Source organism: Penicillium cosmopolitanum (genome assembly GCF_028827165.1).
Source record: "Penicillium cosmopolitanum strain IBT 29677 chromosome Unknown utg000009l:1.0-9042332.0:1.0-9050551.0, whole genome shotgun sequence".
NCBI classification, from domain to species: domain Eukaryota; kingdom Fungi; phylum Ascomycota; class Eurotiomycetes; order Eurotiales; family Aspergillaceae; genus Penicillium; species Penicillium cosmopolitanum.
Window position 1 is genome coordinate 7,614,429 of NW_026622679.1, and position 239,797 is coordinate 7,854,225.

Genomic DNA, 239,797 nt, shown 5'->3' on the forward strand with positions numbered 1-239,797 from the left:
TTTCCATTGAGCTGCATACCTACACTATGGACTATGTATCTCCACGCATCCGAGTAGTTCTACTAGCATTCGATTCGTTTACCTATTGCGGCGACAGAATCTCTGGAACCGGGGGGGCTCTAGCCGGGCCCAAAAGGATCCCCCGTGTCGACTCGATGATGTCAACACTAGCTACAGTACATGAGATACGAGGGCATCGAAGGAATAGAGTACTCGGTACAGATTCACTCACTTCTCAAGACATTACTCGGTAAAGATGAATCCATATGGACCCCCTTAGCCTGAGACTCAATAGTGACTAGTAGTCCGAAGTACCCGAGAATTACCAGTCTACGGAGTACACAAATCACCAATACTCCATTACGTGAAGGAGCTAGCTCCCCTTCTGGCCTCTCGAGTGGATACGGTTCAATGCCACTGCGATCCAGGGGCCCCAAGTCCACGACTTGTTCTTGTTCTTGTTCTTGTTCTTGTTCTTGCTCTTGCTCTTGCTCTTCTTTTCTTCTCTGTCTTTTCCCCCCTCTCCTAGCTCTTCGTTCTCGTCCCTTTTTTTTGGTGAAACGGCGGCGCGAAGGGTTCTGTAACCTACTACTAGTACTATTACTTCCCTTACTCTTATCTTCATTTCGCCTATCCCTTCATCCCGTCTCTAATCCGTTTCTGGAAAAATATCCTTTTTTTTGTTTGATTTTTTCCTGTTCTTTTCTTTCCCTCTCTTTTTTACCTTTGCAGAATTTTGGGGTCTGCGCCCCCGATTGACACTAAGAAAGAATATTTTCCGAAAGCCGCTTGGATCGCTTCGGCTCTTCTACTTCCAATTTCTTTCAACAGTTTACCCCCCCCCCCCTCCTCCCCGAACCGCTTCCGGCATAAACTTGCTGGCAGTCTTCAAAAAGGTCCAAACAAAAAGAAATCAAATCAAATCAAATCAGTTTTCAAGTGCGTGGGACAAGGATGTCTTATTGTTCATGAACCCGCCCCAATTGCAACTGCGAGAATGCGAACGGAGATATTGAAGACGGGGACAAATCAATGCGCTTGAACCGGTGATGGACATGATGTCGGCAGGGACGGCCTCATTTGCCGCGGCGTCCGGCTCTGACGTCCACTCCAATCTCAGTTCGACCTTCGCTGCCACCTCCTCCTCGTCCTTAGGTTCATTGACCGACTACTCCAACTACCCTCTGGCGAGCCAGGGGGACCGCACCTACCTTCGCGATCCCGAAAACCTCTACCCTCTCCCATGCGACCTCCCCGAAATCCACCGCCAGAGCTTGCGCACCATGATGCTGTTGCGCGTCTTTGGCGGCCCGTTTTGCAACCCCCACCTGGCCAATCGCCCGCCCAAGCGCGTCCTGGAGATCGCCTGCGGGTCCGCCCTGTGGTCTGGCCTGTGCCACGAATATTTTGTCCGGCGTGGCCAACCGAACACCTCCTTCCACGGTATCGACTTTGTCTCGCTTGCTCCAGACCTTCGCAAGCAGGGCATGAACTGGCAGTTTAAACGACATGACCTTCGCAAACCCCGTTTCCCGTTCCCGGACGACTACTTCGACTTGGTCTTCATTAAGGATGCAGGTATGTGCCCGTCTAGTCCGGCGCAACAAGCTTCCGGGCTGAGTGAGCCCCTCCGAGTCTTGAAATCAGGAGGCGTTCTCGAGGTCTGGGACTCGGATTGGGTATTCCGTTCACTCCTGCCCAACCCAGCGCCGGCGCGGAAGACATCATCCAAGGAACAGGAGATCGCCGACCAAACTGCAACATATACATTTTCTTCCGCCACCCCGTTCACAAGGGCCCAGAACAAATATTTGGTAGACTACAATTCCTGGGTCGAGAAATCATTTGACCGTCGAAAGATTACAGCTTTGCCCTGTGCAACCATCGGGTTATCATTCAATTCGGAGGTAGATCTACTGGAAAACATCGACAGTCGTCGCATCGCCATTCCACTTGGGGAAGTACGATGGGAACGAGAAGGCCAAGGGAAAGATTCCAAGGGCCGCGCCCGGAAAGCCTTGACCCAGGAGCAGATTTCCATTCGACGAACTGCTCTCTTGACTGTGATCCAAATGATCGAAGGGCTGGAGCCCATGCTCATGGAAGCCAGTGGGAAAGGACGTGACGAGTGGGACCGATGGTGGGCGGCTATGACCACCGACCTCTTCCAAAAAGGTGGCCTCGCCAGTGGCGGTGTCTCGAAGTCAGTGCCTGGTGGGGTCAAAAGAAATGAAATTGACCAGAGAAACCACGTTCAAGAATCGATTCCGGTGTTTTCGGTGGGCGCAAAACAAAAAACAGTGATTGCGCTTCGTCTTGGTGATACCCCCAATTTGTGAATTTTTGTCTTTTTTTTATCCTTATTTTTGTGACCTTTGTTTCTGTTTGGTCCTTTCCGGGGTTCCGGGGTGCAGGGGTGCAGGGGTGCATATGCAAATGATTGGGGCAGCTCATTTTGCAGAGAAAATCGCTCAAGAACTGACAGGGCGTGTCATGAAGACTCATAACGCTTCTTCAGTGTTCGATACCTCTTTATGTAGTACCTGTTGAGAGTTGTCAGCGGCCATCAACGCCAGGAGATGAATGTTGCGATCGCATGATGCTATGATGTATGATGACAGAAATGTGTGCGAATCATGAACTGTGTCTAGCCCAGTGTTGTCCACAGGACAGAAATGTATAAAAGAATCAAAGAATGATCTCAATTCCATCTTCAAAGTAGAGAAGGATTCCCAATAGCGAGACCTCGTGGGACTTTGGGGATCTGAATAGATAGAAGAGGGTTGGAGGGATTTTCTTACAGTGCTTCGACCTCTGAGATTGATCGACGTTAGCATCCTGCTTGCCGCGGCTTCCAGAGATATGAAATAGCCTGAGATTGGGGCTCACCTTTCTTCACGAACTCAGCGCGGGCAATACCTTTTCGAATCTCCTCCTCGTCGGTAATATTTGATTGTTTCGAAAAAGCGCGATGAAGCCGATCGCGAAAATAGTGATAGCCAAGGGGGTATTCTCGGCCTAGAAAAAGGAGCTCTATTTCAAGTTCAGGTAAGCATCACTCTGTTGGGTCCCACCGATGCGGATCAATACATGATCGCAGGCTTTCTTGATGGCAACAGTGGACTCTCACCTTTGTAGACAGTGATTACCTGTCCGCGCAGCTCAGATGCTACCATCGTCTTTTCATTCGTTGTGGCTTTGTTTAGTGAACGCAGCAACGGCAATGGTTGATGCGGAGAAGTTGCTGCGCATGAGAGATGGCAAGGTTCGCCCCGCATATAACTAGCGTCTCCACATCACGTGCAGTACAGTACATTGTTGAGCTGATACAGATTGGCATCTCTACCAGTTTATCTCTTCTACATGTACCCTCATGGGAAATTGGCTGTTTGTTTTGATCTTATGGATATACAGGTCCTACTCTACTGAAAATGGGGATATTTGAAATTGGCAAAAGAAAAACGTTAATTTATTTCAAAACTGGTTACCAGGAGACTACTTGAGCATTATCAAAGAGAAAAGTAAACACAGTACGACCAGTCAATTAAAGGCTATGTGAGCAGACATACCTAATTGTCAGCAGGCACAAAAACATCCAGATCAAATCGTATATTAGCAGCGGATCCACACGGCCAGGTAGCGATTTTTCCAACTCGCCGAGTGCCTCGAGGGAACGCACTTAGCAAGATCGAGACAACTGTCTTGCCGATTCTGGTGCCCATCAAGGCGTAAAACTGCGGGGTGCTATGATTCCACTCCTGTAAACAACTACCACTCGGCCATCCTGCTGGCAAGTTATCATCCCCGTTGGCGCCGTAGAGATCATCCTTAATACAAGAAATTGTTTGCTCATTTACAACGCCCAATATGAAGATATATCTGAGGAACTGCAATGGATAGAAATGACGATAAACTGCTCGAGATACTTCGGAAACATGCAAGGCGGCACTGTTCCTCTTCCTGTTGAAGAGGTCGATCATCATAACTCCTGGGCCGATTAGTCCAGTCCATACAAGGCCACGCGTATCGTAATTTGAAAGTACGACGCGATGAGATGTTCCGGGGTGAGTCTTTTGAATTAGTGTTCGAAGGTCATCAGGAATTGCGGAGGCGTGACCCTCCATGTCAGCAAGTTCTTGTTTGATGCGGCTATCTGCATTCGTATGCCTTATACTCGGTAAGATTTCCATCAAATCTTCGTAGGTTAGCGTGGATTGTTCAATCGGGCAGCTCGACTCATCGGCATATTCTAACCATTGACATCGCAACATCCCTTCTTCAATAAGCTCATCAAATGGGCAAGCAAGGTCTCTATCGGCATCGCTCCTAGCAGAAGACTCCGCTTCAGATGAATACTCTGACCCAGAGCTCGCTAGCTCTGGTTCATATGCATAGAAAATCGGCCGTATTCCACTCATGATGAGAACTTGAATAGGTCACGGCCCCGGGGTGTGCAATATTGCTGAGTCCAGCTCTGCTGCTGGTGATGATGATGCTATGGTTTGAGCTGGATTCATCGGACTTTTATATTACCATGAAGTAATTCAGATACTAGTATTTTATTTCGAATTAGATCTGGCTTTGTGACTATCAGTAACAAAGAAACATTTGTTTTCATTCTTAATTTAGTTGTGAAATTGGCAATGCAATTGTATGAAGTTAGGTGAACAAAGCAAACCAAATCTGAACAATGTTTCTCAAAGTCATTATATTCCGTTCGAATATTGCAAACAAAGAATTACAATGAAAACATCCGAGTCTCAGAAGCTTGGTCTTGTTAGACCATCACCGAGTAGTACACACTTCATTACTGCAGGCCGACGGTAAGCACGGGCGGGGTTCTCCCCGAGCCTGGCCCAAGCTTCCGAGGCCGCATTGCCGTCCGCCCGATGCGCGATCGCTGCTTCACGTTCCCTTTACAATCGCCCACCATGATACCTCGATCAGCGCTGAGCAGGCAGTTGCCTTGCCCCATAGTCTCGCCAATTCCACGGCGCTATCTTTCTACGACCTCTCCCGCGCAAAACGCCAGTGCCCCGACCTCGGCGAACACTCCTGTACGACCCCATGGGATTGATCCACGATGGCTCACCATGATGAAGCGGCGAGTTGGCAAATGCATGATGTTTGGTCTCAAACCAGCACAAGTGGACGATGCAGGTAAAATCCTGCAGCAATTGGCGCGTGACTGGAGGGAATTGATCGCGGGCAGCGAGGGATTCCTGACAGATGGGAAGCGACGGGGTTTGTATAGACACAACGTGGTCTGGGGAGAGATGGTAAGGAAACAGAACCTGAGCAATCTCAGGACGCACATATCTACTGGATCTACTAACGCTTACGATATTTACTGTCAAATAGGATGTCATGGTAAGCTTGACCCCTTCCCACCGTAACTGGCGAATTGAATGCGCAGTCAGTCGTTGGAAATTTGAATCATGCTGACATATTAACAGGGTATGATTTGATCATGAATCTTCCTCCTAATTTACTTATAGCTTTTATAACTAATCTTCGATCACAAACAGGTCATGTCAACAACGTCAACTATGTCAGATACGCCGAATCCGCTCGGGTGAACTGGACCCGTAATATCGGAAACCATATCGACGAAGCAAATAAGAAAAAATGGCTTGCTTTGCTCAGCTCAACAGGTATTGGACTTATCTTGCGAAGCATTAAGGTTGACTACAAATTTGTACGTTTGGGATAAATTCTTGCTGACATATCGGTTGATTTAACAAAAAATACCCTTGCAGCCTATGAAGTTTCCAGATAAGATCTCTGTCTATCACAAGCTAGTACAGGATCCGTCAGCATCGCTATCGTCGCAATCGGCCTTTCAGCTGCAGGTTATGATCATGTCGGAAGCCCGGCAACGTCCCGCTGCTCGTTGTTACGAGGATATTGTCACCTACGACTACCAAAAGAACCGGAAGACGCCCGAGCTACCACCGTTCATCTTTGAACAGTTTAAGGATATTTGGGACCTGCAAGAGAAGGCACAGAAAGATTGGCAACAGTGTATTCTAGACATTGAGACCAAGGTCCGGACTCTCGAAGTGGAGAGTTGGGATCGCGCAGATGCAGTTGAGGATACAGGCTCGGCATCGCAATAGATTTTATCATGATATCATACTCCCGCATAATTTTGTCGACAGCCATTAGCTATTTATGCAAAGAATGGGACGTACCTACATACTTGTGCTATCAAGTAACTACAATAGTGTATAGTAGCTGACTCTTTCTGAGATCAGAGCCATACAAACTACTAATAGTAGTACTAGTATAGAACCACCTAGGTTTAGTATTTATTAACTAAGTACTCTGTATCAATTTCTCTATTTCACCAATCTATGTCATGGATTGGCAGAAGCTATTGACCTAAGCCAATAAGATACATATCATAAAGTGCTAGTGAGGCCAATTAGTAGTACTTTGAGCCGCTCCCCCACTTTTTTTTCCGAAAGGCCTCATTGGACCGGCTATATGCTTGGTCTTCAGGCGCAAAGTCCGGCATGTACATGTTCCTCCACAACTACTAATGCCCCACTAAAGTCGCCTACTCGGCACTGCAGTTACCTCGGAAAGCGGGTGATTCTCATTTGGGGCACACACGATGCCCCTCACGTGTAACGTATTGAAGAGACCAACACCACTTGATAAGCGATCGACTGCCATTGCACTTCTCAACCCAAACATCAATCCCATTCTTCGCCATGGTCGATAGAACACGAACCGAGCATCTTGCGACCTGGGCAGCTAACCTTCGGTATAGCGATATTCCCGACGATGTGGTCCAAAAGACGAAAGACTTCTTTCTGGATACGTTAGGATGCGCCATCGCTGGCCGCCATCATCCAGCCGTAAACGCCATGGCTCGGTTTGCGGTCCAAATGGGACCTTCTAATGGAAACAGCGAATTAATCGACAGTGCATTGAAGTTTACAACAAGTCCTGCGTTTGCCAGTCTTGTGAATGGAGCTTCATCGCATGTAGTTGAGCAGGACGACCTTCATAACCGAAGTATCATGCACCCTGTAAGCTCTACTGTGTACCTCAGCATCACATTTGTCTTTTCTATTTGATCTTTGGAATGTAGCTGATTTGTGATAAGGCAACCGTTATCTTTCCCGCTGCTCTTGCGGTAGCTCAAGATCTTAAGTCTAGCGGAGAGGAATTCATTACAGCATGCGTCGTTGGATATGAAGTTGGCTGCAGGGTGGGCGAGTTTCTCGGTAAAAGCCATTACGAGGTAAAGTATAAATAAGTCCGGCAGGTACAGCCTTCTGCTCGAAAGAAATAATTGACACTCGACAAGCGTTTCCATTCCACCGCAACAGGTGGTGTTATTGGCGTTGCAGCCACCACAGCCCATCTTCTCAAGCTCAACGCAGAGCAAACTTTGTCCGCAATCGGGACAGCTGGAACACAAGCAGCAGGTCTATGGCAGTTCCTAATGGATGCAACACATTCCAAGCAAGTTCACACAGGAAAGGCCTGTTTTGACGGAATATTCGCCGCCTATTCTAGCCGTGATGGTCTTCTCGGACCTCGAGATATCCTTGAAGGACCCAAGGCAATGGGTGTCGCCTTGGTCCCTGGAGAGACAAATCCGGAAGCAATTGATCAGAATCTCGGAGTAGACTTCGAGGTGTCTCGTTCAAGCTTCAAATGGCATGCATCCTGCCGGCACACCCATCCCAGCGTCGATGCGTTGTTGAACCTGATGCAAAAGAACAATGTTGGTTTCGATGATATCGAATCTGTCGTGACCCGCACCTACCAAGCTGCTTTGAATGTACTAGGCCTTAGTGGAAGGGGAGAGACTGTTCACCAAAGCAAGTTTTCCATGGGCTTCGTTCTCGCTATCGCAGCAAAGAAAGGTCAAGCTATGATTACCGATTTCACGGAGGAAGACTTAGAAGATGCCTCGCTAAGAGACTTTCAAAACCGGGTGACGATGGAATTAGACGCAGATATTGATAGGGCTTTCCCCGAGAAGTGGCAAGGAACTGTTATAGTAACTTGCAAATCGGGTCAGAAATTCACGGAGTCCGTAGAATTTGCGAAAGGCGACCCTGAGCTTCCCTTGACGAGGTAAGAGGTCCAAATAATCATATGCTCGCTGTTATGACACTAACACTTCACTTCACCTACAGAGAGGAGATCGAAAGGAAGACCAGGGCTCTTGCCATATATGGAGGCTTCACCGATTCCAGCAAAGTTGACCAAATAATCAAAAGAGCGTGGAATTTGGAACATGAACAGGACACCAGGGGGTTCGTGTTCTAATAAACTTACTACTACCTAAGTACTACTAGCAAACATCATTGTCCCTCGCTTGGACACTGGCAATTCCAAGGTTCATGTGATTGGACTTAAACCTCGAATACACCAACATGAACTGAAGTTATCAAAAACCAAGCCAAGACGAAGACACGAAAGTTGTATATGTATTGGGAGCAGCGATGTTCAAATGCGATTATGGATAGTGTATTCATGCAAGGAAAATTCTCTAAAAAGCCAAGCTTCAAACGCCATTAATGCCAGGTGAAAGAGACAGAATCCAAAGGATTTGTCTATAATGCAGAATTTAACTCCGGATCTGCATGCAAATGTGTTGAACAGGGTATCTCATCTCCAAAGTTCGGCAAATTCAATGCATACATGATCGCAATGAGGATATGTTCAAGTTTCCTGTGACTTGGGCCGAATGGGGAGAGTGGTGGAAGTTGTTGGTTTGGGGGGCCCTGAAACCCGAGGGGTAGCAGCGACATTGTTTTCTTCATCCACTGCCTCCTCCAGCCCCTCTTCATCTTCCATGGATTCCGTGATGGAGTCCGCAGGATGCGAAAGGGCCTCCGATGCTTGTGAAATTAAACTTGCACCAAGATCAGTGCCTTCGCCTTCTAAATATTCGCTGCCCTCGGCATCACTTAAGTCCTCCTCGTAGTCTTCTTCGTCCGCATCTTCGTCTTCCTCAAGGATATCGTCCTCGGCAGCTTCCTCATCTTCTTCTTCGTCTTCCTCTTCTTCGTCCTCGTCCTCGTCCTCACTATCAGTGGTAGAAAAGGCATCCAAGTCTTGAGGCATGTCGCGCCAATATGTGAAGTCTGTATATTCCTCGCCACCAGATTGCACCAGGAGGCTGACGGGAGGGAAGAAGTGATCTAACAGCTCTTGCATAGTCACATAGCTGCTCTTGTATTTGTTCAGACTTAACAAGTCAAGTGAGACTTCGGCGTTTGAGTTGATCGTGAAAATACGTGTCGAAGGGATATTGACGGATCGATAACTCAACGCATCGGTCAACCGATTTCCAAATCCGGCATAAAAAGGATTCTCTTTTCCGCAAAAAAGATTAAGAATGTCGCGGAGACATGCCATTTTGAAAACCTCTGGCTTTCTCAAGTAGATTTCTCGTCTCAGAGCAGCCATTGTTCGATCCGGACTGCAGATGACTGGGCCTTTGGGCAGCCGATATCCATCTTGGCAGACGCCGTAGAGATATGCACGAGTGGTATCTGCCTGTCCGACAGATCGACTTGTGAGATACATAATGTTATACCCATTATTGAGAATGTCGGTATATAATTTGGCCACACCTGCATGTGTCCAATCACGTCCGATCATGTTCAAAACATGACCCAAAGCGTCCGACCTGAGAGAGATAGTTAGTACCATTTAAGAATGATGTGTTATTTCTGGGATGTATGAACTTACTTCGTGATGGTCCCATCAATATCAGAAATAACAATAGGAGTATTGCCGCTCCACAGATACATGGATGCAGTGCAAGTGGCTTTGTTTACACTGAAAGACATGGTATTCGGGCCCGGTTTCAAGGCCAAGGCCTTCAGCTGGTCACTTGTCAAACGCAGAGTCTTGGCATAATTGCGAGTCTCAACTGCGAATGAGTCGTGGATCGGTGAATGAGGAGGTGTAGGAAATCCAGGCTGGACATCGGACTTGGTTCGGTGATGGCGTGCTGTCATCGTTGGATCCAATGGGCTATGGTCACCGTCACTGTGATACCCGGGGTCCGAAATTGCATCTTCACTCAATGCTGTGCCGGGTCGCATCGAGTTTATGGTGGCTCTTCGATCTGCCGCCTCCTTTGCTTCTTCACTGCCATAAATCCACAAGTTACCATGTTCATCGGCACCGATGAGGGCCCCGATATCGTAGCTGCCTTCCAGTTCTTCTGCCAGAATCTTGCGAGCGAGAATCTCGGCCCGGAGAGCATCTTCTTCATTGCTCTTATAACCGGTCATGTCCAACATCAGATCTCCGGTCTCATTGACATGGGATGGAATGTTAGACCCCGATAATTTCTTGGACAAGGAGATCGCACGATCCATGGCTTCCTGGGGAGACACTGGAGGAGGACTGCGAGATCTATCTATTTGCTCCACATCATCCTCAGATGCGGGGTCTGCGCTGGCCATGGAAGTTCGGTCTCCTGGGGCAGATTGAGGGACGCTACTTGAAAGTATGTTATCCGACATTGAGTGATCGAGCGCGGGTTTGGCATTGAAAGGGGCAGGACTGAGCTCCGAATCCGCTGGAGATCGTGATAGCGGTGTGATTGTACCTGCGATGACACGCGTGTTAGAAACTTTCACTATGGAATGAAAATCGACCATCAATCATACCCAAATCCGTAGTTGCCCGCGACTGTCGCGAAATCGGCATGGTGGGCGGGGTTTTTGCACCTTCGGAGAGAGCGTCGCTGCCCGACCTCTCCAGATCCAAGTGCTCGGGTTCTTGGAGGGACGATTCAAGATCGTCGGTTGGGACCTTTGGGCTGCTCGCGGGAGAAACCAACGGCGAAGTTTGCAAAGATGCGGGGATGTCATCCGTGGTTTCGAAGACGAAAAATGCTTCGCCTCCTTCCCCCAGTTTCATCGCATAATCTTGTTTGACACCATTGACCTTGAATTCCACCTTCTTTTCAAACGGACGCAAGAGTGAGAACTTGCCGAAGCGAACATGAAAGGGCGAGCAAGCGAGGGTTCCTTGGAAGAGAGATGTTAGCCTGGTCTCTCGTCAAGAAAAAGCCACTGGTCTCTCGCTTACCATCTTCTTGTTCGATAACGATCACATCGATAGCTCCGCTCAATGTGGCTGGGTTGATCGAGTTCCACGTCTTGGAGACAGAACCGCTGATACTCCGAACGTACTGCATGGTATCGGTCGGCTTGGATGGGTTGGATGGCCCAGGGCACGGCACCGATAAAGTCTAATCAAGCTCAAAGACTCAAAACGAGTGTGGACGGCGTCGATGAGGCAGCCGATCAGCAGGAAGAGGGGGAAGTGGCAGGTCCGTTGGGAGTCGCGGAACTTGACTCGCAAGTAAAGGCCGCCGCGCCGCCCATGTGACACTCAGCGAATAAGGACCAGGGGCATCACCACCGCCACAAGACCTGTGCCGGAAATAAATATGGGGGGGAGTAAAGAATAGAGATAATTTAGAGAAAGAATAAGATCTTCTTTAGTGTCTGCAACTATTCTGCCGGGGTCTCCCAGATCTGTTGGTATTCATCAACATTTCAACCAGCCCAACGTTCTTAGATAAGCCGGCGAACCTGCCGAGGTCAGTTGCGTTGAGGCCATCCCCGTTTGGGTTTAGCGGCCGATCGGGACCCGTGATCGCACTTGCCCGTTGAATGTGGTACACAATGGGATACTCGTACACACAGGCATCCACAGGAGGGTGTACGAGCACCGGAGTTCCTGGATTTGATTGAGTTGATTATATCAAGTAGGGAAAAACCATGGAACCAAACTCCAATTCTGATTTTTCTTTCTTTTTTTCTAAAAACAAATAAAAAAATTCGGAGATCTACTGTTGAATCATCTGTTTCTCATGTCAATCTATCTATATCTTCTATAAAACGGCCCGGCGGCTACTGCCATGATATCACTCAAGCACTTTTCAAAATACGCTTCCACTGTACCTTGAGCAGTACTCGTACCTCTTGGAACGACTTGATCCACCCTAAAAATGAGAAAATGCAGTTTGACCATGATCTACATTTCCATGAGCGGGGGATATCAGGTGACGAGTCACGTGCACTCAGACATCCGCGCCAGGTAGGTGCGGCCGCCGGATTTAATAGTGTCTCCTCTCTCGCATCTCAACCCCGTACACGCTGCCCGCGTCCGTGGGTGCTTGACGCTGGGATGTACGAGCCACTGTATCTCGCTTTTGATGCTTATCCTACCGTCGTCCCACGAGTCAGGGTACGAGGCGTCATGGCTCTTTTTCTTGCGGTTTCGATCCTGTGGGCCTTGATCTGGTGAGCCTCTATTTTGCTTTGTGACAATCTTGCCGAACTGACTGTATCTCTTTCTCGGAAAAGGCTTCTCTATCGCGCCTGGCAGGTTTGTCAGACCCCGAACGACATATTAGTGGAGAAATTGGGATTGGATATCCCACCGCCGCCAGAGGTGACCCTCGAGGAGATCACAGCCCGTGAGATTCGCCTCGCTTGGAAACAGCCAGATTTTCACAACTCCATACATAAGCACATAATTCAAGTGAACAATGTCAAGGGTATGTAGTATTTCTGTTCTCCCGCCGATGAGGCGGCCTTTCGCCATGATCTAATGTACTAAATCTCCTCAGTGGGCGAATCGAAACGAGCGGAAACCGCCGTGGCAATCTTGAATCTCGTTCCAGGTAGCATCTACCATATATGCGTTCTTTCCGTCAGCGCTGCGAACTTCCAAACCCCGAGTGCGATCCTCCATGTGCGAACGAAATCTCTTCCATTGTCCCGAGCCCAACAAGACACCACCACCGGGGCTCCTACGATTCGGGCGTCTATTCCCAGATCCACAGTTGGACTGCCGACTCCTTCTGCCCCGGTCATGTCCCGCGAGCATAGTGCTGGTCAATTGCCCGGCAAGCGACCCTCCACCGGTCGTAAATTATCGCCCGCGACTGGAACACCGGATATCGCTCATGTACATTCAGACGAGCCGTATATTAAGGGATCAGCGAGAAACAAGCGGGACCAAACTCTGGAACAACTCGCAGACCGGCTCAAGTCTCTACAGCAAGAGAACGATAACGTTGAAAAGCAAGCGGCGGAGGAAGAAGACGAGCATACCGGCCTATTAAAGGATCTTGAGAAGCAACGTGATGGCTTGAAGAAACGTGTGAAGGAAAAGGACGAGGTCAGCGGAGATCTCAAGAAGCATGTCTCGAAGCTTGAAAGCGTCAACCGCAGCGTGCAAGGCGAAAAGTCCAAGCGTCTGCGGCTTCTTCAACAAAAGGAAGCCGAGCGCAAGAAGCGGAAGAACGATATCGTGCGATGGCAAGAGAAAGTTACTCGCATGACTGACGATGCTACACAAGTCAAGGAAGAGAAAGCTCGCTTGGAAGAAGACGGCAAGACTCGGGCTGATGAAATTCGCCAGAAGATTTTGAAAGAGCAGAGTGACATGAAGACCATCGACGACGAAATTCAAGACAAGGGTGGCAGAATCAAGAAACTCGAAGAGGAGAGACAAGGCGTCCAGGGCGATAGTGAGGACGGCAAGGAGTTGGACCGAATTGACAATGAGCGCGCCCGACAATGGGAGGTCAAACTTGGAAACTTACATGCCCGTTATGCCACTCTCGTGAATCTTCATGCCCAGGCTCAGCAGCAGTATCAAGAGGCCCAGGAACGGCTGAAGTGGCTGACAACGCAGCGGACTAGTAATTCGGGACCGTTCTCTTTGCCTGCCTTGGACCTTGATATATCGAATAATGCAACCATCCGACCTCGTCGCCACCGCAGCTCCTTGACCAGCAATGTCTCTTCCCCTATCAATTATCCTGGTATCGAATCAGCCTTCCCCGGAGGAATCAACTACAACCCACCTACCACGAGCTCGCCCACATTCCCTCCCATTTTTAATATCAATAATGGAATGACGCTTCCGGGCCTCTCGGACCCACCCGAAATTATGCGCTCCGATATGGAGGCAGCGTTCAGTAACCCGCAAATGAGTCCTCGTGCTGATGCCTTGCTACCATCCGATCTTCTTGGTGACGAGGAGTCGCCGGAATTCCCGCGACCTGTCACCCGGCCACGATTTTCGACCTTGGATTCAGCACATAACCCCCTGGATGGCTTTGGCCATGGTCCCGTGTCGCCTGTCTCATCAGGAAGTAGGCCAGGTAGCATATTTGCCAGTCCTCTTGAAACACACAGTCGACGAGATTCAGATTCTCAGGCAATGCACCTTTCTATTGCCGGAGAGGCTCCAAAGAGTGCATCTCGAAGGCTTTCTGGCCTTTTCGGGTTGCGACCTCGTGGAAAGACGCTGGCTGATGAACCTCCGATGCTGGGCACGTTGAAGCCAGGTCAAAGCCAGTCATTCCCTCGCAATGTTGATGAGCTAGACCCAATTGGCTCACGTCGCCGGAGGCTGAGCTACACAGGCAACTGGGCTAATGCGATGTCATTATTTTCCCGAAGCAATACAACTGGTGTGACTGCTGATAGTTCCTCCGATCACGCACCCTCTCGACGTGCTGCTTTCTCAAGTATCTTTTCGTCAAGCAAATTCGGATTTGGCGGCGCTGCTAGCCGCGGAAACCCCGATATGAGTACTGGATATAACCAGTTCAGCCCTCGACACGATCCCATCGATCCGTCGTCTCTCCTTGGCGGTGTTCGTCGTGGATCCCTTTCTCCACGACCATCCTCGACCTTCTCATTTGACAATCAAAATCAGTTTCCCCACCCTTCTACAGACAATCGACATTTTGGTTGGCCCTCGACAGACCAAACTGGACATCGGAATAGTCCTCTCGGATTGGATTGGGCGTCCCCTTCTACGTGGTCTAGAGCACCATCTCGCCGCCCATCTATTCAATACGGATCTTCGGGTCATCTCCCCTTAGGGTTGACAGGTGAACCGGACTTTGTTGGGGATTCATACGATCGCCAACTCCGACCTCTTCAAGCCCCGATTGGCACTCGGCCATCATCATCCCATCGCCCGATCACCCCGAAGCTGAATCCTGCAGCACCTTCTTTCAAGGGAATCTTCTCGAGCAAGAAATCGGACCGAGGCAGGGAAAGGGATGTAGATGGTCCTTTTGATCTACACATGGACGATGGATCTCCTTCAGAACCTCGTACATCACGCGACTCCCGCTCCCTTTCCCACTTCACCGGCGATTCCTACGAGTCTCTAGAACGTGTGCCATCTGGCACATCAATGGACAATGCGTCCAAAGAATCCTTCATCCGCAAGATCACCCGCAAGGGTAGCTCGAGCAAGTTCAGCTCTTGGAAGGACCGCTCCGGTTTGTTTTCCAAGAAGGGCGACTCATCGCAGGGAGATATTGACGAGGATACTGCAAGCGAGGCTCAGCTGGGGAAGAGTGTTGACAGCACTGTATCCAGTGCGCCCTCCGCAGATCGTTCAGCCCGCAGCAGTCTTGGCTTCTTTTCTCGCAAGTCGCGCCGGTCTGACAAGGCTAGTGAGACGAGTGAGCGAGCTGATGAAACTGGCGACGAAGAACTTTCTGAAGTCGCCGAAGCGTGATATAAACTGTGATTTTCATTCCTCCACTCTTTTCTATTTTCCTAGATTCTGGGGTAGCATACATACACATGCCAGATAATTTCCGGTATTTTTAGACCTCTTTCTCCCGGGGTATTTCCCTTTCAATTGTTTTTTTTACTGTAGAGCCAAAAATTCATTTGTAAGAAGGAGATTGGGCTGGTAAGTGTATTCGGCAAAACGTGGTCGAAGGACGCCATTGATCACTACAGTAACCTGAGTACTGAACGTCAAATTAAAATATTCCGAGATTCACTCTACGGGGTGTTACCTAGTCAGCAACTATCGCGTCTAGTCAGCGACACTACCCTACTACTACTCAATAGATATCACAAGTAGAAAATGAGTCCTAAAGCCAATTAAATCTGAAAGAGCTTCACGAGGGGATTCGTCCTAATGATGCTAAAAGACTACTGGTGACAAGCAATGGGTATCTAGTCGCGTACGACGCGGACAGGATGCGCCTCAGTGTTGAACACAAAGGTGTTCTTGTCACCCTTCTGGACTTGCCATGCAGCATCTATAAATTTGAATCAGAGACTTTCCCTCAAAATAGTTAGAGAGAAGGAGGGAGGGGATAACATACCCTCGGAGTGTGCAAGGTACGAGTATTTGAGGACCTCGGCGAAGAGGAAGCTCTCCTGGTTGTCATACTTGGAGCCGCCGTTGGCCTGGTTGACATCAGATACAGCAGCGAAGCCGGAGTCGGTGCGGCAGGTAGAGTTGATGGCGACGAATGCATTCCAGACCCAGTCACGGTACTAAAATTTCGTTAATGTCATCCGCCGAGCTATGCAAGCAAGAGCGGTAGGGATAACTTACGATTTCCTTGCCAGTAACGCGATGCGCATAGTAGAAGCTCTCAATGACCTCGGGGCGGAGGACATAGGCGCCGCTGTTGATGTAGAAGCCAGCCTTCTCGTAAAAATCCTTCTGGTCATCTGGGACACGCTTCGGGTCCCAACCCCACGAGTCTGGCCCGATCTTAGAAAGAGTAGAGTTGTAGGTAGCCTCGCATCCGTTCACCAGCTCAAGACCGAAGTCGATAAAGTCCTGGCGATCCAAAACCGTACCACCCAGAATGAAGCTGCCGCCGTCAAAGCAGGTCAGGTGCTGCGAGCTGAGATCATAATTTCCGTTGTTGTACGAAGACAGGAACGTCAGGTCCGGGCGAGTCTCCGGGTGTGCTTGAAGGTGCTTGATTGCCGACTCGGCCGCGAGTACCCAGCGGTCCTTGTACGTCGCGAACCGCTTAGGGTCGTACACGTACATCTTGATGAGATACTCATAGAATGAGTCGTCGCCTCCGTTCCATGAGACAGACGCGTCTGCAAATTGGCCAGTCTTAATGTTGATCGAGCTGCCCACAAGGCCGGGGAACGGCTCGCTGCTTGACGGCTTCGGGCTCAGCAGATATGACTCTGCCTTCTGGCTCAACTTGGCATACTCCTTGTCATCAGTCAAATCGGATAGGCGCGTCCATTCGAGGACCAGTGTACCGGTCACAGCAAGGCCATTGGTTGTCGCGCCATCGTTGCCGTTCGATGTGATGTTCAGGTTGTTGTATGGAACACCTGACGGGGTATTGAAAGCAAATTTGAGCACATCGGCGAGATTTCTGGACTGTGTGAGTAATCCGTCAACGAGGCTCTGGTCACTGACCAGGTCTTTCGCGGGTCCCTGCAGCAAGTCGTAACCCGACAGCATACCCCCCAGGTAACGAATGGTAGTTTCGAAAAGGCTGACGGTATCTGAGGTCTCGGAGAAGTCGATATCTCGAACGTGCTCGAGAATTGTGTTTACAACGTCTTCTTTGCCCATAATAACGGCCGTGGAAAGAGCATCGACTGCGGAGGCTCCCCATCCATTTCTATGGGAAGGAAAGGTCTTAGTTTAACCAAGTCCTTTTTCTATGGAATAACTTGATAGGCGGATAAGCAATACTCACCTAGAATCGGCGTGGCCATTGCTGACTGGAGTCAGCTCGTCGTGGGGGAAAGCATATTTCATGTATCCATCCCACGCGTGCTGGAAGGCCTCCTTGACAGCGTTGGCCTTAGCTTGGTTGGTCTCTGGTTCGCGGAGCAAGACAGCCTCAGTTTCGCCATAGGGATAAGCAACCGTGGAGCTCAATAGGCTCAGGACGGTGATAGGGAGTGACAATGGAACGCGCATGATGGCTGAGTCGGCGCTCTGGGGTCGCGTAAAGGAATGATAGTATCAATAAACAGGGCCGCGAGGGCAAGAGATTCTTCAATCGCAAACGAAAGACCACCCAGCAGTGTGGGTCAATGCGATTTAATAAATGCTCGAGAGCAAAGCAGCAGTGGATCAGGGTCAAAAGAATGAGAATGGCGCATTGGAGGGAAGGGCACAAAAGGGGAAGTTCGAGCGTCACATCGATCGTGTTTACTTTCCGTCGGCCCTGCAGATTGCACACATTGCACACATTACACCACTGGACCTGGACTGCACCCACTCCACTCGGCCTGGGGGATCTGCAAGGGCGTACATTCTAATTGGCTGTCTCTCCGAAGTGGCTTGGGGAATGTGTCCCACTGCTCGCCTCTGGTGGACCTGCTGGACCTGCTGGACCGGCTGATCCGACTAGTCTCTGCACCTAACGATGATCCCGATAATCTCGTCAAAAGGAGAAGAGCCATGCCTCTGGATGAGTGAGCACTATCCACACCCCAGGAAAAGGACGGATGACTCGTGCGGATGATCAAACTATGGTCACGGTTCCTGGAGCTTGGGTCCCTGTGGCGGCCACGGCCAAGTGGGATCCGACGCCCTCATGCAGGACCCTGCAACTTACCCCTCAAATATCTTTCTCGAGCATGACGCATGGCTGCCATGGCGTCACAATGTGCCCTTGTGGTAGCGTGGTAAATTTCCTAGTCGAACTGGGTCAAACCTCAGCCGGTCAATTCATTTCGGGAACCTCCTGCTCTTGCAGGTCTCCTTAAACAAGGCCGATACTACGATGCATTGCCACCGGCTACATTTTAACCAATTGAGGAATCATCGGCAGAGTACACAACGGAAATATCGACATTAGTGGCAGAGTACTAGTTGAAGGCATACCACTTACCATTGGTGGGTGAATCGTTCGAGAGCTTAGATCGGCGACGGTCCAAGATGATTGATTACTAGCGCTTATTCTCTGAGCTGGTGAGACTGAGAAATCGGTTTCATCTCCTTGCAGTGGCTCCTCGAGATTCCCTTGGGCCGCATCGAGAGACGGACTTTTCGAACAAAATTAGCCGGCTCAATGGATATAGCGGAGAGGAAGTCTTGGCCTTCCTTTATAAAGGTCGATAGCGTTTACATTCAAGTTTATAATGGCCACGCAATTCCATGCACATGAATATTTCAATCCAATTTTTACCCAAGGATACTTTGGATATTTCACTCAGTGGGCGGGCTATGGTGAATCATACTAGTATTCCTTACTAGTACTACTTCACAACCCGAGAGCAATGTTTAAACATAAAAATTCGAAACGTGAAGTTTCTTTGTGATCAACTAATTCGGTACGGATTGTCGAGACGGAATTTGAACTATTGAAAATATACTAAGAATATCAGATCGCTCTGGGACTTACTACGTGTCGTGGTCCGATGTCTAGTCAATAGGTGGTCCGCTATGAAATGAGGGGGTTGCCCAGGTAGTCCTCACTAGGGCTGTTCTGTCGAGAGGTAACCAACGAGATTGACACTTCTCTCAGTCAAATTGAGCGCATACACTAGTACTAGTGGTAATTTGCTAGCCTGCGCGAACAACTTGAAATCCTTGGCAGTGCTACTAAAAGTCGTAGATTATATATTCACTACTCGTAGTATATGTAGTAACACAATCAGTCATGTCGAGATTATATGCCCTACTAGTAGTAAGTATTAGTCTACTAACGGTAGTACCCGGCCACAATGTGCTTGGAAAGAGTGTAAACAGTTTAACCTTAAATCCGAAGTGAAACCTTGGAAAGGCAAATGACGGCTCTCCGATACCGGCGTCGCATAAGCTAGCAGACCAGCTTGAGAGTAGTATGCCCATATGGCCCTATCATTGCCAAACAAAAGAAAATAAAATACCACACTATACTCCAGATGATAAAATAGGTATCTGCAAGCGCAAGCGCTGTGGAAACCTTGGGCGGGTGGATTTGTAAGCTTTCGGCTACATACAATGTAGCCTCAGGCCGGATGACGAAGTATAAGGCCTTCACCTTCATCTATTCTTTTCTTGGTGTCACTTCGCATTAAATTGTGCTCATTATCACTCAATATAATGGCTACAGGAAATGCCCTTGTGGTTCGTGTGCACGAAGGGAAATCTCCTCAATTAGTCCAAGAACAGCTTCCCCTTCCCATTCCTGGCGCCGGCCAAGTGCAGGTCAAGGTGTCGCACGTGGCACAGAACCCGACAGATGGTAGGACCCTCTGCCCTACTGTGGATGAATATTTCACTCGACTCACCCTGAACCAGTGCAATGTTTTGATATCAATGCTTTTGGGGACGGAGCTGTTTTAGGCTGTGATTTCGTCGGAGAAGTGACCGAGCTCGGAAGTGGGGTTACTTGTCTTTCGAGGGGTGATATTGTAGCGGGCCTTCTTTGGGGTGGTAGGAATCCGTCGAAACGTCAGAGACTTATACGAGAGTACTCATTGATATTTCTACTGCAGGTGAAATTGCCGGCCTGGGCGGTTATAGCGAATATACTGTTGCCGATCAACGCATCTCCTTCAAGGTGCCGCCGAGCATCTCCAAAGAGGAGGCCAGCACTGTTCCACTGGCAGCAGCAACGGCATGGCTGGCCCTCTTCTCCAAAGGTTGCCTAAACCTTGATCGCTCCAAGGCTACAGGAACTAGTGTGTTGGTGTGGGGTGGTAGCTGTATGCAAAGGATCCCTTCTCAAATTCCCACCTATCTTCTAAAGAAGGCTAACGATGAAAAGCAAGTGTTGGTCTTTATACGATCCAGCTGGCATCTATCTGTGGCTTTGATGTGGTTACAACATGCAGTCCACGCAATCAAGATCTTGTCCGATCCTGTGGAGCTAGGCATGTATTCGACTACAACGATCCAAATGTGATCGAGAAGGTTAAAGAGGTCACACCCAACCTTCAACATATTTTTGATACCATCGGAAATGCGAAATCCTCGAATCTGTCCTCTTGGGCATTTGGTGACCGCGAGGGGAATCTCTGCACCGTCAGACCCGGAAAGGCAAACACGGAGCATGTTACTGCTAACACACGAGTGACTGACGTGTTAGTATGGACTGCATTCCTGAAGGATCATCGTTATGCCCATTTCCATTGGCCGGTAAGATGCAGCCCTCACATAAAACTTAAAAAGATGATGGTTCAGGCCCGAATGAACTAAACTCAAAACTCGTATCTAGGCCTCGAAGGAAGACCACAAGCTCGCTAGTGACTTATTCGATAACTTACCCACATGGCTGGAAAAGGGCAAAATCAAGCCGAACCGATCAAAGGTACTCCATGGCTTTGGGTCTGTAACTCAAGGGTTCCAGGAATACCGGGATGGTACGATATCTGCGTATAAGATTGTGTATGAGCTGTGAGGTGCACAGATAAAGCATAAAAATAGTATCACTAGGCCCATATACTCTTGGAAATCGCAAATACTATATTCTCTAGGATCTAGATGCAAATATTGCTTAGCAGTTAAATTCGATGACACCATTCGATCAACTAAGATTAAATCCGAAGTGGAGCGCGATATCAGATCCCGCAACTTTTACGAGTACGCCCGGCAGATGATTCAGCGGGGCGGACCAACCAAGGCCGTGGAAAATGAAAAGAGTCATCGCCCTTGCACATTTTTCCCCTTTCAAGAAGCGCACCACAAACTCCTGCTGGGGATTTTAATACCCTAGTATCTTCCTGGATCCAATTCCTTTCTCTCCATCCTCCCCCATTGAGTCTTGGAAACACGGCCGCCATGGCTACTCCCATCCTTATCTCCTACCCCTCTACCCCCACCTCCGGACTCTCCCTCAAGCAGATTGCCTACTTCGGCCGCGTGCTAGTGAAGGTCTCAAGTGCAAAGGAGGCTGAAGATTTCCTGCGCAAGAACTTCCGCAATCTTGATGTCTACATTGACGCGACTACTATCTCCTCGTCCGGAGACCTGGTCGATATCCTGAACGCCGGTGCCGCCAAGATCCTCATCTCTCTCGACCAATTGACCGCTCTCTCCCAAGAACAATCGGTCCCTTCCTCTAGATTGCTCGTTAACGCCCTCATCGATGCCGAGCTGGACACTATCCAAAAGTGGATTGCCACCAATGCCGCCGAGCGCAATGAAGCCAGCGTCTGCACCAGCCCCGCCAACGTTTCCGCCGCCGCCACGAAATTGAACATCAGCTCCGACTCACCCCGCCTATTCACAACCTATGGAAATGAGACCGTGACCGAGGATGCTATCGAGAAGGTCGCACAACAGGGTGCAATTGCTATTGTTCCCTCTCAATCTTTGACTGTCGAGCGGAATGCTTCCGGCCAGATCTCTGCCGCTAAGTTGATCTCTTCGCGGGCCGTCACCGACCAGGCCAATGGCCTGTATGCCACATCCGTCACAGATGAGCGGGGCTCTTGTCTGGGCATGGTCTGGAGTAGTGATGAGAGTATCGCCGAGGCCCTCCGCACTGGCACTGGTGTCTACCAGAGCCGGAAGCGCGGTCTGTGGTACAAGGGTCAATCAAGCGGTGATGTCCAGGAGCTCATTCGGATGGGCTTCGACTGCGATGCCGACTGCCTCGTGTTTGTGGTTAAGCAGATTGGTCGCGGTTTCTGCCACCTCGGTACCGAGACATGCTTTGGTGCTTCCGCCGGTTTGTCCCGCCTCCAAAAGACTCTCCAAGCTCGTAAGGCAGATGCCCCTGCCGGGTCGTACACAGCTCGCTTGTTCAACGAGCCCAAGCTTGTGGATGCCAAGGTAATGGAGGAGGCAGATGAGCTGTGCCGTGCTACTACCAAGGAGGAGATTGCTTTTGAGGCTGCCGACCTCTTCTACTTTGCACTCACCAAGTGTACCGCGGCCGGTGTCTCTCTCGAGGACATTGAGCGCAACCTTGACCTGAAGAGCTTGAAGGTCAAGCGGAGAAAGGGGGATGCTAAGGGTCCTTGGGCCGAGAAGGCTGGCCTGGTTGCCCCTCAGTCGAAGCCTGCTCCTGCTCCTGCTCCTGCTCCTGCTGCGCCTGCGCCTGCACCGGTGGAGGATCGCACCACCCGTATTGAAATGAAGCGTGTTATCACGTCCTCGGTCCCCGCCAAGGAGGTCAGTGATTACCTCAAGCGTCCTTCTCAGAAGTCCAACGACGCTATTGTTGGTCTTGTGAAGCCCATTATCCAGGATGTTCGCGAGGGCGGTGATGCTGGAGTTCTCAAATACACGCACAAGTTCGAGAAGGCCACCTCTTTGACTTCTCCTGTCATCCACGCCCCATTCTCTCCCGACCTCATGAAGTTGGCCCCTGAGGTCCAAGAGGCTCTTGATGTCAGCATCGGTAATATTGAGCGGTTCCACACTGCCCAGAAGGGCAGCAATGATGCCCTCGTGATGGAGACCATGCCTGGTGTTGTTTGCTCTCGTTTCTCACGTGCCATTGAGCGCGTCGGTTTGTATATTCCCGGCGGTACTGCTGTGCTTCCTTCCACGGCCATGATGTTAGGTGTGCCCGCCATGGTGGCAGGTTGCCAAAAGATTGTTCTTGCTTCGCCACCCCGTGCTGACGGCAGCATCTCCCCGGAGATTGTGTACGTTGCTCACAAGGTCGGTGCTGAAAGCATTGTTCTGGCCGGTGGTGCTCAGGCTGTCGCGGCTATGGCCTACGGTACTGAAAGCATTAGCAAGGTGGACAAGATTCTGGGCCCTGGAAACCAGTTCGTTACTGCAGCCAAGATGCTGGTGTCCAACGACACCTCTGCGGGTGTGAGTATCGACATGCCCGCTGGTCCCAGTGAGGTCCTTGTGATCGCCGACAAGACCGCCAACCCAGCTTTTGTGGCCTCCGACCTATTGAGTCAGGCCGAGCACGGCGTTGACTCCCAGGTCATTCTCATTGCTGTTGATCTGAGCGAGGAGCAGTTGCGTGCCATCGAAGATGAAGTTGATGCGCAGGCTAAGGCTCTCCCCCGTATGGATATCGTTCGCGGATCCTTGAATCACTCCGTCACCTTCGTGGTGCAGGATATCAATGAGGCAATGGCCCTCAGCAACGAATACGCCCCGGAGCACTTGATTCTGCAGGTCGATAGCCCTGAAGCTGTGGTTGAGCAGGTCCAGAATGCCGGCAGTGTCTTCATTGGACCCTGGACCCCTGAGAGCGTGGGTGACTACTCGGCCGGTGTCAACCACTCTTTGCGTAAGTTGATAATGCTTTTCTAAATCCAAACATTTGTTTTAGTTACTAACAAGATTGCTAGCTACCTACGGCTATGCCAAGCAATACTCTGGTGTCAACCTTGGCTCTTTCCTGAAGCACATCACCAGCTCGAACCTGACTGCCGAAGGCCTCTTCGGTCTCTCGAAGACTGTCGAGACATTGGCTGCCGTGGAGGGACTCGAGGCTCATAAGCGGGCTGTTAGCATTCGTGTTGCACAGATGAAGCGCTCTTAGAACGGAATTGGGAATTTATGGATATTACGTTCCTTATCACGAATGAATGCGCGATGATTTCAATATAAAGGGGAACGAACAGTCCTGGAGAACGCAAAAGAGTTGTTTTTCTCGGTAATGATACAAAATATTACACAGCATATAGCAGAATTTGATCTGTCATTACTTTTTCAAGTTCCACTGGCTGTGTTATCCGAGCTGAGGGTTGACTATGTATTCACTGGCATGTCAGGCAGGATCCATACCTAATTGCAAGGCCCTGAAAGGGGCGCAGTCAATCATCCTGCTGCCCAGTTTGCCAAGTGAACGATACAACGTAATCGGCAAACAATAGCAATCGTGAGATCGAATGCACTGCATCGTCATCATCACAGTGATCATCGGTATGTCAGTGTCAACACAGCCGAGTAGCGATGCAGAGTTGTGGGGCCAAACGCCGCTGAACAAATGCCGCGACGCTAAACCCATTCAGGCAGCACGCTGCGCTTCTCAACTACGAGACGAAGCTTACGCTGATCGGTGGATATCTACAAGGATAAGATTTTCTAGACTTTGGGGGCGAGCGCCAGATATCGCCCAGATGAGCTTAGCGTTGAACCCTGCCTCCAGAGGCTGAGTTCCTGGGAAACGCCTTACACGATTTGGAAGTATAAAGGGATACTATTCCGGCCATGAAATAGATCCTCTTGGTTCAAATTCCTATATTCCAAGATTCTCACATCAAATATAGGGCATCATGCGAGTCTTAACATCCGCTCTCACTCTTATCCCACTCTGCATTCCGGCAGCTCTGGGTGGCCACCTCCCAGGCCCGGCCTACCCAGCACCTCAAGATATCAGCAGTGATTCCAGCCGGGTGGGTGCCAGCTGGAAGAATGTTACCGCAACTTTAGATCAAACTCTCAAGGGTGGTGGTCTGGGTAAACTGGCCTCGGCCATGCTGAAAAACACTACTTTCTCAATGGGAATGTTCTCGGTACATGACAAGGACGCTAGTTCCTGGCAGTACCACCACACAGCTCCGTCTACTCTTAATGGTACATATGGGACCAAAAGCGTCGATGCTGACTCCATCTATCGTGTGGCCAGTATCTCAAAGCTCATCACCACCTATGCAGGCATGGTGGAGCTCCATGAGAATGATTGGAACACTCCGTTAACCGAGATCTATCCCACTTTCAAGGATTTCGTCGAAAAGACTGCGGTGGACTTCGATGCCACACGAGACATCGAATGGGACAAGATTACTGTCGGTGACATTGCGGCACACCTCGGCGGCATTCCTCGATTAGGCATCCCCGTCAGTACGGACATTCTGCTACGCTCTCTCGCCAATCCAGCCGTTCTGGACGCATGGGGCCTACCGCCTCTCAACCAGTCTGAGATCATGGCTCAGTATCCTTGTCTTCAAAATGTCGAGTCGGGGAAGATGGAGTGCGATGTTGATGACTATGTCAAGGGTATTGCTTCGAATCTTCCCAGATATCAACCCGCAGCCAGTCCTCTTTACTCCGACAGTGGATTCTTTCTTCTCGGTGGTGCACTGGCCAATCTTACCAGTATGTCATTGGACGACCTCTATAAAAAGGCACTTTTCGAGCCCCTCGGCTTGAATAATACCTTGTCCAAGCCTCCATCTGAGCCTAAGGATATCAATCGCACTGTTATTGCCGGCACCGCGGAGTTAGCCCTTCAAGAAATCCCGATCACTACACCATCTGGCGGTATCTACTCGACCATCAACGACCTCTCGAAGATCGGAATTAGTATCCTGAACTCGACCCTTATGTCAATCGATAGAACAAACCGATGGCTCAAGCCGGTGACTTTCACTGGAGACCTACGCTATGCCTTGGGTCGACCATGGGAGATCTACCGGTACGAGCACAAGGATTCAGGTGTTGTTACCGATATCTACACCAAACTCGGCGACTCTGGAAGTTACTCGGGCTTGCTCGTCCTAGTGCCGGACTTTGAGATCGGTTTCAGCATTCTCGGTGCAAGCAACGGAACCGTTCAAGCGCAGGCAATTCAACTCATCGCTGATACCCTTACGAATTCCCTTATGCCCGCTCTGGTGAACCAGGGCCGCCAAGAAACCCTCTCCAACCTGGCAGGAACCTACAAATCGAAAGATAAGAAGCTGAACACAACTTTAACCGTCGCTGTCCCTTCATCATCCAAATCGTCCCCTGGTCTTGTCATCACCGAGTGGGTGAGCAACAGCACAGATCTTAAGAGTCTCTTAGCCGAGACCCTCATCAATCAGGTCCCTAAACTCCCTCCCGCAAAAGCAAGCCCTAACCTAGTGAGACTTGTGCCTACAATCCAAGATACTTCAGGCTCGGGTCAAATCGCTTTTCAAATGGAGACGGTTGATCCCACCGGTCCAATTCCTGGTCATTTATTTACCAAGATGTATTCTGCCGGGGACTGGGCGAGTACTATTGATCAGCTTAACTATCACGATATCCCGATCAACGAATTCGTATTCAACGTCGACAAAAAGACCGGAAAAGCCCATTCGGTGACAGCAAGCGCTTACAACGTTGAACTGGAGCGTCAATGAACCAAAATGGTTCTTAATCAACATTTGATTTGACGTCTTGTGATTTTTTTTTATTTTTGCAAATACTTACTCTTCAAATTCATGTATTTAAGCCTAGTTCGACCAACCATAATTAGATGCCCAGGTGTACATATTTTATAGAACTTTTTCCCGCATTTTTTCCCGCCATATATACTGGTGGCGTAATACTCGAATCCAATCCACATATTAGCGAAGAATAAGGCGATAAAAGGACCTAACATAGTAGGATTTTTCTGGACTAAATCCAGTGCGGTATCATAGGTTATTGAACAAAGACCAGTTTTCGTTTTTCCAAGACTCCAAAGCAATCAATAGCTTTAAGATTTCAAATGCATCCGAAATACCATGTTTCCACGCCAAAAAAACTTCAAATCAATTACAATTGAGCAACGTCGTTCAAGATCGAGACCTCCTGGCCAGGCTTGAAGGCAGGCAGACCCATATAAGGACACCCGTCACAGCGGAATGCATCGCCGAGCGCACAACTACCACAGGAGCCTGTCTTGCCCTCGACAGTGAAGTCCACCTCGGCCAGGTCATCCGTTTCCAGCTTCAAAACGTTCAAACTCTTATCGGCGTTCGCCCGGCGCTCCTTATCCTCTGCTTCAAGTCGGTCTGCAAGACCGCAAGTACAGTCCTTGCAGGCTCGCCGCCTGCGGCCGGTCTTGGGTTGACACTCTGGGGCTAATAAAATCGTTAATGGACATTGCAATAATGGATAAGTATATGTGCAAAAGGCAGGAGGGTAAGATGTGGAACGTACGCGGCATGATCGGTCTCGTAAAATCTTCCTCGTCAATAAGAGAATCCTCATTAATCAACTCGTCATCGTCATCATCCCGGTCGTGGTTGTTTCCATTTATATCATTCGCCGTAAATCCGGTAACTGGTAAGCCCACCGGCGGGGCAGGAGCTGGCGCTGGCGCCGGAGTAGTAGTCTTTTTCTTCCTGTTCAGGCCGAACTTAAGCGGGATTGCAGTGGCTTGTTCAAAATTGGGCTTCTCGAAACCATTGCCAGTCTGGACTAATCCAGCCAGAATGGCTTCCATGGCCTCAGACGCATCCAGCGCTTTATCTTGTGCTTGGAGCTGTGCACCGGCCTTCATGGCTGGGACGAGAGCGGTGTACACATCTCGGGTCAAAAGCTTCAAGGCCTCGGCGCGGTGTGAGCCATCGGAGTCGGTGACAACCAGGACGAGATCATATGTATCGGTGGGAAGAGTGACGAAACCGGCAGATAGACGGTCGAGCATTTGGAGGTCGGTAGTTGCGCGGGGGTGGGTGGTAAAGAGGGCTCGTAATTTATCCTCTTGGGTAGCAATGGAGGGGGGAGCGAGGAGGAGAGTGCGTGAGGTCACGGTGTCGAACGATCGGGGCGCGGGGGCCATGTCGAAATCGCTGTCGCCCGTGTCAATGGTCACGAAGGAGGGAGCCATTGTGGGAAATTCGATATGAAGCAAGAAGAGTCGTCTGAGGAACCTTAGGAAGAAGAGGAAAAGTGCGTCAAGTGAGGGGTGGCGACATTTCTGATAAAAGATAACTTAGTAAGCGCCCATTTATAATCGAGCGCGGCAGGTGGAGTTCGTAGAGAGAGTTAGTCAAGTTAGTATCCTCTGTTGGTCCTATCAGCGGGCGGCCATTAAGGATCTCCTACCCTAACTCGGTATACAATTGCGCCGGTGATCGGAGTCGGACGTGGTCAAACAGGCTCTCTCTCAGTGTCATGTCTCGGGGCTTGAGCGAACACTTCCTTACCTTTAGTGCGGGGGCGATTATCAATACACCCCGCGTGAATGGCTTGTACTAGTAATTATACTGTAGAGTATGTAGATAGTTATACGTTATACTGGTATGTACTAGTCCTAGTATATTTTGGATTTTAGATTTCCCAATGCGCCCAAACTCCTTGTCTATGCTGGTATCAATATCAATACAGGAAAATATGTGACAAGCTGTATGTAGATGTAGATGGAGTACCCTGGCAGTCATCAACTCGTTAAAGCCCCGCCGTCCGCTAACGCTTGCGCTCGCGGATCTTCCACTTGACTCCATTCTTGTTTGTGCCTCCAATCATGTTGTCCATCTTAGCCCGTTGCCAGTCAACTTCATTCTCAGCCGCCTGAATCTCGGCGAACTGATTGCGTAACGCCGTCAATTTGTTGTCCCGGGCCTCGACGGCACGCTTGCGGAGCTTTCGTGCTCGGCGCGCCTCAACAAACGCTTGCCGTTCGGCGGCCAGTTGCTTTAGGAGTCTTGCGGGTGGATGTTTCCTTGTCAGAGTCCTCCTCCATGCCATCTTCATCCTGATCACGCTTCTTCTTCAGCGTTCGCTGCTCGCCGCGGTCGTCGGCAAAGACTACTTTGCGCGATTTCTTCTTCTGTGATGGGGCATCAAAGTCGAGATCATCCAGATCATCAAATCCGCCGAACTCGTCGTCGTCCTCGGCGAGTTCCTTTTCTTGCCTCTTTGTGCCTAGAGCATCGTTCATGCCATTCTGCAGCTGCACGTCGCGCTCCAGGCGCTCAATTTCGCGGCGAATGCGCTCTCCAGCGGTCCGCAGATACCCCTTGTCTTGGGTCTTGAGGAGTTTGATAGCATCGTGGCTCAGTCCGCGAGCTGCTGCCGAATCTCGCGAGACGCCAGTGCCTCGTCCATGTCGTCCCTGCACATTGTTCCGATCGCCCATCATACCGAAGTTGAACTCATCGGGGTTCCGATCGCGCGCCTTCTCTTCGAGGCGCTTCAGCTTCGCCTTCTTATCATTGTAGTCTTTTGCGCGGAGTGAGTAATCCTATCATACAGCTGTTAGTTCTGTTTTCTGTTTTCGGGGGTTGATTTTGTTTGTCTTAGACAAAATGCAGATTAGAATAGCCACATACCTTGTGCTTCTCGAGAATACCCCATTTCTCACGGCCCTGGAGCTGGCCACGCTCGCGGTGGTTTCGCCGCTGGACGGCGTTGCGCATCGAAGACATTTTGAGTGGTTGTCACGTTTCCGGGCGAAGAGGGTTGTGAAGGACGAAGATGAATGTGAAGATAAAATATTGAGAAATTTTCAACGACCCTAAAAGCGAGGGGGAAAACAGAGCTGGAAAAAGGGCCCACCGAGCGACTCAAGTGGTGTGAGAGTGAAGTTCTTAAGGTTGTCTGGAGGCTTTTTTTTTTCTGCTTCCGCCTTGGCTCTCCGCCCGAACTTCGGTTGCTCGCGCTCCGCATCAACACACCTCTTCCCACCAGGCCCCCTCATCGTCCGTGGAACCCAATTGTTTTGAACACTCGAGTCGTTACCTTCGTCCGAACTCCCTTCCAGCTTTCGCTAGTCCTGGGTCCAATCAATCGCTGCTGTCGCCCCGATCAGCCGATCAAGCACCCCATCTCATAGACATCTGATCTGCGGCTGTCAACCTCACAATCTCCGCACGAGCGAACTCTCGGTTCCAATGGCCACACCATCGACATCCTCTGATGCCTCGTCATCAAATACCGCTCCCAAAAAGTTCAACCTGCGGAACCCACTTCCCCTCTCAGCTCCTCAGGAGCAAGAAGTGAAAGCACTTTACTACAAGCGTGTACGAGGCCACTGCGCCCCCGAGATCAAGGGTATGTGGTATCACTTTTCTTTCTTTCCATTGGAATTCTTGAGAGCGTTGTTTGGCATCAATTCCACAAAACCCGAGCTCGGCCGAGATCGCACCACGTGCCTTCATGCCCTCCAGCCAGTCCACTGAATGGATGGACAATTAGCTAACAATTTCTCTGCAGCTTTCGCTGAATGCGCCGTCAATCGTACCGTTACTGCCACTTGGGTATGCCGTCAACAACGGCTAACGATGAACTCCTGCATGTTAGCCCACGCTACTCGAGAGGAAGAAGATCGCGCACGTGAGGAGTGGTTCTCAACGTATCCTGACCGACGCCGTGTCCGCGATGAAGAATTAGCACGCGTCGAGAAGCGCCGCGAGGAGGTGATTCGGATGATGCGGGAAGATGAGCGGAAACAAAAAGAAGCCAAGGAGAGGTGATGCTGCTTGGGCAATATCTTCTGTTTTCATGGTGCACTTCTCTTATAACCGGATACATCTCTGGTGAGTGTATATTTTCATTATGGGTTTCGGCGTCTGGCAGATCTTCGCTGCTTGCATTGCTTCTCTCTTCAATTCAAAGCATCCTTGTGGGCATGAACCATCAAGGTTGGAAAATCGGAAGGGGTCTCCCGGATATCGGACCACCGCAATGCGAACGCTGTCGAGATATCCTGTTTGGCAGGAGACGTTCCAGCTTTTCGAAACTTCAAGTTGCTAGAGACGGGCCATCTCCCTCGCAAACAGCCAAGCATGTATTTCGATTCTCCGTGTTTTCTCTCTCCTCACGGCGTACAAATGGGGTATTTCAGGCGTTTCTACGGGCATGTGTTGCATGATCTTCCCAATTTTGGAGCGATGGGATGTCATTTTATTATGTACATTATACATAGGATCCATTTCTTGTTCTCATTCACCAGATTATTCGCCAGAATATCTTCTTCTCCTTGTTTTCTTTATGGCCGGCGCATCACTATTCCGATGACAAGGTGATCTGGATAGCCATCAAATTCGTATGGAATCAAATGGTCCAACATATCCTCTCCCAACCCTGATACCTGGCCTTCTGCCCAGGTCGAGATGGCTGTAAATTTGAAAGAAAGAAAGAAAAACACCAAGCGCCAAAGAACACCGCCCAGCCCAAGATATAGTTGATGAAAGCCTGACATAGCCTGCAATAGAAAAAAGGGCAGCGATTTAAGCATCGTTCATCTTCTGATCCTCATCTCCATCACCAGCCTCTCCCATGGCAGTATCCTCGCCAAAGATGTCCTCCATCTTTCCATCGCCATCATCATCATCTCCCTCGTCGTCTTCCTCGCCCTCAGCAGCCGGTCCTAATCCAGCCTTCTGCGACGCATCGGGCATATCCTCTTCTCCTTCACTATCCCACTCATCCTTCATATTCCACCCAGTACCCGTAAGACAGAATCGCTCAGGCGGTAAGCGCATACCTCCAACTAACACGCTCTGGTTGGCGGCACCGGGAGGCGCGCCGTCGGGGCCAGCCGCGGCAGGATCGAAGCCTCGGTTGACACCCGGAAGAGCAATACGGTTTCTCTCCGACGCAACCTCCATCAAGAATTCTTTAGGTAGGCCGGTCTGGAACTGGTAATGCAAACGCGACGCAATGCTCAGTCGCAGAGCTGGCAATGACACACCGCTCGTCTCCGTAGATGTAGCTGCCTTCCCTGTAGCCCCGGTATCTCCCACGGCACCAGCATATCCTTCTGTGGCGAGGTGCACTGCATCTGTGAGCACGTTGGAGGTGTATCGGTATGCGAAATCGAGGAGTTGGAGGGGGACGCGGTCTTGATATGCTGTTACGCCGAGCGAGGCGAGGAGCATGTGCACGAGTCGCACATCACGCGGGCGTCGCGATTTGCCGCTATCTTGAAGAGATGTACCGGGGGTTTGCGGTAGTTGTGTTGTTGAAGTAGTGGGTGCTGTTGCTGGCACGTTGCTAGATGCTTGAGCGGAGGTGGTCGCGGCAGGGGCAGATACGCCGTTGGCTGCTGAGGATGATTCAGCTGGTGGTGTGATGGGTTGAGTGGCTGGCGCAGAGCCTTGGGTTTGGCTGGGAGATGCCATCTTTGTGAGTGTTCGACTAGTGACGCTGCGATGTGGGACAAGTCGCCAAGGGTGGGAGAGTGGTTCGTCAGAATCGTGAGATGTGATTTAGAATGAGCAGGCGGTAACTTGAATCTATCCAACTACCGATACTGCAACATGCCTCCGGGGCCAGAGCGATTGGTAGTAGACGGCGTGAACCGGGGTTGATACTGAAGTCGGCACTGCTGGGGGGAGATCGCGACGGGGTTTCGCTGAGGCCGAAAAGACCTGGAAGGAGCTCCGATATCGCGCTAACCGCTTTAGGCAATCACTGGAGGTATCACTGTCAGTTTGAACTTTTCATTTGATGAAAATATTGAGATCAGATGGTGGTTTGCGAGATTCCAAGGGTTCTACGTAATAATAATATTATTATTATTATCATTCATCACGATATCACAAACTAGAACTCTCAGTAACGACTACTGAATTTACAAGTACCAGCGTAGTATGCTTTGTTGGAAAAAAAACATATCAACTTGAATTTTTAATGAATGTGTGGCGAGATTATCTGAGGTACCAAATTTATTCTTTTAGATTCCCTTCCAAGGTTTGCCTAGCGCACAGCATAGATGCTATACTCCCAAGGTATGAATTTCAGCAGAGCCTGAGATCCCGCAGCGGGCGGGCATCCATGGGCGGGTCATGGACACCCACACAAAATGACTCTTCATCGGAAAGACTAGCCTTCCTCCACAACCCCAGGCTCTTTGGAGACAAAAGGAACCATGGCGAACTCCAAGTAAGCTCTGAAGCTAACCAGTCGGTATGATAATATTTGCTGACCTGCCACAGGTACGAGTACGTCAAAGACTTTGAGCAAACAGACGTTCTGCTCCCCAGTACATGGATTGTCGTGCGCATCGATGGCAAAGGGTTTCACAAGTAAGATGCTCCAGTTTGAATACAGTTGTCCGCAAAAATTATGGATCAGGGCTGATATTGATCTATATAGGTTCTCAGACCACTATCAATTCACCAAGCCCAATGACCGCCGTGCCTTAGATCTGATGAATGCTGCCGCGGTCGAGGTCATGAAAGAACTACCGGATCTATGCATCGCCTATGGTGTTAGCGACGAGTTCAGGTGTGTATATTTGTAACTTTTATCTAATATATTTGCTGACAAAATCCCAGCTTTGTCTTCCATCCTAACTGCCAACTCTTCGAGCGGCGGAGTGCGTAAGTTTATTCCAATTCTACATATTTTCTTACACATTCCTCTATGGGGCAACTTTGTTGATGAAACTATCTTGTGTCCAGAAAACTGGTGACGACTATTGTGTCAGCATTTACGGGATACTACATTTACAAGTGGTCGGAGTACTTCCCCTCAATGCCTCTTCAGCCGCCCTATCTGCCTTCATTCGACGGGCGAGCAGTTATCTACCCATCAAATGGGCTCTTGCGGGACTACATGAGCTGGAGACAGGTTGACTGTGAGTTTCGCCTTGTGTTTGGAATTGGTATGTTAGACCTAGTAAGCTGACTTTCTTTTCTAGGTCACATCAACAATCTCTATAACACAACATTTTGGATGATGGTTCTGAAAGGTGGTATGAGCAACACTGATGCTGAACAAGAGCTGAAGGTATGCAGTTTTTAGAAATAGGCGTTTTCTCTTTTCAGATCCTCGGCGAAGGACACCCGGCTAACTTGGTGCAGGGAACTGTCTCCGGTGATAAGAATGAAATCCTCTTCAAGCGGTTTGGCATCAACTACAACAATGAAGAGGAAATCTATAAGAAAGGAAGCGTTCTTTACCGCCAGGTACGAATATATGCTTCTTGAATAAGTCCAATATCGCTAACGCATTGCCTCAGTTCGAACTTCAAGAGCCCGAGTTGGTCCAGGAAGGGGAGGTGGACAACACTACTGTGCCAGAGGGAAAGCAATCAAGGACACAGCAAGAGAGGCTCCGAAAACTGCGACGGAAAGCACAGGTCGTTGTCGACCACGTTGATATTATCAAGAATGATTTCTGGGATAGACGGCCGTGGATCCTATCCGGCAAACCGGGCAAGCTACCAGCTTAGAGTTGAGGCTATAAATAAAGCAACGAGACATGACAAAATGACTTTTTGTTCGTATTCGTTATTATCACCAAACGAAATGGGTATCTTGATCGCGAGACGATGCGAGAATAAATGCACATGCAAGAGACTATATATCCAACACTTCAAACAGCGTAGCACAAACTCCTATTCAATGTGCCACTTTTGGTATCGTTGTATCATCATCAGACCTGCAAATCAAGCTGTGGTTGACGACTTTCTATCTTTTCTTTCTTTCTTGTCTTTCTTTTTCGAGTCAGATGCCCGACTTTCTTTCTTGGCCTTCTTGCGCTCCCGCTTTTCCTCTTTCTCCTGTGAGTTCGAAGGCGCCTCGTCTGTTTCCGTGGTGTCTGCAGTTGATAGAGGTGTCGGATAATCTTCTTCGGGAGCCGGTCGTTTGAGCTTCTTCGATTTCTTCAATTCCTTGCGGATCTCCTTCTCTTCCTTTTTGGCCTTGCGTCTAGCTCGACGCTCCTCTTTGGTTTCCTTGCGCTTCTCCGATCCAGATGTCTCGCTCGACTCTGTCGTATCCTCATCAACCTTCCGTCGCTTGCGCTTTTCCTCTTTGCGCGCAGCCTTCTCTTCCTTTCTCACGCGGCGGTCGGAATGCTCCTCGTCAGACTCGCGCTTTCTCTTGGACTTCGACTTGGATTTCTCTTTCGTTTCTAGCTTTGTGAACTCGGTCGTCTTCTTTTCGTTGATGGTTCCAGACAGACCTGTCCCCCGCACGAAATGTCGATACAACTCGCTTGTCAAGGCATTATTCGATCGAGCCGATGTGGCTTCATAGCTGTCGTCACCCACTCCCTTCAGGGCATCTTCGAATCCACGGAGCCACCATTGGTTTGTAGGGTCCTTGGTGGTCTTCTTTCCAACACCGTGATTGTTCTGCTTGCGCGCAACGAGGATCGGTCTCGTCAGGCCGAGACCACCGTGAGGGCCAGGGCGCTGGTTTGGGTTCAATGGGGTACCGGGGCCGGACCAGCCGTGCCGCATGAGATAGGCTTGGGCATCCATGTTGAGAGAGGCCGGGGGAGAAGCGGCGAGGGAGGGAGGATTCGCGCGTGAGGGAGCGCGATTGCAGAATCTGTCGAGTTTCGAGTATAGGCGAGGTTGGGCGTTGAACTCGTTGGATTTGGTATGGGTGCCGATAATTATTTTGCACAGGTCGGACTTTTCTTCAAGGGTTTGTCGGCCCTTGCGAGAGGTTTGGAGAGAAAAGTATTGGACAAAGCGAGAAAAAAAATCCTTGGGTCCACCGGGGCCGGGGCAGCGGTTCCTGGCTGATAACTAAGAATTTGTCGACGCCTGAAATTTGAGGCAGGAACAATTTTCCCGGTTACCCCAGCTTTTGGCTTGAGCCAAAAGCTTCCAGGTAGAGTAAGAATAAATCATCTAATAGCAGCTCTCTAGTTTAGAATGGTATTTGAATTCTATACTTTCCCCATTTCGATCGGTTCCTCTTTCACCTGGGCAAGTTGTGGCGCCAATATATATCCCACAGGCCTGAGTGCTACATGCCACTCAATGTATGGTATACGTGAGAACTAGTAGCAGGTAAACTATTGTGACAACCTTCCCTCCAGTGTCCTCACCAGCAAAATTAGTAAATTTCAAGTTTCAATGCTGAAAAGTGTTCACCCAGGTAAGCACAAACAGCCTTGGAGGGCTTACAAGCCCCTTGTAATTTGAACTTCACATTCGCCGACGACTACTACTAGTACTAAACCTGGTATTTATTTAGTGTTTTCGTATTATTCAATGGCTCCATAGTATTCCGCCTATTAGGCAGGTATAAAGGTACTAATAGTAGCCGTAATCACTATAGAACTACCACTAAAATACTAGACTAGACTTGATAGGATACGGTAGTACAACCATATTTTGGACCATATTTTCTAGAAATACTGTAGCGGATACCGTATTTCAAGCCTAGGGCTGTCGCCATGAAAAAATAGATATATGAAAACAGCATATCCATCCTGAAGAGACATTGTTATCTATTTTTAACCACCGCCAACTCCCAATGCTACACAACAGCAGACGACTGCACTCAGATGCGTCCACCCGCAACACACTAGTACGGTTTAAAGCGTCCTTGGTCCTTTTGTTTCTTATCCTTCCGCGAAGTCTTCGCAGACCCAGCCTGAGACTGCGCATCTCCATCCTCGGTGGGCTTCCAGGCCCGTACGTATCCATCCTCTCCGCCAGTAAAGACGGACTGGCTCTGGTATTGCATTCACAGTCAATAACCCGCATGACCAATGGTGCAACCGAAGAGGGAAAACTCACCTGCTCATCGAGGTAAACGGCGCGCACAACTTCATCACCATGCGCACCAGGAAGACGCCAGGTGTTATCCTTATCAAACTGCCACGCTGGACTAGATACCAATGGGACCAGATCCAGGCGCTGATCACTGTAGACAAGGAAAAACGGTCAGCCATCTCCAGAACGTTTAAAATGAATGGAGGTACACGTGTGGGGCGGGGAAACAATTTGCAGGGGTACACATACATCTTATTTCCGGCCGCCATATATGGGCCCTGGCTACCGATGCACAGTTGAGCGACGTACTCGCAAGCCAGAGGCTCGCGCACATCGCCAAACTGCACGGGCTCGGGCCCTTCCCCAGGCTCGTCTGGGTCGGTAGCCGGGTGCACAGCGAAGTCTTCGTCGTGGCTGAGAGCGAAGATGGTGCGATCGGAAAGGAAGCCGGCATGATGTATGGAGCCGTGGTTGATGACCTGCACCAGGGCCTCATCCTCGTCGGTCACCGTTGTATCGTAGATGTTTACGAGCCCATCCGTGCTGCCGGATAGTAAGATATTGCTGCGGCTCGGGTGATATTGGAGCTGTGTACCACCGGTCCCACGCAGGGTGCCGGTGTCAGATTAGCCTTTGCTATCCTCTTCATCGGGGACGAACGGATCCGCTAGATATCTGGGTAGGAAATGAGCTCACCTCTGTGATATCATCGTTGTGGCTTTCTACGTATTGGAGACGAGGTGCTTGTGGCGATCTGATATCCCTGCGACAAAGGTTAGCAAATTGATGATTACTTTGGTCACACACGAGGGTCTGGATCGGTGTACAGCCATATAAATTGACGGCGGGGGTTAATTAATTCAAGAGCAGACATACCAGAATGCAACAACTGCTTGCGATGAAACCAGTTCTGAACCGGCTACGATGGTGTTGGTCTCCGGGCTGCAAGCAAGCGAGAGGACAGCACTGTGTCTCGCTAGAGTAGACTTTAGTATTAGCCCAGTTGTACACGGTAGAGACAAGCCAGTTTCACATGGCAAGTGCGGACTAGGATACCCTTGCATCATAGCGCAGAAATTCTCCGACGCCCGTTGAGCGGATCCCAGAGATGCAGCCCTCATTGAGGTACAAGGTATTCCAAGTCGTCATGGCTTGCGAGGAGGACAAGACAGAAGCAGAGGAAAGAGGAGGGAGAAAAAAAAATAACTTACACATCTCCATTTCCAATACCGCATTCCCGGCTCGGACATCCCATAGTTTGACTGTGCCCTCCCGACCTCCAGTGGCTAGGAGCTGGGAATCCCCCGCAGGGTAGCTCCGCAGCGAGGTGACACCTCCATCGTGGGTCTTGTGCGAGACCACTGACACGTGGTCGATATTGGCAGCATCAAACACGCGTAAAGAATCATCGGATGAGATGGCAGCGAAGGAGCCTGGCGCCGACGCAGTGATGGAGTAGATGTAATTGTCCGCGGGCAGAGATAGCGTCGATGCGGCTATCGCTTTGAGAGTGGGCATTTTGAATGGCTTCTCAAAGTCCTTTAGCGGGGCCTTTTTTATTTAGTTCCTGATTTTTTTTTTCCCTCTTTACCTGTCTTGTTTGGTTGCCTCACTGTCGAAAGATGAAAGATATCTCGGGGATGGAGGGGCTTGAGCGTCGCGATTCAACAGGGCTGAAACTGAATATCACCGTCGGCCGAATTCAATCGATCTGCAATGAGTTTAATTACGAAGGGCGAAACAATTGGACAAAGTGGACAAAGTATGAAGGATCACCCAAGAGTGTGTATACCCTGGAGGCCCTGACGAGGTCGGAGCCAAGAAAATTCCCTTTCGGCGGGACGTGGGGCTCCGCCCGCCTCCTGCAAGAGGCAGTCTGTAGTTATCTACAGTAGTAGTAGTCACCATGGAGTATGTAGTTCTTAATAATCTAGCACTTTGTACTGGATAGCTCTGATTTAAACTTCATGAAGTAGAGGGATTGACAAATCAACTGGATCACAGTTATTTCATTGCAGGTCCAGTACGGATTGAAAGCGGACCCTTCGGGGAGGTAGAAATCGGGTCCAGTGAGAAGAGCTGGGAGACTTCCTGGGATTGAATATTATATATTTTAATGAAATATCTCCGAGAGTACAGATATGGAATGAATGTTTTCTAGAAGATGGACAGTCAAGTTCGGCGATTCAGTCACCAGCTACGTAGAACAGAGGCCGAACAAGACCGCCCAAACCTTACAGGTAGGTGGAGCGAGGCGCAACCCTAATGTCTCCGCGGAAGCCGTCGGCGTCATGCCATGGAAGATCCGAGGCGAGAGTGGTCTGTGTTCTGGTGGATGCAGGAGGGGGTTTGATCCACATCGAGGTTGCTGCCCAGTGTACTCGTACAGTGGTCCGTACCTACGAAGATGCAAGTTGTCCTAGAAGCGCCGGATCGCCTTCACAAATCGTCTAAGCTGCCATATTGGGGGGAAATGAGTGGGGGCTGGTAATGTGAGTTACATGTACCCCCCAGTACTCGTACCTCTGCTGAAACCGATCGACCTTCAGATGGGCAGTGCCAAGAGTGAGAGTGTCAGTACTGTCAGTACTTCTGGTTGAGGACAGTGGGGGATGTGGTTTTCGACAGTCATTCCAGGCGATTGGATCCTGCACTCCCAGCCTCAGTCTTGGCCGTGGGAAGTTCCATGGGCACCGGAAGCAAAGTTTCGACTAGGGGGGAGGGGGTGGGATAAAGTTGATACATTCGATGATTGCCCGATCGCAAGAACGCCGCACAGTCATTAGCGCGATGGGGGCGAGGGAGACCGGGGGGATGGCCGAGTCAGTTGGGCTGGGCAGCTGGCAGCTGGGAGGGCCTGGATACCCAGCGACCTGGTTAAGGGAAATGCTGACCGGTCTAAGCGAACCGAGCACGACCACGGGATGGGCGGTGTTTGGTGTTGGGTGTTGTTGTGCAAACCCGAAGCTCTGGGTAGCCCTGGACAGGGAGGGAACAGGGATTGTAGCATGGGAGTTGGCAGCTGGCATAAGGGACATGGGATATGGGATATGGGATACCAATGGATTTAGTACTACTTGTAGTACTAATAGTACTAACTAGTACGCGTACGAGTGCTCTGTACTCAGTACTCAGTACTCATAGCTGGGCACACTGATCAGATTGTACTCGTACGAGTACTCTGCCCAGGTGTACGCGTACTGTACAGTATATCAGGATGCAAAGGATCCAGACGGACCGCCTCCCGCCCGCGTAAAGCAGTGGAGCCGTCGATCTTGGGACTAAAAAGGCTGACGCTAGGTCGTATTGTAAGAGTAGGGCTCAACATGGTTCATCTGGAGGATCTGGGTAAATAGTATAGGAAAGAAGATATTCTAGAGATAAACTACTAGGAGTATTGGTACTGGTACTAGTACTGACTACAGAGTATACCTATACTGGTATACCAGTATACCAGTATACTAACTAGTATGCACCGTAACCCGGGGCTGTGGACTGGTTAGACTTTCTTTCCAGCGACTAAAGACCACAGACCACAGAGACCAGAACCCGAAAACCAGCTGGAGACCAACCGAACCACTCTGCCAGAAGACGTATCAGACCGCTGCTCCCCCCCCCTGAGCTCGGTTCTTCTTGTTTCCTGTGCTGCACTTTTCTGTGAGCTTCTGTTCTCACCTCCCTCGATATTATCTGTATCCTTTATATCCTCTATATCCTCCACTCTCCAAATTATCGACATTCCCCTACCATTTCTGCCCGCCTGTTGTATCCGCCCCCACGCCAACCCAGCTGTGGACTGTGTGGACTTATGTGGACGACTTGGACCGTGGACCCTCCCGAGCACAACTCAGCGGCTACACAACCTTAAAACCCTCGCCCTGCTCGCTTTCCGTGGGTTCTCTTCCCCTCCTCATTCTTTCGCCCCCTCTCTCGAACCGTCCTTGGGATGTTTCTGGGATTGGTTGAGTGGTGACGAAGCTGTGTGTTCTCCCCGACGCAAATGCCACTGTTCATTCCTCTCGGCCCCCAATTTGTCTCAGCCGCCCCGTCCTCGACCTCACCTGAGCCCTCGCCCTGGTCCACTCAATCTCCATTTCGATCTCCATTCATTCTTTAGTTCCATCACCCCGGGGCCTATCGATTCTAAAGCCCAACGCCCACCCTTACTTGTTGGCTGTTTCATCACCTGCATAGCGTGCTTCGTTGCTTGCCCCTCGAGTGTTGTGTGTGGTGGCTGGGAAGCTCCGTCGATGCCCTGACCTGGACCAATTCTCCCCGTGCGCGATCGGTGATCTCAATCTTCCTCCTCTGAGCCTCTGAGGCTGTTCTCCTCTTGCGCACCTACGATTCCCTCAGACTCGTCGACTCCAACAACCTATACGCGAACAGCCAGCCTCGACGTAGGTTGCCGCCCACCATGACTTCTCCACCCCCGCAAAGCGATACAAGTCCGAGTCGACACCCGCCAGTGATGCCGGACGTTCGAGATATTATCACTCCCAATCGGTACCCACGAGCGAGCGGGCTCGCTCACGGCAGACATCGACCGCGATGGACATATATATGATCACCGATCGTGATCCTGCCGAGAGAGACCGGCGAGTCGCTGGTCGTTTCACCAGCAATGGCTCTGTCGCGTCTCATTCCTCGCAGGTTTCCCAAGCTTCGCGCCCGTCTCCACCAATGCTCATCTCCAATCGCAAGTACGTCCCTGATAGCCTCGAGCTCTTTCCCTCCCTTGACCGCGATCTCACTCGAGGACTTGACTGACTAACGGCCTTGTTTTTGTTAATAACAGAATCCCCGAAAAATACCCACCCTATCAAGAAAACGGTCGCATGTACCATAGCTACCGCAAGGGCATTTATATGCTCCCGTGCGATGACGACGAACAGGATCGTCTCGATATCTTCCACAAGCTTTTTACGGTCGCTCGAGTCTCCGATGGCTTAATCTATGCACCGCACCCGCCTAATTCACGGATTTTGGATCTAGGATGCGGAACAGGAATATGGAGCATGGAAGTCGCAAATAAATACCCGGACTCATTCGTGGTCGGTGTCGACATCGCACCAATCCAGCCAGCCAATTGCCCCAAGAACTGCGACTTCTACGCTCCCTTCGACTTTGAAAGCCCCTGGACTCTCGGAGAAGACTCCTGGGACCTTGTTCACATGCAGATGGGTAGCGGCAGCGTTGTCAGCTGGCCAAGTCTTTACAAACGCATTTTCTCTCACCTTTGCCCCGGTGGTTGGTTTGAGCAAGTGGAGATCGACTTTGAACCTCGCTGCGATGACCGTTCGTTAACTGGGCTTGCTCTCCGCCATTGGTATTCCGCATTGAAGAATGCGACCGAGTCCCGTACCCGCCCTCTGGCTCACAGCTCACGCGAAACCATCCGCAATCTGCAAGACGCGGGATTCACTGAAATTGATCATCAGATGGTGGGCCTTCCCCTGAACCCTTGGCACAACGATGAGCACGAGCAAAAAGTGGCTCGCTGGTATAACCTCGCAATCTCGGAGAGCATTGAGTCGCTGAGTCTGGCTCCTTTCAGCCGTGTATACGGTTGGCCTGTCGACAAGATCCAGCGCATTGCAGCTGATGTCAAAGCGGAAGCCTTCAACAAGGACCTTCACTGTTACAACATCTTGCACATCTATCAAGCGCGTAAACCACTCGCGAATTAAACCGAACAGGCGGTCTCCCTTGGAATACGATGACGACGACCGTGACGGCCCTCATCTGACGGCCAGCGTGGGGCTGAGATGAATGAATCCCAGAATGTTCTGATCTTGTTGCAAGCTCGACAGGGATTCTGCAGTGCGATGGCCCCAGGTCTCAGATGTGACCCGGCAATCCAAGTCAATTTGCAGCATCTCATATCCGGTTGAATTTCGACTCGGTGGAAGTAAGAACTTGCACAAACAAGATGATTTCGCAAAACTTGCAATGCTCAACTAGCATATGGGCGGATGTCATACGCGTCCAAATTTCCAACCCAACCAACTGAGCGGGGAAGAATGCATGCTTTTTTCTTTTCTTTTTCCCAGAGACAACCCCAGAATCTCTTGCAACCCCGGCCTTGAGCCTTTACCTCTCCTTGATTGCAGCACACGAGGGTGGCTCGTGATCGAAACCGCAGCAAACTGTGCCAGCTTCATTTGCAAAACTCGACTTGGCTATCGATGATCATGACTCGCTTTATATCCCTGGACTTTTCTTCATGTTTCTTTTGTTTTTGCATGCTATTTTTAGCATATATGGCGTTCCGGACCGAGCCTCTTTTGTTTCGGCTTGGTGTATATACCCAGGTTGCTAATTGCACCTTAGCTCTCGTGGTTGAGTTTGCTAGCAGATAAATCAACATGTCTCCGATCAACTCACTCATACAGCTCTAGAGTTTCTAAAGTTGGCGTCGTACACTATTGTAATATGCTGTAGTAGAAACCGCATGCATGTAGTAAGACTTGGTATTCATCCTATCCATCGTAAGGGTATCTAAATTCTTGAAGAATGAAATCATCATATATCAAATCCTACACCAGAAGGACTGGTTTCGTCTCCACGTCCTTTCAGGTCAACGAACCCCGACTTTACAAAATAAGAAAAACGCCGTTAACCGCCTTAACGCCATCATCCAATGCATAGTAGTGTTGGCAACCGGGCAATACGCCGAATGATGAAACATAGCAAAGTCACTTTTACCGTCGGCGATTCCTAGCCGCACCACGCGACACACCTTGCGCAGTAGAGCCGGAGTCTTTACCGGTATCACCGTTGACAGCTTCCCGACCAGTCCCGGGAGTCCGTCGTCGCATGGTACCGGGGCCAACAGCAATGATATCTTCGCCGCTTTCGCTGTCTTCAATATCGAGAAGTACAGGTACACCGAAGGTGCCAACCGCATCCCCTTCAATATCACCTTTGATCCGGTCGAGGGTGACGACATCAGGCTCTTCATCTTCGAGATCAAGACGACGCTGGTGAACTTGCTCGGCTGGGTGCACGTCGAATTCGTCCTCGCGCTCCACGTACTCCACGTTCTCTTCAACCTCGCCGAAATCAGGCGCGAGTGCAGACCACTTCTGTGGACTGATGATTGACCAGATATACACACAGCCGGACTCCAGGCCACAGGCGACAACCAATGGTCGGGATGGGTGCCATTCTACCACGCCTAGTTCCTCGCGTGGTCCTTCAAGAATTTTCACTAGGGATCCATGCCCACGTTCCCAAACATAGACGTCGGGGTTCATGAATGTGGTGGCGGTGACAAATTCGCCGGTTGAAGAGAAGGTAACGTGGTTCCAGCTTAGTCGATTGACGACATCTTGGAACTTGTGTTCGACTTGGAGTTTGATATTGGAAGGCTCGAGATCGATACCGAGTTGGGAAAGGTCGGGCATGAGGACGGTGCGAATGACGCGATCGGAGCTGTTGACTAGCAAGTCTCGGCCGTTACTAGCGAGACGGAGCAGAATGACGACTCCATTGCAGAGGCGCATGGAGTGAATAGTGGTGCAGGTTTCCGTCTCAATAATATTAATCCACCCCTTCGACGTTCCCGCAATTATGTGATTTCCAAATGCCGTGAATATCGTCACGCAGGTCGAATGCTTTGCATCTTGAGCTGCTTGTTTCGCTGCAACGGCCGGGTCAATTTCTTCACCATTTGTAGCCTGTGGACGGAGAGGTGCGGAAGGTAGGATTCGTTTGATAGGTTTTGGGGAGGAGACGTCGACTAGAACGGGCTGATCTTCGAAAAGTGAGGCGACAAAGAGAAGGCTAAATAGAGAGTCATCGTTAGATTCTGCATCGGAGAATAGATTAAGCGTGGGCGAGGAAAGACATACTGGTTGAATGGATGCAGCTCCGCGATGTACACAGGTGCCTCGAATCTGACTGTGCGCACACGTGAGCCGTCTTTTATGTCCCACAGAATACATTTCCAGTCTTGTGATGAAGTGAGAAGATATCGGCCATCTCGAGACCAGCTGCCGATAGATATTAGCACCGAATGCCGGTTCAGTCTCCTTGCCCCATAACCAGAAGAGTGTACCTGAGAGATTGAATTTGGCGGGTGTGCCCTTGCAGCTTGCGAGCTACGCCGTTCGTTTCGATATCGAAGATGACGACCGTTCCATCGACCTAGCATGCAGGGTTAGCGTCTTGCCTGATCTCACGCCGTCCAAATGCAACACTGGGGAGGTGTATTCACTCTTCCAGAAGCTAGATAGTCACCGGTATGGTCGAATCGTAAACAGGTCGCATGTCCGCTCTCTAAAGGCAATTAGTACCGATTCACTGGGAAAATATCATATGTGCATACGGAGCTTCTCTGTTAAAGTGTCAGGGTAGTCCTGTGCCAGGACGAAGGGATCAATAAGAGAAAGGTTCATCGTGGTGGGCGGAGGCGATGATAGCTGATTTCAAGGTCCACAATTCCCAAGCGCCTGCAAAGTAGGCCCGTATTCTAGTGAAAAGACATCCGCGGATCACTAGAAAACCAAGCTTGAATAATGCGATGTGCAGAGTAGTGAATGGTTACCTGCTTGTTTGCGACTGACAGCCTGCGTGGATGCCAAGCCCCATCGGCCAAATGACTATCTTGATGCCGCGATTCTGCCAGTTACACCGCTTACCGTTTCGGGTGCCCTCCGGCCTGTCGAAAACTCAAGCCCCATCAAACGGGTGAAGGTCGCCTCGCCTCTCCCTTTCAACCTCATCCGACCCGACATCCATCACCTCCGCCATCTAAGAATATCGCGTTTCGCATCGCGATACTTCTCCAGGAGATTTTCTCACGCGAAGCCATTCTGCGCGCCACGTCTTCTCTCTTTCCTACGGCTTCGTGACGTTCAGGGACCTCAGGTCGCGGGCGCCCTCGTGGCAAGGGCTGCCAAAGGCCTCAGCCGGCCAGCTGCTTCCACCCTCCCTTCGTTTCATCATCGCTTCGGCGCCTATTCGAATCTCGAATCTCGAGCAATCCCGTCACTTCAGTTTTTGCGAATCATAACGACCTCACATCTTTCGTTTTCCCCAGGTTCGCGCCAGTGCTAACGGACCCGCCAAATCCATCCCCCGGCCTGTCATTTTCGCACCTTCAACCGCAACCGCCACGATGTCGAACGTTTTCTTTCCCTTCTCCAAGGCGCCTTTGCGCACCATTAAGGAGATCCAGTTTGGTCTTTTCTCTCCGGAGGAAACCAAGCGCATGAGTGTGGTTCACGTCGAATACCCGGAAACAATGGTAAGTGATTGCTGTTTCTTTCACACTGCAAAGAAATCCGCTTCGAACGCGAGCTCTGACATTTTTGGAAACCCCTAGGATGAGCAACGCCAACGACCACGGACCAAAGGTGTTAATGACCCGCGCTTGGGTACTATCGATCGTCAGTATAACTGCGAGACTTGCGAAGAAGGCCCCAAGGAGTGTCCTGGTCACTTTGGCCACATCGAACTAGCCGCCCCAGTATTCCATATCGGTATGTATCTACCATGGACGAGGATGAAATTTAGATGGCTGCTGACTTGCAAATCTTTTTCTGCTAGGCTTTTTGACCAAGATTAAGAAGATCCTGGAGACTGTCTGCCACAACTGTGGAAAGATCAAGGCCAACGCGGTTAGTCATCCCTCACCGGGATGGCAAACTTTGATGGCATGTTTTGCTAACGTTGAAATCAGGCGGATCCTAAGTTTAGAGAAGCTGCGCGCATGCGAGACCCCAAGCGACGTTTCGATCACATTTGGAGACTTTCCAAAGATATCCTAGTTTGCGAAGCCGATCCGACACCCGACGATGACGATTATGAAAAGGGAGGCGAGAAGGAGGTAAACAGACACGGTGGCTGTGGTAATGCTCAACCCACCGTTCGCAAGGAGGGTATCACCCTTGTGGGCTCCTGGAAGCCTAGCAAGGCCATGATGGAAGACGAAATGGCTCAGCCAGAGAAGAAGGTCATTACACCTGCGATGGCTTTGAATATCTTCCGAAACATCTCAACCAGGGAGGTTGATGTCATGGGTCTGAGCAACGATTATGCTCGCCCCGAATGGATGGTTCTCACAGTTCTTCCAGTCCCCCCTCCGACCGTTCGCCCCAGTGTCATGATGGGTGCCACAAGTGGCTCTCGTGGTGAGGATGATCTGACTTACAAGCTGGCTGAAATTGTCCGCGCCAACCAGAATGTTCAACGTTGCGAGCAAGAAGGTGCCCCGGAGCACGTCATCCGCGAATTTGAGTCCCTCCTGCAATATCATATCGCAACTTACATGGATAATGATATTGCTGGTCAACCCAAGGCGATGCAGAAGGGCAACCGTCCAGTCAAGGCCTTGCGTAGCCGCTTGAAAGGAAAGGAAGGTCGTCTACGTCAAAACTTGATGGGAAAGCGTGTTGATTTCTCTGCACGTACCGTCATTACTGGCGACCCCAACTTGTCTCTTGATGAGGTTGGTGTGCCTATCTCGACAGCACGAATTCTCACCTACCCAGAGGTGGTAACTCCATACAACATCGAGAAGCTGCAAGCTTTGGTCTGAGAGGACCCAACATGCACCCTGGTGCCAGGTACATTGTTCGGGACAACGGCGAGCGTATTGATCTTCGTCACGCCAAGCGTGCTGGTGCGCAGCAGCTTCTCTACGGCTGGAAGGTCGAACGTCACATTGATAACGGCGATGTCATTTTGTTCAATCGTCAGCCCTCTCTTCACAAGGAATCCATGATGGCTCACCGCGTCCGCGTCATGCCATTCTCGACTTTCCGTCTCAACTTGTCAGTCACCACTCCATACAACGCCGATTTCGACGGCGACGAAATGAACTTGCACGTTCCACAGAGCGAAGAAGCCCGGGCCGAGCTTTCTGAGCTTGCCCTTGTTCCAAAGAACATTGTGTCCCCCCAACGTAACGGCCCTCTTATGGGTATCGTGCAGGACACTTTGTGTGGTGTCTACAAGATTTGCCGTCGTGACACTTTCCTGACCAAGGATCAAGTCATGAACATTATGCTCTGGGTCCCTGACTGGGACGGAATCATCCCCGCTCCCGCCATTCTCAAGCCCCGTCCTCGCTGGACCGGAAAGCAGATGATCAGTATGGCCTTCCCCACTGGTCTCAACCTCCTCCGTATCGACAAGGACAGCTCGCCACTCTCCGAGAAATTTAGCCCTCTTAATGACGGTGGCCTGCTGATCCATGGCGGACAGTTGCTCTATGGTATGCTTTCCAAGAAGACCGTCGGTGCCAGCGGTGGTGGTGTGATCCATACCATCTTCAATGAATATGGCTGTGATACTGCGGTCAATTTCTTCAACGGCTGCCAAACCATTGTCAACTACTGGTTGCTGCACCACGGATTCAGTATCGGTATCGGTGATACGATTCCCGATCAGAACACGATCAACAAGATCGAAGACGCTGTTCGTGAGCGCAAACAGGAAGTCGATACCATTACTGCCAGCGCTACCGAGAACACTCTCGAAGCTCTGCCCGGTATGAACGTCCGTGAAACCTTCGAGAGTAAGGTTTCCCGTGCTCTTAACAACGCCCGTGACGAAGCTGGTGCTGCTACCGAAAAGAGTCTGAAGGATATCAACAATGCAATCCAGATGTCTCGCTCTGGTTCCAAGGGTTCGATTATCAATATCTCACAGATGACTGCAGTTGTGGGTCAACAATCCGTTGAAGGAAAGCGTATCCCATTCGGTTTCAAGTATCGCACATTGCCGCATTTTACGAAGGATGATTACTCTCCTGAGTCTCGAGGATTCGTCGAGAATTCCTATCTCCGTGGTCTCACCCCCACTGAGTTCTTCTTCCACGCTATGGCTGGTCGTGAAGGTCTCATTGATACTGCCGTCAAGACAGCCGAAACTGGTTATATCCAGCGTAAGTTGGTCAAGGCCTTGGAAGAAGTTATGGTCAAATACGATGGCACCGTTCGAAATTCATTTGGGAGACATTATCCAGTTCATCTATGGTGAGGATGGCCTAGATGGTGCCCACATTGAGAACCAACGAGTTGACATCATTCGATGCTCCGACGAGAAAATGAGAGAGCGTTTCCGTGTTGATGTGATGGACCCCGAGCGTAGCCTCGGACCTGAAGTCTTGGAGCAAGCTAATGAAATTGCGGGTGATATGGAAGTTCAGAAGTACCTGGATGAGGAATGGGAGGCTCTTATCGAGTCTCGCAACTTCCTTCGCACTGTTGCCAAGGAAGACGAGGAGATGATGCAACTTCCCATCAACATCCAGCGAATCCTGGAAATGGCACGCACTACTTTCCGAATCCGCGAAGGTACCATCAGTGATTTGCACCCTGCTGAAGTCGTTCCTCAAGTGCAGGCGCTCCTCGACCGACTCATTGTTGTTCGCGGAGATGACGATATCTCTCGCGAGGCGCAAGACAATGCTACCCTGCTCTTCAAGGCTCAACTGCGCAGCCGTCTCGCCTTCCGCCGACTAGTGACGGACTATTCGCTCAACAAGCTTGCATTCCAACACGTTATCGGTGCCATTGAGAACAGATTTGCTCGTGCGGGCGCCAATCCCGGTGAAATGGTTGGAGTTCTTGCAGCTCAGTCCATTGGTGAGCCTGCTACCCAGATGACTCTCAACACCTTCCATTTTGCTGGTGTGTCATCCAAGAACGTCACTCTCGGTGTGCCTCGTCTCAAGGAGATTCTCAATGTTGCCACAAATATCAAGACGCCTTCTATGACTGTCTACCAAATCGGAGACAAGACATATGACAAGGAGGGAGCCAAACAATTGCGAAGCGTTGTGGAGCACACTAGTCTGCGGTCTGTTACCGAGGCTACTGAGATCTATTACGATCCCGATATTCAGTCTACTGTCATTGAAAACGATCGGGATATGGTCGAGTCCTACTTCATTATCCCAGAGGATGTTGGCGATGACACCAATCTCCAATCGAAGTGGCTGCTTCGTATCGTCCTCAGTCGCCCCAAGCTTCTTGACAAGGGTCTTACCGTTCAGGACGTCGCCAGTAAGATCAAGCAGGCTTATCCTCGCGATATTGCAGTTCTTTTCAGTGACAACAACGCCGATGAGCAGGTCATCCGTATTCGTCAGATCCAGGATGGCAAGGATGATGAAGACGATGATGTCGAGTACGACGTTACATTGAAGAAGCTTGAGCAGCATCTTCTTGACACCCTGACCCTTCGTGGTGTTCCCGGCGTTGAGCGTGCTTTCATCAACGAGAAGAGCAAAGTTCGTATCTTGGACGATGGCACTTTGCACACGAGCAAGTCGGACCCTCTTTGCAAGGAGTGGGTTCTCGAGACCAGCGGCTCGTCTCTTGCACCCGTCCTTTCTCTTCCGGGCGTTGACGCTACTCGTACCTACTCGAACCAGTTTATCGAAATTTTCGAGGTCTTCGGTATTGAGGCCGCTCGTACCGCTTTGCTCCGTGAGTTGACACAAGTGCTGGCTTTCGATGGTTCCTATGTCAACCACCGTCACTTGGCCCTGCTGGTCGATGTAATGACTGTTCGCGGCTACCTGACCCCTGTTACTCGTCACGGTATCAACCGTGCCGACAATGGTGCGCTCATGCGTTGTTCTTTCGAGGAGACTGTGGAAATTCTTCTCGAAGCTGCTGCCTTCGGAGAACTTGACGATTGCCGCGGTGTTTCTGAGAATCTGATTCTTGGACAGATGGCCCCCGCTGGAACGGGAGAGTTTGATGTCTACCTGGATCAGACTTTGCTCAACACAGTCGTGTCGAACAATGCCCGCTTCGGACTCATGAACACTGGTGGTGCCAAGGACGCAATGATTCCGGATGGTGCTGCCACCCAGTATGACAGCGCCTCGCCCTTGTCTAGCACTCCTTACATGGTTGATGGCGATCCCGATGCCAGTTTCTCTCCTATCCGACAGCCTGGTTCGGAATCTCCTGGCTTCCACAACTACCAATCCGATCCTCTCAGTGGATTCACCAGTCCTGCAGCTCGCAGCCCCGCGGGCTACTCTCCCAGCAGCCCGTTCAACACCAGCCCAACGTCTCCTGGCTACTCTCCATCGTCAAGCTACTCCCCTACCTCCCCGGGTATGGGTATGGGTATGGGTATGACAAGCCCTGGATTCTCTGCCACCAGTCCCGGATTCTCGCCCACAAGTCCGTCGTTTGCTCCTACATCCCCAGCGTACTCGCCGACCTCGCCTGCCTATGGTCAAGCATCGCCGACTTCGCCGTCGTACTCACCTACGTCGCCTGGGTTCTCGCCAACCTCGCCCAATTACAGCCCGACGTCACCTAGCTTCAGCCCGGCCTCTCCTGCCTTCAGCCCGACGTCTCCCAGCTACAGTCCTACCAGCCCTGCGCTTGGTGGTGGGCGACACCTGTCCCCCACCTCCCCGACATCCCCCAAGTACACACCCACCTCGCCTGGATGGTCTCCCACGAGCCCCCAGTCGTACTCGCCGACGTCCCCTAACTTCTCTGGCTCGCCGACGTCTCCGGGCTACAGCCCAACTTCTCCGGCTTACAGTCCAACGTAAGTCTCGAAATTCTTGGACAGAGTTTGGTGCTTTAGCTAACATGTCGAAAAGGTCTCCTCGCCAGTGAGTTTTGCTCCGACAAGGCACGCCCTTTCAGGGCTTCAGTACCCTTGTATCAACACCAAAACTTTCAAATAAACCACAAAAAGAATCATCTTGCACTTGAGATCTCGGACTTGGATGGTCATCTTTTTTTTAACGATCCGGGCCTCTTTGCCACTTTCGATTGTATCTGTTTTAGCAATGCTCACGAGCTTTCGCTCGCCTTATCCATTTTTTGCCCCTCTGAAGATGCCCCAGCTCAGCCTTTGATTCGTTTCCAAAATTGAGAACGAGATTTGTTGCCCCCTCCCCTTTTCATGAGTGGATGTGGATGGATTCGTGGGGAAGAACTGGGACGTTGTGTTCTTAGCTTTCGAACGCGACTCGGGTCAACTTGTTGTACCTTGAGTTGTATTCTTGAAGGCTGCCTCAGCGCTTCGGAATCTTTCTCAGAACCTTCTACGGTTCTAGACTTTTTCTTTTTCTTTTCCTTTGCATGAAGAGCGCAATGGGGGCTGTGTATTTGTTTGATTTTCTCCCGTTCTGTACACAGACCGTAGGGAGCTGAATAAAAAAGAATTTTAATGACATTCGTCCTTTAGAGGTTATCACTGGGCATAGTGTATTGCTGTAGTTCATAAATTAACCCACTTGTAATATCTATCATCCATGTTGACGCAGTGTGAAGTCCAATAGGAAATCGTGATTAGACCGGAGAGACCAAGGTCTTCTCTTCCAAGTTTGCCTTCGGAATATTTCGGTTACTACTAGTATCACACCTATTTTTCTATTTAGACACTGCTGCCCGGTATGAAATTTCTCTCGGCTTACTCGCCATAATACTACGAGACTGGTGATTTTTCTAGTTAAATCTAAACTCCTACAACCCCTAAACTCCCCGAGAGAAAAAATCACACCAAGACCGAATTTCGTCAGTAAGGATTAGATATAGACAAATGGCCCACAATAGATCAACATCAGAGGGCGTATCTAAAATGCTTGGACTCCATGTCCGTCATGTCCTTGAAACCATCTAAAATGGCCTGGGAAGCAACATCTTCTCCGGCAAGGTTCTCGGCATTCGCTCTTTTCTCTCTTCGCGTATTGTCCCATCTCATCGAGATGTATACCATGATAGAGAGAACGATTATTCCCGCATAGCAGACCAATAGCCCAGTAAGAGCAGAATAGTATCGCGGGGCTTCGCGAGAAAAAAAGATGTTGGCCCCTGCAACGTTTCCTGCAGCATACATCGTAAACCAAATACCGTTGGCGACAGCTCTTTTGGTATGACCGGCCACATTTGTAGACAGTAGATTCCAAGAGACAATCACTGGCGCGCCAATGATATACTGGAGCCACGTGCATCCGACTAAAGTCCATCGGTGGTCGAGACTGGTAAATCGAATACCAAGTAAACCACCGAAAGGAATCAGACACACAATAGCAAGAACTATACAGCGTGAATTGGGGACATTTGTGGCAACAATACCGCATATTGGGACTATGGCAGCCTCAAAAGCACCCGTGGGTAGTTGGAGAAGGGTGGCATAGATTCCACTGAATCCGAATCCTTTGATCAACGAAGAGGCAAAGTTCGACACGCCGCCATTGATCACACCACAGGCGATGCCAATTCCCGCACAGCAAAGCACTTTCACATCGTAGATACTTTCTAATGCCTGTCGAGGCTTGATCTGTTTAGTCTTCACTCCGATCATGTTCTCTGCTACTCGCCGCACGGCTACAAGCTTTTGGCGATGGGTTAGGAATCGCGCAGAGCTGGGAGAGTCGGGCATTAACATGAGGAAGACACCGCCGCAAACGAAGTTGAGGAGTCCAATCGTCAGAAAGATTAGCTGCCAGCTATGAAGTGTCGTGTTGTGTGGGTGTCCGAGGCCAAATCCCAAAAGGGCTCCAACCATAGTCGCCATGCCGTTGGCACTCAACCAAATAGCCATGCGTAAAGGCTGCTCGGAGCGCCGGTAGAACATCGATGTTATGACCATCACTGTTTGGGTTAACGCCCAAGCTAAATTATGCACGCTCCGTGGTGTTCTTACTGCAAGGGCTAACTCCGGCCTCAGCCATGCCTAGCAAGAATCTGAGCACCAAGATCCCCGCATAGTTCCTTGCTCCGATATGGGCAATGACAAGTATGCTCCAGGTTAGAAGCATACCACCCATATACTTTGCTACAGGGAGCTTTTGGATCAGGAGATTGGCCGGAATTGCCCAGAAGAGATATCCAAAATTGAAGATAGCAGCTACCCAAGAGTATTTCTGTCCTTCAAGTCCAAGATCGGGGATGAGGGAATAGGCGGAGGCATAGTTTAGGGATAGCTTGTCTGTGTTTTCATGTAGTATAACGTTAGCTGATATAGTATGCGAAGAATCGTGGGAGGGGCACCGTACCGAGAAATTGAATCACATAGGTGACATAGAGCTGAAGCACCAGGCCACTGTGGTTAACGGAAGTCCAACGTAACTCGAAGGAAGGAGGATATACCGGCCACTACTTACAATGGGCATGATTCTCCAGTCTAGAATGCGAAGTACCTCAGCACCCTCTCGCTCCAAATCTTCGGCTGATAGCTGCTCGGCTTCCACATATAGATTGGCGCCGATATCATGGACCTCCCCGAGTGTAACATCCTTCTCCACAGTTGGCGCTTGATCCACTTCTGACTCTTTTAAATCCATGATGAATTGAGAATAAGTTCAAACAGGCTAACAGCACAAGTACTGAGAGTTCTGAACGAACATACTTCGGACAAGGTCAAACTGCAGCTTTAAATACCTCGACTAGACAATCTCGACAACCTTGACACCTTACGGCTATCATTTGCCAAGTAGATAAGCTGTTATCTTGACATTCCTATGGGATGTTCCCCTCACAGTTCAGCAAAAGTGATAGGCGGACAGCTGCCCGCTGGGAAGAGCGGACAAGACTCCGCTGACTCCGCTGCCTCTCCGCCTCCGCCTTCGCACGACGTCAATCGTAGTATAAACCTTCTTTCTTTGGGCAAAGAAACTCAGTCGTGAGGACTTGCTCTTTTGGTGGGTCATCTCATCTGGTTCTGGAAGCTCAGTATAAATAATTAATAGGTGATATTTCTTTTTTCTTTTTTCTTCTTCTTTCTTTTCGATTACAAAAATGCCTTCATCACCAGTCGGTCAACACCTGGATCTTCTCGACGCGAGTATCGCAGAATTACAAAATGTTCTCTCCTCGGGCTCCCTGACGAGCGTGGATCTTGTATCGCGCTATCTGCGAAGAATCAGTGTTTATGATGCAAATGGATTGAAGCTGAGCGCTATCCCAATCCTCAATCCAGCCGTCTTTGACGAAGCGGCGGCCTCAGATGCCAGGCGCACACAGGGACTTCCACCACGACCACTGGAGGGAATTCCCTATTTGGTGAAAGATAATATCAAAGTTCAAGGAATGGTGGTTGGGAATGGCTCGCCTGCCTTTGAAAAACTCATTGCAAACGAGGACGCGGCTTGCGTGGAGATTCTCCGCAATGCCGGCGCGGTACTTTTGGGCCGCACAAATATGCCAGCCATGGCGTATGGTGGAATGCAACGCGGAGTATGGGGACGTGCTGAAAGTCCATACAACTCTGATTATTTAGCCGCAGCTTATGCTTCGGGCTCATCCAACGGGTCCGCGGTTGCGACGAGTGCCAATCTCTGTGTATTCTCCCTGGGAACTGAGACTGTTTCCTCGGGGAGATCACCGGCTTCGAACAATGCTGTTGTAGCCTATACTCCATCAAAGGGTCTATTGCCTCTCCGTGGTGTTTTCCCTCTATATCCTACCTGCGATGTATTGGTCCCACATACGAAGACCGTGGCAGATCTCTTCTGTGTTCTCGATGTTCTGGCTGTCGCAGACCAAACCCCGGTTGGAGATTTTTACAATGAGCAATCGGTTGTTGCCATTCCTTCAATAACCTCCATCAGACCGAAGTATTTCTCCACGCTGGGAGATAAATCATCGCTGAAGGGTAAACGGATTGCCGTACCTTCGATGTACATTGGAGGGGATGACTCTTCCATTCCACAAGTCAGCAAAGTCAATACCCGTCCTTCAATCCTCAAGCTATGGAAGAAAGCGCAACAGACTTTAGAAGCATGCGGCGCTGAAGTCATTGAGACTGATTTTCCCTTGGTGACTACGTATGAGTCTAATGCATCAACAGGCCAACTCGTCACAGTTGCAAATCTTCCTGATGGTTGGGCTAGCAAGGAGCGATGTGAGGTCGTTTCCCATGCCTGGGACGACTTTCTCGCCACAAATGACCAGAACGGCCTTCGGTCTTTGACCTACGTCGACCCCGATGACATCTTTCCACTTGCACCCGGATCACTCTTGGGTACACCTGAAGCAGCTAATAAGCCCCGATGGGGGGAGATCGTGGAATACCCACGCACTAAGCCAGCATCAATATTCGAGATACCCGAAATAAAGCAAGCAGTTCAAGCGCTGGAGGATGCCCGAAAGAAAACCTTTGAGGAGTGGATGGACGAAAATGGCCTAGATGCAGTGGTCTTCCCAGCCAACGGAGATATCGGTGCTGCGGATGCTGATGTGAATAAAGATGCCTCTGATTTTGCTTGGACAAATGGTGTCAAGTACTCCAATGGAAACCGGCCTATTCGTCACCTTGGAGTTCCGACCATCTCGGTACCAATGGGAATCATGGACGACACAAATATGCCAGTCAATCTTACATTCGCCGGAAAAGCGTACGAAGATAATGATATTCTGAGCTACGGCTTTGCATTTGAGATGGCCTCCAAATCCCGTGTTCAACCATCCGGTACCCCGGCACTCGACTCAGACTATCTCCCAACTGGCAGTACATTTGGCGCAACTGCGGCTCGGGACGAATTGGAGCTTCTCGTGACCACCCAGAGCAAGGAAGTTCGCGACTCAAAGGCTTTTGTTGAAGTCAAGGGCTCTGTCAGCTCTACAGCGAGGAGTGTTTCTTGCTATGTCAACGGGGAGCGTTGCGAAGTTTCTCGGGAAGGGGAGAAGTGGAATATTACCTCCATCTACCCAATTTCTGACAGAGATAGTGAGTGGAAGTCCTGGGAAAGCCCCGCAGTGAAACAGACAATTGTGATTGTGGTAGCACACTCTGAATCTGGGTCTTCATCTGGCAAACTAATTTTGCTATGAGGGCAAGAAAACTAGATTCTTTAACTTTGTATTTTGTCATATTGATATTATAGATTTTACACCTCACAAGCTAGTTCAGTCATATAATCATCCGAAATCTCCTCGTATCGCACAAAACCTCCATACATTATATCTTCGATCATCCCAAGTATCGCTCGGTGAAGGTATTTATCCTTCAGCTGTTGTAGATATGATTCAGCCTCCCCTAGGGCGAGGGTTTTATTTGCCGTGCTGTCCCCACCGGTGTGCCAAAGAACCTTCTGATGAAGGAATTCGAATACCTTGGAGTACGGAACAGCGTCATCCCAGCGATCTGCAAAGCACCTCAGATTCTTCGTGCATGCTTCGATGGCTTCGGGTGAGTCATAACTTCGAGGTCCTTGCTGAAAGCTGGGACTGTCCACTATAGGCCTCGTTGCCCAAATCAGATAAAGGAGCATAATACTCGCCCGGAATTGGAAAACAAGCTAGACATAAGGTTAGCGAGAAGGTAGATAACATGATTCCGACGTACTTACTGCAGACCAGGTGAAACACATTACATGTCCTTCCTCCTGGAAGTGACGGAATTTGAGGCAGACTTCAACAACTGCAGAGAATATGTCTTCCGTTCCGTCTTGATCAAGGAAACTGCTCTTCTCTTCCATCAATATCAAGATGCTATAGTCGTAAAGTTTTGTCATCCAGCTAGGGTGATTATAGCCACAGGAGACTTCGTCGGTGCCGTAACGCGGAATATCCTGCCGCCAAAGATCCAAAGCTGATTTAAGTGAAGAGCTGAACGCGCTTTTATCCTCCGAAAACTGCCAGCGAGAGCTTTCCAAGGACCGCCTGATATTTGTTTGGATTTTTCGTAGCCTGAACAGGTGACTTATAGCTGGATGTGTTTGGACGGGGGGCTGAACCGAGTCTCCAAGCCTAGACAACTAATGAAAAGACGTCAGTAAGTTTTGTCATTGATGACCTCAGGAGTTGTTCATGGTACTAGTACTAACATCATCATCAACAGCCTGATATGCGGCGGATACAGGTCGATCCCAACCGGAGGCCACGATTTCATTTAACATATAACAAGTGATAAACATGTTCTCGACTGAGGCTTCCCCTGAAGCACTAAGTGTCTTGTCTCCCTGGTTAACCCGCATGTATTTTCGCATTTCTGTCATTGCAGTGATGCAGAATGGCATTATGGAGGAAACACCTGTGGCAATTTCATCGGAAGATGGGCAATGAAAGGCATAGATAATTAGGAGCAAAGAGGCCTGGACCTGCAGAATCATCGACGTATTACCCACAACATGAGGGTAATAATTCATCGCGGATGAATAAAGTTCTTTTGCACGTGTCAAATGTGTAGGGTCTCTATGTATGGTGCTGCAGAGGGATGCGCCAATGGCATATACCATCCTCAAAAAAGAAACACCTCCACTCTTCGTGGTCCTGGAGGCCTTCTTCCCTGTGCCAATTTTTCCATGTGGATTCGTTGAGGAAAGGCCATTCGCGATGGGCTACCGAGAAATAGACATTCGTGTAGAGTTCCGTGAGCCAAAGTGTATCATCTCCAAGGATTGGATATGTCGGTCCTTTGTCGAGATGTAAAAAGTCAAGATTATCTTCATTGACTTGGCCGAAGATATTTGCGAAATCGATCGGAGAAAAAGGGGATTGCCGGAATAGTGATTGTGGTGTTGGGGATGGGACCAGGGCCCTGTCTTCAATGGCGTGAGTGGTGTATTCCTCCCCAATTGACCCATCTTGGAAGTCAGTTTGGACGCTTGCATCGCGCAGTTCAACATGTGAGCCAGCAATTCGAGATGTATCTTCTAGTTCTGCGACTCGCCTCTCAAGTTCCTTGAGATAGGCGACCGGGATCGTAACGCTATCTCCGGATCTACGAGATCGAGCAGGAAGACACTCAGCGCCTTTGCGGTAGCATTCCCCACATGTTGGTTTCGCGTGATCGCATTTCCGCTTTAAGCGGAAGCAGCGAGCGCAGGCGATATCTCTCTGCTTGAATGGGCGCGACATGAGTGGAAAAGGGAAGAAAGCAGAAAGAAGAATGCGGGGGTGGAGTGGAGAAGGGCAATTTGCCGTTGATATTGATAAGAAGGTTTTCCACTTCGGGGCCCAGCCGAGGCTAGACTAACATATACGCTGCTAGTAGTAGTACTGCCAGTGGTAATCTGATAGGCTCAAATCGAGCAGATAGGAACACAATTTCGAACACAGATTCACTTATCACGGCCATTGTCATCCAGATTCATCCTCATCTTCATTCCAGCCCCAGTTCATGACTCACTGCCGATTCCACTTGCCGACCACTGCATCGAAGTCAATCGTCTTGGGGTCGATGTTGAGCATCTTCAGCATGTACTTCATAGTAAATTCCTGTAGCCAATAGCGTCAGCCCCTAAGATAACTCCCCAGCCATAGGAAGGAATTTGTGATAGTTGACTGACCTCCTCTTCTCCATCGACGCCTGGAGTCTCATCGGTATCCTCCGAGTAGATCGGTCGCTCTTCGTCTTCAGTTTCGTCTTCATCCTCCTGCTCGTGCTCGTGCTCATGATTCTCATTCTCAAAATCCCACCGAGATGTGTCTCGCTTGCTTTGTTCCCTCCAAGCTGCCATCCCACCCATGCGTTTCACTCGTTCCTGAGCACCTTCGAATACTTCATCGGCTGCTTTTTGGCTAACATGTCGCCATTTGATGATCAAAGCCGCCAGTTCAGAATCTTGGGTCGAGGATTCAATGCGGAGGGCTTGGTTTGCTGCATCAAGTTCCGAACGAAGTAAAGCCAGTCGTCCTCGTAGCACACTTTGCTGTCGCTGTAATGCCAATACCTCAGGATCTCCAAGAGGAGATCGTGTTGGTGTTGAGAGCCCAGAGTACCGGGGAATAGGTCGGCGTAGATGGTTGGCAGGAGAAGTCAACGGCGAGGACAAGAAGGATCCAGGGTTTGTTTTGGCCTCTGAGCTTCCAGACATGAAACGTGCTTCATCGCTAGCCAGCCGAACTATCTCTGGAGTTTGGGGAGCGCGTTTGGGTGATGGGTCGGTGGCGATAGGCTTGCGGAGTGGAGGCTTGAACGGTTTGGAAAGCGTGGACGGTACGTCAAGGCGACGACGTTTGGGCTGAGGTAGACTACTCATGTCGGAGTTGATTAGAGGGGAGCAGGAATTTGATAATTTGATGGGGAAGAGAGAGGAAGGAGGAGAGATGGAGAATGGAGGTTGAAAGTAGACAGTAGGCCGGGACGGGTAAGTGCATGCGCTCAATGTTTTCAATGTTTTCGATATTATCTACTATCTACAGCTAAAATTCGGCATACAAAATACAGGTTCATCATTCAATGGCCAACGCCTCCTGCTACCCACTGCCCAAATTCCGGATCGCCAGGCCGTGGGAAGAAACCACGGTCATTCGCATTTGCATTCGCATTGTTCACATTCCCATCTCCCTGATTCGCGGCGTTTTGGTTCTGACGATTACGCTGCTGTTGCTGTCGGACGTAGACGAGCACCAAGAGAGTCGCCGCAAGTCCGACGATAAGAAGACCTTCTAGCATCCCCTCATCAAGATCGAATTCGAGGTCATCGTAGTATCCATCCTCGTGCTCTCCGTCCAGGGTTCGTGATCCAGCATATTCTTCATCATTTTCCTGTCCCTCATAGAGTGCATCATAGTACTGCGCCTCATTCTCGATAAAGGCCTGAATCCATTCTTTGAAGGTACGACGGGGCCGAACATCTAATGCAAAAAAGGAAAAGAAAAGAGTCAGTAAATGGCAGGCGCTGTATACTTGAGAGATCCACATACCTTCATCATCACGAATCGGATTCACGTTTCCGTTCGTAATGCGGTTCCAGTACCCCCGGGCCCTCAGTTTCATTAAGCTGAGCTTGACTGGAAGATACGCCTCAGAATTGGTCTCAAGAGCTAGGTCATAATACCGCTTAGCCATATGGAAATCCTGCTGCACCGCAACGCCATTCTCGTGCATCCAACCTAGATTCCAGTATGCCTGTGCGCTGTGGTATGCCTCAGCCGCATTGTGGTAACAGGTCGATGCCTTATCAGCATCACGCACTGTCCCCATGCCAGCCAGATAATAGTCACCCATCTTGATCAAGGAATCGATGTTGGCCTGCTTGGACGACCTGGTCCAGTAGATCAGTGCAAGTGCAGTGTTACGCATTAAGGATGACCGGGTTTTCTTCACCCACGGCAGGATGGAATCCAGAGAAAATAGAGAGCGCTGCTCGTCAAGTATAAATGCCACATTTGCTTGCGCATGTTCATATCCCTGTTCGGCAGCCATCATGGCCGGAATAAGAGCAGCTTCATTGTCTCCAGCCTCATAGGCAGTGTTGGACTCGACGAATGCCGAGTGAATTGCTTCGCCTTTCTCTGCGACCAATTTATAATAAGCCGCAGCGACGCCACAGTGTGGTTGCCGACCAACACCGAAGTGCGCCATTTCAGCGAGATAATAGTAAGCCTCCATCCATCCCCAACGGGCGGCGAGATCGAAGTATCGTGTCGCGGTCGCTACATCTCCTTGGTCCAAAAACAGGGCACCAAGTCGTGTTTCCGATGCCGGAAGATCCTGGTCGGCAGCAACCTTGAAGTAAGAGGCCGCTTTATAGGCGTCTTGGGGGACTCCATAGCCGTGGAGGTACATCAGCCCCATCTGGTGCTGGCAAAGAGCGTCGCCATTTTCGATGCCACGTCGGAACCAAGCGAGAGCAGTTGGAAAGCTCTGATCAACCCCCTCGCCACGAAGAAACATGAGACCCATATGTCCTGCCGCCTTGGCAGCCAGCTTGTCAAGTCCTGCTGGTGGGTTAGGACTGATAGATCCATCCTTTGCCCAATATTTCTTCGTCACAATATTGAAATACTTCATAGCTCGTCGAAAACTACGAGGAAGTCCACGGGCACCTTCGTAGTGCATTTTCCCCAAACTGAAGGTTGCTTTCAAGTCACCCTTGTGGGACAGGAGGTTGAGATATTCCATCAGGTCCTCAACACTTGCTTCAGGGGAGTGGGCAGCGTCCCGCGCGTTATGCCCCGAGCTCGAGAAGCTAGCGCCTTCTCCGTAAACACCACCCTCCTCCTCCGCCCAGCGATAGGATTCCCTGATCATAGCATGGCCCCCGGGCGGCCCAGACCGATAGTGCTCCATGGCTTTGTCGGCCACTCTCTTATAGTAAAGAATCGCGTGATCGCAATTCTTGGGTGTACCAATTCCTGTATGATATCGGTATGCAAGTGTCATTTCAGATCGTGTGTTTCCCCCTCGGCGGCAAATTCATGGTACATCAACGCCTTTGCCTGGTCACGTTCGACCGCATTGCCAATGCCCGTCGCATACATAAAACCAACCATGGACTGTGCCGTGCTGTTTCCAGTCAGCCATGCCAGCTCGTTGTACCACAGGAAGGCTTCGCTGAAGTTGCGCGGGTATGTGAAATTGCCGTGGAAGTGCATCTCGGCCAGTAGATACATTGCGTCCGGGTCCTCCTCTTCTTCCACGGCGGCTCTGAGTTCGTCGACTGCACGTAAAACATTTGAATTGACTTTGCGTTCTGTTCCATCGGAAGCGGGCCCATTGAGAAACAGCATCCGGAAGGCCTCACGACCATAGTGTAAGGTGTATGCGAGCAGCCCCGTTGGCCTATCGGCGTGAAGATTGGTAGGTTTTGCGGCTCGAAGGATATCCCAGGCATTTACAACTCGTTCTGCGGTCAAAAGCGAAGATTTGTTAGCCAAGTTGGTGCTTTGAAGCCCGTCACGCGATAAGGCCGGGGATTGACTTATGACTTACGACTGACCGGCCGAGGTTCTGGCTCTGTAGCTTGAAACAAGTATTGTTGGTTATCCACATTGCTGGCGATAGCGGTCATTGATTCATCGTTGGTGGGAGCTTGTGTTGACCCTACTGCATAAACCTGTGATAGCACTAGAAAGAGGAGTCAGCTGGCTGTCGCGCGACTCTCAGACAAAGCAAAGGGTGAGGGGCATACGCAGAGCCGGCAGAAAACAGGGGAGTGACGCCCTCATGATGCCTGTGATAAGTGAGATCCGTTGAAGTGTAAGAGTCGCATCGCGACCTGCAGAAGGACACAAGTCAAAGAGAGTCAGCGAGCATCGGTGATGTAGTTGGATCCAACGGGCCACTTGGCTTGACGGAGCTTCATTTTGCCGACGGCGAATCACCGCTCTGGTTGTATACCTGGCTTGGCATGCACAAACACGCTCAATTTCATTCTAGCTACATTCCATTCTTTAGCACTGATTGATTGCATTCTTAATTTCTTATTTCTAAACTTGATAGTGACAACTACTACTCAACTGGACAAGAATCAACCCATCCCAACCCATCCCAACCCAACTCCTCAGTGCTAACGCGCTTTGTACATAGACTTGTGCTCTTATAGAAATACTATTTACAAATGGGTTAAGCCTGAAGTGGAACAACTTGAGTAATCAAGCCCCATGTATTGTTGACTGTGTCAAAGTGATTTCTTGAAAATCCCAAGAAAAGCTGCTCAGGGCCACAGCCATATCTAGCACAATCCTCCTCAACGATACCGGGGGGGGAGACCATCCTGGGGCCGGAAAACACCATAATGGCATATGCGAGCCTCTTCTGGTATATCAACCGAATGATCTCCTGTAGATTCTCTGATTGCTTTGCCGTAGCTTTCTTCAAGTTTCATGAAGTTCTCGGACAGGTGAGCAACAGGTGTGCATTTGAAAAACCCTTGCATTGGCGGTGCTTGCCGTAACAAATCCAAAGCTCGCAGCCGCAGATTCGAGTCTCGGCATTTCATGACGGTCAAAAAGAGTGGCATGCCAATGCCCATCTCAAATGTGAAAGGCGGTTGGGCTCCATTTGGTCCTACCGTGCTAGCAAGAGTCAAGCTAGCCTGCTCAACAATGGTTGTAAATCCAGCAAGATGATTGTCATAGACTATTTCATGGTGCGTGAGGCACTCGGAGACGAAGATAAATAATGCCGCGTGATAGGTCATCAATATTGGCTCGGCATTGGTTGGCATCGCTGCTCTTGTATGGAGGTTCTGGCACATCCCGATATACGCACGATGCCAATTGTTGAGTCGATCTTTGAGAGAATGCTGTCGATTGAGCAGATCTTGACTGATGGCGGCGTCTCTGCCGACCGCCCAGATATGTTTTGTTGCCTCATTTTCAAAAAGCTGGGCCTCGGTGTAAAGATTAGCGATAACAAACCGCGCGGAATCAACAGATGAAAAGACAGCGGGAATGCCAATATTGGCGAGTGTGTAAAGTTCGCATGGCTGGACACCCGATATCGAGAGAGAAACAGCACACAGACGCAAAAACAATGGGACGATGGTGTCCTCCAGGAGAGCAACCTTGCTAGTGGAGACCATTCCATGGCTTACTTGAACACGTAGGTCGAGAATCAGGCTAACGCCTTGGCGGTACAGCTGGAGTGCCTCTTCCACGCGTCCCTGAATGGTCTCTATGCATATGAACAGTATGCAGCTGATAAGTGCGATGTATGGATCTGCTCCTCTCCCAGCAATTTGCGAACTAATGCTCGATATCGAACGCGAGTACCAGGATAAAGCTTCTTGCTGTATTTGGCTGAGCGATTCAGACCTCTTGTGACAATTCCGTAGATAAGTGAAATCCAGGCACTGATCTGGATATTCGAATAGTGCGCTGATTGCTATCATGGCATCCCACACTGCTGGCTCACTGCGGCAAATTTGGGGGACGACGGTTGTCCAGAAGTCAATGCTCATGCCACCAGCTAGTTGCGGAGCTGCTGATACAAAGTAAAACTCGAATGCTCGGCGTTCTCGGCGTCCTGAGTTTGGCGATAGCGACAGCGTGTGGCGAGGAGCCATGGCCGATGTAGCAAAGGAGGGCCTAGGGGGCGTATCGCCCTCATAATCGCACTTTCTTCCCGTACTAGAACAACGAATACAGTTCGGTCTTTCTTCTCCACATTTGACTTTCCGAATTCTGTCAGTAGTTAGTGAGAAACGCAAAGAGGGGCTGGGGAAAAGCGTGCTTGCAGGTCTTGCAACCGGCTCGGGATTTAGGTGCTCCAACCCGGCGATCGATCAATGTTTCAGACCTCATCCCTTCTGAAAGTCATTGCATATGGCCACAAGGCGGTTATGGCCGCCTATTTGTTGAAAAAAATGTCGACACTGGACAGCGACAAGGCTGAGTGAGAAAGGTGAATGGATGACGGAGGGCGGGGAAGATCCGCTTGGTGCCTTTATGCCTGGGGCAGCAACGGTACTATGTATAAATAGTTACTAGGATGCAGGACTAGATACTATCACTGTTCAATTTACAGGCAAGCAGATCCACCCATCCAGTGGCTATTATAATTTATTATGGATAAATTATTGATCTCGGGGTCTGAAGATTCCTTCAGATACGACGAAGTCTCTCTCAAACTCTATATGCCGGTTGTCCAATGCCTCGCCCCTCATAAACCTCGTCCATATCTCTTGAATTTGGAATCCAAGTCCGGAAATTACCTTTTCTGTGTCTTTTCCAGCCAACATAGGTGCCAATTTCCAAGCCTCGTAGCTCCCGAGTACGAAGGGAATATCAATGCAGTGACAAGCCCCTAAGTTACTGTTATGACCGGCCCATCCAAACGAGTAGCTAGTCGAGGAGCCACCGGCATCCAAAATCTGTTGGTGGAAACATTGCGATGGCCATTTAAAATAGCTTTGAGTAATATACCAGGTGCCAATGGTCTCCATCAACGATCCTATTATCGGCAATTTGAGTAAATTCGGCGGGCCCATCATACTTGCGAAGGGGCGACCGTCATGAGCGGTCCAGCCTATTAAAATAGGAACTCTGGATGCTGCTTCGGAAATCTTTTCATCAAAATCCTTTTCTTCGGGCAAAGGATCGAACCCAAAACTTGGGGCGAATAGCATCACCCTGACCTGGACTGGATCCAGAAGAAGCTTCTTTTGAAGAGCTAGCAACCCATCCACAGTCATTTCCCGGGGATCTTGAGTTAAAAGATGTTCCGCTTTCTGAGATAAAAGAGCCCCTGTGAGTTTCCGTTCCTTTAAATCTCGCAGTGGAGGGCTAAGCAAAATAGCACGATGGAAAAGGTGGCCCGCCGTCTCCTCCGCAGCCATCAGACAAATAATTGAATCGGCCCCGGCTGACTGGCCAACCATGGTGACGTTGTTCGAATTCCCGCCAAATGCTGAGATATTCCTCTGTACCCATAACAGTGAAGCACGCTGATCGAGCAGCCCGAGATTGGCGGGCGCAATACCTTCTAATCGGAGATACCCGAAAACGCCGAGTCGATACGTGACGTTAACACAGACAATGCCTCTCCTAGCGAGTTCAATCGGCTGATAGCAATCAAGATCCCCACCACCGGAGATATAGGCTCCACCATGTAGCCAAATCATCACGGGAGCATCTTTGGTATCTCTGGGTGCGGTGATGGATAGATGTAGGCATTCCTCGTTCAATGCGTGTCCTTTGGTCAATGGTCCCATCACGGACTCTAGTCGTGATGGAAGTTGGGGGCATATCGTCGCACGCCCGGTGCAGTCCAGAACTTTGGTCCAACTGTCGGTATACTGTGGGGGCTCAAATCTCGAAGCCTTCGCGTAAGGAATTCCCCGGGCATGAACGAGATCGTCGAGCGTCCGCGCCTTGATAGGACCAGCAGGCAAAGTGATGGTTGTTGTTTTTTCCATGATGGGAATATCATTCAAGTTGGTTCCAGTTTTCACTGTTCAGGATGTAGAGAGCGGCATGAGCTGAAGAAGAGTTTCGGCCTTGGTATCATACGACTATCCACGGGGCCTAGGGGTTGCTAGGCGATGTGGGGAAGCGGGGAAATTCGATGTGAGAATGCGCACTCCATTCCGGTTCCACATTGGTTTCAGGTTTCTACTAGGGCTGTCTCACCGAGGCAAATTTGGAACATCCATTTCTATTCTTCTACGATCTCTCATCGTTCTAACGACACATTTATTATTCAAAAAGTAACCTGAAAGTTTCGAGTGGATGTCTAGATGTCCGAGTCCAAATATACTGGGCATAATCCAAAAAAACAGTCAATCAACATTATTTCTACAGCTTGAAGGCTGGAAATAGTAGTAGTCAACGTGACTCGGACCATTAATAATTCTCACCTGGGCAGTGGTAATGTGGACCTCCTGAGTCAATATATATCCGTCCCGAGGTCGATTGGCACATCTGGGCAGGCCTTAACATCATGATCTATCCGAAAGGGTTCCAGCCGTTCTCGACCATTTCCACTGTTCTCTTTGTTGCTTCGTCGAGATCTTCCTTGGGAAGCCCCAGAGAAATATTCTCCGAGCCCTTGGCCGCGAAGTCACTCATTTCGTTGGAATCCAGAAAGACCTTTCCATACATCTTTTTGACAAAACCAGTAATTTGACCCTGAGAAGACTCCTCGGCAGCATCTTTGATGCGCTTCTCGACCGCCTCGTATTTAATCTCCCAATCGGAGTCAGTTGTGCCCAATACTCGGTGGAGGCTGTCCAGAATATCTCGTTGGGACACTCGAAAGCTATAGATGGAGCAATTTCCATTCTTATAATCGGCGAGTGAAGGGCTTGAGCCAGACTCCGGAAGACTTAGGAGTGCCGCCAGGGCCCGGCCGCATTGGTCCCAAGTACTAACAGTGATAGTCCGCTTCCCATCGTCGAAGAAGGTGACCTTGCGATCCTTGATCGTAAAGCCGAACCATTGCTCGCCTGTAGCCAAGCTCCACTCATACCAGAAGCCACAAGATAGCTTGATTGAAGAAGAGATACCATTCTTGGTTTCGTTGACCCGGTCAAAGGCTACCTTTCCATACGCATCCCCCTCCTGGGGGCCTCCAGCGGAGATTGGGTAGCCATAGGCATTCGGCATAATAAGAGAAACGCCGGCCTTGCCTGCTGCATCTGCAATCCTCTTATGCAGATCTTGGGGGGCTCTGACGCTGAGAGTGATTATGAGAAATTGGTGACCTCTGAGAGCGTTGGTAATAGAAGCTTCGTCGTCGTAGTTCACCTTAGCAACATGAACACCCCCAGGGAGCTTTCCGCCCCGTTCTCGCGAGTCAATGCTGTGACAGTATGCTTGCCACCCTCCACGAGTGCTTTAGCAAAAGCGCCCCCTATGCGGCCAGTGGCCTGTATAAGGTTTAGTAAACCTTCCTAGATAACATGACAACTTGGGTACTTACACCAACAATGGCAACTTTTTGGATGGTCTGAGCAGACATCTTATAGTTTGAAAGGTCAAAGGTGGCTTTATTTCTCAGGTGGAATGTGATTGAAAGTAGGGAAGAATATTCTGAAAACGATCTGCTTTTCTTATATAGGTGTCTGGATCACCGAAGCTATCTAGATGGGGCCAATGACGGAGAACGGCCTTAAGAGTCGGACTTAGTGATGAGTCCATTTTCAAAGCTTATGTAGTTGAGCTAACCTCCGCTCGTATCCTGCGAAGATCTCACTGGCCCTGTTTTGCACTCTCCAATAGAATCCTGTTCCCACTGGTGTAACTTTTCTTATCCGGAGCTAAGAAAATGCCGTTGGGATCGGAGCGGGTTTCGGGATGGGGCCGATAGAAGCAACTCGGGGTTACCCATTAGGCAAAGTCTCGGGGAATTGTTTATATGGCCCCTAAAATCCAACCACCATCTCAAAATTTCTAAAATTGATTCTCAAATATAAACATCTAAAATGGAAAGTCATTTACAAGAGTCCGAGCTGGAACAAACTAGTGTATAGTATTCGCAAAAGGAAGTCATCCGCCAAGGCTATCTGAACGCGCGCGCCTCCCAATATCGCCTGGAAACGTTACAGTATTCAATCATTATACGAGGAGATATGCACACACTAGTGGGTGAAAGCGCCCTCAACTTGAATTAAGACTTCTCAATATAGCGATCAAATATCTGGCCAATGCTCTTGGCACTCTTCTTTGGAATGCGCTTCTGGTCATGATCATAGTCCACATAGGTGACTCCAAAACGGGTCTCATAACCCTCTGCCCACTCGAAGTTACTGCAAATTGAGAAGTCAGCATTAATTTCAAGGAAGGGAGGAACAGGGTACGATACTCCATAAGACTCCATGCCATGTAAGCCCGCACGTTCACTCCGTCGAGCGTATACGCATCGGCCATGGCTCCGATGTAATCACGGAAATATTGCACACGGAATTCATCCTCCAGTAGCTCATCTAGAGGCATGTCATTCTCACCAAGTACACTAGTACCGTTTTCTGTCACGTAGATCTTAGGATAACCATAACGATCACTTAACCACTTGAGCAGTTTCCGGAATCCAATTGCACATGGTCGCAGCCATGGTGACTGTGTGATGGGGCCGACACTCTTGCCATTCTTGTCCTCGAGCAGCAGCTCCAAATTTCCTGCGATGTCATCAAGCTCTGGCTCGCCAGTCTTCGCGCGGATATAGTTTGCACAATAGTGATTCATTCCATAAAAGTCATTGCTGCCTTTCACAAGAGCAATGTCTTCCGCAGTCCAAGCTGGCAACCTGTTGCCTAGCTGCTTGATCATGCTGTCGGGATATTTTCCGAGGTAGATAGGATCAGCGAACCACGAAATTGCGAATTCGATTTTGCGATCACAGGCCTCGACATCAGCGGGATTTTCTGGGTCCCAGGGATCGGCCCAATCGCCTGTATCCGATTTTGGTATAATTAGCAAGTGTACGAATATACCAGTATGGAGCACATACCGTTCAGTGTAATTCCGATCTCGCCTCCATTCTGATCTTTGAATTCATCTCGGTATATCTTAACAGCTGCTCCATGGGCCACGAGGAGACTGTGTCCCACAATCCATGGCTCTGTCGAGCCGTCACCGACAGGGCTCTTGGTGCGATCACTTGTATGACCGGGTGCAAAAGACCCAGTGTTATAGCCCAGGACACTACTGCACCAAGGCTCATTGAAGGTGATCCAGTGCTTGACCTTGGACCCAAAGGCATCGAATACGACTCGGGCGTAACGAGCGAAGTCGGCAACAAATTCTTCCTTGTTGAGAAATCCGCCGTATCGTTTATTCAATTCATCGGGAAGATCCCAATGGAAAAGGGTCACCATTGGCGTGATGCCTGCGGCATGAAGGTCGTCAATGAATTTGAGATAGAACTGAAGACCTTTCTCGTTGATAGGATCATTGCGGCCGCCCAGAGGAATGATACGAGACCTGGTAATCATATTAATTGAATATTCGCGGAGCGAAGTGCAGATAGTGGAGGTGTTCGAACCATGAAATTGAAAAACGATAGGCCTGGGCACCACAGGTTTTCAATAAAGCGATGTCTTCATGAGTTCTGTGATATGAGTCGCACGCGATCTCACCTGACCCGCCTCCAGCAATTTTACCGGGGAGCTTGCAAAAAGTATCCCAGATGGATGGACCACGACCATCTTCATTTGCACCACCTTCGATCTGGTAGGCGGCCGTCGCAAAGCCCCAAACAAAATCGGATGGTAGAGTGGACTGGGTGATGGAACCCATCGTGATACTACCTAGTACTACTACTAAGGAGTAGTAAATTCACGGCTGGGGAGGGTGGTTAAACTTACTACTACTAATCGACCCAGGCTTCTTGCTACACATAGTGACTTATATATGCAAAGCAGGGTCCTGAATCTGAAACCATGGCGACAGTCAAGGCGAGACACACGCTAAAGCTTCCTTATCGTGCTAGGAATGAACTCCGCGCGGAGCAGATCCCGTGCCCAGAGCGTCGGCGTGTGGAGCCGCGCAACCGCGCCTGAGTGGCTTCTGGTGTTACCAGGCTGACCGGCCCGTTCACCGCAGTTCTACAACTTCTCGATGCAGATGGATTCAGTAAAGAAAAATGCTAGTACATGTTTTGCTCTTGCCAAGCCTAAACTCCGGAAGACTATGCGTGTCCGATTCGTTTCATGAAATTTCCATTCCTTCGTCATCACCATCCATCTCAGATAGCTCGTCCGCCGCGGAACCTAGCCGAAGTCGCGAGCTCTTGTCGCGTTCACATTGGGACTCTCCTCCGAATGAGCTGACCATCTCAAGCTCTGGCCCTGCCACAATACGACCTTCTGTATCCACCACCTCGCATAGTTCGATCAAACTTGTGTGACTGAGCGACTTGAATCCGTCAGTTCGTACCACGCGACCCCAGTGTGTCAGGCAGAACTGTGCGGCTCGACGCATCAGCCAGTGCTCGTTGGTTCTACCGGCACGCTCCCAGACAATTGCGGCGTTCTCCACATCGATCTCACGACTTAGTCGATTCACGCATAGAAGACGCAGCTTCGGCATGTCGTAAAGGTTGGCCATGACTAACATGCCTGCCACATCGACCACAGTCGAGCAATATTCAGGATGGCCTGCGATACTATCTGTATACAGATAGTAGAGAAATGCACGGACTACCGAATATGGCTCCGGGATGTGCATGCGCTTGGTATGATATTCTGCCATCTGCGCTGAGTACAAGCGCTTAAAGTGTGGCCAGCGCAGTTGTAGGATTATCTTGTGGACATGAATAGGGACTGATGTTGAGGAGTCGGGCTCCACGAAAGTCGGTTTCGATTGTGTGGTTGAGGTGGAGGGAGTATCTTCAGGGTTATCTGCAACCATGAAGTCGAGATCATCGCGCGTCGCCGTGATAACAAAATCAGCACCACTTCCTGACTCTGGGGTCTGATCAAACACGGCAGAGAGGTCAGCCCCGAGCCCAGAAACAGGCGTTTGCCCTGCCGTGTCAGCTGGCCAGGGGACATCCTGTTGGGGAATCTCCGCTGACAACTCGTTGCCGAGAAGTCCGTATCTTTCCAAGTCGATCGAGAGTACTTCACTCATGTGATTTTCATCACTTGCTCCTGGTGTATTCTGAACGTCAAGGCTACAACCCAGAAGCCACGCCTTAGTCCCCGCTTCATTGACTGTACAATAGTGCCATCGATATCCAGGCCGGAAGATCTCCTGGCCGTCTGCTAGTCGTTGCCAGCGCAGTGAATTGAGCTCTAGAGCGGACAAGTTGCAGTCGTGAGACCGCACTGTTTCCGATGGAGTAATCAAGTCCAATAAGACCCCGGACGCGAATGACTGGAAATGAGTACCTGAAAAGAGAGCGGGCACATGCGGACCAGAATGGAACCTAAGGCAAGAGATGGCGCCAGGGGCAAGTGGTTTACGGCGACCAAAGCTGCGCACTTGTACGCTGGCGGAGTTGGCGGCGTAGATCCCAGAGCGCGGGGACATCTGCTGCGGCGTACTAGACATAGATTCTGGGAGATGAGCGAAGGTGATTGGTGCATCCGGGGTGTCCACGGTACCTTGGGAGGAGACGATTCCAGTAAGCGACGGTGAGCCTTTGAGGTCGAGCCACCAGATATCGGTCGTTCGTTCCATATTGGGTCCTGAGACCACCGAATATCCACAGGCGATTTCCCCAGACCCAAGCCGTATGATCGAAGCGAGCGGTGAAGCTCCAGGTACGTGACCAAGTCCAGGTTTGTAGGTCCAGGTAGGTGAGATCATCCAATATGACATTGTTCTCCCCCGTCACTCCCCCGACAATAAAGAGTTTATCATCATGGATGACCGCGGCATGGCGTGCTCTTCCCCGAGGAGGAATTCCGTGTATTTCTGGCCCCGTCCATGTAAAAGACTGAAGATCGAGGATAACGACGTCCGCAAGATAATCGCGATGTTCATTCTCGCCACCAAATACGATCAATTTGTCGCCTTGGTACAAGGTCGCGGTGTGTCCTAGCAAAGGAAGAATTCGAGGATTAGAAGGGTCGAAACAAAATGACTTCAAAGACACAGTCGACTTACCCATGCGTACACCGGGGATGTCACCATAGTTATCTACCAACTCCCACCGCAAAGTATTGAGATTGAGACGGAGTACATGGTTGTAAACTGCGAATGTTTCGTTAGCGGGATTATGGGTTGCGGCGTGGATGGGAGCGGGGAGGGCATGGTTGATCGCGAGGAGAGATCCAACCTTCATCGGTGAATTGATCGAAGCCACCGAAGGCGTAGATGTGATCGTTATTACAAAACGTCACCGAGGCATTGACCAGACATGCGGGGACATGGCCGAGTGCCTTCTTGACACCAGGCCTATAATCTGCCACTGGTTGACGGCCAGCCGCCGGACTGGCGGGAAGTAGGTATGCGTCCTGCTGCTGCATCGGAAATGCAGGAGAGCGAAGACTGCCAGGTGTGATGGGATTGGAGGCTCTTGAAGATCCAGCCCAGGATGACGGAAGTCGTGCGGGTGGGTCCTGGTGGAACGGGTTGAAGTGGGGAGTCGCCGGATCCGCCATGAGACAGAAGGAAAGGAGGGTGAAAAAGGTGGTTTGAAAGAAGAGGTTGGTAATAATGGACTTTGCTTACTCACTCTTTGTTCACAAATTGCATGATGCCCCCCAGGGGTGGGCCAGTGTATGGCTTTTTTCCTTGGAGGATCAGAATGACTGATCCATTCATTGATTGTACAAGAGTAAGGCACGCCACCATTGAAAGGACATCCCGGGAAAACCTTTTTCCTAAGTTGCCTAAAATTCCAGGGATTTCGCGCTAAGTCCCAATGGGGGATAGCGTTCCCGTACCTGAGGTAACGGTTGCCGGGGGGAAGAAGTGCTCCATACTCAGATGGGCAGTCTATTTAGTCGCTCATACTTCTTGCCCTCTTCTTCTCCTCAACCACTCCTCTGTTTTCTTATGATCTAAACCTCTCTCGAAATCCCTAATTAACGTCTCTACCTTTGCCTTATTTAGTGGCTGGCTCCACTGTATCTGTTTAACTCCCCTGTGGAAACTATCTTCGTCATGGCAACTGCTCAACTGTCGACTCCCAAGAAGAGCCACCATGGGCTCTTCTCTTCCAAAACTGCCGGCAGCCGTATGCCTCTGACTCCCTCTCCTCATACTCGAGCAACCGTCGCAACTCCTCAAGCCTCCGATCAATCCTCCCCGTTCACTCCGGCTCGACCCGCCGATGCTGGAAACGACAAGTCAAAGTCGGTCTATGGTGGAAATCTGTCGTCTTACTTCTCCAAGCCCTCGGTTTCGAAGTCTTCCTCGGCAGTTCCCAAACAATCGCGAACTCATCGCGATTCTCCAAAATCCAACATTGCTCGTCGTTCGCGGAAATCCCCCAAGCATCTGGAACTGGGGGTATCTGACTGGTCTCTGACCGGTACCGGACCTTCCTCATCTGGCCAGACTCCCTCAAAAGAGCGCCCTCGCCGGGAAGTTCCCACTCGCTCCCGGGCCGGCAAGACTACTGTTCGAATCTCTCACAATGCCGGAGACCGCTTCATTCCTAACCGGACTGCCAGCGAGGGATTGGTCACCACCGGAACCGCCAAGCCCGAGGACAGCCAGCGCCCCAAGACCAGTGGAAATGAAGGATCTTCCGTCCTAGCTTCGGCTGCTAGTGCTTTTGATATGAACGGACGCGGATCCGAGGAAGATCTCACGGCTGCTCTCGAGAACATGGGCCTCGAAGATAACGAACCTTCCACCTACACCCGCCCCGCACCAGATGCCGTTGCTTACGAGTCATCTCTGGCAAATGCCTGTGGAGTGAATCTGAATACTCGCATTCTGGCATTCAAGCCACCGCCTCCTGAATCGTCCAAGCCAATCGATCTCCGAGCGCAGTACAACCGTCCTCTTCGTCCTGCCAAGTCCCAGTCAGCCCAGTTCCGCCGTCGTGTTCAAACAGCCCCCGAGCGGGTCCTCGATGCACCTGGCCTACTTGATGACTACTATCTCAACTTGTTGGACTGGAGTTCTGGCAACCAAGTCGCCATCGGCCTGGAGCGCAACGTTTACGTCTGGTCTGCTGAGTCGGGCACAGTGAACTGCCTTCTCGAGACTTCCCCTGATACATATGTTAGCAGTGTCAAATGGAGTGGCGATGGTGCCTATGTCGGCGTCGGTCTCGGAACCGGCGAGATCCAGATCTGGGATGTTGAGGAAGGCTCCAAGCTCCGCAGCATGTACGGCCATGACTCCCGTGTCGGTGTGATGGGCTGGTCTAAGCACACTCTGTCCACCGGTGCCCGTAGCGGTCTTGTTTACAACCACGATGTCCGCATTGCCCAGCACAAGGTTGCCGAGCTGGTCTCCCACACATCTGAGGTTTGCGGTCTGGAGTGGCGCTCCGACGGCGCACAGCTTGCTACTGGTGGAAACGACAATCTTGTCAACATTTGGGACGCTCGCTCTCTCAGCGCACCCAAGTTCACCAAGACCAACCACCGTGCGGCCGTCAAGGCCCTTAGCTGGTGCCCCTGGCAACTGAACCTCTTGGCCACCGGAGGTGGCTCGTACGATCGTCACATCCATTTCTGGAACACCACCACTGGTGCTCGTACAAACAGCATCGACACCGGATCTCAAGTAACCAGTCTCCGTTGGAGCAACCACTACCGCGAGATTGTCAGCTCAAGTGGCTTCCCGGATAACTCTCTTAGCATCTGGAGCTACCCAACCCTGGTGCGCAACGTTGAGATCCCCGCCCATGAGACCCGCGTCCTTCACAGCAGTCTTAGCCCCGATGGACAAATGCTCGCGACCGCCGCGGCCGATGAGAGCTTGAAGTTCTGGAAAGTTTTTGAGCGCAAGCCTGGCAGCAGTGCTTCTGCCTCTCGCGAGGGTGGCGTCGGAAGCAAGGCACAGCTGAGCAAGTCGATGACTATCCGGTAAACAGGCAAACCGGCAAACTAATACTAACCCTGTTTGTGTTTCCTGTTTTCCAAGCTCTATACCCGGTTCATGGTGATCTCTAGCATTGATGGGCTGGGATGTGTTTTCAATGGAGTAATTGGTGTTCATGGTGTTTTATGGAGTTGTAATCTATTTCTCTAGGCTGATTGTACAAAATGCCAATCCTGAACGTTATCTTTCAAAAAGATTTCAAATAAGTGAGAAGTTTATTTTCTACCAAAACTGTAGCCCAAATCCCCTGAAAGGAACTTACAAGTCAGCTGGGCTATGTCTACTTAAAATCTAGGCGCATTGGTATTGTGTTGGGTGGGCGGCTCTTTATGACTAAGCTCCCGGAACTGGAGTCAGGATCGACCGCGGAGGTTCGACTTTCACCTTTCTCTAACTCATCGGCAACTCCCCACCCTTCGCCCCTTGCCCCTCGACTCTTCGCCAACGTCGAATATCTCTAGCTGACACGTAAATCATTGTCTCCGGCTTGAGCGTTACGACCAGGCCGAATATTTCAACCTCGCGTGACTCCGTGGAGGCTTGATCGATCAGTCCTCTGACGGCCTCATCCGTTGCGACGGAAGGCTATATCCCTCCTTTGAGCTACTGAGCTTTCAATCTCAGTTCTCTCTCGGCTCACTTTCGCGCTATCGGTATATCTGACACGCCGTCAATCAACCTCCCAATCCATTCAGCACTTCAACCCAGCTCCCCGCCAACATGTCCAACCAGCAAGTGGTAAGTTCCGTTTCGGGGCGCCCTGTACAGTCGATCAAGCATCAGGCAATGGCTCTTTTCCATTTGTATACTGCTCTCTTGATGAGGAACTGGCCAAGATTGATGTGAAGTATCCATAACTGACAGCCCTCCCTTCAAAGGGTACGGTGTTCGAGAAGGTGATCCAGGAGGTCTGCGATTCCTCCCAGGTTGACTTTGAGGAGAGTGGTGTTGATCAAAAGACACTGCATGATCTGCGCGATGTAAGTTTATCCTCTTTCATTCTCATTGTGTGGGCTTTGATGGCGGCGTGCTGGGTCCGGGCTGGTCGGCGAAAAGCGGGGGAGCCCGAAGTGCGAGGGAGGCGGTGCTTATGGGGGAACACCGGCATTTGAGGTTCCCTTTATACGTGGCCGCCGCTACCCGCTTTTGGGGCTTAGGCCGCCAAGCCATCATTCGTCCTCCATCACTGCCTATTTCCCCCGCACATACTAACTAAATATCTCCAACAGCACTGGCAGCAAAAGCTCTCTTCTGTCAACGTCGCCCATTTCCCCTGGGATCCTGCTCCTCAACCTACTCCCCAAGCTCATGTCCTTCCCCCTCAATCCACCGTTCCCTCCAATGCGCCACGACCACCCCCGCAACAACATGTCCCTCCCCCTGTCTCTCTACCTCAGGCGCCCCCGATGCAGGCTGCCGCCTCACAACCCGCGACGATGGCTGGCCCTCGTATCAAGACTGAGCCTGGCACCAACGGACAAGCTATACCGCCAAACATGACCAACTCGATGGCTTCTAATGCGCCTCTTCATTCCGCACGAGAGCGGGCTATGAACAACGTGCTTCACAAGTACGGCCCAGCTGCGGCTCAGACTGTCAGCCAACTCCAACAACCTGGCCAGGCCTATCAGTCGCAGCCACAGCCACAGCCGCAAATGCATGCCCCCAACGGTCAGATGCCTCAGATCAAACAGGAGCCCGGCTATCCTCAAATGGGCCCAGGCCAGACCGATGGCGCTGGTGATTCATTGTCCGACTGGAAAGCAGAGGTCGCCCGTCGCAGAGAAGCTGCGCGAAATGGAGAAGGTGACCGGCTTCTTCGTGACCACTTCAAGCAGCAGATGCTCGGCCTTGAGGCCGGTGGTCTTCTCCAGCCTTCCTCCGGAGCCGGGTCGTCGAGATCGGCTGCCAGACGCGCTGGCTTGGTCGCGCCTTTGAACCAAGGTAGCACCGAGAATACAGCATCCACCTATAGAATTCCTGCCCAATTTGATGGCGCCGAGGACGAACCCAAGGAGGAAGCTGATGAAGATGCTATCAACTCCGACCTTGATGACCCTGATGACCTGGTCGCTGATGATCACGATGCCGATGAAATGGATGGTCAGGTCATGCTTTGCACCTACGACAAGGTTCAAAGGGTCAAGAACAAGTGGAAGTGCACCTTGAAGGATGGAATCCTAACTACTGGTGGCAAGGAGTAAGTATCTTTTTTCTAGTTCCGATCAGGCTCTCCACTAATCTTGCAACTTTTAGATATGTCTTCCATAAGGGCCAGGGAGAGTTTGAGTGGTAATGAGAAATGATCAACTTCTCACACTCCTCCTTTTCATATTCGCTCCCCACATTTACGAATCTCCTCCGATCTGTAATACTTCTTTCCCCACCAGCATCCTCTATGGCCCAAACGAAACTTAAAACTTCAACCCATCCACCTATTATGCCTTTTACGCGGCTTCTACAAGCGCTACCTTTTTCGACCGTTCACGATTCTCCTCCTATTGCCTCGAAACAAGATCATATCCCAGGGGTTAGCTTCGCACCTGTTGTCTTTTTTTACTTTGTTTCTTTTCCTTCGATATGAGCCTCAGAAGCTCACGATATTTACAAGTGAAATAAATGGTTCTTTTTTTCCACTAACCAAAGCTTTGAAATCTACGATGATTCTTTTCACGTACTAGAATGGTAAATCTAGCTGGGTCACCCAAATAACAATCCAAATCAACGCGTAAACTACTGGACAATTCATTCTCAGCTAAGCGGCGTAGAACTGCGATTTGCTTGTGGCATAAAAATAAGCTTTGGGTAGAAGAAAGTCAAGTAATCAGTTAATAGACAAAAGCCAAAGTGTATAAACCCGTATCTACAGGATCCGACGCCAAAGAACCACACTTTTATAACTTCGATTCCACTCCCTATCCAAAATCAGCGTTGCTGGGAAGGAAGCAAATAACAGGGCCATAGAGAGGCGGGAGGACTGAACAGCAACAAGCCATATTCCTCTAACCTTGCATAAGATCCTAGACCTCTGGTCGGCCCTCTTCACGTTTCTCCTGCTTTTCATGAGTGCAGTGAGGCAAAGCCCGCGATGGTCCATTTTCCTGCCCTTTCCAGGCTAGACATAGAGGTCGCAGGTCATATGGGGAAATGGAGTGGGCCAGTTGAAGCCCAACAAAATAAAAGCGAAAAAAAAAGGCAATACAAACAGCAAAAGCCAACCCGTGCAGAACGCATGATAACATGCAAAAAGAAGAACAGAACGATATAAACACGTTTCCCTTGTTCCATTGCTGCCTCAAATCCCAGCAATCAAGTGGAGGGAAACATAACCACGAACTTCTAGGCAGGTCTTTCTGAGATCTTGATCGCTCAGGTGGCTCTAGTACCAGGCCCGACTGGGTGCGTCGGAGGAATTGGAAACGGCGAGGGATATCAAGCAAAAGCACAAAAAAACACGGATGCCAGCGAACAGCGAAAGGCATCGATATATCAGAGTATGTGAAAGGATAAGACACCCCGTAAGAAAGCAGTGAAAAGACAACCGTAAGAACTCCAAAGTCACCGGGCCATTCATGACATCATGTGGGAGCGCAGTTAGCTCCGAAAGACCGTCGAGATTCATTCGCATAATAACTGGGTATTATGTTATGGACAAGCAAAGGAGGGAACTTCACAGGAGGCCTTCTTCGCCAATTCCGGGGAGTCCAGCTCCAGCAACGTTGATGTTCTGCCCCTGCATGACTCCACCGCCGAGATTCAGATTGCGACCTGCTGCAATCTGGAAATCAGGGTTGCATGGTGGAGAGTGCGATTTGTGATATTTAAGACCGTTGAGGTTCTTATACCGCTTGCCGCACACTTCACAGCGATAAGGCTTTTCTTTCTCCATGCCTAGGGTTCCAGGGTAAGGTGCTGATGTTTCCGGGTTGACGATTGAGAATGTACCATCAGCGTTGTCGTGAAGTTGTTGATTATTATGGCCATGCTAAAAGAAGCAGAAAGAAACAACGTTAGATAAAATGGTCTTCAAGCGTGTAGTGAAAGAAAAGGTCAGCACTGGGAGACTCACAGCCTTATGGTATTTGAGTCCATTTTGGTTCTTATAGGCCTTCTCACAACCAATGACAGGGCAACGGAACGGCTTCGGTTCCTCGTTCGGAAGGATTGAAGTGGTATCCGGGACGCCCGCCAGGAGCTGCTGCTCACGAATCCGGCGTGCAATGTCGCTATTGGGCCCATATTGGGCCCCACTGAGTTTGAAGTGGGCATTCGGGGTCCCCATGCCTCCGCTAGGGCTGAAAAGTCGCTTGGCCGGCTCGTCGATACATAAATCAACCATATCGTTATTTCCGGTAAACCGTCCATACTGGCCTTGATTCTGACCCATGTTGTGCTGCATATTGAGATCGCCAAAACCGCCCATCATACTTTCGTCGATTTCCGCGGGTGTTCCAGGTGCTGATGAATCGGGAGTATTTCGAAATTGTGAAGTTTGGAGAGGATTTGCCATTAAAGTGGGGGTGTTGACGGAGGACACAGTAGGATTATTTTGCAGGGAGAGCGGGCGTCCAGATCCGATCGGCGTTCCGGGTTGAGAGGGTGTGCTGAAGCCTTGATGACTTGGAAGCATGCCCAGGTTTAATTGCGGGCCCTGGTTGGAGCTGCCGAATCCCCCCTGGCCACCTTCGCGTAACTGAGGAGAGAAGAGCTGCGAGGTTGTGCCATCATCATCTCCCATAGGCTCGTCCAACTCCATGTCGTCGATCGTGTCTAAATCCGCGTGCTGGATAATGGACGAGTTCTGGCCCATTTTACGCTGCATGTCCAGGGTTCGGTCGGGCTGTAATCCGCGCCCTTGGTTGCCATGCTGTTGGTTCTGTTGCTGTGCGATCGCGGCCGCGGCCAAGGCAGCCCGATTTTCACCCTGGCTCGGACGATGCCCTTGGTTGGGCGACTTGGTCGCATGGGCTTCTTCGTAGTGTTGTAATAGGTCATGGAGTGTCGGTAATGTCACACCGCAGCACGAAAAGTCTCGCATGAAGTTGGCCTCCAGCTTCGGCAGATATGAGGATGAATGAAAAGAAGGCGACTGGAAGGTAAATGGTGAGGTGCCGGTCATAATAATGCTGTGTGTAAATTTTCTCGGTCAGTCTCTGATGCGGTGCAACAACCAACAGGCGCACAGGTTTTCCCCGCGGCCTCATGGGGGAGGTTTTTTTTTTTCCCGGCAACTCACTCATCGCGTATCCAACTTCCGACAGACACACCACCCCAGCTCATACCGCCCACTAAACTACCTGCGAGGGATTCTCGCCGACCTTTCTCGCGGTTAGACCCCGACATTGAAATGGGTTTCGTTCCATTGCCCCATTGTGCTGTAGCAGCGCCAATCGAGTCCTTGCGAGGCGGCGGCGCCTTGAACCCCCCGAGTCCTCCACTAGGGTGATGCGATATGCTACCTGTGCGCTCACCCGTGCCAGCCTTTTGCAATGCCGACGTGAGATTCGATGCCTGTTGCCCAGGTGGTGAGACCGAGGTCGAATTCCGGGTGGCGATGTCGATAGGAGCTGCACCCGCCATCCTGATAAGGTGACGTGACCGTCAAATCAACCGGTTGGTGGGGGAGGGAAGAAGTAGTAGGAAAGGCAAGCAAGTAGCTCAGAGAATCAAGGGAGGGAAGAAAAACAAATGATAATGCGGGTTTGCGGAGCCTGCTCTTGGGAAAGATCAAAGATCCGAGTTTCCCTAGTCTGCGCAAAGGGCACGCCAAACTCTGGGGGTTTCTTAGAGAGAGAGAGAGGGGGGGGTGTTTTAGGAGGGTAACAGGATAACAGAGTCCCGCGATGAGGCGTGATCGTGGTCCCCGAGAAAGAGGTGAAGAATAAGAGAATGCGACTGGAGACGGTGCGATATGAATGCCCCTCTTGATGGAAGTGGACTTTCTGGGTGGATGGCGGTCTTAGGCGGGTTCAAGGAGTCCACCCTCGGATGGTGTCCCGCTCTGGCTTGGGCCCGGCGGAACGCGGTGCCAAAGGTCGAGTGGCGATGACTCAACGAGATACCGTGGTTTAAAAATAATAATAATAATAATAAATCCGGGCGCTGGGGAAAGGAGGAGAACAAACAGAGGATGAAGTCCAGGGGGGAAGGGGGAAAGTCTACAGGGAACAAGGAAGAAGAGAGAGAGTCTCCAGTTGGCAAGTCGGACGTTGAGTCGAGTCCAAGTCGGATCGAGGGAAGGTACGATGGAGGCAACCCTTCCGTTTTAGGAAAGGCGTCATTACGATACGGGTGTATTACCATTTCATGTGTAATGGGGCGCAAACGGGCCTGCAATCTCAAGACAATGCTTTTGATCGCTTCCCATGCGATTCCCAATAGACCGGATCAACCGCCTTCGTTCCTGACCGAGGGGACAAGGTTCACGATGCGATGAGAGCAGATGAGATCCCGGAATGTGTCGATGGTGGGTTTGTTGTCGGTCACCAAAGTTGATGACACGACACACCGCTTGCAGGACGTCATGATCGGTAAAGTATTTTATGTACAGAGTACACTTACACGCCTGAAACTCTGGGCTCGGAAACTAGTGTACAATCCATGACTAAAGTTCTCTTGGCTTGATTTCATGTCATTCAAGTTTCAACATTGCCCTTTTCTACTCCCTAATGTACACGTCTACTCGTACAGGAGAGAGGAGGGGAAACATCATATTGACTCGAATTGCCACTTTCATATTGAACTCCGCTACTAGTACTCCGTACAGTGTGTACAACTTCCCTCTGTGGACCGGACCCATCCGATGGGGAGGATATTCATTATACAATACTCGTAGTCGTACGGAGTATTGTTTTTTTGCCGACCATCACCTGGTGGGGGCAATTGAGCTCATCTGTCTCTGTCTCTTGTGCTTCGTCCATGGTTCACTGTGAAGAGACCGGGTATCTCCACTGTTCCCTTCTGCCGATGCATACAACCTCCCAAGAGTTGGGTGAGATGATCGCCACTCATATACACACCATGTATATGTAGGCTAGTATCCTGCAGGAATTCAAGCTCGAGCAGATCTGGGGTTATATGCAAGGGTCAAGATGATCGCGGTGGCGGGTTTTCATCTTCCCGAGGCCAATGCCCAATGGATTTCCGGAGCTCTTCCGATGCCGTCCTTTACCGTCGTTCCTCCGCGCTCTTGATGCTTCGTGCCCTACTCGTATGTCTTGCGAACGAGTGGCGTGCGATCGCATTTTCGTTCTCGTGAGGACAGTTGTTCATTCCTTATTGATGTGAGGCACCCTTTTGCTGGCACCCCCTGCCCCAGAGGACCCAACGATCGGCAACGCCTCCAACCCAAACAACCTTTCAAGGTTTCATACGTAGGGTACATTGTGAGGCAGAGGGACACTTGGCTTTGGCGCTAGAAACACGGCAGAAGCATTCGGACAGCCTTCGATCAATTAGCGTCATCCGGACTCTTCAAGCCTTACCATTACCCGGTGGTACGAATACACCGCCCTAGTGAGTCCCTCCGAGGGGCTTAATTGCGGCCATGTACCTCCGCACGGAGTACTGTACATATCCGTACGAGTAGTCTCTAGTAACTTCCGATCTCTCCTGATCTCTCTTGCCGAATCTGTATGTATGTACTCGTAGTGGCTGTGAAGGAGCCCTGTAACCCGATCGGCTCAACGCCTTCGCCGAACAACCTGGTCCGCCACCCCTTGCCACCCCTTAGCTTCCCCTACCGAGAGACTGAAATCTACTCCGTACATAGAATGACCTGCAGCCTCACCTATGTAGTCTCATATCACATCCCCTTAAAAAAAGGCCTCCCGCAACGGGGTTTCCTCAAAGGCAATTCCTTGACCATTTCTCGTTTAGGCAACGTGGGTGTTTTCACTCGGCCGACTTGCCAATAGAGGGACGCCTTGTCACTGGCTGGGACAGACAACCATCCTATGTAGATCGGGCTCGGTAGCAACCTTCTGTTGGCTTAAAATTGCCTGAATTGGATGATTCAATATTGCGTACCTTCCTCAAATCAGTGAACACATTTTAGTCGATCTATGTACCACCAAGATCCGCAATTAACCTGCGGCCAGTGTTACATATACTTAACTCCCACAACGTAGCTACATATCGAGTAATAATCTGGCCTGGGACTCGGAAGTATGTAGCTGCAATTTGTTGGGTCGCAGCTCCTGAAATCTACGAACTAACGGTCGAACTATCGAAACAAGGAAGGGTTAACTAATGGAGAAGTGGGAACAGATGGTAACTAACGGTCGCTCTTGGTGAGGTGCGTGCTGGTGCGTGCTGGTGCGTGCATCGCACATAATCATCCCCTTGGTGGGGAACATCACCATGTGATCATGGCGATCACTGTTTCAATAGTCCCAAAAGTTAACTTGAAACTAGCCAACCCCTTTTGGACTTAATCGATTGTGCTTCACTTTGGATAGACTGGTACGCAATACCCCATACTGTACGGAGTATGAGGCACCAAAGATACACGATGCCCAGGTGGTAAGGAGCACGATGTGCAGACCGCCAACTCCCACTAGCCTCTCTGTCCATATACTCGTCTCAGTGTCAGGTGTTTGCCTAGCGGTGAGCATACTAGTAGCGGCTAGATCGCCTATTCAATAAACATATACGTATGCACAGACTTAGATGTAGGGATGAAATGTATTTCCACGTCATAGTGGGCTTGATACATGTTGCTGCAACGAGAAGGACGGGTAGTAAACATACACCGATCGAGGCATAAGCAGATTGGAATGACCCTTTCCCCACACTTATCTCCAACCTTGATATTTATCTGGATCGGAAAATAACCATCAATGCAAGAAATGAATAGACTCTAGTCGCCGAATTCGCCCGAGGTGCGTCTGATCCTTGTCTCCCCGCACTGATCTCGGATCTTACTCGGGAATTCGCGGGTGATGCGGAGACAAATGAACAACTTGAAGGATTGAGGGCGATATTGTCGATGAGCACATGGCAGCCAAGCAATTTTAACCTCATAGCTTATCTTGGATATGGGTATAAATGCGGGGAAGCGAGGTTGTCATTCCTCTTTGTTTGGTACACCTCAGCCCTGCCAGGGAGGTGACTTCAAGTTCAGGTCAGTTCAGTGAACTCATAACTTTGGAGTATATAAGATCACTTAGTATTATTAAAAGGTAAACGTTTGAATTCTTAGCGAAACCGTACACCAAACAACTTGAACCCTAGGGCTTGTTTGAACTTGAAAATCAAAGCTCACTGTTGTGGCACGCCCAACTTATTTTCGGTATACATAATAATTGGTTTCGTTTGAAATTCCTTGTACAGATCTCCCGGCCTCGGTAAGACTATTGTCGCTCGGTTATTGCCCACCGCATCGTCGCAAATGGGATGAGAAAGCTTTCTTCCAAGGTTATTTCAAGGCATTTACTTGGGGGATTTGGAAAAATCGATAAGTAAAAGGTTTGATAGGCACCAGATGGGATTTTACTAGAACGACTCTATCAGGGCTAGTATGCATGATGGATGTGCTTTAACAAAGGCTTGAACCTATCCATGACCTACAACCTGTAGGGGTACCCAAGAATGTCACCACATATCTCGGAGTGTTGCCCCTCTCAATGCGACCAAGTCCTACAAAAAAAATCACTTCTTACCGAGGTATTGAAGCCATAGGTACTAGGCTAAAAGTTCTAGTACATAGCACACTAATAAATCGGTTTCGGAATTCTCTACGCTCAACATATTAATTCGCTGAGCTCTTGCTCGGTCACCAGTTTGGCAAACGAGTCAGATGTAGGCAATAGGAAGTATAGGAGCTTCTTTATACAGGGTGTGAGACTATTGCGTGATGGGTCCTTGTGTTGCGACTCAGCTTTGTTGATGTCATAACAAAGAGGGAATATTTCCCAAGTCCAGTCCTATCCTAATGCAAAACGGGAAAAATTACCCGCAAAGAACACACCTGCTGAGGGATGTTTATCTTTAATATTATTCATGCGGTTAACTAAGACTTTTCCCTCGCTGAGCCCTACACGAATAAAGATTAGACATGTCAGCGTCGCACGCGTCGCAAAGCCATACAGTCAACCATGTGACTAGAATATCACAACCTTATTGGGCGTGCATATCGTGCTATTCACCAAAGAATACACCGAAAAAATGTATCAAGTAACCAACGCATATCATGTCGTCAGATCTTCACCGAGGATGCGGGGTGGGAATGGGGCGAGATTCATGAGGGGGTTACGGGGGAGCCGGGCCCCCACCGACATTCTCACCGGGGAGACCAACACAGCATTTCCAGGAAGCCCAGAATGGAAGTAATTTGGTTTCATGAGCCAATGCTATCGGTCAAGTGCCCAACGTGTTATCGGCAAGATTGTTGAACAGAGGGGCCAGTAGAAAAGGGGTGGACTGAATGGAAGTATTGCACAAGGGAGCCTTGGCATCAGTGGCGAAGCCCCAAAAATGGACTCTGGAGATCTTCACGGCGCATCGGATGACCTACCTTGTGGAACATACCTAGGATTCGCGATAAGCGGTAGCCCCCAGCCTCATAATGCTGCACAGCCAAGACTGGAATATCAAACCTGTGAAGGCTTGGCGGATAATCATTTGACACTTGGCGCACTTGGCAAGTATTCAGGATGGAACCTCCCTCGCATCAAGAGTGCTTACTATTGTCTGGGCATTGAAGATAAGGAGGGCTGTGCTAGGCGACTCTCTTTGGTTTACTGTATGTATCGAAATAGAACAGAGATTGGTTGATGTTCGAAAGCGATTCAATCTTGATTGCAAACTTGCCAACTAGGCTTGGTATGTAGTCTGAATAAAAAACAAATGGAAAACAAATATGGTTCTGATGTAGACCTGATCAGATAGCGCCGCCAACACCCTTTCTGCTTTTCCACCTTTTGTCGTTAGAGGTGGCCTCATTGTCGAGGTGTTTCTTGTCCTTGTCCTCTGGGCTGAACCTGACGTTTGGTCATCGTAGCGAAGGGACCGCTGGGTACACAAAATAGAAAATGCATCGGTCGCTGATGTCGTGATAATAAATTGCATGAACTTTAAAGAAATAATGAACTGGGCTCAATGATAAATGAAATCACTGGGAAGGTCGTCGAGAAGGGTGGCCCAGGAAAAGGAAGCCGGCGGGGAGCGTAGCGGCAACATCATCGAATTGGGAGTCCTCTGACGAAGAAGAGGATGTACTGTTGGAACGGTGCAAGACAGCCTCCGAGTCAGTGGTTTGCTCGGTGGAATCGGTCAAGGCTTGCTCATAGGCCGCAAGGTCTGGGCCAGACTCGGTGGGTGACAGGACAAGAAACTTCTTGGAAGGGTCAAATGGCGCCGAGCTGTTGGCAGACAGGACGAGGAAGTTGCGAGGAGGCGGGATGGAATGCATTTTGAAATGGATTTTTGGAATTGGCTTTTATGTGGGTGGTAGTAATTTGGAAGGTTGGCAGGAGTTTCACAGTCTGTCTAAGTATAAGGAAGGGAGAAGTTCAAGTTCGGGATGATGGATTGAGAGAGACACTCAGGACGGGTGGAATCGACCAGACTTTATAACCACGAGCTGGGCTAAGGGACCTTGGAGAATGAGGGGCATTTTTTTTAATCAAGGTGAGCGCCATTGGCGTCGATCTAGCACATCATTCATCTCAGCCGGAGGGAAGTGGATACCCGACGGTCATGCAGGCCCGGGCTCTCCCCCGCGATTATCGCTGATAGTACATAATAATATTAACGGAAAATCCTAAACATACCGACACTCACATGTCTTGGCTCTGCTCTGTGAAAAAAGGGGGAGCACTCCCTTGAAAGCCAAGACTTCACTATTGGATTTCCAATTCTTCGACTTCGCCTCTCTCTTGGCTTTGGTATTCCAGTCGTCTCTGAAAGGAGAGTCGGTCTGGGTCTAGGGTCACTGCCATTCCCAGATTCCCTTCCGCCGGAAAAGTAATAATATTGGCAGGTAAATACATACTCTGCACGATAACCTGTGTGTACAAGTCAGCAAAGGTCTAAACCCGCCTAATTCCGCAATTCTTTCCGGGAAGGCAGGCCGATCCTGGGCGGAGCTCCCGTTGCCAACCGAAGGCCAAAGAAAGCCAGAGAGAGCCCAAGAAGAGATCCGCAGCCAGGATGAGGGGCCAAGAAGTTTCCCCAGCGTGGGAAAGCCGTGGATTGTCACAGGCTGCGTGCTGCCTGGACCACACCATCGTTTTGTTTCATGTGTGGCTGGTCACTGCTCCGATCATCCCGACTGCGTCCGCGTCAGTCCCCCTATCGTGACGGTCGATCGACTCCGATTTGTTTTCTCTTTTCCTTCCTTTTCCTCGTAGGGGTGCACTTCATTGCCGTTTGTAGAAACATGCACCATCCATGACATCATGGTCGTCTCTCGCGACGCGAACGATATCCTCTTTAACCGAGGGCCCTGATCAATTTGGGGGATGAGTGCTGCGTAAGTGGGGAAGATTGTTTTTGCCCGCATGTGAGGTCTGGACTTGAGTCGACGATTTTGATGATATACAGTGGTGTTGCAAAATTGAAACGTCCGATTGCCCTCCATTATCGACCGCCTTCTCATGGCAGACGAGTAGCTACTTAAGATAGAATAGACTGGCCAATCTATTCCATCTCAGGTAGCTACTTGTTCGGGGTTCCCTTTGAGAAGGCAGAGATCAGGGCGGTCAACAAGGGGTTTCAAATTTTTGCAACACCACTGTACCCCGGCGTAACGGAGATGAGTTGGAAACTCGAGGGCCTTGGCTTGGTTGCTTCTGCAAACCACAAACATTCAAGCTGGGCCAGGGCGCGGTTGCATTAGATAATCACGTGGTAGACTGTCACTGCTAGCAAAAAGCAGACTTGAATCCTTTTCTTTCTTTCCCGAGGATCCGCAAGGTCACAGTCACAGAATGTTGCTGTGCTCAAAATCCAACGGCGCCAAATCCAATGGATGAGGTTGAAAGTTAAGCCTGTGCTCTCTTTGGCGCCCAGAATCTCGGCGTGTTACTTGTTCGGAGTCGATCTCCCGGCCGCAGCGGCTGAGAGAGCCTCAGACCATGTACTCCCCGCCCCATCATGAGCGGGAAGCCCCCAAGCACAGCCTTTTCTGCCTCTTCGTCAGTCAGGGAATCCCTGGGCTTGGCTCATTGGAGGAGAGCAAATTTTCCTTTCGATTTCTTCAGCGGGCCGAATGCAGGCCCTCAATAGATTGAGAAGCATATTACCTATTAGGGTACCGCCCTTATGTGATCACATACATCCAACACTAATGACCACTGCCCACCACCACGACTATCGCCAGGATTTTACCTTTGAAATTGCGTTCGTAATCGCCTAACTTATCCGAGTGCCCATCCAACAAAGGGTAGCGATTAGGATGTCTCATCACCTTGTAGCGCTGCCAGGTTCATACCGCTATCACCAACTATCACCAACTATCACCAACTATCACCAACTATCACCAACTGCGGCAGCGTAACGAGACTTGGTCCGGCTGCGCAATTGAGCGTTGGGGCTAGAATATGGATACCATAATGTTGGCTTTCGTTCTAGGCGTACAACTCGGATATTGTCTCTCTTTGGAAGCTGGTGGCCCACCTTCGGCTTCCCCAGCATCATGGTATGTACTATGGCACTTTGGACGGCTACATTTCTCCCTTGTTTTAAGTTCAAATGTCTGTTCATCTAAGGGTCAAACAGAATTACAAGCTCTCGAAATATCCCACTACCATCTGACAAACCTTACCAAAAGCCAACGGGAGCAGCCGGTATCAGATTATGGCCTCTCTGGCCCCCGAATATGCACCCCCACCACGAGGACAATGGCAGGTGCCTTGTCCTAGAACGGATAACTGATTGAAGAATCACTCGCCCCATTTGTCATATGAGCTACAATCTGTACCTGACGGCCTGTGTTGGTTTGATCTAATTTGCCGGAGGGGAAGACCTGTTGGTGTCCGCAATACGATTTATATGGAATGATGTCAAGCGCAATATGCAACACCTAAACTCTATTTGGGGATGGGGATGGTCGATTCGATCAACGGTTCGATGGCCGAGGGAATCTCCGTGTACGCCATTGGCGTGCGCAGAAGGATCACCAGGCGCAACCCACTGGCCTCCACCTTCTGGTGACCCACCTAACCGCCAAAGAGTGTCTTTTGTTGGTGCGAAATGATGTACGGGCCAAGAACTTTTGGCACATGCCTCTTGTTTACAACCTGCAAGGTGGTGGGAAAATACCCTGCGAGTGACGACTATTCCATTAGGTGCATAGGGCGTTGACACTCCATTCCTTACAGCACCTGTGGAAAGACTGGTCGATTCGCTTCGGGCCATCAGTATGTCTTTGTACAGACTGTGCTGCAACTCGGCGCAGTCATGCCTCCCGGGTAACAACACGAGTTTCTATAAAGCTGGTTCACGCTCGCCTTCTTTTCTCCATCAAATAGCACAATTCCATCTCCACGATCGTGTCCTCGCCGAAGTCCACTTTTTGCCTTCTAATAATTCCATTACACGAGACACTCCTTCTCAATAAAAAGATGTGCTCGGTCTACATATTTCTCTATGACTGCGGCTGCTGCCTCAAAGAAGGAGGAGAGGTGCCATGTGCCAAAAAAGGCACCCCGTTGTGTCACGGCATCAAGGAGCACTTCCGCCGCCGACACGGCTACAACTGCTCTAAGCATGGTGGCTAGAAGCTTTGTCAAGGTTAGTGGGGTTGTAATTCGCTGCTGCTGGCTTGGGCCGAACAAGCTTTTGCTCACACGACAATTTCTAGTGAGCGAAATGATCAGACGAATTCCGAAGCCTCTCGGACATTACCACTCAACGTCAACTCGGTATGATCATCAAGACAATGCCATTCTCTCTCGTACCCCAAAAAAGAGGCCAACATTGAACACATTTATTTATTTTTATTCTTCTGCATGGATTCGGAGGCGGTCCCACGGGATTTAGTTTCTGTGCTGTTCAATTTTGTCTTATAGTCCACATGTTGCTGAAATTTCGGGTGGTCTTTTTCCCTTCTAAGCTCTTTCATTCGATGCTTTTCTGAATCCTTCTTTGTGGCTTGGGCCGCAGAGATCTATCAGATCTGCTTCTCGAATCAGCTTGTTATTTTTTATTTCATTCATGGATCTGCCAAACCCTTGTCTTCCAATTTTGTGAACCTGTGGCTGATGCCATCTTCGTCCAAGTTTTTGAATATCATGATCCATATTTCACCATTTACTACCCTACTGTGATACAAAGAGCATATCCTTCTGCCAGTGCTTAGATACTAGCTGACTAACACTATACTAACTTGAGGTAAAGTGCAGTCAATAAATGCCACTCATGATTACGAGTACGCCCATGCGGATCCGCTTTGGACCCCTTCCATGGGGACGTAATTGATTTGGAATTGCACCTAGCCAAGGAGCTAGAAGCGTACTCAGATCCTTTACGCTTATCATGGCTTTGGGTGGGGAAATTACAACAAACTGGGATTTGCCGCCCCGCAAGACCTTTCCACAATTACGCGAATAATGGTCAGCGCCATTCATGTTAACGAGGAAGGATCTTAAATTTCTAATGGGGAGAGGTGCTAGGTGAAGGACTGGACCTTTGAAGATGCCCGTACTCTCGACAATGTGGCACTCAGGCCAAGCCTATACATTTTGAAGTTCGTGTTCAAGTACAAAGCCAACACATAGTAGTGACGAAATAATGAACGACATTCTGTTGTGTGTGTTGGAATCTTTCCATTGCAGGTTTGGCTGCCAGCACCGGTGATGATCTGCCATCGCCCCGCAACATCGAAGGCAACAGACCAAAGCCGAGCGGACAACATCATTTTGGGTTTCGGTAATCGAGTAGCTCCGCATCTGCGCCTAAGAGATTGGCGGTGCGCGGTTCTCTCAAAAGACGATGAATAGAACCCGATACTCTCTTAGGGTAGTTAGACGAGGGTATGCGAATTGATCGAACGTGGTGATGAAATGATAAGTACGGATATCCCCGACCATCAAGAACGAGGGCCTTGCGATGTCTCAATCAGGGAAATGCACAGCTTTGCAAGCCCGCCAAAGCACCACAAAGGGCGGAAAAGAAGGGATTTGTGGAGGGGAACTACTTGGTCATTGGTTCTTTCCCTGGGACACCAGCATACTAGGGACCCTTGAATCAACGAATTACCTGGGCTTGATAACCGCGGAGTATGGTGCCCAGCGCCAGCGATAGGTTCTCATCCGCGAACAGATCCTTGCTGTAGGGGCTGCATTACCCTAGGGTAGGCCCCGCAGGTGGTTCGTATCATCTGATTGTGGGGTTAGAAGCAAATCATGAGCTACTTGCCAGCCTTTTCTCTCGAAATTGTATTCTGTGGGCATTCCATATTATCAGCACTGCCACCATTAGTATGGACATGGAGGTGGGGGTTTGACTGCGCACTAATCCACGGAGCATACGTGTATATTGAGGCAAGTTCGCACGCCATTAAATGTTTTAACACAAAATAATCAAGCCTTGGTTCATTCCTGCTAACCATACCGGAGCATCAGCAGTGCCTCCATGCATGTTAATCACACTCTTGTCTCAGAGCCACGGCTTCTGGACCCCTACTCAGATGAAGGGAGTGGGGATACCGCAATGATGGGGGGCCATGGATTGGTGCCGGGCTCCCTTGGGGACCATAGCTCAACGCGAGGCCACATTGTCGTAAGGGCCTTGGGTGGGTTGGACAATTTATGGCAAGAGATCTGAAATCCAGGCGCCGTGTTGGGTCATTCGGGGCCGAGGGCGATTGGCCCGGTGGCCAGGTATTTGAGATACATATCACTCGCAATTTTCTCAACTTTTGGGGGCCAGAATTGAGCGTCCCTATGTGATTCGATAGATCAACACTAGCGTCCATGGCCGAGCGAAAATCACAATAATCGGGATTCGGGAGTGGTGGCATTACCCTAATGACAGAATTGAATGGTGGAAGTCATATGTCATGGAGATCAGATCAAGTCCTCGAGCAAGAATCATGGTGGACAATGATGCTGCAATCCTTCTGTGAATGATCTTGGCTGGAAATCTCCACAGAAACAACCCCGAGCGATCCTCAAGTCGTCCCAGTTCCATAAGTGGGATGGCCCCGGTTGAGCGCCGATCTTATCTCCATATCACGTGTCGCGAGTCGGCGATCCAACCACCGGAATCTCCTTTGACAAATAATCCCGCCCGTGACCGTGACTATCACCGCGTCAGCCTTTCGCGTTTTATGAGCCCGTGGTTGTCGCGTCGCATATGTGATGTCCATCGAAGTCGATTGGGAAACCGCCACCTCCGGCCCAGATGGAGAGGCCCTCGCAGAGCGCATCCGCTCATTTGTGCATGACAAGTTCCAGCAGGTAGCTTTACCGCGCTTTATTCGCTCCGTGCAGGTCCATGCCTTTGAGTTTGGAACAATTGCCCCGGATATCGAGATAAAGGACTTTTGTGAACCATTTTCGGATTTTTATGAGGAGGATGATGATGACGATACTTCAACTACCTCCGAGGAGCTCGTTGATGAGCATGGCCACCCATGGTCAGGACAACATTCAGAGCTACACGAGTCGCCCTACGAAGATGAACTGCTTGGACACAGCCCCGGAAATTTCAGTCACCACCCATACCCAGGTGAGGGGTATCAACCCTCTGCTCTTCGGTCCCCGCTGCCTATGGGCGACCACTTGAACCCGCATTTTCTTCCTCGCGCCGGTACCCCCGGTATCCCGGGAGGCACGTCGACTCTCGGTTACCATCTCATGTCATTGGGCGGTTTATCGGGAACACAAACACCCCTGGCTGCTGTAGCAGGTGGTACGTCTTTCGCGAGTGGATGGTCGGATTCGGGCCTGGCGCATGGCAGACCGCGCCTGCAACGCCCTTCTACACAACTACACCACCGCATGGATGCTGACATAGATACGACCAATTCCGCATCACGACCTTCAACCGCGAATACACACCCTTCCCACCCCTCTATAGGACATACCGGTAGCAGTGGGTCGAGGAATAGTACCGATCCCGCCGATATACCCCAACCCTCAATCGAACCCGCCATCGATCCCTCTGCCCCGCTTCCACCGCGGATGCGCGAGCGCCGACCGGAAGACTTCCAGATCCTTTGCCATGCTAGATATGCAGGTGACGTTCGCATGTCTCTGACCGCCGAAATCCTGCTTGACTATCCAATGCCCAGCTTCGTGGGTCTTCCTCTGAAACTCAATGTCACCGGCATCACCTTTGACGGGGTTGCGGTTGTTGCATATATTCGGAAACGTGTGCATTTCTGCTTCCTTTCACCCGAAGACGCAGACGCTCTTCTCGGTTCTGAGCAGGAGGCCGGGCAAGGAAGCCAGAATCCTAGTGATGATGGCCGGCCCCGGTCTGGCGACCAAAAACGCCAAGGAGGGTTGTTGCAGGAGATCCGAGTGGACAGTGAGATTGGCCGAAAGGAAGATGGGAAACAAGTCTTGAAGAATGTCGGCAAGGTGGAGCGATTTGTTCTCGCGCAGGTACGCCGGATCTTCGAGGAAGAATTAGTATATCCTAGTTTCTGGACTTTCCTTGTTTAGGTGGCCTTGCTGGACCTTGCGCCAGCTTCACTGATAACATTTTCCGAGGAGGCCAGTTACGTGTGTAAATTTATGACTACTTAATGATTGTAAAATAAAAGGATGATTTTATGACCCTAGAATCTATCTTCAAATGCAAGATATTCTTGATCAAGTGTGTAAAAAAAAAGAAACTTCGCGAATGAGACGGATTACTTTCGAAGCTCTCCAAGTCATTGCTCACGTTCCAAAAACAAAAGGCTAATGGTGAGAATGGAGGTAATGACGCAATGGTCAACCTATCTTGGCGGAGGTAATTCGAACTTCGGGCTCATCTCGAGGCCACAAACGTAGGGTGTGGGGAGTTCTATGAACAGTCCTCGAATACGTGTAGGCCAATAACGTGCACGGTACCAGTCGACAGTCATGGCAACTTCAAGGCTCTTCGGTGCCGATGATGAAGATATATGACAAGATCAAGGCATGGAAGTGTGAAGTTGCCATCTGAAGGTGATTGGGATTCCTTTACAGGTCCTTCCTGACGTTCTTGTCACCCTTTTCGGTGGAAACCTCATCTCCAAGCTTGTGGTACTCGCGGGTCAGGCCTTCGCATTGCTTCTTGAGAGTCTCGATGTCACGGTCCTTGGCCTCGAGCTCCTTCTTCAGGGCGCCAATCTCACCGACAGAGCCGGCCTCGGCAACACGAGCAGAGTCCTTACCACCGGCCTTCTTGTCGCCTTCGAGCATCTTGACACGGTCCTCAAGACGGAGAACCTCGAGGATCATGATGTAGGTGCGGTTCAAGATCAGGGAGAGGAAGAGAGTGAAACCGCAAAGGTACATGTTGCGCTGTGAGTAGAACTTGCGTGCTTGCACCTCCATTCGGTCGGTGCCCAGGTGAGCAGCTCTGCGATGACAGTTGTGGGTTAGTTTTGATTAATCAATACGAGAAGGAAGCTTACCCAACACCGGCGCCATCTTTGGAGAAGGCAGCCAGCTCTTGCTGAACCCGATACACACGGTTGACACTGTCAAGGAAGAGGATCAGGATAAAGATAAAAGTGATCTGTGTGATGTTAGTTCAGCCTAGTATAAGAACCAGGTTATGAAACACTACCTTTAGGCCATATTGGAGCTTGGCAATGATAGGACTCTCCGAGATGAACGCGAAAAGCTTGCGCTTGATGGTGAACGGAAGAGGGACGATGAGGGCCAGGAAAACGGCCATCTCAAACACCAGAAGGAGGAAAACCTATATCACGCACATAAATTGTCAGTCTATAGCCTACTAAACAGAAGGATTGGTGACACGATGCTCGGTCGGAATAGTGGGAGCTCAGTCAGGCTGCAACCCCCTCCGGGTCGACCGGTCGTTGGAACAAATAGGGACAAAGGGTGAGGATTGTCAGGTGGAACATACAAGACTGTAGTAGAGAGTCATTTTGGCGATATTTCGCAGTCAAGCACTTCGTGTGGTAAAGTATTCGTGCTGGTCAAAAGGGGGGTGGGGTGCGGTTGGAGAGCCTCGGTGACAGCTGGCTCGAGAGTAAACAAATTCCAGTGAGGGTAAGTGGGCCGAGGTACAGGTTCAAGATATTAAAATCTCACAAACAAGTAGTAACAGACGTGGTCAGAACGAGGCGTGTGAAGGAATTGGACAGTAGCCTGGTGCCTGGCCAAGTTTTAAGTTGTTCTAATGGGGGAGGTTTCCTGCCTTGAAGGAATACGTCATGGAATAGCGTGCACGTGACCTCTATCTGGAGTTGTCACTGTTGCTTTAGTGCCTCAGGCATCAACAAGTATTTCTAACCGCCGAGTCTACATTCTATATACTCAGTACTACTACCTGGGTAGATACTGCCAGTGATTAAAACTTCCGAGGTTTAAACCTTGGAATATCCCTCCAAGTTTGAGGCGGACTCAAGTGACACTACCTAGGTAGTAGTACTAGTAATAGTACCTACCTAGGTAGGCCACTCCAGGTACTGGGATGAAGAGATATATTTCGGTGTCTACCAGTTGTAGTACTATTAAGAAGGCTGAGATTATATCCCTAAGAGGTCATACTGAAATATAGTAAGTTATATTCGTGAAATTGCTTTGAACTGAGTAATATTTCAAGGTTGTGTGTGGTGCACGTGCCCACAAGTAGGTAGCATATTTTCGATATTGACATCTATCCTTCCGCTTCCTCGTAAGAATTGGACTTGTGCTTGGGCTCAAACTTGAAGTCTTTGTGAGCAGGACCAAGGAACATCTCACTAAAGTCAAAATAGTTAGTTCAGATCGTTTTCAATAAGTCTCAAATGACAAAAGGCGGCAAACTTACGTGATCTTAACCCAATCCTTGTAATTATCGCTGGCCATCAGAGTCTCCAACTCATTACGGCCACGGTAAGCAGGAGGTCGCTGATTAATTCTGGGAGGAAGATGCTCCAATAATCCAATAGGAATGTAGCGATAGGCAAAGCTGAGCCATTCTAGCAGGAAGCGGCGAGTAGTGCCGACACCGTGCTCGTCAGATCCCCATGCCTCGAGACCGTACTTGGCAAACTTTTCTATGTAGCTCAGACGTTCCGATGCAGACTTGTCCAAGTACTGGCCGGACTGAATCTCTTCGAAGAGCCAGGGCTTTATGAGTGCACCGCGTGCAACCATAACTGAATCAACACCGCCATTGTTGACGTGGTCATCATAGTCGATATGCGAGAAGCAATCACCGTTTCCGAGGAAGTAAGTTCTACCCCCATTCGGCTGGAAGCGCGCATCAGGCTCACGAATAGTGTCAGTGATTTCATCCTTCGTCTCATTCAGTCGCTTAATAAGTGCCGCAGTATCGGCAATATAACCCCAGTCCGCCTGGCGAGTATACCGCTGTTGTCTGCTTCGGCCGTGCAGCGTAATAGCGGCAGCACCGGGAGGACCGATATTTAGGACATTAGATTCGTGGCCACCGAGAACCATACGCTCAACGAGCTTTTGAGCAGTAGGATAGTTATCCCTGGTTCCCATACGGATTTTAACGGTGATGGGAATTTCCTGAGATACAGCATTCATACCACGAATCATTTTCTCCAATTTCGAGTGGTGATCCAGAAGGGCAGACCCAGCGCCGTCACGGAACACGAGTTCAATAGGACAACCGCAGTTGAGATCAATCACACGCAAGTGGGGGGTGAATTTAGAAAGAACTTCAGTGGCTTTGAGCGCTTGCCAGGGTTTGTTGGCCGTGATTTGAGCACCGAACTTAAAATCTTTAGAGTTGTCGTAGCCTTGAACGATATTGTCTCCCGGGATAACGCTGGGCGGGAGCATTTCTGTCTCGTGGGCCTTGAGTAAAGTCCACTCTGATTTGTTGCCTTGGATAAGTGGCATACTCATGGCCATCTCAGAGTAGGTGAATTGGGCGCCTAGATCGGTACAGAGCCGTCGGAAAGGCATGTTGCCCTGTGTGGTCAATGGTGCCAATGTCGGAGTCTCGGGGCCAAAGTAGATGCGTCGTTTCTCAGACGGCATGAAGGGAGGCTCGGTATATAGAGCGCGATTGTCTTCCAGTTCATCCTTGGTCTGCTCGGCATTCTCAGCTTCGGCGATCTCATTCTTTTTCTTGCCATGGATGTTCTTCTCCAATTCTTGTGCTGCCGTATTGAGCCATTCATTGTACTGATTGGCACGAGGAGTTGTCTCCTTCTTACGCGCGAGAGCGACTTTGTCCGCTGCGGGAATGATGTTGGTCATGCCCTCGGCATTCGCGAATGGGACTTTAGGCTGGGCCTTCTGCTTGCGCTCCTCATCCTCCAGCAGAATCAATTCCTTCCGTCCGTCCTCTGTTTCCCTCTCAGTTGAGTGGGTGCCAACCAGACGGCATTTCCAACCAGCCGAGCATGTTCCACGAGTGTCCCAGACAGGACAAATTCCCTTGAAGGTTCCGATATCCTCTCTCTTGTATTGCTTCAGATAGAGTCGGAGATCGTGTTCAAAACGACACTTCTCACCATACTGACACTCCTTGGGAGAGAATTCGGGGCTGAACATCACGGAAACACATAGTCCCTTCTCGTCTTTAGACGAACCCGAAACTGCGGTTCGTGTTTTGGCCGGTGGGCTTCTTCTTTTTCTTTCCCTTCTTCTCATCGTCTCGTTCGGCATGTGAGCCAGCTTCAGCAGCATCGTCGGTATCTGTGGGCTCCGGCGCAAACTTGGTCTTGGAAATGCGGTATCTATGGAGAGGTAAATGTAAGCCTGCCAATTCCATAGGAAGTCATCATGAGCAAGTATCATACTCAGCCTTTATGGGGGCGATGCCTCTATCACGTTCTGGCACAACCACCTGCTCATCGTTATCCGATGGCATGTCCACACGTGCCTTCTTGGAAGGAGGCTGCTCAGTATTTTCAGTGCTCGAGTTACCGTTGTCGGCGGCGCGCTTGGTGACATCCACCTCCGAGGATGATTGACCTGCCATGGAGTCTATGCCGGGCATTGCGATTGACTGGTTGTAGTAGGAATGGAAATGTGAATCATGCACCGTATCGCGCAGCGGGAAAATTCGGAATCACTTCAATAACAGTACTTGCGAAATACATTGATTTCTCCAAAAATTCGCAGTTCGCACCTGGTGGCGGAGAAATTTGCACAGTTTGCATTTCGGCATAAACTGGAACAAGCACCTATCATTGGTCGGATATTTAAATGTGGGTCAATGGCTTTTACGAGCGGGTTGCATGTACGTACGAAGTACATGTATAAGATCCAAAATTGTATAACTTTCATAAGCAACTTTGTATTCCTCGGGAATCTCATCCGAAAACAAAAATTATAGACACAAAGAATCGACAGGCAGGTTCCAAATATAGAATATGAACCAACTTCAATGGTCGTACCACCCCAGGCAAAGCTCTATTGAGACAAGAATCGAAATCGATAGCCAAGGTATGTAATATCTAAATCTTTCTACTAGGAACAGGGCTGTTGATGTGTCTCGGAATCGGTTCTGCCTACTACCGTAGTCAAATCATCTGTAGCGCTGCAGATCGAGTGACCTCAATGTTACGCCACACTTGTGGGACGTAAGGTGTGGCGTTGAGGCAGTGCAATCGCGGAGAAATGTGGCGGTGCAATATCTAAGCGCCCAGACCGGGTTCATAAGAGGTGCCCCTCCCTAAACACTTGGCCAGGGCCTAAGAGAATATTCTTTCCTCTTCATTGTCTTCTGATCGAGGTATCGTCCTACCAAATCAGAAATCTCTTCGAGTTTCTCTTGTGGCTTTGTTTCACGAATCTTCTACGCGACGTCATACCCTTATCCGTGCGCTATCAGCGCCCACATCAACCTTCCTAGGTTTAGAGGACCTAAAGAAAGGTGGGCTCAACAAGAACAAGCTCCAATTTCTCTTCTTGTGCAAGAAAATAAATCAACAAAGATGTCGAGCACGACACACGACCCCCGACTACTCTACAGTGTCAACAACATCCGTGCATTCCATATCCAAGATGGCGAGGAGCAGGAGTTGACGCCGTCTGGACCGCAAACGCTGTCTTTGCTCATGGTTCCTACGGCCACATCGGTGCCTACACCACCATACGCCGCAGGTGCAGGTACACAGACACCAGAGGAGGATTTCTATCTTCATCTATACCTTCCACCCGAACTCGACCTTGCGCTACCCGCCACCACACAGATATTCCACCAGCCGCCCGATAGCTACCTGATCCCCCGCTGGGACATGGCGCCTGAAGTGGGCGCCTTCATTCGAATACAGTTTCCTGGCATTGGAAAGGGCCCAAACCATGTCACACAGGATGACATCGATACCTTTGAAACTATCCTTGCGCAGTGCACTGCCTTCCACGATCGATCTCCTCCCACCCCCAGTGGCAAGCCCGATAGCTACGCGGCATACAATCCAGCCAACTTTGCACCAGGCGAAGGATATATTTCTTCACCCACTGGGGACAAAAAGGGTGAGCACACGCATGGGAAGATTGTACTGGTAGATGAAGAGGACGGCAGTGTTGTAGGCGAACTAGGAGATGGATACAGCGTGGTTGAAGATCCGGACGTCAAACCCGGATCCAAACGTAATTGAACTCCAATTATTTTGGTACTTGACCAGCGACTAACGACTATCTCTGTCAATAGGCCCTGTTGGAATTGAACTTCCCGGCGAAGGAGAAGGCAATCGTGTCAGCGTGAGTAATGTCTCCGAAGAATACCTGGCGATGTCCCGACACCCGGCGTATCAAAATTCGACAATCGTGCAAACATCAGCTACGGCATCGCGCTTGGTTGTCATGGGATCGACGTATCTGGCCAATGCCCTTACGAGCGGCGCGGACACATTCACCAAGAAGGTGAAGCCTAACCAAAAGCCAGTGACGTTCTCCGAAGCGACTCACGCCCGCGTTCGCAAGATGGGCACCTTTTCCAACGGTGCCGCGGACATTTCCTCTCGTACAATTGGACAAGTGGAAAAGGTTGCACAGAACTTGGGTGCATCTTTTGCGCGCAAGGATGCTGCGAGGCCGAAGAAATTTGATAAGAGCAACCCACCGCCTGATTACAAGCCAGGAGTGCTGAACAAGTCTATGATTGCGTTCTCCACTCTGGCCGATGGAATTCAGGAAGGGGCAAAGAATATGCTTCTTACCAGCTCACAGGCAGCCAGCACGATGATCGGTCATAAGTACGGCACTGAGGCTGGCTCCGTGGCAACCAACCTGACAGGTGGCATCAAGAACGTTGGACTGGTATACATTGATGCCACGGGTGTCAGTCGACGTGCACTACTCAAGTCCGTGGCAAAGGGTATGGTGGTTGGGCGCATGCGTGATGGACAGCAGGTGGTTGTCGGAGCTGGCGATGGTGGCCAGGTGCCTCATGACGCGCAGGCGGGACCGTCGAATTTGGGGGCGCGAGACCCAGCTGCTCGGGGCCCATCACCGGGCCCGCCGCCTGCATACAATGCATCAGAGACGCAATCACTCGGCGGCACGCCCATGTCAGGGGCCAAGCGGTAAGCGCTCGTTCGTTCCTAAGGTTTTGTTGGATCGACAGATTGGAACCATACCAAATATCATGAAATGTGAAATGAATGTGAAATGGCCCAAGCAGATCTGATTCTTGTTCTTCCTTCAATCCGGAGTCCGAGGAGTCGTTGGCATCTAGCTCATCCTTGTTTTGTTTTGTTTTGAATTTGGATTCTGGCCCCAGCGCGATTCGATGAGGTCCGATCTTGTACATAGATAGTCTTTTCTAGTGTGTCAATGCGACAATGTTTCTTGACTGAAGGTTCTACGCTAGCTGGCCTTGCCAGTACTACGTATTCTGTAGGCACCGTAGAGATGCTCCAATTGTCCGAGTCAACGGATATTGGATGAGAATCAAAGTTTCGGCCGGGTGGGACAGTCGTAACATCGGCGATATTCCCAGGGATAATCTCTGCCACTTGCAAATCCCGTCCCCGCCAGCTCTTTAGGGCCGTGCGTCATTCTGTCGCCGACTTTCGCCCATGTCTTTTCCTCATCCCCCCCCACCTCGTTGCCGCCGGGTGCGCTCCATTCAATAAGATCTTAGGGCTTCTAGGGGTGGCAAGCGTGCCAGCGCATCATCCGCTTGACAGTTGGCCGGCCCACTCACACCAATGAGGCTGATCAGAACAGAACAGCAAGGACACCGCCAAACACCAATCGATCTGGTCCCCACACCGACATCTCAAGCAAAAGTGTGGACGGGCGTCTGACTCCTGGACGGTCTCGATTTTGTGATATGATTACGATTCCGACGTGGAGGACAACCGGGAGCGCTGCGGTGCCGTTAAGTGGAGTTCAGGTGGAGCGCAACAAGCCAGTGCGGATACCCCGAAATACCCCCATGTCAGGAACCAGTCCGAGCCGCGATTTAATAATTTTAAAATATCCATCCTCCATACTCCTGACGGAGCAGCCGAAGTCGTCATTCAATCTAAAGAGTTCCCGTGGGGAGAACGGAAGGGTTGCAGTTGGAAACTGGAGTACCGCAGGATCTGCTCGATCCGACGCGCATCCGTGGATTCAATGCAGCTCTTAACCATGGACAACGGTGGATTTCTGCAAGATACGATTCGACTTGGCAGGAGAGTATAGCTTGAAGCCAATTGATTGATGTCTGGGGAGAAAGCTCTTGACCTCCCCGACCGTGGTGGCTGGAACTATGTGAACCCTAGAGGAAATGAATGCAAAACCCTCTTTGTTCTCGAGTTCAACACAAACAACCAAGCTGAAGCTTACTCGAGGAGGCTTCTCTCTCAGCTTTGTTGCTACGAGCAATTTCCGCCCCCAGGACCACCTCTCCATCGCAACCTTAACCACTCAGCCACGGGCACACAATTTACATTGACACTCATCTCCGGACCCGTTCCTAACTGGACCAAGAAGCTATCGGGGCCCGATCTTCCCCAGGATAATGCAGAGAGATCTCGATAGATATTTGATACGGAGTACATAATATCGAATCGAGGTCGATCGCGCTTCTAGGGGCCTAATGACGATCGTCGGTCCTAGCGAGGTGCCCACTTTTCAGCGATGCGAAACAACCGGCGCCGACACCTCCCCCCCCCTCTCCCCTTTTTCTTTTGAAACGGGCTCACGCCGTCCTATCCTTTGCTAGCTTACTCCGTACTTTACGGGCATGGTGGCAGTTCTGATGACGATGGTCTCGACATTCACTTGGTCTTTGCGCTATGACTACTCCATAGACCCTCAGATACCTGCTCAGGCCGTCCGACCTTCCCTTTTGCTCTCCACATGCGAGGATCAGCCCTCGGGCCTCGCACCCGTTTCGTTCTATCACAGGTGCAGCAAGGGGATTCTCAGGGCAGAAAATAGTCGCGCCAATTTGTGTAAATTGTGTACTATCTCTCTTGCGGCTTACACTAAGTACAGTATCCTCGGCTGGATGGAGCCAGCACACGGCATCATACCTATCATCAGAGTATTAAGTATAGGACGATAGGTTCAGCTGGTAATATAGTATAGTACTGTAGAAATAGAAAATCAAATACTGAATGCCCAATACCCAATACCATCAATGGAAAAGTAGCTGGATAGTAGAAGGCTGGATAGACCCGCTGGTTCCCCCAGACTAAACGACACTACCAAGGGTAGAGGTACTCCGTCGACCAGACCCGTATCTTACTCGTACCCTCTCTCTCACCTCTCTCTCCCTCTCTCCTCCCCTTTCCCATCCACCTCATCCTTTCGCGAGGTCTGTCTCGACGGCCTCTTTTGTTCCTCTTTCTTTTGTTGTTTGTTTTCTTCTTGGGGATCTCTCACCTTCGAACCCCCTTTTTCCCTCCGACCAGTGTTTCTCGCCTTCTGGCTCCCCTCGCGCCCCCTGTCCGCGCCCCTCAGCCCTGGCTTCGACCATGTTCAGCGTCGACAATTGAACTCTTGATCGTCTCGAAAAAACCCAATCGCGCCTGAGACATACTCATTCCGCGTTTGTTTCTCTCCCCCGGTTTTTCGGACAACGTGCGACTCCCCCAGGTCGTGGGTCGGAAGAGGGGACTCTACAGACCTGCAGTGCAGGTATCTTCCTCTTCATTTCCTTTTGCTTCATCTCTCTACTTTGCCGACGCGTTATTCCGCCGGTAAATAGCCGTGATCGAGTGTACCGGCTATTCTTTGGACCCTATCGTGCGTTTTTTCTTGTTCGCAACCCCCCCCCCCCCAAAGGCGTGGCATTCCTTTCCCCCCATTCCTCCGATCGAAGCTTCTGTCAGTGCCCACCCACCTCTCCCCTCCATTCCTGCCTCAGTCGCATGTTTTATCCTTTTGTCGATTGCCGATAAGAATCGAACGTGGGGATCCTATGCTAACCATGCGCGTTTGACGTACAGTTTGTGAGGCTGAAGTCGACACTCGGTGAGTGCGACCGATCGCCCGACTCTCTCCCTTTCCGATTCTCGCCAAACACCCCTCGGGAGGGCTAGGTGTTTCCTGCGCGTCAATTGTGCTAATCGCAATTGGCTGCAGGCTCTCCTGTCGACAAGGACCCTATAGAGCGTGTCGTATTTCGTCACACAGCCAGAAAGTCTCGCCGGGCTTTCTGCGCATCGAACAGAAGGTATGCCGGCGACCGCTATGCAAACACTCTCCCCGCATTCACCCATCCCGTAAACGAACATATTGCACAAGCACATGCGATCAAGGTTACTGATATCTGCCTAGCAGCCATTTCTGAGGCCGGCCCTAATCAGCTTCTTCGGCTATGAGCACTTCCCACCAGTCGGCCTTGCCACTGTCCGCCCACGACTCTCCAGTATCTCAAACGGCATCTTCACCCGCACAAAGGAATGCGCGCAACAATTTCCCCGATATGCTAGGCTCACCACCGGTCCCGCCTCCGAGGGTCTCATCTACGCACCACAGCCGTCGCAGCCCCAATGGTTCATCGGGAGAAAAAGGCTCTCGCCAAAGTAAGAGTCGGGGTGATCGCAAAGAAAACCGCGATCGACCGCGCGATGACCGCAATGGCAAAAGCCGATCCCGTCGCCCGGATCCTGTTGAAGAAACATCGCGGGACTCGGGCAGGTCGAGAGCAGCCCCCGTTTCCGCCATAGAGATGAAACCTGACACAGAGAACGCACATGGGGCACCTCTAGTGAAGGAGTCGAGTGCAGTCATCAACTCGATACAGGTCAGCGACCCCGTCGTGGACCGGGAGAGAGAGCAGGTGCGACAAGTGAGCGCTTCCCCGACAGCTGCGCCTGGAGATATCGCTGCAAGCTACTCTAATGATCCCGTTGAGGATGGAACTCGAACTGGGCACCGCAGTCGCCACGATTACAGCAACAACGGTAACACGGTTAAGCGCAAAGAGACGACTTTCGGCCATTATATTCTAGGCCAGACCCTCGGTGAGGGCGAATTTGGAAAGGTCAAACTGGGATGGAAGAGAGATGGGAGCATTCAAGTCGCAATCAAGCTCATACGCCGAGACACCCTTGGAACGAATCCGAGTCGGCTGCCAAAAATCTACCGAGAAATTTCGATTCTGCGCGAGCTCGCCCACCCCAATATTGTTCGCCTCCACGAGATGGTGGAAACCGACCGTCATATCGGTATTATTATGGAGTATGCGTCTGGGGGTGAACTTTTCGACTATATCCTGAACAACCGCTACCTTAAAGATAACTCCGCGCGTCGGTTATTCGCGCAACTCGTTTCTGGTGTTGGCTATCTGCATAAAAAGGGCATCGTGCACAGAGATCTCAAGTTGGAGAACTTGTTATTGGATCGGAATCGTAATATCATTATTACTGATTTCGGTTTCGCAAACACTTTCGATCCGCATGATCCATTGGAGGAGGAGATTGAGTACAATCTAACCAATAAAGAATATGTCAAGCGGAAGCGCCTGGACAAGATCGGTCCCACCGGGGTTCGACGCGGTGACCTAATGCAAACAAGCTGTGGTAGCCCTTGCTACGCCGCCCCGGAGCTGGTCGTGAGTGACTCGCTATACACTGGGCGCAAGGTGGATGTGTGGAGTTGCGGTGTCATCCTGGTATGTCTCTAAACAGTCTCTGGTATTGCTCATTTTTTCCCGTTCTTTGAAACTAATATTTTCTACCTCTTCAGTATGCGATGTTGGCTGGCTATCTCCCCTTCGATGACGACCCTGCGAATCCCGATGGAGATAACATCAATCTTCTGTACAAATACATTGTCACCACACCTCTCACATTCCCCGAATATGTTACACCACACGCCCGTGACCTCCTGAGGCGCATACTGGTCCCTGATCCTCGCAAACGTGCAGATCTTTTCGAAGTGGCTCGTCACAGCTGGCTGAACGAGTACTCACACATCGTCTCTCACATTACTAGCAGCACCACGAATGTTGCAGACATTGCCAACACAACTGTCCCAGCCGAATCTCAACCGGAAGCGCCCACTCTGGCACGAAGCGCATCGGTCCGCGAGCCACCGAAGACACACCAAAGTCCCGTACCAGCTGTCGGTGGGCTTAACCACCACGCCGGAGACATTTCACAAGAATCGCCAAGCGAGAAATCGAAGACATCCCGTGATGCAAAGCGCAGAACAGTTCAAGTCGAATATGTCGCTCCGCAGTCCCAGACTGTACGAGGAGAATACCCTGCAGACACCGAGTCACGCCCTCACGGTCCTGTTCAGAAAGAAGAGCAGGGTCCTCCAGTACCCGAGAAATCAGTTGAGCCAGTCCCCATTAAAGCCAAGGAGAAGCCGCCTGTCAATTACGACAAGCCTTTGCCAGGACATTTCCCTCGCTCCACTTCGGACTACGTGGCTATCACAGGAACCCATACGACCGCCACAGCACCCTCGAACGCGAGGCCGACAACAGGTGGTTCCATGGCCTCTTTCAACACTGGTCGCCTGCCTTCACGGGGCTCATATGGGCAGCCAGTGGCCCCTACAGTCACTGCAACTAACACCGAGGGCCGTCTAGCACAGCCAAAGAGCCGCCAATTCGCACTTGGTCAGAATCCTGCACAGTCATCGACCACCTCCATCGGCCGCCCCAGTACTCAGCAACTTCCTTCAACTTTTAATCCTACGCCCCGACAAGAGCCCCCCAAGGGTCACAAGCGTTCGAACACCGTTTCTAGCCTTGGCGAAAAGCTTTTCGGGCGCACCGGTTCTATTATGGGTGGTCGCAACTCACAAAGCACTGCCGCTCGTTCTCGGCAAAACAAACGCTACCCTCCCACCAGCATGAAAGAGACTCTTCCCCGAGAGGATTCTCGCGTTTCCATGGATTCTCGACGATCTATGCAGTATGGTCACAACAGGAAAGCCAGTGAAGCTGCTGGCGAGGGCCGTCCTCGTCGCTTTTCTCTTCTCCCCCCAATCCTTTTCCATCCGAGGCTTTGGGCGGGCTCAAACCCCCGAAGAAGCACCACAGACCTCCCGGCCTGTTGACCCCCGCGGTCCCCAGCGCCCAGCTACAGGCCCCGCTACTGGCCCATCCCCAACCCGGCCTCGTGCGACAAGCTATGGAACCCAGGATGCTATGGGCATCGTCAGTGAAGGACCATCAGACGAGGTGCATGAGAATCCGCAAGACAATGGCCCCCTGAGCTATGAATCACAGATCGATCAACAATTTGCTGAGCTTGGGTCTCGGTTTGACCAAACACAGGATTCATTCGGAGCCATCTCTTCAGAGCAGGTCTACCAAAACGATGACCAGCACCATGGAAACAACTACACATATTCGTCAAAGCCAAACTATTACGATGACTACAATGCCACCTACGACAGCTTTCCCCGGTCATCTATGCAAGCTGGTCGGTCTGGGCGTGGGCCCAACGTTCTGCAAAAGAACAACCGCAAATTCGCTGATGCTTACGAGTATGAGCGCGATTCTTCCCACCACTCCGGCAGTTCAGGTGCGGCCCGCAAGGTGATGGACTTTTTCCGACGGCGCGCCAAGTCTCGGGCTGGTGGTGACGACAGGTGAATCCCTCCACCGATTTGACCTCGAAAAAAAAGAAGAAAATCGTCTTTACCCGATCTCTCCGAGAGCAGTCGTTGCAACCAAATGGCACCAACAGTCGATGCCTCAGACTGTTCGAATCCTGCAAGGCAAATTCCAATCCAACCCTGTTCCAATATTTCATCATATTCGACTGAAAAGGAGCAGCGATGTTTTTTGGATAACCATGTGATACCCTGCTTTTCCTTCCCCCATTCCGTGCATGAAGCGAAATTTCTTCTTCATCCGCCAGGTGTTTGATTAATATCTAGCATGTTCATTTCCTTTGTTAGAATACATTTTCCTTTCCCCCTTGCTTAATGTTTCTTATCCCTATTTCCTTCCACATTTTCTTCTCTGTGATTCAACGTTTCCTTTCTCCTGTCATTATTACTCTGACTGTAAAGTGGGACCAGCACTGTGTTCTTGTTCAGAGATATCTTTTACAATTGCGATCATTGCCATCCCCGTGTCTTTTTACGTTCATACTCACTTTCTTATATGGGGGGGGTTATTGAACGATAATTGAATTCCAGTGGCCCTATTTTTCGATGTTGCATCTCCTGTGTTGTATTAGTTGTCCTTCTGCTTCGGTGGCATCTTCTTAATTGGCTAGGGATGGCTTCTACTGGTTCTCGGTAGCTTCGTGGCTTGCTTCTAAGGACAGTTAATCACCTTAGGACATGGATTCGCAACATGGTCTTCCATGTTCCAGTGGCTGTATCAATCATGATAGCTTGACTAAACGAAGAGTGTATTACTCAAAATACAGAATCTCCGATCATACTCGTAGTCATAGTCATTTTTGTCCCTCCACAAGTGTCGGGGCTAGGATTCATACTTCGGGTATCACTTATAAAATTTCAATGTAGTATTTCTAAATGTACTACTAGTACATGGTAACGATATCATTCACTTTAGCCCAATTATTCCTGGACCCTCAAATGCTCAACCTTGACCAGATCGGCCTCCTTATTCAAACTCGCAATCTCCGCATCGGCAAAAGGAATGCCTTCTGCTAGTCTCTTCTCCTCCGTGATCATCTCAATTTCACCAGGGAAATAGATCTGATCCACACCAGACATCTTCTCAGACTCAGTAACCCGCTTGTAAAGATAGTCCATCCTTTCCTTGAACTCATCCATAGTCATAAACAAATCCGGTCTGATGGCAACAAGAAAATGGCCCACATCCGCAGGTTTGGATGGATCATAAGGATTTGTAACATGGCCAGCGAAAGCAGCTCCAGAAAACACACCCGAGAAGACATCCATCATAATCGACAATGCCGATCCCTTCGGTCCGCCCATAGGCAGCATGACCCCCTCCAGCGCCTTAGCCGGGTCATCAGTGCGGTCTCCATTCTTATCAAGGGCCCAATCTGTGGGAATCTTCTCACCCCTCCTCAACGCCTTGTAAATCTTGCCCCGCGCCGCAATAGATGGCGCCATATCAAGAATAAATGGACGCGCAGCATTCCCAGAAGGCGCACCGCACGCAATCGGTGAAACGCCCATCATTTTCTCCTTGCCGCCCCAGACAGGAAGTGCGGGCGAGGAATTCGTGAAAACAAGCGACATCATACCGGCATCCAGAGCCTGCTTAACGAGCCACGCGGACATCCCAAAATGATTGGAGTGTTTAATAGAGACCATGCCCATGCCGAAATCCTTGGCCATTTCAATGGCGCGTGCCATGCCTTGGTGTGCCGCGACGAATCCAAATCCGTTGTGTCCGTCGATCTGTGCGACGACGGGCGTTACTTGACGGAGAGTGGGTGTTGCGCTGGCGTTTAAAGCTTGCTGGCGAATTCGCTCCATGTAGCTAGGGATTCGATTGCTTCCATGCGTGTCAACACCCCGGAGGTCCGCGCTTACAAGGCATTTTGCAACAATGGCGGCACTTTCTTGAGGGGTGCCGTTGCCAATGAGGATTTGTACAACGAAGGATTCCAAATCCTTGTGGTTGATCAGATGCATTTGTTGTTGGCTTTCGTTGGTCATTGTGAATTTTTCTTGTAGTCGTGCTTGTTTGGACCTCCTTTTGACTTTTTGGGGTTGATTCTCATATTTCGATATGGAGATGTTGAGCCGTTTTTAAGTACGCGGGGGGCAAGTCGGGGAAGCGGATGGCTCCCGCTCCAACGGGAACACTCCGCATGGTTAACGCAGTTGGAGTGGAGATTGGATTCAATTTGTATAGAGCGATTGATACTAGAACACAAATCGTGTGGATTTTATATCGGATCGTCGCTGGGGATACTTGCTCATAGTATTTATTCATTGGCCGTTACTAATTTTACATGTGCTTAATTATTGTTGAACACATCCCACATGAGACTGTCAAAGTCCGGTGCCCCAGTAAAATCCATGAAACCCCCAGGTAATGAGTCATTGAGCAGGGTTGAGCTATCCAAATTCAAATCATAGTCATCTCCAAGTGAAATCATTGACGGCGCAATACCAATGGCCGAATCGACCTGCTCTGGAAATTCTTCGGCTACTATGTTTCCTGATTGCGCTTGCATTGAGCTATGTGGTTGAGTCCTTGTAGCTCGCGGTGACTTATCAAGGCTTCGAACTTTGATTAAGCGTTGGATAGTAGCACCTGAAAGCTCGTGGATGCAGTCTCTTGCCCGCTTAGCTTCAGTCCAGTATTCCCCGATACTGCTGAGGATGTTCAAGCTGATACCCGTGTCAGCCACCACATCGTCAATATGAACCTGTGATGCAATCTGGGGTAGTCTCCAGATACTATGAAGCATAATGAGTGTACCCAGGAAGATGGAGTGCACAATGAGCCTGCTATATACCAGCGCTTCTTGTCGGTATAGCTCTCTGAAACCATGGAGGAGCTCGACTGCATGCTGAAAACATCTTGCGAGTAGGTCATCTGAGGGCTCTGGAATACCAGGACTTGGTCGCAGAATCAGGATCATCATCTCGTGGAATTTGGTTTCACAGATCTTGGCGATGGGTTCCATTCCTGTTGCCCGTGGAATATTAAGTAGCCATGACTGGAGACTGTTGACCATTTCCCTCTGCCACTGATGGATATCAGCAACGGGAGGGTATGCGTATTGTGGTGGATCTCTGCAAATGCTGTGCATGACATATTTGATCTCGGAATTCATCCGCGCCAGCTTGAAGAGGTGAATGGAGTATGTAATGTGGGATGGAGGGGCTTGATCGAGCCTTTCTTCAACAGCCGACTCAGCGAGAAATTGATCGGCGACATCTGATGGTAGCTACCGATAATTAGCATATGGTTCCTTTCATAACCATCGTTCCAAGGTTGCGTTGCTCACTCGAAGTTCGCATGCCTCATCTCGAACTCCAATTGGTCTGCCCATCATTGTGCCCAACGTTCGATCAAAGGTGTAGACTACCCAGAAAATCCGGGTCCTCATCTCTTGCTCCAAGAAAGATATTGGGAAGTTTGAAGACACTCGTACATCACGTTGAAGTCCTAGGTCAATTAGAGCGCCCAAGCATTGATAATTGAGGCTCCAAATATTCATTCCACAGGAGGGATTGTGGAGAGCATATACCATGAGAAGGAGGGAGCTTTGCAGCCCTTCCAAGGAGCCATCAGCACATGCTCCCTCAAAGTGCTTGGTAGCCGCAGTGTAATAGCCCTCTGCAGGCAATCGAAGCCTGAAGCGCCGAGATAAATCCGAGGCAGCTATCGCCAGCACCATGTATACATGAAATGCAGTGGAAGGATCAGGATCCGTATCATTGTACATTTTTTCCAGTTTCTGCATGTGAGATGGCTCGTGTAAGAATGGGTAGGTGAGATGGATGGAAGAGAAATATTTCGATGACAACTCCATGGCGTCCTCTTTCCTGGCTGGTAAGGGAGCAGGGCTGTTGAATAGCTCCGTCGATAACGAAATCGGCTCATTTGAGCTGCTAGTCGTTCCTGTTGGTCCCATTTGCCGACCAGCGCTGGAGAAAACGAGATTTGCAAGAAAGTAACCACTCGAGGGTCCAATATATCTTGCCTCGCCGCCGGCAGACAGAGACACTAGTCCTATCTCATGAGCTTGTCTTGATGTGCGGGAAGTCCGATTGTCTTCCAAATGTCGCTCAGGCCGGATCTCTTCATTTTGATTTTGCGAAGTAATAGAACGGGTGAAGGTGTGATCTTCTTCAAATGGAGGTCCAGAATGCGCAAGGTCCACAGACTCGGGCGGTTCAGCATCTAGACTTCTACCCTGTTCACGCACCAGTGATTCGAGCCATTGAACGCGTTTTTGCAAGCTGGCAATGTAGCTATTCCCCCAGTTATTATACATTCAGTACCCGCACAGGAGATAACTCACGTCCGATTAACCTCTTGCTTCCCGTCGTTTATGCAAGTCACATTTGCCTTTTTACATGAGGTGCATTGGGGTAGAGTCCCATCACACTTAATTTTTCGGCGTTGGCATCTCCGACATGCAGCACGATTCCGATTACGGCGTGGGGTCTCCATTTTCTCTCGAATTATGAGGGCTTGGAGCGATGAGAAGTGGAAGTGGAAGTCTCGTTGCCGGAAGAAATGTGCGGGGAGCTTCCGTCGGTTGCCGCCACAGCATCTGCGGCCTTCCCCCGCCTCTTCGGATGTCATCCGTCGCCCAGCTGAACCATAAAATGTCCAATTTACCCCAGTTTCAACTTCAAATAACTTGAAATCTATTACTTGACCCCCAGTATTCTATTCAAAAATGACGATCTGCCATATCGGTTCGTTCAATGGAATACTTCCTAGCATTGTGCGCTTATTGACCTCCATGGTTTCCAACAGTCTTGTTTAAATTTCGGGCAGATGCCTCCTCTGCCGTACGAGAGGAGTTTCTTACGCAAATAAAAACACTCAAATCATTGCCTTGTGTCAAGAGCCAAAGACTTGTCGTGGGAGGTCCTTCTATTACTGAACCTATGGAGAAGAGCAAGGGGTTCCAGTATGCCTTAGTGAGCTACCATGAAGACCAGACAGCGCTGGCTGCGTACCAGGCAAGCAGTGAGCATGAAAGGTAACTTGAATACGTATTCCGATTTTGAATTTATTGTTCCACGTGCCATGGAAGCAGCTAACAAATCTAAAAAGGGTTACGCATACATATTTTATTCCTTACAGGGAAGATCTAATTCGATTTGACTTCGAAGTAGATTCGGTGGACGAGCCGCTACTTGGGTTTTAGATGATTTGATCCAAAAAGATGATGGTTTTTTTTTTTAAATAAAATATATGAATTAAACTCAAATATGTAATCGATCCCACGCAAAAGACTGCAAAGGGCTAGTTGCCTGTCGCCCATTACTTTTCCGGGTACGACTGAAATTCAATGTGCACCGAGCTCGTAAATTTGATATTTTGGGGACTTAGGCTCAGCATCTCAGATGACTGAGAGGCCTGAGGAGTAGTGGCTCCAAATCCAACAGTAGCACCACCGCCAAAAAGACCTCCACCAGATGGTGCTGGAGCAGAACCAAAAAGAGATCTCCCTACCGGTGCATGTTGCATGGTAGCGTTCTGCCCTCCATCCATGATATCCACCGCGTATACTTCTCGTCCAACCTCAGCGGCATAATCATTTGCCTTAGTGACTGCATCATGAATGACCTCCCTGCGAACTTGTGAGCCCAGGGCTTTCTGAGTGGCCTCGCTCAAACTCCAATCGATGGAGGAGATTTCCACATTGGAATAAGTCAGAAGCTGGCCAACGACCTCGCTGAGTTTTCTTATATCGCGAAAGACGATGCTAAAGGACATGGAAGTCTGATACACCTTCTCTAACGGTTGACCATCCCTGTCATGGGGGGGTGAAGTTCCGCGTGCTCAGAAAGGTGGAGGCGACATTGGTGAATCTGCAGTTGCAATACAGTAGAATTCGAGAACAGTTTACCCCCCATACACTCACAATTTGTTTCTCAGGCCGTACCCGGAACAACGCTAGTCCGTATTTGGTTACTTCAAAACAACTCCTATTTCCCCTCATCATACTGTGGAACATAATTAAGGTTCCTTGTCTCGTGAGTTATTGTAAATTACCGTATACATTTGTAGAATGTTCTAGCAAAGGGGGAGGAGGGGGGAGGGACGAGAGATTTGGCGATCTGGCGATCTGGCTTGATACTCGCCTATCTTGTCTCTTCAATTTCCTTCGCAACTCTCGACTTTACCTATCTCTTACACGACGAAGGCCGTGCTGGTGCCGTTAAGTACCTACTCACCTTGGTTGGCTAAATATGGGGTTGGCTTGTGACAGGGTATGAATTCTCGTAGGATTCTCCCTCCACAAGCGTTTCCGGCCACTAAAGTGCAAATGCTTAGCGCCCATGAAGTCACCTGATGGTGAGGCTAACGATGGTTAACTATTTTAGTATTAACGCCTTGTTTCTCTCGAAACCCCCTGAATATTGTTAATTAATTCTTGACTATGGGCTGCGTGAATTTTGGCGATAGAAATTCAGGCTACCAGGTGGGGATCAATAATGGGGTGGTAAACCTCCCGGCGGGTGAGTTATTAATAGCGTAGATGATGGGCCTAGTTAGTTCGACTAACAGCGGCTTTCTATCCCTAGAACAGCCGGAGCTACGGCCAGAGCCTCTGTCGAGACTGTACCGTTCCCGTATGATCCAGACTTTGTCAGTAGGGATGTACTCCTTGATCAGATTTACGAAAAAGCCTTGATTCCAGGGTCTCGAATAGCCCTCGTCGGTCTTGGTGGTGTTGGGTCAGAGTAACTCTATAGGAGGTTTGTTTAATACTGTACTAACGGGCAACAGGAAAATACAACTTGCCATTGAGTATGCTCATCTGGTCCGACAGCAGTCGGCAGAAACGTAGGTTTTCTGGATCCATACGAGTAATATAGCTCGCTGTGAGCAAAGTCTCCGTGACCTTGCGGATCGGGTTAAAATTCCTGGGAGGCAGGATCATAATGTCAATATATTCCAACTTGTTGGAAACTGGTTACAGGATGAAAGGATCGGCAAATGGGTTCTCTTCCTCATAATGTCGACGACGATGAGTTCTTTCGCAGACCCTTGGTGACCAGCAAAGAGGGCTAAACTAATATACAGAGCAATGCCTTAGCGCAACCACTGATGAGGTACCTCTTCGGTAACTCTAGTGGGTCTATTATTGTTACTACTCGGAATAGGAGAGTGGCGCTAGATGTTACGAATTATCAGAATCTTATCGAAGTACAACCACTGAACCAAGCCGAAGCGCTCGATCTACTGCAGAAGAAATTAAGTATCCCGACAGAGCATGAGAGCCTGGTACAGCTGGCTCAAGAGCTTGAATTTATGCCACTCGCGATCGTACAGGCCGCTGGTTATATTACACATCGATCACCCTGTTGTTCTGTGTTACAATACCTCAAAAAAATACAGAAAAGTGACCGTGAAGCAATGCGTGTACTAAATGAGGAGGCCGGGCTTCTTTACCGTGATTGGGAGGCTAAAAACTCTATTTTGCTCACATGGCAAATTTCATTTGATTATATTCGTGGGAAATGGCCGTCTGCAGCTGATCTGCTCTCTCTAATGAGCTTTTTTGACCGGCAAGGAATAAATGAGAATATTCTTCGAGTTCAGCGGAGAGAGGAAAGAAGGGGGGAGCTCTCTGGGGCTGCTTGAGGACATCTCAGACGGTTCTGGCTCAGACAGTGGATCTGATGGTGACGCTGACACTGATTTCGAAAATAATATTATGACCCTCAGCGACTTTTCATTGATAATGGTCAGAGAAGACAGCATATCGTTCACAATGCATCGACTAGTGCAGCTAACAGTACGTACATGGCTCAAAACCCATGGTCAGCTCGAACAGTGGAAAGAACAATTCATCAAAAATCTATATTCAGAATTTCCGACCGGTCAATATGAGAATTGGGAGAAATGCCGGCCACTCTTTCCACATGTGAAAGGAGCGTTATCACAACGTCCAGAATGCCAAGTGTCTATAGAGCAATGGGCTGAGCTGCTCTATAGAGGGGCATGGTATGCACAAGGAAGTGGATATATCACAGAATCAAGGGAAATGGCATCAAAGTCACGAAAGTATAGATTGAAAGTTCTTGGTGAAGAGAGCGAAGTGACCCTTAAAAGCACTGCAATATTAGCAGAAGCATATCGTTTAGAAGGGCGGTGGGAGAAGGCCGAGCAGCTCCAGGTGCAGGTGATGGAGACTCGCAAGACTAAGCTCGGCGCTGACCATCCCTCCACGCTGACGAGCATAGCCAACCTCGCATCGACGTATTGGAGCCAGGGTCGGTTAGATGAAGCTGAGCAGCTTGAGGTGCAGGTAATAGAGATGAGCAAGACTAAGCTTAGCGCTGACCATCCCTCTACGCTGATAAGCATGGCCAACCTTGCGTCGACGTATTGGGACCAGGGTCGGTTAGATGAAGCTGAGCAGCTTGAGGTACAGGTGATGGAGACTTGCAAGACTAAGCTCGGCGCGGGAGATCCTAACACGCTAGTGAGCATGGACAACTTAGCGTCGACGTATAGGAATCAGGGTCGGTTAGATAAAGCCGAGCAGCTTGAGGTGCAGGTAATAGAGACGAGCAAGGTGAACCTCGGCGCGGGCCATCCTAACACACTGGTGAGCATGGCCAACCTCGCGTCGACGTATAGGAAGCAGGGCCGGTGGGAGGAAGCCGAGCAGCTCCAGGTGCAGGTGATGGAGACTCGCAAGACTAAGCTTGGCGCTGACCATCCCTCGACGCTATTGAGTATGGCCAACCTCGCGTCGATGTATAGGAAGCAGGGTCAGTGGGAGGAAGCCGAGCAGCTCCAGGTGCAGGTGACGGAGACTCGCAAGACTAAGCTTGGCGCTGACCATCCCTCGACGCTAATGAGTATGGCCAACCTCGCGTCGACGTATAGGAAGCAGGGTCGGTGGGAGGAGGCCGAGCAGCTCCAGGTGCAGGTGATGGAGACTCGCAAGACTAAGCTTGGCGCTGACCATCCCTCGACGCTAATGAGTATGGCCAACCTTGCGTCGATATATTGGGACCAGGATCGGTTAGATGAAGCTGAGCAGCTTGAGATGCAGGTGATGGAGACTCGCAAGACTAAGCTCGGCGCGGGCCATCCTGATACGCTGGAGAGCATGGCCAACCTCGCGTCGACTTATAGCAACCAGGGTCGATTAGATGAAGCCAAGCAGCTCCAGGTGCAGGTGATGGAGACTCGCAAGACTAAGCTTGGTGCAGACCATCCCTCCACGCTGAGGAGCATGGCCAATCTAGCTTACACTTTGAAATCTACCGGTCGGTGTCCAGAACGGTGTCCAGAAGCGATCGATTTGCTCAGAACCTGCCTTGCCAAGCAACAACGAGTTTTAGGTCACGCTCACCCCTATGCTGTGTCCATATCTGACACTCTCTTGTTATGGGAAACCGGGGATCTGGCTATCGAAACATGATTCAATCTTTGTCTTTGTTTTATTTTGCCTTGGGTAAGCATCCTTTTTGTTTACCAGTCTAATTGAATTTGCGATGCACCACAATCCATTTCAAGCAATAACCTACATCGACAGCCCTTTGGTTTTCGTACGTGTAATTTACACTTGCGTTGAAGATTCTTTGAGAGAAATTTATTCGTAACTTCAGCCAGAGAACTTTTGCGTTAGCCCGGACTGTGTTTAGCATAGAGCATCTCACCTAGGATTCCAGAGGACTCCTAGCATCAGTGGTGTTAAACTGCTTCTACAACCGATCCCAGTTAGTGGGGCATATATGTTTCCAAACAGTCGCAAGTTTCTGCGGATATTTTGACTGTCTGTTTGCTGCATTCTGCTACCTCGGCTATTTGAGAATGGGTTAGCGACTGGCTTTTGATCATATCACTGATAAACAGCAACTTTGAACGGTTGAGTCTGGGTGCCATGTTGTGTAGAAGATTTGAGCAGTCCTCAGAAAGAGTGCGAAAGAGAAAAATCTCATGGTACGGAGGGGCAGGAAGGTGCAAGTGTATAGGGATTTCGTGTAAGATACGTAATGATACGTAAAGCGATAGTCCCAAAATACAGGCATAGCTATTTATAGTAAATATTTTATACGCCATTACCTAATATAGATCAGCGTAGTTTCGGGTAGGGCCCGAGAAACAAAGTGTGAGTGTCTGGGGGGGTAAACTGTTCTCGAAGTCTACTGTACCCGCCTGAGTCTGTGGAGAAAATGCCTTGAAAAGACCAGTGAGTTCATTTGACCTCGAAACCACTTCCTTGGATGCAGCTTCTAGTTTTGGGCCCTGTGATTCCACGGAAAGTCGGAGACCCTGCTCGGCCAGACGAGTGATGGATGACTCGCCGTTAACACTGATCTTGAGAGGGTCCATGTCAAGTAAGGGATTTCAGGTATTGAGAGATTTAGAAAGAGGAAGAGGAAGAACAAAAAATCGTTTCCCTTCGAGGCCGAGATCTTTATAAGGGGAAAAATTAATAATACCCCATGCCACGGGGAGGGGATGCTAATCGACGAGGCAAAGGTGAGCCTGGAGTTAGGCAGCTCCACCGCAGCACAGCCCTTCGGCAGGGCTACAGTCATGCGATAGGGCCACACCTGCAGTTTGCCATATATCTTCAATTTTTTAGGGGACCTTCCGTAAATGTCCTCAGAAGCAAGAGAAATTAGTGTGAATTACCTGTAGAAATAAATTTACTTGCCTAGGTCTTGTTGTGTCATGGGGGTTTGGCTTTTGTTCATTTTAGACAAGTTCCGATCACTGGCATGTACTAACTAGTATTTGGTAGGCACTCTGTTTTCCTGCACAGCTTTTAAATATTTGGACGGACTCCTAACCAAAGCCTAGAAGATCGAAAGATCCCCAAGTGGGGTAAGGTTCAAACTTATTCCTAGGCACTGTATGAGCTTCATACTACTTGCCTTGTGGCTACCGCGTTCACCGGGGATCTTGATACATTAATGGAACACAGTTGAGAAACCAAATTACCAAGATATTTGATCTATTGTATCAAAACTAAACTCCACGTAGCACGCCGTGACATACTACTAGTAGTAGTACCTCGTCGCTTTCCGAACATGGAAGACAACCCAGCCAGCAGGCCCATCGGTCCACGGGTTCTTCAACTTCCGAGGTCCTTCAAACATCCCATCCATGGATGTATAATGCTTGAATGCTATGTATTAGTTTCTTTTTTCTCTTTTTCAAACCTCCAATTTGAATTTTAATAACCCCAAGGTAAATAAATGATGGCAAGATATGCAAAATTGTCGTGTGGGGACCACATTTATTGTCGTACAAGGCGGATGTATTTTCCGTTTCTTTCATGCGAGCCGAGTTGATTCCAAGGTTGCCGTCTCCGTCCATTTTTGACCGTCGACGAGGGAAAAGGCTGGCTGCGAAATTCGAGAGAATGTGAGCTGCCACAAAAATGACCGGGTTCTTTGTCCAACGTGAAACTTACCTTCAAACATCTAGATCCCCTTTTCTCCCATTGCCTCCTTCTCTGCCGCCCCTTTCCAGCCGACTCTCATCACGCCAAGTTTGAGAATTACCTAGATCAAGTCTTGACTTGAGGCTAATCTTACCCACGACCGAACATGCTTAGGATTGCGGCTTCCAAGGGTAAGGGTAGTGTAGATCCCTTTGTCTCGGTAGGGAATCCTGGTACGGTGCTCCGGATGCTTGGTAAGACTGGGCTGATGCTGGTTGGGCCTCAGCCCTGACGCCAGGCATGGAAATGGCCTGGGTTCGTTGGGATAGCAGAAACGAAGAAGGAACGTGGTCTGTCGAAGACTGCGAGGACGAGTGCAGGTTGTCCGAATGCTCTCCCCGACTCTGACTTACGGAATATACCTCCCCAAATGCATTCTCAGTTGATTGTTGGCTGGGTGAATAACTGATCTGTGGCGCCGAGAGGGCGATGGATGGTGGGAGCGCCAGACGCGTCCCCTGTTGCAAATGCCCGTCTATCACATAAGACTCCATGCGCCCTGGAAACTCCGACCCCGCGGACTCTCCTGAGAGACGGTGAACGCGTGTTTGTGTATTGCGGCCAATCTTGAGGGTGCGATGATCGACTTGACATCGATACGGCCGATGGTGTCCGAGGAAGCCTCGATGACAAAGGATGAGATGATCCGGTAAGCTGAGGTGTTGGAATCATTGTGCTAGCTCCCGGGACAGCCGACGCCGAATTCCCAGGCTCTTCACCAGAATGCCAACTACTTCTGTAAGGAAGAACTTCTTCATCATCTACTGCCATTCCGGAATGGCCTGAATAGGCCAGCTGGCGTTTCAAGCGACCGACCTCGTCCTCTAGAGCAGCATTTCTTTGAAGTATTTCTTGAAATTGATCACTGTGGGATCGCATTTCCGCAATCTGGGCCTGCAGGAACGAAACTTGTGTCTCAAGTTGCTCGATATGCTCTTTGGTGCGCTGTCGAATGGATCGTTGAGCTTCCCGGTCGTTTGCACGTTTCCGTTCCAGCTGCTCGGAAGAGAGAGCAGTGACTTTTCGGGTTCCAGAGCGAGACTCGCGCTTTCTGGGTGGTGGCCCGCCGTCTTGACTGTCCATAGCACGTTTCGATGTTGGGCCAGCAAAGCTAGGCTCCAGACTCCTGATGGCAGTCCGACTTTTCTTGACCCAGTCGTCTCAGACAAAAAGGGCGTTTTTGGTGACCATGGATCTAATAGTGGCCACTGGGTGAAGAAAAGCCAGCATAAAGTCAGAGCCTATAGACGCGAGCGCTTTCCAAGATGGCGTTGAGTGTGTTGACGTACCCTCGTGCGGGCGGCCCCTGTTATCATCAGACCCGACCCGCAGTAGGGGTATCAGAGAAGGAAGCAGATGGTCTGGACCAAATCCCGACTAGAGTAACTAAACGAAAAGGACTTTGGGCTACTCCGCAATGGGGCGAAAGATGCGGGTTTGGAGCCTAGGCGGTCTCTATGGCAGCGGTCTGCAGGGGATCAAGTGCCTTAAAAACGGACTCATACCACCGCGATGGGCCTGTATCTTTCTCCGGATCTGCATTGGCATAAGGCCAGGCCCCAAGCAAAATGCCACTCGCACATATGCCGCGAAGTCAACCATTGGATGCAGAGTTGATGGGCAATTGGCCATGGGAGGCCGCACGAACCCTGTGGGTACGTACCCAGAGGCTATGATCATAGAGTAGCGTCCTTCCATCCTCCTACGGTTCCGTCGACTCCATTTTGTGGAATTGGCAAAATATGCGACTTCCGGGAGGGACTAGAAGGAATTCGATACGCTTTCTGACGCTACAACCGTAACTAAGAGGTGGTTTCTCCGCCTACCAGCCTTTGATACCCAAGTATCATGATATCAAACTAATTTTTCGCTCTTTCGTGACTGCAAATTCCCAACAATGCCTATTCTCAATCTTTCGGCTTTCTTAAGTGGGGGACCTAGCCAATCCCGATACGAAAAAGAGAAATTTATCAAAAGAAAACGAACGACACAAGGCTGTTGGCTTCACGGCATACCGGATTTGAGGTTATGCATTTTGCCAGTTCACTTACCTACTACTTCTAGACCCTAGTATGTCGGGACCATCACTCTGCACAGATTCCTCGTCTCCGTCTCCGCGCCCGAAATCGAGTAGCAAACCCCCGGCGGCGGCGTTACCCGGGTGGGATATTTCGACCCTTTTTTTCATTTTTGGCCCCCAGGATTTGCCAACGCCCAGACTCGTCTTGTTACCCGAGTCGTTCTCTCGGCCGTGTTCGAATCAACTTGCATGATCAATAAAAAGCCGGGATTCCTCTTAACACTCTCACGTAGATCTATGCACTGATAATGAAACACCAAAACAACGATCCGCATCATCAAAGATCCAATGAAATCCTTGATATGGATTTCTAAATTGCGGTATACATCTCTATGACCCCTTCGAACTTAATCAAGCGCGGGCCCGGAACGGATTCCACCAAATCTAGAGCACATTCGTGAGGGATGATTCCCAGGTGCTCAATTAAAAAACAATCTGCCAACAGCCAAGTAGGATCAATGAAAAAGCAGCCCCAGATTAGGCGCCGAAGGCCATACCTTTAATGTTCTGTGTACCTTACGTACAGTGTACTACTCACAAACAATTCATTACTTGCGAGTTAGACGCTATCCAGCCCATCAGGTTTGAATCAAAATGAAAACTTTCAGCAAGTCAAATTGACAATGGTAAGATCTGCATAGAAGGATCTAGAGACCGCCCCGGATGCAGCCAATGATTCTAAAAGGCTAATTTCCCGTCTATCACAAGGGTATGGGCTAACCTACTCGCACCCAAGTGTGTGCTATACTAGGTCGTAATTCAGATTAAAATGGCGTTGAAATTTGGAACAGTGCACGCCGGGCACGGCAGATCCCCATTAGTCGGCCTTGCCGGTCCAATAGGAAGAGACGAATAGGTCAATTACAATCCCATAAGCCGCAGCCTCGTGGCATGGTAGCTCGAGATTCGCTTACCGGAGCCCTTCCTGGACGGAGCGAGCACTGGGGCCTTGAATGATGTTTTGTTTGGCACGAGATTCCGATCGACTCTGATCGTCCCTGATGGGGCCGGATCCGAGTCCCCCTCGGATTCGGTTATTTTTAAAATCCAAGGTAGATTGAGTTCACAGCTATGCATTCTATATCCACAAGCTGAGATGTCGAGCGGGTCCGATCAAAAGCCCTGACTCGAGGAGGCTCCTGATCCGCAACGGAAAAAACCTCATCCAACTTTCCAGCCAGGCTGCAACACTGAACGTGATGCCGGGTTAAGGGAGGGGATTTAAGGAGTGGTCCGGACTAGCCTTGCAAGAAACCACGAGCGTGATACCCCAGATCGTCGCTTCCCGGGGCCTTGCAACGCCCATCCTCCAATCGCGTTCACTGCCGGCCGTACCCTGAGCGTTTCCGAATTGCAGACCCCTCGAAGCCTCGAGCTAGCCTTGCTTTACCAACGCTGTTTGATTTGTTGATCGGTGTTATCATGGCCATTGTTGATTCCTTCTGCCTAGATCGGTACTGAGGCTGTGGCCAGCTTCATGGTGGGGAACCATTCATGTAACATATAGTTAGTACCAAGGTTAGAGAGCGCATACAAGCATCTTCGCTCATTTATCAGAATCTAGAGAAGAATCTCATGCGTAGGTGACGTGGGAAATAAGAGCATGTGTCGAGAAGGTTCCGGGGATCCGCAAGGCATACATCGCGGATCAGGTGATTGCCACGGTGTTGTCTCCCCCGGGAGCTTTACCTTAGCCTTTGGACCTCCAAAATCCGCTCCGTTCCACCTCCAATATCAATCCCCCGCGTTCTCTTTGATTACAAATGCGGACAATTGGTCAAAGGTGATACTGTTCGTCTCATATCACCTCAGCCTCAAAAATGGATGCAAGTTATAAAGCTCGGAAAGAGGCATTCGTCTCGAACCTCTCGGGAAGCACTATCGGTGACATCAATGCCGTCACATTAGTCGCGCCGGTATTGTCCAACCTCCCCCTTCCTTGCCAATCTCAAAAAAAAAAGCCGAATACTCATACATGGTCTGTCTAGGCTTCGGTACTTTTGTGGTCCGCGCTCCAATCCCGGCTATCGTTCTTTACGCCTTACGGACCCGCCGCTCTTTTAACAGACTTTCTTCTCAATGTTCTGGCCATCCTTTTCGCGACCACCGCTTACTCGTCAGCACCCGTCCTATTAAATATTCTCCTCATCACCCCTGCGATCCTGTTGTTCTTGACCCAGCCTCCTCTTCGCCCTACCCAGAAAGCCAAACCACCCCGCAAGCAAAACGCCAAGGATGAAACATCTAAAGAAGATGCACTCTCCTTACCAATCCACCCGTTCCTGACCACCTACCGCTCGGCGATGATGATAGTTACGTGTGTCGCCATTCTCGCCGTGGATTTCCGAGTCTTCCCACGCCGGTTCGCCAAGGTTGAGAATTGGGGCACCTCGTTGATGGACATGGGTGTGGGCTCATTCGTTTTCTCGGCCGGCGTGGTTTCTGCGCGTGCACTTTTAAAGAGTCGGGCTTCCAGTTCCCCCAACGCTACTTTTTCAAAGAGACTCCTTGGCTCAATGCGACATTCTATTCCCCTGCTTGTGCTGGGTCTCATTCGGCTTTGGAGTGTCAAGGGCCTTGACTATGCGGAGCATGTCACCGAGTATGGAGTTCACTGGAACTTTTTCTTCACTCTTGGATTTTTGCCTCCATTTGTGGAGATATTCGATTCTTTGACGGCCTTGATTCCCTCTTATGAGGCGCTGGCCATTAGTATTGCCATATTCTACCAAGTTCTCTTAGAGTCCACCGACTTGAAAGCATATATTTTGATCTCTCCTCGGGGCGAGGACTTGATCTCTAAGAACCGTGAGGGAATCTTCTCTTTCCTGGGCTACTTGGCGATTTTCCTCGCTGGAAGGGGTGTTGGGACTCGCATCATTCCCCGAGGTACTTCCTCATCAAAATCGCCGCAGCAAGCTCGCAAGTCCGTGCTTATCAGCTTGACCCTGCAAGTACTGTTCTGGTCAAGCTTGTTCTTCTTCAACTCTACCTACGCATTCGGCTATGGCGCTGGTATCCATGTATCGCGTCGCCTTGCAAATATGCCATACGTCTTGTGGGTCTCTGCTTTCAACAGTGCGCAGCTGCTTCTGTTCTGCCTGGTCGAGACTGTGTTCTTCCCAGCTGTTCATCGAGCGAGCAGCAAGGACGGCGAAGGAGAAAGGACTTCATTTGCCACGAGTCGCGTTTTGACATCATTTAATCACGGTGGACTCGCGATCTTCTTAATTGCCAACCTGCTGACGGGTGTGGTTAATCTGAGTATTCCGACCCTGGATGTCAACGTGCCCCAAGCCATGGCCATATTGGTTGCCTACATGGCGATCCTCACCGGCATTGCGTTGGGCATGGAAAAGGCCAACATCAAATTGCGCCTATAGATGTATTATAAATTTGCAAATAGTATCAAGCTTCCAAGCTTAAAGTGGCTGTATTAGTAGTATTACCTTGCTGTTCAGCGTAATCCATACATATTTAACAGAGTTATTAGTAACACAATCCACGTGCCGAGGTAAGTGAGATCATATCGTGCCAAGACACCCGTGGATCATCGCCTCGGCGGGATCTGCCACCTCCGCTTTCCTTGAAGCTCCGTCTCCAGCTCCGGTTCCAGCTCCAGCTCCTACTATGACCTGCAAAAAATGGCTTCCAGCAAACAGTCGTTCCTCAATTATCCCCAGCCTCGCGAGGGCCCTTTAGTACCCTACAAGAATGAAACTCAATCCATACCTGTCTTCCGAGGTATACCTTTGGCCATCGGTGCGACCTTGTAAGCTCCAAAAGACCTTCCATTCCAACTTTGAAAGCTTGCAGCGAGGACACGAGAGCTGACCGTTGATGACTCGCCAGGATCCATAATATAGGTTTCGTTCAAAGCCATTTCTGGCGCAGTGCTGGCTTCGATGTCATACGCGAAATCCCCCACCTCTATCAGTACTCCGGCCGCTACGATCCCACCGTGATTCCTGTTGATAATATCCACAATGACACCGATATCCCTCCGATTGCGAAGCGAAACGGACCCCATAGCTATTATACCTCTGCCGACTATCGCGCGTTATACTTGTCGGGTGAACTGACCCCAACCGCGGTCGTCGAGGCTTTGCTTCCCCTGGTGCGTCGTGATGTTCAGCCTGTGGGGAAACACTCGACTGCCTTCCTTGAGTCTCAGGTCGAGATCATTCAAGCAGCCGCAGAAGCCTCTTCCGAGAGATACAAGAAGGGTCAGCCACTAGGTCCTCTTGATGGCATCCCCGTCGCGGTCAAGGATGAAGTCCATATCACAGGCTATAAACGGACATTGGGAAGTAAATTAGATTTTAAGGCTGGCAGCGATGCTACCTCTTGGTGTGTACAGCAATGGCAAGAAGCCGGAGCTATTGTCATTGGGAAGACCACCATGCACGAACTCGGCCTCGGTATGAGATATCGAAAACCAATACCCTTAACTCTCGTTGCTAAACTCCGCAGACACCACCAACAATAATCCCAACTTCGGCACCCCTCGAAATCCTCATAACAAAAGCTACTATTGCGGTGGATCTTCTGGCGGATCTGGATATGCGGTTGGTGCAGGATTGGTGCCCATTGCCCTGGGTGCAGACGGCGGCGGTTCAATCCGTATTCCCTCATCATTCTGTGGCATATGGGGGCTAAAGACTACCCACGGCCGTGTATCTGGAGCACCATCCCAAAGTCTTGCCCCGACTGTAGGCGTACTCGGGCCCATGGCCTCAAACATCGATGACCTTGCCCTCGCCTACCGGATCATGGCCACGCCCGCCCCCGCCTCGCAAGATCCAATCTCCTCTCAATTCCCAAGGCCCATTCCCGCCCTACCGGACCGTAAACGCGCCAAGACAATCGGTATAATGCGCGAATGGATCGACCGCGCCGAAGCCCCTGTTCGTGCGGTCTTTGACACCGCATTGGATCACTACCGTCAAAATGGCTACGATGTCATCGATATCACAATACCTTATCTTCCTGAAGGCCAGCGCGCTCATGTTTTGACTATCATGGCGGAAATTGCATCTGGCGTGGATGCTCGTCAGATCCGCCATCTGACGGCTCCAAACAAGGTTCTCGTCTCTTTGGGAATGTACCAGATCACCGCGCAGGAACTCCTCGTGGCCCAGCGTCTACGCAATTTATTGATGACCCACCTCTCCCACCTCTTCCAGAAGCACCCTGGTCTCTTGATTCTCTCTCCTACTACTCCTCTCCCTGGTTGGCATATTGATGGTGGTGAAGCAGATCTCTCTCGCGGCGTATCGGATGGCAAGGCGTCTGTGAGAAATATGGAGTATGTCTGGCTGGCTAATTTCACTGGTTGCCCTTCTATAAGCTGTCCTGCTGGCTATGATCCAGATAGCGGTGTGCCTATAGGTTTGATGGCTATGGGTGAATGGGGTAGCGAGGAGGATCTGATTGATTTTGCTAGAGATGGGGAGACTATTCTGGATTTGCCTGCTGCCCTTCCCCCACGTGATAGTGAAGATGGTTCTGTTGCGTCTGGTCTTCGGATTCCCTCCGCCGGCGGGTGTGTCTGGGAGGATGTCATTGCCAGAGCGACAGAGGGGCAATCGGCTTGATCGATGGATTATGCTGTGGATTATTTGTTACATTATGTCAGTTTGAGATCATGGCCGATGTTTGCTGACTATAAGTTTGATCTGATCTCCACAGAGATACCTATGCCTTGCTCATCGTTAAGGAATAATAACATTGGAATAATGGAAAAAAAATACAAGAATCCGCCCCTATTCTGCACTGCCTTGGTACCGTCTATTTCCAAACATAAGAATAATATAAAATCCTGCGCCGAATCAAAATAATAAATACTAGAAGCGAAGAAGAAAAAGAGCCAAACTTCATGAAATAAATATGCCTTCCTCCGGGTCTGGAAGGAAAAACTGACAGCCCAGAGACGACTCAGCTGCCTGCTTCCGCAACTGGCTCAGGATCTCATACCCGGGAGGTGGTCCATCAGCGAGCGTCTCTTTGATGTGAATGATGTAAACAGATAAATCTTGCAGTGGAAGAGGATCAGCGCCAGCCCAGCGGGATGCGTTCGGGGCACTGAAATCAAAATCCTCTTCCTCGTACAAGGAGGGCGCGTCGGGTGTTTCAGATACTCTGTTTAATTTTGCCAGGTCTGCTCTGCCGCCCATGCTGCGTGTTCGCTTCATGGATCTTGGGCTTACAGACATAGGATCATCGTTGGGCGTACTATCCCATTTGCGTTTTGACTTTGCTGGATCGCTGGGATTTTGCGCAGGCAAGCTGTTCTTTTTGTCGCGTGCCTCCATCACGAACTTGGCGAGGACGCTCAGTTCAGCGATGAGATGTCTGGGACACAGGTGACCGTATAAATAGGCATCATCGACGCTGTCATTATAAGAGCACTCGATGAAGATTGCGCGAAGGGTGCCATCCTCGACTTTGGGGGCAGCGGTTTTCCAGACGCGCCGATTGTGTGGCTCTAGAGCTACCGAATCCGGCTCGACATCTCCAAAGACGATTATCTCTTTTCCGCTTATGCTGTCTCGCAGAAAGAATGCAGAGCTTTCAACAGTGGCCATGGTAGGCTCCTTGGTCGCAGCAAGTCGGGGTGAGCGAGCGGGGGAGTAAAAGCTAGATATGGGATTAGCAAGAAGTTCATCTGCAACTTGTCTTTTGAAAAGAGTCAAAATTACCTTCCTTCATTTGGATCAATTGACATCGCTCGAGAAGGCAGCATGAAATGCTCAGGTAGATGAGGTGCGAATATAGTGCTATTGATCCTGTGATGCGTCGCGGTTTCTGGGTGATACCGCTGCTTGCACCTCCCATGGCTGACAGTTAGACACTTAGTCGTTATACCAGTGCAGGCTCGTACATAGCCCCGGACCTCTCCAGTGCCAAATCTATTGTTGCCGCCCTCGACCAGGCGATTGTAAGTAAGCAAGCCTGCACCGCCATCCTCGTCGGACAGGTTCGGCCAGATAACATCATTGAACATGTGGTTTTTGAGGGCTGCTATCACGGATGGAAGAGCAGCCACAGACTTGGGACCATTTCCTGCCTCGACAATCGGTGTATTGATTGCCAGACCCGAAATGTGATCAAGATGAGGGTGTGTGATGAGAACTGCATCGATGATCTCCCTGAATACATGCGCTCCGTTGGCTTCTGCCGACTTAAATGGGAGGCGTAGACCTGCAAAGGGACCATGCTGCAGCACATTATCCCTAGCTCCTTCGATATCCCTCTTCAGCAAACGAATGATCCCGGCGAGAAGGGTACCCCCATCCACAGCGATGGCGGAGTTTGGCTGCCAGCCGGTTGAAGTCGACCGTACCAATAGGCCAGTCACCCTGTCCTCACGAGGTCCACCATTTGGCCCCTGAACCGAGTCAGCATCAAAACTTGCAGGCTGCTGGAACCCGAGACCGGATCCACACTCCCTCGAGACTGTGAAACAAAGTCGAGACCAGAAACGTGAGACATTTCAATACATGTCATATGCGGGAGACTTACCAAAACAATGACTTCAAAAGCAGCATCCGCGACTGATTCCGCCATGCTTCCGTTGCTTGTTACGCTTCCCCTTTGTTCATGTTTTACCTTTCTTCGTTGATTCGGCATCGTTGAGCTAAACCTGGAATCTCAAAGTCCCGAGCATTCGAGTCTCAGAATGAATGAGAGTTGCCTCGCTGCCTGATTTGACCAGGTGCCCAAAGTCTGACGGTGCAACTGTCTCACGAAGTACCTCTGTAGATTGGTCTGCAGAATGCGGCTCAGAAGAATTGAAATTCCCGAAGCCAAGTGCGCCTCCAAGGGAAAAAATGAAAGGGGGAAAAAGGGAAATATTAGTACGAAAGCGAGATCGCAATCCGTACTGTCGTTCAATCTGCTGCAAACCCGGCTAGCCTCTTAGCACCTATACCGGAATACACATGCAGGGGGGAGAGGTGCGATCAGGACCAGACAGGCACTAGGCCAAAATTTGCCGTGTGTTTCGTCCTCGAGAGGGCCGGAGACACGCGTGTGTTACCACGTCGCAGGTTAGACGAGGTAGGCAAGGGCAGATAAGATCTTCTGCCACTCGAATTTTGGGGATGACTCCGCCTAATGTGGACCTTCCCCAGGTTGTATGACGAAGGCGCGCGGTATGCAGGAGGGCTGGACAAGACGCTACTGCACGGGAGGTCCAGAGATCACAAGCCAATTGGGTCAATGCCGCCAAGATGTTCACAGATCTCTCAGCGCCTGCAGAGCCAGTCCTGTACAAATGATATATGAGACGTGGCAGCTGATGGGTATCTCGGGCGTGCCGATGCGCTCGGTTTGTGGGGACGATTTTCCACGGAACTTCGGCAACGGTGGAGAATTGAGAGAATGAGACAGTGGATGAGCAGAGGGAATTCAGAAAATTGAAATGGAATCAAGGGCCATGACTCCAAAGCCTCAGCAAATATGAAGGAATGAAAGGACAATGAAAAGAAATGGAAGCCGAAGCCGACGAGACGCTCGGAGCTTCTGGGGAAGTTGGGGGCGGTCTTGGCGCGCTTTCCTGGTGCGCCCGGCGGTTGTTGGCGGCTCGATGACCGAGTATTTTTTTGGTTTTTTACTACTAAGTAACTAGTAAGGATATACTGGTTTTCTTTGATGTGTTTCTTTGTAGATTCTCTTTGAAAGTCTAAGTAGTCAATTGCCCTTTGTTTAGTTCTTTGATTCTTTGAGTTCAAGGCATCAAGGTAAGGTAGTATAGGGCAGGGTGATCACCTTCAGGGCCGATAAACGGTTATCTAAGGCGACTGGTCCCTGCCTATTCCGTAATAAACGGGTCATATGACGCCCTATCAACTGCGGTGGGGTATGATATCTATGCCTACCATGGTATATTCGAGATGACTCAAACTACCTAGAGCATTGGAATACTGATACATGAAGAGAACTACTAGTCTACTACAGTGGCATGACCTATGTATTCCATCTCAGGTAGCTACTAGTTTCCAATTAGAAGGCAGAGACGAGAGCAGTCAACATGGGGCTCAAACCTTTGCAACGTCACTCCTTCTACTCTACTTTGAAGATGAAAGGATGAAAGGGTAAAATCAGCCAGTTGGAGGGTATCCGATTGACGCTGAGAGCAGGGCCACCCGGAGTATGAGGATGTTAGATGACAAAATGTACAGACCTGTTTCCTGCTTCCGACGATGAATATAACAAGAGCGGGGAATTGGTAGCGAATGAAGAGGCGGGGTGTAGCTGCAGCCCGCCGTACATGAGGTCGTGAGGAAACCCAATAGTCAGAAGATAAAATCGCAAAAACCCCGATTTCAAATCCAAATAGATATAATTTCCCAGTCAAAAAAAAGTTGCATATTCCATAATCCAGCCAATCCTCCCAATTTGCTAAAAAAAAGACGCCATCCGTGGACTCGCTAATCGAAACAACAAAGAAATGGTATAAGTGAGAGATTTGTAGGCTCGTCCGTTTTTGGAGCCCACCAGTAACCCAGAGGATAGTATGTTCATGAGAAGAACGTATAGTAATAATAAAGTATCGTGGTGGAGGCCATGCCAGTCTCTAGTCCAGGTCATCCTCTTCCCGATCTACCGCTGCTTGATAGCTTGGCAGATTTTGAGATTCTTGATGATCGTTCTCTCGCGGAGAACGCAAGTCTTCAGAGTTCTGGACGGGAAATTCCAAGCTGGCATCACTGCCCCTGCGGCTACTCCCCGGGCTCGAGTATTCCGGAGGCAAGACGCCATTTTCATCGGGTTCTCCCGTAGGAGCAGGGTTGTTGCTCTCGCTGTCGTCTAAACGGCTGGATCCCTCCCCGGCATCTTCGTTGGAAGGAATATGAGCCAATTGAGCGAGTGAGATGTCGGTTGGAGAACGGATAGGGCCAGGGCTGACGGCTTGGGGGAGGCCAATGCTGGAACTTCTGGCGGTGTGGGTTTGATAAACCCGCTGCGAAATCGTGGCGGCGCTCTCACGGCCCGACTCCAGCAAAATGCTGCCTTGTTCACTGCCATAGGGTGGGGGCGGGGCGAGACTACCAGTCATGGGGGCCAAACCCCATTTCTTAACATTAGCTTCGATGAATACGAAGCCCATTTGACCAAAATTGACATGAACACTGCAAGGGCCATTGGCCCCGATCGTAGGGAATAGATTTTGGGCCCGGTAATTATGGGCGATATCCTCGAGCCTTTTTCCGTTGCGAGTAAAGAAGATAGTACCGGATCTGGGTCGGTAGCCAACACCGATAACGTCGCCTTGAAGAAGTGGAGGCCCGTACGGTGTCGGTGAGAATGGCTGGTTGTGTCTGCGGTGGCCGGTGGATTCGTAGGCAACAGAAGTTTTGTGGAAACCTAGAGGTAGTTAATTAGCAAGGCTCCAAGATTACCACGCATCGGATCTTAACACTGGCTAGACCTACCGGGTAATCGGAAAAGAGGATATGGTTTTGTTGTCAGACCGACTCCGATCATGGTTGAGTCGGGTTTATCGTAAATCTTGGCTTCCCAGTAGTAGACCTCATTTTGCTTGGGAATGGGAAGATTGGTCTGCACACTGCACTCGGAATCGAAGAATTCAATTTCTGTGCGCCCTTCAACGAAACAATTTGCGATTTCCAATTCAGGCTGGAATTCCCACGCCGAGACGCCCTTTTCTTGAATTGCGAGGAATTGGGAGAGAGAGATATCGGTCTGCATAGATTCGGGAGGATTCGCTTGAACGAAGGCTGTACAGGAAGTGATTAGCAACGCAACCTCACCCCAGCTATAGGTCTTGCTATAGTCGTCGACAGAAAGATCTCGATCCTACCTTTGGCTCGTAGATATTCCGACCGCGACAGATCATCCATGCCCTCGAGGGCCGTTTCCTCCTCCCGGGCAAAGGCCTGCTCATCGTCGAATTCACCGGGTCGACCAATGCGATCGAGCATGATCCGCCCGCGACGGGTATATTTGAAGAAAAAGAAGATCGCAAGAACGAGGAATGCAATAGCCGCTGAGCCGAAGGCGGATAGGATCCCAATCAGGATACCTTTGCCGGTGGAGCCGGAGGAGTTGCCACCGGCGGCAAATGCGCGGCCATTTTCGTAGTCGGACGAAATAGTTGAGAGGACATGCTGAATGTTCTGCTGGATTTGTTGGTGAGATAGGCCGGTTGGGGATTGTATGGCGGTTGGGAGAGTTGAGGCGACGAGATCGAGCGGTGACGTCGTCGGGGAGCCTATCACTGTACTGAGGGTGGATGGGAGGCCTGCGAGCGCACTGGGGCCCGATGCCTCAGGACCCTGCATCGTTCATTGACCGAGGAAGAATATAGATGACAGGGAGAGGAAGGAGAATAGAAGCGAAAACGATGAAATGGAGAACAGAGGGAAGAGGTGGAAGTGTGGAAGATGGAGGAGGGAATGACTGGAGGGAAGTGGTGGTGTGAGAGAGAGATAAGTGGGCGATGAAGGCGGCCCCAATCCAACTTATCTAAGATGCTTGCGGCTTAGTACCTGCGTGGGAGGAGTGCACTGGCGATATTTACAGTTTCAGTGTTTGGTCCTTTGGCTTATATTTTATATTTTATTATTTATTATTTAACATTTAACATTTACTACTATTACTATTCTATTGTATCCCTTCTGGTCAAGGTCAAGGTCAAGGTCAAGGTCATGGTGGTACAGGTCACCATCCCTACGGATAAGCCTCTCCTTCTCTTCCCCTTCCCCTCTCTCTCTTAAACTCCCCTCGTGGCTCCTTGCTTGGAACCTTCCAAGGTGACAAGTGACAAGTGACCCCTCTCATTTTCTCTCTACTCACCCACCCATCCCCATCATGCGCTCCGGCTCTCTTGCTTCCCCCGCGAAAACGCCCTGGGGGATATCGTCGTCAACTCGGTCGACTCCTACCAGATCCGCATTGCGATCTCCGGGACTTCGTTTGATAAATACCCTGGTAAGTCTCAGCCTCCCTATCCACCCTAGGAAGGGTCTACGGGACTACCGCCCAGGCCGATTTGACCTGTCCGGAACCTTCGTTCCTACCACAGACCCCTTCGTGATCGTTAGGACTTCCCTCTCTTCCTCTATCCCCGACCCGAGACTGATCGCATCCCCTCCCTGGTACAGCTAAACAACATGCTCGCAACGTCGCTCGCAAACTTGGTGCTTCCCATGGCTTGATTTTCCTTGCCGGTCAACCGACAATCAACTTGCGCGACTCCGACCAAGCGCGACCGTTCCGTCAACGTCGATACTTCTATTACCTCAGTGGCGTGGATGAGCCCGATTGCACTCTCACATACGATATCGCATTGGATCTCTTGACCCTCTATGTTCCGGACTTCGATCTACACCGCGCGATCTGGATGGGTCCGACCCTTTCCCGAGAGGATGCCCAAGATCGCTACGACATCGACCGTGTCCTCTATCAATCGTCGCTGAAGCCCGAGCTGGAATCATGGCTGAGCCAACGAGTCCAGAACAGTTCTCTCTACATGGTTCACGAATCGGAAACTCCCGATGGACTACCGACCGAGCTTCCGCTGAACACAAAACAACTTATGCCCGCCATGGATGCGGCTCGAGGTGTCAAGGACGAGTATGAGATTCGCATGATTCGTCAAGCCAACAAAGTCTCGGGATTGGCACATCGCAGAATTCTCGAACGTATCCAAAAAATGACCAACGAGTCAGAGATCGAAGGATTGTTCCTCGACACGTGTTTTTCGCACGGTGCTCGGAACCAGGCATATCAGATTATCGCGGCATCGGGTCCTAACGCAGCAGTCCTTCATTACGATCGGAATAATGAGTCTTTGCACAAGAAACCCCTTGTATGTCTTGACGCTGGCGCGGAGTGGAACTGCTATGCAAGCGATGTGACTCGAACATTCCCGCTCACGGGAGAGTGGCCCAACCAATATGTACGGGATATTTATAAGTTAGTGGAGCGAATGCAAGAGGAGTGCATCAAGCAGATCCGCAGGGGTACTCGATATCTATCTTTGCACGACTTGGCGCATGATATTGCGATTGATGGTCTCTTGGCCATTGGAGTCCTTAAAGGCGGCAAGCACGCAGAAATTCGCGCGTCTGGTGCCTCGAAGGTCTTCTTCCCCACGGACTGGGTCATCATGTTGGACTTGAGGTTCATGATGTTTCCGAGTCTTCCATCATGGCCATGCACCCAGATTTTGATCATGAACAATATGGCCCGGTTTTGAGTCCCTACAGTCTTTCACCATGTACAGTCTCAGCACCATTGTTGGAGGAGGGTATGGTATTGACTGTAGAACCGGGTCTCTACTTCTCGCCGCTGGCTCTCGCGAATGCGCGCAAGCAGCCGTTCGCAAAGTATATTGATTTTGACGTGGCAGCAAAATATGTCCCTATTGGCGGCGTGCGTATTGAGGATGACATTCTCGTGACGGCTAACGGATATGAGAATCTTACTACAGCGCCTAAAGGCGATGAGATGCTTGCAATTATTCGTGGGTCTTCGTAGAACCTGAGCAATATACCTACTAGTATTCTTCATTCATAGAATAACATTTCAAACTTTATACTTCACACCTTTCGGGCCGTTTCTAGTTCCATGGTTGGTCCTTCAGAGCTCCAGTACTGGGAATACCCCCAAACCTCTTGTCACTTGTGACTAACCGTACTCCTTTGATTATGCTTGATCAATCAAGAATGATTTCAATTTTCTGTTGCTGAAGCAGCAGGAAAACTATGTATGTAGCGCCTCCACATCGGAGTGGCCTGACTCTTTTCCTTGTCCCTCTTGGCAGCCAATTTCTTTGACAATTTCCGCGGTGGTCCTTTCGGCTTCGCCGCCGGGAAAATTCGATAAAATATGGGCTCCAACCACAGTGGAAGATTTCTATTTCTTCCTCCAATGTCGCCCCTGCCTGACTCGATTTCTTTAGCAATCAATTTGCCACGACGTCGAAAATCGGTTTCGTATATCACACGCCAATCACTGGAAAGCAAGTGAACTATATCTATCAGGTCTTTGCGCACATGAGCACCTATAACTTTGATAATAAGATCCTTGAGAACAGGTGAATTTTGTGTCTTCGCGTCCAAGATGGCTTGGAAAACCTCACAAGCAAGCCTTTCATCCATGATACCATCAACCATCATCTTCTGTACATGACCATTTCGAAGCCGAAAAGACTCGTCACATGCTCCTTCGCAAAATTTATTTTCGAATTCGTCAAACGAAGAATAGCTGGGCAACTCATGATGCTGAGAGCCGGGTCTTTCTGTTCCTGTCGATAAGGTGGTCTCCTCTCTAGGGATCATAGGTAGCCCCATAAAACCGACTTCATAAGTGAGATCAAGGTATTTGAGGTTTTGCATTGACCCTAGAGCCGCGTATATCTCGGCTTTCTCGGTGTGACTTTGTGCGCCGTCGATTGTAACTCCTAGGTCCTCTAGCAATGGGCACTTTCGACTGATTTGACGAATTTGATGTTCGCTCAAAGTCTGCCAAGTTGCGGGCTTTCTGAGCGTAAACTTGCGCAAGTGAGACCCATGGACGCTGAGGAGTGACTCGATGCCGATGCGCAAGTGCCAGCCGGTTACTTCAAGTTCAGTTAAGGGTGGCAAGCTTCGCAGGAATTTACTTGCGTCATCATAAAACTCCTTTGATCGAGATCCAGCAATGTTCAGGTGGAGAGTCTTCAGAGATTGAAACAAAAATTCCATTTTATCCCAAACTTTGAATGCTGCATCATTCAATCGACCATGGATAATAAGGGTCTGCAGAGTAGAGAAATCCGTACAATAGCTCCATTCACAGAGGCGTCTTTCATCAAATTTCCAAGTGGCCTCGAAACGAAGATCTACCAATGACGCGGTGCCTGACTGGAAATTTTCTGAACCCAATGCGGGCCCCTCGAAACTGGGGCATCTTCTCATTCGAACCTTTTTGAGATTGGGAGCAAGTCCCGCCAAACGCAAAATGCTATTGTAGCATGCGTCGCCACCACTGACTTTGATCGAGTGAATAGATGGAGATGTGATAAATGCGAGATCTTCTGGGTTTTTTGCTGTATTTAGATCGCAAATGTGGAGTCGCCCATCCAGATGGAGGCGACACTGTGGCTGATCATGGCGTAGAGCTTCAACAATGCATAGTGGAACATGAGCATTCCGACTCCATATCAGATCTTTCAATCTGGGAAGCAGTATTATTAATTTCACCACTGATTTGTAGGCGCGGAGGTCCGGTTCACTGCGAGAATTCCAACTACAGTAGGTATCCCTTTCCATTTCGAAACATTCTACCCATTCTCCATACTGCGTCGTATACACATCTGCAGGTTTATTGCATCGCAGTTCGGACATTCGAGGTGGCTTCCAATCATGTACTTCCCCCTCATAGGTCGGGTATCCAATAATAAGCTGGCGAACGAAATGGAGACCATCCTCAGCTTTGAGTCGTTTAATCAGGCGATTCACAGCTTCTTCAACTTGTCTTTTCGAAGAGGATACCATCAGATTGATATCGTGGAACTTTATGGATTTGATAGCTGGTCGACAGCATGCATAATATGTTCTGCTAGCCTTTGCAAAATTCAAAAGTGTTGGAGGATGTTCAAAGGTCAAATACCCAATAATGATCTCCACCACCTCGGGTGGAAGGTAAAGAGGAGTTCTTCGTGGCATTTTCTCGTTGTTATTTTCCAAACCAACAAGAGTAAATGCTCAAAATAAGTAAAATCGCTTTGTCGCTGGAGCTGTGCGGCTCAAGAGAAGACCCTGTTACAAGCAAGGGTGACTCAAGACTCACGAGATCTAAGAGGTCCGCTCTTGGCAGTGCTAATGGAACGTGATCCAATCAATCATCGTTCGGGATGAAACTCGTTAAAAAGCGAAGGGTGGGGGCCAAATGGGCTGGCGTCAAAGAGGTAGTACACTGCAGAATGTAAAAGTTAAATAGAGTGTTGTGATATTGAAGTACCCGGGGAAACATGGGGGAAAACATCCTAGGATTTCAAAGAGACCTGAGAGAAGACTTTAAGTTGAGTATACTGCTTTCATAGTCGCCAAAGCAGTGGAGCGATCTAATATTCAAGCTGCTATTGGGTTGTAGAACTGTAGCCATGGAAGTCCTAGAGGCTTCTGGTTATTCTTTTTATTCAAGTTTGGTTCTAAACTTGAACCTTCCAAGGAATACTACTAGTGGTTAACATTTAACTTGATATCGCCCTGAGGCCACTATAAATATACTATCAGTGCTAATGGTCACGGATACTAACTATCGAATTCCAAGGTTTCGAATGTTCAAGCTCGGGCGTTCCAAGGCTATGTTAAATGAAGTTACAAAACACTGGCAGTATATAACAGCGGCCCAGACTCATCCGGTATCTTCCAGGCTGTACCTGCCCAGGTGCCCAGCTGATGATAGAACAAACTCTCATATACTAGTGTCGAATAAACTCATCTATATGCTATATTTACCACTTGTCTCTGGGCGGGCAGGCACTGATTGTAAGTCTCATTGAGTGAGGTAGGCTGTGTACGGCTAACAGCCCACCTGGGCAGTCACTGTGTGGCGCTCAAACCTTGGAATAACATTGAACTTAGTGTGAACCTTGAAAGGAGCCTACTTACTACTAGTATGCGATCTAATACAGCATCGGTGTATTGGCATTCAACGAGAATACGAAGCATGCCAGTAAAGGGCTTCTCGGAGAAGGGAAAGGGGGTATCGAGATCTAGAAATAGATGAACTTATTCAAGACCCAACCTTATTTAGGATGATAAGTTTCACGATTTGGTCAGTTGAGAAGTTTCTCATCGTTCAAACAGTATCACTCTCTTGAAGAACCAACAATTGCTATTCCTTAATTATACTATATTACCGAAAACCATCACACGGCGTCAAGATAACCAGGTGCCGACTTTAGAATTCTAATCTAGACGACTAATCACCCGCGCGTACTCCGTACAAGTGCTGCAATTCATAGGGAGGCGACTCGGACTTTCGTATTGGCCTGGGCATGACGACGTTGACCCACTGATCATCAACGATTTTTGCATAAAACGTCAACATCTCGGGTTCGGCTTCGTATTCGTATGGAACCCTAAATAAGGTAGGATCGCGCCCAGGTAGAAGCGGGTGAATCCATGAAACCCCTTAACCAGACTCCTAAAAGTCAACCCACTGAGTTATGCACATACGCCGGCTGAGGGACTGGCCGAGGGATCGAGTACTTCAAATATTCGCGATTCCCCGCAACGTGGTTAGTTTTGGAAATATCCAGCCTACAACATTCCAGCCACCGAGCCACGCCACGCTTTTCGTCAACGAGAAGCTTCTGCATTAGTAACACTAACACTCTCCAATCCGATGAGTCAACCAAAAGATGTGAAGGCTGAGTTAGTCTTCTGGGAGAGGCTTGAGAACCAGAGTATGGAGGTGGATTTCACGAAGATGGCGCCGGAGAAGTGCATGGCAGCGATGATCGAGCCCGACAACGTCCGGACTGCGCATATAAAGGACATTCGGGGCAAAGAAGCACAGTATAATCTAAGACTGAACGGGTTTCAGTATGTGTGGCATGACATGCCAGAACTCGAAGGCGTGGCAGAGAAAAGCCATGTGGGGAATGTCATTGTTCCAAAAACAGAGGCCCTCGTGCGCCAGATGTGAGTGTGTGTGAGAGAGCGCCTGGAATGCACGTCCGGAATGAATGTGCCTTCTAATTTCACCTGGAACGGGAATTGTCGCTGATCATTTGGTCCAGAACGGGCGCCACGCGAACTGTCACTTTCGCCCATCGCGTGCGATGCCTCAGTGAGGACGAGGCCATGCTCGCCAATAACCGGGCCCCGGCCCATAGTGTGCATTCCGACTTCACGCCTGCGGGTGCGCTGAAGAATTTGGAGTCGGTGATTCCAGATGCAGCTGAGAGAGAGGAGCTATTGAAGCGTCGGATATTGGCCATTAATGTCTGGCGACCGTTGAAGACTGTCCAGCGAGATCCTCTAGCTGTGTGTGACTGGGCCACGCTCAATTGGCAGGAGGACCGAATTACGAGTCGTATGGTCCTGCCACATGGATGGCATGAGCTGGGCAAGTATGCGTTCCGGGAGAGTCAGGGATGGTATTATCTTAGCGAGCAGCAACCCCAGGAGGCATTGATCTTCACGCAGTTCGACAGCGAGAGCGAGCAGGCAGAGGAAGGAGGCATGACATTGCCTCACACGGCGTTCGTGGTACCAGATACGGAGACGCTTCCTGCAAGGGAGAGTATTGAGATCAAGATGTTTGCCTTTCTCTGATGGGGACCTCTTGGACAAGCGTGGGTCGGTTTCGATTCAAGAATGGGGGCGGTCAATAGCGGAATGGATGGGGCACATTATACATAGTACACAATGGAGCTCCAGCAGGTTTCAGGAATGCTCCAGTGAGGAGGGTAGGGCTACGTAGCGTGGTCCACATTAGGAGGTTTGCTTTGGGCATTGATGAGTGTTCAATTTTTGTTCGCCGGAGAAGTCTGCACAAAGTCCGAAGCAGCCAGGAGAGTAAGCAGGGTCGGACTTGTTTTCTAAGCCTAACCTTAAGCCTTATGGCCGGATCACGGAATGGAGATCGGGGTTAGCGTTGGTAGATTTTTCAGCAAGAGTCATAAGCAGCCCAGCGTTATGTCGCTCGGAGCCTGGCGAGTGTCTCCGAATCTGGTCAATGCTTTTTAATCAGAATTTTCAAATTTCAAATTTCAAATTTCAAATTCAAATTCAAATTCAAATTTCCTTTCATGTTTAGGGTAAATGGGGAAATCCGGAAGGGAGAGTGGCTTTGCGTTGCCTGATGCGATCTCCGTTCGGTCCGCACGGCACTGGCCGGCATCGGCGAGGAAGGCAAAGGCAGAGCTGTCAGTCCAGACGATCTTGGCACGTCATCCCTTGATTGAGACTTTTTCTTTGATCTTCTTTACTCGTACATACATACGTGGTTTCAGGCATTCCAGTGCCAGGTCGCACAGATAAAAAATAAAATAAAAACCTTGCAAATGGCGTGAGGTATCACCTCATTAGTTTTTAGCCATACAAGCACAGAAATGTCGATTGCGCCAAAAAGCTCAACCAGTTAAAATTGCATCACGCGAATGGGCTGAGGACTGACGCAGCACATCACGCCTTTCCCAGGCCTAGCGCCAGGGTTTGGCGCCATTTTTTAAGGCATGAGATGATCGACTTTTCGGGGGTTCCACTGCCGAGAAGAGTGGGTCGGTACTCCTTTGACTCACTTTCTCCCCTGCTGGCGTATGAGTACTCCATACTCGATCTCCGTATAAATCCTCCCCCACCCCTGCAACACATCCTATGATTTTTTTTTTCTCAGTACCTCATCTCGTCCTTTCTAGGAGGTGATGGTCGCTCCCCTCCAAAAGTTCTTTTCTCTTTTCTTTTCCCTTGATACCCGGCTGGGGAAAGCTTCCATCCCTTGTATATTTGGATCTCCCGCTATTTTTGCCTGAGAATGGGCCAGAGGCATAATCGACGCCGAACTCGACCACGATCTCGCAATCAATCCAGTGACCGTCACCGAATTTCCGTCTCTACGAGTCTTCAGCCACTGGACTCGCCGTCGTTGGTCCCATCGTCTACTTGGACCTCGCCATCGCCATCTATATCCTCTGAATCACCTCCCACCAACTATACCACCCCCGCATGCATTTCACCTGGATCGCCGGTCCCCGCAAACCTCGCCCCAACCTGGCACTATGGGTATACGGCCTGGCAGATCCGTGACAATGTCCCACGGGCAAATGGAGGGCTGGAAGCCGAACAGTGTCGTTTGTTCGGCGGTGAGCCAGGCGACGATGTGAGCCTCTGTTATCGGATGCTTGAGTATTTCGGCGGCCTTGACTACATCGACTCGTAAGTTTCCTATTACCAGTCAAATTGGGATATCGAATATGTTTCTGACTCATACGCCGCAGCACATGCAACAGCACTCTTGGAGATTGATCGCTGAACCCACACCCGCTGGATCGATGATCCCGCCGGGTCATTTTCCCAGCTCCAAAACCAAAAAAGGAAATATCTTTACTCGATTGCGATGATTTATGATTTTTCATCTACGAAAACGAAAATACCGCGACATATTGGCCCAAAGGAAACACTTTCTGCCCACGAAGCAAAGCAAAGTGTACTCCAGCCAACCACCGCGCGCCTACAGCCACAAACCCCGGCTGACGCGACACCAAGAACGCCTGATCCCATGGACTCTTGCGGGTCTCCCGACTTGTAGCAATGAAGATACTCCTCTCCGAGGGTATTGGATTGGTCCTCTCCGACCCGGCCATGTGGATCCTGGTTTGCGATTTGCGCCTTTTGAGGATGAGTCACAGCCGTTCCCGCTTGGACTCTATCGGTTGAACTCGTGTCCGACTGAGCAATCAGTTGTTGACACTTGAGTTCCTGTTTGAGTCTAGCGAGGCAGCGTGACACATCTCTAAGCACGCCCATCTGTTCTGTTTTGTCGCCTGCACCGGGTGGTTCCAGGCCGCCGCATACAGTGGATATCGCCGGAAAATATATGATTCTGAGGGGTGAATACCTGATATTTGCTGTAAATTTCAGTAGCCTGTATATACAGTTAGCTCCCAGACACGTGAACAATTTTTATCTACGTTCAAATATTTCAATAATAGTACTAGTACTCATAGTTGTTACACTGTAGACATAGTATTCTCTCATGGCAACTTATCGGTCTGCGATACCTGTTTCTCCAGGTCTGGGGCACAAATATATTATATCAGGATACTTATCCATGAACCATAAATTTCGAGTCTTCAGAGTTGCCCATCTCTAGCAGGATCAATAATTCGAGTCCACTAACCTCGTACTAGTAAGACTGCCGATATTCAGGGTCAACTCTGCAGGGGCTCCACCGCCCACCACCTCCGCTCACCGCCCCCACAAACTGCCGTCCCTGGTTCACGTGAACCCAAGAGGACACGGTCGTCACCAGATCAGGAAGCTTTGTGGATGCTCCCTTTCATCACTCTTTTGGTTTCTTCCGCTATGCACTCGGTCCCCATGGTTTAAGCTCTCCTTTCTTTGCTAACATCAATTCACGTCGGCACTTGTTCGATTGCTCTCGAACCCTGCACCTTACGATCTTTAAAATCCCGCGGCGGCACCCGCTGTCGCCCTAATCTTGCCGCAAGATGTCATCAGACTACACCTATGATGAACAGGTCAGGCAATCAACCTCTGCTGTGATGCTGTGATCCTTGAAATCGTACTAACTGTGGATTTTTGCGATTTTGTAGGGACAATTCTTCCCCTTCTTCATCCTGACCTTGACTGGACTGGTCACCCTCCCTTTAACCTATAACCTCCTCCGCCCTAGCAAAGGTGCGTCCATGGAACATTTCGCCTCGGTATATTTCAGAAATATACTCTGTTGCTAAAATTGTATTCTCCATATAGACCTTGAAAACACCGCCCCCCGCATCAAATCAGACTTCAAACCACAACATGCCGACCTCGTCGAGGCACAAAAGCGCAAGCGTCTGCGGAAAGAGCGCCGAATTAAGCGCATCATTACTGTTATTGTCGGATATATCGTGATGGCGTGGATGGCATACTTGATCCTGGTTACGGCCAGGACAACCACGAAGTTGTACGATCCGTATGATATTTTGGGTGTTTCGCGGGTATGTTTTGAGGCCCCCCCGGCGCACCCACTGAGGACAGATTCCGTGGAAAATGTTCATTGCTAACAAGATTTCGTGCAATAGAGCGCCGATGAGAAAGCCATCTCCCGCCACTATAAGCGCCTCTCCCTGATCTACCACCCTGACAAGATCCGCCCCGACCCCGCCAAAAATGAAACAATGGAAATGCTCAACGAGCGCTTTGTTGAACTCACCAAGGCCTACAAGGCCCTGACTGATGAGGAAATTCGCAACAACTACCTTCAATTTGGCCACCCCGACGGCAAGCAGAGCTTTAGTATTGGCATTGCTCTTCCTAAACTCATTGTGATGGAGGGTAACGGCAAGTATGTGCTCTTGGTCTACGGAGCTCTTCTGGGAGTTCTGCTGCCATATATTGTTGGAAAGTGGTGGTACGGCTCTCAGCGCTACACCAAGGAGCGTGTTCTCGTTGCTAGCGCTGGAAACATCTTCCGCGAGTACAAGGATGACATCACGGACGGTGGCATTGTCGGTGCCTTGTCTTCCGGTGAAGAGTTCAAGGATATGCTGAGGGGTGATCAGGCCGAGACTGGCCTGGCCAAGTTGGAGACAAAGGTTTTGGCCGAGGACTCTTCGCTTTCGGCCAAGGACCGTGAGACAATTAAGAAAATGGACGACTCGACTCGCCGAAAGGCGCTTGCTTTGTTGTGGGCCTATCTCGATAGAATCGACCTGGGTGATGCCTCGCTTGACTCGGGTAAGTTTCTAGCACCATGTCTAACCTGTTGAATCGTAATGCTAATGAGTGGTGGACGTACAGAAAAATACGAAGCAGCTCCCATTGCTCTCTCTTTGGGTGAGGCATTCACGGCTATCTCGTTGGCATTCGGCAATCTTCGACCTATCCTTGGTGGTTTCCAGACCTCTCAGAACCTGATTCAGGCGGTGCCCCCAGCGCCTCTCCGCTCTTGCAACTTCCCAACTTCACTGACGCTGTGGTCAAGGCTGTGGAGGGAGAACACTCCAAGAACCACTTGAATGTTCAAAGTTTCATGAACATTCCCGAAGTCGAACGACGCAAACTCACCGTCGGTGCCGGTCTCTTGTCCGAGAAGCAATATATCGATGCCATCTCGGTTGCACAACAATTACCCGCTCTGGAAGTTTCCAAGGCATTCTTCAAGGTTATGGGAGAGAAGGTTATCACGCCCAGCAGTCTGGTACAACTGGTCGTAAAGGCTCGGTTCGTTCCTCCGGGATGCACAGATGTGCCTCCTGTAAATGAGCTGGACCTTGAGGACATTGACCCCGATGAGGATGATCTGGATGCGCTGATGGGCCGCAAGCCGGCCAAGAACCGCGCTACTAAACTCGTGGACGGCAAGAAGGTTGAGAACAAGGTTGAGACTATCCAACCGCCTCTGGCCCACGCCCCCTACTTTGCCCGTGATCACTCCCCCCGCTGGCACATCTTCCTGGCCGATGCCAAGCAAGGCAAGATGGCCGTTCCTCCCTTCACTTTCACCACCTTCGACAAGCCCATCCTCGACGAGGCCGGCAAGCCCACCTTCAACATGCAAACTCTCAAGATGCAGTTTCAGGCCCCACCACAGGTCGGTGACTTCAACTTTGTCATGAACATGGTCTGTGACAGCTATATGGGTCTCGATACCAAGCTGGAAGTGACTCTGCACATCGACGATCCCGCCAAGGCGGCGGCCTTGGAAGAGGACGACGACATCAGCGAACCGGATGAGGGTAAGTTCTGACCCGCTGCAAGCGACGTTCTTCAAGACCGAACTTTAACACTAATATTCTCCTCCTAGACTCGATTGCCGGCCAGATGCACGCGCTCAAGACCGGCCAAGCCCCGAAGAAGAAGACCAGGAAGGCTTCCGACGACTCCAGCGATGAGAGTGACACCGATGGCGACGCAGGCGATACCAGCGATACCAACACGGAAACGGAGGATGAGGATTGATCGCATTTGACTTGCATTGATTGCTGGATTTTACCGGGGACTTGTGCAACCTTGAACTGAATTGATTCCCCAAGGTTACCGGTTCTCGCCTGCATCCTTCAATCCTTTTTTTTTCTCTTTTCCAACCTCATATTTAACTTTGTATCTCTTCATTTTCCATTTCCGCTTCATCGGGTATCTTGTGGGGGTGTTTTTGTTCCTATGGTTGTTTCCTTCCATTTCTTTTCCTTTTTTTTCATTTCGTCCATGGGATTCCTCCCGTTCTGTATGTTCATCTATCGCATCCGTCAAGTGGCGGAAATAGACATGGGAATACACAAAACAAAAACAAACCTCTACCATCATGTACTGCGTGATCAAACATAACCACTGACCTCCTTGTAGCTCGGGCCCTGGTTTCTGAGTTGTACGCCAGGCTTATCTGGCGCATACAATCTCTGCGCAGAGTGTGCAACTTCGTCGCCTCCACTTTGCCTGTCAAGGGTTTGTATTGCCCGTACCTTTTTGTTGGGATGGATCGGTTGGCATCGGGGTAAATTCCGGCTATTCTAGCATGGTCGATTGGAAGTTTGCACGAGCCTCTCTAGTCTGTACCGGCTTTCGAACTCAAGTACCCTGCGACAGACCAGGAGTTAAGCTGTCTTGTCTCCTTGAAAAAATTGGACAAGGGCTCGGAATCAATCCCGGTGAAAAGAAAGTACAGGGTCCAAGGTTTCTAATCTTTAGACCTGAAATACAGTGGCTTTTCTCTAAATACAAGATTTTGTGGCCTTGGGAGGTGTAAATGACAAAGCGAAAAGTAAATCAGTCTCTTTCGCCGATACATGAATATCCTTAACGCCGTTTCCGTCTAAGTAGGACACGCATTTATAAACACAACTTGAAGTCTACCAGATGTATACCAGGAGAGGCATAGACAAGGAGTTCCTAAATTGATGGGACTGGGATGTGTCTTGGATCTCAAGCTAGAGTTGGGATGAGATAGGGGGGAATGAAAAGTGAGAAAAGAAAAAGCTGCTTGGGTGGGTATGAAAGCCGGAAGGAGACAGAGGATAGAAATTGTTGGACGTTGGGGGGTTGCGGATAAAGAGGCATAAGTCATGGCTCAATCGCCAGATGTATCTCAACTTCTGCCTGGTAGATAACTCCTTGTGAAATCGCGACAGATCGGACTCCAAATTCCGACGTGAGAAGAGATGAGGATATAGAAATAACCAAGAAGATCATGACGTTTCCCTCTCGCACCACAATTCCAATTGCATCTCGGGGGGGGGGGGGGGGGGGAAGAAAGAAAAAATCCTGGAGAATATAGGAAACCGAGAAGGTAAAAAGGGAGATTCCCCAAAGTATTGCAGTATCAATAAGAAGCGAAAGAGGTTCAAATGCTGCCCAGCAGCCTAGTCCAAAGATGATGCAGCGAATGGAAGCGGTTGGTCTCAGTATTCTTCGAGTTTACCTGACGGAAATGCCCAGCCTGGAGTGAAACCAGGATAGAAGTTGAGATCTTGAGCCTGATATTGGAAGTCACTCAGACTATCACTGGGCAGATTGCCCATCTGGTGGGGTGTGTCTCAGGCATGATCCCGGAATGGAATCTAACCGCAGGCTTGACGTCGGGTTGGCTATCTGCCGAATTGCAAGTTCCATCAAGAAAGTATCCAAACGATGGGTCGTGGGAATGGGGGTTTGGGGCAGATGATGAGCCTGCGACATGAATGTGAGGTGGAATATCGCCAGAACCAAGATCCGTTCCGGTAATCGAGGATCTTTGCATGGATATCATATCCTGATATCCATTTTCAGAATAGTTATAATTTGTTGAAGCGAGGGTCTGAAGATCCCATTGCGGTTGCCATCTGATATTATTACCTCGTCCCGTGATAGGAGTCGGAATGGAGCTGCAGACGGACGGGCGTGATAGCGCTGTTGGCGAGGGTTCTGGGGGAGTAGCCGGTTCTGGTGATGGCTCTGCAGTGGCGCTGCACTCTGTTGATGTGGATAGCAGTCGTAGATATCTCAAATCTTCTGTGTCCTCGTCTGGTTCGTCTGCATTCTCCTCGGCCTGCTTGATCAATCCTAACCGATCAAGAATAGCATGTGTGAGAGGGTAGCCATCCGGTGCTTCTGCAAGAGGCTCGCCTGGAAAGCCCTCATTATTAATACAGAATTTATATAGTTTTTGTAACGCCTTGACAACCAAGGAATGGTGCGATTCGAGCATTTCGACGAATCTACGTTTAACAATGGTCTTTATTAGTTTGCGACGTTCCAAAATACATACATGGGCCGATAGAGAAAAGCACGGGCTTACCCTCGAGAGTAGACCTTTGTCTGGGTTGCCTTCCTCTCACGGAAAAGGCATGGATGGTTGTATACTGAACAGCGATTGCAGGGCTGTTTCCCATCACACTAAGATGAAGAGTTCAGAAATTGCTACTTCAACAATAACAAAAGTTGAATCAAACACACCTTGGTTTTCTTCACGCGACATCGATCGCACGCCTTGAGGACATGCTTCCGCTTGACCCGGAAGACGCGCTGATCTCGCTTATCCTCACTCGCTCGTGAACGATGTTCTAACTCCGAAAAAGAGGCAACCGCAAAGTCGTCGATTGTGTGAGGGAATCCCTTGGGGCGAAGCTTTGGTTGCCACGACATAGTTACGCGCGTGTAAGCACCCGAGGCACCAAACAGAAGCAACGAGGTGAGAGTACGGGAAGTGACGGAGAGACTTGGAGAGGAAGAAAGTAGAAGAAAATGATTGTCAAGAGCAAAAGCAAAATATCAGATAGTGCCGGGTGTAGAAGGGCTGAGAAGCTCGTTCTGACCTGCAGGAGAATGGAGCAGGCGGGGTGAGTGATATGGAACATCGAGGGCTTCAGCCGCCAGTATATTGGAGTATGTATGATTGATATCATGATTATTCAGGGCGTAGTGCAAGAAATGCTGGGGTCAAATTTCCCCTCCCCCTCCCTCTCCTCGCCCCCCTCGTCTGGTCTCTCTTCCCGCTCTGTCTAGGGCCCCGCAGCATGAGATGATCATGCCCCCGCGACCGAGGGGGAAAGTATAGATACCGGAGAGTGACGTGGAGCCGTCTGTCAGAAAGACAACTGGGGTGCGGCCGTTCGATGTCTCGCGACATCCTGTGGCTGTGGGAGGTACGACGCAGGGATTCCCGCGCGTCAACGAGTGGAACCGAGACTCGGAGCAATCCTTTCCAGCTTTCTCATCTGAGAGCGGAATACGGATAGAGAGAAAGAGAGGCAAAGAGAAGGACACGCACGTACCCACCGCACTAAAAGATGAGCACGGTCCGAGCCGCCTGGTGGATCGAGAGAAGAATCACGGTCGTTTGGGCAGCGAAGGATTTGGTGGGCAATCGCGATGGCGTAACGTCCTTGTCACACCGATCGGGCCAGGGTAAACACGTGCGATCAAAGCGGCTAAAGAGAAGTCACTGATGGGGAATTCAATTGTGTTGGTCGCGAGTCAGGTTGCGAGTCACTGGTCGATGCGCTGACTGCGCCGAGGTCCATGCGGTGCCATCACCAGTAGTACCCATTGCCCATGGCTAGTGACAGGCAGTGGCAGTGACAATGACGGTGGAGTCAATATCACCTGATAATGGATATGGATATCCTTGCAGTCAATGCACCGAAACGTGGTACGGCGTGATATGTTGTCAGAGTGACGGGGGGTTGTCATTCGGCCTGCAGGAGTGGAAAAGGCGATTGCCCCAAGGGAGATAGATTGCAGGTATTGAAAGTACCTCCACAGGTATTATTGAGCACTGCGAGAAAGAGAGGGGGGGGGGGGGTGTTATACCCATTCCCATTCTCTAACCATTTCTCGGGATGTCCCATGGTATGGAGATGATATGGTATATCCATGATTCCCAGCTGAGGTGAGCATCCTCCAGAGCTTTTCAGTCTCGCACCAACGGAAACACAGACTCAACAAGGCAGCAGAGCACAGTGCCAGTGCGCTATATCAGATTCGAGCACAGGATCACTCAAGACGCAGCCCTAATCAGAACAGTTGATCTTGATCTCAGGATCTTCCTCCTCAACAGAAAAGAGGAACCCTAGGAGAGAGCTTCAAGCTGAGAAATACATAGGCCGTGTATTTCCTGTGTGACAAAATCTATAGTACTTTGCTTTGCCTATTCCTTGGTTGAAGGCAGATTTGTTGATTCCAAATCCCGGCAACATCGGGTGATCAGAAGCCGGGTGGGTGGCGAGCTTCATGGAATTCCTGGAGAGATTCAGGTGGGGGTTGCCCAGGGACGATAATCAGGACTATTGATTGCGTGCAGCCTTGCGCCCTGTGAAGAAGTGTACATACATACTGTACATACATACTCCATAGAAGCTGAAGGTAGGCTGCAGTCTACAGCTAGTGTCCCGCAGGTCCAAATGAATTGACAGCTTGGCAGATTGGCAGGGCGAGTGGACCACGAGGCCAGAAAACCGTATGTGCATGGCGGTGATTCTATCTAACGACCAGATCTCAATGACTCGAATTCCAATAGATCAATCTGCCCTCCCCACATTTTTCCCCTTCCCCTCCCCGTTTTTGAGGCCCAACCTGTCAGATTACCCCGAGTCAACGGTATAAACCCTAAACTGCAGATTAGCAAGGTGATTCACCCTGCATATCCGAGCCAATTTCATATCCAATAGGACTGAATTGGTGATCAGCAGGACAATGGCATTTCCTTTCCAGGTCCGTCGGCTCGTTCACCCGACCACTCCACCGCGAATGGCCGCTTGCCCCGTAGAGGCCCCCGATTATTTCCCTTTGTTTCCATTCATGCGGATTTGGCATCGGGGAGCACAATACTAGCTTCGCCCTTGGCAAGCAAATCAAAACTTTCTTCACTGGTGGCCGTCATTGGACTTGATGCATTTACCTCGGGGGTCGGCTTGTCTTCCTCGTTTGTGCCGTCTTCAGACTGACGCTCCCACCGGCGTTCGCCAACCCACTCGACGCCGTCGCCAGCGCCGCTGATGCGCAGGCTGTGACGTTCGCTCTCTCGCTCCATTAGAGGCAGGAGATCGCCTCGGTCAGGCGTCTCCGTCGCGTCGACCAGGGGCAAGGTGCGCTGATGCCATTCGCCGAGGAACATGCCCTCGGGATCAACCTCTTTGCCGCACAGTCAGCCATTCGTCCATGTCTTCGCCGTAGCGGTCATGAAGCTCGCTGGAACCAAGGACGCTGAAGTTTTTCGCCCAGTGAGGTCGGGCGTCCATATCCCGCATAAGCCACTCGAAGGCTTCATAATATCGTTGTCGGCAGGGCGGGTCTCGGAGGTACGGCCGGTAGAGCGTTGCATTCAGGTAGAGCGTGGGTCCGTTGTGGCAGGTCGGATCGAGGAAAGGACGTGGGTTCTGGTTATGCGTTGAATCTGACACTCGCACCTCGACGGGGCAATGTACCCACAGGCCTTTGGATGAGAATGGAATGCGAGCCGTCTTCATGTCACCATTCAGCCACGCCGACAGACGGGTAATGGCCTCGGGGCCGTCCTCAAGAGGCAGAGCCCACTCATTAACAAATTGCGAGTATAGACAATTCATCAGCAGACCAGCGCGAGCAGGCTCGACTGCCTCGGTAACAGTTGACCCTGCTCGGAAGCCGTACTGCATCCCGAAGACAAACCATTCCACCCACGGAAGAATGCGTGGGAGGTAAGATGATAGCGCGAGCAAATTGTGATAGACATGATATCCAAACCAGTCGCCGTAAAAATTCTTGGGGGGTTCGCGCAATGGCTCGTCGGTCTTATCGGCATGCCAAACGATCGCGCCTTTCTCATATGGCAGCCACCAGACACGTACAAATTCATGCGATGTCCACAAACCGGTGGACCATTCGCCGAGCACCTGTGATAAAGAATAGCGTTCCTGCCGCCAGGCGATGTTGAATGACGGTCTGGCCTTGAAAGTCACCTCCACCACGATACCGAGAGCTCCTAGGGATACCAGTGCGGCGCGGAAAAGGGACGGGTTGTTGGTCGGACTGCAGCGCACTAGCTGTCCATTTGCCAGGACCAGGCTGAGTGATTCGATGCACTCCGAGAGCAGACCGTGTCGTAGCGAGCTGCCATGAGTTCCCGTCGCGATGACACCAGCTATTGACTGACTGTCAATGCTCCCCAGATTTGCCAGTGTCAATCCATATTCCTTCTCCAACCGATCCCCGAGCTCGCTCAATCGAATACCTGCCTCGACGGTGACAGAATGGGTTTCCACGTCGACGTGTAGAATGCGGTTGAAATCATCGAGGTTGACGAGCCAGGACGAGGTGCATGTTAAATCGGAGGGAGAATGGCCACTACCGACGGTCACGAGGCGACGGCGGAGTCGGCGCGCAACAGTGACCAGTTGTTGGATTTCCGGAATCGATCGAGGGCGAATGTAGAGTTCCGGTCGGGAGAAAAAGGTTTTGGCCCAGGTGTGATGCAGATGGTCTGAGGTCGCGCGGAAATAGAGATTGGGGTCGAACTTCTCCAGCTCCCTCCCCAGCTCACGAGCAATGGGGAGGTGCTCTATTGAAACAGGAACAGGATCTCGCGGCATCCTGTAAGGTTATCACATTCTCTGAGATAGGAATAGGAGGAATCGGGAGGTAGTGGGGGGGTGGACAGGGAGAGAGACGGGCACGCTAAAAAAAAAGTCGCGAGATTGGATGGCGACATCTAACGGAATGGATTCGGCCCACCACTTAACTTCTCCCCCACCTCCACTTTCTTTTCTGGTTATCTCATCCTTTGATCTTCTGCCTATACGGTATGGAAATATGACTCAGTTGTGTCACGGTGGTTTGCTTAATAATTATTTGGAGCCTCTGCAAGGTTCCAATTGACAAGCGGTCAAGCGATAGGCCGAGGCCCGTAGGATTGATCGGAGGCAGGTAGCCCCGGGGACCGGCATCTCCGATATCCCCGCCGTGCTATACTACTGTAAAGGTAGTAGTTGAACTTGAGGAGAAAATACTAGTAGCAGTGAAGTGATGGATATTTCTGTACACAGATGGTGACAGTGCACATAGTCGAGACGAAAATAAATCAAGTTCTAGATGTACATCCCAGACGCTCCCACGAATGCTCCTCTAGAGCACAGTACACCAAAGAAAAGACTCCTTCCACGAATGCCCTCTTTACCGACCGAAATATGCACAAAATGAAAAAAGAGAGAAGATGAACACAGAAAAGAAGAGGAAATAAAAATAAATCAACAGAAGATCCAGGAAGCTGAAGAGTCCCCCCATCCCCGGTATCACACACACCTACGCTCGATCCGGAGATCGGATAGCCTCGATCGCCACGTCCAAGGGGAACACACAGGGAGCATGAAGAGAATGCTGGTTCCATTTGCGGAAGGCACTTTGGCAACGATCGGGAACACCGCCCAGCGAAATAAAACTCTTCGGAATGAATGGTCGATCCTGAAGGGATGCGGCTAGGATGCCGTATTCGTGCGCGAAAACAACCGCAGAGGCGAAGTCGGCCGACTTCTGAGACGCATGGTCACCCACGATCCTATTAAAGGGTATATTAGTCTTTGAATCCACTTGGTTTCTTTCGCATGGGGGCAACTTACACATAGATCTCAAAGAAAGTATCAAGAACGAAGACATCTCGCTCAATAATATCCTTGTAGCAGAAAGGTTCGATTTCTCGCACTGTATCGTTTGGCCGAACAACAGGTGAGCTCGAACCTGGACGGCGCATCCAAAAACGAGGCGGTTGGCCCATTTCATGGTCCACCTTGAGAAGACGAGTGCGGAAGTGATCGTATTTAGGCTTAAGTTGCCAGTACTCCGATGTCATGAGCGGATTCGGCTCGTTGGAGCCTGCGAAATCATCGAAGAAGCTCTCCGGCTCCTGGCCTTCATCGACCTCCTCGAATTCGCCTGTCAGGCCAAGGTCCATGCTGATCAGACGTGCGGCACCGGTTTCTTCGGGGCTGCTTCCCTTGCCCTTCCACAAATATAACTTGCCAAAGGGCGCTGAAATGACGAATGGGAAGCCGGAGCAGAGGTTGCGCAGTGAATAATCGACCTCGTCGAAGGCCATTTGGCCCAGGTGCTTCCGGCCACAGAGCATATACAGAGCTGACGAGTTGGATCGAGAATGAGACCCACGGCGGGTGATGATGATCCCTCCGAGGGCTTGTATGAATCGCATGGGTTCTCTGCCCTGACGAATGACCTCGAGTTTGCAGCCATTTTCGCGGGCGATTTTGCGAGCAAAAAGCTGCGCATCATCTTGTGCACCTTCGGGAACATCGTCTCCACACCAGAGATATACTTCCGAGTTCTTGTTGTTCTGCGCTTCGAACAGATGTACACATAAATACATGCTTCCCTCGTACAGCACATACTCCTGGTTGACTGGCAGTTCTTGACGCTTTCCATCGCCAGTGAGTTCCCAGATTTGACGCTTCATGGTTCTGACCACTGAAGAGTCGGCTTTTTCCATCAACATAAGCTGTGGATCGATATCCATTCGGTCTCGGGGGTTAGGGAACGTCTTAAAGAATTGCTTAATGATCTCGTGGGCATCCGCCGCTTGCGCAACCAATGACGGCGCGGACATCTTTCGTGATAGTCGATGCGGATCAGAAGGCTTGTCGAGAGAGATGTCGGACCGCTTGCGAGGGACTGGAGGAGAATATTGCCCACTAGATCTGGGCGAAGAATCTGCAACCGTTACCCCGGGTATGTTCTTGTACGTTGGTGTTGGCGGCTGCGGCTTTTCCATTCGGTTCTCACCATAGCTCGTCCTAAGTGGTGATGGGGAGGTCGAAGCATAGCGCGCTTGTTGCGCCCACTGTGGCCTTGGTGCAGGTGTTGATGGCGATGGGGAAGGTGAGGGTGATGTGATATGCTTTGGCGGGACGGGGGGCCGACTGAGCGGGCTAACAGCTCCAGGCGATTCCATATCTCGAGTGAGGGTTGCATTCTCTTTTTCACTAGGTGCAAAGATGTCGGGCCCTCCCGTGGAAACGGGAGACGGGGGAGTGTTCTTTAGCCTCTGTTGCAGTCCGCTGTTGAGAGCATTCTGGAAGCTGGAAGCTACGGCTGGTAGGGGCTTGTCGAGGGGGGCTCTCTGTTCGGGCGTTTTCAGTATTGAGAACGAAGGTGTTTTCTGACAGGCTCTTCGACGTGGCTTCTGAGACTACAGGCTCAGGAGCGGTCTCTGGGCTTGTGACTTCGGGAGATGAAATTGCACCAACCTCCTTAGTGTCCTGAGCGGATGATTCAGGTAAAGCAGCGGTCCCCTTGGGAAGCCGTCTTTTAGGACCTTTAGCGCGACTCTTTGTCATATGGGCGAGAGGCGTGAACGGTGGGGTTGAAGTTTCACTTGAATTTGAGACAGATACTGACCCCTTCCTCGGCTCCTCAGTCACGACTGGAGGACCCCGGGATAGGAGAGCAGCTAGTGCAGGATTGATACGGCCTGCAAGTTTCCCTCTAGGGGCTGAACTGGGAGACAAACTGACTGCCGGTGCAGTCTCTGTGTTTTTCAGTGGTGGCAGGCCACGAGCCGGGCTAGTTGCATCTGCAGAGGGCACATCATCCACCTCCACAGCAGAACTCGACTCTTCCGTCGTAGAATCTTGGGCTACTGGTGTTGAAATAGCATGCGGCTCCCTATCAATTGTCATGGGTTCGCGTTTTATTGGCGAAGGGATTTGGACCGCGTCGACCTCTCCTGCAGTGGAAGATGGGGATACAGGCGGCGGCCCACGAGGCGCGGCGAAGCTCTTTTCAGGACTGGTTGGCCTGATGCTATTGGTTCTGTTCATCAGATGGCGCTTTGCAATGGCCTCTGGCACATCGGTAGCAGGTTTCTCAGGCTCATCATCTTTTCCCACGGTATTCCGTCTGATCGATCCCCCTCCAGCCTTCATCGCTTCCTTTTGCTTCACAAGACTGTCTTTGAACTCATCAACCCGTTCGGTTCTCTTGGGTCCACCGGTCACGTTGAGAGCAGCCTTGCCCCGCATAATGTTGCCCTTGAGCTCATCTGGAGCAACATAGTTGCGAGTTTCGGTCTTCTTAAGCTTGCCAAATACGTTCTTGAACTCTGGCTCCTTCTGTGGCCCAGTGTCTTTGGCAACTTCTCGTTTTCGTAAGTTTGCTCGGAAATCAACAACTGGTGATTGCGGCGGCTTGGCAATTCGAGGTGACATTGGATCTCGCGAAGGGAGCGAAAAGTTTGGCTTGGGATTCAAAGTGAGGGGTGCTGCCTTGCGAGTTGGCTGGGGCTCAAGTGTATGTTCTGGGGCCGGGGCAGATTCAGCTGCTGATTCGGGCGCTACTTCAGGTACAGCTTCGGGAGCAGGTTCAAGAGCAGGCTCAGGTACAAAGCTGGGTTCAGTTTCAGGTTGCGATTCGGGCTCAGGCTCAGGCTCAGGCTGACTTTGAGGCTCAAGTACAGCTGTGGGCCCGATCACTGGTTCTTCCTTCTCGGGCTCAGGCGTGAGCTCAGAAGATGCCATTCTCTCCTCGGCCACTGGCTCTGGTTTGGTTGGTGACAGTTTTTCGTCTGCGTCAACAGTGGGTGATGTGGGAATTGCCTCCTTCGACCTGGGTGCAGTGGGACTACCAAGAGCTGACGGGGCTCCTGAAAGGCTGGGCTTTTTGAAATGACCTCCGGGGAGAGGCGTCCGCATCAAGCCAATAGGGGTCACTTCCTTGAAACGACTCAGATCGACACTGCCCCTTGATTGTCTTTCTCTCTGCCAGGCCGGCTGCGATGGCTGTCGCTGGTGCTTGGGGGATTCGGGGGGTCGGTTCAAGGCACTTTCCAACCATGAGGCCTTCTGGGGACTCCATCGTTTGGGATCCATTGTCCTCGAGGTGAAAGGGCTTGAGGGACCCTCGGTATTCTGGCTATCGATGGTCATAGAACTTGTAGACCGGGCATGGCCGTAGAGAGCTGGTCGACTCGGGCTAGCATCTAGGCGGCCACTGTCGTTAGGCCCCGGATTTGAAGGGGTTGTAGGCCTCTCGGTAGACTCCTTTGGGTGCACCACTGTCACCTCGCTGTGACTCGAGCCAGGACGTTGGTTCAGCACGGGCGATGATTCACGACTCACTCGTGAGTTGGTTGTTGGGGTCATATCACTGATACTAGCAGTCAAACTTGGAGCCGCAACACTATTGCGATTTGAGACAATAGAATTACTTCGGCTCAGCCCCTGTGGAAGTTGTGTACTCCATCGCTTCGATACACTGTCCGATCTCCTCATCATTGCACTCTGAACGAAACCGCCAAGTCCCTTTGTTGGCGAGGATGATCGAGATCGCTCTGGTGACATTCGCCGCTGGGTGGGGGATGCAGGTACTGGCTCGTCGGTTGATGCCTCGGTTTGGGTGGGGTCAAGTTTTGGTGCCTCTGGTAGTGTAACCGGAGAACCCAATCCAGTCGCTGGTGATACTGAAGAGACACTCGAAAATCGGTTATGAAAGCTGCTCTCGCCAATTGTGGAAGCGGTTCTTGGGGGAGAGGGAGTTGCGTCCTCAGCTCGGTCTGGTTCAACTGTGGAATCCCGACTCAGACCTGGCAGTTGACGACTTTCGGCTGGGTCAGCGACGCCTTCTGAATCATGTTCGGTTTTTCGGAGGGCCGGTGAGTCTGCACCTCGATCTGGGCTCTGTCGAAACCATGAGGGATCCTTCGAGGACAGTGATTGGGGAAACTGGGCACGAGACAGCCGGTCTTGATCGGATGCTGTAGAGGTGTTTCTCAAATGACTGGATCGTGTCGGAGAAGTCGAGCCGGGGGATCTGTTCCCAAGGTCTCGCGACGATGGGCGTTGTTGCCATGACAAGGTCCCCGTTCGGCTGCGCGACAGGGTGGGCATGGTTCGGGTCGGAGACTCAAGTCCTACCTCCTGAACTGACCCGCGTCGCGAGCTGGACTCGGAGGCATTTCGCTCGTGGCCCACTCTAGCCGTGTCCGCTGTGGCGGTGTCGGGGTCCTGGGTCTGCACCGTCGGCTCCAGGTGCTCGGGGGGCTCGATCGAGGGTTGACCAAGGGAAGAGGCGCTCAGTCTCGAGGGATTCAAAGTAGGAGACCCGGCGATGGATCGTGCTCGCTCTAGCATCACCAAGACATTAGTATCATGGGCGTCATGTGTGGGGTCCACCAGTCCATTGCGGCGCGGGGCGGGCCAGCTGCGGTCAGCGTAGAACGAGCGAGCGCGCCGTCGATGTCGACAAGGTCTGCATCTGCAAGTGAAAACTGCAAGAAGTCGGGGAAGATCGTACCAGCACGACGGGCTTGTCGTTCCTTGCGCCCCTGGAGGATCTCCTCCTCGAGCTTCTTAGTCCGCTCTTCGTCTTCGGTGTCGCGCTTTTCACCGAGTTCGCGGATGCGCGAGAGGAAGTCATTGACATCCTCAGAACCGTCGGGGTTCGTCGTCATGATTCCGTGCCGGTCAACTTCCCAAGTGTTCAAGGGAAGGGGAGACCTGGAGAGAGACGAGGGGTGGTTGACGGGGAAGAATCAGGTGCAAGGGCTGAGGGCTGAGGGCTGAGGTGTGTTCTCCGCCCTGCTTAAATTAAATGGGGATAGTCAAGATCCATCGCAAGCCATTGGCTCCGATGATCATCCCACATTCGTTCAACTCTCGACAACTACTGTATGCATTTGACTTTTAGTTATATCACGAGGAAATTATATATATATATTTACATGTATTCACGATTGATTAATTTAGTTTAATTGATTATTCTTGTTTAGTATGATTCTCCATTCGAGCCGCAGCCGCAGCAGTAGTAACTAACCATTTGGACTAGTAGTACACACGGTTGTTTGTTTACTTCCGCCATCCACTCGGGCCCCGCAGAACGAACTGCTGGACCCATGGGCCGCCATCAAGAATTCCGGTTCTGAGTTTTTTTGGGGGGGGCGATGGGGTCCTTTGGTTCACCAGGGGCAAATTCGCAGGACAATTGATTTGTCGTTTTCTCCGGGACTAGAGGTGCAGGATCGACCTATCACTTTGTGCCTTGCAGCGGGATACCTTCGGAAGGGTTTGGTGCGGCATGCAGAAAAATGGCCCGGCAGTCAGATATCCAGTACTAGGAGTAGTGGGATAGCTTCAATTTCAGGGACTTCGGGGAAAAATCAAATCCTGCTCCCTTACTAGTACTATGCACCCGTGGACTAATAGTAGTAGTATACCATTTGGTCTTGGTTCTATGATCGGAGATATCTTGGAACTTCAAGTTCCAAGTTTGAACTGCCTGAGCCTGCGGGATATATTTTTGGCGACTCTGTACGACTAGTGCGCCAACCGCATCAAATGGCAACTTCAAGTTGAACCTTCCAAGGTTGAAATACTAGTACTATTTCTGAATTTGGTGATTAAACCCCCGAAATTCAAGTTCAACAAGCATGCTTCAGCTCGTGCTACACCACATCGAAGTTTCTAGCTCCTGACAAAATCGAAACCCAACCGTGGGGGGGGGCACCAGTCGACCGTGACCATGGTAAAATACAGCGCAAGCAAGGAACAGATAATATACTAGTATATCGTAGTAGTATGCTATTGGAGACTCATGAGGAACTGCCTCCGAGTAGCTGCCATCATCAATGCATCTCAATCCAACCCGGGGATGAACGGACTAATATAGGAATAACCGGTCCTTCGCATCCTGTACAACCCATTCCAACCCCTCGTGAAGGTTCTTACCGGTCATGGCACTGCAGGGGAGAATAGTCCATTTATGGGTTTTGATCAAATCCAGACCAAGGCGCTGCAGTAAGTCAGTCTCAAGGCTGGCCGGTCTTTACCGGTTCTACCGGTATCATGATGCCATCACTCACCTCACGCACCTCCTCCTCAGTCATGCAATGTTCCACATCGGTTTTGTTCAGGAAAACTAGGAGACTAGCTCCCATGAGTCGCTGGCGGGGAATTAGTCCTGAGGATGGCAATAGTGGTGGACAGAGGGCTTACCTCTTCCAGAAGCAGACCAGCTAGCTCCTCACGACAGTCGTCCACCCGGAGTTTATCGGTGGCATCGACGACCCAGACCAATGTGTCAGTCTTTTCAAAGTAATTTTTCCAGTAGGAGCGCAATGTCTTCTGCCCGCCCACATCCCCTGTTCATAATTAGCCGGGTGGTGATGGTGATGGTGATTGGGGAGGGCGATGGTGCTCACAAATGTTGAGTTTGTATCTGCATATGGTTAGTCCATTGGTGATTCCTGTGTCCGATCGTGCTGGGATGTCTGGAGAAGGGACTCACTCCATAAATTCAATTGTTTTGATGATAAAGCCCAGGGTTGGGCTAACAGAGGTGACGTCTTCTTTCATAATTCGTTTCACAATCGTCGTTTTTCCCGCATTGTCTAACCCCCCTGGAGCCATCGTGATCAGTACAGCCCTGAATATCTCGAAAATGGACTCACAGCATTAATATCCGCATCTCTTTATCCTTCAATCGTGCTTTCCTGAGAATAGACAGCATGGCGGTGGTGGTTCCTGGGCTGTTCAGATCTTGCAGGAGGAAGCCGGTGGTGGGAGGTGGGAAAAGTTCCTGGGGTTTTGCGTGCACGCCATAACAGCCAGACCGGACCTTCATGAATTATACACTCTCATCTAGTCTTTGAACCCATTTATATTCATCAGAATATGTATCTTTTGCTAATACTTTTATTAATAGACCATATAAATTGCCAATAGCCAATTTAAAGACGGTCGCTCGACTAATTGGGTGCAGAGACACCGATTCAACCAGATGGATCTCGGATCTATAAAATCCAATTTGGGGGGGGCCGCACCTTGATGCCACGCACTCTTGCTCCTATACACACGGCGCATCTACATTCACCGTTCACCTCACTTTTGAGCCAACATCTTCCTCTCCCCTACCTTCCTTCTCTACGACCTTTTCTTCTACATCCTATCCCACTTTCCAAACCCTTTTAAGTTATCGTGCTTGCCGATATCTGCTCTCCATTCTCGTTTCCCTGCACATCTTGACCCCATATCTACTCTTCTTGAATCTTGAAGTGCTCACGAAAGTGCTCACGAGGTCGATCGTGAGGTGATCTACCTTGGCCGTGAGCCATAGTAGACACAGCATTCTTCATTGTCACGACAGAGTCAAGACCAAAGACTCAAACGACGTGAAAAACCCCCTTCCAAATTCACTCTTCTTGACCAAGGTACTTACTTACCTGCGCCTCATATTGAAGGGGATGCGGTTCTCATCGACTTAAAAGAAAGCATGCTGAGAAGTCCCAGTTCCTCAGAGTTCTCGTCACCTTCCTCGATATGACTGGCTCTAAGACTGATGCGCGCCCCAAGGGAGAGAAGACCCCGCCAGAAGATTCTGACTATCTGGTCATTGAAGGAGTAGCTTCTCCCTCTGTCTTCTTCGAAAAAATGACTGGCTACACTGGCAGTCTTGTGCCCATGGGGGAGGACATGCGCCATCTTACGAGCTCGGACAGCGGATCCGACGCTGACGCCGTCGCCCCTCGTGGAGAGCTCGTTCAGTTCTCTCAAACTCGACTCGACAAAGAGAGGAGCGAACTCAAGCAGGCCATTAATGAGGTCGCAGAGCTGAATCCACCTCGAAATGGGAAACCTCTGACCTTGGCCGAAATCAGCCGATGGGCGGATAAAAACATCACCCAAGACGCTCGTGAGCATCGACCTTGCGCAAGCATCCGTGAAAACTGCCTTGACCCAGAGGAACTCCGAAAAGCGAGAATCGGGCCGGGAACAAAAATCGACGACCTGGTTTATCGGAAGCTCGCGCATCCTCGCCTTGCTGCCAAAACCGAAGCCCAAGAGAGTCAGCCGGAAACAGTCATTCCAGATGATGACGACGAGTTGAAAATGGACTTCGATGCAGCTTGGAAGCGAAAGCGAGTTGGTACTCCCGAGTACCATGGTCAATGGACTGCATACCAAGCGTCCTCTCCCATGTATCCCAAAATCACCAATGGGGTACTTTCGATGAGTTCCTCACCCCCTGGAGGCAGCTATGACCACCAGCCAATGCCATCCAAGGTCAAGAATCCGGAGGCTTACGAACAGCACGACTTTAAGTCCAACTGGGGCTTTTGGCCTTCAAACCACTATGATCCGACATGGTTTCGCGAACAATTCTTCAAGTGGGTCGCCAATCTCCCAAGCTCAGGCCACCCAGTGGATATCTATCACGCTGCGTTCTTCGACGGAACTGCCTCCCCGGATGGCGGTGCTGCGATGATGATCATGAAAGAAAAGCATGGTATTTGCGAACGAGTTACCGAGGATGAGCAGACTCGCCTTCATTGGCATGAGACATCCGCCGGATACATCTGGAACGTCAGAACTCAGATGAAGGAAAAAGCCAGGATTCAGATCCGGGAATCGCAAAGAGCGTTGGAAACCCGAGGCTTTCTGGGGCCAGGGACACAACGGCTTCATCATTACCTTCTTCTCCGCCCTGGAGAACCCTCGGATGCCGAAAATCTTCTTCCTCTGTTCAACTGGTACGCAGAGAATACAACCTTTGTTGCAAGTACAACTCCGATCGGCCAAACTGCGATCCAGCGCATCATCCAGACTTGTCGTGAGCGGAACCTGCCTTTCATTGTTGCAGTTCCAGACAGAAGAGTCCATGTCCATGAGATTCGACCCGACGAGCCCGAGATCCTCGGGTTTGCCTATGTCAAACGATTCAATGACGAGCCGGCGACTGGGGAGGTTCGAGTCTTCGTGGACCACACATGCAAGAAACTTCATATTGCAACCGGGCTAGTTGATATGATCATGCGTACTTGTGATATCAACCAGCGCCCCGATGGTTACCGCCCTTATGAGTTCATACCAAAGGGTGAGTTGAAGTATGGTGATGGCTACCAGTGCAATCTCAGCCGCTTGGTTTTTGCCATCGCATATGATCCCCCGAAGGAGAGCAAATACCGATGGATCAGAAGCTGGCTTATGAGGAGGTTCAAGTTCGAAAACTTGTGTCATATCAAGAATGGCAGAGTGAAGTTTGGCCACCGGTAAGTGTTTGTCTTTCATCCTAATGATTCCCTTAGCTCGATGCTGACCATTATCATCTAGTCTCAATATGTGGCTGCTTTCTCGAGAAGTTTGCTCCGGTAATCCCCAGATCGGCAAAGGGGGATTTGTGGTCTGATTTTGCACGTGTTTTGATCAGTCATGGGGATTTCGCTTGAGACCAATTTGCCCTAGACCCCTTTGACCTCTGGAATCTTGAAGTGAGCAACACAGGCGATGCGATGATGCGGTGATGCGGTGATGCGGTGATGTGATGATGTGATGATGTGATGATGCGATGATGCGATGATGCGATGCGGCAAAGAATGAAGAGAGAGAAAACAAGACAAAATCCAAAAAAGTCGATGGGACGATGGAAATTGAGAAAGGTGATAAAACAGATGTGAGGGATACTCCAACTAGTTAGTCGGTCAACAGTTCGGTCATTAGTCAGTTCAGGCGAATTTAAGGAAGCATCCGTCATATCAGTCGTTCAATCAGTATCCTTAGTTTTGAGACTAGTATTTCAGCAGACCGAAAGCCTTCGTTCAACTGATCTAGATGTTTCTGAGCCTACTCCTGTTGGCGCAAAAGAGGACTTGCGTTGCTAAGCTGCGTGGAGGAAAAGGAGATACCCTAACAAAATGTTCGTAAATACGATCCTAATATTCCAATTCAACAACTTAAAAGATCCCTCAATTCGAAATTCTGCATAGGGAAGAAAAAAAAAGGATTGAATTGAACCGTTGGATTTCTCTCTGGAGGAGACCTGCTGAGTGTAGTAGTTAGTTAGTTGATCAGAACTTAGTCATCAAATGCTACCGCCCATACCGCCCTAGGAACTTTTTTTTTCTGCAAAATATTGATCAAGATTTCCTCCGACGGTTTGCGCAGGTTGACTGGGAATTGGGTTCTGTTTAATTCCTTCCAAGAGAGATTCCGAAGTCTACTTCTACGGAATTGAACCTGGTCGCCGATCACACATTCACCATGGCTCCCAAACCGACAAAACGGAGCGCCGCTCAGGACGACGATTTCGTTCTCACGCTGTCCGACGACGAAGATATCCCACGCTTCGATGACGATGAAGAGATCGAGCCCGAGGGCAAAGAATCTTCCAGCGACAACAAGAAACGCAAGCGCGAAACCGAAACTTCTAAGGATAAGAGCAAGAAACAAAAGCAACAAGCCAAGAATGTGAAGGGCAAGAAGGGCAAGGTCGTTGAGCCCGAGTCTGAAGAGGAGGAAGAGGAGGAAGAAGAAAAGGAGGAAGGAATGGGTGTTGGTAACGATGATGGCGCGTTGGACCCCGAATTCGAGTTTGACGTTGGCGGTGTTGCCAATGTCGGCATCACAGAAGGATTCGATGGCTGGGGCTTGGATGACGCCAAACAGAATGGTGGTGATAAGAAGGCGGTTGATATTGACGATATTATCACACGACGAAACGCCAAGAAGGAAGCGGCTGCAGCGAAGAAGCAAAAGAAGGCCGCTGCCCAAAAAGAAGAAAGCGACGTGTCTGATGACGAAGATGCCGAGGGTGGCATGGACGTGGACTTTGGCGACGATGAGCTCCTGGCCGAGGATGGATTCGGCATGGGCGTCGATGGCGAGGAGGAGGAAAGCGAAGCTGAAGGCCCGGAACCTGGCTCTGGCCCTGAAGACAGCGATGACGATGAAGAAGAAGAAGCTGAAGACTCCGACGATGATGCTGCTTCTGACAACGACTCCGTCGCTACCCCCGTTGGCCACCCTGACGACCGAGGCGATGTCAATGGAGACTCCGATGTCGAGAGCGAAGTGGACGAGGAAGAGCAAGAGAAGCGCAAGGCCTTCTTTGCTCCCGAAGAGAAGACCGACGAAAAGACCGCCGCAGCGTCCGCCAAGAGCACCTTCCAAGATTTCAACCTCTCTCGTCCCATTCTCCGTGGTTTGGCCTCCGTTGGCTTCACGGACCCTACACCTATTCAGCGAAAGGCCATCCCGGTGGCACTTCTGGGCAAGGATATTGTCGGTAGTGCCGTGACGGGTTCCGGAAAGACGGGCGCTTTCATTGTCCCCATCCTCGAACGTCTACTCTTCCGTCCTCGCAAGACCCCTACAAGTCGTGTTACGATCTTGATGCCTACTCGTGAGTTGGCGGTCCAGTGTTACAATGTCGCTATCAAGCTTGCTACCTTCACCGATGTCACATTCTGTCAGCTTGTTGGTGGTTTCAGTCTTCGCGAGCAAGAAAACATCTTGAAGAAGCGCCCCGATGTGATCATCGCCACCCCTGGTCGTTTCATCGATCACATGCGTAACTCCCCTAGTTTTACAGTTGATACCCTGGAGATTCTGGTTCTTGATGAAGCCGATCGCATGCTGGAAGATGGATTCGCCGATGAGTTGAATGAGATTCTCACCACCATCCCCAAGTCCCGACAGACTATGCTGTTCTCTGCCACCATGACCGACTCTATCGACAAGCTTATCCGCGTTGGAATGAACCGTCCAATGCGACTGCAAGTCGATGCCAAGAAGCAAACCGCTGTGACCCTGACCCAGGAGTTTGTTCGTCTACGCCCTGGCCGTGAGGATAAGCGGCTTGGATATCTTCTGCATCTGTGCAAGGAGCTCTATACCGGACGAGTGATCATTTTCTTCCGACAAAAGAAGGAGGTTCACCGAGTACGCATTATCTTCGGACTCTTGGGACTCAAGGCCGCTGAATTGTACGGTAGCATGAGTCAAGAACAGGTATGCTCTACAGATTTCCCGTATCCTTTCTATACGAGGCAATTATACTGACAGAATATCCAGCGTATCAAAAGTGTGGAAAACTTCCGTGATGGCAAGGTCGCTTTCCTCTTAGCTACTGATTTGGCCTCCCGTGGTCTTGATATCAAGGGCGTGGAGACTGTGATCAACTACGAGGCCCCACAGAGCCACGAGATCTACCTGCATCGTGTCGGTCGTACCGCCCGTGCTGGTCGATCCGGTTGTGCTTGCACGATCGCGGCGGAGCCCGACCGCAAGGTTGTCAAGGCCGCCGTGAAGGCCGGTAAGGCGCAGGGCGCCAAGATTATCAGTCGTGTTGTCGAAATGGCCATTGCAGATGATTGGGCTCAGAAGGCGGCCGATCTCGCCGATGAGGTCGAAGAGGTTCTTGAAGAGGAGAAGGTTGAGAAGCAGATGGCCCAAGCCGAAATGCAAGTCACCAAGGGACAGAATCTGATGAAGCATGGCTCGGAGATCATGTCGCGACCCAAGCGTACCTGGTTCGAGAGTGAGCAGGAGAAACGCACGGCGAAGAAGCTGGGTCGTGCGGAGTTGAACGGACCCCCTGACGCCCCGACGAAGAAGGACAAGATCAAGCTCAGCAACAAGGACAAGAAGCGATTAGACGATGCGAAGATGCGTCACGAAGGAGATATTGGACGGAAGAAGAGCAAGTCGGAGCGAGATGCGCCCAAGACGAATGGCAAGGGCAACAAGGATAAGGGCAAGGGTAAAGGCAAGGGTAAAGGAAAGGGCAGAAAATAAGGGCATGAAGAGTCCCCATCTCTTTTAACATTTTCATTTTCATTTAGATGTTGTATGTACTATCGGGGCATTAAGCTGTATAGATCGCACATATCAAAACCACTGGCACTAGTAGTTCCATTTCCCACTTCAACCACTATCAGCAATAGCTAAATGCGGCATGAAGATGATTATCAATCTCGATCGATCACACCATAGAATCCCTGTCGAGAGGTCGAAAGTCCCGCTAGAAGCAAGTGGATCCGGCGAGAGTACCCAACGAGAGAAGTGGATTGCCACTCAGTGAGGAATATCGCCGCATTCGATGGAGCCACCGAGTTTCCGCCAATCGAGTGTTATTGGCTGCTCGTCGAGATTTCCCTTGAGGCGGATCCGTTCAACTGCTTAGCTGGTCTAACACTAACACTAACCCGGACTGACCTGATCCGACGTCAATCACTAGTAGAGTTAAAATCATAATCTCTCTCTCTCAAACACGACCACTGAGGAGGCTAGTATCGAAAGAAAGGTCCACTGTGAAATCCTATAACCCAAAAAAACTGCTTCTCTCTTTCTGTGCCTCTCTCTGCCTATCCCCGCGATTGCCCAACGCCCCACGTTCTACTCGCGCGCGCCCCCCCAAGAATTTCGACCTTCTTCCTCCCTTCTCCCCAACCCCTCAATTCTACTCCTATTCCCCCCAGTCTTTCAATGGGGGTCGCGTGTCTCTTACACGCCCCGTGAACGTCCAATGGTCGTCGAGGGTTCAGACATGGCTGACATGTCGTCCAAGTCTGCTTTACCGCGGAAGAGTGCTTTCTCGTGCGAGGCCTGTCGCAAGCGCAAGGTGAGCGGAGAATCGGCCAGAGTCCGAGATGCGGTGCCCTATAGGGCCCCCGAAGGCTAGGGAGCTTCCTGTGTACTGATTCGATCATCCTGACAGGTCAAATGCAACGGAGCTAGTCCGTCATGTTCACGATGTGCCGCTCGAGGTGAAGTGTGCGTGTACAGCTTGTGAGTTGCCTCTCTCTTTCTCCTTCTCCCTCTCCCTCTCACTCCCCTCTCCTCGGGGCGGTAGTCGATTTCCAAAAAGGCTTGGTGGCTGATTTATCCTTTCCCCCCACTTTTGTTTGGCACCCCAACAGAGCCCCTACCTTATCATATACCAAACAACTTGAAACTCGAGTTGCTCAATTAGAAGACGCTCTGGCCAAACAGCAATCCGATGTGGATGCGCGCAAGGTCAGCTCGCCGGCCTCGGTGGCGGAGTCCAGTTCCAGCGCCGGACGCAAGATTAAGACGGAGAACGATGATACCCAGGATCTCACCAGGAATTTCGATGGCCTCAATGTTGAGAATGATGGTCGGATCTCTTTCCATGGCCCCACGAGCTTGTTTCAGCTGCCCAGCGGAGTGGTCAACGAGACCGCCTCCACCTCACACTTTGCCCAGGAAATGGAGGCTCGCAAGGAGCGGCTGGTCAACAGTGCGTGGCGAGAACGGGCCTTTGAGCAGATGGCTGCAATGCCGGTGAGATTTAAATGCCGAAGCTTTGATCGGGATGCGAGACTGATGACGTGCAGGAGCCTTTTCAATATCTTCTCGATTCCCATTGGTGCTGGATTCAGCCACTTTTCAATTTTGTCTACCGCCCAGCCTTTACACGTTTGTGTCCCTGTCTAGTGAAGATCCCCGTTTTGGAGAGCGATGCTGATCCAAGTGCATAGGTGATATGAAAATTCAAGGACCTTATTACTCCGATATCCTAATGAACGCCCTGCTCTCCCACTCGGTACGATGGTGCAAAGCTGAACCACAAATCGGCCCATTATTGGACGCATTCGACGGCGGTGCACAATTCTATCAGCGTGCAGTCTCAGGACTCCACGACTCGCTCAAGGTTGGATATGCGGGCATCCCAACGATCCAAACATTACTCCTTCTCAGTGCCCAAGAATGCGGTCGTGGCAATCGGACACAGGCTTGGCTCTACAGCGGCATGGCCTTCCGTTTACTCGATGATTTAGGCATCTCAATTGATAGTCGCAAATACCCCGGAGCAGTACAGCTCAGCGATGAGGATATTGAGATCCGTAATCGACTCTTCTGGAGCTGTTATTTCTGGGATAAGATCGTTTCGCTATACTTTGGACGGGCACCTACGATGCAACATTCTCGCGTTAGCCCGCCACGCATGATATGTGGGTTTGCATCTGGATGATGACTACCGGTAACTATTGCTAACAGCTTTACAGTGGATGATACGTCTGAAATTGAAATATGGACGCCGCATGGCGTGACCTTCCCCGATGGGGCACACTACCCACCTACACAAGCCCATTCAACCTCATGCTTCATGAGGATGTGTGGACTAGCGGAAGTCCTCAATCAAATATTAATTCATATATATGATCCCATGCGACAAAGCACCGAGGCAGAATTCTTCGACTGTGTGCAAGAGCAGTCCAGAAACCTGAGTGACTGGTGGGATGATCTTCCCGAGTACTTGAAGTTGGTGGCCACCGACTTGCCTCCTTATTGTCCTCCAAGCCACATAATGACACTTAAGTATGTTTGTCTCGCTGTCGGAGCCCTTGGTACTTTGCTAATTTCATATTTAACCCAGCTGCCTATACCATACTGTCAATATCCTGCTCCATCGTCCGATTTTATGCTCCAGGGGCCTATTGAAGACTAATCAAGAATCATATGACACAAGTCACCTTGTCCAGTGCATGTCTTCTGCAACCTCAATCCTATCGTTATTCGATCTTTATCGCAGAACATTCGGTGACAACCACGTTGTCTTGTCGCTTGCATACAGCATCTACACAGCAGCCTCTATCTTCCTCCTTGAAATTCAAGCGCTCAAGTACGCCGCGCCGGGTACTCTGGATAAGTTGAAATTCTGCATCTTCGCCCTGGAACGTGTTAAGATCTCCAACCCTGTCATCACAACCGCTCTCAACCTACTCTACCAAGAGATCCAAAAACTCCAAATCGACATTGGCATCAGTGCCCCTGCCCCCGCCGACTCCAAACAACCTCAACCTCAACAACCAACACCTCCCTCCAGAACCCAATCAAGTCAATCCCCTTCGGTTGGAAGCAATCCCTCCCGCCATGTTTCTCCGGGCCAACAGCACCAGCGCCAACAGAGCCGTGCCACCATGGGCACTCAACCAAACACAGCGGCATCAAATACATCCGCCTCGATGATGCCCGGATACAGCCCTTACCAGCAACAGGCTGTCTCAGGATTCGACCTGTCACAGATGGGCGAAATGCCCCAGATGCCAGCAACACACCTCCTAGGCGGTATGCCGAATGCTGTAATGACAGTGGATGACCCTGGCTCATACGAGATTACCCCCGAGGTCTTCGAGGCATTCTCGTATGCCCAGCCCATTACGACCAATATGGCTTCGTTTGAGACGAGCTGGCCGGGCCAGGGTTAAAATGAAAAGCGTTTATATCGAGATCTTGGTTACTTTCCCCTCTCTTCTACTTGATGATTCCCAATAGCGTTGAGACTTTTGTTTATATTTGTTTTGTGACAAAAATCTAGCGACGGATCGGAATATTATAGTTTGACAATTCGTTGGCGTATATAAAATTCATTCATTAGTACATTGTACTACGTACAGTCTCTGCAACTTCTACGTCAAAATCAAAAGGAGCACGGAAATCTTTCAATAAAGTGTTTGCTGGACCTGAGTCCAACACAAGTGCATATGCATGTTTGTATGTTTTAAGTTGTTATATGCTGTTCTGAAGCTTTTGTGCAAAAGGTATGTGCGGAGTCATCCGACGCAGAATTAATACAAGAGTGTGAAAAGGGTTTATATAAAATTATACACCGAGCATCCGTCACAAAAATGTAGGAGAAAGACGAGCCGTATAGATCGAGGGTGTTGAGAAGATTAGAAAAATTGTAAATGGACGTCCGTAGAAATTGGGGTATTGTTGTCCATCCAGTGAGTTCAGAAGTCGGTTGCTGGAAATATCACAGCGAACCGATGAATTGCGGATTCGTTGGTTTTAGCCGCTTGTCTCGTGGACAGCCTTAGCGTCGCGCTCACGGAACACCTTTTGGTCATGTTCCTGGGAGGCGATGGTATCTGCTGACTCGGAGGACACATCGGATTCGCCAACTTTGGCCTTCCAGCGCAGATACCAAGGGCCTTCGAACAATTCATCCATCTTCTCGATGGGAACTCCTTGGTCTCGGGCATCCAGATACCCAAGATGATGAGTCCGAGGGTGCAGATGATGGCCCAGAAGAGGTAAGCGCCCCAGACGTGCAAGTTGGCGAACATGTTGGGAGTGACACGGACGACGGCGAACTGGAAGAACCAATGCAGACCCATACTGATGGCGTAGCACGTGTTGCGGATGTGGGTGGGGAAGATCTCCGTGCCGTAGAGATAAGGAACTGTACAAAGACCGATCGACCAGCCGGCGGCATAAATGAAAACAGAGGCAATAGCTGCATCCGAGGCAGATTTGTTGTCGGCAGAACCTGGCTGCAGTCCCATATAGGCGCCCATATAGATATGCGCTGCCAACTGCAGGGCTAGTCCAGTCATTGTGCAGCGACGACGACCGAAATAATCGATCAAGCCCCAGGTGAAGGCGATGGTTAAAACAAGCTTGACGATACCATACGCACCCGAGGAAATGAGCGACTGGTCGGCACCATCGACACCGGCGTACGTAAAGATGGTCGTGACGTAGTAAGTAATACCGTTTCCACCAGTCCACTGAGCGATCGTGTGCATGGTCATGAGGAGCCAGAATCGTTGACGATAGTTAGGATTGGTCTGTGACTCTTTGAAAGCGTTCCAGTGAGAGATGGATTTGAGGTCTGCTCGCTCCCGGGCCTGGCTGTCAATCTCCTCGAATTCATCCACCACGCTTTTGTCGTCGACTGACTTGCCGCGAAGGCGCGCCAAGACCTCCTTTGCCTCCTCATGGCGTTGCTTCGAGGCAAGGTAGCGAGGGCTCTCCGGGCACAGCCAGGAGAGGAAGAAGGCGATACCGGTAGGGATGAGAGGGATGGCTTGGACTAGGCGATATTGGGTGCGCGTGGCGGGCATGTGGAGATTGGCGCCATAATTGATGAAGAAACCTAGTGCGAAGTCGTATTAGCGTTGTGTTGTGTTGTGTTGTGTTGTGTTGTGTTGTGTTGTGTTGTGTTGTGTTGTGTTGTGTTGTGTTGTGTTGTGTTGTGTTGTGTTGTGTTGTGGTGAGATTGCAGATTGAGGAAACAAAGACATACCGACGGCGAGGATCAATAGCAGGACCACCATGTAAAGACTGACGGCGAGACCTCGCGTCTTCCTTGGCGCCACTTCCGACAGGTACAGGGGTGAGGTGACGGTTAATAGGCCGGCACCCAGACCCGCGAAGATTCGGGCGAAAAGGAGCAGGCCATATATGCCAGAGGAGAAGATCTGGATCAGTGTTCCGATCGCCCACACGATCACGGCCAGTCGCCACGACCAAAGACGCCCGAGGCGATCATTCAGATCTAGACCAGCAAGCGCGCCGAAGGCAGCACCCAGGACATTGAACGAGGTGATGTTAGCCGTACGGTTGGCTAAGCCGGTCGCGTCGTTCTTCCAGTGATCTTTGACGAGATTATAGTCGATGGTAAAGGAGGTGAGCTTGACGCTTGCGCTAAAACCACCCTCATCATAACCTAGACAGCGATCGGTGGTTAGCTATAAGCAAAGGCAAAGAAGAAAGAAAACTTGAATGACTGGGGACGCGAGGGACGCGAGCTGAGCAGTGTATAAATGACTTGCATGATCTCGCAGGATCTACTCGTACGATCTCCGATTTGAAGCCACACCGTAAGAAGTAAGAAGTAAGATGTACGATGATAAGAAGAGCGAATGAACGAACCTTTCGGAATACCACCACAGGCGATGACTAGGACCACCAGAGCGTAGTAGGGACTAGTAGTCCAGCGTGCTGGTTCCCACCATGGCATGATCTATGATCTCAAATCCAAATCCCTTTAATTAGGATATGGTGGAGGTGTAGATGAAGAATCTGGGGAAGGGCGGAAATCACGGCAAGGAGTGGGTTGCGAAGGAGCAACTCGAACGAGAAGTGGATTTGAAGGGGGCGAGACAGAGCCACAGCTAAGGTTCACACTGTTGGTTCGGCATCCCGTGCTCTCTTCTCTTTTTTCCACGGGGGGAATGGGAGAAGTGGGAACCGTCCAAATGCGAAGTGGACTCGGTCAACATCCGAACCAGAATTGCCCCCTCACACCACTTTGCCCACCTGGACGATCGAATCTGCTGCCGAGTCCTTAGCCTCGTCTAGGCTGCATACAATTCGTCCTGCATCTTACCCGTACCCGTTCGCAGGGTGCCTCGTGCACCGGAAGTACCCTGCACTGTATAACCATATGTATGGAGTATACTCCGTACTCCATGCTTCGTCAGTCGGATCACGCCGCTGTGGTATCCGCATCCACTGGGTGGTTCTCGCAATAAGAAGGCTCCGCTAGACGGCAACGCCCCTTTTTTCTACCATTTTTCTCCTTATCGTTGTCATTACTTTAGCCGGAAGTGTGAAATATGCAACGGATATCGCCCATTCACCGAGGTGGATAGGTCTGCTACTCTGCCTGCCTGCCTCCCGGACGACTTCCGCATCCTCCTCCCGTCTACGAGTAAACACCACCTTTACATCCCACGCCCTGGATAAATTGTCAATAGCCAGGGTGGGTCAGATCTGTTGTCCGTACCGTGTTGGACAACACGCGGCAGATTTTTTTAGATGATTCAAGTTTTCCTGCTTTGAAGGCCCCTACGGACGTTGGCCGATCCCTTCGACGGCATGTTGCCGGTCAGAACTGCCCTGAGGTTGAGACCCAGTTGTATCAGTGCCTGGTCATCGGTAAGTGCGGATGCCAGAGGCTTCACTCCTCTCTCTCCATTTTTGTCCCTTCCTGAAGCCCTTTCACGTGCGATATCAACCTTTGTTGACACCATGCTTACTTCAACTCAGCCTCCTTCTCAAATTCTGGGGAGCCCTCCACGTATCTCTCTCACGGGAGCCCCTTCGCCTCGATTTGATCGTCGTGCGTCCCATGGTGCTGCACCTGTCAAGTTACCTGTCAAGCAAAGAGTTCCCCTGAAATCATGGGATAGTCATATGCATGTCGTGGAACCAGAGCGGTTTCCTATCTCGAAGTCTGCTGTATACCAGCCATCTATCCATACCCTAGAAGATGCCTTGAACTTCGAGTCGACTATTGGAGTCGAGAACCTCGTCTTTGTGCAGCCCTCTATCTACGGCACCGACAACTCATGCATGTTGGCTGCTCTGGCCAAACTAGGCCCCTCTCGAGGTCGTGCTGTCGTGGTTGTTGACCCTGATACCATTACCCAGGAGACCCTAGACGAATGGCACACCCTTGGCGTCCGGGGTTTACGAGTCAACCTACAGTCAGTTGGCAAGATCATGGAACAAAGCGAGTTGGAAGCAACATTAAAACGCCATGCCGATATTGCCCGTCCCCGTAACTGGATGATCGAGGTATACGTGCCTCTCAAGATGATCCCCATGCTCGAATCCATCGTTCCTCATCTTGGTGTTACTTTCTGCATCGACCACTTCGGCAGCCCCGAACTTTCCCCCATATCCTTGTACAAGGACGAATCTCCCTTTGACCCATACGCACTTCCCGGCTTCAGCTCATTGATCTCCCTGATCCGTACTGGGAGCACCTACATCAAGGTGTCCGCCCCCTACCGTTTGACCAAGGATGCTGGGATGCGTGACCTGAAGGCCATGGCCCGAGAATTCCTGTCTGCCGCCCCCGACCGAGTGATCTACGCTACTGACTGGCCGCATACTCGTTTTACTGGTGTTGACATTAGCCCTTTTACAGAATGGTGCTTGGATCTCTGCGTCCACGAACCCGGACTGGCAGAGAAGCTGTTTCGGAGGAACACAGAGCGAATGCTGGGAGTGGAATCTACTTCAGCATGAGCATGATTGAGTCCTGCAAAATGGGACTGTATATAGCATTTTTTTGGGGCATGACTTGGCGTCTTTGTGTTGCATTTCAGCATTTATTTCTATACCAGGTAGCGGCTGGCTTTGGCGAGAACTAGCCAAAATATAACGACATTTTTGATTGACTACATTCAAGTATAAACGTATATCACGGATTTCATGGATACAAGACTAAGAACTCTCTCATTGCTATGTGATTCCGATATCGATTCAATGGAAATTATTGACATTGAACAAGGTATCTTGCGGTTGAACGAAACTCATGCGCACGATTAACATGACCCTGATTCTCTATCCGCCTTGCCTTAGATATCCTTTGCATCCTGGAAGAGAACGTGCGAGGTACAAATCTTCTTGGGTCCCTATCACATTGAAGAAATAATAGTTAGCCCTAGTAACTGGTATCTTGATATTTATTTTTCATTCGGTCTGACTTACAATCTCGTAGCAGCAAGCGGGTCGAGACTGGTCCTCGCACAGCTGGGGCTGCGACAGCGCTTTGCCTATTCTTGGAGTTAGTATCTTGAGAAGCACATTGGCAAATACATCTGCAGGGCAAAGCATACAGTCGGTGGCCTCATTGATCTTGGGGTTATTCTCATTTGCCTTCAAACCGCGGCAGCAGTAGGGTGTCTGAACCATGCCAGTGTGATCGGATGCGAACTTGCAGCTCATGTTAATCTTGGCGGCTGAACCCAAGGCCAGAGTGGTAGCTAGGGCGAGGATGGTAGCAGAGACGCGCATGTTGACTGGTGGGAGGGTGCGTTTGGATTAGGTCGTTATTGTCGTTGCGAGGATATGATCAGTCGAGGTATACTGGGAGGAGTTCAAGTTTGTAGAATTCAACGAGTCCGCTTGAGCCACGCTGAACTACGAAGGGTCTTCAAGTTCGCGATGCTGGGAAATTCCTTACTTCATTAACCAATCTCCCCCTTCTGCAGAGGCATGGAGGCGAGTATGAGGTACCATGATTGGCTGAGTTGCGGTGGTTGGCTCATCCCCTTACATTCTTCTTGAGTCGCGAATGTCGGAGGCGTTGTAAACAAGGGCCGCTCGTGCGCGTTGCAGAGTAAAGTTAATTATGCGTGGTTTTGTTTTACTTTATTATCCCTCCTCCCATGTTTGTTTCCTCGCTGGGTTTATCCTTGGATACCAGGGTCTTTCTAAGGGGTATACCATATGATGCGTCATGTGCGATCTTGTCGAGTACACCAACTATGGAGTTATGATTGATAGATCGGGTTGGTTTGGAGACTGCTCAACATCTTGTAGGGCTAATGCTTTGATACGATAAATGTAATAAAGCGCATTGTGTTAAGATTGATTTTCCGTGGGTTCCCAAGGGTTCATAGATCCAGTTCCTATCTGTGCACCGGGGTCGGCCGAGGGCTACTGCAGGTACTCAGCACCCTCGAATGCGGGGAATCCGATCTACTATGTACTACGAGTACGAGTAGGAGTACTTGTTAGTACGAGCATTAGTTACTCCAGCGCCAATCTGCCTGGTAGCGGTGTGAACCCCTGCTCGAAACAGCGCCCGCCACTGGACCACGTCGTCACTCATCGGGCAGTGGCCAATGAAAACGATCACACGTCAACGGGGCATTTGTTGAGCCCAACGATTAGCCAGGATCTTGATAACTAAGCGTCTCCACTCCAATCGTTGAAGTTCATCAGACAATCATAATACAGTGGCCCCTCCCGCCTGACCTGGGGGTTCCCCTCTCATTCAAACTTGAACACTCTCCTTTATTACACACCACCTCGATCATACCAAACAATGAAACACTCCAACCCCGCCGACATGGAACGCAACGTCTATATTCCGCTCTGCATCTGCTTCATCTCCTTCGCCGTCATCGCATACTCCCACTAGTGGGCTGTTCTTGTCCGGATACCCCAGATTCCGCCTCAACTGAACAGCCTAACGTGAAGAGAACACCACCTCCCCGTGCGCACCGAAGGATCAAATGCATACAATGCCTCAGCCATATCTGATTCATTCAACAGCACAAGCACAATTCTCAAAGTCTTTCCTCCCCGACGCCTGGGTCCCCTTCAGATCTTGCGCATACTCGGTCGCTGCTACGAGACTAAGTGTTGTCCTGGCCAAATGTCGGCACACTCATCGCATTCTCGCCGTCTAGAATCGGGAATGACGACTATGCACTCTGCGGTCGAAACCTACAAAGCCTCCGATACCATGTGGTCCCCCTCTCCTTTGTCCGCCATTAGATGGAGAGCACGCCTGGCCTGTGAACGCTCCAAAGGGACGTCCGAGTGGCAAACCCTCGCAGAGTGGCATCAGCCACTTCATGCGGTGTCTCAGATATGTGTTTCCGCTTTGGGGAACAGAATACCTCATCACACCTCATCACACCTCCCACATCATCATGAATATATCGATCATGTTCAACCGTGACGCCGTTCAATTGGCGAGCTCGAAGCGTCACTGAATAAACAACCCACCCATTCATTTCCCATTTTCTTGTCTCAACAAATCTGAATTCATGGCTGCAATAGTTTGCCAGTACAGCAACACTTTTATACATGGCAGATACCTCAAGCTTTGCTCGGTGCCATGTTCACATTCATTTATCTTCTACCGTTCAATACTTAAGGGATAACCTATATAAGACGAAATCTACATATACTTTACTATCTCTCCAATCCCGAAATGCCGAGGCACTGAAATACCCGGGCCTAAACTACTTTACGGAGTACTCTAGATTGTACATACACTATGCCCACCCTAGGGTATGCCCGGCCCATCCCGGTCTACCTGATTTATAATCACGTGTGATGAGCAATCAGGCGCTCAGGCATCTCAATGCGTCCACGTATTTCGGCGCGTATCGAAGCCCGATATCGTCACCACCTTTTTTTGTCAGCTCATTTCTTCCCCTCCTTGTAAATACGAATACTACCCCTCCTCCATGCTTTTCCGCTCCCTCCCCACATCCTCTCGCAGCCTTCGCAGCTCTTCCTTAATTCGGTGCCCCGGCAAGCACATTCACATCGGTCGACTGACCGTAAATCGAACCCTGGCTACCCTGGCTACCCTGAAGCCCTTCTCTTCGCCCTCCAGCTCAACTGCTCCGAGCTCTCGTCTTTCTTCAATTACCCGTCATTTTTCCTCTTCTCCTTCCCTTGAGAGCAAGACATATTCAACAATGGCTCCCGTCGACGTTCAGCAATATGATTACATTGTCCTGGGTGGTGGCAGCGGTGGTAGCGGCAGCGGTCGCCGCGCAGCCGGCTGGTACGGCGCAAAGACCTTGATCGTGGAAAGTGGCCGGTCTGGCGGTACCTGCGTCAACGTTGGGTGGGTTCTCCATTGCAAGAATCGTTGTGTCGATCATGATAGATCCACTGCAAGAATATCCAATGCTGACCGGAACGTCTAGTTGCGTTCCCAAGAAGATGACCTGGAACTTCGCGACCATCAACGAGATGCTCGAGGTTGGCAAGCACTACGGCTATGATATCCCCGAGAAGGTCAAGTTTGATTATACCCACTTCAAAAACACCCGTGATGCCGTTATCAAGCGATTGAATGGTATCTATGAGCGCAACTGGGGTCGGGAAGGTATCGACCTTGTCCACGGCCGCGCTCGCTTCGTTGAGTCTAAGGTGATCGAGGTTGCCAATGAGGACGGCAGCGTGTCCCGCTTCACTGCGCCGCACATTCTGATCGCTACCGGTGGCCGTCCCAATGTTCCCAAGGTGCCCGGTGCCGAGCACGGTATCACTAGCGATGGCTTCTTCGAGCTCGAAGAGCTCCCTCCCAAGGTTGCTGTTGTCGGTGCTGGCTACATCGCCGTCGAGTTGGCCGGTGTGATGAATGCCGCAGATGTCGAGACTCACATGTTCATCCGCGGCGAGCACTTCTTGCGCAAGTTCGACCCTATGGTTCAGAAGACCATGACTGATCGTTACGATGCGGCCGGTGTCAAGCTTCACCGCAACCACTCTGGCTTCAAGGAGGTTAAGCTTATCCGTGACGGCAAGGGCAAGGATCGTCTGATCAAGTTGATCAGTCACGACGGTTCTGAGTTGGAGGTCAACGAGCTCCTGTGGGCTGTTGGTCGTGCTCCCGAGGTCGAGGACCTGCACATTGACATCCCCGGCATTAAGCTGAACCCTAGCGGCCACATTGTTGTCGACGAGTACCAGAACACTTCTGTTGAGGGAGTCTACGCCATTGGTGATGTTACCGGCCAGGCTGAACTCACACCCGGTATGTACCACCTCACTACCCTATAGTCAAGAGTATGATATTCTAACACGTGCGATAGTTGCCATTGCCGCCGGTCGCCAGCTGGGCAACCGTATCTTCGGTCCTCCTGAGCTCAAGCACTCCAAGATCTCGTATGAGAACATCCCGACTGTCGTCTTCTCCCACCCGGAGGTTGGTGTTGTCGGTCTCACCGAGCCCGAGGCCCGCCAACGCTACGGCGACGACAAGATCAAGATCTACCATACCAAGTTCACTGCCATGTTCTATGACGTTCTACCCGCCGAGGAGAAGCCCAAGAACCCCACGGAGATGAAGATCATCTGTGCTGGTCCTCAAGAAAAGGTTGTCGGCCTGCACATTCTGGGTCTTGGTGTTGGTGAGATGCTGCAGGGATTCGGCGTCGCCGTGAAGATGGGTGCTACCAAGCAGGACTTTGATAGCTGTGTCGCTATCCACCCAACTAGCGCCGAGGAGCTGGTTACCTTGCGGTAGATCTTTCGTCATCGCCAATTCTACCCTACATGGACAGCACTGTCTGTGAACTTGAATCGTGACTGAAAATAGATAATAAACATGAATACGACAGGCTTAGTACAATTGATCCCCGAACCTTTTGACCGAAAATGCTGATCGTATGACAAAATTGTAAGAATGGATTTCTCGTGGTATTATCTACAAAACAGATAAGAGCTGGTCATCTTCCTCGCTCATCGGAAATGAGCTTAGGGCATTCCTACTCGAACGTTGGTATGCTCATTCAAACCCCATGCCTGTGAGCTGGAGTCATGTACAGTTGTCCGTCTCATATCCCGCTTATATTTACGGAGAAATGGACCGCCAACCGCTCGGTGCATCGTACAAGTATTGTCCCAGATAACCAAATCCCCAGGCGCCTGCCACTCAATCTCCACTGTATTTTCTTCACGCGTAGCATGCTGAAACAACTTATCGATAAGCGCTTGAGACTCATCTGGCTCGAGTCCCTCGATGTGGTGCACATGAGCTGCGATGTACAAATTCATGCGATCAGAGGTCTCGTGGCGCTGAACCAGTCTGTGCCGGCCCATCGGATAATCAAGCGGGTTGATATGAGCGAAGGCTTCAGGTGCGGCCATTTTGCGCGAGTGGTGCATTGAATGACAAGCAATATAGTCATTTCTCACCAGTTTCTCTTTGAGATCAGTTGGCAGCTCGTCAAACGCGGTTCTCGTATCTGCGAATGCTGTGTGACCTCCCATCCCCTGCGGTGGAAGCTCGTGGGCTAAAAGAAGAGAATATCCAGCACGGCGGGGATTGAAGCTAGAGTCCACGTGGAATAGATCATTGCCCTGTGATTATCAATGGTCAACATATGCGCTCCATCAAAGCCTTGACTTAGCATACTCTATTTGCTTGTCCTCGGGCACTGTCAGCGTCGAGGATGGTTCCATCAAGCTCAACATTACTAACGTCAAACAATTCGGGATATCTGAGACGATTCTTTCGACCAGCAGCAATGTACGGCTTCACATCATCGAGCTCCCCAAACTTTCGGGAGAACTCGATATGGGCCTCATCGGTCAGACCAGTGGTGCGGAAAATGACAACTCCGTACTGTGATGTTTTTATTAACTTCGGTACAAGACAATGTTGATAAGCTGCTCACTTTCGTAACTGCCTGGAATATCTCTCTAAACACCTCGTCAGAGAGAGGCAAGGAGAAATCCACACCACTAATCTCTGCAGCGAAAGTCGGGTGCAGCTCTTTGACAGAGATGAAAGAAAAAGGCCCTTCTTTCTTTGCAACAGTCATTGCGAGTGAAATAGTTTCTGAAATATCGGTCTTTAAGATGACAGTAATATAATGGGGTTTGCTTAGATGTCTAATCTTCATAAGTAATACTCATCGATACTCAACCCACCGTGTACTTAAATACTTTGTTATGTATCATGACTTCGGACGAGAATCAAAGCCCATCAAAAGCGGATGCGAAAAGGAACACCGTCCTCAGAACCGTCTTTAGCCGTATTGTATGATTCTCCGCAGTTTTGTGATCGACTTTTGATAAAGTTCCTCGGCTGGAGTTAACGTTATCTTTACCCATCTACTCCCGAGATCCGATCGCGAAGCTGTTGGCAATTGTCGATTTTAAGAATAAGCCAGGAAAATAAATACTAGTATTATTAGTCTACACAGTACTCCTGCATTATTCGGATTAGTTGACAATGAATGTGTTCCTTCTCGATCTTACTATTATAGGGACATCACGCTATTCAGTAAGTACAAGGCGGAGATGAAAAAGGACAATCTGGTCCACCCTGACCCATGCTGCAAATACTGATACGCAAGCATACAATAGAAAATTAATAAACGCTTTTTATATTCAAATGATTATTGATTGTATTGGTCACAGCTATAATCGCCTACGTGGAGATCGTTCCCTTTTTGAGTTGCTTCCGGGTGGTGGACAGTGTAACCCGTGGACGCGAGAACTCTTTATTCAAAAGTATCTTCTGAGGCCATTAGCCAGGAATGCATCAAATTATGACATTTCCGAGGTTAAGATTATAATTGACTCAGCCCATGAACGTATTATTGGTCTTCACTTGTGCACGGCTCGAAATAATTGCCCTATGTTGTTTTGTTTAAGTCAAATATCGGTAGCCGTGGAAGAGTATAGAGACACAGAGAATATGACTTCGGCTACTTCATGATCGATATCTTTTCAAACCTGGTGTCAATAGTGACTAGAAATTTTGAGCAAGTGTATTGCTATCTCAATGAACATACCTAGTAGTGAAACAGACTTCCTTGATGAGAGATTATTATAATATTAGTGTAAGAAATAGCTCGAAATATTTTCTTCCATGGGCTGAGATCCAAGAGGCCGAAGAGGCTTCCTGCTTTTATGTACAGAGAAAAACTTATTGATGAGAACACTCGATGGTCTAGTATCTACGCCAATATGACACCCCATTTGATCCAAGTTTCAAGTGTCGTCTGCTGCAGCTCCAGCTGTTGTTTTTCGGTCGGGGAAACTGGTCCTAACCCTCGTCTTTCCCTAGATTCTATAGTCTCACACAGAGCTGGCGTTTTCTCCTCCTCATGTGCAAAAGTAAAGGAACGAAACTCAGTATTGGTCCAGCCCGTTGCTATGATGGGTTAGCACGGGACAATATTATGCGAGAAAATACAACCTACCATGTGAATTAACGGCATTCACCCAGTCATTTGTAAGAAAATGCAGAAAGCAGCCATGTGAAACCACCACGATCTCCTTCTCGGGTCGCTGGCTCAGCCACTGTCGTGCCGATTGAGCTCTTTCCAAGAGCCTTGCTGCGACCGGGGCCCATTTTCCTTGCTATATTTACGAGGCTTGGTTAGCCCCAGCCAAGTCAAACAGATTAGACGTCAGAAGCGTACCTTGATGTGCCAACCCGGCTCTACCAAAGAGAGATCTACCGGTGATTTCTCAAATTCGGCCTTGATATTGAGCAGGTCACTCCCTGTGTCACAGATAAGATCACTTGCTTCCTGCAAATCTGGCCAGGCAACCACCTGCATTCCAGGGAACGCCAAAAGCGCGGTCTGAATCGTGCGTCGCAATGGTGATGCCAGAATCAATTGAATATTTCTTGATGAAGAGAAGCTAGCAGCCAGTTCCCGAGCTTGCTCTTCTCCCAGAGGTGTTAGGTCAGGATCAGGTAAATGGTGGCTTGCATGACTGAGATTATGGACTCCTTGCGCGTGGCGCACACAGTGAACAATTGGTGACATATCTCGCGGAACCGCCCGAGTCGGTTTTCACTCGCTGGGATATAAGTGGTTGGGTTTTATTTAAGTATTTTTGGAGGGAAGAGTCGGACAAAGAAAAGGGACCTCGCTCGTGCCAATAATAGTAGTTCGCTATGCTCCCAGAGGCCCAAAGTCCAGGACGGGGATTCGCTGATGGCAAGCAATCTCGGAGGTGCTGGTGAGGCTGAGACATTATGTCAAATCTGCGAGGGCCAAATCACTATAGTGGTTGACTCACATGATATGATGCCAAGTCCATGGGAGAGCAAGACGGAGCTCCGGTGCTTTCGCCGGAGCTTAGTAGAAAAGGGGATAGTCGCCACCACAGGCGCCTAGGGTAGTACACATTCGATAGATTCAATTTATGAGTAAGTGTCTCGTGGTCAATTATATTAATACTGTGGAACTTAAAGTCGAGGGTGTTTTTAACCAACTTCAAGTTGAAGATATCATTTCCGTCCAACGAAAAGCATAATCTTTGTTGACTTATATAGTACCTAGTACATTTGAACCTTTGTGAAGGCCACATTGCAATAAATTAAATATACAACCGGCAAATCTAGTTTAAATTGTAATTTATTACACCGAGCTTCTTTCGTTGCTGTAACTTGCATTTGAACTTGAAGTGGAGATATTTGTAGCCTCAGGCCCACGATTGGAGATCTAACAAAACTCGACCCTGCAACCTCCCACCCCTCATTTCCTCAAAGACGCGGTCAATACTCTGCACTTTTTCCACCTGGAATGGAGTAGAGACAACTCGTTTTGCCATATCAAGTGTTTCAATAGCATCTCTCCGATTACCGACAGTACTGCCGACGATTCTCAGCTGCTTCGAGACCATGATATGAGGACAGGCGTTTTCGATTGGTTGTGGATCGCCAGGAACACCAACACAAACCAAAGTTCCATTGAACTTCAGGAAGTCCAATCCTTGTGCATATGCGGCATTGCTGGCACTGCAAATAACCACCGCCGAAGCCCCAGCACCTCCAGTGGCAGCCAAAACCATTTCGGTAGCGCTTTTGCCTCGATCGCCAGTAGAGCATTTGGTGATATCGATAAATACCTCGGCACCGCATCCTTTGACAAATTCCTCTTTAGATCCGATATCCAGTCCAATGATTTTGAACCCCATCCCTCGGCTCCCAAGCTGCACTCCCAGATGGCCAAGCCCACCGCCAGCCCCAGCAATGACGACCCAGTCCCCTGACTTAGCCTTGCTTTTCTTGAGGGCTGAGTAGACTGTCACTCCGCCACACAGTAGTGGTGCGGCCATTTCGCTTGACAGCCCATCTGGAATGGGAGTGACATAGTGGGCGGGGGCGAGAACAAATTGCTGGAATGTTCCTGGCCATGTGAAGCCAGAAACCTTCTGGTTTACACAGACACCATCTGCACCAGAGAGACAAGCAGCACAATTTCCACAGGCGAAGGCTATCCATTTGATTCCGACGCGGTCACCAATACGGACACCTGAGACGTCACTAGATGGACCCATCTGGGCCACAATGCCGACACCTTCGTGCCCACCAACTTGGCCACTCTTGATGGGTTCGGGTAGGAATTTCCACTGTCGGTAATCAGTATTATGAAAGAATATATACGTTTACATTTATATTATTAAGGGATGCAGCTTACTGTATTTGTCATCAGACTAAGATCTGAATGACATACACCAGAATGGGTACTATATTTGAAAATGAGTATTGGATCCAGCGAGGGGATAATGGAAATCATACATCTTCACCAACACCTCTCCGGGCCCCGGAGTTGGAGTTTCGACATCCACAACATTGGTGGATATATCACCTGGCTTGTCGTAGACAAGGGCCTTGTGTGTCTTTGGGATGTCCATTCCAGGGGCTTTGCTTCGTTGGGCAGAAGCAAAAAAGGATGACGATGGTACAGAGAAAAGACAACTTCTGAAATTTTGTTTCTTATTTCTGAGATACTAAGATTTGCACTGAAGTAGGTTCTAAAGGCTATCATATATCAATTATCACTACCGTCATTTTCCATCTTGAACCGACTAGCGCCGCTCAGACCCTTAGTCAACTATAACCGTGGCAGCAGACGAGTGAAAGCCGAAATTTCGCAAGTCCATGGCTACAGATACCATATCGCTTTAAATATCAGCAATTGCCATTTAAGTCCATTTCCGTCCTCACCCGGGGTTCCACCCGGTCGAACATTTTCCGGGAACGGCTAAAGATGACTCCATTCTACTCTAGCATAAGTCCCGTCATAGCTGGTCGAACTAATTTAAATCTCTACTAGTTCTTCCAATTTTCTCGCTCAGTTCTTTCAATATTTCCATCTTCAAGCAGTATTCTTCTAGTCTATTCCAGCCAACCATGGGAAGTTCCGATTACACCTTCGAAACCTTTTTCAATGTTGTGAATGGGGAATGCCGTAGTGCATTCAAATTTAAATATGGAACTGATCCATCCACGGAAAAGAAGCTGTGGGATTGGCCAGTGGCCACCACGAACGATGTGGAGGAGGCTGTGCAATCTGCGAATGATGCCTTCAAAGTCTGGTCGAGCACTCCGATTGAAGAGAGAGTTGAGAAGATCAGCCAGTGGAAGGAGTCTTACAAAGGATACTGTGAGAATTTCACCACACTTCTTATGGCGGAATGTGGTAAGACTCGCGCCTTGGCAGCTGGTGAGGCAAATGAAGTGATTTCGTTGTTTGACCATCACTTGCAATTGCGCATTCCCGAAGAACGGATCGAAGATGACCATCGAATTATCACGACACGCCATGTTCCCGTGGGAGTAGTTGCTGCCATCTGCCCTTGGAACTTTCCTGTCGTCTTATCCATGGGCAAGATTCTTGCAGCAGTCCTAAGTGGTTGCTGCATTATTGTGAAACCTTCGCCATTCACACCTTACTCTGCACTGAAATTAGTGGAGTTGGCGCAACTTTTCTTCCCGCCCGGTGTGATCCAGGTCCTTGGGGGCGAGGATTTTCTTGGACCTGCACTTGTGAGCCATCCTAACATCCACAAAATCTCGTTTACTGGATCCAGCGCCACTGGAAAAAAGATCATGCAGTCAGCTGCCGGTACGATGAAGCGTGTGACTCTAGAGCTGTAGGCATATTTGAATCCTCTCCAACCACAAACTATACTAACATTCGTTTTATAGTGGCGGTAATGACCCGGCTATTGTTTTCCCCAACGTCGACATCGAAAATACAGCCTCAGAAGTTGTCCAAGGTTGTTTTGTGTTCTCTGGCCAAGTGTGCGTTGCTATCAAGAGAGTGTATGTGCACGAGGATATTTACCAGCCATTCCTGGATGCCATGGTGAAGGCTGCATCGATGATTCAGGTTGGCGAAGCCACAAATAAGAGCACGACGATGGGGCCTATGCAGAACGAGATGCAGCGTCAACGAGTACAAGAGCTTATCGCTGACACTGAAGTCAATGGCTACACCTTTGCACTACCACCAAGATCTTTTGAGAGCAACTCTGGATATTTCCTCTCGCCAGCTATCGTCGACAACCCTCCTGAGAATTCACGCATCGTCGTCGAGGAGCAATTTGGTTCGTAACCTTTCAGGCTGTATAGATGTCCACGGGCCGCAATGGCTAATCGGTTCTCTTTCTCGTTTAGGGCCCATTATACCAGTACTCAAGTGGAGTAACGAAGCAGATGTTATCTCCCGTGCCAACAACACGAAATCTGGTCTCGGTGCCTCAATTTGGAATTCTGATGCAACCCACGCCGAGCAGGTCGGACGGCAAATTCAGTCAGGGAGTGTTTTCATTAACTCCTGGGCAAAGACAACACCTCGGGGTATGCTTTCCGGGCACAAAGAAAGTGGAATTGGTGGAGAGTGGGGTTCAACAGGCATTCTTCACTACTGCAACGTGCAAGTCATGCATGATTTCAAGTGAAGGTGAACCGTGGAAATGCCTTCCCCACGCGAGGGTTTTCCCCGTCTTTTGCCGGCTAAACTGTTTCGGGCGGCTTCTGCGGGGAATGCCGAGGTCGTATAAATTTCCCCACGAGAAAGAATGAGAAAAATTTCATAGAATCAGAATGATGAAAATTTCGCTGCAAATCCCTCTGTCTAGATGACTCGTAGTCGGAATATTCGTCTTTATCGCGCGTGTGAACGCTGTCGTCAACGGAAATTGAAATGTGACCCGTAAGTTGCCACCCGCTCGCCACTGGTGATACCAATATGCTGATTACTTCAAGGACAACTTCGCCCGATGGAAGCAAGTCGCCTTGCTTAGAATGTATTCGTGCGGGTGAAGAGTGCATTCTTGCAAGTTCACGGCGAGGAGGGGACTTTTCAAGGTTTCGACGCTCAGCTCGACAACAAAGGCGGGAGAGCTCTGTATCCACCCCCAACCGCGATGATGCAAATGTAATCGAGTTTCAAAGAAACAGTGAATGCGAGAAGAGATCGGAGGACCCAATCTATGCAGAGTTAACCAATCCCGGGGATGCTCTTCAGATTCTTGCCAGGCTAGCTGCTCATGATCCGAGACGTTATCATGAAGACACGAACTCAAGGACTCGGAACTCACCAGATAGCCATTCTTGCAAAGATGAGGTCAATTCGGGTGAAAATTCCATCAAAAGCATACAAACCCCCACATTGCAGCGCCCACTTTCTGAGACGGAGACATTGGTGATCGGCATTCTTGGTACAGACACGGCTCGGAGCTTGTTGAATCAGTAAGGAAATCCCTATACAACAACCCTTGCAGGACCGGGGACTAACTGTACAGCTATGCTGATAATTATCATCCATTCTGTCCGCTCGCACCTAAAGGTGTTCTAACCACAAGTGACATTCGAAGAACAGCAATCAACGAACCGCTGCTTCTTACTGTCATCTTGACCATCGCCTCAACAGACGAGACGGCATATCAAGAGATCCACCAACAGTGCTGGCAGTATTTGAAGAAGCATCTCTTAGATGTACTGCTGGCGGCACCTTCAACTCTGAACGTTGGTACCGTTGAAAGCCTCCTGCTGCTTGCAGAATGGGTTCCGTATCTACAGCTGGAGACCGGATCATATCCAAAACTATTCCCCGGAAATCTGAGCGCAGTGGAGGACAATATGGCTTGGTCACTTATTGGTCAAGCAGTGAGGCACTCCTATCTTCTTCGACTCGACAAAGCGTCATTTCGAGAGAAAGTGCGAGGAGAGTCGGAAGATATAGTAAACCGGAAACAACTAGCCTGGATCTGTAAATATTACTACCCAAACACGAATATTCGGCTTTACTAATCTTCTCAGTTGTCTATATTGCCGATCGCCAGATATCAGTACGAATGGGGCAGTCATTTTGGTCTCGTGGACCGTCCCTCTCGACAAGATTTACAGCTGATGACTTCCCAAGTCTTCGACTCGGTGTGGATGCTGAGCACAACTACGCGCAGGTTCTCCAGGCTACAATTGAGCTCACACAGCTTCTTCACAATGCACACGATATTCTCTACTCATCAAAAGAAAGAAGAATGCAAATGGTACACTGGGGCGACTATAATCGCTATCTAGACGACTTTCGCCGGTCTTTGTCCGCATGGCATGATCGCTGGGGCACTCTCGACGCGTCTCCAAAGCTATATAGCACATTGAGGATTGTTAAAGAGTACGTACGCCTATACGTATGTGCTTTTTCTTTCCAGTCGATTCTTTCAAGGGCCGTTCAAGAAAATCGCAATCATGATGCCATTGGGTCGCCGCCAGGAAAGGCCTCTTCGCTTTTTCCCCAAGGAATTATGTCCACTCCAGATGGGGTGTACGTCTTTGAGGCGGTTGATTCTGCCCAAAAGATACTTATGATCTCCAATGAGACGGATCCGGTGGCACATATTCGCTATATGCCATTTCGATTCTACGTTTATACGATCTATTCCGCGGTCTTCTTATATAAGGCGGCTGCCTTCGGTGCCTTTTCAGCATCGCAGCATAAGGATATTGTTGAGCTTGTTCAGCGATTTATATGCGTTCTCGAGCAAGCAGCAACCTGCGATTCTCATATTGGATATCGCTATTCAAAATTGCTGAAAAGGATATGGCTTTCCGATGCGACCAATTCAGCACAACACGAAAATGAAAATTCAGCCTCGCAGATTTACCAAAATGTTATGTTTCCGACAAGTGGAGAGCCGGCGGCATATACAAATGATTCCTACAACGCTGAAAATTCAGAGACGCAAGTCCCAGTTTCTATGGACATGCTCACTCCTGACTTCAATTTATTTTGTCCGGACTTTTCTAGTTTGGAATCCGAACTCTTCGATATTGGTGCAGGCAATTTTAGATTTCCAATTGGTTATAACCATCCAGATCTATCGTCCTAACTTAACACTGAATCAACCTTCCATGTCATCAAAAAGCACAAGTCTCTTGAGTATTTGCTATGTCTCCTGAAATAATTGGATTTGAATTCAAAAGATACAAAAGATATGACGGACAAACTTATACCTAGATTGATTCTCGGTTTCGCTTTGAAAATAAGCTCAGGCTCTCTCCACGTGAATCTCCTCTTCTCTTTTCTCTTCGGCTTGGATAGATTCTATCGCCCTATCTTCCAAATCCCGTTTGTTAGATGCAGCTCTCCATGGCGCTCGGTTTTCCTTCAGTGACCCTTCAACCTCCTCCAATGTCTTTCCTGCTGTCTCAGGGAAACAGAAGAATACATGAAGCGCCATTGCAAAGCTAAAAGCGCCGAATATAAGATAGGTCTTCCATTTGATGTTAACAAAGGCTGGAGGTGTGAAATAGCTCAATGCGAAGTTGAACATCCAGTTACTGGCGGTGGAGAGTGCGACAGCTTTTCCTCGAAGGCGCAGTGGAAACAGCTCGGGTGGATATACCCAAGACACCGGTCCCCAACTAGGCGCAAAAGAGGCTACCACCAAATAGGAACAGGCAATTACCACTTTCGCGGGGGCACCGGTTATCGACCAACTTTCTTCTGCAATGTGATTCAATCCACCTGGCGGTGCCGGGGAACCGTAGCTTCCCATGAGCCCAGCACAGAGGAACCACCATACCGTGAGGGAAATACTACCCATCAGTAGAATGGGCCTTCGGCCGACTTTATCCAAATATAGAAGAGCGGGCACGGTGACAACAACATTGATGACATAGTTGATGGAAGATGCGACCAAATTGTTGTTACCACTCAGCCCCGCCATACCAAACACAAATGTGATGTCTTGAATCCAGTTAGAAAGCCCATATCCAATAAATAATATAGTTATAGGGTACTCACAATACATAATGACATTTATTCCAGTCAATTGAGACCATATTTGCACAAAAACTCCAATATGGAGTCTCCAGAGCATTGGCGGCTTTACCAGTTCAGTGAAAGAAACATCAGACTGAATGCGGTCCATATGACACGCTTCTCTCAACTGCTGAAGCTCCATTCGAACCAGATCATCATCAGGGTTATTGTTAGCATGGATGAGTGCCAGAATCTTCTGGCAGTCATCCCAGCGGTCCTGTTTCGCGAGCCATCGCGGAGACTCTGGCATCCAAAATATTCCAAAGAAGAGAAAGATGGCCGGAATCATCTGCAGAGCCCAGGGCACCCTAAATGATGCCGGACCTTTCAGAAACGAACATCCATATGAGATATAAAACATAATCAAGATACCCCAGGTAATGGCCCATTGCTGCGCACCGACGACAAGACCTCTTTTATGGGCTGGTGCGAGTTCGGCAACATAAACTGGTACCTGGGCAGAGCAAATTCCAACACAAATACCGTTGATGAATCGGCCCACAATCAGCATGGGGAAGTTTTGTGCCGCACATGAGATGACACTTCCAATGATCCTGTAATACATAAGTAAGGGACGCCAAAGGTCTTCAAGCAGAGAGGAAAGACTAACCAGATCACAGAGCCAATTTGAATCGACGATTTCTTCCAAATGAATCTGTGAGTAGTCCGGACACAAGAGCTCCTATAAAGGAACCTCCAGGCATGGATGCTGTTATACCGCCCTGTATCAATGAACGAGGACCCGAACAGTCAGGAGAATTACTGAATGGGTATCCATGTGGTCCCTGATTGAAGTAGCATTTGTATTGATTCGTTCCTATTCTGAGAAAGTATAAGAGCAGAGCATAAGTAGTACTATCATTGTATTTACAGGATAACTCACATGGCTGACATTGAAGACAGGTCAAAGCCAAACAGTGTTCCGCCTATGACCGAGATGGCTGTGATGATGTAGATGTTGGTTATCATCGTGGTAGTTTCCCCTGCATGGGTCAGTTGGGCGAATGAAGTATTGTTGAAAAGGTAATAATTCGACTTATTCGAGGATGGTTAGTGGCTCTGTTTTATAGATAATATGACGGTGCTAGAAACCCCATCTCTCCATGGACAGAACCTGGAGATAATCTGGGGAAGCTCCACTGATTCTAAATTACCGAGATGAAGCTCAAGTCAGAGAGTGCAATTTGACTTGGGCCATCTTTTGCCATGCTTGGCGGAAACCTTACTTTACTGGCTTGAATTTATTGGTTAGATTTGAAATAAGACCCCTGTCAGGCATCCACCAGGCGGCAGTTGGTATTGGGGGCCGGAACTGTGGGGGGGTCGAGAAGGCTTCAGACGGCTTTAGATGGGGGGGGGGGGGTTCGTTTGTGTCCTTGACGTGATTCGGTCTAGAAAGAGTCGCACCAATGGCACAATCACACGCAAGATAAGATGGAGCTCTGTTAACATTCATGAGATGGGGTAATTAAACAAAAACATAGCAAAGAAAACGAGGTTGTTGTCGACTCAAGTAAACAAAATTGCTTCTAAAAGCCCCAATCCTGTCTATTCAAAATTTCGATTGGACAGTATACGCGACCGCAGCAGCCGTGACCGCCAAAATAAAGGCCCATCGGGTGAGGCCCCGTCGTATATGAAATTTCGCAACTTCCCCTATCGCATCCCCATCGTTGACATGAGGGAACGGCAAATCTTTCGGAATCTCCTTGCCGAGAGCTTCGCAGAGTGGCTCCCAGCCATCGCGCACATCAAAAAACATCAATCGGTCCTCGGGGACGACCTCTTTTAACCAGGAAATATGGCGGAGATAAGTCTGGCGTGTCGGGATGGCTTCACCATAGATTTCCACCCATTGATCGCGTAAAAGCGTGCAGTACGAGATAAAGTGTCGCATGCCAGGAAGAGGGAGAAGAATGGCCTGGATGCACCACATCAAAGTGAATCCCCTCACCTGATCCAGGCTCTTCTCCCATTTAATGGGGTCGCGCACTGTACAAATGACTTTGGCGGTTGGGTACAGTTCCAATAATTCAGGGACGAGTTGGCCGCCAGGACAATCGGTGATGGCAGCGTAGCCATCTAATTCGTGCGCCATGAGCTCCAATGCAGCTGATCGATCGGGTGCCGTTCTAGCCAGCCAATGTTTCAAAATTTTCCCCCAAGCCTTTATTTGAGATGGGGGGGCCCAGGGTGGTTTGTGTCCCCCCATGCCAGATTGGGCCATCTAGCAGGGTTTCCAGGGCCATGGTGAGAGAGGCTGTTCCAGTGCGTGGAAGACCTGCCCCGATGACTTGGAGCTGGGTCCCAGGCCGCGGAAGGGAGGCCTTCTGCCCCATGCTGATGGTACTAGGATGTCGAATGAAACCTGAACCCCAAGGATGCGGTAACGACGTTCCACGGAAGAGGCTCTGACGTCGGTGGTGCTCCCCCTTTAAAAGGAAGACACCGCCTATGACGGAAGTATCAGATTGAATTAGGCTGTTAATGAAATGGTCCCATTGGGTATCCGGATAGGTTATCAATAAACATCAGTTCACGAAGTCCTTGTATGGGACTTGACAAAAATTCAAAAAAAATGATGCTTGAACTTCAAGTTGCTCTAAACATTATTTGTTGGCAATAGCCTCACTCAAACACCACCTGAGAGACCGGTTCAGAGCCATCCCCGGGCCCAAATAGCCTCACCGTGCTCACGTCTTAATTCAGTTCCAGGATTCTACTAATTGTTTAAGGTCAAGTGCCCAGGTGTGGTATCGTTAAAATTCATCTACTCCTAGTATCAATGTTATTTACAGCATCTTTCGTACTATGCATCTAAAAAAAAAAGCTTGAACACGAGAATGTTGGAGATTCATCGATGGGTACCATCTTGGCCATATGTGAAACATAAAATGGATTCAAAATAGTTATCGTATAGCATGATGTATGGTTCAAAAAATGTTCCTTCTCTCACACTCAAGAGGGCAGAGGTATTCCACTTTAACCATGAACTGGGAGTATCCTGGCGTCGAACCCCAGGTTCAGGTCTCATGGTTCCAAAGTGACATAGCTCTATGCAGATGCTGAATATGTAGTCGTAAATGGAAACTGGGTGCAATATCACCCATTGAAGCGCCACGGTGAAAGTTGCGATGCCAGAGAAAGAGGCGGCTCGGCAGATTAGCGGGTGCATGCACAGCATCAAGGCCAGCAGCGCCTGCGCCACTTTCCATGCACGTTGTTGGTTCCAGAAATAATAATATTTCCTGGGCTCACAAGACAATATCACAAGATTTTAATGCCGACTGATCTAGTTGTTCAGTTTGTTGTTGCGGGGTTGCCAGAGATGCTTTATCCAGGGTTGTTCGCCACTTTGTCCAGAGCCACAGCGTGTAGTGCTGGCTTTTCGACGTCGTGAAGTAGACCGTCTTTCCGGCGCTGAAGTTGCCGGTGGACCCAGTCGGCGACCTCTTTATCCTCAGTCATGGATGACGGGGGTTCCTGGCCAGGCTCCGAGGGTGCGGAGGCAGTCGTTGCTTCAGCCTCGGGCGGCGGGCGCATCAGAGGCACAAGCCATGCATGCCGCAGTAACATGTTGTAGGACGGTCGGTTTTTGGGATTCTTATCGAGGCAAGCTTGCACAAATGCATGAGCCTCCTCTGAGTATCCAGATTCGGGGAGGCCAGGCGGATCGCCATGAACGATGGCCTAATTCGAACCAGGTTAGATCTAGATCAAGATGTTAAAAAGTAGGGAAAGACTCACATGAAGCTGACTGAATATGTTGGTGAAGGTTTCCGGTGGGTACGGATAACGTCCCATTGCGCACTCAATAACGGACAGACCCAAACTCCAAATGTCGCTTTGTACACTGTATGTTCCACCGCTGCTCGCTCCCGATTGCTGCATTCCACCGCCGGCGATTCGCTCCGGGGCCATGTAACTTTGACAACCAATGTTTGTCTTTGCAATGCTCGAAACCAAGTTCCCACTGACTCCGAAATCACAGATCTTGATCTGACCCTTGCTATTGATCAAAATGTTCGTGGGCTTGACGTCGCGGTGAATGATGTTGTGTTCGTCTTTGAGCGCCTTCAACCCCATGATTGTCGAGAGGGTGACCTTGCGCAGGATATTCTCGGGAACACCACCTTCATACAACTTGTCGATTGAACCTCCATCCATAAACTCAACACACATGTAGACAGCTCCTTCTTGGAAGAACGCTCCATAAAAATCGATGATAAAAGGCGAGACACAGCGATGCAAAATATCCAATTCCATGATGATTTGGGCGAACTTGCTCTCATCCAGCTCAAGCCGAATTTCCTTCATGGCCATAGTCACACCTGACAGGTTATCATGGCGGACGAGATCTTCATCTTGTCCCGGCGCTCGACTAACGATCCCACCCAGCCCCGTCCCAGGCTTTCGCATTTGCGGGCGACTGTGTCGGACTTTGTAAACCGTACCATAATTACCCTTGCCTAGCTCATCCAACCGATCGACTTCATCAAGGGAGATCTTGAAGCTATGCCCCGAGGAAAACTCCACGCCACCTCCATGCAAGATGGCCTTATTTTTGAAATTCAAGGTTCCAGCCTTGGTATCAATGAACTCGGCGTACTTGGTGAATGCCGATTCTCCTCCGCCTCCGCCGCCGCCGCTGCCATTCTGCTCCGCGGGTTTTGGGTCCGTGCCATTGGCTGGCGGTGGCGGTCCGGTGACATCTGACAGCTTCAGACCAGGTTTCATACGTTTAGCTGCCAAACCGCCGGTCGGACCCGGTCGCGGAGATGCCGGTGTGGAATTGACGGCAGGGATGGAAGGGGAGGAGGACCAATCTTTGATATTGGGGCGTGCGGTCGGCATGCGTCCCGCCAAAGCACCACCCGCGCCAGCCTCCTGGGACGTTGGTATCGTCCCGGTGGAGGCAGTGTGCGGTAGTGTGGTAGGGGCACCTTGTCTGGAAAGAGAGAAAGCTTTCATTTTGGCCATAATATCCTGGTTCAGTCCTCCCACACCTTGTGAGCTCATGGATGGAAGGGGACGTGGCGGGGTACCCGCACCCTGCCGTGCGGCATTGATCTGACCGATATGCGTCGACGAGGCGGAGATACCAGCTGGGGGTTCACTCGATGGGATCAGATTCGGCACTGAGGCAGAGCCGGCTTGCGTGACTGGTGATGCAGGGTCGAGGGGGGGGCGAGTTCCTCATCGGTGAGGGGGGAATCGGCGGGGGAGTCGGCCATAGTGCTGACCGCGCGCGCGCGAAAGGACTACTATGGGGGCCGAGGAATGCAAACCGACGACAAGGGCCGGTGCAATTGGTGTGAAGGTGCCGTCTTGGGGTGTAGACGCACCGCGAGTCGGCGCTAGAGAAGGAAAGTGGTGGTGCTTGGGGAAGGGTCAAGGAGAGGGAAAGGAAAAGAAAGCAAAGGGAGGAGGGGGAGGAAAGGAGGAGGAGGAGGGGGAAGTTGGCAGAAAACGTGCCAGTGCCAGTGCCAGTGAAGGTGAAGTCAGACAGCAACTGTAGGCAGCAGGTACTCCGTACTGCTACTGCTACTACAACCGAGCACTCCGTATATTAAATCACCCTTCCCATCTACATCTACCTTGATTTTTTTTCACTACCTTCCCCCCACCTGCGTCACTGCTGCATTTCTTTCGACTCGTACCTCTTTTTTTTCCCATTTCATTTCATTTCACTCAGTCCTTTTCCCACCTTGGTCTGGTCGCCTTCGCATCCCTAACCGGGCGGTCGTACCGGCCAATCACAGAGAACTCTCGACCCAAAAGCAGGTTTTGACACGGCGGAGTAGCACATTCAATTTACAACATGCCGTGCCCCAGAGATACTCCGGAATATACCGAGAACTCATTCGTCGACGCACGGCAAATTGCGTCTTGAGATCCCCGTTAACTTACAACATGTACGAGCAGCACCAGCTCGACATGGAAATCCCGGTTTCTCTTCCCCCTTGGTGGAACATGGTTGGTACGGGCTCGGATCCATTCAATTCGCTGGATAAGAAAGAACCTTGGGCCTCGACTCGTTGATTCGGGCTACACTCTACTCCACTTTCCACCTGTGGCTTCCGACCCAAGCGAACTTGAACTTGAACCCGTTGGGACATACCAAGACAAGACTCGGCCGGAGATATGCATACCCTCATGCTGTCAACAACTAGGTTGTGGCGTGAGGCCCGCCGAAATGCCACATGTTATACCATAATCCAGCGGATGAGCAGCGTATAGCTTGAGCTAGTCTTTTATGTCTATCTGGCGCGAAGCAAACGCACGGACCTGAGCCTCCTCCCCGCGGGGGGGGGGGGGGATCCTTTCCTCTCCTTGTGACGCTCCATCATCCATCGGTATCGGTACATACTTCGCCATGACATCAATATTCGAGCCTTTGCGGTTGATTGGTGAGGATATCTACTTGCATGAACCGTCAGGCAATGACAGCTCTGGTGGACCAGGAACACTCGCGCCTGCCTTGGTGGTCTTGTGTACCTGGGCTGGGGGTGCGACCCCCCGCCGCATCAACAAGTACCTCGCCCAGTATCGCCAGCTTTATCCATCCTCGGCTCTTCTTTTAATCACAACAAGCATCCCCGATACTGCTTTTCGGCCTTTCAGATGGATCCGACATCGTCTCAAGCCCGCCCGCCGTGCCATCCGCCAGGTCTTGGCGTCGGAGCTCCGGGGTACAGATGACCGACCTGGCATTTTATTCCATTTGTTCTCTCATGGCGGATCTAATATAGGGGTACAGCTATCCCTCGCCATGAGAGAAGAAGCTGATCATGGCATTGCTTTTCTTTCTAGTCTTCGGGGTATAATTCTAGACTGCTCCCCTGGAGATGACGCCTTTGAAAGATCATATCGTGCTGCCCTTCTCTCTGTACCCCAGAACACAATAGCTCAGTTCGTCAGTGGTACATTATTATACCCCTCACTTTCTGTACTCAATGGTTTACAGAATGCTGGGTTCATTCGCGCAGTGCGAGACCTACGTCTCGCATTGAACGATCCAAATACGTTTGGCACAAATGCCAAAAGGTTGTATATTTATTCTAAAGAGGACGTTATGGTGGGTTGGGAAGATGTCCAATCTCACTTTGAAGAGGCCAGCTCCCAGGGGTATACGGCCGATCAAGTTGTTTTCGAATCTGGCTCGCATTGCACGCTCATGGTAGAAGATGCAGATCGATATTGGAAAGCTGTCCAGAGGTTCTGGGAGGGTGGGGACTTGTCTGCTTTGAGTTTCAACCCGGCCCCATCGGGTGCTATATCCACCTCCAGAAACCAATCTCACTCGCGCAGCCGACTCTAAGCGTGGAGATCTAACTGTTTCACTGCATGCTTAATCACGACGTGTCTGTGTCACCGTAAACCATGCCGGTAGATACTTTGCTGGTCAATGACAATATACCACACACATTCGTTAGGGAGCCCTGGAGGACTGAGCGGTAGAAGTACCTATTTTTCGGGTCTGTTTCGATTTTCTTATGTCGAAACCCAGGCGATGCTTGAAAGGATGGACCAGGCTCTTGTATATACATCCTTGATTAAACATGAATTCTGCCTTGAACCAACAATATTTTCAATCCTTTAATTCAAGCTCAAGTAATGCATGGCATACTAGTAGTAGTATGATATTATGATATCACATCAAAGTCGACATCATGATCATGATCATAAAGCAGATTGCTTTTCTTCGGCAGGTTATCCGGTCCCCGGGATAATATTTAGGTCCATACTACTAGTATTCTCAGTCTCCATTTCATTCAAGAGAGCATGAAAATACCCACAGACCTGCAATAATAAGACCATACACAAAAGACTACAGACATGAGACTTTGGATGCTTGCACCCGAGGGCGCTTCAACTATTTGGTTTAGGAAATACCAAGGGCCGTGTGTGTTACACAGGGAATTCTGACGTATCCATCACCATGATTAGGTGCTGCGCAAGGGGCAAATTTGAGTCTTGCGTCATACAACAAGGGAATTACTACTCTGGTACTGATAGGAATTGGAAAATATGCAGAGCCAAGATTGTGGAAGTAGATTGTGCAAAATCACTTAGAAATCCTATTTTCATTCTCGAAAATCAAACTAATGATTTTAACCTGTCGATAGTGGAATATGAACAGAACTTGAATACCGCTGATCTTGCGAGGGTTCAAGTTGGTTCTTGTGTCTTTACTAGTATTTATAGAAACGGAGGCATATGTTTCTAGTAGTATATCTCTTTCTAACGAAATTACTGAATTCAATTTTCCCGAAAACTGGCACTTCTCCTAAATCCTCGTCCTACGGTCGAATCCGCCGTCCTCCCTCACTTTTTCTGTCGACATATGGCATCAATGATATTATGCATTGACCGCGGAGCATCCTCCTTGGCCATATGAATCTCCACCAGACGCAATGGTGTGTACTCTTGACCCTCGAAATTTTTGGCAGGCCCAAACTGGGCGTCTGTGAGCACATCTTCGAGTTCCGCTTCAGTGTGAACACAATATGTCCGCACTGTGTCTGGGTCTGGCTTAAACACGGATGGTAAAAGCTTAAAATCCCAAGGTTGAATATCATTATAGCTCTTGTCCCAGCCATGAATCATGCGTTCGATTGTGTAACCATCGTTACAGATAACGAAAATAATCACTCCGAGTTTGTGACGAACCATAGTACTTACTTCCTGGGCTGTCATCTGGAAGCTTCCATCGCCAGTAAAAAGGATCGTGCGTCGCTTTCGGGAAGGAGTGCTTTCGGCCTCTTGTTCTCTTGCAGCGAAAGCTGCACCTACAGCTGCCCCTAAAGCAAACCCGATGGATGACCATAGGAGTTGGAATAACGATTCTGTTCCACGAGGATGTCTTGTCCACAATGAACCGAACGCCGAAGTTCCGATGTCCAATGAAATGATATCGTCTTCTTCCAGCCAAGAACTGACTCGCTTCCACATTCGATTTTGGGTCACCACTGGACTAGATTTGACCTTTCGCCCAAGGATTGCATCCATTGAATCTCCAATATCAATTCCTGGTTCTGTTTCTGCACTTTCTTCACTCTTTTGAGATGAAGAACCAGATGTTGATGACGTAGAATTGGATCTAGTAGGGCAGAATGATTCGGAAAGCCTCCTCAGAACTCCATTCATATGAAGGCCTGAGAAATCAGCTTTTCTCAGATGAATTGAATCTCGATGAAAACTGATGGTCTCAATATGCGGCAAGTCACTTTTGAATCCAGCCGTGTTGAGATCTGTAGGTCGAGGTCCAATGTGGATAATAAGGTCACTCTCCTGAACTTGCTCCTGAACCCCATCCTCAGAAACACTTCCAGAGTAGATTCCACGAAAGTTTGGAAGGCTCTCATCAATGATCCCTTTGGCCATCGGAAATGAATAGCATGGGATGTTGGACTTCTCCACAAATGCTCTGGTTGGTTGCAAGCCGTGCCACCGCCCAGCCAGGCTGTCAACCAAAATAGCGGGATTCCGGGCCATCGCAATGCGCTCCATGACAGCAGTGACAGCATCATCTTCTTCAGCAATAGGATTCGCCTGGGGGTCTTCGAGGGGAAGGGGCGTTGCGAGAGAAGACGCGTCAACATCAACCATGACAAAATCCATCGGAAGCCCAATGTAAACGGGCTTGCTGGAGCGAACACAAGCTATGATGGTGTCGTCGATCATCTTCGGCGCATCTTTTGCAGAATCTAGCACGGCAACAGCGCCAGAGAGGCGAGCACTCATTTCCATGAACAGGTCATGGTCTCCATCTCCCAGTGTATGGTGCATAGGCAATCGCTTATCTTTCACAGCGGTTGATGGAAATCCGACAATATGTATAACAGGAACAAGCTCAGCACTGGCGCCTGCAAGAGCATTCAAAGCCGACAACTCGCCAACCCCGAACGTGGTGACAATAGCAGATATACCCTTGACTCGGGCATACCCATCAGCGGCATAACCTGCACTTGTCAGATATCGGTCTGATTAGATTTGGGAGAGGCTCCAAACTCACCAGCATTTAACTCATTGGCATTTCCAACCCAGCTGAGACCGCATTTTTTGATAAGATCTAGAGCAACCAGGTTGAAGTCCCCCGGTACACCAAATACGGCCCTAATGTTAAGCTCGTATATACGGCGGAAAAGATACTAAGATTTGGAAAGTTTATCAGTCACCAGGGATGGCACATTGTGTTGAAATGGTAGTTATTACCTCGGCAAGGTGCATGATTGGTCTCTTGTATTGTATCGACTACTCTCAAAGGCTGCGGTGTTTATTTCGTAGTTTGGTGTTTTGTTTGAGTGAGCCCGAGATATGAAATGGGATCGTGTTTGATTAGAATAAAGAAGTTGAGTAAATCCTCACCATATTTATAGTATGTCGTTACATATAAAAGTCGAGCCCTAGGCGAGCAAGATTGCCACTAACTACTAGTAGTGTGGTTGACCAAAATGCACTACATATCTTGTTTGAAACCCCAATTGGAGAATATGGATTGGATAGAAAGTCTGGAAATATTCTCCGTCTATAGTCTAAAGAACCGGTGTGTCTAATTGCCGGTTTTTCAGCAAGATCTGCAACCTGACTGCCGGTCCAATATTCTTGTGCGTACTTACCATTTCCTGATTTGTTGGCACGTGCAGCATTGTTGCTGCCCCAAACTCCTTTGAAGAAATTATGGTGTAAGATATCTGCCTAATAGGGGTACGTACTGAAGGGGTGGGATGTAATGAGTTTGATGACCCATGCTAGTTGGTCACTAGCAACACATCATACGTGGTTGATAGCTCGACTGAGGTTTCACAAAAGCTTGAAAATATTTCTTACAGGGAGCACCGCAGCACACTCCATATGCAAGTCTTATCTGCAGAATCTCGATTCTTTAGTGCGCGTATACTGGAGGCCTTAAAGAATAAAGACTTTAGAAAGAGATTTCTGATTAGCGAATCAATGGAGGTTTACGGATATTCTACTGCGTCAAACGTCCGAATCTAAGGTCTATTTCTTTTAGGGCCATATAAGTTCTATTGCTGATACGACAACGGCCAAACACCATTTATGAATGAATACAAAGAAATATCTGAACTTTCGTTAGCTGGAAGCATGCTAAGTGGTCCTCGAATCGGGCATTCGACGGATGCTACACCGTCGAAGAACACATAGGGCAATTATTCAAACGTTTCACGGAGATGTCATTGATGCAGCTTAGGAAAAAGAAGAATACTTGAGATTGGTGGACAATTATAAAACTGAGGGTTCAAAGTTTTACATCATAGGCCAGGTAATCAATATGCTATCCTATGCGCGAGTTATCAGCCCATGTGCATACAAGCTGACGAACTCGGCAGGGAATCGGCGACCATTCAGTAGACCACTGGGCTAAATATGCTGATATGGTTAGTCCCAAGCTTCTCAGGAGTTACCTCAGTGGTGTAGATTTGGATTATTAGCACTGCGGTCAATGATAAATGAAGAAGGGATTATCCAGACGAGATCAACGGGGTTCAAGTTGTCTATACACATGTGCTGTTTGAGTCCCACAGGTCCCACAATATTCTCCTGTGCTGTACTGCTGGGTAATATACTACAAGAATTTAGGCTCTAGCTTGAAATAAAAAGGCAATTCTCATGCAGGATTATTGAGCAACTCTTTCTTTGCTAAGTTTAACTCTGACCGAGCAGCATTACGGTAGTAATATTTGAATATAAAACCCCTCTCAATCCTGGGTGAGAAGTAAACATACCTTTTCTCATTGCTTTCCAAGGAACGTAGATGCTTTTAAAACAAAAGAAAAGAAAAGTCAAGTTGAAGAAATTAATGAAGGTATCATATCTAAACTTTTTTACCTAAAAAAACCAATCCCGAGCCAACCAATGTCGTTCCTAGACTGAACTCATTGTTTTAATCGGGTTACAGGCCGGCAAATATCTAACTAGACTTAATATAATTTACACCGATTGTTTCGTAGTTCGGAGTAACGGGTTTAAAGGGTTTTAGAATGGGCCAAAGGTATAAAAGACAGCTCCGATTAGCGCTAACCACAAGGGGTAATCGACAATCAAGCTCCCCGCGTCGCAAAACAATCAATTCCGCGCCGAAAGGTTCCCTTGCTTCATCACCATGCCTCACCTGCGCCGACAACCAAACCCTCACGATCTCCTCGCGAATCAAGGCTCCGACGGGCCGGGGAACCTGCGGGCCCAATTCCAGACACCTCCCTCCCGGCACACCCCCTCCAATCCAACTCATCGACACCCACCATCCTCGGGACCGAATGGTCTCACACCAGAACCAGCAGTCGTGATGGCCCCTCCGAGTCACAATCCATTTTCTATTTTCGCGCGTGGAAGACATCAACATCATCATCAAACTCCACCCCAGCCGCCACCCCCAGAAGAAGAAGAAGAGGTAGAGGAGGAGGAAGAACAAGAGCCAGAAGAAGAAGAACAGTTCGAATATTACGACCAAGATGCACAAGATATGGTTGGACAGGACGATGAGTCGAATGTCCTGGAGCCAGATGATGAGCTGGAACCTGAAGAAGATATTGACGAGTCAGAGCTGTATGGCGAGGAGGTCGATGATGGGCTCGAAGAACAACTAGAGGACGAAGATATTGACGAAGAGATGCACGATCGAGGTACGTCGTGCGCTACGTCTACATATGAGAACCCCGCCAAGAATCAACAAGCCAACTAACATCTGGAAAAACAGAAAAATCACCATCTCCATTACCTCCCAACCTTCGCGAGATCTCCTCTCTCGCGTCCTGGACCGTCTCAACCTCCAAACCTGGCTGCGGTGTCTCGGCCCTCCGTCACCCCTCACCAATGCAATACTGGCAATCCGACGGGCCACAGCCACACACACTCACGCTGCACTTCTTCAAGTTGGTCGCCGTCGTACGCATCCGCGTATATCTCGACTTCGAACTAGACGAGAGCTACACGCCTACAAAAATGATATTCTTGGCCGGTATGGGTGGGAACGACCTTGTCGAATTTGCCACTTGGGAAGGAGACGGGCCCTGCGGCTGGGTGAATGTTCCTTTAGAAGGTGTCGGAGGTCGAAATGGGGGTTGGGTTCGCGAGGAGACGGTGCAGCAGAAACGACGTTCGAAGAGTGCGCAGCGACGGACACAGACCTCGGATTCCCAGAAGAACCCCACGGCACAAGAAGATGATAGTGATGCCCGCGATTCGGCAGATGAGGACTCAGCTGGTCAAGACGCAGACCACCAAGGAACCCTCGATGACCCTTACGCGGGCAATGTACTGAAGGCTATGGTTATTCAGATGCGCGTGATGGAAAATCATCAGAATGGAAAGGATACCCATGTACGTGGGTTTCAGGTCTTCGCATGCGATGATACCCGACGGCGCATGGTGGCTGCTCCGTCTGCTTCGGCGGATGGCCGTCATCGTCGACACAGTGCCCGACAATCGCTCAGAGGAGCTGATAGCCTACCACATTCACGTGTGGAAGGCGGAGGTGTCGATCCGAGTAGTCTTATGGCTGCTTCTGGACTTGATGAACCGGATTGGATGGGTGAGCCGGTGATCAGGTAGTTGTTCCATTAACGCCGAGTGTTTGCATAGCGTTGGTATTAGGCGTATGTTTTACGGACTGTGAGGCTTTTCTTTTTTTTTATATTCCCACTTGGCATTTGGAGTTCAAGCGACTTCGAGAGATACCCTCCAAGTGTCGTTACGGGCTGAGCCAGGGATCTATTTTTAAGTAAATGGAATACCCAAATCAAAACTTGTATATGCCAGCTTGTTTGATTAATGGATGTCCGGGATTAAAAATTCCAAAGGGTATTCAATTTTGGCCTTCTACACTAGTCATGTCTCATATAAAAAACCACTCGGCTCACTTAAGCGACGACTTTTACTTGAGGAGCTTCTCAAGCTCAGCAACGACGGCATCACCGACCTCGGCAGTGGTGGCCTTGCCGCCAATATCACCAGTGCGAGTGCCAGCCTCGATGACGTTGCTGACAGCCTTCTCGATAATGCGAGCCTCGGCGAACATGCCGAAGGAGTACTGCATCATCATGGCGACGGAGAGGATGGCAGCAACGGGGTTGACGATGCCCTTTCCGGCAATGTCGGGGGCGGAACCTAATTTGATATTCTGATTAGGAGTGTTTCGATACACAATATCGAAAGGCGTAGGCTTGTGACTTACCGTGGATAGGCTCGTAGATACCGTTGACACGGCTCTTGCCGTCAGGAACACCGCTCAGACTGGCACTGGGCAGGAGACCCAGCGAGCCGGGGATAACACTAGCCTCGTCGCTGATGATATCACCGAAGAGGTTGCTGGTGACAACGATACCGTTGAGCTTGCGGGGGTCCTTGACCATGAGCATGGCAGCGGAGTCGATCAGGTGGTGACCGATCTGGACCTGAGGGAACTCATTGGCCATGATCTCAGTGACGACCTTGCGCCACAGACGGCTAGTAGCCAGAACATTGGCCTTGTCCAGACTCCACACGGGGAGAGGGGGGTTGTGCTGCAGGGCCAGGTTACCGGCCAGGCGGGTGATGCGCTCGATCTCAGCGCGAGAGTAGGGCTCGGTGTCCATGGCGAATCCGGAGCCGTCGTCCTCCTGGCGCTCACCGAAGTAGATACCACCAGTAAGCTCACGGATGATGTTGAAGTCGACACCACGGCAGACCTCGGCCTTCAAAGGGGAGCTCTCGACCAGCGAGGGAGCGGCGAAGTTGCAGGGACGCAGGTTACCGAAGGTGCCCATCTCCTTACGGAGGCGCAGGAGACCCTGCTCCGGACGGACAGCACCAGTGCCCCATTTCTGTTGTTATAATTCCTTGTGAGCCTGCCATCCTATGAATTGTTTTGAGCGCGGAGTGTCGAACGTACCGGTCCGCCAATGGCACCCAGAAGCACAGCGTCGGCGTTCTTAGCAGCCGCAAGGGTATCCTCGGTCAGGGGAGATCCGTTGTCGTCAATGGAGGCCTATTAATCGGGATTAGCTAGGGTCTTTGAGACTGTCCTCAAGGAAGTACTCACACCACCGAACAGCTTGTCCTGCAGGTTGAAGGTGACATCACGGTTCTTCTCGATCACACGGAGGACCTTTATATCAACCGATTGTTAGGGTTTACTCCTCACAACCCAGCTCCAAAATATCAATCTCGCTCACCTTGATGGCCTCGGAGGTAACCTATGATTTCACTTGGCGTTAGCTATGATTCAAACAAGATCCGCGGAACCCGGGGAAGGAGATGGGGGGTTAATATGGCGAAGGAACGTACCTCAGGACCACAGTGGTCACCACCCAAGACAACGATGTTGAAAGAAGACATTATGAAATTGCACAAAAGTAAGAAGAATGAAAATCGGAAGACACTCAATTGGTTCTCAAGGGGGAGCTTTAAAAAAGGTGGGATGCGGGTGAAGTCGACCCCGCCGACTCCGAGATCGGCGCCGAGCAGCCCACTTTAACTGCGCCGCAAAGAAAATTGACGCCGTGCAACGGGGATGTTGTTCGATGGTGCAGAACCGCGTCACTGGTATGTCCTGAATCTCCACCTGAGAGCACTGGCATTCTTCCTACGCGGCTACTAGCGGCTGATTGAGGTCATCGGGTTCTCCGACCTCCCCGTCCCCCGGTATACGCTACTACTAGTAGTTAGTGCATGCTCTGTATACCTATGTTCCTCGGCCGGCAAAAAAAGTGTTGGCATGCATTAAATGATGTATACTCAAAGCGTTAAGAATATCAAACGAGAGGAGAGAAAGATTGAAAGAAGACGGGGTCAAAGGGGAAGACAAGAAGTGAAGCAGGTGTAAATAAGAAGAATGAAAGCGACACAGCTCCGTGTGTACTGTACAAAAGGTTCGTTCCTGAAACCAACCCAACCAAGCCCGTTCCGATAGGGCAGTCCTATTCCGCCCAAAAACGCTCGTCAATAGGATTCGAACCACCAAACCAATCTCTCCACGGGAGTTCCGGCGACAATTTATGACACTGTCAGCCAGCCGGTCCCCAAAATCACAGACCGTAGCTCCAAAGACATGCATGACCCGGACAGGGGCAAAATAAAAGACGAAAGGAAATGATCTCAACCGGTCCTCGGCTAACCGAAAGACCACCTGTGCAACTGTTCATGGCGTAGAATTTATTTCTTGTTGGCACGTCGGGCTGCGATATCTCCCTCCGCGAGCCACTTGCTGGCATTGATCATCTGAATGACGTTGACATACTGCTTGAATGCCATGATCGGCAGCGAGACCAGGGTGATGATCCATGGGAAGGTGCTGTCAACCTTGTTCGCACGAGCCATCTCCAGTGCACCAGCACTCCAGGGGCTTGCAAAGAGACTGCTCAGCGCGGGGTTGGCCGGGGTACCGGGCTGCGCGGAGGAGGGCTGCGCATCTGGGACGGGCTGGAGCAGCGAGGGCGACAGCACAGGCGAGGAGAAGGAAAGGAGGTAAAGACCAATGAAGAACAATTCATTAGCTCCGCAGCAGATGAACAGAACAGTCTGAATTTGAAAAGAAACGGGTTAGCGTAAGCAGGAGGTACCCCTCAAATCATGCGATGTATGCCGTACCTTGCTGTGGTAGTACTGGTAGAGAATCCAGCTTCGCTCGGAATCGATCTTCTTGTGGCTCATGTTCGAGCCGCCCATGCTGAGAGTGGCGTACATGTGCATATAGTGACTGGCCATGTCCAGGCAGATCAGGCTCTGGAAGACGATGGCCCAGCGAGGCCACGCCGAGCTCAGGAACACCAGTAGACAAGCAGTAGTGCAACGATCAGTCACCATGTCCAGCACTGCGCCGAAGGTAGTCGATTGATTGAAGTATCGAGCGGCATAGCCATCCAGCGCATCCAACAAACATGACACGCTGTAAAGAAGAGAGCATGTGCGTGGGTGGAGGGGCATGTAGTAGAGGGAGGCAATGGCGAGAACGATTCGGGAATATCCTGAGAAGAGGCATTAAATCAATAATGGGTTCGATGATTCCCATAGAGCTATGAATGTTCACCTACCGATAAGGTTGGGGGCAAAGAGGAAGATGTTCTCCTTGGGTTCCTCGTTCAGCTTCGAGCTACTGCGCTTCTTCGAGGGCGCCCTCTTAGAGGGCGTAGACACGGTGCCATTGCCGTTTGCTGACTCCTCGCTCTCGTTTCCCTCGGCAGCAAGTGCCGCCTTTTGTCGACGTGTTCGGGCGCTCATTGTGTTGTGGATGATGGGGTGTTGTTGGGTAAGGTTGGGTGATCAAGATGACAACGCAACACGGACCACGGGTTGACTTCAACAACCCGGTTCGAAACGAAGGCTTGATGTGATAAGAATGATAAGGTTGGAAGCGGTAGTCGCAAGCGCAGCTAAAGGGAAATATTGCGGCACTTGGGGAGATAGGGGGGGGGGGAGTTTAAAGGAGTAGGAAAATTCGTCGGGCAATAGATAAGGGAGGGTGATAAGCTGAGGCGCGCCGCGTGTTGGGATGCGGATTCGGATTCGGATTTGGAGTGGATCTGGAAAGGGATTGTAGGTAGAAGAAATAAAAAAAGAGAGCGTGAGAGAAACGGATGTATCCAGGGTAGATGAGGGATCAAGTCCACGACTCGGAACTAGGGGTAGGAAAGGAAAGAAAAGGATGAGGATGACCGAAACCCCTGTTGTGCAAAGAATGTTTACGGGTCGCTCGGAACCTTGGGAAGCTTTCCCCACGCGGCCGAATCCACCGTCCTCTTCCGTGTCCTCTACTCCCGTCCTCCGAGTCAGATCCCGTTATTAGTACTAGTATAATTAAACGAGTCTACTACTCCAAGTGGGGGAAGATTAAAGAGGAAAACTGAAATATTTCAAGGTTTGAAAATAACAATGCCAGTTGAATGATATGATATGTATAAGAATGTGGTATAGAAGAAATTAGTATGTGCAACTGAACTCGTAAAGAGCCCAAAACAACTATATACAGACAGCACCGCTTGAAAGGATATCTAAGATATTTGCAGATTGTCTCACGTCCGTGACCTGCGCGGATCAGTGGCATCCTGACGTCGCCACTCGCGAGACTCCTTCGTCCCCAAGCTTCCCACGCCTCCTTCTTGTCGCCGTTCCCAACCGCCAAGCCGAACAACAAGACAAGTGGCATTGTCTCCTTCCCTAGAGACCTCCGTAGCGAAACCCACCACGTCACGGGCACCTTGCTCGGGGGTCTTGGCCTCTTTGATGATATCCACAATCTCTTGATCCAGGAGTGTGCCGCTGATACCATCCGACATCATGACCAGAAACGAGAATTCAGCGGGGCCCATCTCGATGCGATTGAGCTCTGGCTCCGCGGAGACACCAATACGCTTTGACTGTACATCTCCAAATGCGCGAGTATTTGCGAGTCCACTCATGCGCTCTTCGCCGAAGGAGTCGGTGACAAAGGTCGTAGCATACCGGCGAAGTCGAGCCGCCTCGATAGGCGACGATGGGTGGTGGTTGGAAGAAACCGGTATAGCCTCGCCTGTGTCGGTCGAACACAGCAAGGCTCTTGTGTCACCAACATGGGAGACAAGTAGACTTGACGGGGCAGCGGGATGCCAAAAGGGAGTTGGCGAGGGTGTCGAGATCATGGCAGTAGTTCCTGTACTACCACCCTTGAATCGCGAGCGGCCACCAATCTTGGGACTTCTGGTCAAGCTCGGGCTGTGGAGGATCTCGTCCTCGTTCAAAGGCTTTTCGGCTAGAACAAGATCGTCATCCCGCTTGGCAGCTTGCGCTTTCACAAAATCGAGATCGGCACGCAGAAACGCATACTCTAGGATTTCCTCAATGGAAACTTTCCCATCGGGCGCGGTCTCCGCGTCCACGTCGCTATCGGATCCATAGTAGGAAAACGTTGCGGGCTTGAATCGCTTAAAATAGCCACCAACTAGGCGTCTCCAATTCTGTACAAGACTCTTCTCAAGGTCTCCGATGCGCTTGCGGTTTCCCGCCTGTAAAACTGGCAAGGAATCAACCCCGCCTATCTGCAACTGTTTGTTTCGAAGAATCGAGCTGACTTCAAATTCCGCGGCAGTGTCTTGAATATATTCGTGAAGATTTTCCTTTAGAAATGTACTGCACTCCGACCCGCCATGGCCGTCGAAGATACCAAAGTAGAAGACTTGAGGGTCGCCCGTGGCAGTCTGCGCCCCGCGGGACTCGCGCGGGGGACTCTTAGAGCGTTTTATGGTCAATGATGCTGGAGGGCGTTTCGCAAATGCAGGAACATCAATCACGCCGGCTTGGTATGTATCTTCGTTGGCCGGGCGGGTACCGCGGGCAGTGACGGCACCGTAATGGTGCTTCGCGCTTCGCAGCGGGATTCGGACCACGGTCGTCTCTTCGTCCCACTAGTTGCTGGAACGAGGTCGGGGAGTGCGGGGTTTCGCCGGTATGTGGTATAGATGCTGAACGAGGGAGTTTGTGAAAGGGGGAGGTCGGTCCCCGAGGGTCCGGGTGTAGTGATGATGATGGTAGATAGGTAACGAAGTAGTCGCGGAACTGCGGGCGCTTCTTGAGCGACGGCCGGTCATCGGGAGACGCGGCATCGGAGCTAATCGTTCGACATCTTTGAAGGCGGGTAAATCCTGTTGAATAGCATCTCTGTTAGCTAGCTGTCCACCTAGGCGGAGGCGGCGAGTTCGCTGTATGGATGACTTTTCGAGAGACCCCCGGAGATGGCGGCGCCCCCAGTCAATGTGAAGATTTTACATACTGTAACTGCTGGCCAAGGTCCCGACCCGGCCTGTTACTCGCCTCGCTGATGTGACAATCATGAATGGCCCATTGATCGTGAGAAATTGGGTTGGTGTAGGAGGGATGGGATGTAGCATTCGGGGCGTGGGGGGGGGGACACATTTCGCTGGCCCGAGCTTCGGCAGATAAGGCATCAGCTTCCGGCAGATCCTCTATAGATCTAGCAGGTGCTTCCGCGCAATCAGATGAGATATATCATGCGTTTTTTTATTATTTACTATCGTCTGGTTACTATGTTCTTTATCACGTAGAAATCTATCATGTATTGCAATTTTCATATTGCTAGAGAAGAAGGGGAGGATCTACAGGAAGCCAAAATTGACGGATTTAAAATGAACTGACTTTCCCGTGGCGATGACAGACGGGGGATAAATGATGAATCCTTTCAAACGCCCTCCGGGACCTTCTTTTTGAATTCCAAAGCGTGCTCCTAAAGACAATATCATTCGAGTAGCATGGCTCATCGCAATGGCCGGATGAGAGAAGAACAGAATTAAAGAGAAGAAAAAACACACGAAGTGAATATCGGCACCTACCAGCAGAATCATCCGGAGAGCCTAAAGACAAGACGTCAAGGGAAACTGCATGAGAAAGTGCCAAGTTAGAGTATGTCACAAAACCCACAGTGGTGAGTGGCCATTAGATAGCCTTGGTCCGGGAGAAGAGACTGCTATAAACAGCATCCACGACCGGCTGCGCGGTAATCTGCTTGCCACCAAAGAAACGGCCATTGAGGCCCTTGATGGCGTTCTCTCCGCCTTGAACGCGGTCGAACTTCAGATAAATGTCGCCTTGAGAGTTCGGATCTACCGAGATGTGAACAACATGGCCATATTTTTCTTCGCACTCTTGGCGAACGTCGTCCTCCAATTCCTTCACCCAGGCGTCACCCTCCTCTCTGTGATTATATGTTAATGACTGAAAAGATAAATCAGACACGGGGAGAGAATCAGCTTACTCGGCGGGGTCAAACATGTCACGAAGCATCACGCATCGGCTCGCCATGTTGACATTCACGGGCAATGGTTTCGTCTCGGTCTTGGGTCGAAGTACCTTCTGTTGTTCATCGGCAGAAGGCTCGGGGTCATCTGTACGTGCAAGTTTCCTCATCAACGCGTCCCTACTATAGTTGTTGAAGTTCACACCCGCAACGTCTGTGTCGTCGAGGGCACTGGCGCCGCCAGCCTTCTCGTTTTCTCTGCCACCGGCACGGTCAAAGTTGTTCGAGCCTCCGGCTTGAACGCCGCGTCCGCCATGGCCGGAGAATGAAGAACCCTGGAAATTCGGTTGGCTTGCAGACGTGCTCTGCAATCGGTTCGAGTTCGAATCGGGGGTGAACTTATCGTTGCCAAGGCCAACCCGAATAGCTCGACCAGCAAGATCAAAGCCATTCATCTTTTCCAGGGCATCGCGAGCTTGGTTGGGATCCCGGAACCTACATTGAGGTTAGTGGAATTCGTAATTAAGGACGGCCAATGGGGACTACTTACTGCACAAATGCGTAACCTTTGCTGCGCCCAGTCTCATCCTTCTGCAATTGAACGAATTCGAGTTCGCCAAATGGTTCGAAGACATTCTGGAGATCACTTTCAGTGATGCTGAAATGAACATTACCCACATAGAGTCTATGGAAAGGGGCGGAGTGCGATGGTCCAGAACTGGCATCTGGGTTACGAGCTTGACGGTTCTTCTCCGCCTCGGTCAACTGGGCGATGATAGGAATGCCTAGAAGCTTTTGACCGGTAAGTTGGATCGCAGCGGGCACAGATTCTTCACTCTTGAATTCAACATATCCGACACTAAAAGACAGTTAGCTGGGTACCGGAAATTTTCTAGGTGGAGAGACCAAAACATACCCCTTGGATCGACCGCTAACACGGTCCTTGACGATCTGGGCCTCCTTGACTGGGCCAACCTTCTCGAAAAATGCCATCAGCTCTTTGGTTCTCAAACGAGCGGCGAGTTGTTGCACAAAGATAGTTCGCTTGTCTCGCTCATCCTCGTTGAGCTCTGGGGATTTGCTAGTACCCCGGCGACCAGGGCTAGGGCGGCGACCTTCACGGTCACGGCCACCACCCCGACGTCGTTCTTCATCACGCTCCCGTCGTGAAGGGCGGTAATGACGGTCATCAGGTGAGCGCGAACGGGTGCGAGCGCGTCCTCCGCCACGATAGAAGTCACCACTGGAGCGGTAGTCGTCACCGCCTCGATCCCGGCGAGGGCGGCGTCGATCGCTCTCACGGCTTCTGCTCCTTCTCCGGCTTCTATGGCTTCCGTTAGCACTGCCATGTTCGCTTCGAGGGCTTTTCATGTCCTCATCGCCATCGGCATCTCGGTCCCGGCGACGATCACGGCTGCGGTCTCGGCGTCGGCGTCTGTCACGGGAACGATCACGATCAGGGCGCTCTTGCGTATCGGCCCGAGATCGATCATCGCGGTCGTCTGTCTTAGGGGTTGTATCGGTCGGGGCAGCAGCTGTTGACTCAAGAAGAGCCTCTACGTCGAGTCCGGACATTGTGGAGAGTGTGCCTGTGGCCAAATGCGGTGGAGATTATGGCCGGGGGTAATGAGATAATAGTCACTTGTGACTCGGTCAGATAGCGAAAGCTGGGACGAAAAGGCTTTCTAACCCTTATTCTCAGAATACAAGGCCTGTTCTGTCTGTATGTGTTGCTGATCAACGTCGTAGATGAGGTGTGGGTAGGAGGATCTGTTCCCGGCGCGCGGGAGATCCCAATGTCCATATTCATAATCACGTGATTCAATCTAACTTTTATTCACCGTTGCCACATCCAGCAGGGGCAGCATACATAGTACGTTCAGGTACATTCCAGTATAGATAACACATGTATTGATTGTAGTCTTTTTACTAGTAAAGGTATTGTATTGATTGGTCCATGTTCAATTGAAATAATCTCATAAGCGAGTGTTTTGTTTGTTTTTTAATTATGATTAATAGTTGATGTACACTGATAAGTGATTTGGAGGAAATCTGACTTCCAGTTGGCGGCATAGGCATGCCAACCAAAGTCTCCTATGCATGAAAACCCGTAAAACACATGATCCGGAAACTCCCAAGTTCCAGCATCGAATAATAAAACATGTAGAAATCTCCCGGTAACGTAAGTCAGTCGCCCGAGGTAAGACTCGACGTCAATTCATGAAGAATGAACTAGTGAACCTAGTAATATGGTCAAGCTAGTCGGTTTTTACTGAGCCTTGCTGCCCTTAGCAGCAGGGGCTTCCAATTCAGTACCGAAGACACGATCCCAGAATCGGCTGGTGACACCGAAACCGTTCTCGAAATCAGCGTAATGGTGCTGGAGATGGTACTTCTTCAGTTCCTTGTAGTACAGAGGAAGACTATATAGAGATTAGCATCGAACATAGGACGATTTAGTCGCGATGGGGATTTGAGAGGAAACTCACTTGCGATGGTGGAGGAAGTAGTGAGTCAGATCGTAGCACACGTAACCGAAGACACCGCCACAGTATACCTGTACAGCCGCAAACCAGTTGTAGAAAAAGACAGCATGGGCCAGCTTCCAGAATGGGGCTGCTAGGAGGATAAACAACGTGGGGGGGCATGACCAGCCGGTACTTGTCCATTGGAAGGTAGTGGTGGATACCATGGAGCAGGAAGTGGAGGGTCAGGCCAACGCTGTTGTCGGGAAGCCAACTGAAATATCAAGTTAGCAAGTATTACGGCAGGGGAAATTAAGGGGAATGAAACCTACTTATCGACATGGAAGAGGAAGCGGTGCATCAGATACTCGATCAGAGTCCAGAGGCACACACCTACAATCCAGTAGGCGGTAGCAGCGGAAAAATTACCGAGTCCTGCTGCACCAACCGTTGTACCATAGGCGACCAGCGGCAGCCAGATCATGGGTACAACATACCAAGCGGTCTTGCTGAGGGGCTCCAGGAAGTTGCCAAAGAGGGGCGCAGACTCACCACCCTTGTAGTGGCGGGGTCGGTGAATTTGCTCCAGATAGAACTCTTTAGAGAAGTTGCTGTACCAGAGTTGTGGGAAAAGAGGCTTGCTGAGATCCAAAAACTTGTGCGTCTTGAAGTCCTGGCTGAAATCTGTCTCAACCGACAGATCCTCCTCTTTCGACATGCCGGTAGTACTGTAGACGGGACCAGAGTCCGAAACACCGGCATCCACCGCAGTTGAGGTCGCTTTGCCGGAGGCGCCTACTCCTGAGGAGAGGAAGCCGATCTGGTAGTCTTCGAGGATCTCGTATGCGGCCTCGGAGTGTTCGTGAGAAATTTCATCCTTCATGATCTCCTCCACGTCCTTGCCGGCGTAATCCAGAATCAGATCACCACCGCCGGGGTGGTCTTGAACGAAGTCAGTGACATCGTAAACGTTTCGGCCGATCGCGATATAGCAGGATTTGGCGTTGTTATGCGATGCGACCTCCGCGGCCGTGAAGGCCGGTAGAACTCGGCCGGGCATTTTTTTTTTCTGCTTCTTCTTCTTCTTTCTTGTTTGTTGTCGAGAGCGAACAATCACTAGCGACCGGAGATGGGGCGGGGATGCGCGTAGGAAGAAAAGTCGCGAAAGAGAATCGAAAAGGATGTGAGCGGCGGTGGATGGTGGATGCGGCGTTGAGGGATCGAGAAGTTGATCGTTGATCGCGGAGGGCGGCGGAACCTTGGGAATAAATCACTAGTATTATTAATTATTCAGGGGAGGGCGTGGCGTGACATGTGAAGTTTCCGCCCCGGAAACAAGCACAACAATTGGACAGAGTATATCGTATGGCTTCGGGAGACTGCGAAACCTTGCTGGATTGATTGCTTGGGTCGTAAGATTGAAGATCAGGCCACCGATCCTTTGAAGAGTCACTGGAGAGTAAAAGGACGTAGTTACCAGCATGCATACTTCCTCGGAAGCAGGTGACTGTGAATGTGGCTGTGACTGTACGGACTCGGAGTTACGGAGTTACGGAGTCACAAAGTCAAGGAAATCAATCCACTCTTGGCAGATCCTGTACTCTCCGGGTTACTAGTAGTACTTTGTACTTTACTTTGTACTTTTGTACTATAACCAATACTATATTAGTACTAGCAACTCTCTTTAGCCCTCGACTGCACCTAGAATATCAATCTAAAAAGGCATTCCATACTATGTGTACCCCGTATTGTCTCCCAGTACTGTTAGTACTGTACTGTACTGTATCCCTGGGGTGTGGCTGGCTACTGGCAGCCATCAGAGTACACCTACCCCAGCCTACGAAGTATATAACATTGGGAATTCCTCTGGCCATGAAACCTGGAAGGCACCTGAATTGTTTCATGACATTTCCCCCTTTGTTGGATTCTTACTCTGCGGCCCCAGATGATGCGGGACGCCAACACACAACAGGTGGGCACTCTTCAACTTCATTGGACCTATCGGGTCCAATAGAGAATATCTTTTCTCCCATTCGATGAGATTTCCAACCCAACGGCCCAATGTTTATTGGTGCTCAAGAAGGGACAAATGATCAAGCACTAGCCCTCCTGAAAGAAAAAGCGAAAGAACAACAGGAGTCCTACTTTTGTGGTCGAGTCTCCACCAGGCAGAAATGCACGCATCATATTGGGACACTCTCCGTTCGCGGCAATCCCTCAAGCGACGTCGAGAAAACAAGACATTTTTCCCTCTTGGCTTTCTCCTGAAAATTGTCAGGCATTTGCATCACGCTAGTTCATCTCTAGTGCACACACCCGCCCCGCTGGGGCTCCCGACACTTTGAGCACAAGTCGACTGCACATGTTTTCTCCATTTTCCCCTACGCCTTACAGGATTCCTCTTCACATCCCACGATGTCGACTGTGGATGATGCACCAATCAATCCGATTCTGGATTATATCCAGAAGCTGACCGAGGCCAAGAAGGGTCTACCCTTCGGGCAACCAGTGGCCGTCTTGACTTCCCACACCGTCACCGACTCTGCAACTTTATTCCGCTTGGTCTCCGAAATTGGCCCTCACATCGCCGTTCTCAAAGTTCAAGCGGATGTGATCGACGATTGGTCCGACGAGGTCATTGATCAATTGATATACGCTGCTAAGAAACATGGATTTATCCTCTGGGAAGGCAGCCGTATCCTGAATTCTACCGTCAATCTCATGGGCCGCGGGCGGGCCAACTTAGCAACACGGAAGACTATCGCGGACCTAGCCAAAGGGAGATATGTAAACGGAATCTACAAGCCCGCAAGCTGGGCTAACTTGGCGACTGCATGGGCTCCTGGAGTTGCATTGGACGAGCAGGAACAGGACGTCTTGCTCCCAACCCTGCGGAAGGCAGCTCGGGAAGCTGTCGCGACCACCGTCAAGACCATTGAAACCGAAATTTCGGTCGCTGAGAGCCGCGACTCTCTCGAACAAGAGCAGGCCCCCACATTTTCGCCAAAGGAAAATGGCTGGCATGAGTTCGCCACAGATCTGGGCTGCGCACTGAGGAAGTCATCGACCATTTCCGTTACTGAAAGTGTCACCCAGCAACCTCATGTTGAGACGGATGACGGTCTCCCAGCTCCACCAATTTTAAATCGAGGCATGGCAATCTGTCTTCCAAGTGATGTCGACATGGTATTCACATTGGAATTCCGACAGGGCACAATAGCGGCTGCTTGTGCCAACCAAGATTTTGTGGCGGGTTTGGTGACAAGCGAACCATTATTCTGCGACTATCATGGAAACAATTTGATTGATTTAGCCATCCCGGAGGGAGGCGAGATGTCGGACGAGATGGCGCGCAATCTCCAGGCTTACTCGCCATACTTGGAGCGAAACCATTCCATTGGTTTGTTCTCACTGGTACCTCCTGAATATGCATATGCATTTGATACGGATCTCGTGCATGCCATTCAAGCCGAGTCCTCCCCTGAAAGACAGCCTCACAGTGTCGCCAAATTGGAATATATTGTCGGCAGGGCATTGAAACGACGTGATGCGAATCGCAAAGAAAACGAAGTCAATCAAAAACCCACAAATATCCCCAAGGGCCCCACTGTCCTTCAGTGTCCCGTCGTCATACTGCCTTGATTGTGAAGACCGCTCTGCGGGCTTCCAAGGTTGCCTTTTCTCAAACATCAAATACCTCCTTACCCCCTACTTGACACGTTATTAAGTGAAAACTTGCATATAAACACATTTCATGTCAAATAGAGATTTTGAAGAGCACAAAGGCCGTCTATGTACAAGTCCACTCCTCAACAACCCGAAGTTCTTCGCCAAAGATCGACGGTCGTACCTATAAAAGCCAATAATATTTCACCTTACGTCAAGTAATCTAGCCTAGTCTTCATCAACTTTTCCATCATGGTTCTTTTCCATGGAACGTCGAGTTATGATCGAATAACGTATTTCACTACCGAGTGGCGCACACGGGCGGGCGGCGCACCCCAATACACATAGTAAATGCGATAAATTACAACTTCATATCTCACCGAAAACAAAATATTTTAGAGTCTTGTTAATGATAAATGCTCCAAGGCAGAAAAATAAATTGCTAACAAGGTTAATAAATAAATAGACGTTATGAAATTTGGAGATATATATCCTCGTTGAACTGAATACGTATTTTTTGGTAACCCGATGTATTAGTTATTAGATGAGCTTTAAACTAAAATATTTTAATTATACCACTAAGCGGCACCTATAAACCAAAAATCAAACAGGAATTATATATGGTGGTTGAGAGATGAAGTTGTAATTTATCGCATTTACTATGTGTTTTGGGGTGCGCTGCTCGCCCGTGTGCGCCACTCGGTAGTGAAATACGTTAGATCTCGGAACGCCACGAGGCCTGAAAATGAAGGCCAAAACCGGGCAACCCACCGCCTTCCAAATTAGTCGACATCCATCAAGAAGCGCTTAGTCATAAATATCGAGGACCGACTGTGAGCAACTTCAAGTTGAACTTTACAACCCTTTCTCATGTTTATATTATTTTCCCTGCTTGTTTCAGCGACAATCGCCTGTCATTTATCCTGACATGCTGAATCCTTCTGCTGGGATTTATTTTGCACCGGAGTTGCCCTCAACCATCACAACAAACTCTTAAGGCTGCCTGCATTTTCTTTTGGAGGCTGATCAACTAAATAAAATATCTCGGGGACTAGTCTAAGAAGCGAGAAGCTCGGAGGCGGCAGAAGAAGACACTATATATTCATTCATTCTATCCCTGCTGAAGCACGGGCGTCCTCCCTCTACATGTGCATGCAATCAAGGGCATTTTTCTTAACCGCGGGGTTTGGAATAAACAAATTCATTTTCCAACAGCATGCCTTCTGATTACCCACCTCTGCCGACCCTAAAGGAAGGGAGACTCGAGGGCGGGAATGTTGGAAATGAAAGAATATCAGTGCCAAAAGCTCTTCCAACACGGCAACGTTTACGTGCCAAAGATGCCATCCTTGTTCCGAGAGCACATCGACAGCACCAAATGTGATTTCGCCCAATGGCGATATCATTCTTGAATATGCTGTGATGTCATCTGAAAAAAAGCACTACTGGCAGGTTTCGAGTGAGCAACTCATGACTGGGAGTCCTTACTTCGGAGCGATGTTGGACTCTGAAAAGTTCCTGGAGGGTAGATTACTTGCGCAGCAGAGGCAAGCCCTGATAGACGGCGCGGCAGATAGCTCTTCGAGAATTTTAAGCGTCTCATCACTCGCCAAGTTGCCTATTGTGGAGATCCCTTGCAGCGCGAAGTCCGAACTATGCGGTGTTGAGGCGATCCAGCTGTTCCTCAAGATTCTGTGCCTAGATTCCTCGGACACAGAGGCACAAGATGTCTTCTACGATGGCTTGACAGCACAATCATCTTCCATTGTTGCCAAGCTGATTGACATTTCTGAGTGGTTCAATTCTACAAGTCCTATTCAAAAGGCTCTACAGACAGCTCAGTACAGAGGCGGCGGCAAGTCGAAACCTGGAGTCAGCATGAAAGTTTTCACATTGGATATGTTGAAGTTAAAGGAAAGACGCATCCGAGAGATGATCTTTATTTCGGCATCTATTGGTTTAAATGATATCCTAAAAGCAATGACGCATACTCTGGTTCTAGTAGGCTCAAGATACTGGCAGCAAGGACCAGAAAGGCCGATGACAGATGGTTATTTGAGTTGGAAATACCTTCCCAATGGCCTTGAAGGTATGTTGTATTCCTACTCTAGTTGGCCAAGGAGCGGCTCACTAACACAGTAATACCCCAGAGGAAATATACCACAGGCGACAGTGTGTTATGAACACATTAACTGATCTACAGGCTCACTTTCTTCGTGCTTATGGTGGACTTGAAAGAGATGAGTCAAATGCTAAGCCAAATACGCCGGGTGTGGCATTTTCTTCGAGTATTCGAAACCCCGAACTGCAGTGCCGGAATGGACTCGACAATGGCGCGCAGTGTGACATCTTTCACCTCGGTCAAATGACACGCTTTTTTGCACTACGCACGAAGACTATATTTTTGGGATCCACGCTTGTCGATCCCAACTTTAACAACGAGGATTCTGGCGAGGAATCACCCGATCAATATAATGGCCCCGATGAACATGGTGACTCCGAAGAGCCCCAGTTTGCCATAAACCAGGTCATAGCCGGAATCAAACAATACCCCGACTATCAAATTGACACCAACCATGTCGGTTGTGGTATTCGGCGTCGGATATTGCCGATTTTGGACGGCATCGAGAAGTTCATCGCCGATAGTCGGGGTCTACTAGGAATTCAAGCAAGCTTGTGGGAGCTACCAGAAACTCGGATGGTGAGTGCATGGTCTGGAAAAGGGGGACCAAAGGACCACACGGTTGAGATTCGCTTTGCAAAGATCACCAAGATCGACATACCATCCTATGGTCCATTGAAACACTTCACCTCCCCCGAAGACCAAGCACGCTTTATGTTTACTGCGGCGAAATATAAGTGGGAAGCATAGTCTATAACCAGACGCATTATGTTATGCAACCTTGCGGGCCTCTCAGCAGCTTCAATCTCAAGATGTTTGATGCCACGTCATAATAACTACGATTTGCTATGACGAAAGTATTCAAAAAGTAAGACCGGTCTGGACCTGGACCCTGGAATCCTTTAAGGCTTAGTTCCGAACAGCTAGCCCGATGGAGATGGAATCCAGGGTACCGTATTTATGGGACGATAGTAGCCAACAGAGATACCCAACACCTGGGACGCGAAATAGTATGCATATCGAGTGCAGGGGAGGGGTAGGATAGGGCTTGGACTGCAGCTTTATGATATATTGGGCTGTGTAAGTAGAATTGGAACTAGACGGGGGCCACGGAGGTCATTAGAAGCAGAGAGCGAATTGCGAGCAATAGGAAATCGGCTACTTGTTAAGGATTGGAATAATACTAGTAGTACAAACGGCATTTATCCAGATATCGATGTAGAGTTCTCTCTACCTTGAATTTCTATGGTGTTGTATGGTTTATAATTTGATCGGCCAAACAATCAATCTCAAACAAACAAACCAAGCACATGGGCTGACAGTCTGATACTCCTCTGCCTGACTTGACATCAAAAACATCCCTTCTCAGACATCTATTATTTATTCAAATGGTACTTTTGTGTCCAATAACCACGGGAGCCTCTCAACATATAGGATCTCCCCAGAAGTAGCCCAAGTCAAGATCTAGATTTGGTCCTGTTGGTGGGAAAAAGGAGCCGGTAATCTGGCCAGTCGCTGGGTCATAAGGGAAGTAGTCATCGTAAGAGCTTCGACTGGAGCTTGACTTATCAGGCTTAATGAACGGATCCATTAGGTCCGGTGGCTCTATTTTGTAAGGCGCCGACATCCCGGGTGTGGTGCCCGAATGATCCATCGGCGAGCAAGCGATAGAGTCCATATCTGCAGCGATACTGTCGATTGCATTTGTTGAAGGCAGTACAGTAGACGGATTAAACGAAAGGTTATCCATAGCCGAATCATCCGCGACAAGTGCGGCCGTGTCGAGCTCTGGGGCATCGAGAAGGGAGGATGAAGATGAATCCTCATTTTCAGATAGATCAGAGATACTGATACCGAACTGAGGTGCAAGGCGGCGTAAAAATCCATCGCAGAGTCTCCATGCACGCTCACATGCGGCATTTGTCATAGACAAGGTGTATAGCCAGTCAAGTGCTTTCTTGGCTGCTTTGGAGACCATCGCTGCCTTTTCGGGAACATGTTGGGCTTGGAATGCAAGCTCCAATAATAGGACAGTCGTGGATTGCATGAGGTAGTGAAGTGTACACCACCACGGGGATATCCGATGCAGGAGCGCGGCATCTGGAGAATCCGGGAACAATGTCAACATGTGGCATGCTGACTCGACACACTCCGCGGCCGTCTTGCTGCAGAACTCATAGGTTCGATCGCCATCTGAATGTGAGCTATCAAGTCGACACAGACATGGGCGTGTCATGCCAATCTTTGTGCTGTAGAAGAGAAAAGCAAGTCCCATTCGCTGTCCTAGAGGGCATTGCGAAGTCTGCGTAGAAGTAAAGTCGTAGGATGGTGGAAGGTTCATGAACCAAGAGTCAATATCAAGCATCAAGCTTTGGATGACAAACTCGGTACTTGCCCACGGGGCTTGCAATGCCTCTGGGCTGTAAAGCTTGACGGTCATTCTTTTGGCAATAGTTGTAAGCGATGTCAACTGCAAGAAGTATAGTGACATGCATGGTGCAAGACTCTTCAAGTATTCAGCTCGACTCATTTTTGTATCAGAATCAATGCCTTCATCCGTTGTGTCTGAATCAGCAGCCGAATCGAGTCTGGCTGCGCTATTGTTCAAGGTCATCTGCTCCAGGGGGCTGAAGGTACTTCGTCCGGCGGTACTGATTAAAAGAGATACTTCGTCTTTCTGAAAGTCGCTTTCATCAAACGGCACGGGAAGGGGTGTAGTGCAAGAACTGTCGACGATGCAGGATGGTCGACCAGTCATGACAGTCAGAAGATGCTCAACCGTATACAATGACCACCAGACACGGTATCTGATCTCTTTCGAGGTATTCGAAGTACAGGATCCGACATTGCGAAGGTGGAGACCAAGAGCCAATGCACCTCGGACCGCACTGCCAGAAAGTTTCCAAGCCCTATTGAAAGTCGTCATATCAGTAACTGATCCAGAAGAATATTGATGCCTCAAGAGCTCACATACCTATTGATATGGCCGGAAGAGATCATATAGAAGCAGGTAAGTCCTTCGACCTGCAGTTGCTGGAGATCGGGATGATGTAACAACTGATCTTCCAGGCTAAGCATCCTGGCTCGTGAAAAGTAAACCTGGTGGTTATCCTCTTCGTCATTCAAGCCTGCGCTGGTCAAATGTTCGTATTTTGCAGCTATTGCAAAAATAAGATTGAGTATGGCTAGCCATTTACTCCCAGGCTTTAAAGATGGCTGGCTGAAGTATGCCTGAAACTGGGAGACAAATGTGGAAATCCCGATGATTGGAAAAGATGGATGAATTGAGGCCAGATAGGAGTTTAACAGCTTCGTTGCCGTTTCTTTCGGGGGCACGACACTGGAATCGACTTTATCTGCATTGGGAATTTCCAAATCGTCAAGGTAGTAATTCAAGGACGCAACCAGTGAATCACTCGTATTTTCGGGGCGTGGAGTCATCGTAGGAGATGGTAAAGCATTCTCGTCATCTGCGTTCTCGTTGTTGCACGGCCACTCCTCGTTCTCGTTGTTGACTTCTTTGCTAAGCCTTTGCAGCCAAGTGATCTCAGAGCTTTTCCCCATAAATCCAGTCGAGCGAGCTACTTCATCTCTATTGAAGTCCTCTTTTGTATGGTCGACAAGATCGAGAGGTGTATCTGAGGAGGGGTGTGAAGGAGATGGTTCAGAATTCAACGTCCTTTTCTCCGGTAGCATTGGCATCGCCGTCCAATGCTAACTCAGGAGCGGAGTCCTATTCTAACTCAGAGATGATTTCTTTTAGTGGAGATGAGTCGGGTTCCATACCACTGCCAGGGCGATGTTCACGAGTTGTTCGTCGGAGACACCAAATCGATTGCTCAGCTTGCTGATGACATCTTCGTACGCCTGTACCTTTGCGGACAGGCTTGCTAGTTGACTTTCAATTTTCAATTTTCAGTCAATATTTGCATCAGTTGTATATATAACAAGAGCAATGGCCTCACCGTTTCGATTTCTCTCTTTTACCATCAGTATAGCAGCAGATAATACCTGCCTCTCGGCAATTCCGGCACCCCGACTTGTCTCCAGTACACTTTGTCTTTCTCTGTCGACAGGATTCGCATGCTCGGCGTACGTGACGGCGATGAAATCTTCCGGGAGACGTGAATGCAGACTCGGCACCTTCAGCAAGACGTGGAATAGCCATTTTCTTGGTACCTAGTTCAGACTCAGTCCTCTGAAGAGATGGCATAGAGTTATCCTGAAAGATATAGTATATTAGATGAACCATGTATAATTCAAGTTTGTATGATGAGACCTCATGCATACCACACTGGATAACAGACTGCATGTTTCTGCATCAGCACATGACAACTTGAACAAGCTTTGCTGCTCAGTCCACGATGGAAAGTGGATATTGCTCATGGCGAGATTTGTATAATAGTTTCCTTTCTTGAATGAGTCTTCGATTGGGTCGATAAGAATTAGTGAACATTTATCAGAAGTCATGAGCAATTTGTGTAAATGTTTGAATTACCTTCAGTGCTCTATGGTGATTTGTTCAAACCTGATGCGTCGATCATCAGTGTTTAACAAAACCAAGATGGAATGAGACGAAAGGGAGGCATCGGAGGTTTATGGGCATTTAAGAACTTGACCTATGAAAAAGGTGGAATATTGCGTGCGAAGAAACCAGTAACCAGCAACCAGCAACTCAATATACAAAATATTTGGGTCATCACACGCATGGTAACCTAAATTACTGTCCGGCAGATATCCGGCAATGACGATGCACCGAAAGAAAGGTGACAAGCCCGTGGGAAAATGGCCACCAAGATGAAGTTCAGGCCCAGTCCCTCTACAAAATAGATTCGCCTCTTGGAGCTCCAGAGGCTGTTGAGGCAAATTTGGAATCTTTCGGTGAGGGAATTTCCTCTTCTACACCTCTGATTGAATGCTTCGATTTGCCATCAACCACATATCGACGGCGCTGCTTTAGATTCCGCTTGGTCACACCCAAACGATTGCCATACCCATAAATAAAAGCCCCAAGATATATCAGATCCTTTTCGCGGCTGCTGCTTCGGCTGTACGAACCGATAGGTTACAGGCCCCGATAAACGCCTAGGTAAGCGGGATTGTTCATTCTGGGGAGACCGAGGGCTGGGAATCGGACTCTCCGATGCCAGCAGTACCCCAAACCGGATGAAACTCAATCTGTCGAGACCGGTAAACCGTTGTGATAATGTACCCCATATCCAAAGCTAGACAATGGGCATAATGGCCCAGGCCTGGGTTGCAATGTAAACATGACGCTAGGAAGTGGTGGCGCATAATAAGCGGCTGTCCCTGGTTGCTTTGAAGAGCCAAAGGGTTGACATCCATGGATGGGAAGTGAGGTACGAAAAGCTTGACGGAACTTACAAGCCAGGCTTGTTAATGCCGGCGCTACTGCGACTCTTCTGACCGCTTACATACTGAAGTCACGTCTGAAGTCTATAATTCTGACGTCGTGACCAAGGGCAGACATATTACGCGCAGATGATTAGAATGGGCATCACAGCCGGCATTCACTTTTGTTGGCAGACATTGTGAGAGGGTAGTTGAATTACCAGGCAAAGGTGCATTAAGTCATGGTAAGGTCTAGTCATTTTGTGTCAATTTTGAGTAAAGTTAGAGACACGGTCCTGGAAAAGGATGTGAAAAGGCAATCAGATAACAAGGGGCTTAGAACACGGTCTTGAAAGTAAAGGTACCAGGGGAGAAAAGGGCCACTGTCCGAACATCATTAAGTAACAAACTCTATACAATCCGACTCTTGGATCACTGAATAAGGAAGTTCTCCGCAACGCTGCGAACATCCTTGGAGTAGGCAGTGCTTTCCCCTTCCATCTCCAAGAGAGCGACATCCAGGACGTCCACATCTACGAAAGGCTGGGACTTGGTAAAGCGGACGCTCATGGGGAAGAAGACGTCTTCATCGGCATCGGTAGATTCGAATTCGAAACTGCCGGAGGGGTTCGCTTCGTCAACCGCACCAAGGTTCCAGTCAAGGCTATCACCCGAGACTTCGTAGACAGCATCGAAGCTAGAAACAGCAGGCTCGGTTTCACCGTAAGGAATTGTGACAACAACATCTTGTAGACTGTCCGAGCCGGTAAGCTCGTATTCAACCGTCACGGTGGTAGAGTCAGAGCCCTTGTTCACCCATACTGTGAAAGTAATGGGGAGAACTTCGGCGTTATCAGCCGAGCTAGCAACGCGCCATCGCAGAACACCAATTGCATTGTTTGCGGGAAATCTTTTAGAAGTGTCCTTCAGTTGAATGGTGGAAGAGCTAGTGAAAAGGGCCTTGTCGACATTGGGGTGGGTCCGGAACTGGGCGCCATGAGTCGGGTTGGCTTTAAGATCAAGACGGAGCTTTGTGAAGGATGGGTCGGTGATGCGGAGTTGAAGGTCACCCTTGACTTCGAATGACTTCAAGGCACCTTCTCGGGTGAGCGTGGCGGAAATGGTCTCGGCGATGGTAATATTGACTGGCTCTCGGTCCACGGCGAGAGATTCGCGAGCGGAGGGGACTTCTGGCACGGGCGTCGAAACCTCTGAGCCCACCAGTGGGCTGGATTCCTCGACTTCAGGGCCCAGATCACCTCGGACCTTCTCGTAGATATCAGTTGCCTTGGATTTCTTGCCCAACTGCATACCCTTGCCGCGAGACGGGAGAGGCCTAATAAATTCGCATGTTAGAAACCGTACATATCACAACAGCCAAAGCTACATCCAGGGTTGACATACTTGGCAAATGTCTTCTTCTTCTCTGCCTCGTAGGAATCGTATGTGTCGGGCACGGCGGGGCGTGTGGGAGGTGTGTAGACGGGGTAGTTTGGCGCCCTTGGGGCAGCGGCGCGACCTGTGCGAGCAGCCTCTTTGCGCTGCATTTCCAATTGCTTGGCCTTCCTCTTGCGCTCCTCGCTAGCCTCCAACTCTTTGTTCTGTCGAGACAGGTTAGCACTGACGTAGCCCCGCAGTCTGTCTCAAGACATACCCGCTCGATGATCTCCTGGATTCTCTCCTCGTGACTCTCCATTTCGAGGAATGTCTTGATCTGAGAGAGCGAAAGGTTCTCCCGATAGCCCTGTGTCACTAATTCATCGAATGCGCTCAGCAGCTCGAAGGCATTGCGCAGAATCTCCCGCTCGTCCAGACTCTTGCAAATGCTAGTGGTCACTTGAGCAAACAGGTGAAGACTGTCGATATCTTGTAGGATGTTCGATTGACGGTTGGTGATCAAGACGATGTACAGCTCGTCCAATGGCTGGTAGACGAATCGGACATTGTCCTGCTCCACGGTGGTGTGCTGGGTCCCCGAATCCGCAAGCTTGGGGAAAGAAGCCAGAAGGGCTTCAATGCGCGAGCGGGAGATCTCGCGGAATTGGCGCGAGAGGACCGCTTTGCCTCCGCGAGTGCATATCGATGCTGCGAGAACGACCTGTTGTGGGAAGGCGAGTATTAGTATGGGTTCCCACGAATAGCGTGTCGTGTCAAGGAGGGAGCGTCGATCCTACCATTGCGAAAGAAAGTAGATATTCAAAGAACAGTGATGTGAGCGAGTATCAAGGGTGCGGTTGTGCCAGCTGTCTCTTTCTCTGTGGAATAAAGCGCAGCCTTGATGAAGAGAACCCCTTGGTGATGTTGACGGACGAGTTGCGGGCAGCTACGCTACTCTGTTCTCTTCGGCTTGGCCCGTGCGCCTCCCTTTTTCGCTTAGTCCGGCTTTGGGAGAAGACCGGGCCAATCTTTTCTTTCTTCACTTCACTTCACTCACCACACCTCGACATCCCACTTCACCCCCCAAAGGATTTCACCGTGATCTTGCCTTCTGGATACTTGAACTATTTAAATGTGAACAGTTCGGTGATCACTTCCTCCCCGTTCCATTTACTCCTCCCATCCATTATCTCCTGAAACGCCACCCCTCGTAAACCTTACACGTCCCTTGACATCCACTTTCGACGCGTCTTCATGCTATGACGGCAGCTCCAGCCCTATCTTTTCAAGCCATGGAGGTCCCCGCCCTTGAGGACTCGATGGAAATGGCCTCACCCTACCAGGGTCAGGCCGATGACTTCGATATCGATATCGATCTGATGGAAGATCATCCCTCCAACATCGACAGTGACATGGTGGGCGCTGATGATTTTCCGAACACATCCCAACCTTCTCTTTTCAACGATGTGAACAATGATGCCGACATGGCCGATGAGGATCCTTCTGAAGGGTCGATGGTCGACGCTGACAACTTCGTCGACGAAGACCACGACATCGAAGTCCAGGACGACGATGTTACCTACGAAGCAGATATGCTTGAGGGTGATCAGGACGAAGAGATTGTTGAAGCTGTTCCGACTATTCAGATCGAAGATGCGGCCAGTAGTAGTGATGTGACCCACCAAACCGACCAAAATATCACCGAGCAAACCGAGAGTATTATCGGATTGACCCCACAAGCTCAAGAGCTACAACCCCCGCCGGCTACCCCCACAAATGAGGCAGAAGGCCTACAACATGAGCAAGAGCCTCAGCCTGAGCTCACGCTCGACCAGCCGGAGCAGCACGACCACGGGATCTCTTTGGAGCCAAAGCCAGCCGAACAGGATCAGGCCGACAAGCCCAATGAACCCCAAGGTTCTGTTGCTGCTGCTGCTGCTGCTAGTGATGATATCGATCAGGAAAGCCTAGATGAAGGAGCTAATGCCACCACAGAGGATAAGGCTGTAACTGCCGAGACGCAGCCTGGTCATCAAGAAACATCTATTCCTGAAGACATTGAAACAAAGCAGGCTGTCGAAGTCCAGTCGTCTTTCGCTCCAGCCATCGATGATAATTCTGAGCATCCTGAACACCAGGATGTAGACCATCACGAATCTCACAGGGAATCCCATGAGGATCAGCTGCATAGCAGCAATGAGAATGAATCTTTGCACCCAGTGAAGGTGCTTTACCAGGATAATGAGATCTCTTTTTTCCACCGCTTGAAGGCGACTCGGCAGAGACCTTCTTTTTGCACGACGAGGATGTCGCGTATGACAGTGTCGGCAAATTGTTCAGCTCTCTTCGTGAGGTGCTTCTAGATAATGTTGCGGATGACGAAGTACTTGTTATTGATATTGATTCGCTTGGTATTCAACTAACAGAGGTATGTCCGAACCATGACACTCTAACCCAATCTCTTTCCATGGTTATGCTAATTGTTGTATCTCAGGACTCAACGCACAATTCTAAGATGACCTTGCATCATATTCTGGACATTTACACCCGGCTTAGTCAAAATGATGGCACCAGCGAACCCGGTGCGCTTTACCTCACTCTTGGAAGCAAAATCTCCGCTCATTCCGAGCTGGCTGGTCTTGACTCTGCTGCACATGAAGGCAAAGGCCTATCTCAAATTCATGCATGGGATGTGGACTATGAAGACGCCGGTCACGAAGATATGCCTGTGCATGAAGAAGATTCTTCTGCAGGAGATTCGTTCACCGGCAAACCTCAGACGGAGAAGCCCCTTGAAGTGAACGAAATTGGCCAGAATAAAACCACAGATGAGGCCAATGCCCAAGAATCGGCGGCCCCAGCTGAGGCTCATAATGAATTTGTCCCCAACAATCAGGAGACCGACGCCGGACTTGCAGAAACTGAGCACCATCAAGAACAAGAAGAAAATGCCACAACTGAGGAGACTCGCGATGTAGAGGCGAATGAGTATCACCATGGAGATGAAACAAAAGAGCATGATAGCTTTGAAGACCCAAAGACCGAATCCTCCACTACCATCAGTTTACTGCCAGAATCCACTGCGCAGCTCGCAGATGTCCCTGTGGACGTGAACGAAGCTGCCCCAGAACATGCTGAGCAAGAATACCAAGCCGATGACGACAAGAGTGGGCAAGACTCGAACCACAAAACCTCTACTTTTCAAGGGGCCGATGGGCATGAGCAGGACCAGAACCCTGAAGAGTCCCAAGATGAAGTTTCTTACGAGGAAACGGAGGCGCCAGGAACCGTAGTTGACACCGATGCTATTGATCTCACATCTGCCCACGACGAAGGACTTGTCGACGCACCTAATGTTCGGATCGAAAACCAGGAAGGGCCAGCCGACGAAGGTGAAGACCATGAATCCCTGGGAAAATCCGAGTCAACGGTGGATAATGCACCGCAGGAAGAAGGCGCTGGATTTGAAGAGCACGATCTAGATCCTGAGGACGACTTGCTTGGTATCGCTGAAGACGTGCTGCAGACTACTCAGGGTGATTACGATGATCAGCCTGAGAATTCCGAAGATGATTTGACCACACCCCCGGCGAAGAAGTCGATGGTCGTGAACCCCATACCGGCGAGGACGAAGAGGACGACCTGTATGCGGATTTCGAAACCTCGGAGACCATTGAACTGGGCGAAACAGATCACTCCCTTGCTGACTCCCAACCCCACGATAATACGTCTACCAAACGATCTCGAGAGGATGACGAGTGGGACTTTGCGGACGCCGACCCCGAGCTCAAACGCCGTCGACCTTCGTAAATCACCATGCGTGATCCTTTTTTCCGGCCACGATATCCGCTGTTGTCAAGACCATGTTCTTGCCTCAATAGCCTGTCAATCCCCTCGGTTCTTGCGGGTACCAGTGGCCTAGGGTTTCGGCAATCTCCAACAGTGTAACATCCCATCTACTAATTCTGAACTTCAGCGACGGCTTTGACCCATATGGGCGCGGCTATGTAATGTGTGCTCGGACATGCTCACCAGGTACGTCTTGAAAGCTCTTATTCCTTATCGGTTTTTTTTCTTCTCTCTCCCTCTCTCGGGTCCCAATCTCTTCCCCTCCCTCTTCCCCGTGAGAGATGGAGCCCGAGGAGTGCTCGATACCCCACGAACCCTCGCAAATCCTCCCTGTTTTTACATAAACCCCCACCGTGTTTTTCCTTTTGCTTTTTTGTACGTCGATATGACATGTTCTCTCCCTTTGCACGCGCATGATACCACTACTCCCGGTTCTCTCGAAAAACTTTGCACTTGCTATGGCGTTGAAGATGGAGTTTTATGTTTTCTTCGGTCGGACAGTGTTTCATCTGCATGTCACATAGTTGGCGTCATTCGGGCGGCATAGTGAATTTTCTCTTAGGATAATTAGGTGCATGCAATGAGACAATGTCCTATACTGCATACTGCATAAGCTGTAGTAATACTTGTAATCAATTGGTATGGTTTGCGTGTGGTACCGACTCGGGGTTGATCGACATGGCAGTTATGCACTTGTTCATGGGAAATTAGGCGAGATCCACAGCCTTCAGCTGAGTGGTCATACCATAGCATTCATCGTTAGTCCATTATGTACTTTGTCAAAAGAATCAAGATATGGTTGCCTGCGAGCTAGCGTGGCTACGGCAGCGGCTTTAGTGTTAAGCTTCCGCCGCATCTAATATTCACTACTAATATTTCCTATGTAACCACCTAAGCAAGTCCTACTCCTATCTATTGGGAGGCATTTTGGGAAATCCTCAAATTGAGGGGTTCTTGAACCAGGTCGGCGAGTGCAAGGACCACTATAGACCTCCGCATTGTATACCATAGAGCAGTATTTAATCTGATCGAACTATATCAAGCCATTCAAAAGCATTGGAGGTTGCAGTTTAGTTCCAATGAATGCATTAATGGATGCAAGCGAGATCTCATTAAACTGCGCCTTGGAAGCCCTGTGGAGCCAGCCGGGTATGTATAGAGGAGTGGCCGAATGCGGTTGGTTGAACAAGATCGATATGAAACGACGATCGCCGCCACGGGCTTGGAACTCTCAGGGTCTTTCTCAGCAATGCCCAGAATGCCCAGCAGTAGCCCAGCAGTAGCCCCTGTTCTGGTTCGATCCAGCAGTGGGAGTTTTAGTATTGTTTCACTAGCATAGCATTACCAAATAACAGTATAATAACAGTAACAGTATAATAACAGAATAATACTCGCTGTACTCCGTACTCCGTACTCCTCCTACATATAAATAGTATGTTGTAACTGTGTATCTCCCTTACGCGCGTCCCGATCGGCCGCAGTCTCGAAACGGAACCCCACCGCACGCAGGCACCAAACAACTCTTGACCTCTTGACCTCTCGACCTTTGGATTTCTGGGATCTGGACTCTCATTCGACTCCTCCAACCCTTACTCATCTTTCGTCCTTCAAACCTTCAGAATTATTGGGCTGGCTCATTTTTCTGTTACGCCTCCCCTTGTCGCCTTTGCTCTTGTCCCTGCCTCGGTTCTCCCCCTCGCCCTCGCCCTCGCCCTCGTCCTCAGCCTGGCCGCAATCGCCGCAATCCCTTCGTTACCACCCTCACTCTCGTTCATTTTCCGCCACCACTTCTTCTCCCCCAATTCTTCCATCGCTAGCACTGGGGGTCTTTCGACTGTAGGAGCCCGTCGCTCCTCCATTTTTGCAAAATGCTTCCAGACAAGTGAGCCCGACTCCCTTCTCGCCGCGCTCTAGAGCCACCGAGGCCACATATGCTGACAGGTCTGCGCGTGGCGTCAATAGATATGTTGGGCTAATATTGGCCATCGTATCAACAATGGCAATTGGTGTGTTCGCCGTCGATCTTCGCATCCTTTGGAACGGTCTGCTAACCAGCTTTCGCTAGGTACGAGTTTCGTTGTTACAAAGAAGGTTCGTTTGTCTCGAGCGCAAGTCCCCGACCGAAGAAGCTGCGGCTGAAAGCGATGGTCAATGGTCACAATCGAATCGGTGGCGGACGTGCTAATGGGGTTTAAATAGGGATTGATGCACGCTTCCGAAAGACATGGTTTCGAAGGCGAAGGATTCTCATACTTGAGGAGTCCAATCTGGTGGGTTGGTGTCATCATGCGTACGAAGCCCTCCCCTCCCATCGCATTTGATAGGGAAGCGAAAGTTCACCGGAAATGCTAATATTAATTCCCAGTCGCCATGGGAGAAATCGCCAACTTCGCCGCCTACGCTTTCGCTCCTGCAATTCTAGTAACGCCTTTGGGTGCACTGAGTGTTCTGATCGGGTACGAACGCATCTCTCGCACAAGCAAAGCTCGCAACATCGCTAACAAATCTCAGCGCGGTTCTTGGTTCATACGTCCTCGATGAGCGGTTAGGGACACTGGGTAAATTGGGCTGCGCCATGTGTCTCCTCGGATCCGTCGTTATCGTCCTCCACGCACCTCCCGACACCCCGGTGGATAAGATCGAGCAAATGCTGGCATATGCCCTTCGTCCCGGCTTCCTCATTTACTGCCTGGCTGTCGCGGTCTTTTCCACGGTCATGATCTATCGTGTCGCTCCAAGGCACGGCAAGAAGAACCCGCTCATCTTCATCTCGATCTGCTCCACCGTTGGCTCGGTCTCCGTCATGTCCATTAAGGCCTTCGGTATCGCAGTCAAGCTCACCCTAGGTGGCCACAACCAATTCGGCCGACCGTCAACCTATATCTTCGCCATTGTCACTGGATTCTGCATTCTTACTCAGATGAACTACTTCAACAAAGCGTTGAATGAATTTTCAACCTCCATGTGAGTTGCAAGGCGCAGCCAAATGCTCCTGCTGTTGCTAACCGATGCTTTTCTCCTTTCGCAGCGTCAACCCTCTCTACTATGTCACATTTACGACCGCCACGCTTTGCGCCTCTTTCATTCTGTTCCAAGGATTCAATACCACGGATGCCGTCAACACGATTTCCCTTCTCTGTGGATTCCTCGTCATTTTCACTGGTGTTTACCTCCTCAACCTCTCGCGACACGACCCTGATGGCCACCACCTGGTCAACCCTAAATATGATGAGGACGGAGTGCCTACAGACGGAATTGCGAGCTTCCAGACTCGCCGGTCAATGCAGCTTCGTCGCAGCAGCGAGCCGCACCGTCGAAGCTCCTCCAGCATTTACCTGAATGGACACGGTGATCGCGAGGGGCTCATCCACTCATATGATGTGGATAACCACAGCGCCATCGGCCTGGAGGACCTGGCCGAGGAGAGCGACGGAGAGCCAGGACCGACCTACTCGAGCAACGAAGAGCGGGATCGCACAGCTCAGCACACCAAACAGAACAGCAACGTCTGATTCCGATTTTTAGTCTGCTATATAGCGCCCTCCCTTCCCTCGCCAGGCTCCTACCATGACGCTTTTCCCTCCTCACCTTTACTCTCCCGAGCTACCAGCCCTGCCGGCTTTTCCGCCTCGCTCCCCGGGCAATCTTTGTATTTTTACTGCTTCATCCAAAATACCCGTGGGCTTGCGACTCGAGCACATATCAAGGCACTGGGCATGCCCGTATGAAATGATTGGATATGACACTGGGTTTCCTGAATGGTTTTGTTTTATTTTGTTGATTTTGGTAATGGGCGAGTTGCATCACTTGTATATATTGTGGTTTTTTTTTTTCTTTTTTCCTTCTTCCTTTTCTACACCCATTGAGAAATTTCCTTGCAATCAATAGACTTGAAGCGGGTGGGGCACTTTTCCCCGAACCCGATGATGTATTTGCCGGTCAGCTGTCGTGGAAGATTTCCCATCCGAAAACAAGTTGCGGGCGCGCGTGCATGCCCTACAGTGTCCTTCGCCCCACGCGACGGTGCCAAATGCCAGAAACCGGGCACCATCGACTTTCCCTTCCCCAGATCTCTACTCCGACACGATGCCGGGTCTGTTGCGGAAGCTTGTTGTCGTTGCCGCGGTTGACGGCTTGATCCTACATGGCCATGGCGTCAGCGGTCCTCGGCCCAATAATGGAAGCAACAATGAAGCCTCGTCGATTCGAATCGACTATAAGACGAACAGAATCACGGCCCTGCCAGTCTCAAGCCCGGAAACACTAGAGGGACGCGACACGCTAGAAGTATACGGACTCGTCGGTATGTCGACTTTCAGCCCCCCCATGCTGAATATCCGACACCACCCCAGACCCAATCCTGACCACATTATGAATATCCAACAGGCCTGCTCTCCGTCGCATCACACTCGTTCCTTGTCTCCATCACTCAGCGCCAACAGGTTGCCCAGATCCAGGGCCGTCCGATCTACGCCGTCACCAATGTTGCCGTCATCCCTATATCCTCCCAGGTAGACGCTGCCCGCGCCATTGCTCAAGCCCGGAAGGAAGTGACTCAGGAAGAGCCCGATCTTGACTCGGGCTCTGACGAGGATATACCAGATAATGCGACCGACGGCGCGGAAACGGAGATTGGCAGCGCGCCGACCTCCCCGGCCCGTGAAAGTCTCCATGCGCGGGGCATGAGTGTGGGGAGTATAGCCGAAGATGTGATAGAGAAGCGAGTCCGGTTTGGCCGCTTTGCGGCAAATTGGCTTTCTCGCAAGAATCTCGGTCTTCCACGGCCTGGGTCCCTGGAGAAAGATGATGTTTCAGAGTCGCCATTCGATGACTCGCCCCGCTTATCGAGTGATGGCTCGGAGGCTAATGATGAAGCTACCGAGGCTGCTCCGTTGCCAGAGACATCAGACGCCCAGGGTGAGACCAATCGACCAGGCTCAGATCAGGCGGCCGAACTTTTACCGAAGTTACTTCGATATACGAAACTGTTATTTTCTTCACATAATTTCTTTTTCGCATATGATTATGATCTTACGCGATCTTTTAATGCACAGGAAGCTCGAAGGGGACAGCTGCCTCTCCATAAAATGGTGGACCCATTGGTATGTTCTTGAACGCAAATTTTCCAATAAGTTGCCTTGATCTTGGTCGCTGATCTATAATAGTACTTTTGGAATAAATATCTGATGTCTACGTTTATTGACAACGGCGCACACGGTTTCATACTGCCTTTGTTACAAGGATTTGTTGGCCAGCGAGAGTTCACAGTAGCTGGCTCTGAGAAGACTGCGGACAAACCAGCTGATGGAGGTCTTACTGAAGCCCTAATTCTTGGAGAAAGTCAGGACCCGGAAGCCGTGGAGTCCGAGGCCCCTAAGCGGAACTTTTTATTGACCTTGATTTCTCGACGGTCTGTCAATCGCCCCGGTCTACGCTACCTCCGTCGTGGTGTTGATGATGACGGGAATACTGCCAACACCGTTGAAACGGAGCAAATCCTTTCCGTACCAGAGTGGGACTCTTCTCACAACGCCTACTCATACCTTCAGCTACGGGGTTCGATTCCTCTATACTTTTCCCAATCGCCATATGCCTTCAAGCCCATCCCTGCGTTGCACCACTCAGCGGAAACAAATCAACTCGCCTTTGGACGACACTTCCGAGAGTTGAATCGGAGGTATGGCAAAATCCAGGCCGTCTCCTTGATTGACAAACATGCCGGGGAACTGAAGCTTGGTGAACAATATGAGAGGTATGCAGAAGTCTTCAACGAGGCAGGCGGTATCGATGGCACGCCGTTGCGCATGGAATGGTTCGATTTCCACAACGAATGCCGCGGTATGAAGTTCGAGAATGTCTCACGTCTGGTTGAGCGTGTCAAGGAAACCCTGAGTGAATTCGGGTATACCACTATCAAAGATGGTAAACCTTCGGATATACAGACAGGCATTGTTCGTACGAATTGTATGGACTGTCTCGACCGCACCGGAGTCGCACAATGTGCTTTCGGCCAGTGGGCTTTGGAGCGCCAGCTACAGAAAGAAGGCATTCACATTGACTTGGGCGGAGACTCGTCCACGCAATGGTTCAACACCCTTTGGGCGGACAATGGAGATGCAATCTCGAAGCAATATTCGTCCACGGCTGCTCTCAAGGGAGATTATACCCGAACCAGAAAGCGAGACTACCGCGGAGCTCTCAATGATCTCGGCCTAACACTCTCCCGATATTACAATAATATTGTCAACGACTATTTCTCCCAGGCCTGTATCGACTACCTCCTTGGGAACGTCTCAACACACGTCTTCGATGAATTTGCAATCGAACTCCAGACAACTGACCCAGGAATTTCAGTCGGCAAGATCCGCCAAAATGCCATCGACACCAGTTGCAAAATTGTCATCAGCAGTCCGTCGGAAGAACTCCTCGGTGGCTGGGCTATGCTGACACCCCGCGAACCGAACACCCTACGGACTCTCCCCTTCGAAGAGTCCGTCCTGCTACTCACCGACGCCGCCGTGTACAGCTGTCGCTTCGACTGGGAAACGGACAAGGTACTCTCCTTTGAGAGAATTGATCTCCGCTCCATCTCGCGCATTCACTACGGTACATATATCACTTCCATCCTCACAGACGGCCAATCCGACGAACGAAGCAATGTCGGCCTAGTCATCGCCTACCGTGACGGTGACGAAAATGCCCTCCGCGTCAACACGCGCACTCTTCAGACGAATGTGCGGCCCGAGAATCTGGAGGCCATGGCGAGCTCGAATAGCGAGTGGGATCTTGTTTCGTGGCTGCGTGGCACCAAGCGTGCTACCACGCGCTTTGTGGCTTTCAAGTCGCTTCCTGTCGCTAACGCGATGGCCAGTCCGCGCCTTGGCCCGAGTGGAGGTGTAGGGAGTGTGAGGGAACTGGATCGAGTGCGGACAATCTGTCATGATATTGAACGGGCTATGACCGCAGGCGATGGGCAGAGTGTCGATTCTGTCTCTGTGGTTGAGAAGGTGGATATTATTTCGTTGGCGGATGCGAAGAAGCGGACGGGTATCTTGGAGACGCTTGTTTATGATTTTAAGAAGCTGGTTTGGGCCTAGATTATGGACTGTGTAGATGATGCATTTGCCTTTGTTAGTACATGATGAGATATGCTGTTGCAGCCTGAGTCCATGGATATGCCAGTACCCAGTATGAGGTACCTCGTACTAGCTTACTGGGAGATGAATCGAATACCCCTGGCACTTAGGTACTAGTACCTACCTAGGAACCTATTCGTTGCCACAGGTGGATTCCAAGCTCAATAGTAGGGTTCCAAAGTTGAATCCATCCATGGATGGATAGTACCTAGGTATGTAGTACTACTGCATGTCCGCTTGTACTAGTGCTATATAAATTAACCACACCTGGGCATACTACTACTAGTACTATTACATAGATAGTGAGGTGAGGTGAACTTGATATTGCTGGATCACAAGTGACACCGGGGAATCACCGCCGACTTTCACTAGCAGTGTCTACTAGCAGTCTACTCGTAACTACTACTAGTATGCTATCTAAGATATATCATATACTACTAGCGTCCACGATGTTCCTCTGCTCGCCTGCCCGCCTGACCCACACCGCCTTTTGTTTTCACCGGCAGAAAAAAACCCCTCTCACTCTACGCTGGTGGCTTGCGACGCTTTACCTTTTACTAGAACTTTTCCTCTTTTTTTTATTTGTCAAGTTTTCCCTTTTTGAAAAAGCCCGAATTCCCTCGAATATTGTCCGACTCTAGATTTATCTCTGGTGGTGTCGTCAACTCAGTGAATCTCATCTGCTCTGCTCTATCCGTGGGGAACAACGGGCCCGCACATTCTTGGCGGGGCCTCTCCTCCTTCCTGTGCCACACGCACTTTTGCTTCTACGCAGTTGTTCACCTCAACCCACTCCAACATGGATTGGCAACCCCAAGATGAGCCATTGAGGCAGTTAGCCTCCTGTCTCAAAGACTCGCTCAATGGCCAAGATCAGTCCATCCGCAAACAGGCTGAAGAGGTATCGCAATTCTCTTTTTCGTTTCTTTTCTTTTCTCAACGCTCGGCCACTACGCATAATTCCCCTCTCTCGCCCCCCCTCTTGCAAGAAATATCGCGAGCCAAATAAACGTGAATGACTGACCATGACCTATCTGATTTTCCAAAATAGATGCTCTCGCAAGCAACTTCTTCTCCCGACTATGTCAACTACATCACCTATCTCTTTTCCACCCCGCAGGTACCTGCCGCCGTGGGCATGGATGTTGGCACTTACGCCATGGTGCGCTTCGCCGCCGCCATGAACATGAAGACCAAACTCCTCATGGCCTTCCGTACCGTTCCTCCCCAGAGCTTGAACTTCATTCGTTCCGCCGCCCTACTCGCCCTGCAGGACGCCGACCGCCAAGTACAACGAGGTGCTGGTAGCATCATCACCGAGGTGGTTCAACAGGGTGGTCTCCTGGCCTGGCCTGAGGTCCTCCATGAGCTGATCGCCCTGGTTGGAAATGCCAGTGGCGACGTTTCACTACCCTCGCAGGAAGCCGCAATGGCAGCTCTGTTTAAAGTCTGCGAGGACAACCGCAAGATTTTGGACCGCGAATATCACGGCCAGCGGCCTCTCGACGTCATCATTCCCAAGTTGCTGGAGTTCACCTCTCGTCCGAGCGCGCGCGTGCGATCCCTCGCCCTGAACAGTATCCATGTCTTCCTCCCGCACCAGCCCCAAGCCCTCATGGGTTCCTTGGACCTTTTCCTGTCGCAGCTGTTCAATCTCTCCGGCGACCAGGATCCCGAAGTGCGGAAGATGGTCTGCCAGTCATTCTCTCAATTGGTGGAGTTTGCGCCAGAGAAGCTGGTCCCGCATATGGAGGGGCTGGTCAACTACATCCTGATTCAGCAACAGAACCAAGAGGATCCCGAACTGTCCCTTGACGCTGCGGAGTTCTGGATCGTTGCTGGCGAGCAGCAGCGACTCCAACAGCCGCTTGCGCCTTTCATGCCGAAAATCATTCCGGTTCTGCTGCAGAACATGATCTATGAAGAAGACGATGTGATTCGCCTGATGCAGGAAAATGATGACGCCGAGGCCGAGGACCGTGCCGAGGATTTGAAGCCTCAGTTTGCTAAGGCCAAGAGCGATAAATTGAATCCCGCAAAGCAAGGTCAGCAAGCTAATGGTGCGGCCCCTCAGCAGGAGGAGGATGAAGACGACCTCAGCGAGGGAGAGATTGAAGACTCTGAATTTGGTGATGACCCCGAGGACGAGTGGACCCTGCGGAAGTGCTCCGCTGCCGCGCTCGACGTTTTTTCCAATGTGTACCATGACCCTATCTTTGAGATCATTCTACCTTATTTGAAGGAGACCCTGCGCCATTCCCAGTGGCCTAACCGCGAGGCTGCAGTTCTCACCCTTGGTGCCGTCGCTGATGGCTGCATGGATGCTGTTACACCCCACCTGCCTGAACTGGTGCCCTACCTGATCTCTTTGCTTACGGACGCCCAGCCCGTCGTGCGTCAGATTACTTGTTGGTGCCTTGGACGTTACTCTGAATGGGCTTCGCACCTGAGCGACCATAGCCAAAGGGCGCAGTTTTTCGAGCCGATGATGGAAGGTATCCTCCACCGCATGCTTGATAACAACAAGAAGGTGCAGGAGGCTGCCGCATCGGCGTTTGCGAGCCTGGAAGAGAAGTCAGAAGATGGCCTGATCCCATACTGCGAACCTATTCTCCGCCAATTTGTCCAATGCTTCGCCAAATACAAGGACCGCAACATGTACATCCTCTATGACTGCGTACAGACCCTTGCAGACTGTGTCGTGTCTGAGCTTGCCCGGCCTCATCTTGTCGAAATTCTCATGCCTGCCCTGATCGGGCGATACAACCAGATAACTGATCAATCGCGAGAGCTGTTCCCGTTACTGGAATGTCTTGGCTACGTCGCCAATGCTTATGGAGACGCATTCTCGCCATTTGCTGCTCCTCTCTTCCAGCGTTGCTCCAAGATCATCTATCAAAACCTCGAGGAGTCTATCGCATCAGTAAACAATGAAACTGTCGACGAGCCCGACAAAGACTTTCTGGTTACTAGCCTGGATCTTCTGAGTGGTATCATCCAAGCTATTGATCCGCAAAAGAGCAGCGAGCTTGTGGCCCACTCGCAACCGCAATTCTTTGACCTGCTCTGCTACTGTATGCAAGACCCGAACTATGAGGTCCGTCAATCCTCATACGCCTTGTTGGGTGACTGCGCCATAAATATCTTTTCTCACCTCGAGCCCTTCATCCCGACCATTATGCCTATCCTTATCAAGCAGCTCGACCTGGATCAAATTCCTGACGATGACCGCCACACAGGTTTCAGCGTGCTGAACAACGCTTGTTGGTCGGCTGGTGAAATCGCCGTCAACGAGAAGGTGGCCCTTGCCCCCCTATGTTGAGAAAGTGTATCACGGACTCTTGGCAATCATCGACAACGAGGAGATCATTGACTCCGTTAATGAGAACGCAGCCATGGCTCTTGGCCGTCTTGGTCTCTGCTGCGCCGACAACATGGCGCCACATCTAGGCGAGTACGCCAATTCTTTCCTGAAGTCGATGAGCAAGATTGAATTCACTCCTGAGAAAGCTTCTGCCTTCCTGGGCTTCAACACCGTGGTCATGAAGAATCCTCAGGCGATGGAGTCTAGTCTGGTCGACTACTTCCAGGCCATCGCCTCGTTCCCGAGCAAGTTGCTGTCGCTGGAGGAACACCGGGATATTCAGAGCTCCTTCCAGCAGGTATGTATTAATTCGAGTCAAGTCACCATACACAGAAACGGCCTTTTTATCGCTAACTCATCAAACAGGTTCTGCAGGGATATAAAAACATGATACCCAACTTCGATTCTTTCCTATCGCAACTTCCTCCGCCCGTGTCTCAAAAACTGCGCACCGTTTACCAGGTTTAAGTTGAGACGGGCATCTTTTCAAACTATTCTCGCATCGAATCTTCTCACTTCCTCGCCATATGAAAACTGCGTGCCACGGCAGTATTGGCAGCTGGAACACACCATACAATCACACAAACAAACATCTGAAACTCTGGAGGAAATCTTACTTCCCTCCTGTCACAAACCTTTCCTCTGCACCTGAAGTTCAGCGTTTTCCATTTTCCATGTCTTTACCTTCTGGGCTTGCATTATCATCCATCTGACCTAGAAATAGGAGGACACAATGAATGGATTAAAAGGCTAAAAATTAGGTTAATATCAATGCGAGATAATGAGCTCTCATCTGGGCGTTTTATTTTTTGTTCCTTTTCCCCTTTCTGCTTTGTTTGCTCAATTTTCTGTTTCTTTTCTTTCTTTCTTTTTTTTGCATATTCCTTATCTATGCCTCTTGGGGCATGACCCGAAGGGGATTAAGGGAAATGACCGCGAGGACTTGACGCGATATGACTGTTAATCTATGTTATATCTGACGACTGCAATGGGCACGGCCATGTGACATGATTATATTCTTCTGTTCTCGCATGCCCTTGTACATGTCCATTTCTATGCCCGCCAGACCGGATATGTTGATTCTCCCATCAAATATCCGCTTCCATTATTTACCAGTACCCAAACACCATCTCTTTACCTTAGATAGATAGATTAGATACCTAGGTAGATT

General features: G+C 50.0%; 91 protein-coding genes across 91 annotated transcripts; 40 read left to right on the forward strand and 51 right to left on the reverse strand.

Annotated features, from left to right (window-relative positions):
- Positions 1–1,049: 1,049 nt before the first annotated feature.
- N7509_010934 (class I SAM-dependent methyltransferase) lies at positions 1,050–2,339 on the forward strand (the record flags this gene model as incomplete). Its single annotated transcript, XM_056635571.1, has 1 exon — positions 1,050–2,339. The coding sequence occupies one exon, from the start codon at positions 1,050–1,052 to the stop codon at positions 2,337–2,339; it is 1,290 nt and encodes a 429-aa protein (XP_056486191.1).
- A 1,230-nt stretch (positions 2,340–3,569) lies between these two features.
- On the reverse strand, positions 3,570–4,418 carry N7509_010935 (uncharacterized protein; the record flags this gene model as incomplete). The annotated part of the gene is made up of 1 exon (XM_056635572.1): positions 3,570–4,418. One exon carries the CDS (start codon positions 4,416–4,418, stop codon positions 3,570–3,572), a length of 849 nt encoding a protein of 282 aa, XP_056486192.1.
- A 513-nt stretch (positions 4,419–4,931) lies between these two features.
- On the forward strand, positions 4,932–6,119 carry N7509_010936 (thioesterase family protein; the record flags this gene model as incomplete). The annotated part of the gene is made up of 3 exons (XM_056635573.1): positions 4,932–5,370; positions 5,529–5,698; positions 5,760–6,119. 3 exons carry the CDS (start codon positions 4,932–4,934, stop codon positions 6,117–6,119), a joined length of 969 nt encoding a protein of 322 aa, XP_056486193.1.
- A 600-nt stretch (positions 6,120–6,719) lies between these two features.
- N7509_010937 (MmgE/PrpD family protein) lies at positions 6,720–8,295 on the forward strand (the record flags this gene model as incomplete). The annotated part of the gene is made up of 4 exons (XM_056635574.1): positions 6,720–7,040; positions 7,103–7,255; positions 7,322–8,100; positions 8,163–8,295. 4 exons carry the CDS (start codon positions 6,720–6,722, stop codon positions 8,293–8,295), a joined length of 1,386 nt encoding a protein of 461 aa, XP_056486194.1.
- A 396-nt stretch (positions 8,296–8,691) lies between these two features.
- Positions 8,692–11,191, reverse strand: N7509_010938 (putative lipin Smp2; the record flags this gene model as incomplete). The annotated part of the gene is made up of 4 exons (XM_056635575.1): positions 8,692–9,664; positions 9,727–10,597; positions 10,659–11,021; positions 11,083–11,191. The coding sequence occupies 4 exons, from the start codon at positions 11,189–11,191 to the stop codon at positions 8,692–8,694; spliced, it is 2,316 nt and encodes a 771-aa protein (XP_056486195.1).
- Positions 11,192–12,261: 1,070 nt separating this feature from the next.
- N7509_010939 (Fibronectin type III domain protein) lies at positions 12,262–15,558 on the forward strand (the record flags this gene model as incomplete). Its single annotated transcript, XM_056635576.1, has 3 exons — positions 12,262–12,305; positions 12,369–12,562; positions 12,635–15,558. The coding sequence occupies 3 exons, from the start codon at positions 12,262–12,264 to the stop codon at positions 15,556–15,558; spliced, it is 3,162 nt and encodes a 1,053-aa protein (XP_056486196.1).
- A 452-nt stretch (positions 15,559–16,010) lies between these two features.
- On the reverse strand, positions 16,011–17,751 carry N7509_010940 (glycoside hydrolase family 47 protein; the record flags this gene model as incomplete). Its single annotated transcript, XM_056635577.1, has 4 exons — positions 16,011–16,096; positions 16,163–16,337; positions 16,399–17,446; positions 17,525–17,751. The coding sequence occupies 4 exons, from the start codon at positions 17,749–17,751 to the stop codon at positions 16,011–16,013; spliced, it is 1,536 nt and encodes a 511-aa protein (XP_056486197.1).
- Positions 17,752–21,546: 3,795 nt separating this feature from the next.
- On the forward strand, positions 21,547–24,226 carry N7509_010941 (histidine biosynthesis protein HIS4; the record flags this gene model as incomplete). Its single annotated transcript, XM_056635578.1, has 2 exons — positions 21,547–23,971; positions 24,033–24,226. 2 exons carry the CDS (start codon positions 21,547–21,549, stop codon positions 24,224–24,226), a joined length of 2,619 nt encoding a protein of 872 aa, XP_056486198.1.
- A 736-nt stretch (positions 24,227–24,962) lies between these two features.
- Positions 24,963–26,795, forward strand: N7509_010942 (serine hydrolase domain-containing protein; the record flags this gene model as incomplete). Its single annotated transcript, XM_056635579.1, has 1 exon — positions 24,963–26,795. One exon carries the CDS (start codon positions 24,963–24,965, stop codon positions 26,793–26,795), a length of 1,833 nt encoding a protein of 610 aa, XP_056486199.1.
- Positions 26,796–27,192: 397 nt separating this feature from the next.
- On the reverse strand, positions 27,193–28,252 carry N7509_010943 (uncharacterized protein; the record flags this gene model as incomplete). The annotated part of the gene is made up of 2 exons (XM_056635580.1): positions 27,193–27,500; positions 27,580–28,252. The coding sequence occupies 2 exons, from the start codon at positions 28,250–28,252 to the stop codon at positions 27,193–27,195; spliced, it is 981 nt and encodes a 326-aa protein (XP_056486200.1).
- A 578-nt stretch (positions 28,253–28,830) lies between these two features.
- Positions 28,831–29,792, reverse strand: N7509_010944 (rRNA-processing protein UTP11; the record flags this gene model as incomplete). Its single annotated transcript, XM_056635581.1, is given in 3 exon segments — positions 28,831–29,025; positions 29,036–29,608; positions 29,697–29,792. 3 exon segments carry the CDS (start codon positions 29,790–29,792, stop codon positions 28,831–28,833), a joined length of 864 nt encoding a protein of 287 aa, XP_056486201.1.
- Positions 29,793–30,257: 465 nt separating this feature from the next.
- On the forward strand, positions 30,258–30,839 carry N7509_010945 (uncharacterized protein; the record flags this gene model as incomplete). Its single annotated transcript, XM_056635582.1, has 2 exons — positions 30,258–30,417; positions 30,580–30,839. The coding sequence occupies 2 exons, from the start codon at positions 30,258–30,260 to the stop codon at positions 30,837–30,839; spliced, it is 420 nt and encodes a 139-aa protein (XP_056486202.1).
- Positions 30,840–31,595: 756 nt separating this feature from the next.
- Positions 31,596–32,489, reverse strand: N7509_010946 (putative transcription initiation factor TFIID, 31kD subunit; the record flags this gene model as incomplete). The annotated part of the gene is made up of 1 exon (XM_056635583.1): positions 31,596–32,489. The coding sequence occupies one exon, from the start codon at positions 32,487–32,489 to the stop codon at positions 31,596–31,598; it is 894 nt and encodes a 297-aa protein (XP_056486203.1).
- A 749-nt stretch (positions 32,490–33,238) lies between these two features.
- On the forward strand, positions 33,239–34,546 carry N7509_010947 (tRNA guanylyltransferase; the record flags this gene model as incomplete). Its single annotated transcript, XM_056635584.1, has 8 exons — positions 33,239–33,252; positions 33,306–33,395; positions 33,466–33,597; positions 33,648–33,692; positions 33,774–33,949; positions 34,013–34,101; positions 34,176–34,280; positions 34,334–34,546. 8 exons carry the CDS (start codon positions 33,239–33,241, stop codon positions 34,544–34,546), a joined length of 864 nt encoding a protein of 287 aa, XP_056486204.1.
- Positions 34,547–34,762: 216 nt separating this feature from the next.
- On the reverse strand, positions 34,763–35,581 carry N7509_010948 (uncharacterized protein; the record flags this gene model as incomplete). The annotated part of the gene is made up of 1 exon (XM_056635585.1): positions 34,763–35,581. The coding sequence occupies one exon, from the start codon at positions 35,579–35,581 to the stop codon at positions 34,763–34,765; it is 819 nt and encodes a 272-aa protein (XP_056486205.1).
- Positions 35,582–36,641: 1,060 nt separating this feature from the next.
- Positions 36,642–38,350, reverse strand: N7509_010949 (WD40 repeat domain-containing protein; the record flags this gene model as incomplete). The annotated part of the gene is made up of 6 exons (XM_056635586.1): positions 36,642–36,791; positions 36,857–36,983; positions 37,082–37,419; positions 37,529–37,595; positions 37,709–37,808; positions 38,044–38,350. 6 exons carry the CDS (start codon positions 38,348–38,350, stop codon positions 36,642–36,644), a joined length of 1,089 nt encoding a protein of 362 aa, XP_056486206.1.
- Positions 38,351–41,383: 3,033 nt separating this feature from the next.
- N7509_010950 (class I SAM-dependent methyltransferase) lies at positions 41,384–42,522 on the forward strand (the record flags this gene model as incomplete). Its single annotated transcript, XM_056635587.1, has 2 exons — positions 41,384–41,535; positions 41,631–42,522. The coding sequence occupies 2 exons, from the start codon at positions 41,384–41,386 to the stop codon at positions 42,520–42,522; spliced, it is 1,044 nt and encodes a 347-aa protein (XP_056486207.1).
- A 1,014-nt stretch (positions 42,523–43,536) lies between these two features.
- Positions 43,537–45,234, reverse strand: N7509_010951 (Set1-mediated histone H3-K4 methylation subunit Swd1; the record flags this gene model as incomplete). Its single annotated transcript, XM_056635588.1, has 5 exons — positions 43,537–44,620; positions 44,689–44,829; positions 44,895–44,983; positions 45,054–45,115; positions 45,165–45,234. The coding sequence occupies 5 exons, from the start codon at positions 45,232–45,234 to the stop codon at positions 43,537–43,539; spliced, it is 1,446 nt and encodes a 481-aa protein (XP_056486208.1).
- Positions 45,235–45,956: 722 nt separating this feature from the next.
- N7509_010952 (DNA-directed RNA polymerase II subunit RPB1) lies at positions 45,957–51,438 on the forward strand (the record flags this gene model as incomplete). The annotated part of the gene is made up of 7 exons (XM_056635589.1): positions 45,957–46,085; positions 46,164–46,320; positions 46,388–46,458; positions 46,521–47,372; positions 47,432–48,778; positions 48,810–51,367; positions 51,423–51,438. 7 exons carry the CDS (start codon positions 45,957–45,959, stop codon positions 51,436–51,438), a joined length of 5,130 nt encoding a protein of 1,709 aa, XP_056486209.1.
- A 952-nt stretch (positions 51,439–52,390) lies between these two features.
- On the reverse strand, positions 52,391–54,116 carry N7509_010953 (putative MFS allantoate transporter; the record flags this gene model as incomplete). Its single annotated transcript, XM_056635590.1, has 4 exons — positions 52,391–53,424; positions 53,477–53,761; positions 53,829–53,859; positions 53,937–54,116. 4 exons carry the CDS (start codon positions 54,114–54,116, stop codon positions 52,391–52,393), a joined length of 1,530 nt encoding a protein of 509 aa, XP_056486210.1.
- A 454-nt stretch (positions 54,117–54,570) lies between these two features.
- On the forward strand, positions 54,571–56,604 carry N7509_010954 (Amidase; the record flags this gene model as incomplete). Its single annotated transcript, XM_056635591.1, has 1 exon — positions 54,571–56,604. One exon carries the CDS (start codon positions 54,571–54,573, stop codon positions 56,602–56,604), a length of 2,034 nt encoding a protein of 677 aa, XP_056486211.1.
- A 56-nt stretch (positions 56,605–56,660) lies between these two features.
- On the reverse strand, positions 56,661–58,632 carry N7509_010955 (uncharacterized protein; the record flags this gene model as incomplete). The annotated part of the gene is made up of 4 exons (XM_056635592.1): positions 56,661–57,071; positions 57,123–57,530; positions 57,600–57,937; positions 58,008–58,632. 4 exons carry the CDS (start codon positions 58,630–58,632, stop codon positions 56,661–56,663), a joined length of 1,782 nt encoding a protein of 593 aa, XP_056486212.1.
- Positions 58,633–58,905: 273 nt separating this feature from the next.
- On the reverse strand, positions 58,906–59,756 carry N7509_010956 (putative DNA repair protein Dds20/Mei5; the record flags this gene model as incomplete). The annotated part of the gene is made up of 2 exons (XM_056635593.1): positions 58,906–58,992; positions 59,064–59,756. Coding segments are annotated over 2 exons (780 nt in total), but the record flags the coding sequence as incomplete, so codon positions are not given.
- A 197-nt stretch (positions 59,757–59,953) lies between these two features.
- N7509_010957 (SEL1-like repeat protein) lies at positions 59,954–61,792 on the reverse strand (the record flags this gene model as incomplete). The annotated part of the gene is made up of 1 exon (XM_056635594.1): positions 59,954–61,792. The coding sequence occupies one exon, from the start codon at positions 61,790–61,792 to the stop codon at positions 59,954–59,956; it is 1,839 nt and encodes a 612-aa protein (XP_056486214.1).
- Positions 61,793–61,881: 89 nt separating this feature from the next.
- On the reverse strand, positions 61,882–62,513 carry N7509_010958 (tetratricopeptide repeat protein; the record flags this gene model as incomplete). Its single annotated transcript, XM_056635595.1, has 2 exons — positions 61,882–62,348; positions 62,435–62,513. The coding sequence occupies 2 exons, from the start codon at positions 62,511–62,513 to the stop codon at positions 61,882–61,884; spliced, it is 546 nt and encodes a 181-aa protein (XP_056486215.1).
- Positions 62,514–63,191: 678 nt separating this feature from the next.
- Positions 63,192–64,511, reverse strand: N7509_010959 (uncharacterized protein; the record flags this gene model as incomplete). Its single annotated transcript, XM_056635596.1, has 1 exon — positions 63,192–64,511. One exon carries the CDS (start codon positions 64,509–64,511, stop codon positions 63,192–63,194), a length of 1,320 nt encoding a protein of 439 aa, XP_056486216.1.
- Positions 64,512–65,021: 510 nt separating this feature from the next.
- N7509_010960 (uncharacterized protein) lies at positions 65,022–66,362 on the reverse strand (the record flags this gene model as incomplete). Its single annotated transcript, XM_056635597.1, has 1 exon — positions 65,022–66,362. One exon carries the CDS (start codon positions 66,360–66,362, stop codon positions 65,022–65,024), a length of 1,341 nt encoding a protein of 446 aa, XP_056486217.1.
- Positions 66,363–66,891: 529 nt separating this feature from the next.
- On the reverse strand, positions 66,892–67,906 carry N7509_010961 (uncharacterized protein; the record flags this gene model as incomplete). Its single annotated transcript, XM_056635598.1, has 3 exons — positions 66,892–67,621; positions 67,693–67,814; positions 67,868–67,906. The coding sequence occupies 3 exons, from the start codon at positions 67,904–67,906 to the stop codon at positions 66,892–66,894; spliced, it is 891 nt and encodes a 296-aa protein (XP_056486218.1).
- Positions 67,907–68,554: 648 nt separating this feature from the next.
- N7509_010962 (uncharacterized protein) lies at positions 68,555–70,284 on the reverse strand (the record flags this gene model as incomplete). The annotated part of the gene is made up of 5 exons (XM_056635599.1): positions 68,555–68,693; positions 68,750–69,335; positions 69,395–69,867; positions 69,929–70,199; positions 70,251–70,284. The coding sequence occupies 5 exons, from the start codon at positions 70,282–70,284 to the stop codon at positions 68,555–68,557; spliced, it is 1,503 nt and encodes a 500-aa protein (XP_056486219.1).
- A 309-nt stretch (positions 70,285–70,593) lies between these two features.
- Positions 70,594–72,995, reverse strand: N7509_010963 (Kelch motif domain protein; the record flags this gene model as incomplete). Its single annotated transcript, XM_056635600.1, has 4 exons — positions 70,594–72,077; positions 72,157–72,429; positions 72,499–72,585; positions 72,671–72,995. The coding sequence occupies 4 exons, from the start codon at positions 72,993–72,995 to the stop codon at positions 70,594–70,596; spliced, it is 2,169 nt and encodes a 722-aa protein (XP_056486220.1).
- Positions 72,996–73,500: 505 nt separating this feature from the next.
- N7509_010964 (WD40 repeat domain-containing protein) lies at positions 73,501–75,387 on the forward strand (the record flags this gene model as incomplete). The annotated part of the gene is made up of 1 exon (XM_056635601.1): positions 73,501–75,387. The coding sequence occupies one exon, from the start codon at positions 73,501–73,503 to the stop codon at positions 75,385–75,387; it is 1,887 nt and encodes a 628-aa protein (XP_056486221.1).
- Positions 75,388–76,119: 732 nt separating this feature from the next.
- Positions 76,120–77,695, forward strand: N7509_010965 (transcription initiation factor IIA large subunit; the record flags this gene model as incomplete). The annotated part of the gene is made up of 4 exons (XM_056635602.1): positions 76,120–76,137; positions 76,278–76,379; positions 76,629–77,599; positions 77,656–77,695. The coding sequence occupies 4 exons, from the start codon at positions 76,120–76,122 to the stop codon at positions 77,693–77,695; spliced, it is 1,131 nt and encodes a 376-aa protein (XP_056486222.1).
- A 1,374-nt stretch (positions 77,696–79,069) lies between these two features.
- Positions 79,070–80,979, reverse strand: N7509_010966 (zinc-coordinating transcription factor SFP1; the record flags this gene model as incomplete). The annotated part of the gene is made up of 3 exons (XM_056635603.1): positions 79,070–79,384; positions 79,469–80,525; positions 80,636–80,979. 3 exons carry the CDS (start codon positions 80,977–80,979, stop codon positions 79,070–79,072), a joined length of 1,716 nt encoding a protein of 571 aa, XP_056486223.1.
- A 5,533-nt stretch (positions 80,980–86,512) lies between these two features.
- Positions 86,513–86,812, reverse strand: N7509_010967 (uncharacterized protein; the record flags this gene model as incomplete). Its single annotated transcript, XM_056635604.1, has 1 exon — positions 86,513–86,812. The coding sequence occupies one exon, from the start codon at positions 86,810–86,812 to the stop codon at positions 86,513–86,515; it is 300 nt and encodes a 99-aa protein (XP_056486224.1).
- A 5,893-nt stretch (positions 86,813–92,705) lies between these two features.
- mdm12 (ERMES complex subunit MDM12) lies at positions 92,706–94,016 on the forward strand (the record flags this gene model as incomplete). Its single annotated transcript, XM_056635605.1, has 1 exon — positions 92,706–94,016. The coding sequence occupies one exon, from the start codon at positions 92,706–92,708 to the stop codon at positions 94,014–94,016; it is 1,311 nt and encodes a 436-aa protein (XP_056486225.1).
- Positions 94,017–94,520: 504 nt separating this feature from the next.
- On the reverse strand, positions 94,521–95,436 carry N7509_010969 (putative BAP31 domain protein; the record flags this gene model as incomplete). Its single annotated transcript, XM_056635606.1, has 4 exons — positions 94,521–94,902; positions 94,958–95,061; positions 95,113–95,247; positions 95,416–95,436. The coding sequence occupies 4 exons, from the start codon at positions 95,434–95,436 to the stop codon at positions 94,521–94,523; spliced, it is 642 nt and encodes a 213-aa protein (XP_056486226.1).
- Positions 95,437–96,171: 735 nt separating this feature from the next.
- On the reverse strand, positions 96,172–98,478 carry dus3 (tRNA dihydrouridine synthase DUS3; the record flags this gene model as incomplete). The annotated part of the gene is made up of 4 exons (XM_056635607.1): positions 96,172–96,256; positions 96,325–98,022; positions 98,069–98,215; positions 98,279–98,478. The coding sequence occupies 4 exons, from the start codon at positions 98,476–98,478 to the stop codon at positions 96,172–96,174; spliced, it is 2,130 nt and encodes a 709-aa protein (XP_056486227.1).
- Positions 98,479–99,418: 940 nt separating this feature from the next.
- N7509_010971 (senescence-associated domain-containing protein) lies at positions 99,419–101,015 on the forward strand (the record flags this gene model as incomplete). The annotated part of the gene is made up of 2 exons (XM_056635608.1): positions 99,419–100,076; positions 100,138–101,015. The coding sequence occupies 2 exons, from the start codon at positions 99,419–99,421 to the stop codon at positions 101,013–101,015; spliced, it is 1,536 nt and encodes a 511-aa protein (XP_056486228.1).
- A 3,229-nt stretch (positions 101,016–104,244) lies between these two features.
- Positions 104,245–107,484, forward strand: N7509_010972 (putative serine/threonine protein kinase (Kin4); the record flags this gene model as incomplete). The annotated part of the gene is made up of 3 exons (XM_056635609.1): positions 104,245–105,543; positions 105,618–106,769; positions 106,819–107,484. The coding sequence occupies 3 exons, from the start codon at positions 104,245–104,247 to the stop codon at positions 107,482–107,484; spliced, it is 3,117 nt and encodes a 1,038-aa protein (XP_056486229.1).
- A 941-nt stretch (positions 107,485–108,425) lies between these two features.
- On the reverse strand, positions 108,426–109,502 carry N7509_010973 (Ldh family oxidoreductase; the record flags this gene model as incomplete). The annotated part of the gene is made up of 1 exon (XM_056635610.1): positions 108,426–109,502. One exon carries the CDS (start codon positions 109,500–109,502, stop codon positions 108,426–108,428), a length of 1,077 nt encoding a protein of 358 aa, XP_056486230.1.
- A 305-nt stretch (positions 109,503–109,807) lies between these two features.
- Positions 109,808–112,113, reverse strand: N7509_010974 (Zn(II)2Cys6 transcription factor; the record flags this gene model as incomplete). The annotated part of the gene is made up of 3 exons (XM_056635611.1): positions 109,808–110,746; positions 110,807–111,776; positions 111,827–112,113. The coding sequence occupies 3 exons, from the start codon at positions 112,111–112,113 to the stop codon at positions 109,808–109,810; spliced, it is 2,196 nt and encodes a 731-aa protein (XP_056486231.1).
- Positions 112,114–112,210: 97 nt separating this feature from the next.
- On the forward strand, positions 112,211–112,687 carry N7509_010975 (Dabb family protein; the record flags this gene model as incomplete). Its single annotated transcript, XM_056635612.1, has 3 exons — positions 112,211–112,229; positions 112,291–112,519; positions 112,594–112,687. The coding sequence occupies 3 exons, from the start codon at positions 112,211–112,213 to the stop codon at positions 112,685–112,687; spliced, it is 342 nt and encodes a 113-aa protein (XP_056486232.1).
- Positions 112,688–112,803: 116 nt separating this feature from the next.
- N7509_010976 (SIMPL domain-containing protein) lies at positions 112,804–113,259 on the reverse strand (the record flags this gene model as incomplete). The annotated part of the gene is made up of 1 exon (XM_056635613.1): positions 112,804–113,259. One exon carries the CDS (start codon positions 113,257–113,259, stop codon positions 112,804–112,806), a length of 456 nt encoding a protein of 151 aa, XP_056486233.1.
- Positions 113,260–113,926: 667 nt separating this feature from the next.
- Positions 113,927–114,337, forward strand: N7509_010977 (uncharacterized protein; the record flags this gene model as incomplete). Its single annotated transcript, XM_056635614.1, has 3 exons — positions 113,927–114,005; positions 114,077–114,224; positions 114,277–114,337. 3 exons carry the CDS (start codon positions 113,927–113,929, stop codon positions 114,335–114,337), a joined length of 288 nt encoding a protein of 95 aa, XP_056486234.1.
- A 1,200-nt stretch (positions 114,338–115,537) lies between these two features.
- Positions 115,538–116,929, forward strand: N7509_010978 (uncharacterized protein; the record flags this gene model as incomplete). The annotated part of the gene is made up of 1 exon (XM_056635615.1): positions 115,538–116,929. The coding sequence occupies one exon, from the start codon at positions 115,538–115,540 to the stop codon at positions 116,927–116,929; it is 1,392 nt and encodes a 463-aa protein (XP_056486235.1).
- Positions 116,930–119,073: 2,144 nt separating this feature from the next.
- Positions 119,074–120,046, reverse strand: N7509_010979 (bZIP transcription factor; the record flags this gene model as incomplete). The annotated part of the gene is given in 3 exon segments (XM_056635616.1): positions 119,074–119,549; positions 119,564–119,639; positions 119,654–120,046. 3 exon segments carry the CDS (start codon positions 120,044–120,046, stop codon positions 119,074–119,076), a joined length of 945 nt encoding a protein of 314 aa, XP_056486236.1.
- Positions 120,047–122,863: 2,817 nt separating this feature from the next.
- On the forward strand, positions 122,864–124,426 carry gwt1 (putative GPI anchor biosynthesis protein Gwt1; the record flags this gene model as incomplete). The annotated part of the gene is made up of 2 exons (XM_056635617.1): positions 122,864–122,959; positions 123,032–124,426. 2 exons carry the CDS (start codon positions 122,864–122,866, stop codon positions 124,424–124,426), a joined length of 1,491 nt encoding a protein of 496 aa, XP_056486237.1.
- A 261-nt stretch (positions 124,427–124,687) lies between these two features.
- Positions 124,688–126,640, forward strand: N7509_010981 (amidase; the record flags this gene model as incomplete). Its single annotated transcript, XM_056635618.1, has 3 exons — positions 124,688–124,815; positions 124,896–125,464; positions 125,517–126,640. The coding sequence occupies 3 exons, from the start codon at positions 124,688–124,690 to the stop codon at positions 126,638–126,640; spliced, it is 1,821 nt and encodes a 606-aa protein (XP_056486238.1).
- Positions 126,641–126,919: 279 nt separating this feature from the next.
- Positions 126,920–128,612, reverse strand: pdeA (3',5'-cyclic-nucleotide phosphodiesterase PDE1; the record flags this gene model as incomplete). The annotated part of the gene is made up of 3 exons (XM_056635619.1): positions 126,920–127,682; positions 127,745–128,433; positions 128,568–128,612. 3 exons carry the CDS (start codon positions 128,610–128,612, stop codon positions 126,920–126,922), a joined length of 1,497 nt encoding a protein of 498 aa, XP_056486239.1.
- Positions 128,613–130,623: 2,011 nt separating this feature from the next.
- On the reverse strand, positions 130,624–132,352 carry N7509_010983 (SSH4 family protein; the record flags this gene model as incomplete). The annotated part of the gene is made up of 3 exons (XM_056635620.1): positions 130,624–131,414; positions 131,483–131,788; positions 131,872–132,352. The coding sequence occupies 3 exons, from the start codon at positions 132,350–132,352 to the stop codon at positions 130,624–130,626; spliced, it is 1,578 nt and encodes a 525-aa protein (XP_056486240.1).
- A 529-nt stretch (positions 132,353–132,881) lies between these two features.
- On the forward strand, positions 132,882–134,552 carry N7509_010984 (aminopeptidase P family protein; the record flags this gene model as incomplete). Its single annotated transcript, XM_056635621.1, has 3 exons — positions 132,882–132,984; positions 133,175–134,154; positions 134,214–134,552. The coding sequence occupies 3 exons, from the start codon at positions 132,882–132,884 to the stop codon at positions 134,550–134,552; spliced, it is 1,422 nt and encodes a 473-aa protein (XP_056486241.1).
- Positions 134,553–134,746: 194 nt separating this feature from the next.
- N7509_010985 (uncharacterized protein) lies at positions 134,747–135,760 on the reverse strand (the record flags this gene model as incomplete). The annotated part of the gene is made up of 1 exon (XM_056635622.1): positions 134,747–135,760. The coding sequence occupies one exon, from the start codon at positions 135,758–135,760 to the stop codon at positions 134,747–134,749; it is 1,014 nt and encodes a 337-aa protein (XP_056486242.1).
- A 2,650-nt stretch (positions 135,761–138,410) lies between these two features.
- On the forward strand, positions 138,411–139,345 carry N7509_010986 (uncharacterized protein; the record flags this gene model as incomplete). The annotated part of the gene is made up of 2 exons (XM_056635623.1): positions 138,411–138,709; positions 138,808–139,345. 2 exons carry the CDS (start codon positions 138,411–138,413, stop codon positions 139,343–139,345), a joined length of 837 nt encoding a protein of 278 aa, XP_056486243.1.
- Positions 139,346–140,546: 1,201 nt separating this feature from the next.
- N7509_010987 (uncharacterized protein) lies at positions 140,547–141,037 on the forward strand (the record flags this gene model as incomplete). The annotated part of the gene is made up of 2 exons (XM_056635624.1): positions 140,547–140,947; positions 141,010–141,037. 2 exons carry the CDS (start codon positions 140,547–140,549, stop codon positions 141,035–141,037), a joined length of 429 nt encoding a protein of 142 aa, XP_056486244.1.
- A 1,205-nt stretch (positions 141,038–142,242) lies between these two features.
- N7509_010988 (J domain-containing protein) lies at positions 142,243–144,697 on the forward strand (the record flags this gene model as incomplete). The annotated part of the gene is made up of 7 exons (XM_056635625.1): positions 142,243–142,272; positions 142,348–142,432; positions 142,508–142,734; positions 142,819–143,473; positions 143,537–143,661; positions 143,721–144,474; positions 144,543–144,697. The coding sequence occupies 7 exons, from the start codon at positions 142,243–142,245 to the stop codon at positions 144,695–144,697; spliced, it is 2,031 nt and encodes a 676-aa protein (XP_056486245.1).
- A 1,436-nt stretch (positions 144,698–146,133) lies between these two features.
- On the reverse strand, positions 146,134–147,355 carry N7509_010989 (Zn(II)2Cys6 transcription factor domain-containing protein; the record flags this gene model as incomplete). The annotated part of the gene is made up of 4 exons (XM_056635626.1): positions 146,134–146,253; positions 146,298–146,928; positions 147,009–147,106; positions 147,167–147,355. The coding sequence occupies 4 exons, from the start codon at positions 147,353–147,355 to the stop codon at positions 146,134–146,136; spliced, it is 1,038 nt and encodes a 345-aa protein (XP_056486246.1).
- A 2,152-nt stretch (positions 147,356–149,507) lies between these two features.
- N7509_010990 (D-arabinono-1,4-lactone oxidase) lies at positions 149,508–151,278 on the reverse strand (the record flags this gene model as incomplete). The annotated part of the gene is made up of 2 exons (XM_056635627.1): positions 149,508–149,842; positions 149,907–151,278. The coding sequence occupies 2 exons, from the start codon at positions 151,276–151,278 to the stop codon at positions 149,508–149,510; spliced, it is 1,707 nt and encodes a 568-aa protein (XP_056486247.1).
- A 709-nt stretch (positions 151,279–151,987) lies between these two features.
- Positions 151,988–157,139, reverse strand: N7509_010991 (putative gelsolin repeat protein; the record flags this gene model as incomplete). Its single annotated transcript, XM_056635628.1, has 4 exons — positions 151,988–152,240; positions 152,302–153,812; positions 153,886–156,812; positions 156,908–157,139. 4 exons carry the CDS (start codon positions 157,137–157,139, stop codon positions 151,988–151,990), a joined length of 4,923 nt encoding a protein of 1,640 aa, XP_056486248.1.
- A 1,205-nt stretch (positions 157,140–158,344) lies between these two features.
- Positions 158,345–159,093, reverse strand: N7509_010992 (uncharacterized protein; the record flags this gene model as incomplete). The annotated part of the gene is made up of 5 exons (XM_056635629.1): positions 158,345–158,476; positions 158,547–158,627; positions 158,680–158,825; positions 158,886–158,902; positions 158,972–159,093. 5 exons carry the CDS (start codon positions 159,091–159,093, stop codon positions 158,345–158,347), a joined length of 498 nt encoding a protein of 165 aa, XP_056486249.1.
- Positions 159,094–160,002: 909 nt separating this feature from the next.
- On the forward strand, positions 160,003–161,736 carry N7509_010993 (GNAT family N-acetyltransferase; the record flags this gene model as incomplete). The annotated part of the gene is made up of 1 exon (XM_056635630.1): positions 160,003–161,736. The coding sequence occupies one exon, from the start codon at positions 160,003–160,005 to the stop codon at positions 161,734–161,736; it is 1,734 nt and encodes a 577-aa protein (XP_056486250.1).
- Positions 161,737–162,720: 984 nt separating this feature from the next.
- drs1 (putative ATP-dependent RNA helicase DRS1) lies at positions 162,721–168,692 on the forward strand (the record flags this gene model as incomplete). The annotated part of the gene is made up of 9 exons (XM_056635631.1): positions 162,721–164,469; positions 164,533–165,232; positions 166,005–166,081; positions 166,178–166,248; positions 166,380–166,764; positions 166,818–166,899; positions 166,962–167,435; positions 167,490–167,802; positions 167,861–168,692. 9 exons carry the CDS (start codon positions 162,721–162,723, stop codon positions 168,690–168,692), a joined length of 4,683 nt encoding a protein of 1,560 aa, XP_056486251.1.
- A 583-nt stretch (positions 168,693–169,275) lies between these two features.
- Positions 169,276–171,232, reverse strand: N7509_010995 (uncharacterized protein; the record flags this gene model as incomplete). Its single annotated transcript, XM_056635632.1, is given in 4 exon segments — positions 169,276–169,460; positions 169,478–170,365; positions 170,516–170,938; positions 171,145–171,232. The coding sequence occupies 4 exon segments, from the start codon at positions 171,230–171,232 to the stop codon at positions 169,276–169,278; spliced, it is 1,584 nt and encodes a 527-aa protein (XP_056486252.1).
- A 1,013-nt stretch (positions 171,233–172,245) lies between these two features.
- On the forward strand, positions 172,246–173,250 carry N7509_010996 (Amidohydrolase 2; the record flags this gene model as incomplete). Its single annotated transcript, XM_056635633.1, has 1 exon — positions 172,246–173,250. The coding sequence occupies one exon, from the start codon at positions 172,246–172,248 to the stop codon at positions 173,248–173,250; it is 1,005 nt and encodes a 334-aa protein (XP_056486253.1).
- A 332-nt stretch (positions 173,251–173,582) lies between these two features.
- Positions 173,583–174,021, reverse strand: N7509_010997 (uncharacterized protein; the record flags this gene model as incomplete). The annotated part of the gene is made up of 3 exons (XM_056635634.1): positions 173,583–173,639; positions 173,716–173,780; positions 173,844–174,021. 3 exons carry the CDS (start codon positions 174,019–174,021, stop codon positions 173,583–173,585), a joined length of 300 nt encoding a protein of 99 aa, XP_056486254.1.
- A 2,429-nt stretch (positions 174,022–176,450) lies between these two features.
- On the forward strand, positions 176,451–178,009 carry glr1 (glutathione-disulfide reductase GLR1; the record flags this gene model as incomplete). Its single annotated transcript, XM_056635635.1, has 3 exons — positions 176,451–176,602; positions 176,685–177,517; positions 177,576–178,009. 3 exons carry the CDS (start codon positions 176,451–176,453, stop codon positions 178,007–178,009), a joined length of 1,419 nt encoding a protein of 472 aa, XP_056486255.1.
- Positions 178,010–178,239: 230 nt separating this feature from the next.
- Positions 178,240–179,309, reverse strand: N7509_010999 (TauD/TfdA dioxygenase family protein; the record flags this gene model as incomplete). Its single annotated transcript, XM_056635636.1, has 3 exons — positions 178,240–178,845; positions 178,901–179,110; positions 179,163–179,309. 3 exons carry the CDS (start codon positions 179,307–179,309, stop codon positions 178,240–178,242), a joined length of 963 nt encoding a protein of 320 aa, XP_056486256.1.
- A 1,143-nt stretch (positions 179,310–180,452) lies between these two features.
- On the reverse strand, positions 180,453–181,274 carry N7509_011000 (histidine phosphatase family protein; the record flags this gene model as incomplete). The annotated part of the gene is made up of 3 exons (XM_056635637.1): positions 180,453–180,649; positions 180,699–180,858; positions 180,921–181,274. The coding sequence occupies 3 exons, from the start codon at positions 181,272–181,274 to the stop codon at positions 180,453–180,455; spliced, it is 711 nt and encodes a 236-aa protein (XP_056486257.1).
- Positions 181,275–181,935: 661 nt separating this feature from the next.
- Positions 181,936–183,150, reverse strand: N7509_011001 (zinc-dependent alcohol dehydrogenase; the record flags this gene model as incomplete). The annotated part of the gene is made up of 3 exons (XM_056635638.1): positions 181,936–182,865; positions 182,970–182,982; positions 183,035–183,150. The coding sequence occupies 3 exons, from the start codon at positions 183,148–183,150 to the stop codon at positions 181,936–181,938; spliced, it is 1,059 nt and encodes a 352-aa protein (XP_056486258.1).
- Positions 183,151–183,649: 499 nt separating this feature from the next.
- Positions 183,650–185,202, forward strand: N7509_011002 (aldehyde dehydrogenase family protein; the record flags this gene model as incomplete). The annotated part of the gene is made up of 3 exons (XM_056635639.1): positions 183,650–184,392; positions 184,448–184,848; positions 184,919–185,202. The coding sequence occupies 3 exons, from the start codon at positions 183,650–183,652 to the stop codon at positions 185,200–185,202; spliced, it is 1,428 nt and encodes a 475-aa protein (XP_056486259.1).
- Positions 185,203–186,600: 1,398 nt separating this feature from the next.
- On the forward strand, positions 186,601–187,635 carry N7509_011003 (fungal specific transcription factor domain-containing protein; the record flags this gene model as incomplete). Its single annotated transcript, XM_056635640.1, has 1 exon — positions 186,601–187,635. One exon carries the CDS (start codon positions 186,601–186,603, stop codon positions 187,633–187,635), a length of 1,035 nt encoding a protein of 344 aa, XP_056486260.1.
- A 159-nt stretch (positions 187,636–187,794) lies between these two features.
- N7509_011004 (sugar porter family MFS transporter) lies at positions 187,795–189,539 on the reverse strand (the record flags this gene model as incomplete). Its single annotated transcript, XM_056635641.1, has 4 exons — positions 187,795–188,495; positions 188,553–189,124; positions 189,189–189,392; positions 189,454–189,539. The coding sequence occupies 4 exons, from the start codon at positions 189,537–189,539 to the stop codon at positions 187,795–187,797; spliced, it is 1,563 nt and encodes a 520-aa protein (XP_056486261.1).
- A 583-nt stretch (positions 189,540–190,122) lies between these two features.
- Positions 190,123–190,797, reverse strand: N7509_011005 (sulfotransferase family protein; the record flags this gene model as incomplete). The annotated part of the gene is made up of 1 exon (XM_056635642.1): positions 190,123–190,797. The coding sequence occupies one exon, from the start codon at positions 190,795–190,797 to the stop codon at positions 190,123–190,125; it is 675 nt and encodes a 224-aa protein (XP_056486262.1).
- A 1,106-nt stretch (positions 190,798–191,903) lies between these two features.
- Positions 191,904–193,804, reverse strand: pbs2 (mitogen-activated protein kinase kinase PBS2; the record flags this gene model as incomplete). The annotated part of the gene is made up of 3 exons (XM_056635643.1): positions 191,904–192,260; positions 192,318–193,686; positions 193,710–193,804. The coding sequence occupies 3 exons, from the start codon at positions 193,802–193,804 to the stop codon at positions 191,904–191,906; spliced, it is 1,821 nt and encodes a 606-aa protein (XP_056486263.1).
- Positions 193,805–193,836: 32 nt separating this feature from the next.
- On the forward strand, positions 193,837–194,088 carry N7509_011007 (uncharacterized protein; the record flags this gene model as incomplete). Its single annotated transcript, XM_056635644.1, has 1 exon — positions 193,837–194,088. The coding sequence occupies one exon, from the start codon at positions 193,837–193,839 to the stop codon at positions 194,086–194,088; it is 252 nt and encodes an 83-aa protein (XP_056486264.1).
- An 858-nt stretch (positions 194,089–194,946) lies between these two features.
- Positions 194,947–195,891, forward strand: N7509_011008 (uncharacterized protein; the record flags this gene model as incomplete). Its single annotated transcript, XM_056635645.1, has 1 exon — positions 194,947–195,891. One exon carries the CDS (start codon positions 194,947–194,949, stop codon positions 195,889–195,891), a length of 945 nt encoding a protein of 314 aa, XP_056486265.1.
- Positions 195,892–196,898: 1,007 nt separating this feature from the next.
- On the reverse strand, positions 196,899–198,803 carry N7509_011009 (alpha-keto acid decarboxylase family protein; the record flags this gene model as incomplete). The annotated part of the gene is made up of 3 exons (XM_056635646.1): positions 196,899–198,535; positions 198,589–198,724; positions 198,789–198,803. The coding sequence occupies 3 exons, from the start codon at positions 198,801–198,803 to the stop codon at positions 196,899–196,901; spliced, it is 1,788 nt and encodes a 595-aa protein (XP_056486266.1).
- A 1,894-nt stretch (positions 198,804–200,697) lies between these two features.
- On the forward strand, positions 200,698–202,145 carry N7509_011010 (anaphase promoting complex subunit DOC1; the record flags this gene model as incomplete). The annotated part of the gene is made up of 2 exons (XM_056635647.1): positions 200,698–201,217; positions 201,292–202,145. 2 exons carry the CDS (start codon positions 200,698–200,700, stop codon positions 202,143–202,145), a joined length of 1,374 nt encoding a protein of 457 aa, XP_056486267.1.
- Positions 202,146–202,467: 322 nt separating this feature from the next.
- On the reverse strand, positions 202,468–203,909 carry leu2A (3-isopropylmalate dehydrogenase LEU2; the record flags this gene model as incomplete). Its single annotated transcript, XM_056635648.1, has 6 exons — positions 202,468–202,700; positions 202,768–203,395; positions 203,464–203,559; positions 203,614–203,679; positions 203,747–203,767; positions 203,859–203,909. The coding sequence occupies 6 exons, from the start codon at positions 203,907–203,909 to the stop codon at positions 202,468–202,470; spliced, it is 1,095 nt and encodes a 364-aa protein (XP_056486268.1).
- Positions 203,910–204,725: 816 nt separating this feature from the next.
- Positions 204,726–205,790, reverse strand: N7509_011012 (CDP-diacylglycerol--inositol 3-phosphatidyltransferase; the record flags this gene model as incomplete). The annotated part of the gene is made up of 3 exons (XM_056635649.1): positions 204,726–205,091; positions 205,161–205,537; positions 205,604–205,790. The coding sequence occupies 3 exons, from the start codon at positions 205,788–205,790 to the stop codon at positions 204,726–204,728; spliced, it is 930 nt and encodes a 309-aa protein (XP_056486269.1).
- Positions 205,791–206,581: 791 nt separating this feature from the next.
- ptcA (type 2C protein phosphatase PTC6) lies at positions 206,582–208,432 on the reverse strand (the record flags this gene model as incomplete). The annotated part of the gene is made up of 3 exons (XM_056635650.1): positions 206,582–207,901; positions 207,951–208,186; positions 208,315–208,432. 3 exons carry the CDS (start codon positions 208,430–208,432, stop codon positions 206,582–206,584), a joined length of 1,674 nt encoding a protein of 557 aa, XP_056486270.1.
- A 562-nt stretch (positions 208,433–208,994) lies between these two features.
- Positions 208,995–210,870, reverse strand: N7509_011014 (putative RNA splicing factor (Pad-1); the record flags this gene model as incomplete). The annotated part of the gene is made up of 4 exons (XM_056635651.1): positions 208,995–209,253; positions 209,314–209,790; positions 209,846–210,154; positions 210,212–210,870. 4 exons carry the CDS (start codon positions 210,868–210,870, stop codon positions 208,995–208,997), a joined length of 1,704 nt encoding a protein of 567 aa, XP_056486271.1.
- Positions 210,871–211,564: 694 nt separating this feature from the next.
- N7509_011015 (fatty acid alpha-hydroxylase) lies at positions 211,565–212,820 on the reverse strand (the record flags this gene model as incomplete). Its single annotated transcript, XM_056635652.1, is given in 4 exon segments — positions 211,565–211,718; positions 211,785–211,852; positions 211,869–212,034; positions 212,093–212,820. The coding sequence occupies 4 exon segments, from the start codon at positions 212,818–212,820 to the stop codon at positions 211,565–211,567; spliced, it is 1,116 nt and encodes a 371-aa protein (XP_056486272.1).
- Positions 212,821–214,175: 1,355 nt separating this feature from the next.
- Positions 214,176–215,402, forward strand: N7509_011016 (uncharacterized protein; the record flags this gene model as incomplete). The annotated part of the gene is made up of 1 exon (XM_056635653.1): positions 214,176–215,402. The coding sequence occupies one exon, from the start codon at positions 214,176–214,178 to the stop codon at positions 215,400–215,402; it is 1,227 nt and encodes a 408-aa protein (XP_056486273.1).
- A 1,365-nt stretch (positions 215,403–216,767) lies between these two features.
- On the forward strand, positions 216,768–218,298 carry N7509_011017 (uncharacterized protein; the record flags this gene model as incomplete). The annotated part of the gene is made up of 2 exons (XM_056635654.1): positions 216,768–217,515; positions 217,577–218,298. Coding segments are annotated over 2 exons (1,470 nt in total), but the record flags the coding sequence as incomplete, so codon positions are not given.
- A 673-nt stretch (positions 218,299–218,971) lies between these two features.
- On the reverse strand, positions 218,972–221,934 carry N7509_011018 (CeGAL family transcription factor; the record flags this gene model as incomplete). The annotated part of the gene is made up of 5 exons (XM_056635655.1): positions 218,972–220,457; positions 220,523–221,262; positions 221,335–221,446; positions 221,514–221,770; positions 221,839–221,934. 5 exons carry the CDS (start codon positions 221,932–221,934, stop codon positions 218,972–218,974), a joined length of 2,691 nt encoding a protein of 896 aa, XP_056486275.1.
- A 1,398-nt stretch (positions 221,935–223,332) lies between these two features.
- N7509_011019 (coatomer subunit delta) lies at positions 223,333–225,077 on the reverse strand (the record flags this gene model as incomplete). The annotated part of the gene is made up of 4 exons (XM_056635656.1): positions 223,333–224,236; positions 224,305–224,501; positions 224,555–224,998; positions 225,075–225,077. 4 exons carry the CDS (start codon positions 225,075–225,077, stop codon positions 223,333–223,335), a joined length of 1,548 nt encoding a protein of 515 aa, XP_056486276.1.
- Positions 225,078–225,569: 492 nt separating this feature from the next.
- On the forward strand, positions 225,570–228,087 carry N7509_011020 (uncharacterized protein; the record flags this gene model as incomplete). The annotated part of the gene is made up of 4 exons (XM_056635657.1): positions 225,570–226,590; positions 226,641–226,705; positions 226,772–227,921; positions 227,969–228,087. The coding sequence occupies 4 exons, from the start codon at positions 225,570–225,572 to the stop codon at positions 228,085–228,087; spliced, it is 2,355 nt and encodes a 784-aa protein (XP_056486277.1).
- Positions 228,088–229,887: 1,800 nt separating this feature from the next.
- On the reverse strand, positions 229,888–230,112 carry N7509_011021 (uncharacterized protein; the record flags this gene model as incomplete). The annotated part of the gene is made up of 1 exon (XM_056635658.1): positions 229,888–230,112. One exon carries the CDS (start codon positions 230,110–230,112, stop codon positions 229,888–229,890), a length of 225 nt encoding a protein of 74 aa, XP_056486278.1.
- Positions 230,113–230,122: 10 nt separating this feature from the next.
- Positions 230,123–231,638, forward strand: N7509_011022 (DUF803 domain membrane protein; the record flags this gene model as incomplete). Its single annotated transcript, XM_056635659.1, has 6 exons — positions 230,123–230,132; positions 230,192–230,217; positions 230,326–230,416; positions 230,492–230,582; positions 230,638–231,090; positions 231,155–231,638. 6 exons carry the CDS (start codon positions 230,123–230,125, stop codon positions 231,636–231,638), a joined length of 1,155 nt encoding a protein of 384 aa, XP_056486279.1.
- Positions 231,639–232,212: 574 nt separating this feature from the next.
- On the forward strand, positions 232,213–235,223 carry N7509_011023 (uncharacterized protein; the record flags this gene model as incomplete). The annotated part of the gene is made up of 3 exons (XM_056635660.1): positions 232,213–232,429; positions 232,513–233,228; positions 233,292–235,223. 3 exons carry the CDS (start codon positions 232,213–232,215, stop codon positions 235,221–235,223), a joined length of 2,865 nt encoding a protein of 954 aa, XP_056486280.1.
- Positions 235,224–236,061: 838 nt separating this feature from the next.
- N7509_011024 (putative importin beta-2 subunit) lies at positions 236,062–239,094 on the forward strand (the record flags this gene model as incomplete). Its single annotated transcript, XM_056635661.1, has 4 exons — positions 236,062–236,163; positions 236,314–238,560; positions 238,586–238,924; positions 238,993–239,094. 4 exons carry the CDS (start codon positions 236,062–236,064, stop codon positions 239,092–239,094), a joined length of 2,790 nt encoding a protein of 929 aa, XP_056486281.1.
- Positions 239,095–239,797: the final 703 nt, after the last annotated feature.